Source organism: Prosopis cineraria, unplaced genomic scaffold (genome assembly GCF_029017545.1).
Source record: "Prosopis cineraria cultivar Desert tree isolate PC_DT_omini unplaced genomic scaffold, ASM2901754v1 PC13, whole genome shotgun sequence".
In the NCBI taxonomy this organism is placed as follows: Eukaryota; Viridiplantae; Streptophyta; class Magnoliopsida; order Fabales; family Fabaceae; genus Prosopis; species Prosopis cineraria.
The window spans coordinates 5,463,837-5,752,194 of record NW_026555344.1 but is presented as its reverse complement, the minus strand read 5'-3'; the positions used below and the strand labels follow the sequence as shown (position 1 = coordinate 5,752,194).

At 31.2% G+C, this 288,358-nt stretch overlaps 22 protein-coding genes and 4 long non-coding RNA genes across 35 annotated transcripts in view; 6 read left to right on the top strand and 20 right to left on the bottom strand.

The window, feature by feature from the left end:
- LOC129290545 (putative disease resistance protein At5g47280) overlaps positions 1 to 7,862 on the bottom strand; it is a 16,209-nt gene extending 8,347 nt beyond the window's left edge. The window contains exon 1 of the mRNA XM_054927338.1: positions 7,177 to 7,862. Within this exon, the coding sequence (XP_054783313.1) occupies positions 7,177 to 7,789 (613 nt within the window). The 5' untranslated portion in view covers positions 7,790 to 7,862. The remainder of the gene's footprint in view (positions 1 to 7,176) is intronic.
- Positions 4,039 to 4,914, top strand: LOC129290546 (uncharacterized). The gene is made up of 2 exons (XR_008588442.1): positions 4,039 to 4,191; positions 4,739 to 4,914. It is a non-coding gene; the product is annotated as an uncharacterized LOC129290546 (long non-coding RNA).
- A 24,726-nt stretch (positions 7,863 to 32,588) lies between the features above and the next one.
- On the bottom strand, positions 32,589 to 35,742 carry LOC129291307 (probable disease resistance protein At5g66890). Its single transcript, XM_054928595.1, has 5 exons — positions 35,060 to 35,742; positions 34,501 to 34,853; positions 34,040 to 34,398; positions 33,725 to 33,972; positions 32,589 to 33,639 (listed from the first exon to the last, which is right to left on the bottom strand). The coding sequence occupies exons 1-5, from the start codon at positions 35,379 to 35,381 to the stop codon at positions 32,783 to 32,785; spliced, it is 2,139 nt and encodes a 712-aa protein (XP_054784570.1). The 5' UTR covers positions 35,382 to 35,742; the 3' UTR covers positions 32,589 to 32,782.
- Positions 35,743 to 46,724: 10,982 nt separating this feature from the next.
- On the bottom strand, positions 46,725 to 49,971 carry LOC129290432 (putative disease resistance protein At5g47280). 2 transcript variants are annotated; one of them, XM_054927192.1, is made up of 5 exons: positions 49,156 to 49,971; positions 48,628 to 48,980; positions 48,188 to 48,543; positions 47,846 to 48,093; positions 46,725 to 47,760 (listed from the first exon to the last, which is right to left on the bottom strand). In XM_054927192.1, exons 1-5 carry the CDS (start codon positions 49,781 to 49,783, stop codon positions 46,913 to 46,915), a joined length of 2,433 nt encoding a protein of 810 aa, XP_054783167.1. In that variant the 5' UTR covers positions 49,784 to 49,971; the 3' UTR covers positions 46,725 to 46,912. The 2 variants fall into 2 exon arrangements, with proteins under 2 accessions (XP_054783167.1, XP_054783168.1); XM_054927193.1 differs by having other exon boundaries at positions 47,846 to 48,027.
- A 2,918-nt stretch (positions 49,972 to 52,889) lies between these two features.
- Positions 52,890 to 55,638, top strand: LOC129290175 (uncharacterized). Its single transcript, XR_008588271.1, has 3 exons — positions 52,890 to 53,206; positions 53,292 to 53,415; positions 55,369 to 55,638. It is a non-coding gene; the product is annotated as an uncharacterized LOC129290175 (long non-coding RNA).
- A 7,288-nt stretch (positions 55,639 to 62,926) lies between these two features.
- Positions 62,927 to 63,939, bottom strand: LOC129290973 (probable disease resistance protein At5g04720). The gene is made up of 2 exons (XM_054928039.1): positions 63,861 to 63,939; positions 62,927 to 63,792 (listed from the first exon to the last, which is right to left on the bottom strand). Exons 1-2 carry the CDS (start codon positions 63,937 to 63,939, stop codon positions 62,927 to 62,929), a joined length of 945 nt encoding a protein of 314 aa, XP_054784014.1.
- Positions 63,940 to 68,315, bottom strand: LOC129290972 (disease resistance protein ADR1-like). The gene is made up of 5 exons (XM_054928038.1): positions 67,970 to 68,315; positions 64,895 to 64,979; positions 64,462 to 64,816; positions 64,271 to 64,362; positions 63,940 to 64,123 (listed from the first exon to the last, which is right to left on the bottom strand). Exons 1-5 carry the CDS (start codon positions 68,313 to 68,315, stop codon positions 63,940 to 63,942), a joined length of 1,062 nt encoding a protein of 353 aa, XP_054784013.1.
- Positions 68,316 to 78,910: 10,595 nt separating this feature from the next.
- On the bottom strand, positions 78,911 to 81,478 carry LOC129291216 (probable disease resistance protein At5g66900). Of its 3 annotated transcripts, none has more exons than XM_054928471.1 (5): positions 81,339 to 81,478; positions 80,780 to 81,196; positions 80,319 to 80,677; positions 80,004 to 80,251; positions 78,911 to 79,918 (listed from the first exon to the last, which is right to left on the bottom strand). In XM_054928471.1, the coding sequence occupies exons 2-5, from the start codon at positions 81,074 to 81,076 to the stop codon at positions 79,071 to 79,073; spliced, it is 1,752 nt and encodes a 583-aa protein (XP_054784446.1). In that variant the 5' UTR covers positions 81,077 to 81,196; positions 81,339 to 81,478; the 3' UTR covers positions 78,911 to 79,070. The 3 variants fall into 3 exon arrangements, with proteins under 3 accessions (XP_054784446.1, XP_054784445.1, XP_054784448.1); XM_054928470.1 differs by having other exon boundaries at positions 80,780 to 81,132; positions 81,339 to 81,473; XM_054928473.1 differs by having other exon boundaries at positions 80,780 to 81,192; positions 81,339 to 81,427.
- Positions 81,479 to 86,086: 4,608 nt separating this feature from the next.
- On the bottom strand, positions 86,087 to 89,005 carry LOC129290970 (zinc finger BED domain-containing protein RICESLEEPER 1-like). Its single transcript, XM_054928037.1, has 4 exons — positions 87,287 to 89,005; positions 87,115 to 87,238; positions 86,683 to 87,036; positions 86,087 to 86,202 (listed from the first exon to the last, which is right to left on the bottom strand). Exons 1-4 carry the CDS (start codon positions 89,003 to 89,005, stop codon positions 86,087 to 86,089), a joined length of 2,313 nt encoding a protein of 770 aa, XP_054784012.1.
- Positions 89,006 to 100,135: 11,130 nt separating this feature from the next.
- On the bottom strand, positions 100,136 to 101,195 carry LOC129291220 (probable disease resistance protein At4g33300). The gene is made up of 2 exons (XM_054928479.1): positions 101,083 to 101,195; positions 100,136 to 100,997 (listed from the first exon to the last, which is right to left on the bottom strand). The coding sequence occupies exon 2, from the start codon at positions 100,882 to 100,884 to the stop codon at positions 100,336 to 100,338; it is 549 nt and encodes a 182-aa protein (XP_054784454.1). The 5' UTR covers positions 100,885 to 100,997; positions 101,083 to 101,195; the 3' UTR covers positions 100,136 to 100,335.
- LOC129290969 (probable disease resistance protein At5g66900) lies at positions 101,171 to 102,859 on the bottom strand. The gene is made up of 4 exons (XM_054928036.1): positions 102,803 to 102,859; positions 102,062 to 102,244; positions 101,398 to 101,582; positions 101,171 to 101,303 (listed from the first exon to the last, which is right to left on the bottom strand). Exons 1-4 carry the CDS (start codon positions 102,857 to 102,859, stop codon positions 101,171 to 101,173), a joined length of 558 nt encoding a protein of 185 aa, XP_054784011.1.
- Positions 102,860 to 107,702: 4,843 nt separating this feature from the next.
- Positions 107,703 to 116,564, bottom strand: LOC129291214 (probable disease resistance protein At5g66910). 2 transcript variants are annotated; one of them, XM_054928467.1, is made up of 5 exons: positions 116,426 to 116,564; positions 111,468 to 112,163; positions 109,610 to 110,330; positions 108,814 to 109,073; positions 107,703 to 108,743 (listed from the first exon to the last, which is right to left on the bottom strand). In XM_054928467.1, exons 2-5 carry the CDS (start codon positions 112,078 to 112,080, stop codon positions 107,872 to 107,874), a joined length of 2,466 nt encoding a protein of 821 aa, XP_054784442.1. In that variant the 5' UTR covers positions 112,081 to 112,163; positions 116,426 to 116,564; the 3' UTR covers positions 107,703 to 107,871. The 2 variants fall into 2 exon arrangements, with proteins under 2 accessions (XP_054784442.1, XP_054784443.1); XM_054928468.1 differs by having other exon boundaries at positions 109,610 to 110,294.
- On the bottom strand, positions 116,321 to 123,354 carry LOC129291217 (probable disease resistance protein At5g66890). Its single transcript, XM_054928474.1, has 5 exons — positions 122,632 to 123,354; positions 118,621 to 118,969; positions 118,166 to 118,530; positions 117,368 to 117,585; positions 116,321 to 117,300 (listed from the first exon to the last, which is right to left on the bottom strand). The coding sequence occupies exons 2-5, from the start codon at positions 118,822 to 118,824 to the stop codon at positions 116,429 to 116,431; spliced, it is 1,659 nt and encodes a 552-aa protein (XP_054784449.1). The 5' UTR covers positions 118,825 to 118,969; positions 122,632 to 123,354; the 3' UTR covers positions 116,321 to 116,428.
- A 14,578-nt stretch (positions 123,355 to 137,932) lies between these two features.
- Positions 137,933 to 141,351, bottom strand: LOC129291218 (putative disease resistance protein At5g47280). Of its 4 annotated transcripts, none has more exons than XM_054928476.1 (4): positions 140,242 to 141,351; positions 139,182 to 139,319; positions 138,885 to 139,093; positions 137,933 to 138,556 (listed from the first exon to the last, which is right to left on the bottom strand). In XM_054928476.1, the coding sequence occupies exons 2-4, from the start codon at positions 139,247 to 139,249 to the stop codon at positions 138,213 to 138,215; spliced, it is 621 nt and encodes a 206-aa protein (XP_054784451.1). In that variant the 5' UTR covers positions 139,250 to 139,319; positions 140,242 to 141,351; the 3' UTR covers positions 137,933 to 138,212. The 4 variants fall into 4 exon arrangements, with proteins under 4 accessions (XP_054784451.1, XP_054784453.1, XP_054784452.1 ...); XM_054928478.1 differs by having other exon boundaries at positions 138,885 to 139,090; XM_054928477.1 differs by lacking the exon at positions 140,242 to 141,351 and adding an exon at positions 139,967 to 140,106.
- LOC129291215 (disease resistance protein RPV1-like) lies at positions 139,754 to 143,888 on the bottom strand. The gene is made up of 5 exons (XM_054928469.1): positions 143,703 to 143,888; positions 142,902 to 143,417; positions 141,741 to 142,827; positions 141,360 to 141,662; positions 139,754 to 140,571 (listed from the first exon to the last, which is right to left on the bottom strand). Exons 1-5 carry the CDS (start codon positions 143,774 to 143,776, stop codon positions 140,569 to 140,571), a joined length of 1,983 nt encoding a protein of 660 aa, XP_054784444.1. The 5' UTR covers positions 143,777 to 143,888; the 3' UTR covers positions 139,754 to 140,568.
- Positions 143,889 to 155,218: 11,330 nt separating this feature from the next.
- LOC129291709 (uncharacterized) lies at positions 155,219 to 157,427 on the top strand. Its single transcript, XR_008588749.1, has 3 exons — positions 155,219 to 155,646; positions 156,455 to 156,567; positions 156,916 to 157,427. It is a non-coding gene; the product is annotated as an uncharacterized LOC129291709 (long non-coding RNA).
- Positions 157,428 to 172,797: 15,370 nt separating this feature from the next.
- Positions 172,798 to 178,602, bottom strand: LOC129290499 (probable disease resistance protein At5g66900). 2 transcript variants are annotated; one of them, XM_054927285.1, is made up of 5 exons: positions 177,815 to 178,602; positions 177,308 to 177,619; positions 176,627 to 176,981; positions 176,278 to 176,475; positions 172,798 to 176,143 (listed from the first exon to the last, which is right to left on the bottom strand). In XM_054927285.1, exons 1-3 carry the CDS (start codon positions 178,506 to 178,508, stop codon positions 176,974 to 176,976), a joined length of 1,014 nt encoding a protein of 337 aa, XP_054783260.1. In that variant the 5' UTR covers positions 178,509 to 178,602; the 3' UTR covers positions 172,798 to 176,143; positions 176,278 to 176,475; positions 176,627 to 176,973. The 2 variants fall into 2 exon arrangements, with proteins under 2 accessions (XP_054783260.1, XP_054783258.1); XM_054927283.1 differs by having other exon boundaries at positions 176,627 to 177,619.
- Positions 178,603 to 185,848: 7,246 nt separating this feature from the next.
- On the bottom strand, positions 185,849 to 189,036 carry LOC129291165 (probable disease resistance protein At5g66890). 2 transcript variants are annotated; one of them, XM_054928386.1, is made up of 6 exons: positions 188,201 to 189,036; positions 187,900 to 188,064; positions 187,709 to 187,833; positions 187,266 to 187,630; positions 186,893 to 187,149; positions 185,849 to 186,788 (listed from the first exon to the last, which is right to left on the bottom strand). In XM_054928386.1, the coding sequence occupies exons 1-6, from the start codon at positions 188,787 to 188,789 to the stop codon at positions 185,992 to 185,994; spliced, it is 2,298 nt and encodes a 765-aa protein (XP_054784361.1). In that variant the 5' UTR covers positions 188,790 to 189,036; the 3' UTR covers positions 185,849 to 185,991. The 2 variants fall into 2 exon arrangements, with proteins under 2 accessions (XP_054784361.1, XP_054784359.1); XM_054928384.1 differs by having other exon boundaries at positions 187,709 to 188,064.
- Positions 189,037 to 192,691: 3,655 nt separating this feature from the next.
- LOC129291166 (uncharacterized) lies at positions 192,692 to 198,377 on the bottom strand. The gene is made up of 3 exons (XR_008588648.1): positions 197,917 to 198,377; positions 195,137 to 195,313; positions 192,692 to 193,238 (listed from the first exon to the last, which is right to left on the bottom strand). It is a non-coding gene; the product is annotated as an uncharacterized LOC129291166 (long non-coding RNA).
- Positions 198,378 to 202,629: 4,252 nt separating this feature from the next.
- LOC129291383 (protein indeterminate-domain 7) lies at positions 202,630 to 206,021 on the bottom strand. The gene is made up of 3 exons (XM_054928688.1): positions 205,174 to 206,021; positions 204,659 to 205,055; positions 202,630 to 203,972 (listed from the first exon to the last, which is right to left on the bottom strand). The coding sequence occupies exons 1-3, from the start codon at positions 205,382 to 205,384 to the stop codon at positions 202,910 to 202,912; spliced, it is 1,671 nt and encodes a 556-aa protein (XP_054784663.1). The 5' UTR covers positions 205,385 to 206,021; the 3' UTR covers positions 202,630 to 202,909.
- Positions 206,022 to 221,901: 15,880 nt separating this feature from the next.
- LOC129290316 (putative hydrolase C777.06c) lies at positions 221,902 to 226,684 on the bottom strand. The gene is made up of 12 exons (XM_054927055.1): positions 226,412 to 226,684; positions 225,826 to 225,953; positions 225,599 to 225,711; positions 225,068 to 225,109; positions 224,645 to 224,700; positions 224,447 to 224,523; positions 223,452 to 223,571; positions 223,212 to 223,288; positions 223,066 to 223,129; positions 222,904 to 222,954; positions 222,786 to 222,834; positions 221,902 to 222,499 (listed from the first exon to the last, which is right to left on the bottom strand). Exons 1-12 carry the CDS (start codon positions 226,557 to 226,559, stop codon positions 222,381 to 222,383), a joined length of 1,044 nt encoding a protein of 347 aa, XP_054783030.1. The 5' UTR covers positions 226,560 to 226,684; the 3' UTR covers positions 221,902 to 222,380.
- Positions 226,685 to 230,791: 4,107 nt separating this feature from the next.
- LOC129291881 (putative F-box/FBD/LRR-repeat protein At1g78840) lies at positions 230,792 to 235,275 on the bottom strand. Its single transcript, XM_054929440.1, has 4 exons — positions 234,996 to 235,275; positions 233,209 to 234,419; positions 232,870 to 233,048; positions 230,792 to 231,234 (listed from the first exon to the last, which is right to left on the bottom strand). Exons 2-3 carry the CDS (start codon positions 234,337 to 234,339, stop codon positions 232,872 to 232,874), a joined length of 1,308 nt encoding a protein of 435 aa, XP_054785415.1. The 5' UTR covers positions 234,340 to 234,419; positions 234,996 to 235,275; the 3' UTR covers positions 230,792 to 231,234; positions 232,870 to 232,871.
- Positions 235,276 to 252,274: 16,999 nt separating this feature from the next.
- On the top strand, positions 252,275 to 256,669 carry LOC129291300 (beta-fructofuranosidase, cell wall isozyme-like). Its single transcript, XM_054928586.1, has 7 exons — positions 252,275 to 252,501; positions 252,652 to 252,660; positions 253,510 to 254,372; positions 254,661 to 254,819; positions 255,068 to 255,303; positions 255,404 to 255,494; positions 256,171 to 256,669. The coding sequence occupies exons 1-7, from the start codon at positions 252,318 to 252,320 to the stop codon at positions 256,348 to 256,350; spliced, it is 1,722 nt and encodes a 573-aa protein (XP_054784561.1). The 5' UTR covers positions 252,275 to 252,317; the 3' UTR covers positions 256,351 to 256,669.
- Positions 256,670 to 257,540: 871 nt separating this feature from the next.
- Positions 257,541 to 259,420, top strand: LOC129291301 (uncharacterized). The gene is made up of 2 exons (XM_054928587.1): positions 257,541 to 258,015; positions 258,696 to 259,420. The coding sequence occupies exons 1-2, from the start codon at positions 257,565 to 257,567 to the stop codon at positions 259,169 to 259,171; spliced, it is 927 nt and encodes a 308-aa protein (XP_054784562.1). The 5' UTR covers positions 257,541 to 257,564; the 3' UTR covers positions 259,172 to 259,420.
- Positions 259,421 to 262,534: 3,114 nt separating this feature from the next.
- On the top strand, positions 262,535 to 265,490 carry LOC129290955 (fructan 6-exohydrolase-like). The gene is made up of 6 exons (XM_054928015.1): positions 262,535 to 262,630; positions 263,525 to 263,561; positions 264,420 to 264,492; positions 264,915 to 264,968; positions 265,044 to 265,137; positions 265,305 to 265,490. The coding sequence occupies exons 1-6, from the start codon at positions 262,535 to 262,537 to the stop codon at positions 265,488 to 265,490; spliced, it is 540 nt and encodes a 179-aa protein (XP_054783990.1).
- A 20,250-nt stretch (positions 265,491 to 285,740) lies between these two features.
- LOC129290954 (cell wall / vacuolar inhibitor of fructosidase 1-like) lies at positions 285,741 to 286,376 on the bottom strand. Its single transcript, XM_054928014.1, has 2 exons — positions 286,199 to 286,376; positions 285,741 to 286,084 (listed from the first exon to the last, which is right to left on the bottom strand). The coding sequence occupies exons 1-2, from the start codon at positions 286,374 to 286,376 to the stop codon at positions 285,741 to 285,743; spliced, it is 522 nt and encodes a 173-aa protein (XP_054783989.1).
- Positions 286,377 to 288,358: the final 1,982 nt, after the last annotated feature.

Genomic DNA, 288,358 nt, shown 5'->3' with positions numbered 1-288,358 from the left:
CGAAGTCTCCGGTTTACCCCCAAAGCACGAGGTAGAATTCTCAATTGAATTGGTACCCGGTATAGGGCCAATTTCTAAGGCTCCTTATCGGATGTCCCCTTCAGAGTTAGCGGAACTGAAAAAGCAAATTGAAGAGCTACTTGAGAAGGGTTTCATCAGACCGAGTGTTTCACCTTGGGGATCTCCAGTCCTTTTTGTAAAGAAGAAGGACGGAAGCCTCCGATTGTGCATTGATTATAGACAATTGAACAAAGTAACCATCAAGAACAAATATCCACTTCCGAGAATCGATGATTTGCTGGATCAGCTTGTGGGATCCGCAGTTTTCTCAAAGATTGACTTAAGGTCAGGGTACCACCAATTGAGAGTAAGAGCAGAGGATATACCTAAGACAGCATTTCGGACGAATATGGGCATTATGAATTCATGGTGATGCCGTTTGGACTTACGAATGCTCCTGCGGTATTCATGGATTACATGAATAGGATCTTTCACCCTATTTAGATAAGTTTGTAGTAGTGTTTATTGATGACATTCTTATTTATTCAAAGGATGAGGAGGCTCATGGTGAACATTTAAGAATCGTCTTGCAAGTTTTGAGGGAACATAAGCTTTATGCCAAATTAAACAAGTGTGAATTTTGGCTCCAAGAAGTAAAGTTTTTGGGCCATGTTGTGTCCAGAGACGGAGTTGCGGTGGATCCTAGCAAGATTGATGCAGTGATGAAGTGGGAACAGCCAAAATCTGTTACAGAGATACGAAGCTTTTTAGGTTTAGCAGGTTATTATCGTCGCTTTATTAAGGGATTTTCGCAAATTGCGATGCCCTTAACTAAGCTGACTAAGAAGGATGCCCCATTTATTTGGACTGACAAATGTGAAGCTGCTTTCCAAGAATTGAAAAAGAGGTTAACCACTACTCCAGTATTGACTATTCCTGACCCTGTGGTGCCGTACACTCTGTACACTGATGCTTCTTTAAAGGGTTTAGGATGTGTTTTGATGCAAAATGACCGAGTGGTTGCCTATTCCTCCAGACAGTTGAGACCACACAAGGAAAATTACCCTACTCATGATTTGGAGTTAGCTGCAGTTGTGTTTGCTCTGAAGATATGGAGACACTACTTGTATGGATCTAAGTTTCAAATCTTCAGTGACCATAAGAGCCTGAAGTATTTATTTGATCAAAAAGAGCTTAATATGAGGCAGCGACGATGGATGGAATTTCTCAAGGATTATGACTTTGAATTACATTACCATCCGGTAAGGCTAACGTGGTAGCTGACGCCTTAAGTAGAAAGACTATTCATGCTGCACATTTGATGGTTCATGAATATCATTTGTGGAACAGTTTTCATGATGTTCCAATAGATGTGATTGAACATCAAATGGCCGCACTCCAGGTAGCAGACTTTGAGAGCAAATTCTGGGAAGATCTCAGAGTCTCACAGCAGAGTGATGACTACTTAAGGAATATAAGGAAGGAGATAGTGGTAGGTAAGGCCCCAAATTTTACCATCTCTGAAGACACAGTGATGAAGTATAAAGGTAGAGTTTGTGTACCTAATGATCCAAGATTGAGGAATATCCTTTTAGAAGAAGCTCATAGGAGCAAATATACAATTCATCCCGGTATAACTAAAATGTACCATGATTTGAAGCGAGGTTGGTGGTGGCCAGGAATGAAGAAAGATATAACTGAATTTGTTTCTAGATGTTTAACGTGTCAGAAGATAAAGATAGAACATCAGAAGCCAGCTGGAACACTGCAACCGTTAGATATTCCAAAGTGAAAATGGGATGATATTTCCATGGATTTCATCACTGGACTGCCAAGAACACCCTCGAGTAAGGATGCTATTTGGGTGATAGTAGACCGACTCACCAAATCAGCTCACTTTTTGGCGATCAAGTTTACCTCTACATTAGAGAAATTTGCTGAGATATACATTAAGGAGATAGTTAGACTTCATGGTATACCCTCTAGAATTGTGTCAGATCGTGACCCAAGGTTCACTTCAAACTTTTGGGGTGCGCTACAGAAGGCTATGGGTACCAGACTGAGTTTTAGCACCGCATACCACCCCCAAACAGATGGACAAACAGAGAGGACGATCCAGACTTTGGAGGACATGTTGAGAGCTTGTGCCATTGAACTACCAGGTAGTTGGGATAATCATTTGCCATTAGCTGAATTTGCCTATAATAACAGCTATCATTCTAGTATTGGGATGGCGCCTTATGAGGCCTTGTATGGAAGGAAGTGTAGATCGCCTTTGTGTTGGACAGAATTAAGTGAGAGGAGTATCATTGGTCCAGAAATTGTAGAGCAAACCACCCAGAAGATTGCAATGATTAAGCAAAAATTGCTAACCGCTCAGAGCCGACAGAAGAGCTATGCTGATAAGAGGATACGGCCGTTAGAGTTTGAAGTAGGAGATCATGTATTTTTAAAGGTTTCTCCAGTGACAGGCATTGGTAGATCCATTAAGGCAAAGAAGTTGACACCTAGATTTATGGGCCCGTATGAGATCTTGGAGCGAATTGGATCTACTGCATATAGAGTTGCATTACCTCCACAGATTGCAGGTATCCATAATGTGTTCCACGTATCACAGTTGAAGAAGTACAACCCGGATCCCTCCCATGTTATTGAACCTGAAGAAGTAGAATTGAGGGAGAATTTGACCTTTAGATCCGAACCGAAGCGAATTGAGGACTTTAAGGACAAACAACTACGCAATAAGACCATCCGACTCGTGAAGGTGATTTGGAAGGGTGGAGCCCTAGGTGATGCTACTTGGGAAACCGAGGAGAGTATGAGGCGAATTATCCACATTTATTTGCTTAGGTACATAGTTTCTATGCTTATCTATTAAATTTTGAGGACAAAATCTCTAAAAGGAGGGGAGAATTGTAACATCCTGATTTTTTATATAATAAAGAAATTGTGAAATTTAGGTTTTGAGAAAAAAAAATGATAATAATAGGAATTTATATTATTTGAGGTTATTTAGAAATAATATTATGGTTAGGTATTTAATTATGAATTTAAAAATTTAAATTTAAAACCACATAAGCAATATTTAGTTAAGATATAATACATAAATAATTTTTTTTATGTATGTGTTGAAAAAAAAAAGAGAAAAGGTAGGAGGAACAAAAAAAAAGGGGTGGAAGGTTGTTGTTTCTAAGTCCCACATTGGTTAGATGAGGGAAGAGAAGAGGTGCCTTCATGTATAAAAAGGAGGGGGTGTGTGCATTAGGAAGCATGAGAGGCTAAGATGCAATTTAGAGAAAATTGCAACTTTTGGCCCAAAGGTTTGAATAATTAAATTCAAACCTATAATTTTTTTTAATATAATTTTGGGACTCACAATTCCATTTTTATATTATTTTTCTCTCTTCCTCTCACGTTGCTCGGCGTTTTCTCACAATGGGGGATTATTTTCTTTTTCTTCAGGTATGTTCTAACTTTCCTGTTTAGATTAGCATTTAAAAATTTATTTAATTACAAAATTAATTTTATAGTTATTTTCTAAATAATATTAGCTTTCTAGTGATATGATTATTTTGTAGGATAGAGTAAATATTTTGATTAGGATTTTTCTATAGGATAGTTAATCTGATGATATGATGGATTAAAAATATAGGTTAAAATTTTAGGGATATAAAAAATATTATAGAATATTTTTTTAAGGTTGAAACTCATGTTTAAGAATTTTTGAGTTAAAATCTAGATCTATATGGTTGAATATATGTGGAATCTGAGACGTAGGGATAAACCTATGATTATTAAATATTTATTTAAGTATGAATAGGTATTTTTGAGGTTATAGAAAGGTGATTTGAGGCTTCAGAATAATTCTAAAATTTTTAATTTATTTTTGGATGAATTTTTAGAATATAGAAGGATGAAATTGTGATACTAGAAGTGAATTGAGGATAAAAAAAATAGTTCATTAGGGTACGAGAATTTTAGAAAAGAATTTAAAAAGTTAAATGAGGCATAAATCTTAAATTAGTGTTAATATGGACTATAGATCTAAGACTTTCTAACTCTTTAAATTAGAGTTATTTATTTTAATGTAAAATTAATATATAGTATTGTGAAATAATTATGTAGATTATATTGACAAAGATAGTGGTGAAAAAGGAGTTGTGAAGGGGAACTTGTTATTCAAGACACAAGGTAACCATTATTAATGTGTTGTAATGAGTGTGTTTGTGAATGGTTATGTGTTGTTTTGTTGTTTGGAAAAATTATGAATTATTGAAAATAAATACTGTATATACTTATTTGAAATTATTGCCAAGTGGGTTAAAAATTTATTTTTATTTATCATGATGAGATATTATTGTTCGGATATATTCCTGTTTGGATACTTGAATGATGCATGACTTGTCAGGGTATTTTAATGTATGGTGTTAATGGAATTTCTGTTCGGTTAATTATTACCACGTGGTAAGTCCTCATTGGACCCAATGAGTGGCGTGTCGCTTGGTCCAACTCACCTTTGGCCGGGTGATTTGGCGTCCGAGCATGGTGAAAGGAGGAGATAAGGTGCAGTCATGCAATTAAATACTTGTTCGGTTTGTTTGAAAATATTGTTTGGTTAAATGTTTTGTGTGCCCACTTAGCAATCGCATGATTAGTTACATCCGCATGCATCATTACATATTAATTTTTGGTTACTGGGACTCTTAAGTCTCATTCCCCGTGGTTAATATTTTTACAGGAGCGAATCCGGCCGAGAAAGCACCAGAGGTGTAATTATGGTGTATGAGACACCATCTTTTACGTTGCCTCTTATTTTGAATTATACAATGTATCTTGTGCCAACTTAGGACATATCTTGTCTATGGAGCATGTAAACTCTAATCCTTTTTATTAAATGCATTTATATGTCCAAAAGGATTATGTCTGTCCCTTTTGATTCATGACCTAATTTAAATAACATGCTATGAGGATCATGTCTGTCTCTCATGGTTCTAATTGCTTTTTGAGATATTTTAAGACCTGTGGTATATTGTCTTGGATGTATCATGGTAGAAATTTTTCTACCATGATAAGTGTTTAATGAAAAAAAATGATTTCTTGAATTAATAATTTGCGAAAAATCAGTTTGTAAATTTGAGGGTGTTACAAAAAGCACAAGTAGATAATGCATCTCTTGGAGGCCGCCACCTTTATCTTTCTTTTTTTTAAGAAAATGATAATAAAATTTCTCTGAAATATATATGAATAATAATTTGACCCCTCAAAATACAATAATTTTACTAAAGTTTTTAAGAATTTTTCTGTCATTAATGAATTCATATAAATGGCCAAATTTCTCTTGTTGAAAATAAAATGATTCACAAGTTTTGTTTCAATAATTACAACTTTTTTCTTATATTTACAATAATGCAACAGTATATTACAACTTTGCATATTAAATTTTTGATTTGCTGTTATATTATTACGAATATAAGAAAGCAAGTTGTGATTATTTAATCAAAACTTGTAAATTATTTTATTTTCAATAAAGATAATTTAATCATTTATATAAATTTATTAATGATAAAAAAGTTCTTAGAGACTTCAATGAAATTATTGCATTTTAAGGAATAAATTATTATTTATATATTTTAAAGAGATTTTATTATTATTTTTCTTTTTTAAAAAAATTTTCTCTCCATATAAAGATAACTAATTTCTAAAGGGCAAAAAAAAGTGCCCTATGTGGCAGACAAACCTGATTTGGATGCTCATTATTATAATGAGGTCTGAGTCATTCAAATTAAAAGTGTGAATGATTTAAATTTAAAATATTATTATATATTACATTTATTAAATAAAATTATAAAATAAATTTAATAAATTTCAGTTTTAATATGGTCTAAATTAATCTAGACTGTATAGAGTAATTTGGATAGTCAATATATATTAATTATAAAAATTTTAATATTAAATTGGATATTCTAAATTACATGTAGACCATTTAAAAATAAAAAAATTATTAAATTATTTTTTAATTTTTATAAATTTTTATTTTAATAAATATAAAAATAAACATATATAATAATACTTTAAATATAGATCATTTAAATTAAAAATTTAGATGGTTCAGATCTAATCACAGGTGCCCATACTATGATGAGCACCCAATCTAGGTATGTGGCAGACTGGGCATTTAGTTTGGTGCTCATCATGTGATGAGCAATGTACTCATCCCCTGATAAGCAATTTCTAAAAGTTCTAGATTCACCAATTTTATTTTATATTTTAGGATAAATATAACTTTTAATTCTTATACTTTACTCACGTTTTACTTTTAGTTTCTATACTTTTTATGTTTTACGTTCCTATATTTTTATTTTTTATTATTTTTAGTCCCTCTAGGAGCAAAATATAAAGACCTTGAAAGGATCTAAAACAATAAAAAATAAAAGTGTAGAGATCTAAAATATTAAAAAAAAAGTATATGGATCAAAAGCAAGATGTAAATAAAGTATAGGAACCAAAAGTTATATTTACCCTATATTTTATTATATATTTATTAAAATATAACATTTTAATAAATCTATTTTATGATCAATTTGGATAATGTAGATTTAATTTAGATAGTCTAATTTAATATTATTTTAAAAATTTTATAATTTGACTATTTAAATTTACTTTGAATCTAGTTTGTTCAGAGTATATTTGGACAGTCGATTTATGAAAATTTATAAAAAATAATATTAAATTAAATTATTCATATTAAATTTTTATTATTTAAATTGATAATAAAATAAATTTATAAAAATTTTATAATTTTTATAATAAATATAAACTAAAAATAAGAAAATTAATTTTATAAATATAGATGGTTTAAATTAAAAATTGGAACAGTTTAAGTGCTTATCACGATCACTCTCAAGTAAGAGAGGAGAACCAAGACTGAATTATTTATATTTAATTTCTTATAAAATTATTATTAAAATAATAATTTATAAAAGTATAAAATAATAAAATTTAAATAATTAACAATTTAATATGAATAATTAGAAAAATGTAGTGAAAAAATAAAATGAATATTTTGTAGGAAATAAAATTTGAAGGATTCAAGCATTGATGTAATAATTAAAAATTAGGAAGAGGATGACTGGCAAAGAAAGCAGAATGGTCAACCCGAAAAGAGAAGGGCGTTACCTCGGACATCCTTATCACAACAGAGCCGTTGAGCGAAGGTGGTCTTCCCGGAGCCGGCAAAACCAGTCAAGTTAAGGATGCTATCACGCCCTTCCATCATGAGGCAAGCCTTCAATTTTTTCATCAATGGAGCATTCAGTGGCAGTGTAGACTCTGAGATTTTGTCAAGATCGCCACTCCTTAGTATTTCTGGTTGCCCAATGTCACGATCGGTCTGATCTGCTGCCTTCGTTTGCAGCAGGCAGAGGATCAAGAGCAGATGCTTTGAATTCTCCAACGGCAACCGCTCCGATAAGAAATCTTTCATCTTCTTGTCTGCTTTCTCGAGTTCCTCCTGGTAACATGGCGCCAGGCAGCAATAACACCACCATTGAATTTGAGAGTAGTTGAGACGAGCTTCTCGCAGTTGTGTCATCGCCTTCCGTAGTTCCTCTGTTTTCTCCGACGGGATGTTCGCCTTCCTGGCCAGTTCTTCAAGTTCCTCAAACTCTGGACTCAATTCCTTCTCCTTCGCCTTCAGGTTTTGAGCTGTGCTCTCGTGCTTCACACCCTTCTCCACCTTCTTCCATAACTCCTTGAATAAAAGCTTCAAAACAAACGCCTCTGCTATCATCTGTACCTTCTGCTCCAGAAACCCAGACTCCGACACAGTGCATAGCTGATAGCCCCCTCTGGCTATATATTTGTGTGCTTGCCCATCTTAGAGTCCGCATTCGATGCATCTAGTATACGACGGGTTGACCAAGACCTCCTATTTTATTTTGAAATTATCTCTACTATTCATTTATAAAAATAAAATTTATAAAAAAATTTAATATTAAATCGAATTATCTATCTACATTATTTTTGTATTGTACATATTATAATTGAATAGTTAATTTATAAAAATTATAAAAAGTTTTAATATTAAATTAAACTGATTAAGTTAAATATATACTGATCATATTGGTGATCAATATATTTATTAAAAGTATATTTTTATAAATTTTAATTTAATAAATATTATTTTAAAAATTAATTTAAAATAAATGATAGAAATTATTTTCAGAATAAAGTGAAAGATCCAAATCAACCAATGGACTCAGTGATGAGCACAGAATTTGGACTTTCATCTTGTTCCTAATTGGTACCTGATCATTACAGGGGTGAGTGGTGAGATTTATATCATTGAATAGTTCAGATTTAAAATATTATTACATATTTTTATTTTATATTTATTAAAATAAAAATTATAAAATTACTCCAGGTATACTGTGCATGCAGAATATATATAAATAATCAATATATATCAATTATAAAAAATTTAATATTAAATTAAACTTTATAAATTGAATCTAAATCATGTTAAAAATAAAAAAATATTAAAATTATTTTATAATTTTTATATTTTATTAAATATGATATATAATAATATTTTAAATTTAAACCGTTAAGATCAAAATTTGTATATTCCAGATCTCAATGAGCACCAAGAGGGAAACCAGTTCCAACTTGTTTTCCCCCACTTTAATTTATACGCCTACCCCCCCCCCCCCTTGTTTTATTGTTAATAATGCTGATGACATATTATTTTTCGAGAAAATAATACAGGATGATCTCTATATACTCTTTTTTTTATTTTACAAAATAGACTAAAAGAATATGATTTTACACTAGGATCTAAAAATAACATGTAAATAAATTTATATGCGAAATGATAATAATATGCTTTTTTTTAAAAAAAAAAAGTCGTCAATTAATTAAAGAATTCATTTGCACAACGTAACACCAAGCTGTCTCCCCAACTTCACTCACCAGTGTAAATTAAACAATGTTTACTACATGACATATTTTGCACCGATTAATAGAGAATAGAGACGGAAATATTTTTATAAATAAGAGTTGTGGCTAATAGTGATTAGAAAGTGAATGAGTTTTATTTTATTTTTCTTCCTATGAGTTTCGAACATAGTTTTACCTGCCGCTTAAAAAAATCTTTCACTTTTTTATCTGTAATTGAAAATTTTGTCAAATTTTGTCCAATTTTATAGTTTGGTCGTAGCTTACATGTGGGGGGATGATATATGCTTAGGTCTTAAGAGATCAGTGAATAACAATATGGTAATTTTAGTTACATATAATTAAGAGTAACCTATAAGACTTAAATTATTAATTTGTAATTAATACTTTCATATTTATAAATATTTGAACGCTTATTAACGACTCATTTAAAAAAGAGAGAGACAGTGTAGCCTAACTGTTATTACATTGATTTTTTGGGATTTAAGTATTATTGTTATCTCTTTACATTTCTATTTCATACCCATATCTTTTGTATAATTTTTTCCCAGAACTCGACGTTGTTTAAGGAAATTGTTGGATTTAATATCTTAAATTGTAAAAAAAAAAAAGTTGTTTAATTGTTAATTATGTTGATAATTGTTGACGGAACTTGAGGGTATATTAAAATTAAATGACTCAAGAATGGTTCAAAGTTTGGTGTCTTTCTCATTCTTTTGATACATACTCTCTTCATTTAAAAATATAAAACATTTTTAACTAAATCTCATCCTTCAATAAAGTAATTACCTACTTTCTAACTAATCATATTTTTTTACATTTACCCATATTAAACACTCTATAATAAATATAAAACTATTATCAATAAGAGCACTTTTAAAAAAAAGTAATGATTATATTTTAAAAGATTAAAAATATCTCTATATTTTTAAACATTTAACTTTTTAAAAAATATTTTTAATTTTTAAACATAGCAAGTTTTAATGTTCCAATTTCACCTAGACCCAAGAGGCCTGAATAGTTAAAAATGAGAATATTGGTCTTCCGGGAAAGTTCGATGTTATGACAAGGGAAAAGGACATGGAATTAAATCATTAATCAATTATTTGGTGGTGTTGGAATCCGAGCTAGCAACAGAGATAGAAAATGGTGACGGAAGCCGTGCACTGTTTAGGTCTTTGTTTTTTTTTTTTTTTTGTTGGGCCAACGTTTAGGTCAATTAATAGGACAAACTTGGAACAAATTATTTGAAGGGAGAATTTCATATCACAACCATGTGACATAATTAAAAATCAGGATCTATTGAGATTGAAATGAAAGTAATTTTTTAGGGGAAAAAAACTAAAATGCTCTTAATAAAAATAAAGAAATAGAATGCGGATCACCACTAACATATAACTTTTTAAATACCTTACATTACTTATTAAATATGTAACATCAAGCCCATTAAACTCATAACTTGCTAAATTGTTGTTTTAAGTCGTGCATATTAAAAACGTTACATTGCTTATTAATGTCCTAACATTACTTGATAGTCCTTATATTGTTTGTTAACTATTTAACTAATTATATTAAATCGATTTATAATTTGTTAAATAATTATTTTAATTTATAAAATTCATTACGTCAATTGTTAAGACAATGGCCTTACTTTTTTTTTTAATCATTCTAATAGATTCCTTCTTTGTAAAATCTTATCCTCCTGTGTGGACAACAATTTAGGCTGACAAAATCTTCACATATAATTTATCTTTATTTCTATGCCTTCCACCCCTTCTTATATATTAACTAATTTATGAAGAACCACGAGTTTATTAAAATTTAGATAATATTTTCAAAAGTTCAAATTCTTTTGATTTTTTTAGGGGAAAAAAGTCTCTCCATCGTTGTTGATATTAATTCTAATTTTGTCAATATAAATAAAGATTTTGATAATTTGAGCCCACCAAAAAGATTTGAAACAAAGCCCAAGATTCCTCGTCTTTGCCAAATCGCAACTTCAAGAAAACTAGATTTATGCCCCGTGCTTGGGAATAATTTAATTTTTTTAAAAAATAAATATTAATATTAAAAAGTTATTTTTATATAGATATATATATATTTTTTATTTAAAAACATAAAGTATTTTTAATTAAATCTCATCTTCAATTAAAAAAATTTATTTTTTATATTTATTTTTATTTAATAAAATATTTTATTATAAAATAAATATAAAATAATTTATGTAATATGAATATTTAAAAAAAAAAAGAAACATTAGATTCATAAAAAGTAAAAATAAAAGAAAGTTCGGATGGTACTGTACATGTGCAGTAGCATCCGATGGTACCAATTTTAAAAAAGAAAAGTCAGATGCAATGGCAGGAGATTAAAAAAAAAAAAAGGAGAAAAATTGGGGGCATTTTCAGCAGTGCACTGTTCATTCAGACACGTATAATTTTAAAAAATAAAAGGAGAGCTTGTATTTTATAACTATTCATATTAAAAATTATTTATATAAATTTTAAAAAATAAAAAAATATTATTAATTAAAATAAAATATTTTTTTTATTTTTAAGTATCTTAAGTTTTATATGTACCATATCCATCTAGAAAAAAGAAAAAAGAAAACATTAGATTCATTTAAAAAAAAAAAGAAAAGGAAGAAAAGAAAGTTAGGATGGTACTGAAGGTATCAATTTAAAAAAAAAGAGTTGGATGCAATGGCAAAAGATTAAAAAAAGGAAAAACTGGGGGCATTTCTGAAAATGCACTTCATTCAGGCATTCCAAATTTAAACTCAATTGAAAAATATAAAATATTTTTTGAGGAGTTTGATATTTAAAAATGTAAGATATTTTTAATCTTTTAAAATATAATTATTATTTTTTTAAGTACTGTATTAATGAATGACTTTATATTTATTATAAAATATTTAATAGAAAAAAATATGAAAAGATGGAATTAATTTAAAAGTAAGTAATTATTTTATTAAAGGATGAAATTTAATTAAAAATATTTTATATTTTTAAATAGATGGAATATAAATTTAGAGACAATGAGATTAGGTATCGAACGTGATTACCTTCTAATCAGTGAAGCTTTTAGACAAGCTAGGTTGCGCCACATAATGGCTCAAAATCATTAACCCATGAATATTATTTTATGTTATCTCTTAAATATATTAGATGGAGTATCATCCAAAGCCATTGTGGTTTTGAGAATTAACAAATCCTAGGACGTACCTAATGGAAATGTGCAAGATTGAGGCTGATGAGTGACAGGTGAGAGTCACGTGAGGGACTAACATCCCACGCACAACCAAATGGTCCCTCACCAAAACATGGACAACTGTTAAGTGGTGGTAAACTTTGACTATTCTATATCAATGTTTAATTATTCATTTTACTAATAAGATTGATAGGATCAAGGATGATGAAGAGACTTTTTATTGTAAATAAATTGAAAAACTTAATTTTTTTTAATTAACAATTAATGCTTCTTTTAGTGTCACAATAATTAATTCATGTCTGTAAAGTCTGATGACAAGTTAAAATATCTCCCTCATCTAATTGCAATTGACTCCAAAAGCTAAGGTAATCAAGAAATTAATCCATAAAAAATTACCAAGTTTGCAATTTAAAATAATAAAATATCAACTTTTGTTAATTTAAAATAAGTTAAAACCATTCATCAGACCTTTAATTAAGGTAAAATAATATTATGAAAGCATGAGATATCTCAGAAAAATAAAATGAGCCAAAATAGTTTAAAAAATCTCAAAGTTTTAAAAACATGGCAATGTACTATGGCTTGTCATTCTTTGTGCCATGCTCTGTAGCACAGGCGCAATGTGACGCGGCATGTTGAACATTCATGATGGCAATTATGCAGTCATTTAATAGCAAATCTGGGCAACTTTCGATATGTCGCATTTTTTCATCAAACGTTCAAATAAGATGATCAAAATGTCTACGAAAATATCTTTTCATAAATTAGTTAATAGCATGAGTTTTACTTCTAAATTAAGTCACACAAGAAATTTAGACATTCAAACATATTTTCACAACTTTTCTCACTTTTCACAACTAAAGAAGTGTCCAAAATCCCATACATGTACTAAATGTCATTCCTAATACTCAAACCATACTCTTTAAATCTAAGACTATCTATAGAATACACCACATGTACATATGCACCATTATATTAAATTTTCACTTTTCACCCCCTTTAATACAAAAAACAGAAGGAGAATATTTTAATATTGCATTTCAGCATCGACATTCATTATAGTAATCAAATGAACATTTTTACACTTGTACTAATATTTTAGCCTTGTAATACACTTGAGCAACATACAAACATCAACTCAAGGCTCAATACATTCCAAAAATCATGAACATCCTAAGTGTAAGTATATGCAAAATATAAATCTAATTGAAAATATATCAATCATTACACAAAGATAAAGAGGATCAAGAGGTTATATAGTAGGAATTATAGATTCCTAAGCCTCTGTAGTTTTTTTCCTTCTGCACCGAGCTAGAGCTTATAAAAATATTGAAAGAGAGGTGTGAGTCTAGCCACTCAGTAATTAAGGTACTCTTATTCCATACAGTTATATATCAATTAAATAAATACACATACTTGAAGTTGATTTTCTCAAAACATAAATACAATCATATATAACATGAAATTGTCATTCCTCATTTAATTTATGTTAATAATTCTCATATCAAATCATATGGTATATTACCACAAGACACACAAACATATGACAATGACCTAATTTACCATCACAACTTGTCACAAATTTAAACAATTATAGGACACGTCATATAAATACATATGCATGATCAAACCATCCTTACATCCTCCTTATTTCCTCTGACTAAAAACATGGGCTATAACATTAAATAGGGCTCCATCCGTGTAACTGGACTACTCAAGCTCATTAATTATAAGGTGTGACCCGGCTAAAAATTACAAGACTCACTCTCAGACCATAGCTTCTCCTAGTGTTAAATTTCTAGGGTGTCGTATACCCATAGTTAACTTCCTCGATAAATTTATAGAGATAGCTGAGTTCTAGTCCCTTGATAAATCACGGAATAATTTCTCGACAAATTATGGGATAAAAATATATCCTCGTGCACTGAAAGACAACCGAAAATATTATATGAATTTTTAACTACTCCTCCCCCTAGGTGAATTGTCGCCAATTGATCATGCCATGTATGATGGTTACCCTTCTCACAATTCCACTTATTCATCATTAGCATATTAGGCTTATGATAATATGCTACTCAAGTGAAAATTCATAATATTTTCACAACGGTCCTTTACTTTACTAAATCATCAATTTCTTCATCAATAATGAGATTTAGAATTTCTTTGATTTAGATAAAAAATGATGGGAGTAATTTATAAATAAAATCAAAAAAATATTATTTTTTGCTGACATCAAATCCAAACATCCCTTCTTCAAGCTTTCAAGTGACATGCATACAGGGTTGTGCAAATTTACGATAGAAAATGATTCATTCAAACACCAAAAAATCAAAAAGGGAAATGAAACAAGAAAAATCAATAATAAACTTTTACGTGTCTATAATTCAAGTTTACGAATTTAAATGATTGGATCTTTTAGATGAAATGCCATTTTTTCATGATTATAAAATTTGTATAAAATTATTAAAAAATAAAAATAAATTGAGAGAAAAAGTCAAACTCATAAACATGAAGTAATTCCATGAAAATTTATTTTAAATATATTTTAGTGGACATCAAACACAAACATCTAAGTGACATAACAGGGTTGTGCAAGTTTACAGCAAAAAATCATCGATTCAGACGACAAAAGATGAAAAGAAACAAGCAAAATAAATGGACCAGTTTGTTTGTGATTTTAATTGAAATATAGAACCTCGGAAGGCAGAGCCCAAAAGCCAATTCAAGGTAATGTCTGTCTGGGCAGTGTTTGCCTTGACGTTAGATAGCCCTCAACTGATCACTTCCCATAAATGGGATGTATAGTCTTCGCATATCACCTTCTCTAAATGCTCTAATTTCATGGGCGAGGCTGGCAATTCATGTATTGAGCAACCTATCATATAAAGCTTTCTCAGGTTCTACAACTCCCCAGTTTTGTCTGGTATTCTCCTTAGGCTTACGCAGTGTGAGATGTCCAAAATTCTTAGACGACTCAACTATATGATTGACTCTGGCAAATTTTTCAAAGTCAGGCACATTAACTAATCTGCAGTAATTCCAGATTCTCAAGCTTCCCAATTTCTTGGGGCAGTCCAATAAATTTGTGGCAACTGATGATCCTAAGTTTCTTCAGGCTGGCAACAAAGTAGAGCCCAAAAGGCAACACAACCAAATCATTGCAATACTCGATGTTCAAGTCTTCAGTTTTGGCAATGCTGATGAGAATTCGATTGAACTATCCTCGAAAGCCTTCTTTACTTGACAAAAGTAAAATGACAACTTGGTCACGTTCTTCAAGTCGCAAAGGGACGAAACAGAAACATGCTGCAATCTGATTCTTTTGAGGCTCCTTAAAGAAGCAAGCAGCTTGAGATTTCTTAACCCAGTGAAGCAGAAAGCATAACCGGTGAGTAAAAGAACTTTCAGGTTTCCAATGCCTTGGTGAACTCCGGTAACGTGTGATCTGAAGTGTTGAAAATATTCAAAACCAGAACCACAGCTTTAGTTGGTTGAATATTGTCGTACCAATCTGGAGTGACGTTTCGATCTGCAATGCAGATAATAATATATGAAATTAACCGAATAATAAGAAATTATTAGTGGGAACTGGGAAGTCAAAAGAGAGAAAATCAAACAAACCAGTCGATATAGATAATACACAAGCAGCAATCCTTTGCCGTGTTGATCCTACGAGGAGTGATAGAAAGGAACAGAACCAGCTCTGAGTCTGTTGTGGCCACCCTTGGGGAGGATCATTCCCAATAATTAGTCTTTTCCTCCCCAATACTGCGCTCTCGCTTGAATATTTGTTGGCTAACTCTGAGAATTTTATGCTAGGTTAGGATGTGGTTACTGTGGCTATCATTTTCATCACTTCCAATTCGCCTGTTAAGTAACAATATCATGTACGAACTCAAGAAATGGGATACATACATAAGAGACAAAGTTTATTTGCTGAGCTAGCAGAAGTATATTTATCTTTGAACCACCTTATCAATCAAATTCATGTCTGGCAATTGGCGGACGTGGCTCATCACATCTATTCCATCATCATCATCCTGGTAAAGCTTCGCCTGTATGTCGCTCAACGTAATAACAAGGATAATTTGATTTTCAAGGAATGAGCCATGGTCCATGAAGAATTCTCTAACGGTTTCAAAATCCTTCAAAAACACTTAATGAGTTATGGAGATAAGTAAGTGCCCTGAAGGAGAAGAGTCTCCGCTGCGTGACAATTCTTTTGACTTCTTTCTCCAGATGTCAGGGTGCCTGCCTGAGTTCACCGCCAATTACTTTGATTGCTAATGGGAAACCTCCACAACTTCTCGCAACCAAATGGTAGAAGCAAGTTGATCCTTCTTGCTAAAATTGTGAAATGAGATGATTAATTACGAGCCAAGGTTAGAGAGAAAGGACCTGTCGGAGAATACGATCTTCAGGTAAATTGAAGGAGGTGGTGCCAGTTGGTTTTGCAAAGTGACGTAAAAGCTGGATTGCATCATTTTCACCCAGTGGTGTCATGGTCTCTCGGGTGCCCAAATATGGGATATCAACTCTTGAAATCACCAAAATTCTAGATTTAGTACTTGATGATATCCAATTCTTACACTGCTCAACAAGTCCTGCAAAGCCAGGCTGAAAATTTTCTAGCACCAGGGAGATGAAACATTCTCACTCCACTAAACATTGTTAACCAATATAACACCTAGTAATTAGAGGCTTAATTCAACAAGATGATTACCAAGGTTCAATTCAAAAGTAAAGGATCCCAAGTTTTTTAAATAAAAAATGAGTTAAAATCAATTAAAAACCTTTCATATTAGAATAAAAATAAGTTATAAAAACATGGGATACTTTAGAAGAGTGAAAGAAGTCAAAAATGGTTGAAAAACAAAACATGTGCGGTGATACAGGACAATGTGTTGCAGCTCGTGCATGTTGTGCCGCGGCGTGTTGCTCTCTATACCACGCGCTGCGGCTCAAGCACCATATGCCGCAGCGTGTTGCACGAAATTTTAATTGATTCTGCTATCATTTGACAGTAGAATTGGGGGAACTTCTAACTCACCTTGATTCTCCATCCAACGTTCGAATGACGTGATCTAGGTGTATACAGAAAGCTCTTTACATGAATTAGCTAATGGCATGAGTTTCATTTCCAAAACAAGTCATATTAGAAAGTTGGACACCTAAACACATTTCAACCATTTTTCACAACTTTAACTCCAAATGGGTATCCAAAACTCTTAACATGTGCTAAAAGCTTTTCCTAATACCTAGACCATGTCCAATGGATCTAGGACCACCAGTATAACATGTCACAAGTACTGAAACATCAGTAAATAAAAATTCACTCCTCAACCCCATTTTACCAAAAATAAAAGGGGAGATAAATTGACATTGCATTTTGCCCAAATCATTCAAAACATATTCCAATCATTATTTCTACACTTGCACGAGTATTTTAGCCTTATAAATAATATATATATATATATATATATCAATATACACAAAGACTAAGGATCCAAAATATAAATCTAACATTTTCAACAACAAAATTTGTGTGAGTGTGATGGCATGCATCCTAGAATTGGCGAACATATGCTATGACACAACTAAATCTAAACTAGAGGCATACAGTAGGAATATGCTAATTCCCCGCCTCTTTAGCCTTCTCCCTTTCAACACCAGAGCTAAAACCTGAAAAATGTTAAATGAAAAGGGTGAGTCTAGCCACTCAGTAACCAAGGTTAAACCTACCCTATGCAGTTATATATCAATTAGAAACCATATACATGCATAAGGAAATCATGTAAACATAGTAGCATATATCATATCTTATAATTTATCATTAAATAACTTCTTTAACTCTCATAACTAGGTACATTATCACTATATTCTCAGATATTTGACATGATCTATACTCACACGACTTGCCACCACTTAACATCTGTGACACGTCATATATTTACTTGGGCAATGTCAACCAACTTTATATCCTCCTTATTTCTTCAGACTGAAACTGTGGGCTATAACACTGATTAGGGCTCCGTTCGTGTGACTGTACTATCCAAGCTCACCAATCGTGAGATGTAACCCGGCCAAAGATTACAGGACTCACTCTCAAACTACGGTTTCCCCCATTCTTGAATCCCTGGGGTGTCTCATACTTTAGGCTATTCTTCTCATTGAATTAATGGAAATAGCTAGGTTTCAGTCCCTCAACAAACTATGGGACAGTCTCTCGACAAACTGTACGACAAGGCTATACCCCCGTGTACCGAAGGGCAACCTAAATACCATATGAATTTTCTCTATTCCCAATTCCTAGGCGAACTCCCGCTACTGATCATGCTATAATCAATACTCACTCGTTTTCACTTTTTCACTTTCATATACTCATTATTACAACAATTACATTGGGCTCACGACCATGCACTATCCAAGTATGTATTCTCATCATTTTCTTAAAATTTATTTCTCATTAACATATGCTTATCTCACATAATCATCACATTCATTTTTCAAAAACAGCATGTTTATAGTTTGAAAATGCTTTTGACTTCACATTTTACATTTTCAAGCCAAAAATAGCCTTTTCATACACTCATTGAAACTAATATATAGTTTTACTTTAAAAGTTAATCCAATGCATGTAACGTTCACAATTCACATTTAACAATCAATTAACATATAACTATCCAAGGTAGAGTTTCCTATGGTTACCTCAAACCTTTGAGGGGTCAAAAGTTTACCCCTCAATCAACTGGCTTCCAAGCTCGAATTTCCAATCCAATAGGTGACCAAGAGCCCAAACTACAATCAATCAAGTTGAATTTCATCAACATAACCAACTCAAGCATTTGAACCCTCAATCTTTACTTTTAAATTGCCCAATATTCACTCTACATGAGTTGGAGCCTATCCATTAGGTTTAATAATTACCTTTAGCCCCCAATAACATTAATGAACCATTAAATCCCCATTAATGGCATCACAAACTTTCAACCACCCATAATAAATGAGATTTTTATATATTAATGGTGCCCAACAATTTAAGACACCAAAACTCATTATACTTAGGTTTAGATACTTTAATTTACTCTCATTAACTCTATTTGAGTCAACAAATTCGGACCCATATCCCATATCGACTGAAATCACCATCTTCATCAAAACTCTTACTCAAATCCTTAAGAAAATGGAAGAGGAAAGGAGGAAAAGAGCTTATAAATCTTACCTTGGATGATTTAAAGCTTCAAACCTCCTCAAATTCTTATCTAATTTGTGCCCTACCAGAGCATTGGTGTGTCTCTTCGTTTTCCTCTTTTCTTTATCTCTATTTCTATCTCATTTCACGTTTAACAAACTGTAGAAAATGGCCATGCGCCACGATAGACACACAATGCGCTGCGGTGTGTGGCACAACAACATCAACTTTTCCTTTTCTTCTCCTTTTAATGCTTAGATGGCTCGCCTTAATACCGAACCCACAATTAGGACTAAAATACCATCAAATATAATTATTAGACCTCTTTAACCACACACCACTTTAATTTACTTAATTATCCTAATTAGGTTTAATTAATCAGGAAATTAAAACTCAGAATGTTGCAGAGACAGCCTCACTCTTCCCTTCTTCATGCAACTCTTAAAGCAAGCTCTGCCACAACCTCAGTGCTTTCAATCCATGAATCTGGGACGAAGATATTATCCCTAAACCAATCTGGTCATCCAGACGAGTCCTCGGCATCATACTTCAATTCATTATTCCATTTGAATGATACTGACAAGGTATATAGTAATCAAGATAAATAGGATGAAAATGCGTGCTTTGGAACAAAAACTCTTACATCATTAATCATAATTCCACTATGTATAGTGATAGAAGAGGGGGTTACCTCAGACGCGCGAATCATAACGGAGTTGTTTGGCTATGGTGGTCTTGCAACTTTTTTTTCTTGAAAAATATTTAAAAAAAAAAGATGTTAGGTTGGATATTATCTTTATTTTTAATATTATATATATTAAAATAAAAATTTATAAAAAAATTAATAATAGATTGAAATTGTCTAAAATATATTTGGATAGTTAATTTATAAAAAAATATAAAAAATTTTAATATTAAATTGGATTACCAAAATTTAATTAAATTATTTAAATTGATGATAAAGTAAATTTATTAAAATTTAATTTTAATATAAAATAAAAAAAATTTTAAATTTAAACTATTCAAATTGAAATATCAATTGTTCACGTCTTCTCAAGTTGATGAGCACCAAAACCAAGCGCATGCATGCTTCTATCTTATGTTATAATGCTTCCATCTTTGTGGGTTTGCTCGTCGAAGAGACTCTGGGCTGGACGTTTTCCCACGATGGTCGAAGCCTTCTCCGCGGACTCCAAAAGAAGAGAGAAGCACGTGTGATTGGTAAACAAACTAAACTTACTTTTTCTGCGCCACATTAATCCCATCGTAACAGCTAAGGGTGAACAAAATCGAACAGGACTACAGTATGAAATTAATCTGATAAAAATCGAATAAAATTGATTATTATTAAATTAAATTAACGATAAATAAATAAATTATTTTTAATTTTAAATTAAGTAGTACTATAAACCCTAAATATTGGCGTGTTTGGCCCAAACCTCTTGCATTTTTGTCCTGATTCTCCACAAAGCCTCCATGTCCTATTGTCCTGGGCTGACGAATCCGACGTCGTCTCGAGGAGTAGATCAATTCTTTCAAGCTTTGGGTTCCACCATGCTGTTGAAGCTCTGGGCTGTTCTCCCATGATTCATACTCTTAGCCTCCTTTCCTAAATTAAAAGCCGGGCAAATAATATCGCCATCGTCGATGGATCAGCATTATGCAGCTCTACTTAATTAATTTTCTAATTCAGAAACCCAGGCCCCTCACAACCTCTCCGCCATTAATCCTAAACTTGATTGGGCAATTTATTTGCTCGTGCTCAGCTTGATTGAGGGGGAGGGGAAGACTCTTAGAGTCAATGTAATTAAAAAGAAACTTTTATTAATTATTGGTGACTGAGGAAGACGGAGAGCAGTGGGGTCCATCTTGCGTAGTTGTCACGGTGATGACGAGAAACATCGTCCTCATTATCCTATGAGATCTGGGCTTCCAAATTAACTATCCAGATTTAACTTAACCGTACATGTTTAAAGTTTTTTTAATATATTTATTATTATTATTTTATATTTATAAAATAAAATTTATAAAAATTATAATTTTTTTAGTAAATATATTTATTATTACTATAAATAGTACTGATTTAATCTAGATAATACTATTTAATAATAAAAATTTATGGTTTTATAAATTAACTAGTTAGGTGTATTTTGGATAGTCTTTATATAATATTAAATTTAGACAATCCAAATTAAATATTAACTGTCCTGACCAAATTGTTGATAAAAGAGATTTATTAAATTTTTTGTAAAATTTTTATAATTTTTTATTTTACTAAATATGAAATAAAAATAAAATAAAAGTTTTAAATTTAAATAATTCAGATCCCATCCCCCTTGAAAACAGAGAAGATTGATCCTGGGGGAGGACCACCGGTTCGATTACATGATTAAGAAAGATGCAAATAGAATTATTTTTCCCAGCCGTAAATTTCAAAGAAATTATTGGCCGTGATGGTCGTGGGTGGATAGATAACTTTGAATATAAGAATATTGGTTGCTTTATATTTTTCTTTTTCTTATAACTATGGATTATTTTAAGAAAAAATAATAATAAAATCTTTTTGACATGTATAATTAATAATTTAATTCTTTAAAATATTGTAATTCCCTTAAAATCTTTAAAAACTTTTCTGTCATTAATAAATTTATATAAATTATTAAATTACTCTTATTAAAAATAAATAATTCAAGGGTTTTATTTAGATATTTACAGCTTTTCTTTTTAACTATTGCATTATTGTGAATATACAAAAGAGAGTTGTAAATATTTAAACAAAATTTATAAACCATTTATTTTTAACAACGGTAATTTAATAATTTATATAAATTTATTAATGATAGAAAAGTTTCAAACAAGTTTAAGAGAATTATAATATTTTGAGCTATCAAATTATTATTTATATATTTTAAAAAAATTTATTATTATTTTCCATTCTTTTAACTAGTAACTTTTTTTATAGAGTATTATAAATTATAGATGGTGAGAATATGCCAAGAAGACAAACAAAAAGTTGTGGCTATTAATTAAGGGAACTTCTAGGTTCTACCTATATGAAATTAAATTAAGTAACTAATTCAATAAACTGACTCATGAATTATCCCTCTTGTCCTATTTATTAAAGTAGTTGGATAAGGGTTTTTGTCATTCTTTTATCAAGGCATCATATTATTTTTTCGTGAATTTTCATTTTACCTTCATTCAATATACAATGTTAATGTAGAAAAAATAGTTGTTAAACTTGGAGAGTTAGTTGATTCTCTGAATTTAACATTTTTATATTTTTAATTTATAAAATTATATCAATTCACTTATAAATTTAGACTAGATATAAAATTAGTTAAACTTTTGAGTTTATCTCTGAGTTTATTGATTTTACGTTTTTAACTTACAAAATCATGTGAATAAATTCATAAACTTATACTAGATTCAAACTTGATTAAACTTGTTAAACTTGTTATTTTTTTAGTTGAACGAGTTAAATATATACTATAAAGGATTTAGTTTATAAAACTTACAGGACCTAGTTCAAAGGAAAAAAATATAAAATACAAAAATTAATATTAATAAAAAAATATCACAAATAATTTCCTCTATTTTAAATTTTTTTGTCTCATATATGATAATTTATCAATGTAAATGGGTTTAATTTCAATAATTTATATTTTTAATATATTTAAATTAAATTATAATTATATTTTAATAGCTATTTGTTAATAGAAGTAAACTCTTATGAGTTTACGATACAAATTTATATTTCTATCATGAGTTTATTTAAAATCAAGAGTTTAACAATATCGGTAAGAAAATAAAAATTTAAAAAAACATATTTAATATAAACAAAGTAAAAAAAAAAGTAAAGACAAAGTCAATGATGATCAGTTTTAGCATTTTATTTATTTATTTATTAATAAAAATATTAAAAGTGATTAATAAATAAAAATAAAAAAATAAATACCGTCTAAAATTAGCCCAAGTGGAGCTCTTCTTATTCAAACAAGTGATTGAGGGTTTAAGTGTGTGTTTCATTTTCAGTTTATCAAAAATTTATTTAATGAAAGTTCATTTAACAAAAGTCAATTTAGTGAAAGTCAGAAGTTATAACAAAATTTATATTTGAATATATTTTTTTAAAAGTTAGTTTGGTACACTAAAAGTTGTTTAAATTATGATAGTAAAATATGCTTTTAAATGTACAATTATCAAAAAAGACATTGATTTATGATAATTTATAATTTTTGTTATATAAATGTATTATATTTAAAATATTTAAAAATGTGATAAATATTTTAAATAATATAAAATTTGATCTATAATACTAAAAATTTAATCTCTAGTTATTTATACTTTTAGAAGATGTGATAAAGATTGGTAATTTTTATTATACATTAATGCTAAAAGTTAACATGATTAATTCTTCAATTTATAATGTTAAAAACATAATACCCAATTATTATTATTGAAATGATAATTATATTTTTGTGAATTAATTTTTTTTAAATAAAATAAAATAAAATATTAAACTTGAAGTAATATGGTCAAATAACATTTCACTTTTTAAATTTACTTTTTTAAAGTTTCATTATTTTAAATTAACTAAAAGCACATTCAACAACATCTAAAAATAATTTTTTAAATAAACTTTTTAAAAAAGATTGAGAATTAATAATATTTAATTTTTGAAAAGTAGAAAGCACTTTCCGAATGTTAAAAGCTGTGAAACCAAACGAATCCTAAATCTCAACCTCTTTAATAACTTTTAGGTAAAGTATATCTCTTGATTTTAATTTTTAATGTCAGAGTCATGAGAGAGATAATCCCTTGTATTGACAGGATCTTTCTCTTAGGCTATTAAAAAAATAGAAGAAATATTTAAAATCCCCTCTCTCTTTTTTAATCCAACAATATTACTATCCTTTCTACCTACCGTGGTGTCCATACATACGAGCACGGCAATGATAATTTAGTTATGGGAAGAACAAAAATTATTTATAAGAAAAATGACTGTGAATTAATACTAATTAAGTTTTTGATAAATTTTTTTATAAAATAAATTATAAATATAAATTTAAATAGTTACAAATAAAAACTTATATTACAATTTAAAAATTATATATGATATTTGAATACTTATTTATAATTGAAACTCTTAAATTTATAATAATTTGGATCGATATTTTTAACTTACTTTTTAAAAATTTTTATCAGGGACTTAACTAATATCAATTTACTGTTTTAGGACCTAACTATCATTCTTTCAATTTCATACCAAGAGCTTAAATTGGTGTTCATATATTTAATATTCATGGGATAACTAAATTTAAAATAAAGTATGTTATTTATTTTTAAAGGAATAATTAAAATTTTAATCCCTCAAGTTTGCTTAGTTACTAATTTAGTTTTTTAAGTTTAATTTTTATTAATTTAATTTCTTATATTTTCTTAAATTGTCACTTTAATATTTTAGGTTTTAAAACACAAATCGACCTTTAATTTGAAATAATTTAATGTATAAAATACATTAATGATATGACCTATTACATATGACTAAATGAAAATAAATTAACCTTCACGTCTAGTTAATTTTATCATTAATTTATGTAGCTGTCAATTCAATATTCTTTACCTATGTTAGCAAATTTTAATGATATATTACCTTTTATTCAAATAGTAAATTTAAAAGACTAAAATGATATTAATGCAAAATTGAAGGACTAAAGTTTTATTATCTATTTTTAAATATGCATTTGACAACAAATTTAAAGTAAAGTGGGTTATCGTCTATAATTCAATGATACTAATTTAACATATCCTTTTTATTTATGTACATTCAATTTAGTTTTAAATTTTAAAATTTTAATAACAAGGGGTAAGGGTTATAAATTTTGTTTATAAAACATGTCATTTATATTTTTAATATACACAAAATGACAAGTTATAAAATAGAATAAGTTGTTGACAAGATGAAAAGTTCTATAATAAAAAATTGTGTGAATGCAAAAATATTTTTAGAAGAATTGCCTCAAATTGTGCCAAATGATATTTGAATTTGACTTTGTTAGATAAACTTATAACCATATAGAAAAATTGTGTTATTTACATTCGACGAGGATAAGCAATTCTTAAATAAAATAAGTGGTTATTTATATTTATAACTAATAACTTTTAAATCAGAATATGTTGTTTTAATTTTAATTTATGTGTTGGCCAAAAAAATAATTTATGTGGGGATAACATATATAAAATTTTTTATATTTTTTATATGCACATGATATCATTTTTTAAAATAATTTGTTGTCTATATTTTTATTTCACACAAATATTCTCTAGAGTCAATCTCATTTAAAAAATAGTTAGTTATTAAATGCAGGCGCTTTTCCCAATGATGATTGATTTTTATCTTATTGTTATCTATATTCTTATTATGCATGGGTAGCCCATTCTAAAGAAAAATAAGATATTTATACAATTTAAAAAGTAAAAAAAATCTAAAACAAGAAATATGTTTTCGAATTTTAATTTACATGGGCATGACAATTCATAGATGAAAATAAATTATTATCTATATTTGATTATACATGAGATAACAAATTTTATAATAAAACAAGTTATTGTTTATTTCTATTTTCTAATCACAAATATGCTAGGGGAATAAAAGCATATAGTTATTTTTCATTGTTATAATTATTTATCTGTAACTACCTATATAATTTTATTTCACACATTCTAAAAACTATTCTAATTTTTATGAAACCATCAAATTAATATTTATTCATAATTTAATTTCTATTATTTGTTTGGATCACAAAAAATGGTTGGGAGGTGAGATTTTAAATTTTAAAAAAATGTAGAATTGTGGCTAGAAAGTTTTATAACATATTTGTCCATTTTTTTAAAAAAATTGAACTTATTTATATTTTTGTTTATTTTTTATTCTCTTTAAACGAAAAGAAAAGGTTAATATTCTCGTACATCACATAAGACATATAATCTGGTTACAGAATATTTATTGTGAGAATATGCCAACAAGATATACAAAAAGTTGTGGTTATAAATTAAGGAAACTTCTAGGTTCTAGCTATATAAAATTAAATTAAATAATTGATTCAATAAAGTGACTCGTGAATCCCTCTTGTCCCACTTATTAAAGTATTTGGACAAGGGGTTTTGTGATTCTTTTGTTAAGGCGTCATATTATGTTTTTTTTATAAATTTTAAAAAAAATATTTAATATAAACAAAAAAATTAGTAAAAGTAGAGTTAATGATGATCATTTTTAAAATTTTATTTATTTTTAATTAAAAAAATATTAAAAATAATTTATAAATAAAAAAATATTACTGACCCACAAGTGGAGCTCTTGTTATTTAAATATGTGGTTGGGAGTTTTGAATCTCAACCTTATATATATCACAATTTAGTTGAGAGACGTCTACCTTTCTCTTTGAATACTTCAAGAGAGATAATATCTATTGTTAATAAGATCTACTCTTTGTGTTATTAAAAAAAAAAGAAGAAGAAATTTTACACCTTCTTTCTTTTTTTAATCGGTCAATGTTACTATCCTCCTATTTCCGCCCGCGCTGGTTTCCATTCATACGAGCACGACAATGATATTTTAGTCAGTGGGAAGAACAAAATTTTATACTGTGAACGTAAAATATTGAAGTTATTCCTTCTCGCTCAAAATATAACTAATTTTTTTTAAAATATTATGTGTCAATAAAATTATCAGTCTCATAAAAATATATATTATTTTTTTTACTCTTAGTTATAATTATAAATGCATTTCATGATGAGTAAGAGCTGCATTTATACAAAGATCTGGATTAATAAATACAACGAGTAAAATGGAGAATTTTTTTTTTACGTGTATTAAGTTGCTTATATTTTTGAATTAAGATTAACTGAAAAAAATGCTTATATTTTAGACCAGATGGAGTACTAGACAAGTGGTATGTATGAGACTAAGCATAAATAGTATATACTCTCCCTAATTTTATTTAATGATCTTTCTAACATTTAATAGGAGTAAAAAGTAAAGATGAATATAATAATTATTGAGGTATTTCATAAATAAGATCTAGATAAATATTCTCTTTCTATCTTGCAAGTAAGATATGAGGAGTACGGTTTACATTTGGAAGAATGATGCTTAGGTCTTAAAATATTAGTAACAATTTGGTCTGGTTGACCAAAAAAACAATTTGGTCTGAAAAAATGAGTGGCAAAATTTATTTAAATAATTATAAATATTTAGGAGTATCCTCTAAGACTTCAATTCTTAATTTGCAATTGATAATTTCATATTGATAACTGTCTCAATGCATGTTAACAATTTAAATGTTATTCTCTACATTTCTATTTCATATCAATAATTCACATTTAACTCATATTTTTATCCAAAACTTTTCAGTTGACTACGGAAATTATATTGTTGGATTCACATTAATTATATGAAATGATATTACACACGAGGCTGATGCGACCTCCTATTTGTGGATAAGCGGCCTCTCTATTTTTTTAATAAAATAATATGAATGGTGAGGATTGAGAAAGTAGAAAAAAAATGAGAGAAAGAAGTGAGAGGCCCTAGTCCCCTATTTACAAGGAAATTTTAATGTTATTAGACTGCATGATCATCATTTGGAATAGAGATTTTGAATATAAGAATATTTGTTGCTTTCTATTTTCATAGAAGTTGCCTTTCTATATAGCTATATTAAATTAAAAGTAAATGAGTAAATTACTTTGAATTTAATTTAAGTAGCACCATTAACCCTACATTTATTTATTGTGCAAATTATTTTCTTAATTTTTAAAAACAATATAATTTTGTCTCTATTATAAATAAAAGTTAACTTTAACCTTGGTTATTAGAAAATGATATCAAAAATTGCAGAAAATTTTACTTTGATTCTTTTTACTTTCTTTCAATAACGGACATAAAAATTTTAAAATAATCAATATAAAAACTCCTTCCTATGATAGCGGTATATGAGGAAAAATGAGTAATAATTTATAATCATTCAACACTCTCCCACACAATATGGTTATATTATTAATGTAAAAAAGAATATGATGGTGAGGATGGTACTTAATTACCAAGGTACACTTGAGAAGATTTTTTTTTTTTGGCCAACATATACTTGAGAAGATTGGCTAAAGAAAGAATCAAATATTGTTCATATGACATGATAAGGTCCAATAATATTACATATGTTTAGCTCAACTTGGAAGGGGAATTCTCTCTGTAAATGACCAGTGATTAGAAAGTGAATGAGTTTTATTTTATTTTTCTTCTTATGAGTCTCCAACATATTTTTATCGGCTGCTTAAAAAATTCTTTCATTTTTTTATCAGTAATTGAAACATTTGTGCAATCTTATGGTTTGGCTGTAGTTTACATTTGGGAGGATAATATATTCTTAGGTCTTAAGAGATCAGTGAATGACAATATGATAATTTTAGTCACAAATAATTAGGAGTAACCTATAAGACTTAAATTCTTAATTTGTTATTAATACTTTCATATTTATAAATATTTGAACGCTTTTTCATTTAGAGAGAGAGAGAGAGAGAGAGAGAGTATCGCCTAATTGTTATTAAATTGATTTTTTGGGATTTAAGTATTATTGTTATCTCTTTACGTTTCTATTCCACGCGCATATCTTTTGTATAATTTTTTTCCCAGAATTCGACGTTGTTTTTGTTTACCGAAATTGTTGGATTTAATATCTTAAATTGAAAAAAAAAAGTTGTTTAATTGTTAATTATGTTGATAATTGCTGACGGAACTTGAGGGCATATTGAAATTAAATGACTCAAGAATGGTTCAAAGTCTGACGTCTTTTTCAATCTTTTGATACACATTAATTTCCTAATTACTACGACCCAGAGACCTTTAAAGTTGAACATGAAAATATTGGTCTTCCGGGAAAGTTCGCTGTTATGATGAGAGCAAAGGACCATAGAATTAAATCATTAAGCAATTATATGGTAGTGTTCAAATCCGAGCTAGCAATTGGGACAGAAAATGATGACTGAAGCCATGCACTGTTTAGGTCAATTAATAGGACAAACTTGGAACAAATTATTTAGAGGAAGAATTTCATATCACAACCATGTGAGATAATTAAAAATCAGGATCTATTAAAATTGAAATGAAAGTAATTTTTAAGAAAAAGAAACGACTTGTTAAATTTTTTACATTACTTATTAAATCTATTACATCAAGCCCTAAACACGTTATATTGTTTGTTAATTTCCTAATGTTACTTGATAAGTCCTTCTATTTTTTGTTAACTATTTAACTAATATATTAAATCTATTTATCACTTGTTAAATTCTTAATTTAATTTATAAAATTCATTATGTCAGTTGTTAAAACAATGGCATTACTTGTTTTCATCATTCTAATGGATTCATTCTTTTCAACATATTATCCTCCTAGTCCTATGCGGATAACTATTTAGGCTGACAAAATCTTCACACATATAATTTATCTTTATTTCTATTCCTTCCACCCCTTATTATATATCAACTATCTTACATAGAATCACGAGTTTTATAAACAAAAAAATTCAAAAATTTCAAATCCTCTTGATTTTTTTGGGAAAAGTCTCTTCATCATTATTAATATTAATTCTAATTTTGGGAAAAGTCTCTTCATCATTATTAATATTAAAATGTCAATATAAAAGATTTTGATAATTTGAGCCACCGAAAAGATTTGAAACAAAGCCCAAGATCACTCCTCTTTGCCAATCTTAACTTAACAAATTGTTTTCATCAACCAACAAGTTAGGTCTAGCCAAAGAGTTAATCTTTCACACTGTAATAAATTAATATTCAAATTATTACTAAAAGAGAAAATCATGTTTAATGTCTAATAATATCTCAAACATAATTATCTTCAATAAAAAAATATAAGTTACTTTCATCACATGAAGCCACTAACCCAAATCATAGGTGGTGGACTTTTCTCACAATGCTGGAAGCCTTCTTTCACTTAGGATGTATTTGGGTGACTCACTTTTGATTTTGAGAAGCATTTTTTTGCTTTACGGGATATTGTTTGGGGAAAAAAGTTCACAAACATTGATTTAATTAGGGAAGCTTTTCGACAAGTGAAGTGGCATCATAACTTTGCTCAAGAACATTAATCCTTGAATATTATTTTATCTCATCTCTTATACTCCTTTCATTTAAAATTATAAAATATTTTTAATTAAATCTTATCCTCAATAAAATAATTATCTACTTTCAAATAAATCCTATCTTTCTATATTTACTCTTATTAAATACCCTACAATAAATATAAAATCATTCATTAAGGGTAGTACTTTTAAAAAAAGATAATGATTACATCTTAAAAAATTAAAAATATTTTACATTTTTGAACATCTAATTTATTAAAAAATACTTCATATTTTTGAACAAAAGAATTACACACACACATTAATATTATAGCATCATTTAAGTTCAAGATCATTGTGGTTTTGAGAATTCAACAATCTAGTATGCCTTTGGTTTTCAATTTAAAAAAAATTATTTGATAAAAATTAATTATTATAATGAGATTTGTGTTTAGATATTTTTTTGAAAGTTAATTTTATAAACTAAAAATTGCTTGAATAATATATGATAGAAAGTTCTTTTAAATGTGTAATGATTAAAAAAGAAAAATGTTATAATGTGATTTTTTTATGTTAATGTTAATTTATTAAAAAATATATAATCTTTTTATTTTAATTTAAAAAAAAAACTAACAAGAGATAACATGAAAAAGAGATGGTTAAAAATTTTAACTCTCACATTTAAAATATCAAAAGCAGCTCTCCTTAATTTTTTTTTAAAAAAATTTTAATGTTAATATGAATAGACTTTTATAATATACATTTAAAAATTAAAAATATAAAATATTAGGCAAATAATTTTTACTTTTTAAAAGCTAATAAAGTCTTTTTAAAATGCAAAAGTGAAATATCCAAAGACACCTGGGAATGTACACTGTTGAAGCTGATGGATGAGAGTCACGTGATGTACAAACATCTCACGCGCAACCAAATGGTCACTCGGACAACTGTTAGGTGGTACATTTTGACTATGTCAATCAGTCATTAATTATACACTTTACTGATAAAATTGACAGGATCAAGGGCGATTAAGAGACCTTTTATTATAAATAAATTGGAATATTTCAAATTAGCGAAGTAATTAATTTTTTATTAACAATTAGTGCTCATTTGCTCGTCACAACAATTAACTTATGCCTTTATCAATATTAAAACTATCGCCTTCTTATTAATTATTGTTGAATAGTTGTCACGATTTCATCAATTTTATTGACAAGATTAGTTTTGGCTCATAATATTATTATAAAAAAAATTGATCTTTTAATCCTTCCACTTTTAACTTACTTGTAACTCAATCCCTTAATTATAAATTGCTGCGACTCAATCCCTTAATTTTTGATTTACCTATAACTCGGTTCTTATTTTTTAATTTTTTAAAAAATTTTTATCAAATAAAAAGATAAAAAAATGCTCATATATTATTTTAAAATACCCTCTTTTTGTTCATTAATGTGAGATATAAGCCAATATAAAAAGAAAAATTAATAAAAGTTAAGAGATTAATTTGTAAATGATTCCAAAATTGAGGAATTGAGTCATAAGTGAGTTATAATTGAGGGATTGAGTTACAAGTGACTTAAAAATTGGAGGACTAAAAATTAATTTTTCCTATTATTATTATTTCACTTTCTCTTGTCCTATTTATAGGATAGATAAAGAAAAATTTTTTATCTTATTTATAAATAACTCCTCTGATTCTCTTTATAAGTTATTTTTACTAACTTTATCAATATCAATACAAAAAAAGTATGAAAATAAAAGTGTGTAAAATCTTAAATATGTTTTTATATAACAAATTTAAAAAGTAATGTCATGTTTTTTTCTTTCATGAAAGGTAATTTTGAAAATACATTTTAAAAATTACCTAAAAAACTACATCGTAACTTATAAATGAATTAAATGCACCTTTTAAAGTGTGACTTATAAATAAAATAGAGGAAGTACCTTATTAAATTTTTATTTTAAATTTTCTTATTTGACTTGCATTGAATTTAAAAAAAAAAGTTGTTAAAATATATATATTTAACAGGAATAAAATTAAAAAATTATTGAATTTTTAAACAGGATTAATAAATTTTAATTTTTTTTAAATATATTAAAATCTTGTAAAATATCTTATAAATAAAAGTAGTTACATCAAACACAAACATCTGTCTCAAAGTCTTCAGGTGACCTACAGGGCAGTACAAGTTTACCGCAGTCCGCAGAAAATGATTCATTCAATCAAACTGACAAAAAACGAAAAGAGACTAGCAAAACCAACCGAGCAATTTGTTTGTCATTTTAATTAAAAATTAAAACCTGGGAAGCCAAAGCCAGAAAGCCAATTCAAGGAAATGTCCGTCTGGGCAATGCTTATCTCGAGGTTCGATTGCCAAAAACCTAAAGATTTCATAACTTCCCATGAATCGGATATATCCTCATCGCATATCACCTTCTCTAGATGCTCCAAAGCCATGGCTGAGTCTGGCAATTTACGTACTGGGCAACATGTCATATAAAGCTTTCTCAGATTCTGCAGCTCCCCAATTTTGTCTGGTATTTTCCTCAGGCTTACGCAGTATGAGATGTCTAGGATGCTCAGACGACTCATCTGCGTGATTGACTCTGGCAAATTTTCAAAATCAGCACAGTAACTAATCCGCAGTAATTCCAGATTCTCAAGCTCCCCAATTTCTTGGGGTAGTCCAGTAAAATTGTGGCAGCTGATGATGCTGAGTTTCTTCAGGCTGACAACAGAGCAGAGCCCAGAAGGCAACGCAATCAAATCACTGCAATACTCAATGTTCAAGTCTTCCAGTTTTGGCAAAGCTGTTGAGAATTCGATGGAACCATCCTCAAAAGCCTTCTTCACTTGACAACAGTAAAATGACAGCTTGGTCACGTTCTTCAAGTCACAAAGGGACGGAACAGAAACATGCTGCAATCTGATTCTCTTGAGGCTCCTTAAGGAAGCAAGCAGCTCGAGATTTCTTAACTCTGTGAAACAGTAAGCATAACCGGTGATTATAAGAACTTTCAGGTTTCCCATTGACTTCATGAATTTCGGTAACGTGTAATCTGAAGTCTTGAAAATATTCAAAACCAGAACCACAGCTTCAGTTGGTTGAATATTGTCGCACCAATCTGGAGTGACGTTTTGATCTGCAATAGAGATAATAATATATGAAATTAACCAAATAATAAAAAATTATAAGTGGGAAGTCAAAAGAGAGAAAATTAGACAAACCAGTGGATATAGATAATACACGAGCAGCTATCCTTTGCCGTGTTGATCCTATGAGGCGTGATAGAAAAGAATAGAACCAGCTTTGAGTCTGTTGTGGCCACCCTTGGGGAGGATCATTCCCAAGAATTAGTCTTGTCCTCTCCAATACATGCCCCTCGCTTGAATATTTGTTGGCCAACTCTCTGAGAATTTTATGCTGAGCTAGGATGTGGTTATTGTAGCAATTGTCTTCATCGCTTCCAATTCGCCTGGTTAAGTCAAAATATCATGTGCATATAGATTAATCTGTACGAACTTAATAAATGAGATATTTACCTTTGAACCACCTTACAAACCAAATTCATGAAAGCCAATTGGTGGATGTGGTTCATCGCATCTATTCCGTCATCGTCTTCTTCGTAAAGTTCTGCCCACATGTCGATTAAGGCAGTAACAGGGATAACTTGATTTTCAGGGAATGAGCCAAGGTCCATGAAGAATTTATCATTAGCATCTTTAAAACCATTCAAAACAATTAATGAGTTATGGAGATAAGTAAGCGCCTCTGAAGGAGGATAGTCTCCTTTCCGTGACAATTCTCTCCACTTCTTTTTCCAGATTTCGACGGGCATGCCCCTGAGTTCACTGCCAGTTATTATGATGGCTAATGGAAAACCTCCACAACTTCTTACAACCTGATGGTAAAAGCAAGTTGATCCTTTTTCACTAAAATTGTGAAATTAATAAAGAAAATGAGATGATTAATTATGAACCAAGGTTAACTAGAGAGAAAGGACCTGTCGGAGAATACTATCTTCTGGTAAATTGAAGGGGGTGGTGCCAATTGGTTTTGCAGAGTGACGTAAAAGCTCGATTGCATCATCTTCACCCAGTGGTGTCATGGTCTCCCTGGTGCCCAAATCTGGGATATCAACTCTTGAAATCACCAAAATTCTGGATTTAGGATTTGATGATGTCCAATTCATACACTGCTTAACAAGTCCTATAAAGCCAGGCTCAAAATTATCCAGCACCAGAAACACAGCCTCATTGTTCCCTTTTTCACGCAACTCTTCAAGCAATTGCTCTGCCATAACCTCATTGCTTTCAATCCAGGAATCTACGACGAAGATATTATCGCCGAACCTCTCTGTTCATCCAGATTAGTCCTTGGCATCATACTTCAATTTATTATTCCATTTGAATGATACTGTCTAGGTATATAGGAATCAAGATAAATATATTATTCATTCATTACTCTATGTAGTATGGATGTATCTTAAATAGAACTGGAACAAAAACTTTTCCGACGTTAATTATAATTCTACTGTGTACATTGATTGAAGAGGGGGTTACCTCGGACTTCCGGATCATGACGGAGCTGTTTGGCCAAGGTGGTCTTGCCGGAGCCGGCAAAGCCGGTCAAGTTAAGGACCTGATGATCGCCACCATCCATGATGACGAAAGACTTCAATTTTTCCGACAATGGAGCATGCAACTCCAGTGTAGACTCAGGCTGTGATATTTCAAGATCACCCCTTGTCAAAATTTCTGGTCTGCCAATATGATTGGTCTGATCAGGAGTCCTATTTCCCGTGAGCAATTTAAGAACATTCCTTAACGTCAGCAAAGGCAAATACTGCATGATTTCTTTCATTTCATTCACTGCGTTCTCCATTTTTTTCTGGTAAAATGGCGCAAGCCAAATACGCCACCCGACTTTGGAGTATTTAAGAAGAGCGTTTGTATTTTGTTCATACTCTCCTGGAGTTTCTCTAGTACCTGAGATTCCACATTCGCCTCCCTGGACAGTTGTTGAATCTCTGCAAACAATTGACCCAACAATTCCATGGTGGACTCGAGGCCTCGCGCTGTTTCTGAATGCTTGAGAGCCCTTTTGATTAGATCCAAAAGCTGGTTCCCTGCAAGCTCCAGAACTACTTCCATCTTCACTATCTTTACTTTTCTGCTCCCGATCCTCTCAACCTCAACTAGCTGCTCCGGAGCTGTTCCAGTCAATAGAAGATGAAGACCACAAACTGGAGGAGACCAGCCTGCGATAGCGAATGTAGTCAATGGGGTTATATGCCTCCCTGACAAAGGATCTTGAAAATTCCACGCAAGAACGTTTTCTATATTTAATTAATAAAAAGAAACGAGAAAAAACTTGTGTTTCTTTTTATTTTTAACTTTTTAATACATAACCATGAATGTCAAAGATGTGCGTCCGGTTTCAGTGATGACATCTCTACCATCTACATTTTTTAAGTTTTTACTTTATATTTATTAAAATAAAAATTATAAAAATTTTTAATAAAAATTTTATTATAAATTTAATTTAAAAAATATATTTAATTTAGATGATTCAATTTAATATTAAAAATTTTTAAAATTTTTATAAGTTAATTATCTAAATATATTTTGGACAGTTCAAATTTAAAATTTTAAACTCACAACTTTTTTTAAAAAAATATTTTTTAAAGATGCCTGATATTATTTTTATTTTTAATGTTAAATTTATTAAAATAAATTTTTATAAAAATATTTAAAATTAATAGTAAAGTTAAAATTTTTATAATATATTTTGAATAATTAATTTATAAAATTATAATTTTAATATTGCTCTAGTAGGTGTCATGAGCATCGTAGAAGTTATGAACGCAACTTCCTAGAAGTTTTGCAACTGACCATAAGTCAATATGTCCCAAAAGTCGTGGATCATTTTAAATAATGGTCCCATCTTGACCATCCACATTTAAAATTAATATTTTATATTTATTAAAAAATTTATAAATATTTTAATCAATTTATAATACATTTTTAATTTAAATAGTTCATTTTAATATTAAATTTTTTATTATTTTTATAAACTAACTATTTAATACACCTGGATAGCTTAAATTTAAAGTTTTTAACTCTCACCTTTTTAAAAAAAAATATTATTTTAAAAGTATTAGTTTGGATATTATTTATATTTTAATATTATATTTATCAAAATAAAAATTTATAAAAAATTTAATATTAAATTTAAATTGTTTAGAATGCATTTAAATAATTAATTTATAAAATTATACAAAACTTTAATATTAAATTAAATTATAAATATGAATTTATATTATTCAGATTGCTGATATCAACATGACTTCTTAGAAATTTCGCAGGTGGCTCCAAGTCAGTAGGCCCCAAAAGTCGTGCATCATTTAATGATTTAAATGGAGTCATCTCCACCGAGCAGGAATTTCCATGTGCGCAAGTCGTAACACTCATCGGCTGAATGCAACGTCAATTTGGTTTCTCATCGTTTGTATATACAGGGAATAATATATATATATATACATACTCTTTTCATTTAAAATGTAAGATATTTTTAATTAAATCTCATCCTTCAATAAAATTTTTACTTATTTTCAAACCAACTCTATTTTTTATATTTACCTCTATTAATTATCTTATACTAATTATAAAGTTATCATCAATAGCAACACTTTTGAAAAAAGATAATAATTAGACCTTGAAAGATTAAAAATGCCTTATATTTTTTAACATCAAACTCCTCAAAAAATATTTTATATTTTTAAATGAAGGAGTATATATATATATATATATATATTCAGTTGTTTTTTTTAAATAACCTTTCATTTAATAATTTTTGTTCAAGGATTATTAACATGGCCTTACATTACATCACACTCGCTTTGTATAAAACAATATATTTTGGAGATAATTCAGTATTTCAAATTACTCTTTTTGATTTTATTTATAAGGTAGAGAGATAAAATTTTTTTGTCCTATTTATAAATTATGTCATTAAATTTTTATCACAAATTTCTTCTTTTACCCTCCATTAAATTTTGAAAAAAGAAAATATGTTATTAAAGTATGTATGTTGAATAGGGACAAAGTTGAAAACTTATTAAATTTTAAGATAGAGTTAATGAGTTTTAAAATTTTTCTTGATACTGGAATATGTTTGAAGTGACTCATAAATAGGACCAGAGGAGTACAAAATAACTTGATAAAAATAAATTTTCATTTAATATAATTTTTCCACATCACCCTTTCCTCTTTATTATATTTCTCTCTTTTTAAATGGAGTGTATTTTTGGATATTTAGATTTATATTTTGAAAAAAATAAAAATGAAAAATGTATTTAATAAATTTTATTTAAATATATAATTTTGTTTAAAAACATCTTATAAAATAATCCTTTGGTCGTATTTTTAAGTTACTTCTAACATGTTTTATTAGTATCGAGAAAAAACTTAAAATTCATTAACTCTGTCTTAAAATTTAATAAGTTTTCAACTTTATTTTTATTAAATATACATATTTTAATAATATATTTTCTCTCTCTAACATTCAATAGAGGGTAAAAGAGAAAACTTGTAATAAAAATTTAATAACATGATTTATAAATAGGTAATATTTTTTATAATATTATCTTTATAATATATTCTCTCTTGCAATATTCTTTTACAAATAGAATATTAAATAAAGGATACTTATAAAAATTTATATTTTGTTTTGAAAAAAAAATGCAATGTATATTTAATGAATTTTATAAGTATGTGTAATTTTGGGCAATTTGACTCAATACTATATAAAAAAAATTATTTACCCAAATACTATACATTCAAAAACATTTCTCCAAATATTATAAACATGGAACTTGGTTTGCAACAAACTTATATTTAAATTTTTTTTCAAACCTGCCACTGGATAATTCGGCTTCTGTGAGACCAAGTTTCACTTAAATTGAAAAAAAAAAAAAAAAACAAACAAACAAACAAGGATGTGACAAACATAATGGGTGGGTTTACCGCCCATTCCCCCTATCTTTTCCCTTCTCTCTCCTCCCACCCCCCTTCACTTGCGTGTATGAGTGAAGAGTGAAATGTGAATGTATGTTCATTTAAAAAAAAAATTTGTATTTTGTATGTAGAATAAACTATATAATTATAATTATAAAAATTATAAAATAAATGTTTTATATTATAATATAAGATTTTATAAATTTAAATAAATATGAATTCATATTTACTAGTTTTATATTATTTAAATAAGTGTTATTTTATTTTAAAAATTCCCAACAATCGCATGAGACTTTAAAAGATAAGTATATTATTTATAAAAAAATATTTTAAAAAATTATAAAAAAAGAATAAAAAGACTTAATGCCAACAACAGTTTCTACTCAAAAAGTTTTAAAACAAAAATAATAATAATTATTTTACTAGTATAAATGAATAATTTGATCAAATTTTAAATATTAGTTAATTTAACTATTTTCTTGGCATGTATAAATTTTGACTTTTAGGATTTCCTCTTACATTTTCTCTCTATCAAAATTTTAGATAAAAATATATTTTAGTTCTTTAATTTTATATAAAAATTTTGCTTTAGTCCCCTGATATGATTTATATGGTATAAATCTTTATAAACAATAATTCATTTGTTCCTAATCATAAAGAATTATCAAATTTGTACATGTAAAAATATTTAATTATTTTCCTATCATTTACAAATTTGATAATTTTTTATGGTTAGGAACAAATGAATTATTGTTTATAAAGATTTGTACCTTATAAATCATTTTAAGGGATCAAAATAAAATTTTATGTAGAGTTAAAGGATTAAAAATATATTTTTATATAAAAATGTAAGGTATTTTTAGTCTTTCAGGATGTAATCATTGCCTTTTTTAAAAGTGCCCCCATTGATAAATGACTTTATATTTATTGTAGGGTATTTAACAGGGATAAATATGAAAAGATAATATTAGTTTAAAAGTCGATAACTACTTTATTGAGGGGTAAGATTCGATTAAAAATGCCTTACATTTTTTAACGGAGGGAGTATTATTTTAGTTTTTAAACATTTTGAGTAGAAATTTTTTTTTCCATTAAGTCTTTTTATTCCTTTTTTATAATCATTTAAAATAAGTTTTTATAAATAATATGCTTATCTTTTAAAGTTTCATGCTACTATTGAAAATTTTTAAAATAAAACTTATTTAAATAATATAAAACTAGTAAATATGAATTCAAATTTATTTAAATTTATAAAATCTTATATTATAATATAAAATAGTTATTTTATAATTTTTATAATTATAATTATATAGTTTATTCTACATGCAAAATTCAAGCAGATTTTTTTTTGAATGAATATATACTCACATTTCACTATTCACTCATACACACAACTCAATGATGGAGGGTGAATGGAAAGGAGAAGGGAAAACATTGGAGAAATGGATGGCAGGCCTACCTATTACGCTTGCCACATTTGTGTCTTTTTTTTTTTTTTAAAAAAAAAAAACTTAAGTGAAACTGGTCTCTTAGAAGCCAAGTTTCATACTGGCGCATTTGCAAAAAAAAAAAAAAAAAAAAATTAGACGTAGGTTTGACACAAATTGAGTTTCATATTTGTAGCAATTATAGAATTATTTTTGAATGTATAGCACTTGGGTAAATAATTTTTTTTTTTTGTATAGTAGTGGGGTTAAGTTGCCGTAATTTTGTTTAAAATATCTTGTAATTAGGACTGAGAGGGTATTTAAAAAGTTGAACTGATTTTAACCGTATTTCTTGATCTTGACTATTATTTGTCTCTTGCAAAGAGAAACAAAAGGAAAGGAAGTACAAAAATCAAACTATATATAAAGGGGGGATTAAAGTCTAATAACTGCACAACACACACTATAATTGTAAACTGATTTTATGTAATGTGAGGGGAAAAAACAACCGATGTCGGACTTTCTTCGAGTAGCCAAAGATAGTAAAGAAAAAAAGACAAACTAATACTAAATTCTACTACTACAAACCAAACGTATGCAGCTTGTTACGATGTACATGTACGCTTCATAAGATCAAAAATAACTTCAACATTATAAAAAGCTAATTATAGAAAAGTAACGACGTCTATAACTCTACACGGCATTCCCGGTTAGACTAGCAACCCAGTTGACCCAACAATGCCCAAAGCCCATAATGAATTCATGCTCAGTCCAGATGATGAGTCCCATTCATAAATCAACCTCAAAAATTAAAACAGATTATTAAAATTAAAAATTTATATGAACAGTGTTGACCCTGTATATATTTTAATATTAATTGAGTTTTTTTTTTAATCCCATGTCTGGCAGCTTGAAAAACCTAAGAGTATTACCATAACTTATTCAGACTAATTTAAAACCTCATTGTATGTAATTGCTATTATCAACTAGTATGATACCAATGCACGGTGTATTTTTGTAACTCAAAATAATTTTATTTTAAAATATTAATCGATACAAATGAAAAAAAGTTTACATAAAATAAATTACAATGTTAACTAATAAGATCAATGTAGAATCATAAAAATAAAAATTAAAGAATTCATTATGAATCCTCAAATGTCCAAAATCATGATGGCCTCCCTCTCCATACCTTTCACCTCCTTTCTTTGACTCATTTACTAATCTTTTTTGCTTTGTTTTGTTTTCATTCTAGCAAGGAAGCCACCATAATTGATCAAGTAGTTGTTGAGATATCTTCTTTATAAACCACAATATCATTTATGATTTTTATTGTGTTGATATTGCGATTTTGTATTTTTTTTCTTTATCATTTGTAGGTCTATTTAATGATTAGATAGTTTGTAATGTTTTTATCATATATAATCCATGAAAAATTAAGATTATAAGGTAAATATAAAATTGCATGGCTCCATCTTTTCTATTAAATCATGTGAGGGTAGAAATTTTTTGAAGTATTATAATTTTTATGATTTATAAATATCAACAAATAAACATATTAATATATCTTGAAAATTTAATTTTCAACTCAAACATCAATATTTTCAAATCTTGTAGCTAAGATATTATAATATAAAATATTATCAATATCAAAACACAAATTTGATGGTTATTCTCAAATCTTGTAGCCCAAATATTACAATATAAAATATCGTGAAGATCAAAACAAAAATTTGATAGTTAAGTTATTATCTTCAAATACAAATTATATATAATTTTAAATTTAAAATTTGATTAATTCATTTGACATTTATAACTCAAATAAAAATTAAAAGTAAACATAGATCATTAAAATATCATTTGAAATTAAGAATTTGGATCATTATGGGAAAAATATTATGAGTATGCTTTTCAAAAAAAAATTTACAAAGAGATGGTCAAGAGCCAAGATATATGAGAAGTGAAAGAAAAATTACTTTGTGTTGATGTGAAGAACCATGTCAATATATATCTTCCTCTTCATTCAATTTTAATATACTTGTAGAGTTGTAAAATAATTAACAAATCATTATACAAAATATTCCAAAAATTGAAAATTAAATTCTATGAAATCATAACTTTGCGTAAATAGAGCACAGTAAGTTTTTTTAGTTCTATTGCTTATGAAAGAGAGATTTAGAACAATGAAGGAAAATTCAGTAAAAAAAATTACAAAATGCATGATTATGAGCAATTAGCCGATATCTACCATGAATACGAGATATATCAAAAATTGAATTACTCTTTTGATATCTACAAGCACATAACAACCTCATCCCGCCATTGACTAGGAATGAAAAACCATCATGAAAGATGACATAAGGGGTGAGAAGGCATTGGTGATGAAAGGAGGAGCTGGGGATAATGAGAGTTTTGTGATTCTACTTGTCTTGATGAAGGAATGGAGCAATTGAATGATATTAGGATTGAAAAAAAATTTCATGTGCTTTATAACTACTCAATATGATCGTGTATTTGTGTAATTAGAATTTTAAAACTAAAAATAAGAAAAAAATTATGGAAAGTTATGATGATAGGAGAGTGGGAGAGAAATGAGGGAAAATAGGAATTAAAATAACTCATTTAATTTTAAATATAATAATTTTTTAATATTTAAACAGATTTGATAGAAAATCTAATATGCATGCTGAAATTGTATATTTTAAGTGGTGGAGAAGTTGAGAAGTTATGATAATGGATAAAATCATGGGAGATAAAATTTAGAGATAAAAGGAAGTGATTTCTACAATTTAAAGATAACATTATTATCATCTATAAAAAAAATTTTAGTGTTATGCAAAAAAAATATTTTTGAAAATTAATGTTGACATGGATAACTTATAATCACAAAATTTTAAAGAATGCATACATGTCAAATCTAGAAGGCAACCTACGATTCTAGTTTTGTATATAGATATATAGATTTACTTAATTTAAAATATTATTATATAATTTATCCTGATAAATAATATATTATTTATCATTTTTATTTTTATCTTGGCATGATCTATTAGTTTTTAAAATTAAATGTTTAGTGATAGGAATGAGATTATGGGAGTTAAAATGCAAATACAGTGAGAGAGATAATGGGAGAGGAATGAGAAAAAACTTAATTAAAATAAATCAATTTTTAAAATAAAAAATTAAAATTACAAAAATAAGCTAATAGAAGTAAATGAAGTTGGGGTGGAAGTTTGTATTTGCAGCATTTTGAAAAAAAAAAAAAGGACACATGTCGAGCTTGAAAGCCGGCTTGCGATTCTACTTTTATATATAAATAGATAGATAGATTGTGACCTTATGATACCTTGGAGATATCTTTGGCATATTAATTGAATTATAATTTAAAGAGTTAATGAGTAAATAGGATACTAAATTATTACTCAAAAATCGCCCTGAACTTTAAATTTTTAAAATATGTAAAATAAATTTTAAACTTTTAAATTCATTGTAAAAGAAACCTTGACCATTAAATTTTTAACATTGTAACTATTTATGCAGGTATTGTTCAGGGTTTATTTTTCTATGAATTTAACACTAACTGTTACAGTACCTGCATGAATAGTTACGGCATTAAAAAGTTAATTGGTAGGGTTTATTTTGCTATAAATTTAAAAATTTAGGGTTCATTTTGTATATTTTAAGAGTTCAAGATTCAGGCGATTTTCGAGCAATAGTTCAGGATCCTATTTATTCATTAACCCTAAATTAAAATAGTATGCTAATTTATAAATTTTCAAATTCTCATACAAAAATTTGAAAATCAACTAGTGTATTTAGGATTTATAATTGTAAATATATTTTCCATGCTAGTTGAGTTGTAAATTAAATTAGGACTATAATTTACAAGTCTTACTCATAAATGTACAATTGCTCCTCCAAAAATTTACAAACGAGCTATTATTGAAATAAAAATAATATTTTTAATTTAATTCCTGACATTGCGACTATTACTTAATGATTAATGATATTGATCCAATGATCAGTCGATAAATATAACCAATCAAATTAATTAAAGTGGTTGGTTAAAATAAAATTTTGGTATTTTATATGTATGAAAAATGCAGACGATCTCTTGACATTTGTTTATAATTATGGAAACTTAATCAATATTAATTTTATCATATGAGAATTTATTTATAATTTTTAGAAATCTTATTTATAATTTTCTTGTTCATTTTACTGATAAAAATAATGCAAGTTTGACAGATTGACAGCATTACTCCAGATCTATCTCTTTGATTTAAAGGGTAATATTGTATCAACTTGCACTCCAAGGTAACCAATACGTCGTAAAAAGGAAAAAAAAATTGAAAGAAAAATTTACACTTTAACCATGCATAATTTCAAAAGTAATGATTAAACTCTTTCCAAGCCCATGCTAACTTTATGACTGTATGTCGACAAGCTGCGACAAGTTTTCCTTTTTTAGTCAAATCTAGTTGAATAAAGATAAAATATAAAAATTCTTACAAAGCATTATAATCCGTAACTCATGAATATTATATCTTATTTCTCACAGTTCAATTGGATATAGTTAATATAAAATGATGATTCAAAGTAGATTGGTGCAAATTGTCCTTTGAATAATACCTTAGAAGTGTTATAACAGGAGCTTCGGATCAAACTTGAGAAGATTATGCTTCAAAAGAGTTTGCTCAGGGCTCAAAAAGGCAGAAAAGATTGGAATCTCCAGGGTGATAAAAATACTTCTTTCTGCCACAGGGCTGCAAATGGGAGACGTAAACATAATCGTGTGGAGGCCACTAAGAATGACAATGGAGAATGGGGTGTATGATCTTGATTCTATTAAATCCATGGCAACTAATTTCTTCTTTTCCTTATTTTGCGAGGACATCGTTACCGGAGACAATTTAATCTGCTCCCGAACTTATCCTAGTATTAAGGTAGGCACCCTGAGAAAGTTTGGTCAGGAGGTGATGGATTTGGAGATCAAAGAAGCTTTGTTTGATATCGGCGCCCTTAAAGCCCCTGGGCCAAACGGATTAAATGCCTTATTCTTTCAAAGCCAATGAGAACACATTGGGCAATCTGTTATTCACATGGTAAAACATCTGTTTAGGAGTCCCTATGATATCGTGTCTATTAATAGCACTCTAATCATGTTGATTCCTAAAAAGAATCATCCAGAGACCTTGAATCAGTCTTTATAATGTCATTTATAAACTCGTGATGAAGATCATTACAAAAAAATGAAGATCATTATTCCCTTGATTATTAGTCCTAATCAATATAGCTTTATTTTTGGCCTACAAAGCTCGGATAATATTTTGCACCGATTAATAGAGAATAGAGGCGGTGATATTTTCATAAACAAATTGTGGCTAATAGTGATTAGAAAGTGAATGAATTTTATTTGAGGGTATATTAAAATTAAATGACTCAATGGTTCAAAGTCTGGTGTCTTTTTCAATCTTTTGATACATATTAATATTCCAATTCCACCTACTCCGACCCAGAGACCCTAAAAGTTAGCAACAATGAAAATATTGGTCTTCCGGGAAGGTTCGCTGTTATGATAAGAGAAAAGGACATGGAATTAAATCATAAACCAATTATATGGAAGTGTTAAAATCCGAGCTGGCAATTGAGACTGAAAATGATGACTGAAGCCGTGCACTATTTAGGTCAATTAATAGGACAAACTTGGAAAAAATTATTTAACTTGAAGAAAATATTTTCATCAAACAGTGAGATTAGGTCTCGAACGTGATTACCTTTTTAATTAGTGAAGCTTTCAGACGAGTGAGGTTGTACCACAATTGCTCGAAATCATTAATCCATGAATATTATTTTATGTCATCTCTTAAATATATTATATGGAGTATCACCCAAAGTCGTTGTGGTTTTGAGAATTCACCTATCCTAGGACGTACCTACTAGAAATGTGCAAGATTGAGGCTGATGGATGAGAGTCACGTGATGGACTAACATCCCACGCACAACCAATGGTCACTCACCAACACATGGACAGCCCTTTGGTGGTACGTTTTGCTATCCTATGTCATGTTTAATTATTCGTTTTACTGATAAAATTGACAGAATCAAGGATGATTAAGAGACTTTTTATTGTAAATAAATTGGAATACTTAATTAATTAATTTTTAATTAACAATTAGCGCTTATTTTAGCATCACAATAATTAATTCATGTCTGTATCAATATTAAAATTATTACTTTCTCCTTTAATCCTATTTATAAGATTGAGAAAATATTTGTTTTAGTCCTATTTAAATGATATCTCAATAATTATTATATTCCATATTTACCTTCTTGCTCTTATTAAATATTGAAAAGGTTATTAAATGCTAAAGTATTTGATTTTTAAAGTATGTATATTTAATAGGAACAAAGTCAGAAACTTGTTGATTTTTAAACAAATAATCAAATTTAGAATTTCTTTGATTCTTACAAAATATGATGGGAGTAATTTATAAATAGACAAAATATTATTCTAGTGAACGTCAAATCCAAAATCCATCTCAAAGTTTTCAAGTGACATACACGGTTGTACAAATTTACGGTAGAAAATGATTCATTCAAACAACAAAAAAATTAAAAATGAAAAGAAACAAGAAAAATCAATAATGAACTTTTACTGTCTGTAATCCAAGTTTACGAATTTAAATGATTGAATCTTTTAGATTAAATGCCATCATTTCATGATTATAAAATTTGTATAAAATTATTAAAAAATAAAAATAAATTGAGAGAAAAAGTGAAACTCATAAACATGATGTAATTGCATGACAGTTTATTTTAAATATATTTTAGTGGACATCAAACACAAACATCTGTCTAAGTCACATAACAGGATTGTGCAAGTTTACAGCAAAAAATGATTGATTCAAACGACAAAAGATGAAACGAAACAAGCAAAACCAATGGAGCAGTTTGTTTGTGATTTTAATTAAAGGATAAAACCTTGGAAGCCAGAGCCCAAAAGCCAATTCAAGGTAATGTCTGTCTGGGCAGTGTTTACCTTGAGGTTGCGTAGCTCTGAACTGATCACTTCCCATAAATGAGATGTACAGTCATCGCATATCACCTTCTCTAAATGCTCCAATTTCATGGCCGAGTCTGGCACTTCATGTATTGAGCAGCCTGTCATATAAAGCTTTCTTAGATTCTGCAGCTCCCCAATTTTGTCTGGTATTTCCCTCAGGCTTACGCAATGTGAGATGTCCAGGATGCTTAGACGACTCATCTGCGTGATTGACTCTGGCAAATTTTCAAAATCAGCACAGTAACTAATCCGCAGTAATTCCAGATTCTCAAGCCTCCCAATTCCTTGGGGCAGTCCAGTAAATTTGTGGCAGCTAATGATGCTGAGTTTCTTCAGGCTAACAACAGAGCAGAGCCCAGAAGGCAACGCAATCAAATCACTGCAATACTCAATGATCAAGTCTTCTAGTTTTGGCAAAGCTGTTGAGAATTCGATGGAACTATCCTCAAAAGCCTTCTTCACTTGACAACAGTAAAATGACAACTTGGTCACGTTCTTCAAGTCACAAAAGGACGGAACAGAAACATGCTGCAATCTGATTCTCTTGAGGCTCCTTAAGGAAGCAAGCAGCTCGAGATTTCTTAACTCTGTGAAACAGTAAGCATAACCGGTGAGTATAAGAACTTTCAGGTTTCCCATTGCCTTCATGAATTCCGGTAACTTGTAGTCTGAAGTCTTGAAAATATTCAAAACCAGAACCACAGCTTCAGTTGGTTGAATATGGTCGCACCAATCTGGAGTGACGTTTTGATCTGCAATATAGATAATAATATATGAAATTAGCCAAATAATAAGAAATTATAAGTGGGAAGTCAAAAGAGAGAAAATTAAACAAACCAGTCGATATAGATAATACAAGAGCAGCTGTCCTTTGCCGTGTTGATCCTACGAGGAGTGATAGAAAGGAACAGAACCAGCTCTGCGTCTGTTGCGGCCACCCTTGGGGAGGATCATTCCCAAGAATTAGTCTTTTCCTCTCCAATACTTTGCCCTCGCTTGAATATTTGTTGGCCAACTCTCTGAGAATTTTATGCTGGGTTAGGATGTAGTTACTGTGGCTATAGTCTTCATCACTTACAATTCGCCTGGTTAAGTGACAATATCATGCACGAACTCAAGAAATGGGATGCATACATAAGAGACAAAGTTTATTTGATGAGCTGGCAGAAGTATATTTACCTTTGAACCACCTTATCAACTAAATTCATGGATGCCAATTGGCGGATGTGGCTCATCACATCTATTCCATCATCGTCATCCTGGTAAAGCTCTGCCCATATGTCGCTTAAGGCAGTAATAGGGATAATTTCATTTTCAGGGAACAAGCCAAGGTCCATGAAGAATTCTCTAACGGCTGGAAAATCCTTCAAAACACTTAATGAGTTATGGAGATAGGTAAGCGCCCCTGAAGGAGAATAGTCTCCGCTCCGTGACAACTCTTTCGACTTCTTTCTCCAGATATCAGGATGCCTACCCCTGAGATCACCGCCAAGTACTTTGATCGCTAACGGGAAACCTCCACAACTTCCCACAACCTGATGATAGAAGCAAGTTGATCCTTTTCGCTAAATTCTGAAAATAAGATGATTAATTATGAACCAATGTTAGAGAGAAAGGACCTGTTGGAGAATACGTTCTTCAGGTAAATTGAAGGAGGTGGGGCCAATTGGCTTTGCAATGTGACGTAAAAGCTCGATTGCAGCATCTTCATCCAGTGGTGTCATGGTCTCTCGGGTGCCCAATTCTGGGATATCAACTCTTGAAATCACCAAAATTCTAGATTTAGAACTTGATGATATCCAATTCATACACTGCTCAACAAGTCCCACAAAGCCAGGCTGAAAATTATCCAGCACCAGAAACACGGCCTCATTGTTCCCTTTTTCACGCAACTCTTGAAGCAATTGCTCTGCCACAACCTCGTTGCTTTCAATCCATGAATCTGCGACGAAGATATTATCCCTGAACCAAGCTGTTCATCCAGATGAGTCCTCGGCATCACACTTCAATTCATTATTCCATTTGAATGATACTGACTAGGTATATAGTAATCAAGATAAATAGGATGAAAATGCGTGCTCGGGGACAAAAACTCTTCCATCATTAATTATAATTCTACGGTGTATAGTGATAGAAGAGGGGGTTACCTCGGACTTGCGGATCATGACGGAGCTGTTTGGCTAAGGTGGTCTTGCCGGAGCCGGCAAAGCCAGTCAAGTTAAGGATCTGACCACCACCATCCATGATGACGAAAGACTTCAATTTTCCCAACAATGGAGCATGCAACTCCAGGGTAGACTCAGGCAGAGATATTTCAAGATCGCTCTTTATTAATATTTCTTGTCTCCTAGTAGGATTGGTCTGATCTGAAGTCCCATTTCGCGCGATGATGAGCAATTCGAGCACATTCGCTGCCGTCTGAACAGGCAAAAAATACTCTATGATTTCTTTCATTTCATTCACTGCTTTCTCCATTTCTTTCTGGTAAAATGGCGCCAGCCAGAAACACCACCCGACTTCGGAGCATTTAAGATGAGCGTCTCGTATTTTGTTCATACTCTCCTGGAGCTTCTCTATCACCCGAGGTTCCACATTCGCCTCCCTGGACTTTTGTTCAATATTTGCAAACAATGGACCCAACAATTCCATGGCGGTCTCGAGGCGTTGCGCTGTTTCTGGATGCTTTGGACCCCTTTTGATTAAATCCCAAAGCTCTTTCCCTATCTCGTTGGCCAGCTTCTTCCCGGCTGTCGCCAGAAATACTACTTCTGCCATCGGAGACCAACTAGGGTTCTGCAAGTTTCAATCTTGATTTAGCAGTGTTGGCTTTAAAAGCTAATATGTTTCAGCCCGGTTATTAGGTGTCTCGCAATTTTGAGCGATAGAAAACGAAGACCACAAAGGCATAAACTGGAGGACACCCAGCAATTTAGTCAATGGTGTTGTCTCATTGTCCGCCGGCCTGAGAAAGCAGCTTGAAAGTTCCATGAAAGTTCGCTTTTAATATTTGATAAAAACTGTAATCAAGAAAAAATTTTTGATTAAAAAAATATTTACATTAAATATTTAACCGTATTTTAAATAAAATTATTATCAATCAAAGATATATAAAAAATAAAAAATAAACTTGTGTTACTGTGTTCACTTTAAAATGGATCTGTTGTTATTATTTTTTTTATTTATAAATATGTGTAAAAGAAAGAAAAAATTATGTTGAAATACTATACGACATAATTAAATATTATAAGGTTGATTAAAAATTTAAAAAATAAAAATAATGATTAAATATATTATCATTTTTCTTTGCTAAATTATCAATGGACCTTATAATATTTAAATATATTATACAGACATATAATTTATGTTTATAACATAATTAAAAAAATATTCCACTACTTTTTCCAATTTAAAATATAATTATTTTTTAACTAATATTAATTCAAATTATAAATAACTAAGTATTTATATTTTATTTTATTTTATTCTTTGTATTTATTATTCTAAATTCTTGTGTATGTGAATTTTTTACATTCTTCTCACTCATGAAAATTGAAATTAAGAGTAAAAAAATAAAATATATTTTTTAAGAATAAATATTTTATTTATATATAAATTATTATTAAAAGATATTTATATTTTAAATTGGGGGAGTAATTGCTTAATAAATTTTACTCATTACTATATAAGGACAGTAAAGAGAATAACCTGTCTTTTTTTTTCCCCCCTATCACCAACTCGATTAACAAGTTGGCCTTTCAGGAAATTTTCGTGTTTGATCTGTATGCCACTTTTGATAAAATAATTACTTATTTTTAAGTTAATTTTATTTTTTTATATTTACTCTTATTAAACATCATATAATAAATATAAAATTATTTATTAATAGAGGCACTTTAAAAAAAGATAATAATTATATCACGAAAGACTAAAAATATCTTATATTTTTTAACATTTAACTCCTCAAAAAATACTTTATATTTTTAAACAAAGAAAGTATATAAATTTATGTTTTACCCTCAACGTTGTTGAGATTAATAGTCACTTAGCGCATGTTTGTTTTCTATTTTTAAAAACTATTTTCTTATTTTTAAAAACAGAAAAATTAGAAAACTTGTTTGGATAAGTATTTTTTATTTGATTGTTTATAAAACCATTTTCATTTTTTGTTTTTAAAAACAAAAAAAAAGAAACAACTTTAAATTGTTTTCATTTTATTTTTTTTATTTTTAAAATACATTACATTTAATTATTAAAAATTATAGTTATCTTGACTAACTTCTATTATTAATCATCACCATTAATTATCTATAACTATCATTATCAGTCATTTTTTAATTTAAAACTGTTTTTTAATTGACTTAACCAAACAGATTTTTAATTTATTTTGTTTTAAAAAATAATTTTAAAAATTATATTATAGAACAGTTTTTAAAAACAAAAAATAAGAATAAAAACCAAACAGGACTTTAAAATCTTTTGTTTTATTCTTTTTATTGTAACGGATTAACCTAACTTCTTTCATTTCAAGATATATGTATGTGTGTGCGTATAAATTAATGGAAGAATGACATTAAACTCTTAAAATAATAAATTTATAATAGTTAAGTTTTGATAAAAAAATTAAAATAAATTCTACCTATTAATTATAATTAAGATTACTGTTTAAATTAATATCCATAATTAAATTTTTTAAAAAAATTGTGACAACTTAACTCTCATAAATTTTAAGTTTTGAGATTTTATTGTTATTCTTTTCATTTAATTGTGTTGTAAATTATGGGGGATAGAAAAACTAAGAAGACTGGATCGAGGTCAACTGACGGGACAACAGAAAAACCTTCAAAGTAATTAGTGGAGTATTTTTTTTTATCTATTAAATATATCAATTATATGGAGTATTATTTCAAAGAAAGTCATCGTCGCATTGAGAATTCACCAACCCTGGTACGTACCTACTGGCTACCAGTAACGTGCAAGATTGAGGCTGGTGAATGAGAGTCATGTGATGGACAAACATCCCCCGCACAACCAAATGCTCACTCCCTCACTTTATTTGATTTACCACAAGTTGGACAACTGCTACGTCGCAGACTTTGTCTATTCTCATTCTCTATCAGTGATTGATTGCACTGATAAAATTTGGCAGGATCATTTCGTCCAATTTTATTATATCAAGATAAAAATGTAAAATTTTTAAAAATATTCTTCATTTAATAATTTTAAATAAAAAATATAATTAAAAAATAATATTAAAATAAATATTTAATAAAACTTTATTTTTATCAAATTATTTTATATTTTAAAATATTGAATCAATTCCAAAATTATTTTATAAATTGAAACAAAGAAAAAATATTAATAATTATGACTAGATAAGGATGATTAAAACTATTTTAATTATAAGGCTAAAAAGTATAAATTTATTCATAAACTATTTTTTAAAAATTCGTACCATGAGAGTATGTCGAAAAAATCTTCCACTAACCATGGAACGCGTAGGTTGACTGATATGGGGTCTTTCTAACTTAATCAATGATCTCGAGTTCAAATTTTAAGAATGCAACCAGTATAATAAATCTCTAAAGAGGGGTGTGGTAGAGGTTTCCTCCAATATGAGCCAACCCCGGTCTCTATAACAACTCAAAAATTTTTTTTTAAATTAATGATAAGATAGGTTAAATATATTTTTAGATATTTTGAGGTAAATTTATCAAGATAAATTGATGGTTTAGTAGCAAGTACCTTTGATAGTAAGTTTGAAGTTACAAATTCGATTCGATTCCTACAGAGACAAGAGTGGGGTTATTATTCAGCTCTTATAAAATTACTATAAGGTCGTTGGTCCCATCAGATTTATTTCCCCTTCTTCGTTCCAATTTTGCATTCTTTTTATAGAAGCTGAGAGAGCAGGATAGATCTGAGATTCTAGAACCCTCAACCTCAGCTTTTCTCGAATTCCACCGACGTTCTCCGCCCTTCCTTTTGAGTCTTCAACGTCGCCGGCGTGGGTCTGTTAGAGAGCACCGTTCATCGTTGCTGCCACAATTTTCTCCTCTTCCTTGTTCTGTCATCGTTCAGTTCCTCCCCTGCATGTGTGTTTGAGTTGGTTGCTATCAGTTCTTCTTCCTCCTCTGCCAGTCAGCTTGCCGTTGTCGACAGGTGCAACTACTCTGTCCACCATTGCTGTGAAATTCCATTGTGAGTTTTTCTTCCTCTGGTTGTCGTTGTTTGCTGTCTGTGTGCGTCCTTGTTCATTCTTCTTCCTCCTTGCTTTGTGCTGTAGAAAATAGTTCTCCTCTCTTGTCCGAGCTGCTATGGTTCAATGTACAAGGTTCCTTTCCTCTTCCCCTATTTAGCATGACAGATTCGTCCTTCTCCCTTTTTTGTTCTGCCATGGTTAATATGAGGTAGAGAGATTCTAATCCTTCACTTCTTCATTGTTCTTTGTGTGCTACTTGGTTTGATTGTGATTTCTTATTTATTCCATTGCCGCCGTGCAAGTTATGAGGGGACAAATGTGTTTGATCAGCAGTTTGAGTTTATGAATCTGATTTTTAATAGATAAATGCATTCATGCTAGAACTGATAGAAGGGGGAAATATATTTAATTTTTCTTTAAAGAGTAGCTGATTTTTTTTTTTTTTTTATTAAAGGATTGGAATTGGGTTGGTTGATTAATTTCAATATCAATATTGTAATTTGTGGGAGATGAGATGAAAAGGGAAGATGTTTGGTATTAGTTTGAGAATTAAGGCATGATAAATGTCGATAAAATGCTTGTTAGGAGAAGATTGCTTGAATATATATTTTCTGAGATTTTATTGACTCTTAAAAGAAGTATGTCTAGTTTGAATGTTATTGATCTATGAACTTGAACCTTACAAAGAAATTTAATTATGAAGTTAATATGTAAGTTGAATTATTGGGAATGATATAGATGTTGATAAATTACTGAATAAGAGATTTAAGATTAGAAAGTTTTAATTGAATGATTGGAAGTAATACACCTAAGGTTCTTGAGGCAAGCCTAAGAGATAATCATTTTTTAAGTAAATAGATTGGTTTGGCTTGAGCAATATTGAAAAAATTATAGGTATAAATGATGATAATTGGATAAATTTTAAGAGATGAATTTTGATAAATTTTGAATGGTTGTAGTTGATTGGGATTGTATTAGAAGTGAAAAGAAGTTTTTATAAATTATAGGAAATTAATTAAAGTTTCAATTATTCATATTCTTATAGGATGTGCGGAAAAAAAAAAGGTCTTGATAGGAGTTAAAAGGAATTTTGAAATTTGGAAACACTGCAGGTAAGTAGATAGTATCCCAACTAATTTATCAATGAAATTTTTTTTCAAGATATTTTTTACATAGATCATTCAATAACAATTATATTACACACTTAATGCTTTGTTAGTTAAATTATTTTTATTTTTATCTTGAGAAATTATAAAGAGATGTTGAAAGATATTTGAATTATGGCATATGTATGTGTTTTTTCCTTACGAAGAAAATTGTCAAAATTGATTAGATTATTTCTATCAACTATGGTTATTTTTGAGTTACTTAATAAATGCCAACCATAGGCATTTGTTATGAAATTTTATTTTGGGAAGGTTTTTAATGCTTAAAGCTATTCATGCGAGTTTAATTTTGAAGATGAGAACTGTATTTTATTATTGATGATCTTCTTGCATATTTAAAAATGGATTTGAAGAGGATTTTATACAGGACACTGGTTGCTAATGGCAGTTCCATTAGCTCTTGGCGTGTCATGGTTATAACTAGTTAGTTCGACTTTCATGAGCATCTTACTCATGTTTGTTATTCGTGGGTTTTGCACCAGCATTTGTTTCATGACTTCAAGCCGTGTTTGGTTAATATTACCCTCGTGGATTGTGTATCCACATTTGTTTCGTAGCTCATGCTGCATTTAGTTACTAACCCTCGTGGATTATGTGTCCACATTTGTTTCGTGGCATAAGCCATATTTGGTTATTTACCCTCATGGACTGTGTATCGATATTTGTGAATTGTTCTAATAAATTCCTAGAAATATGAATTTTTAGTTGGTGATTTCATATTTAATGATTTTCAATTAGTAAATATTGTTATTATTATTTATTTATTATTTAATTATTTTGATTTGTCAAGATTAAATGTTAAAGTTGTTTTATCATTATAGATTTAAATGTTTTTGTTATTGAAGTTATATAGATCTTTTATTCTAAGTAGACCAATTTGCTTACATTGAATTATTTTCTTATGTAATTTATATATTTATTGTATTTTATTTATTGTGATTCTACAAAATATTATGGTTGGGATGTTATTCACTGAAAAGTTATTTTGCCCTCAGATAGCGTAGTTGACACTGTACGTCCTGCTTTCCAATGAGGGATTTTTGCTGAGCTCGGTGGAGATTTGTTCTGTAAATATAAATTTATGAATTATATTATGAAAAATATGATTAAGTGCTCCACATAGACTATAGTTAGGGTCTTGATTCTCTTTGTTATATAGTCTATTTGTTGTTGTGGAGTAGAGCTTGATATTGCTGGGTATAAATTGTAAAATTTTTGTTATAGAGATTTTGGAGATCCTACTTATAGGGAAGGTATTGTTGAAATTTTTACATGAAGTTTGATATTTTGATTATATGAAAAATAAAATTTGATGTATATAATCAAGCTGATAGTAAGTCATATGTATTAATTTAGAATTTTTTTTAATCGAAGCCGTAAGGAGTGTGTGTTTAAGTGCACATTTCATGTCGACTACTCTCATATTTCGGAGCGTGACAGTCTCAGTTCGGATTAGTCTGGCCCTGCGTTTGTGGGCTGGGATACCGGAAGCTATCACAAAAAAAAAAAAAAAAAAAAAAACAGATCTTCAACCCTTTTGTTAACGTTAAGGAGATGGACGTTAGTTGAATTTTGATCGAAACTCTGCCCACGCTACTCTACTTCTTCCTCCTCTGCTTCTTCTTCCTCCTTCCTTCTGCTTTCTTCTTTCCTGCTTTTCCCCCTCTACCACCACTTTCCCTTTTTAAGGATTTGATGATATCCGACCCATGCACTGCTCAACAGGTCCTATGAATCCAGGCTGAAAATTATCCAGCACCGGAAATACACAGCCTCATCATTCCCTTTCTCACTCAACTCCTTAACCAATTGCTCTGCCACAACCTCATTGCTTTCAATCCATGAATCTGTGGTGAAGATATTATCGCCGAACCAATCTGTTCATCCAGACAAGTGCTTGGCATCATACTTCAATTCACTACTCCATTTGAAGGATATTGACTAGGTATATGGAAATCAAGATAAATATATTATTCATTTATTACTCTAAGTAGTATGGATATATCTTAGATAGAACTGGAACAAAAACTCTTCCGACATTAATTATAATTCTACTATGTGTAGTGATAGAAGAGGGGCTTACCTCGGACTCCCAGATCGTGCCGGAGCTGTTTCGCTAAAGTGGTCTTGCAATTGTTTTTCAATTTTAAAAGGTGTTAGTTTAAAGATTATCTTTATTTTTAATATTATTATATCAAAATAAAAATTTATAAGAAATCTAAAAAATTTTAATATTAGATCTAAATTGTCTATAGTATATCTAGATAATTAATTAATAAAAAATTATAAAAAATTTTAATATTAAACTCGACCACCAAAATTAAAACTATATTATTTAAATTGGTGATAAAGTAAATTTATTAAAATTTTTATTTTAATAAACATAAGATAAGAGTATAAAACAAAATCTTTAAATTTAAATTGTCCAAATTAAAATCTTGAAGGTGCATATATTATCAAGTTGATGAGCACCAAACCAAGCGTATGTATGCTTCTATCTTATGTTATGATCGATGATTAAAAAATCGAATCGAACCAGACAGTTGAATTGGTTAGCAGTCAATCGGTTAGGCTAATGGCTCAATTAAGCCAAAAAAATTATTTATGAAGTTGGGCTGGATTATGCCACTTTAGATTGGCAATCGGACTGAAAACCTGAATTAAGCTGAGAATCGAATCTGATTTTTAAAAACTGGACTGTTAAAAAAATGCCCTTTTTATTTTTTATCAATTTTTTTAATCATTTGATGTTTTATTGTATAATATGACTTGTTAAATCATGATAAACTTAAAATATTTAGTTTTATTGTTAAGTTAAGTTGCAATTTCACATTTATTTCTTATATTTAGATTATTATATACATATATATATATATATATATATTAATTTAATTATTACATTATCGATTCGACCATGCGAACTGTAAACCACTGAGCTTTTCAATTCAATATTCGGTTTCATTTTGAAAACATTGGTTATGATGCTTCCTTCTTTAGAAAAATACTTAAGTAGGCCAGGTCCACCACCTCATTTATATTTTATCTAATTAAAATACTCTAAGTAATCTAAATAAAATCTTGTGTGATATTTTTTAAATTAATTTTATTTTTATATCAGAACGTATATTTGATTTCTTGCCTTTTTTCTCTCTACTATTATTAATATCAAAATTAATTTATATTTAATGTCATGTAAATATTATGTTTTTGTTAAACACACTATAAATGATGTTTTATACTTAGTCTATCTAAATATTTATTCCTTCTTTGTGGGTTGATCATTGAAGAGAGTCTGGACGAGACATTTTCCCACAATGCTCGAAGCCTTCTTCATCGAGTCTGAAAGAAGAGAGAAGCATGTGTCATTGGCAAACGAACTAGACTTACTTTTTCTGCACCATATTTAATCTAGCAATTGAGGGTTGGCAAAATTGAACAAAACTGACTATATCAAACCAATTTAATGAAAATTGAATAAAATTGATTATTATTAAAACTTAGTTTGGTTTTATAAATTTTAAAATTTTGGTTTTATAAATTTAAAAACCAAATGGAATTTGGTTCAAGTTTTGATTTCTTTTTTTTCAAAATCTTAACCAAATTTGAACCATATTTTTTATAATTTTAAATGTATTTTCTATATATCATTAATATTAGATTATTAGTATTTATCTTTTTTAATTTTAACTTTAACTAAAGTTGAACCAAAACCCAAATTACTTTAATAGGATCTCTCACTCTTCCTTTCTCAATCTTGCTATTAGAGAGTCAAATGCATAAACTCATATTTCTTTAAGAATGATCTTTTAGATAATTTTAGATATAGAATTTTTTCTTTTTTGATTCAAAACAATTTTTTTTTTATTTCTCACATGTATCCTCCTATTAGAGATAATATTGTTCTGGGCACAATTGGGTACTAAACGTGGACACCTCCCATGTTAATAATGCAATTTAACTTGTGTTACTATTGATGTTTATTGATAATAAAATTTAAATGTTTTTATTATGGATATGATGTTCATTTTCATTCATAAATGATAAAGTCCATAATATGACTTGAAATTGGAAAATGAAAGGGGGGAAAAAGTAAAAAAAAAAATCATGCTTTAGTCTTAGTATACGATTTTATATGTTAGAAAAAATTGAAATTTAATCCAAGCATGTATAAATTAAAACAAATCAAACTAACTAAAAACCAAATCAAACTAATCTTAATAAAAAGTCCATCAAATGTTACTTTTTTGTACAGATAGATTGTTGGTTTAGTTCATGTGTTTTGATCACAATCGAACCAAATTACACTTTTAACTACCCTTGGTAGCGGCCTTGGTTTCAAGCTGTGGAGGGTAAGCACAATGTCAATGTCAATTTAATTTCTAAATTCTTCATGTAGCACATCTAATTGCTCACAGTCAATGTCCTTCTTAGAGTGTGTATGTTTGGTTTTCAATTTGTTAAAAATTTATTTGACAAAAGTCAGTTGTTGTAATGAAATTTGTGTTTGAATATATTTTTCAAAAGTCAATTTGATAAATTAAAATTTATTTGAATTATATATAGTGAAATGTGCTTTTAAATAGACAATTACCGAAAAAAACATTGATTTATAATGATTTATAATTTTTGTTATATAAATTTAATATATTAAAAATATTTAAAAAATGTGATAAAAAATTTCAAAAGGGTGCTCTATTAGAAATGTTTGGATGATGTAAAATGAAAAATAATTTTAAATGCATAGTTACTAAAAAAGAGATATAGAATTTATTATATGTAATTTTTGTCATGTATAATTTGATTTATTAAAAATATATAAACAATGGTATAAAATTTAAAATGGTTAATAATATATAATAAAATAATAATCCCTCCATTTAAAAATGTAAGGCATTTTTAACCAAATCTCACCCCCCAATATAGTAGTTACCTACTTTCTAATTAACCATATCTTTTCATATTTATCCCTATTAAATACTCTATAATAAATATAAAGTCATTATTAATAGGGACACTTTTGAAAAAAAAAGGTAATGATTGCATCTCTAAAGACTAAAAATATATTACATTTTTTAATATCCAACTCCTCAAAAAATACCTTACATTTTTGAACGAAGGGAGTATAAAATTTTATATGTTGAAGAATATATATATATATATATATAAAGATTTATAAATAATTTTTAAATATCAAAAGATATAAAAAATTATTTTTTAACAAGAAAATAATTTATTCTTTTTGTTAGAACATTGGCAAAATAACAAAGAAAATAACGCAAAAGGTTAGAGTAGTATGTGAATTTTTGTGGTCCGTAATAACAGATGAAGAACAAGGGTAATATAAAAAGTTTAAAAATTTTACTTATCTTATCACATGCTCAACTAGCTTTTTCAAATGCGAAAATAACTCTAATGTACTTTTACAAAATAGACTTTTAATAACATTTCAAATGCACTTTAAGAAAGCAATTTCATTCTCAAATTTTTATTCAAATAACATTTGATTTTTAGAGAGTACAAAAGCACAATTCAAAATTTAAATGTGAGATATCCAAATAGGTCCTTAGTTGACTTCCACAAATTATCTTCTGAGTTCTATATATAATGTCCCCATCTAATCTGACTTTTGTGATTTGACATTTTTCACAATTTTTACTGTCAATAATTATTAATTTTTCATTATATTTAATTAATTAGTTCAACTTGACAAATGTTCAGAAAGTTTAATTTATAGTTGATTACCGATTTTAATTTTATAATTTCTGAGAAGTCTAACTACTTTTTAGATAAATATATTACTTTTTCATGCTAAAAAAGGTCCTTTTAGTTAAATTTCCTTTTAATTAAATTTTATTTTGTATTTTAAGGAAAAATTTGGAAATATATAATAACTATATATTAGAAAAGCATAACATGCTTGGATTTTGTTCATTAAGAATCTGTTTGGTTTTTGCTTTTAAAAACTATTTTCTGTTTTTAAAAATAAAAAAAATAATAACTCATTTGAATAAGAGTTTTAAATTTATTTATTTTCAAAACTATTATCATTTTTTATTTTTAAAAATAAAAAATAAAAAAATTAAAGTTATTTTTATTTTTCTTGCTTTCAAAACAAAATATATTTTATTATTAGAATATAGTTTTTATCACAAACCATCCCAATTACTTCCCTGCAACCATTAACATCGGCCTATTTTTTAATTTTATAACTGTTTTTGAATTAATATAACTAAACAGATTTTCATTTTGTTTTGTTCTGAAAAATAATTTTAAAAAATGTGTAAAAAATTTTTTTTTTAAAAAAATATAATATTTAATTTTTATAGTTTCATTGAGTTTGACTTTTAGTTTCTGTAATTTTTTTTTAATGTTTTTAGTTCTTATGGGGACTAACAACAATAAAAAAATTGAAACTATAGGGACTTAAGAAATAAAGGTCACCAATCTTTATGAAATTATAAGGATTGAAAATACTGAAAAAAAAAGTACAAGCATTAAAACATATTAATAAAACTTATAGGGATTAATGATTGTGTTTTAAAAAAAATAAAAAATGGGAATTAAAACCAAAGAGGCAATAAATTTCTTTCATAGTTGTGAAGAAAGTATAAGGCTTCACTTTCTAGAAATAATTTTTAGTGAACCAGACATGGAAAAGTCCACTGCTTCATGCAAAGTTTAGCTTTCCCTTCCTAGCTATTTACCTCTCGATTCCTTGACCAATTGATACCTTTGATGGAATATTTTCCAAATTATTCCCTTTCTATTTTACTGCAATACCGCAACGCAGATCGGATCTTAATTCAAACCAGTTCATTTATCCATTTAATAACCAATTCATTGCCAAAAAAACCATGCATTTTCCACAATTTTTTTTCACAATTTTTATAAATCGTGGCTTTTCCCACGCTTTTTGACAAAAAATGTGGAAAGTCTCGCGAATTTGTTAGAAATCATGGGAAAATATTTTGATAAATATTTTCCCACAGTTTTGACAAACCTTGGGAGCATCCAAATATTTCTTTTAAATTTGTACTTGCTCTTTTGTTTTTTATTTGCTTTAGATCTTCTCTCTCATTTTTCCATTCGCACTAATTGTGCACCAGGTTCTTGCTGCTCGCGAAAGCACACTTAGCCTCTATTTTCATCTTCTAAAGTAAAGTTCTACCTCTTCATCTTTTAAAACTTCATCTGCATTTTATTTTCTTTGTCATTGGGTATATTTTTTCTTTATTTTATCTTTTATGCTCCTTCACTAGTAATAGTAAAACTTCTTCATCCGCCTTTCTTTTTTCTCATCCTCTAGTATTTTTCTTTTATGCTTTTATCTTTTTGATATATTTCTTTAATATTCTTATCTTTTCTGTTCTTTCATCTTTTTTTTTTTTGTTGGAGTTGAAGGTGTACTGTACAGAGTTAAAAAAGATTGCCTCTTTCTTTAAGAATTTTTCCACCTTTGTATGGTGCACACAGTTTTTGTATTAGATATGTAATTTTTCCTCTTTCTTTAGCAACTTGTTACTCTACGAAGATGCAAGCTCTGGTGGTGTGTTTCAAATCCTTGTTCTTTCATCTTCTTTAATGTAATATATGATCTTCAGTTTGCGCAATATATATATATATATATATATATATGACTAGGTAAATTATGAATCATATTTTAATAAATTTACTCATTTTTAATATTAACCAATGCTTCTTATATTAATTTCTCATCAGATTAAATTAATATGTTTGGAGTGAATTAATTAAACCACTAGCTACAGAATCATAAAACCAGCACTTAATCAGTGATGTGGGATTAGATTTTAATTTTCTAGACTAATTAAAATATTAATTGAATCGTGGATTTTTTTAATTACATTTAGACAATTTTTTTATAATATATAATAATATCAAAATATTTTTTTAATTTTACATAATCATTTCCCACAGTTTTTTTAAAACTGTGAGAAAAGCCAAAATTTGGATACTGCCACAATTATGACACAATTGTGACTCTTTCCATGGTCCTGTCAGAACTGTGGGTATTGCCACAGTTCATTAAAAAATCACTTAGGATAAATATTTTTACAGTTTTCAAGAGCTGTGGGAAATTATCATTTCTACGGTTTAAACCGTAGCTAATGAAGGAAAAAAATCGTGGCAATTACCATATTTTTTTTTTGTAGCGATCTGATTTTTCAAACAAATTAATTTCTTCTTTCTCTGTTTTTTTTTTTGGTTGTGGCTATATTTTTTGGTGCAAAAGAAAAGGTCAATTAATGAATTTGGAAAGATCCTGAAAAGTTACATCCCGTTGATCCCATATTAGAAACGGAGGCTGGCTTCTGAGTATTGGTTGTCTAGTAATAGTCAACCAACATTCTTGTACAAATTCACAGCAGGAGATTCATTCAGACAACGAACCAGAAAAAGAAAAGTGAAAAAAACAAAAACAAACACAAGTTAATAAACATAAAGGCATGTCAATTCACAACTGTTTGGTAGCTAGTGCATTGAAAGCAAAACTTTTTTATTTTCTTCTTCAGAGCTGAAAAATGCATTCACCAGTTATGAATAATCATCTCTATCCATTTTCATGGTTATGCCACCCTCGTCATCTCCTTCAAAGTCACCCCGAAGCCAATTTAAGTTAACGCTCTTGTCCGTCTCAACCTTGAGTTCAAAGTCTATGAAACCCTGGATAACTTCCCAAAGATGATATGTATATCCATCGCATGTCACCCTCTTTAAATGCGTCAATCTCGTCACCGAGTCAGGCAGACTACTTATAGAGCAATCCGACATGTTCAAATTCGTTAGACTCCTCAACTCACCGATGTTGTCCGGTAACTTCTTGATGTTCAGGCAGCATATGTCTAGAAAGCTTAGGCTCTCGAGCTCTGTGATTGACTCTGGTAGTTCCTTGATCTCCACGCAGTAACTAATCCGTAGTAATATCAAGTTCTTCAGCTTTCCAATTTCTTGCGGAAGTTCCATAAACTTAGAGCAATTACTGATGCTGAGCTTCTCTAGGGTTTCAATGTCGCAAAGCCCATCAGGCAGCTTCACCAAATCTTTGCAATGCTCAATGTTCAGCTCTACCAAATTTGGGAACTTCATGGAACTGTTCTCAAAAGCTGCGGACACTTCACACATGTAAAGCGTTAACTTGTGCAGGTTCTTGGATTCCCAGAGGCATGGAACTGAAACCTGCTGCAATCTGATTCTCCTGAGAGTCTGTAGAAAACTAATCAGCTCGAAGTTTTTGAATTTAGTGAACCAGCGATCCACATAATTGATCAGGATGAGAACTTTCAGGTTTCTCATTTCCCTAATGAATCTCGGCAATGTAAATTCGGTAGTCTTAAGGTTTAAAATCAGAACCTCAGCTTGGGCCGCTTGAATTACCCACGAATCTGGAGTGACCTCTTGATCTGCAATACATCACCAATCAAGTGGAAGAGAAAGAAGCAGAAAAAGAAACTATGGGAGAAGCACAAACCTGTTGAAATGGATAATATACGAGCATCTACCCTTTGCTGCGTTGGTCCTTTCAACAATGGCAAGTAGGCATAGATCATTCACTGCGGCTGTTTCTGTTGCCACCGTTCTGGAGGTTCATTCCCACTTATTTCAACAATTAGTCTTTTCCTCTCGAATGCTTCCCCCTGCTCGATTGAATATTTATTAGCCAGCTCTTTCAGAATACTATGCTGGGTTAAGAAGTGATTCTTGTAGTAATTGTCTTCATCACTTCCAATTCGCCTGGTTGATTCACAAGACCACGAGAGTACGCATATAAATTAATTTGTTCCAAGTCATCGGTGTGTGGGTGCGTGAAATAAATCGCCTAATAAATAGATTACCAATTTTTTGTTTTTCAATGTAGTGGTAGCTTAATATACTAATTACCTTCGAACCACTTCAGCCAAATTCATGTTGGTCAAATAGTGGATGTGGATCATGGCATCTATGTCATCCTCGACTTCTTGGTAAAGTTCTATCTACATGTCAAACAAGGCAGTAACGGGGATCATTTTATTTCTGGGGAATAAGCCGAGGTCCATGAAGAATTCCCTGATGTTTTGAAATTCTTTGGAAACACTCAAGGAACGACGGAGATGAGCAAGCAACTCTGTATCAGTATGACCTTTCTTCGACCATTGTTTCAACTTCTTCTGCCAGAACTCAATGGGCTGGCCCTGGAGATCCCGGCCAATTATTTTGATGGCCATCGGATAACATCCACAGACTTGTACGACCCGTAGGAGAGTGTCATTGTCAGGGAGGAAAGTGTAGGAGGTCGTGCCACTTGGTTGAACAAAATGACGTAAAAGAGCGATGGCATCTTCTTCACGCAATGGCGTCATCTGCACTGGGATGCCCAAACCTTGGAGAGTATCTTTTGAAATTACCAAAATCTTGGATTTAGTATTTGATGACATCTCATTACTCCACCTGGTAACAAGTTGTTCTGAGCCAGGCTCCACGTCATCCAGCAACAGCAACACCGTCTCGCTCCCATTTTAACCGAACTCGCGTTCCATTTGCTTAGCCAGGTCTCCATCGCTTTCAATCTTTGAACATTCGGGCACAAAATGGATATTGTCGCTAAACCAACCTGTTCATCCAGATCAGCCCCAACAGAATTTTGAATGTCAGTCCTTATATAACGTCATATATAGTATGCTAGGACGAGGACTTGCTTTTTAAGTAATTATAGGTTATAGAATTTGGGAATGTTTCGAAATTTTGTTTTCAGGGTATTGAGCTCAATTTGCGTTGTTGTTAACAATTTAATTTTAACCAACTTCCTACAAAACTAAAAATTAAACTAAAATCGCAATGAATATGTTTTATGATGTTTAATTGAAAAATATTTTTATTTTTAATGGAAATATATATAATTTCATATGAGATTAATAAAAAATAATAAAGTATACTAACTTTTGCATTGATTTTCGGGAAAGAGGTCAAAGCGTTGCGATTTTTAGGATGTACACCAAACGTGTCAAAAAAGTAAGCCTTCAAAAATATGAATCGAATTAAATAATCAAGCAAATTTCCAATATCTTTTACTATAATTTCCTTAAAAAGTCAAGTGCGTGTGAGAATAATAAAGAATGCATCGTGCTTAGCATAAAGCTCGATGTTATTACAAGTGAAGTGAGTACAATGGGGTGTTTCGTGAAGACAGAGGGGAAAATACATATGCAAAACTAGCCTAGGAAGCCAAACCTGCACAAAAAAAAGTAGTTTGTCTTGGGCAAGATTGGTTGACCAAGGTCAGGATTGGGGTTTTGCGCTAAACAAGTTTTGTGTAAGTTTGATAGTGTTAAGAATCTTTTAGTTTTGTAGTTATTGCCGATTTATAAAAAAATGGCAACGCATTTAAGTTTGGCGCAATAAAAAACAGGTACCTATCCACGCCATTTTGTGGTCGAGGGTATGTCCTCTCGTGCATCACTTCCTGCCTAAATGCAACGTTCACTCAACTCTATGGAGTTGGTTCATTGCTGCGCTCCTTTTTTCAGTGGATTAGGTTGGGCCTTGGTTACTCAAATTTTCGTCCAAACGCCAACCCTTGCTTTGTTTTATTTTAATTACACAAACTCCTCTTTTATTTGTAAAACCTATCCGAATTCCTCCCCTAGTCAATGTTTGTTTGATGATTGTTAAGCTATAGATGTGGGATCAAAATGTCTCTCTCTATTAAACATAGATGTTATTTGAACATCATTTAAATTACGTAAAAAAATTAACGCATACTTCATGCAGTTTTATTTATAAATTATTTTTAGCATTTTTTCTAAAAATCAATGAAAACTTTAAACCTCTTTAACTTTATTTAAAAGTTTAATAAATTTTCAACTTTATCCCTATTAAATATATATACTTAAAAAAATTAAATACTCTAACATTTAATAACATTCTCAATATTTAATAAGGACAAGAGAGTAAAGAAAGACACAATACTTATTGAAGTGTTTTATAAATAAGACTAAAGCAATTACTTTCTCTCGGCCTTATAAATAGAACTATAAAAGTATACTTTGTTCACAGTTTTATTCTTGAAATAATGAAATTTTAAATCTCCAAATTTGTTTCAATTATCAATTTAGTTCTTCAAGTGTAATAGTTGTTTATTTAATCTCATAATTTACCTCAATTATTGATTTTGTTCTTATTATTTAAAGAAAAAGTAACACTGATAAAATCTACTGATATGAAAAATAACATGATGGAAACCAAATAAATTAATGAAAAAGTGTAATTATATAAGTAAAAAGCAAAATAAAAAATTTGAAAAAACAAAAGAATTAACATACTTTTTTCCTATTAGATTAATTTGAACATCAATTACGTTATAAAATTTAGAAAACTAACATGATAATTTAAGAAAATTTAAATGACTAAAGGCTTATTTGAATAATCCTCAAAAGCACATCCCAATTCCCAACCACATTTGGGATGTCTTTTTTTCAAATTTAATAAATAGTTGAATCTTCTAAATATACTTTTGTCAGATATAAACTAAAATCCAGACAAGCGCTAAATAGATAAAAATCAAACTTGAGAGACCAGAGACCAAATTAATAACTGAAAAAAAATTGAGAGATTAAAAGTTTTGTTATCCCTTTATTCTTATTATAAATTTTTAAATAAATTTAAAGACATAAATTGGATAAAATAATATTTTAAACACATGTTAAAATTTTAATGAAATGTAAATTTAATATAATAAAACATAAATTCATCAATGTAATTTAGATTTATTTTAAAAAAATTATTAATGTTAACAAAATATTTTTAAATTATTTAAATTTATTTAAAATAAAAGGGAGAGAATAGGCAAATAAATTATAAAAAAATTAATAATTTTTAATTTTTTAACATCATTACACATAAAAAATTGGTATTAAAAATCAAACTAAAATGTATATTTTGAATATAAATAAAAAGTATTAGTAATTTTAATATAACACAAAGGAAGTCGCTTATTTTACAAAAAAAAATAAAAAAACCAAAGTCGCCTGAGATCTGAGTTCATCTTTCATGCTCATGGTGCTGATCATCCCTATTAACATGTGGACTGTTTCAATTTAAAACTTTTAATTTATATTTTTATTTTATATTGATCAAAATAAAAAATTATAATGCTTTTAATAATTCTTTATGTCACCCATGCGAACAATCCAGATTTGATTTAGAAGATTCAAATTTAATATTAATATTTTTTATAAATTTTTGTTTTGATAATTACAATATTAAAAATGAAGATAAACTGCACTAAAAATATTTTTTAAAAACATTATAAGTTAAAAATTTTAAATTTAAACCGTTCAGAAAAAATCTACTGATTTTTTTTTACAAAAGAAAATTTTATCAACAAAAGATAATTATGAGAAAACAATATAAAAAAGATCAAAGAAATTAAGTTCTATGGGCATGACTAGAAACAACAGAAATAAGTGAAAAATATAAAAACAAAATAAACAGATACAAGAAGATGAACGGACATGTGTAGAAGAACTTCAAGGTGAATCTATCCTCCGGATATGTATATATATGCGTTTGTATGTGGATGCAGGATTATAGAGACAGGGTTACCTCGGACATCGATATCATGACAGAGCTGCCGGGCCAAGGTGGTCTTCCCCGAATCGGTGAAACCAGTCAAGTTAAGGATCCGGTCTCCGCCATCTCTCATGAGGCTGGACTTCAAATTTGTCATCAACGGACTGTTCCATCCCACGGTAAACTTCGACGACATCGTTTCGTGATCATTCTTAAACATTGCTCGTCGAATATTATCATTGCTGGGAACAGTATCCCTAAGTCGGTCGGCTCGGTCTTGGAGCACAGTCACCGTCGTCACTGCCGCACCCCAAACCGTTAATAAACGTGCAATTTCGTTGTGTGCATTCTCAAGCTCTTCCTGGTAACTTGGCGCCATGCATCAGTTCCAGAATCCGATTTTGGAGTATCTGTCCCGAACCTCTTGCATTTTTGTCCTGATCCTTCGCAAAGCCTCTATGTCCTGGGCTGACTAGTCCGACGTCGTCTCGAGAAGTTGTTCAATTCTCACAAGCTTTGGGCTCACTAGATCAACCGTGCTGTTGAAGCTCTGAGCTGTTCTTCCATGCTTCAGACCCTTTTCAATTATACTCTTAGCCTCCTTTCCTAAAGTAAGTATAAAAGCCGGCGAAATAATATCCGCCATCGTCGATGGATAAGTGCTATGCAGCTCAACTTAATTTTCTGATTCAGAAACCCAGGCCACTCACAATCTCTCCGCCATTAATCCTAATCTTGCTTGGGCAATGTATCTTCTCGTGCTTAGCTTGATTGCAAGGGAGGGGAAGACTCTTGGAGTCAAGTCAATGTAATTGACACACACACACACACACACACACATATATATATGTATATATATATATATATTAATTATTGGTGATTGAGGAAACTCTGCTTATGTTTATAGCCAATCCTAAGCTCGGGTAAGGGAGGAGGGTTGTGTTAGGCCATCAACAGTCAACGTAAAACTTTGTTGAATCTATCATGAGCATGAACAATAGACATTACAATGTTAATGCTAGGTCGTTGCCCGTAAGTAACACGCTGCATGGCTCTAGTATAGTGATAAGTGAGTTAGAGCCGCTCCATCGACGCCCAAATGTAGTGTTAAATGAGCAAGGACTACCATGTCATTCTGGACATGCGTGGCTAAAGAGGTTAGTCCATAAGAGCAAGATTAGATTTGGTATTTGGAATGTTGGAATATTGAATTGTAAATCTATAAAGGTTATAGGGGTTATGATTCAAATAAAAATTAATATCCTATGCCTGCAAGAAAAAAAAATGGCGTGGAGAAGAAACTAAGGATATTCAAGGTTTCAAACTTTGGTATATAGGAAAAGTAAGCGCACGTAATGGAGTAGGCATCATTATTGATAAGGAGTGGAAGAATAACATTGTAGAAGTTAGCAGAATTGGAGACAAAATTATTTCCTTACAAATAATAGTTGGACGTGAGACTATTAATATTGTTAGCACTTATGCACCTCAAGTTGAGACAGAAGCTAATCTTAAGGAATTATTTTGAGAGGATCTGGAGGGGTTGATTCAACACATACCGCAGAGTAAAAAGATTTTTATTGGAGGAGACTTTAATGGGCATGTCGAGAGGGAGATTGGTCAATATGCGAGGGTGTATGGTGGTTTTGGTTTTGAAGAGCTAAACAATGAAGGATAAACTTTTCTTGATTTCTCGTTGGCATGTGATTTTAAAATTGCCAACATTTGTTTCAAGAGGAGAGATGAACATCTCATCACTTACAAAAGTGGAGCCTCAAAGTCACAGATTGATTTTCTTTTGGTTAGGAACACAAATAGAAGACTCTGTAAAAATTGCAAAGTGATTCCCAGGGATGCTGTAATGACATAACATAGGGTCCTTGTCCTCGATGTGTGTATTATGAGTAAAATTCAAAAACGTTGACAAGTAGTAGCATTAAGGATTAGGTGGTGGCAATTAAAAGGTGAGAAGCAAGATATTTTCAAGTGGAATCTTTTGGACAAAGAAATTTGGAAATCTCAGGAAAGTGCTAACATCATGTGGGACGATATAAGGGAGGTTGCAAAAGTAGTTTTGGGGGAATCAAAAGATTCTGGTTCGAGAGATAAGGAGTCTTGATGGTGAAATAATAGTGTATAGGACAAAATCAAATATAAAAAAAGCTATTTTAAAGCCACACATTTGTGTAACAATGAGGAAAATTAGGAGAGGAACCGTATGGCTAAGAAAAAACTAAGAGAGCTGTGAGTGAAACTCGTTCTAAAGCTTTTGAAGAATTTTATAAGAACCTTGAAATAAAAGAAGGAGAACGAAACATTTATAAGATTGTTAAGAGTAGGAAAAAAAAATCAAGAGATCTAGAACACGTAAGATGTATAGATGATGAAGAGGGAAGAATTTTAGTTACAGATGATGAAATTAAAAATAGATGAGAGACTTACTTTTCCAAACTTTTCAATGATGGAGAGGATTCATCTAGTAACTTGGAGGATTTAGTAACCCATGAAGGAGAACAAAATTTATCATTCTATCGAATGATACGTGATAAGGAGGTAAATGAAGCTTTTAAGAAAATGGCAAATGGTAGAGCCAACGGACCTGATTGTATGTCTATTGAAGTATGAAAATGTTTAGGTGAAGAAAGGGTGAAATAGTTAACTAAGTTATTTAATATGATTTTATGGTTCAAGAAAATGCCTGACGAGTGGAGGAGAAGTACATCAATTCTTATTTATAAAAATAAAGAGGATATTCAGAATTGTACTAACCATAGAGAGATTAAACTCATGAGTCACACAATGAAATTATGGGAGAAAGTAATTGAGCACAGGTTGAGATTGGAGACAAGTATTTTTGAGAATCAGTTTGGTTTTATGTTAAGTAGGTTGACTACAGAGGTGATTTATCTACTAAGACGATTAATGAAAAAGTATCGTTGTAAAGATAAAGATTTACACGTAGTTTTTATTAATTTGAAAAAAGCTTATGACCGTATACCAAAAGAAGTACTTTGAAAAGCCTTAGAAAAGAAGGGAGTACGGATTGCTTATATTAAAGTCATATAAGATATATATAAGGGGATAAAAACTAATATAAGAACGTCTAGTGGTCAAACAAAGGACTTTTTTATAGAGATTGAACTACATTAGGGATCATTTTTGAGTCCTTATTTGTTTAATTTGATCCTAAATATTTTGACAGAACATATTCAAGGAAAAATTTTCAATTGTATGCTCTTCACGGATGATATAGTTCTTATAACAGAGACAAGAGAAGAGGTTAATTGTAAACTTAAGTTATGGAGAAGGATATTGGAGTCGAAAGGTTTTCATCTGAGTAGGAGTAAGACGGAATATTTATATTGTAAATTTGATAAGAGACTAGTCGATAGTAATTTGAAAGTGAAATTGGGAGATCAAATTATACCTCAAGTGAAAAAATTTAGATATTTGGGAGCCATTATTTAAAATGATGGCGAAATCAGTGGGAATATTTTATATAGGATTCAAGTTGGGTGGTTTAATTGGAGAAAAGTTAAAGGAGTTATTTGCAATTGTAAGATGCCTAATAAACTTAAAGGAAAGTTTTATCATATTGCTATCAGACCGGCTATATTATATAATAGTGAATGCTAAGCTCTAATGGGACAGCAAAAGCATAAAGTTAGAGTAATAGAGATGAGAATGTTACGATGAATGTGTGAACATACGCGTAAACATAAAATTGAAAATGAGCACGTACGCAAAAAAGTGATGGTAGCACCTATTGAGAAAAAAATAGTAAAAAATCGTTTGAGATGGTTTGGGCATATATAAAGAAGACTGTGGGAGGTACCAGTGAGAAGAGTAAAATATATAACTTTGAGCCTTGTTAAGCGAGGTAGAAGAAGGCCTAAGAGAACACTCTTAAAAATTGTTGAACACGATCTCTTAATTAATAATATTTTTAAAAATTTGATAAATAATAGAGCACATTAACATCTTATAATTCATATAGCCGACCTCATTTAGTGAGGTAAAAGCTTGTTGTTGTTGTTGTTGTTCTTGTTCTTGTTGTATTGATGATTGAGGAAGACCGAGCGGAAAGGGTCCGTCTTGCGTAGTCGTCATGATGATGAGTAACATGGTCGGCATTATCCTATGAGATCTAGGCGTCCAAATTAACTATCCAGATTTAATTTAACGGTACAGGTTTAAAGTTTTTAATGTATTTATCATCATCATCATCATCACCAACAAAATAAAATTTATAAAATTATAATTTTTAAATAAATATATTTATTATTACTATAAACAGTACTGATTTAACCTAGACAGTACGATTTGATAATAAAAAATTTATACTTTTATAAATTAATTAGTTAGTCCAGACTAAATTTTTGATAAAAAGATTTATTAAAATTTTACAAGTTTTTATTTTATTTTTTAAATTTAGACGATCCACATCTCTTCTTCTTAACGAGCACCAAAGATAGTTTCTAGGATAAGACCACCGGTTCGATTACACATTAAGAAAGATGTGAATGGAATTATTTTTCACAGCCCTAAATTTCAAAGAAATGGCTGGCCGTGATGGTCGAGGGTGGGGACTATAGATACTTTTGAATATAAGAATATTGGTTGCTTTATATTTTCTTATAATTATGGATTCTTTTAACTTTTAACTTTTTTTTTATATAGTGTTACAAATTTTTGATTGCAAGAATATGCCAAGAAGATATACAAAAAGTTGCAGTTATAAATAAGGAAAGCAACTTCTAAGTTTTAGCTATACAAAATTAAATTAAATAATTAATTCAATACAGTAAGTCGTTTGGAAAAGGGGTTTTGTGATTCTTTTATTAAGGTATCATATTAACTTTCTTATAAATTTTTGTTTTTACCTTTATTCTAGGAAAGTAGAAATTTTTAAGAATCATATTTAGTATAGATAAAGTAAAAAAAAAATAGCATAGATAGAGTTAATGATGAGTTTTAATATTTTTATTTATTTTTAATAAAAAAGACTGAATATAGCTTATAATAGATAAAAATACAAGAAATATTACCAACTAAAATTGGTGCAAATGGCACCTTTGCCGTTATTTATTAAGAAAAGTTTACCTTTCTCTTTTAATATTTCATGAGAGATAATCTCTATTATTGTTTGGATGTATCTCTTATGCTATTAAGAAAATAGAAGAAATATTCTAAATCTCCTCTCTCTTTTTTAATCCGTCAATGTTACTATCCTTTCTACCTACCGTGGTGTCCATGCATGACAATTCTCCTTCAATTCTATATATTAATCATCTTTTAAAGGTATAATTTTGTCTATTTTTTAAGTTACTAGTTAATGGGATTGTTTTGTTTCAATTTGAAATTCTCAAACTACCATTAAAAAGTAAGAGAGAAAAAAATAGAAAACATTATATTATATTATTTATTTACTTTTTGCTTTTTACTTGAGAGTTATATTTAAAATTTTACTTACTTTTATTCCTTATATTTTTGTTATATTGGTATTGATGAGATTGATAGAAATGACTTATAAATAGGACTGAACGGAATAATATTTTAGTTAGGGGAAATACCAAGAGCTTAAAATATTGAAGTTAATAGGCAAGTGGTATGGATGGGCAGAGTGTAAATAGTACTCCCTCCATTGAAAAATATAAGGTATTTTTTGAGAAATTAAATGTTAACAAATGTGAGACATTTTTAATCTTTCAAGGCATAATTATTATTTTTTTCAAAAGTATCCTTATTTTTTTTGGCTTGAAAGTGCTCCGCTTGAATAAATCACTTTATATTTATTTTAGGGTGAAATATTCTATTAAATAGGGATAAATATAAAAAGATAGAGTTCGTTTGAAAATAAGTAATTATTTTATTGGTAGTAAAATTGAGTTAGAAATATCTAATATTTTTAAACGAATGAAGTATATATTCGTTCTATTTATAAGTAATTTTTAATATTTTTACTAAAATAAAAAAACTAAATCTCATTAATTCAACTAAAATTTTTCAAGCTTTCAACTTTCCACTATTACAAAATAATCTTTTTAGATAAATTAAAAATGATTTTTTACTTTGATTCTATAATCTGTACGTTGGTGTAAAAAGTGCTTATAAGTCTAGTGTGAAAGGTGTTTCCAATAAAAAAAAAAATTATAGGCACTTTCTACATCAGTTACTTAACATAATGGGTGAAAAAAGTTATATATTTTTATTTCACGCCGTATTGTGCGCACCACCTCACAACACATCACCACCCCTTGATGCTACCTCACATGTTTGTTACTTATAAAATTTGAACTTATAATTTCCTACCTTTCAAGTCTTATGTCTTTCTTTTTTTTTAGTTGAATTAAAATACATCTTTAATTGAAAACTTAATATGTGTTATATTCTTAAAAATAATACATGACTATTCATATCAAATAATATACTCATTTTGTTAAAAATATAAGGTATTTTTAATCAAATTTTATCCTTTATAAAGTTACTTATCTTCAAACTAACATAATATTTTAATATACATATCCTTACTTAATTAGGTGTTTTACTTTAAAATAAATATAAAGTGATTTGTTTATTATGAATACTTTTAAAAAAATTATATTGATTATACTTTGAAACACTAAAAATGTCATACATTTTTAACAGAGAGAGTATTAGTTCATATTATATTTTAGTATTGGTAAAATGATCATTTAATTTTTAATTTTTAAAAATATTATTTTTAAAAAATTATTTTGAACTTCCTATACTAGTTGTTTGAAATACAAGGTGTAAAAAATCACTATTTTTTTAAATTTTTATTTTTTAAGAAATTGAAAAAAATTCCACACTTATTATTAAATAACTTGTATAGAAAGTTCATCAATTTATTTATTTTATTTTTAAAAATAATATTAGACTTTCTACGTTGGTTTATATGACAATGGGTGTAGAAAGTAGTTTTTGCACCAGAAATATATAGAATCAATGCAGAAATTAAATAATTTTTTAAAATTTATTTTAAGAAAGTGCTTTTTTATAAAAAAAATTAAGACACTTTCTACATCAAGCAAACCCCCACCTAATCTAGAAACTATTTTTTTTAAAAAAATTGTTAGATAATTTCTACATTAGGTAGGCCTTCACTTAGTGTAGAAATTAATTTTTTTTAAAAAAAATTAAGATACTTTTTACACGGATTATATGTATACCGGGTGTGGATAATATTTTTTAATTTTTTTAATTTTTTTTAAAAAAATTATAACTTTCTACACCGGGTAGCAAACCACCCGGGGTAGAAACATTTTAATTTTTACCGTGTTGATCCTACGAGGGGTGATAGAAAGGAACAGAACCAGCTGTGAGTCTATTGTGGCCACCCTTAGGGAGGATCATTCCCAAGAATTAGTTTTTTCCTCCCCAATACTGTGCTCTCGCTTGAATAATTGTTGGCCAACTCTGAGAATTTTATGCTAGGTTAGGATGTGGTTACTGTGGCTATCGTCTTCATCACTTCCAATTCGCCTGGTTAAGTGACAATATCATGTACGAACTCAAGAAATGGGATACATACATAAGAGACAAAGTTTATTTGCTGAGCTGGCATAAGTATATTTACCTTTGAACCACCTTATCAACCAAATTCATGTCTGCCAATTGGCAGGCGTGGTTCATCACATCTATTCCATCATCGTCATCCTGGTAAAGCTCTGCCCACATGTCGCTTAAGGTAGTAACAGGGATAATTTGATTCTCAAGGAATGAGCCATGGTCCATGAAGAATTCTCTAACGGTTTCAAAATCCTTCAAAACACTGAATGAGTTATGGAGATAAGTAAGCGCCCCTGAAGGAGAATAGTCTCCACTCCTGACAATTCTTTTGACTTCTATCTCCAGATATCAGGGTGCTTGCCCCTGAGTTCACCGCCAATTACTTTGATTGCTAATGGGAAACCTCCACAACTTCTCACAACCTGATGATAGAAGCAAGTTGATCCTTTTTGCTAAAATTGTGAAATGAGATGATTAATCATGAGCCAAGGTTAGAGAGAAAGGACCTGTCGGAGAACACGGATCTTCGGGTAAATTGAAAGAGGTGGTGCCAACTGGTTTTGCAAAGTGACGTAAAAGCTGGATTGCATCATTTTCACCCACTGGTGTCATGGTCTCTCGGGTGCCCAAATCTCTTGAAATCACCAAAATTCTAGATTTAGGATTTGATGATATCCAATTCATACACTGCTCAACAAGTCCTACAAAGCCAGGCTGAAAATTATCCAACACCAGAAACACAGCCTCATTATTCCCCTTTTCACGTAACTCTTGAAGCAATTGCACTGCCACAACCTCATTGCTTTCAATCGATGAATCTGCGACGAAGATATTTTCCCTGAACCAATCTGGTCATCCAGTTGAGTCCTCGGCATCATACTTCAATTCATTATTCCATTTGAATGACAGTGACTAGGTCTATAGTTATCAAGATAAATAGGATGAAAATGCGTGCTTTGGAACAAAATCTCTTCCATCAGTAATTATAATTCTACGGTGTATAATGATAGAAGAGGGGGTTACCTCGGACTGGCCGATCATGACGGAGCTGTTTGGCTAAGTTGGTCTTGCAACTTTTTTTTTTTTTTCAAGAAAAATATTTTTTAAGAAAAGATGTTAGTTTGGATATTATTTTTTTTTAACATTATATATATTAAATAAAAATTTTCAATATCAAATCTAAATTATCCAATATACATCTGGATAATTAATATATAAAAAGAATTATAAAAAATTTTAATATTAAATTGGACTATCAAAATTAAATCTCAATTATTTAAATTGATGATAAAGTAAATTTATTAAAATTTTTATTTTAAAAAATATAAAACAAAATTTTTAAATTTAAACTATCCAAATTAAAATCTTAACTATCCATATCTTATCAAGTTGATGAGCATCAAAACCAACCGCATGCATGCTTCCATCTTATGTTATGATGCTTCCTTCTTTGTGGGTTGCTCGTTGAAGAGACTCTGGACTGGACGTTTTCCCACAATGCTAGAAGCCTTCTCCGCCGAGTTCAAAAGAAGAGAGAAGCACGTCCTATTGGTAAACAAACTAAACTTACCTTTTTGGCTCCACATTTAATCCCATTGTAGCAGTTAAGGGTCAGCAAAATTAAACAAAACTGACAATATCAAAATAATCCAATAAAAATCAAATAAAATTGATTATTATTAGAACCTGGTTTGTTTTCATAAATTTAAAAACCAAATGGAATTTGGTTTAAATTTTGGTTTTTTTTCCTTTGAAATCCTAACCAAACCTAAACCAAATGGAAGCCTTCATTGTTGCTGATGCCGTGAAAAAGAAGACTTGCTATCAGCAAGAGAGATTGCATAACTGTTGGAGGTCATCGAAGATCCTAGTTCATCCTCGCTGTTCATAGACTCTAGGTCATCCTTGCCATTCGCAGCAAAAGTTGCTGTCAGTTCGGGGGATGAAAGGAAGGGCAAAAAAAGAAATTGAGAAGATCGATTTTGAAAATTGAATTTTTGAGATGGAACTCAGTTCCATCAATTTTGATGAAAATGGTTTTCATGTGGAAGTCTAATTCCATGTGATTTTAGTAAACCAAACACAAAAATTTTAATTTCATTTTCATATTTATTTCAATCATTTTGACTTCATCATACTAAATGGACCCCTAAAAGTTAGCAACAATGAAAATATTGGTCTTTTGGGGAAAGTCCGCTGTTATGATAAGAGAAAAGGACATGGAATTAAATCATAAACCAATTATATGGTAGTGTTGAAATTCGATCTGGCAATTGAGACAGAAAATGATGACTGAAGCCGTGCACTGTTTAGGTCAATTAATAGGACAAACTTGGAACAAATTATTTAACTTCAAGAAAATATTTTCATCAAACTTTGAGATTAGGTCTCGAACGTGATTACCTTTTTAATTAGTGAAGCTTTCAGACAAGTGAGGTTGTACCACAATTGCTCGAAATCATTAATCCAGGAATATTATTTTATGTCATATCTTAATTATATTATATGGAGTATCATCCAAAGTCGTTGTGGTTTTGAGAATTCACCTATCCGAGGACGTACCTACTAGAAGTGTGCAAGATTGAGGCTGATGGATGAGAGTCACGTGATGGACTAACATCCCACGCACAACCAATGGTCACTCACCAACACATGGACAGCCCTTTGGTGGTACGTTTTGCTATCCTATGTCAATGTTTAATTATTCATTTTACTGATAAAATTGACAGAATCATGGATGATTAAGAGACTTTTTATTGTAAATAAATTGGAATACTTAATTAATTAATTTTTAATTAACAATTAGTGCTTATTTTAGCTTCACAATAATTAATTCATGTCTGTATCAATACTAAAATTATTACTTTCTCTTCTAGTCCTATTTATAAGATTGAGAGAGTATTTGTTTTGGTCCTATTTATATGATATCTCAATAATTATTATATCCATACTTATCTTTTTGCTCTTATTAAATATTGAAAAGGTTATTAAATGCCAAAGTATTTGATTTTTAAGGTATGTATATTTAATAGAAATAAAGTCAGAAACTTGTTGATTTTTTAAACATAAATAATGAGATTTAGAATTTCTTTGATTCTTGCAAAATATGATAGAAATAACTTATAAATAAGAAAAAATATTATTCTAGTGAACATCAAATCCAAACATCCGTCTCAAAGTTTTCAAGTGACATACACGGTTGTACAAATTTACGGTAGAAAATAATTCGTTCAGACAACAAAAAATTAAAAATGAAAAGAAACAAGAAAAATCAATAATGAACTTTTACGTGTCTGTAATCCAAGTTTACGAATTTAAATGATTGAATCTTTTAGATTAAATGCCATCATTTCATGATTATAAAATTTGTATAAAATTATTAAAAAATAAAAATAAATTGAGACAAAGAGTGAAACTCATAAACATGATGTAACTGCATGACAATTTATTTTAAGTATATTTTAGTGGACATCAAACACAAACATCTGTCTAAGTGACATAACAGGATTGTGCAAGTTTACAGCAAAAAATGATTGATTCAAACGACAAAAGATGAAAAGAAACAAGCAAAACCAATGGAGCAGTTTGTTTGTGATTTTAATTAAAGGATAAAACCTTGGAAGCCAGAGCCCAAAAGCCAATTCAAGGTAATGTCTGTCTGGGCAGTGTTTACGTTGAGGTTAGGTAGCCCTGAACTGATCACTTCCCATAAATGAGATGTACAGTCATCGCATATCACCACCTCTAAATGCTCCAATTTCATGGCCGAGTCTGGCATTTCATGTATTGAGCAGCCTGTCATATAAAGCTTTCTTAGATTCTGCAGCTCCCCAATTTTGTCTGGTATTTCCCTCAGGCTTACGCAATGTGAGATATCCAGGATGCTTAGATGACTCATCTGCGTGATTGACCCTGGCAAATTTTCAAAATCAGCACAGTAACTAATCCGCAGTAATTCCAGATTCTCAAGCCTCCCAATTTCTTGGGGTAGTCCAGTAAATTTGTGGCAGCTAATGATGCTGAGTTTCTTCAAGCTGACAACAGAGCAGAGCCCAGAAGGCAACGCAATCAAATCAATGCAATACTCAATGTTCAAGTCTTCCAGTTTTGGCAAAGCTGATGAGAATTCGATGGAACTATCCTCAAAAGCCTTCTTCACTTGACAACAGTAAAATGACAACTTGGTCACGTTCTTCAAGTCACAAAGGGACGGAACAGAAACATGCCGCAATCTGATTCTCTTGAGGCTTCTTAAGGAAGCAAGCAGCTCGAGATTTCTTAACTCTGTGAAACAGTAAGCATAACCGGTGAGTATAAGAACTTTCAGGTTTCCCATTGACTTCATGAATTTCGGTAACGTGTAATCTGAAGTCTTGAAAATATTCAAAACTAGAACCACAGCTTCAGTTGGTTGAATATTGTCGCACCAATCTGGAGTGACGTTTTGATCTGCAGTAGAGATAATAATATATGAAATTAACCAAATAACAAAAAATTATAAGTGGGAAGTCAAAAGAGAGGAAATTAAACAAACCAGTGGATATAGATAATACACGAGCAGCTATCCTTTGCCCTGTTGATCCTATGAGGTGTGATAGAAAATAATAGAACCAGCTCTGAGTCCGTTGTGGCCACCCTTGGGGAGGATCATTCCCAAGAATTAGTCTTTTCCTCTCCAATACATGCCCCTCGCTCGAATATTTGTTGGCCAACTCTCTGAGAATTTTATGCTGAGCTAGGATGTGGTTATTGTAGCAATTGTCTTCATCGCTTCCAATTCGCCTGGTTAAGTCAAAATATCATGTGCATATAGATTAATCTGTACGAACTTAATAAATGAGATATTTACCTTTGAACCACCTTACAAACCAAATTCATGAAAGCCAATTGGTGGATGTGGTTCATCGCATCTATTCCGTCATCGTCTTCTTCGTAAAGTTCTGCCCACATGTCGATTAAGGCAGTAACAGGGATAACTTGATTTTCAGGGAATGAGCCAAGGTCCATGAAGAATTTATCATTAGCATCTTTAAAACCATTCAAAACAATTAATGAGTTATGGAGATAAGTAAGCGCCTCTGAAGGAGGATAGTCTCCTTTCCGTGACAATTCTCTCCACTTCTTTTTCCAGATTTCGACGGGCATGCCCCTGAGTTCACTGCCAGTTATTATGATGGCTAATGGAAAACCTCCACAACTTCTTACAACCTGATGGTAAAAGCAAGTTGATCCTTTTTCACTAAAATTGTGAAATTAATAAAGAAAATGAGATGATTAATTATGAACCAAGGTTAACTAGAGAGAAAGGACCTGTCGGAGAATACTATCTTCTGGTAAATTGAAGGGGGTGGTGCCAATTGGTTTTGCAGAGTGACGTAAAAGCTCGATTGCATCATCTTCACCCAGTGGTGTCATGGTCTCCCTGGTGCCCAAATCTGGGATATCAACTCTTGAAATCACCAAAATTCTGGATTTAGGATTTGATGATGTCCAATTCATGCACTGCTTAACAAGTCCTATAAAGCCAGGCTCAAAATTATCCAGCACCAGAAACACAGCCTCATTGTTCCCTTTTTCACGCAACTCTTCAAGCAATTGCTCTGCCATAACCTCATTGCTTTCAATCCATGAATCTACGACGAAGATATTATCGCCGAACCTCTCTGTTCATCCAGATTAGTCCTTGGCATCATACTTCAATTTATTATTCCATTTGAATGATACTGTCTAGGCATATAGGAATCAAGATAAATATATTATTCATTCATTACTCTATGTAGTATGGATGTATCTTAAACAGAACTGAAACAAAAACTTTTCCGACGTTAATTATAATTCTACTGTGTACATTGATTGAAGAGGGGGTTACCTCGGACTTCCGGATCATGACGGAGCTGTTTGGCCAAGGTGGTCTTGCCGGAGCCGGCAAAGCCGGTCAAGTTAAGGACCTGATGATCGCCACCATCCATGATGACGAAAGACTTCAATTTTTCCAACAATGGAGCATGCAACTCCAGTGTAGACTCAGGCTGTGATATTTCAAGATCACCCCTTGCCAAAATTTCTGGTCTGCCAATATGATTGGTCTAATCAGGAGTCCTATTTCCCGTGAGCAATTTAAGAACATTCCTTAACGTCAGCAAAGGCAAATGCAACTGCATGATTTCTTTCATTTCATTCACTGCGTTCTCCATTTTTTTCTGGTAAAATGGCGCGAGCCAAATACGCCACCCGACTTTGGAGTATTTAAGAAGAGCGTTTTGTATTTTGTTCATACTCTCCTGGAGTTTCTCGAGTACCTGAGATTCCACATTCGCCTCCCTGGACAGTTGTTGAATCTCTGCAAACAATTGACCCAACAATTCCATGGTGGACTCGAGGCCTCGCGCTGTGTCTGCATGCTTGAGAGCCCTTTTGATTAGATCCAAAAGCTGGTTCCCTACAAGCTCCAGAACTACTTCCATCTTCACTATCTTTACTTTTCTGCTCCCGATCCTCTCAACCTCAACTAGCTGCTCCGGAGCTGTTCCAGTCAATAGAAGATGAAGGCCATAAACTGGAGGAGACCAGCCTGCGATAGCGAATGTAGTCAATGGGGTTATATGCCTCCCTGACAAAGGATCTTGAAAATTCCACGCAAGAACGTTTTCTATATTTTATTAATAAAAAGAAACAAGAAAAAACTCGTGTTTCTTTTTATTTTTAACTTTTTAATACATAAACATGAATGTGAAAGATGTGCGTCCGGTTTCAGTGATGACATCCCTACCATCTACAATTTTTAAGTTTTTACTTTATATTTATTAAAATAAAAATTATAAAATTTTTAATAAATAATTTTATTATAAATTTAATTTAAAAATGTATTTAATTTAATATAAATTTTTTTATAAATTAATTAGTGAAATATATTTTGAACAGTTCAAATTTAGAATTTTAAACTCACAACTTTTTTCTTAAAAATATTTTTTAAAGATGCCAGTTTGGATATTATTTTTATTTTTAATATTAAATTTATTAAAATAAAATTTTATAAAAATATTTAAAAATTAATAGTAAAGTTTAAATTTTTATAATATATTTTGAATAATTAATTTATAAAATTATAATTTTAATATTTCTCAAGTAGGTGTCATGAACATCCTAGAAGTTATGAACGCAACTTCGTAGAAGTTTTGCAACTGGCCACAAGTCAATAGGTCCCAAAAGTCGTGGATCATTTTAAATAATGGTCCCATCTTGACCATCTACATTTTTAGTTAATATTTTATATTTATTAAAAAATTTATAAAAATTTTAATAAATTTATAATACATTTTTTATTTAAATAGTTTATTTTAATATTAAAAAAATTTATTATTTTTATAAACTAACTATTTAGATACACTTGGATAGCTTAAATTTAAATTTTTTAATTCTCACCTTTTTTAAAAAAATATTTTTAAAAGTATTAGTTTGAATATTATTTATATTTTTATTTTTAATATTATATTTACCAAAATAAAAATTTATAAAAAATTAAAAAAATTAATATTAAATTTAAATTGTTCAAAATGTATTTAAATAATTAATTTATAAAATTATATAAAATTTAATATTAAATTAAATTATAAATATGAATTTATATTATTCAGATTGCTGATGGCAACATAACTTATTGGAAGTTTCGCAGGTGGCTCCAAGTCAATAGGCCTCAAAAGTCGTGCATCATTTGAATGGAGTCATCTCCACGGAGCAGTAATTTCCGTGTGCGCATGTCGTAACACTCATCGGCTAAATGCAACGTCAATTTGGTTTCTCATCGTTTGTACGTGGAGGGAATAATATATATATATATATATATATATTTAGTTGTTTTTTTTAAAATAACCTTTCATTTAATAATTTTTCTTCAAGTATTATTAACATGGCCTTACATTACATCACACTCGCTTTGTATAAAACAATATATTTTTGAGATAATTCGGTATTTCAAAGTACTTTTTTTAATCTTATTTATAAGATAAAGAGAGAAAATTTTTTATCATATTTATAAATCACGTCATTAAATTTTTATTATAAATTTTCTCTTTTACCCTCTATTGAATGTTAGAAAGAGAAAATATGTTATTAAAATATATATATTTAATAGGGACAAAGTTAAGAATTTATTAAATTTTAAAATAGAGTTAATGAGTTTTAAGATTTTTCTTAATACTGGTGAAATGTATTAGAAGTGATTTATAAATAGGACTAAAGGGATACAAAATAACTTGATAAAAATAGATTTTCATTTAATATAATTTTTCAACATCACCCTTTCCTCTTTAGTATATTTCTCTCTTTTTAAATGGAGTGTATTTTTGGATATTTATATTTATATTTTGAAAAAATAAAAATAAAAAATGTATTTAATAAATTTTATTTAAATATATAATTTTGTTTAAAAACATCATATAAAATACTTCTCTAGCCCTATTTATAAGTCACTTCTAACATGTTTCACCGGTACTGAGGAAAACCTTAAAATTCATTAACTCCGTCTTAAAATTTAATAAGTTTCTAATTTTATTCCTATTAAATATACATATTTCAATAATACATTTTCTCTCTCTAATATTCAATGAAGAGTAAAAGAGAAAACTTGTAATAAAAATTTAATGACATGATTTATAAATAGGTAATATTTTTTATAATATTACCTTTCTAATATATTCTCTCTTGTAATATTCTTTTACAAATAGAATATTAAATAAAAGGTACTTATAAAAATTTATATTTTGTTTTGAAAAAAAAAAATAAAGGTGCAATGTATATTTAATGAATTTTATTAGTATGTATAATTTTGGGCAATTTGACCCCAATACTATATAAAAAAAATTTATTTACCCAAATACTTTACATTCAAAAACATTTCTCCAAATATTATAAACATGGAACTTGGTTTGCATCAAACTTATATTTAAATTTTTTTCAAACCTGCCATTGTATAACTTGGCTTTTGTGGGATCAAGTTCCACTTAAATTTAAAAAAAAAAAAAACCAAACAAACAAAGGATGTGACAAGCATAATGGGTAGGCTTACCATCCATTCCCCTTATCTTTTCCCTTCTCCTCTCCTTCCACCCTTTTCCTTGACTTACATGTATGAGTGAAGAGTGAAATGTGAATGTATGTTCATTTTTTTAAAAAAATTGTATTCCAATTCTAAATGCTCTCCACTAGCTCTCTACTCCTCCATGAATAATCACACTACTTTGGATCCCAACTTCGGCTTTGCTACTCCGGCAAGTCCAAACAAAACCGTGGATCCTCTAGTTTTAAAAGAAGAAGCTGATTTACTAAACAGGAATGTCACAAAACTAGATGAAGAAATTGTGGATAAAGGACAAGAACATGCTAAGAATACTCTAATTCCAGATCAGATTGTGGATAGTCATGCAACAGGTAAAGAAACAACATCTCCCAGTGTTCAACCAATGGAAATACAAGTTGGAAAAGATCAAGAGCAAGAAGCTTATGCAAATAAGATTCACACGATTTAAGGAATTAAAGCCTTCAAAGCTCCTATCTCTTACAAAGACTCACTCATTAGCTACAATAGATGTTATGGGATCAATGAGGCCAAAGATACAAACTACATAAATGAAGCTCTTGCTAAGGAGTTGGATAAAGAATGGAACCTATCTGAAACTGCCAAAAAGATAATGGAGAGATTTCCTATGGTGCCAATCTTAGATCTTACGTGGAAGAATATCTGTCTACCTTGGATGGATGCCTTAGTTATCAACACACTTGGTATACAACTACATCCAAGATCACTTAAACCCGGACTAGCAAAGATGTGGAATTTAAAAGACTTTGAACTGATTGATTTAGTAAACAATTATTACATTGTTCGCACCAACAACATTGAGGCTTATGTGAGAATCCTCAATGGTGGATCATGGACTATTTTTGATCACTGCATTCTAGTCTAACAATGGATTCCTCATTTCAATCCAAGCACCAACTCCCTGGGTAAAGTGGCTCTATGGGTTCGATTATCAAATATCCCAATCCAGTATTATGATAAGGAAATTCTATGGAAAATTGAAAATTGTATTAGCAAAACTATAAAAGTCGATGCTAATACCCTTGCAGAAGCTGAGACTAAAGATTCAACAGGAAAAATGGAAAGGGGCAAATTTGCTAGAACCAATATGGAAATTGATTTACAGAAAAAACTTGTCCTAAGATTACTCATCAAAGATAATTTTTATAATGTTGAATATGAAATTATAAACCTTATTTGCTTCGGTTGTGGCTGTTATCGGCATAATAAGAACAACTGCCCTTTAACCTTAAGAACGTGCAAACAAGCATAGGAGGAAAACCAGACTTGAATCAATTAATGAAGCAGATGGGGGAGCAATGGACCTCGAATATTCAAATGAATACGATTAGATAGGAATCATCAGAAAATTCTGAATAAATCTTACTGGTAGATGATTGCGATGAATGGATAAAGGTTCGACAACCAACTCAAGCTCGATTTACGAAGTATGCAACGGATAGTAGAATTGGCCAGAATTCTCGCACCCTTCACCTAAACCGCGGTACAAATATTTCCACCAAATCCAGATTTGATATTCTAGCCTAGGGCTGCACAAAGAATTGGACAGGACTGGACTTCAGCCTAACCCGAAGTCTGGTCCTTTTTATGAAAAGGACTAGGTTAGGCAACCCGTAGTCCAGTCTGGTCCTGTGAAAACCTGAAGATTAACAGGACCGAACTTAGTCCATAGGACTGGGAGACTGGTACTGTTAGTCCAATACTCACTTGACTTTTTTTTTCTTTTTTTTTCTCTATGATAAGCAATAATCCATTTCAACCTAATAAATTCAATTAAGATAATAAAAACACTTATAATCATAATAAATTCATAATTCATAATGATTTCTAACATCAAGAAAATAATATTTCAGTTACAGTCCAAACTCCAAATGATTTAGATATATAACTTCAACAAAAACACTCAATAAAGTTTAACACTACATTACATTTGTCATGTAATTATCTCCTTAGCTTCAACAAAAACAAACTTAACAAATCTTCAAATAATTATCTCCTTAGTGTCAATAACACTTGAAACATCTGTAAAAAAAATCATATACACATATATAAAGTGATTAGTAAGTGTAAAAATGCAATATATACATTAAATTAAGAGATATAAAATTGAATATATTACCTGCAACATTAACCATATCGTCAGTCTCTTGAAAATTATCAACCTCATGAAACATAGAGACAAACTCTGAGAGAGATTGCCCTGCAACTAGCCAATTCTGGGCACAAATGAGTGCTTCAGTCATCTTAGGAGATAAAGAACTCCTATAATCATCAACAACACGTCTTCCAGTGCTAAAAGTTGATTCAGAAGCAACTGTAGATACTGGTATAGCCAATACATCTCGTGCTATCAAGGAAAGCACTCTATACTTAGTAGAATTAACCTTCCACCATGTCAAGATATCAAAATCATCATCATCATTATCAATAGGGGTGTCCTCAGATGTACTAGCAGAAAGGTATCTATCCAACTCTGATTAGGTATCAACTGATGAGCTTTTTTGCTTTTGGGATGCTAACCATCTACGACCAGGGTCTTTTTTACCTTAACTTGCATTTGAAGTGTTGGTGTCAAGAGCACTTAGAGAGTTGATACTACCAGAACTGCTTGTATCAGGACCAATTGTTGCAGAGTATTCCTCAAATAGGCGATACAAAGTGTCTCTTGCCTTGTTCTTCATGGACATGCAAAGGTCAGGGGCAGGAAAAAGCTAATCAAATACATGATTGATATAGGCAAGCTTGTATTGAGGATCGAGAATCACAACAATAATCAACAAAGGGTTCAAATTATCTGCTGCCCCCCAATACTTATCATACTTTCTCTTTATGCTCAAAGACATTTCCCTAAGAAGAGGGTCATCACTTTCAACATTCTCATCTAACAACTCTTGAATTAAAGCAATTTGATGGAAGCATGTATGTGCAGTAACTTTTAGTGTGCTAGAAAATTGTAAAGTGACATCATAAAACACCTTCAAGAACTTAAGAAAGAACCGTGCTTTATTCCAAGCTTGTTTGTTTGGAGGGCCATTACGCTTAGGAGGAGCTTGCCTAGAGTAAGCAAAAGTATCCATGTTGTCATCTGGTCTAGCATCTTGCCTATAAACATAGGCATCTATGCTACCCTCTAAACAAGAAAAGTCACTTTGAGCATGACGCTTTGAACCTTTGTTGAAGTAACTAACAAAATCTTCATCTTCATCCTCTAATCTTTCAAATGCTTTTTGAAACTTCAAAGCCACATCCAACATTAAATATGTAGAATTCCATCTAGTACTGACATCAAGGCAAATAATACTTTTTGAGTCCAACATTTCCAATTCACAAACATCTTTAAATCTTTGCAAGCAAGCAGGAGAGGAACGAACATATCTAATAGCATTTCGAATGGACTCAAAAGTATCTTTCAACTCCTTCAACCCATCATTAACAACTAGATTAAGAATATGTGCAGAACACCGTAGTTGAAGATAATCACCACCACAAACAAGACCCCTCCAATTCTTTAAATGCCTTTTTAAGTAAGACAAGGCTGTGTCATTGGAAGTTGCATTATCCATAGTTATGGTGAACACATTTTGTATGCCCCAATCTAATAAGCACCTTTCAATTGTCTTGCCTATCGTATCACCTTTGTGATTCTCAACCATGTAAAAACTAAGAATCCTCTTATGCAAGTTCCAATCATTATCAATGAAATGGGCTGTCAAACATAAGTAATTGAAGTTTTGAACTGATGTCCAACAATCTGTAGTGAGGCAAAGACGATTAGTACACTTCTTCAACAAATTTTTCAAGATTCTAATTTCACCAAGATACAATTGCCAGGCATCTCTAGCCACTGTTGTTCTTAAAGGGATTTGAAATCGTGGTTCTAACTCCTTCACAAACTTTTTAAAGCCTTCCTTCTCAACAAGCCTAAATGGTATCTCATCACATATGATGAACTTAACTAGAGTCCTGCGACATCGTTTCTGATTGAACATGTGAGGTACTAAGCTTCCCTCTTGCCCACTTGGTATCACATAATTCAACATCGATTGCTTTGTCATTTGTGTAGCTTTATGTGGATTCTTGGAATACTTTGGTACATGCCTCTTCAAGGATGTTAAACCATGCTTGCCTGGGTCAAAAGCATAATCTAAATTACAGTACTTGCATGTAGCTCTAACTTCTCCATTTGTCTCCTCCAATGGTAACTTAGTAAAGTGTTCCCACACTTTTGACACCTTTCTTGCAGAATTTTTTCTCTTTCTACTACCTTCTGTAGCTTCACTTTCAATTACAGTTGTAAGAGGAGGAGGACATTCCATAGTAGTTGGAGGTTGAGGTGGAGGAGTAGGTGTTAAAAATGGTCCAGAAGGAGTTGAACTCACATTTTCACCAGTGAAAGGAGACAATTGAGGTTGGTCAATACTAGATGTTTGCTCAATATCCATCACTTCACAATGATAAAATATAATTCACAAGTTATAACAGCAAAATGGTAAAAAGAAAGCAAAATAGACAAGTTATAATAACACAAAATCATGGCAAGGAACACAAAAGCCATAAAATGAAAGCACATAATTGATAAGGTGATTACTAATAAAAATCATCCCACAGGAATGTCTTTCTAATAGAGCAACACAGACATGGAGAAAAAACTTTAAACAACTTCTAAGGCAAGTCAATCCAAACCTATGTAACAAGTTTTAATCCATATTAAATAACTTTTAAGGCAAGTCAATCCAAATTTTAATCCATATTAAACACATAAATGAATTTGATAAGCACGTTGCAAAGGCACAACAAGACTGTCTAAACATGATAACAATCGATTTTTATTTCTAGGTAACTGAGCATAAACATCACTAATACAAATAAGAAGTATCTCAATGCCTATCCAAACTGCAGTAAATATTCAAGTTATAAATATGAAGAAATTTCTAATACATTCGAATAGCCTGCCTTGGATTTCAATTATACTCATTATACAAGGCTTAGTAGTCATTAGTTGATTTCTATCAAATACAATGATTTTAAACAAAAAAAAAACAAAATACATGCTTATCCCGCTGCTCCATGCATGCTTGCTACCCATGCTATTTCTCATCAGAATTAAGCACCATAGAGCTCAGTTAAAACAACTTTCTCCCGAAAGTATCAGATTGGATAACAAAACAGAGAGAAATATAAGGGAAGTACAGCAATATATTAGTGGCGCAATGATCCAGTGTATATAAGGGAAGTATCAAATTGAAAGTATGTAAGGAAAGTAGAGAAATATACTAGTGGCGCAATAATCCGCTCACAGTAACCTCTTCGCTTGTCGTCCGGGAATTGGCGAAAAACTTAACGGAGCAGCTGAAGTTGAAGCAGGTAAGTACGATTTAATTTGAGGGAAAGAAATCCGTGCCTTTGAATCAGAGGTTAGAGGTAATGGAGAGCAGGGGTAGGGCGGTGGTGTGGCGTGCTCAATGGTGGATCAGATGCGAGAGGCGATGCCGATAATAGACGGATCGACATGATTGAAGCAGAGCAGCGGTGGGTAGGATTGCAAGAGAATGGCTCGAGCGAGAATGAAGAGGGAAAAGCAATGAATCAAAGATCAAGGCTCGAGCGAGAATGAAGAGGGAAGAGTAAGGGCTACCGACATGATTGATGGTGGTCGGAGGTAGCGTACAGGAGGAGGCAGGGGCTAGGGTTCGACGCACTGGAGAGTGGAGAAACTGAGAATGAGTTTTGTGGATTGAGACTCGAGTAGCTGCGCGTGTTGAAGCCTGAAGATAATAATGCAAAACTTATTAATTAATAATTTATAAATTATTTTTAATTATATTAAAATAATTATATAGGACCAGACCGGACCACTTAGTCCCGATGCTTGGTCTCTAGTCTAGTCTTACTCGAAAAATAAGTCCTGTTTTTTTAGTCTTTTTAGACCTATAGGACCAACATTTTATAGGACTGGACTGGACCGGGTTTTCACGGGTCAGACCAGGTTGGACCAGACTACAAGACTTTTGCACAGCCCTATTCTGGCCAATCTTGATCAGACCATGGATGACGGTGGCAAAAATGGGAAAGCCAACTCTCACAATGTTGCACCTATTAGTCCTTCTATAGCGAAGGTTGTCAGACAGGTATGGAGGAGAAAAGATCTATCCAGCTCCAAGAGATCTTAACTAACTGAAGCTGAAGAACCCTTAGGTAATGTATTATGCGAAGAGGAGAACCTTTATCTTGAAAAGGAAAAAAAAAAGATCTAAATGAATGGGCCTATGTTTAGCTAGGATGGGCCTCACAAGATGAATGAAGATATGATCAATAAAGAACTGAAGCCCAACAACAATGCCACTAGACCTAATAAAAGAATACACTTGATTGTTAAAGGCAACAAAAGGGACTTGGGCTCAAATAAGCAGATCTTAACTGAAAATAATAAAACACAACCCATCTATGGTAAGGATAATGCAGATTGTTACGTGCCAAATCCTAACATTTAGAACAAATTCAATGCCTCACAAAAAAATTATGGACTCCATACTAAATTCAAGTTATACCCCTGCTCAAATATTGACTAGAATAAACCCCCAGACCTAGGAAATTCATTAAGCCACGTCTCAGAAACATAATTTCACAATGATGATGGTATGGAAATAAATAATCAAATTACTTCCTTGAGGAACTATGAAGACATAAGAGAGATGAATTTCATTGAGGATGATACTGAAGATGACCTTCTTTCAGAAGACTATGAGCATTCTCCAATTGAACTAAACACTTTCTTTTCTCTCTACTTGCAAGATTGCATAATTCAGCATGCAAAAAAAGATGCAGGTAATGCTAAAGCGAGGAATGTTTCTTGGCAAAGACTATTCATCCATATGTGTTGGAACATCTAGAAAGAAAAATGCAAATACATCTACTCTGAGAAAAACACGCTTGACAGAGACATTGCATTCACTAGTATTCAAGACATCCACAATGATCAATACCTTCAATCTAGAATTAACTTCTTAACCCAACAAAGTGATAGATTTGAAGCGAAATGATGCTCTCCAAAAACAGGTTGGGTTAGACTCGATATGGATGGCTCTGTTAACTATCAAGGTACGGCATCTTGCGGAGGTCTCATTCGAAATGATCAAGGCAACTAGATTAAAGGCTTTACATCAGTTACTAACCAAGTACAGCAGCTGAACTTATGGGCATCTTAGAAGGCCTCAACATTTGTTGGACAATGAAGTTGAATAAAGTTAATGTTTACTCTGATTCTATAGAGGTGCTTACACTAATACTTAAAGAGTTATCCACTAATTATCCTCTTGCTACAACTATCAATAATATCAGAGAACTTGCTATGAGAGATTGGATGGTCACTTTTGACCATGTCTTCAGAAAAGCTAATAATTGTGCTGATTGGATGGCTAATTTAGCATCTATCGATACTTTAAATGTTCGGATCTTTGATAATCCGCCCTCTAGTTGTATGAATATTCTTTATAAAAAATTATTTTAAAAAATTATAAACAAGGAATAAAAAGACTTAATGCCAACAATAGTTTCTACTCAAAAAGTTTAAAAACAAAAATAATAATTATTAATTTACTAGTATAAATGAATAATTTGATCAAATTTTAAATATTAGTTGATTTAACTATTTTCTTGGCATGTACAAATTTTGATTTTTAGGATTTCCTCTTACATTTTCTCTCTATTAAAATTTTAGATAAAAATATATTTTTGTTCTTTAATTTTACATAAAATTTTACTTTAGTCCCCTAAAATGATTTATATGGTATAAATCTATGTAAACAATAATTCATTTGTTCCCAATCATAAAAAATTATCAAATTTGTACATGTAAAAGTATTTAACTATTTTCCTATCATTTACAAATTTGATAATTTTTTATGGTTAGGAACAAATGAATTATTGTTTATAAAGACTTGTACCATATAAATCATTTTAAGAGATCAAAATAAAATTTTATGTAGAGTTAAAGGATTAAAAATATATTTTCATATAAATTTTTAATAGAGAAAAAAATGTAAGAGGAAATCTTAAAAATCAAAATTTGTATGAAGTTAAATTAACTAATATTTAAAATTTGATTAGATTATTCATTTATGCCCATAAATTAATAATTATTATTTTAGTTTTTAAAATTTTTGAGTAGAAACAATTGTTGGCATTAAGTCTTTTTATTCCTTGTTTATAATTATTTAAAACAAGTTTTTATAAATAATATGCTTATCTTTTAAAGTATCATGCTGTTATTGAAAATTTCTAAAATAAAAGCATGAAACTTTAAAAGATAAGCATATTATTTATAAAAACTTATTTAAATAATATAAAACTAGTAAATATGAATTCGTATTTATTTAAATTTATAAGTCTGATATTATAATATAAAACAGTTATTTATACTTCCTCTATTTAAAAATATAACGTATTTTTAACTAAATTATATCCCTTAATAAAGTTATTAACTACTTTCAAACTAACCCTATCTTTTCATATTTATCCTTATTAAACATTCTATAATAAATATAAAGTCGTTATCAATAGGGAAACTTAAAAAAAAAGACAATAATTACACTTTAAAAGACTAAAAATGCCTTATATTTTTGAACATCCAACTCCTCAAAAAATACCTTATATTTTTAAACGGAGCAAGTAATTTTTATAAGTATAATTATATAGTTTATTCTACATGCAAAATGCAAACAGATTTTTTTTAAATGAATGTATACTCACATTTCACTCTTCACTCGTACACACAACTCAATAATGGAGGGTGAAAGGAGAGGAGAAGGGAAAAGATTGGAGAAATGGATGGCATGCCTACCTATTACGCTTGTCACATTTGTGTCTTTTTTTTAAAAAAAAAATTAAGTGAAACATGGTCTCTTAGAAGCCAAGTTTCATACTGGCGCGTTTGCAAAAAAATTTATATGTAGGTTTGACACAAGTTGAGTTTCATATTTGTAGTATTTATATAATTATTTTTGAATGTATAGCACTTGGGTAAATAATTTTTTTTTTTGTATAGCATTGGGGTTAAGTTTTCGTAATTTTGTTTAAAATATCTTATAAATTAGGACTGGTATTTAAAAAGTTGAACTGATTTTAACCGTATTTCTTGATCTTGACTATTATTTGTCTCTTGCAAAAAGAAACAAAAGGAAAGGAAGTACAAAAATCAAACTATGTATAAAGAGGGGATTAAAGTCTAATAACTGCACTACAAACACTATGATTTTATGTGATGTGAGGGGGAAAAACAACCGACGTCGGACTTTCTTCAAGTGGCCAAACATAGTAAAGAAAAAAAGACAAACTAATACTACATTCTACTACTACAAGCCAAACGTATCCAGCTTGTTACGATGTACATGTACGCTTCGTAAGATCAAAAATAACTTCAAGATTATAAAAAGCTAATCATAGAAAAGTAACGACGTCAACAACTCCACACGGGATTCCCAGTTAGACTAGCAACCCAGTTGACCCAACAATGCCCAAAGCCCATAATGAATTCATGCTCAGTCCAGATGATGAGTCCCATTCATAATTCAAGCTCAAAAATTGAAACAGATTATTAAAATTAGAAATTTATATGAACAGTGTTGACCCTGTGTACAATAAATCGTTGGTTAAAATCCAACATTGGATCCTCAAATGTCAAGAAAAGTGTGAGTCGTTGGATATCCTCGTTTATAGTTGGATGACCTTTTGGCTATCCTCGTTTTTGGCTAATAGTTGGACATCCCAAGTTTATAAGCAAATGTATTTTAATATTAATTAAGTTTTTTTAATCCCATGCCTGGCAGCTTGAAAAACCTAAAAGTATTACTATCACTTATCTATACTAATTTAAAACCTCATTGTGTGGTATTATTATTATCAACTAGTATGATACCCGCGCAACGCACGTTATATTTTTGTAACTCAAAATAATTTTATTTTAAAATATTAATCAATACAAATAAAAAAGGTTATATAAAATAAATTATAATATTAACTAATAAGATAAGTGTAGAATTATAAAAACAAAAACTAAAGAATTCATCATGAATGCTCAAATGTTCAAAACCATTGTAGCCTTCCTCTTCATACCTTTCACCTCCTTTCTTTGACTCATTTACCAAAAGAACATTGTAGCCTTCCTCTTCATACCTTTCACCTCCTTTCTTTGACTCATTTACCAATCTTCTTTGCTTTGTTTTATTTTCACTCTAGTAGGCAAGCTACCATAGTTAATCAAGTCTAACACCCCACAATTGTTGAGATATCTTTTTTTGTAAACCACAATATAATTTATTATTTTTATTGTGCTAATATTTTGATTTTGTATTTTTTTTCTTTATCATTTGTAGGTCTATCTAATGATTAGATAGTTTGTAATATTTTTCTCACATATAATCCATGAAAAATTAAAATTATAAGGTAAATATAAAAATTACATGGCTCCATTTTTCTATTAAATCGTGTGAGGGAAGAAAATTTTTTGAAGTATTATAATTTTTATGATTTATAAATATCACTAAATAAACATATTAATATATATTAAAAATTTAATTTTCAACTCAAACATCAAGATTTTCAAATCTTGCAACTGAGATATTACAATATAAAATATCATCAAGATCAAAATATAAATTTGATGGTTAAGTCATTATTTTCAAATACAAATTATATATAATTTTAAAATTTAAAATTTGATTAATTCATTTGACATTTATAATTCAAATAAAAATTAAAATTAAATATAGATCATTAAAATATCATTTGAAATTAAGAAATTTGGATCACTGTGAGTAAAATATTATGAGTATGCTTTTCAAAAAAAAAATTTATAAAGAGATGCCCAATAGCCAAGATATATGAAGAGTGGAAGAAAAATTATTTTGTGTTGATGTGAAGAACCATGTCAATGTATATATTCATCTTCATTCAATTTTAATATACCTGTAGAGTTGTAAAATAATTAACAATTATATGATTTACAATAAATATTTTAAAAATTAAAATTTAAATTCTATGAAACCATAACTTCACAAAAATAGAGTACAATTAGTTTTTTCAATTCTATTGGTTATGAAAGAGAGATTTAGAATGATGGAGGAAAATTCAATTGAAAAAAATTACAAAATGCATGATTATGTGCAATTAGCTAGTATCTACCATGAATATGAGATCTATCAAAAATTAAATTGCTCTTTTGATGTCTACAAGAACATAACAACCTCATTGTGATATTGACTAGGAATGAAAAATCATCATGAAAGATAACACAAGGGGTGAGAGGGCATTGGTGATGAAAGGAGGAGCTGGAGAGAATGAGAGTTTTGTGATTTTACTTGCCTTGATGAGGAAATGGAGCAATTGAATGATACAAGGATTGAAAGAAAATCTCGTATGCTTTATAATAGCTCAATGTGATTGTGTATGTGTGTAATTAGAATTTTAAAACTAAAAATAAGAAAAAAATTATGGGAAGTTATGATGATAGGAGAGTGGGAGAGAAATGAGAGAAAATAGGAATTAAAATAACTTATTTGATTTTAAATATAATATTTTTTTAATATTTAAGAAGATTTGATAGAAAATCTAACGTGCATGCTGAAATTGTGTATTTTAGATGGTGGAGAAGTTGCAAAGTTATGATAATGGATAAAATCATGGGAGAAAAAATTTAGGAATAAAAGGAAGTGGTTTCTATAATTTAAAGATAATATTGTTATCATTCATAAAAATTTTTTGGTATTATGTACAAAAAATTATTTTTAAAAGTTAATGTTGACATGGATAACTTATAATCACAAAATTTTAAAGAATGCATACATGTCGAATCTAGAAGGCAACCTACGATTTTAGTTTTGCATATAGATATGTAGATTTACTTAATTTAAAATATTATTATATAATTTATCATAATAAATAATATATTATTTATCATTCTTATTTTTATCCTGCCATGATCTATTAGTTTTTAAAATTAAATGTTTAATAATAAGAATAAGATTATGGGGAGTTAAAATGCAAAGAGAGTGAGAGAGATAATGAGAGAGGAATGAGAAAAAAATTAATTAAAATAAATTAGTTTTTAAAATAGAAAATTAAAATTACAAAAATAAGTTAATAGAATTAAATGAAGTTGGGGTGGCAGTTTGTATTTGCAGCATTTAAAAAAAAAAAAAAAGGACGCATGTTGAGCTTGAAAGACGACTTGTGGTTTTACTTTTATACATAGATAGATAGATTGCGACCTTATAGTACCTTGGAGATACTTTTGGGATATTAATTTGAATTATAAATTAAAATAGTATGCTAATTTACAAATTTTCTATCAAAATTTATAAATTCTCATTCAAAAATTTGCAAATCAACTAGTGTATTTAGGATTTATAATAGTAAATATATTTTTATGCTAGTTGAGTTGTAAATTAAATTAGGACTATAATTTACAAGTCTTGCTCATAAATGTACAATTGCTCCTCCAAAAATTTACAAACAAACTATTATTGACATAAAAATAATATTTTTTTAAATTAATTCCTGACCTTGCTATTACTTAATGATTAATGATAGTGATCCAATGATCAGTCGATAAATATAACCAATCAAATTAATTAAAATGTTTGGTTAAAATAAAATTTTGGCCTTTTATATGTATGAAAAATGCAGACGATCTCTTAACATTTATTTATAATTCTGAAAACTTAATCAATATTAATTTTATCACATGAGAATTTATTTATAATTTTTAGAAATCTTATTTATAATTTTCTTGTTCATCATAATGATCAAAATCATGCAAGTTTGACAGATGGACAACATTACTCCAGATCTATCTCTTAGATTTAAAGGGTGATATTGTATCACCTTGCTCTCCAAGGTAACCAATACGTCGTTAAAAAAGAAATTGAAAGGTAAATTTACACTTTAACCATGCATAATTTCAAAAGTAATGATTAAACTCTTTCCAAGCCCATGCTAACTTTATGACTGTATGTCAACAAGCTGCGATAAGTTTTCCTTTTTTTTGTCAAATCTAGTTGAATAAAGATAAAATATAAACATTCTTACAAGCATTATAATCCGTAACTCATGAATATTATATCTTATTTCTCACGGTTCAATTGGATATAGTTAATATAAAATGATGATTCAAAGTAGATAGGTGCAAATTGTCCTTTGAATAATACGTTAGAAGTGTCATAACAGGAGCTTTCTTTGGATCAAACTTGAGAAGATTGTGCTTCAAGAGTGTTTGTTCTGGGCTCAAAAAGCCAAAAAAGATTGGAATCTCCAGGGTGATAAAAATACTTCTTTCTACCACAGGGTTGCAAATGGGAGATGTAAACGTAACCGTGTGGAGGCCACTAAGAATGATAATGGAGAATGGGGTGTATGATCTTGATTCTATTAAATCCATGGCAACTAATTTCTTCTCTTCCTTATTTCACGAGGACATCGTTACCTGAGACGATTTAATCTGCTCCCGAACTTATCCTAGTAGTGAGGTAGGCACCCTGAGAAAGTTTGGTCAGGTGGTGATGGATTTGGAGATCAAAGAAGCTTTGTTTGATATCGGCGCTCTTAAAGCCCTTGGGCCAAACGGATTGAATGCCTTATTCTTTCGAAGCCAATGGGAACACATTGGGCAATCAGTTATTCGCATGGTAAAACATCTGTTCAGGAGTCCCTATGATATCGTGTTTATTAATAGCACTCTAATCATGGTGATTTCTAAAAAGGATCACTTTGAGATCTTGAAAGATTTGAGACCAACCACTCTTTATAATGTCATTTATAAGTTCGTGATGAAGATCATTACAAAGAGAATAAATATTTTTATTTCCTTGATTATTAGTCCTAATCAATATAGCATTATTTTTGGCCTACAAAGCTCGGATAATATTTTGCATCGATTAATAGAGAATAGAGACGGTAATATTTTCATAAACAAGAATTGTGGCTAATAGTGATCAGAAAGTGAATGAGTTTTATTTGAGGGTATATTAAAATTAAATGACTCAAGAATGGTTCAAAGTCTGGTGTCTTTTTCAATCTTTTGATAGATTTTAATATTCCAATTCCACCTACTCCGACCCAGAGACCCTAAAAGTTAGCAGCAATGAAAATATTGGTCTTCCGGGAAAGTTCGCTGTTATGATAACAGAAAAGAACATGGAATTAAATCATAAACCAATTATATGGTAGTGATGAAATCCGAGCTGGCAATTGAGACAGAAAATGATGACTGAAGCCGTGCACTGTTTAGGTCAATTAATAGGACAAACTTGGAACAAATTATTTGACTTCAAAAAAATATTTTCATCAAACAGCGAGATTAGGTCTCGAACGTGATTTCCTTTTTAATTAGGGAAGCTTTCAGACAAGTGAGGTTGTACCACAATTACTCAAAATCATTAATCCATGAATACTATTTTATGTCATCTCTTAAATATATTATATGGAGTATCATCCAAAGTGGTTGTGGCTTTGAGAATTCACCAATCCAAGGACGCACCTACTAGAAATGTGCGAGATTGAGGCTGATCGACGAGAGCCACGTGATGGACTAACATCCCACGCACAACCAAATGGTCGCAACAAATGTACCACAGCTGTTTGGTGGCACATTTTGCTATTCTATGTCAATGTTTAATTATTCATTTGACTGATAAAATTGACAGGATCAAGGATGATAAATAAATTGGAATACTTAATTAATTAATTTTTTTAATTAACAATTAGTGCTTATTTTAGCGTCACAATAATTAATTCATGTCTGTATCAATACTAAAATTATTACTTTCTCCTTTAGTCCTATTTATAAGATTGAGAGAGTATTTGTTTTGGTCCTATTTATATAATATTTCTTTAGTTCTATTTATAAGATTGAGAGAGCATTTGTTTTGGTCCTATTTATATAATATCTCAATAATTATTATATCTATATTTACTTTTTTGCTCTTATTAAATATTGGAAAGGTTATTAAATGCCAAAGTATTTGATTTTTAAGGTATGTATATTTAATAGGGACAAAGTCAAAAACTTATTAATTTTTTAAACATAAATAATGAGATTTAGAATTTCTTGATTCTTACAAAAAATAATGGGAGTGATTTATAAATAAGGCAAAATATTATTCTAGTGGACATCAATTCCAAACATCCGTCTCAAAGTTTTCAAGTGACATACACGGTTGTACAAAATTTATGGTAGAAAATGATTCATTCAAACAACAAAAAATTAAAACTGAAAAGAAACAAGCAAAATCAATAGCGAACTTTTACGTGTCTGTAATCCAAGGTTACGACTTTAAATGATTGAATCTTTTAGATTAAATGCCATCATTTCATGATTATAAAATTGGTATAAAATTATTAAAAAATAAAAATAAATTGAGAGAAAAAGTGAAACTCGTAAACATGATGCAATTGCATGATAATTTATTTTAAACATATTTTAGTGGACATCAAACACAAACATCTGTCTAAGTGACATAACAGGATTGTGCAAGTTTACAGCAAAAAAAGATTGATTCAAACGACAAAAGATGAAAAGAAACAAGCAAAACCAATAGAGCAATTTGTCTGTGATTTTAATTAAAGGACAGCCCGAAAGCCAATTCAAGGTAATGTTTGTCTGGGCAATGTTTGCCTTGAGGTTAGGTAGCCCCGAACTGATCACTTCCCATAATGAGATATACAGTCATCGCATATCACCTTCTCTAAATGCTCCAATTTCATGGCCGAGTCTGGCAATTCATGTATTGAGCAACCTGTCATGTAAAGCTTTCTCAGATTCTGCAGCTCCCCAATTTTGTCTGGTATTCTCCTCAAGCTTAATTACGCAGTGTGAGATGCCTAGAATTCTTAGATGACTCAGCTGCGTGATTGACTCTGGCAAATTTTCAAAGTCAGCACAGTAACTAATCTGCAGTAATTCCAGATTCTCAACTTGGGGTAGTCCAATAAATTTGTGGCAACTAATGATGCCAAGTTTCTTCAGGTTGACAACAAAGCAGAGCCCAGAAGGCAACCCAACCAAATCATTGCAATACTCGATGTTCACGTCTTCCAGTTTTGGCAATGCTGATGGGAATTCGATGGAACTATCCTCAAAAGCCTTCTTTACTTGACAAATGTAAAATGACAACTTGGTCACATTCTTCAAGTCGCAAAGGGACGGAATAGAAACATGCTGCAATTGGATTCTTTTGAGGCTCCTTAAATAAGCAAGTAACTTGAGATTTCTTAACTTGGTGAAACAGAAAGCATAACCAGTGAGTATACGAACTTTCAGGTTTCCCATTGCCTTTGTGAATTTCGGTAACGTGTAATCTGAAGTCTTGAAAATATTCAAAACTAAAACCACAGGTTCAGTTGGTTGAATATTGTCGCACCAATTTGGAGTGGCGTTTTGATCTGCAATGCAGATAATAATACATGAAATTAACTGAATAATGAGAAATTATAAGTGGGAAGTCAAAAGAGAGAAAATTAAACAGACCAGTCGATATAGATAATACACGAGCAGCTGTCCTTTGCCGTGTTGATCCTACGAGGAGTGATAGAAAAGGAACAGAACTAGCTCTGAGTCACTCCCAAGAATTAGCCTTTTCCTCTCTAATACTGCGCCCTCCCTTGAATATTTGTTGGCCAACTCTGAGAAGTTTATGCTGGGTTAGGATGTGGTTATTGTGGCTATTGTCTTCATCACTTCCAATTCGCCTGGTTAAGTGGCAATATCATGTACGAACTCAAGAAATGGGATACATACATAAGAGACAAAGTTCATTTGCTGAGCTGGCAGAAGTATGTTTACCTTTGAACCACCTTATCAACCAAATTCATGTGTGCCAATTGGCGGATGTGGCTCATCACTTCTATTCCATCATCATCATCCTGGTAAAGCTCTGCCCACATGTCGCTTAAGGCAGTAACAGGGATAACTTGATTTTTAGGGAATGAGCCAAGGTCCATGAAGAATTCTCTAACGGCTTCAAAATCCTTCAAAACACTTAATGTAATGAGTTATGTGTTGGAATATTTATTTATTTATTTATTTATGGATTAACATTAATTAATAAGCCCAAATAGATTGATCTTTATGATCTTGTGTGGACCGTGATAGGAGGACCACACAAGTGAGTCCAATGGGCAGAGGCCCAACTTACAACCCAATAACCGTTAGTTATTCCCTATTTTTTAACTGACTAAGTTAAAGATAATGAAATATATAATTATTTATTATTTAATAAGGTGGTTACCGATCTAATTTATATAAGACGATTAGTCGATAACCGCAAGATACACGACTCATTTTCTTCTGCTCTATTATCTCTGAACTCTCTGAAGGCTCTGGGGACCTGTGGGTTGTGTACCTGTCTACATTCGAGGTAATCGAGATTTCTCAAGTACTCATAGATTCTTCAGGTATGCATACATCACTTTACTTGTTTACATGAATTGAGATATAAAGATCTAACATTATGGAGATAAGTAAGCGCCCCTGAAGGAGAATAGTCTGCGCTCTGTGACGATTCTTTTGACTTCTTTCTCCATATATCAGGGTGCCTGCCCTTGAGTTCACCGCCAATTACTTTGGTCGCTAATGGGAAACCTCCACAACTTCTCACAACCTGATGACCGAAGCAAGTTGATCCTTTGTGCTAAAATTGTGAAATGAGATGATTGATTATGGGCCAAGGTTAGAGAGAAAGAACCTGTCGGAGAATATGGATCTTCGAGTAAATTAAAGAAGGTGGTACCAACTGGTTTTGCAAAGTGAGGTGCGAGCATGTTTGGATTAGATGCTAACCTCAGTTAGAATGGGTCAAACTGAGGTTAGGATAACAAATGTTAAAAAATCTTGTTTGGATTAACATAATTTTTCAACCTTAGTTAGCATAAAAACGTGCGTTAATGTTGAAGCTCACTTATCTGGCTTTTGTCTCCTGAGCGTTAGCGTTAATGCCCGTTGGAAACATTAAATACATTTTAAATTTTGATACTTTCTCTCTCTTTCTTTTTATCTACCATAGTTGTCTTTCCTTTGTGCATGCTGCTTTTTATCTGTGACCTCCGAAGCAGCTTCAAAACTCACAGATCTGCTTCTTCCTTCAAAACGCTCGCTATACACCTCATAGATCTGCTTCTTGCTTTCATTAGTCAGGCGACGCCGTCCATTAGCTCATCTTCAAAACTCAAATTTTAAATTTTGAACTCACAAGCTCGTGCAGTGGAAAAGTGCAGGGGAATGTCATGGGAGGGGGCGGAGCCGCCATGGTGGTGGGAGAGGAGATTGGCGATGGCTGTTCTAGCGAGTTTTTTGGGACGTTTGAGCATGAGGTTGAGGTCTATCATGAGTTTCCCGTTTGTGAAGCCTTTATGGAGCATGAAGAAGAAGACACGTACAATGCTCCACGCTCTCTTGGATATTACTGTCAAATTGCTTTCCATGTTTGTATATTATTGAATTGCTCTTTGATTTGTTTGCAACTTTATTTTAATTTAGAGAGAGAGATTGAGAGACACGAAGAGATGAATTGATGTATTTATAATAAACTCCTAACAATTATGACACGCATAATATATGAATCATATAAATTGAATATTAATTTATTTAAAGTTTTTATGATTGAATATTTAAGATATTTTATTTATTAGTTGTGATTTTAAGTTTAATATTTTTTACTTATTAGTTAATCAAAAAATATAAACATGTTTATTTAAGATAAAAAAATTTATGTTTATTTTTACCATCAAACATCTTAACTGGCTTTTGAATTAAACCATCCAAATGAATTTCAGTTTATCTAACTGACTTTTAAAAAAAATAATATTCAAATATAAATCATGTTACATCAACTGACTTTTTTTCTAACCTCAATTTACTAACTTCAATTGTAAATTTTTTAATCCAAACATATACGTGAAAGCTCGATTGCATCATCTTCACCTAGTGGTGTCATGGTCTCTCGGGTACCCAAATCTGGGATATCAACTATTGAGATCACCAAAATTCTAGATTTAGGATTTGATGATATCCAATTCATACACTGCTCCACAATTCCTACAAAGCCAGGCTGAAAATTATCCAGCACCAGAAACACAGCCTCAGTATCCCTTTTTTCACGTAACTCTTGAAACAATTGCTCTGCCACAACCTCATTGCTTTCAATCCATGAACCTGCGACGAAGATATTATCCCTGAACCAATCTGTTCATCCAGATGAGTCCTCGGCATCATACTTCAATTCATTATTCCATTTGAATGATACTGACTGGGTATATAGTTATCAAGATAAATAGGATGAAAATGCATGCTTTGGAACAAAAACTCTTTCATCAGTAATTATAATTCTACGGTGCATATTGATAGAAGAGAGGGTTACCTTGGACTCGCGGATCATGACAGAGCTGTTTGGCTAAGGTGGTCTTGCAACTCTTTTTTTTTTTTTCAAGAAAAATATTTTTGTAAAAAAGATGTTAGTTTGGATATTATTTTCATTTTTAATGTTATATATATTAAATTAAAAATTTTGAAAATTTTAATATCAAATCTAAATTATCCAATATACATTTGGATAATCAATTTCTAAAAAGAATTATAAAATGTTTTAATATTAGATTGGACCTCCAAAATTAAATCTCAATTATTTAAATTGGTGATGGAGTACATTTATTAAAATTTTTATTTTAAAAAATATAAAACAAAATCTTTAAATTTAAGCTATCCAAATTAAAATCTTAACTGTTCATATCTTATCAAGTTGATGAGCACCAAAACCAACCGTATGCATGCTTCTATCTTATGTTACAGTGCTTCCTTCTTTGTGGGTTGCTCGTTGAAGAGACTCTGGACCGGACGTTTTACCACAATGCTCGAAGCCTTCTCCGCGGAGTCCAAAAGAAGAGAGAAGCACGTCCCATTGGAAAACAAACTAAACTTACTTTTTTCTGCTCCATATTTAATTAATCCCATTGTAGCAGTTAAGGGGCAGCAAAATCGAACAAAACTGACAATATCAAACTAATCCAATAAAAATAAAATAAAATTTATTATTATTAGAACCTGGTTTGTTTTCATAAATTTAAAAACTAAATGGAATTTGGTTTAAATTTTGATTTTTCTTTTCCTTTGAAATCCTAACGAAACCTGAACCAATTTTTTTATAATTTTAAATGTATTTTCTAGATATAATTAATATTAGATTATTATTGTTTATCTTTTTTAATTTTAACTTTAGCTAAAGTTGAACGAAAACCCAAACTTCTTTAAAAGTATCTCTCGCCCTTCCTTTTTCAATTTTGCTATTAGAGAGTCAAATAAATATACTCGTGTTTCTTCAAGAATGATCTTCCAAATAATTTTAGATATAAAATTTTCTCCTTTTTTGATTCAAAACAAGCTCTTTTTTATTTTTCATAGATATCCTTCTATTGAAAGTAATCTTATTTGAGGTACAATCGAGTATTAAATTTGAACACAACTCGTATTACTTAGACAATTTAACTTGTGTTACTAATGATGTTTATTAATAATAAAATTTGAATATTTTATTCTAGATATGACGTTCATTTCCATTCATATATAATAAAGTCAAGAATATGATTTGAAATTGAAAAATGAAGGAAAAAAAATAAAAATATCATGCTTTAGTCTTAATATATGATTTTATTTGTTAAAAAAATATTAAAACTTAATTCATGTATAAATTAAACCCAATCAAACTACCTCAAAATCAAACCAAACTAATCTAATAAAAAATCAATCAATTGTTTTTTTTTTGTACAAGCCGATCATTGGTTTAGTTCATGTGTTTTGATTAAACCAAAACCAAATTACACTTTTAATTACCCTCAATAGTAGCCTTGGTTTTAAGTTGTGGAGGATATTGTTATCAAACTCTTAAGTTGACTCTATAAGTTTATTATTTTTATATTTCTAGCTTATAACATTGTATTAATTTATTCATAAACTCGAACTAGATAAAACTTGGTTAAACTCGCGAATTGATTCTCTGAATTTATTGTTTTCATATTTTTAACTTATAAAACTGTGCATATCTACTCAGAAGCTCGTTGAGCAAGATATGTATATATTGTGTTGAACTTAATTTAAAGAAAAGGTAGGATTCGGTTCAATGAAAAAATAAAGCTAAAAAATAATATTAATAAAAAAATAAAAAATATAAAAAATAAGTTGCCTTATTTTAAAATTTTTTATGTTGATATATGGATAAACTTAATTTCAATTATTTATATTTGAAATATATTTAAATTAAATTATGATCATATTTTATATTTTAATTATTTAATCATATATTTTTAAAGACTATTTATTAATAAAAATAAAATTTTATTAATTTAAATTTTAAATTTATATTTTTATTGTAAGTTTATCGTGAGTTTAACAGCCTTGGTGGAGGGTAAGCACAATGACAATGTCAAATTTAATTTCTAAATTCTACATGTAGCACGTCTAACTGCTCATAGGCAATGTCTTTCTCAATTGGCGTTCACAAGTCATTTTGTGGGTTCCATATATAATATCCCCATCTAATCTGACTTTTGTGATCAAGGTGATATTTTTCAGAATTTTCATTGTCACCAATTCATTTTTCATTATATTTAATTAATTATTTCAACTTGACAAATGTTCAGAAAGTTTATAGTTGATTATCTGTTTGAATTTTATAATTCCTGAGAAGTCTAACTACTTTTTAAATAAATATATTACTTTTTCATGATAAAAAAACATCCTTTTAATTAAATTTTATTTTATATTCTAAGGACAAATTTGAAAATATATAATAACTATATATTAGGAAAGTGGAACATGCTTGGATTTTGTCCATTAAGAGCATGTTTGGTTTTTAAAGACTGTTTTATGTTTTTAAAAATAAAAAAATAAAGATTTTGTTTGAATAACTAAAATAATTTGTTTTCAAAAATATTATCATTTTTTATTTTTAAAAATAAAAAATAAAAAATAAAAACATTTTAAATTTATTTTCATTTCGTTTTTTTTTTCAAATCACATTGTATTTGATTATTGAAATATTTAGTTAGCTTGACTGGTTTGTACCACAAACCACCCCAATTAATTGCCTGTAACTATCATTATCATCTTATTTTTTAATTCTATAATTATTTTTGAATTAACATGACCAAACATATTTTCATTTCATTTTATTTTAAAAAACAAGTCTAAAAATTATATTATAAAAGAATTTTTTAAAATAAAAAATGGGACAGAAAGCAATAATTTTCTTTCATAATTGTGAAGAAAGTGTAAGGCTTCACTTTTTAGAAAGAATTTTTAGTGAACCAGACATGGAAAAGTCCATTGCTTCTTGAAAAGTTTAGCTCCTTCCTTTCTAGTACTTGGCCGGCCTATTTGGATATCTTTCTAAAATCAATTCTAAATTTAAAATTATGGTTTTAAAAAATTTTATCCAAACACCTCAATATTTTTAAACTCCATTAGAGATGAGCTAGAACTTGTTCCATTTTAAAAAATTAATTCTGAACATTAGTAGCTTGTCACTTTAAATAGTAGAATTATTTACTTAAAATTAATTTTAAAAAAAATTATTCAAACATCATCAATTTTTTCATAATTAATTTTTGAAAATTTATCCAAACATAAAAACGTTCTAATAATCAATTTTTTTCATAATCAAATTTTTCAATTGAAATCCAAACACAGCTGACTCCTTGACCAATTGATATCTTTGATTGAATATTTGCTAAATTATTCACTTTCCATCTTACTGCACTACCGCAACGCAAACTGGATCTTTAAACCAGTGCATTTATCCATTTAATAATTTTCCAAATAAATGAATTTCTTCTCTTTCTCTGTGTTTTTTTTTTTTTCCGATTGTGATTTCTGCTTCTTCTTCTTTCCCTTTATTTTGTTATGATTATATTTTTTGGTGCCAAAGGAAAAGGTCAAATAAGGAATATGGAAAGATCCGGAAAAGTTTCATCCCGTTGATCCCATGGAAACAGAGGCTGGATTCTGAGTATTGGTTGTCTAGTAGTAGTAAACCAACATTCTTGTACAAATTCACAGAAGGAGATTCATTAGGACGACGAACCGGGAAAACAAAAATGAAATAACGGAAGAAAAAAAACATGTTAAATATATAGAGCATTTTACATGCATGTCAATTTTTGGTAGCTAGTGCATAGAAAGCAAATAAACTTTTTTATTTTTATCACCCAAAATATATTAGCAAATGAAAACTGTGGTTTTATTTTCAGAACTGAAAAATGCATTCACCAGCTATGAATAATCATCCCTATCCATTTTCATGGTGATGCCATCCTCGTCATCTCCTTCGAAGTCACCCCGGAGCCAATTTAAGGTAACGCTCTTGTCCGTCTCTACCTTCAGCTCGAAGTCTATGAAACCCTTGATAACTTCCCAAAGATGATATGTATATTCATCGCATGTCACTCTCTTTAAATGCGTCAATCTCATCACCGAGTCTGCAGGCAGATCACTTATTGAGCAATCCGACATATTGAAATTCGTTAGACTCCTCAACTCACCAATGTTGTCCGGTAACTTCTTGATGTTCAGGCAGAATGATATGTCAAGAAAGCTTAGGCTCTTGAGCTCCGTGATTGACTCTGGTATTTCCTCCATCTCCACGCAGTAACTAATCCGTAGTAATCTCAAGTTCTTAAGCCTTCCAATTTCTTGCGGAATTTGAGTAAACTTGGAGCAATTACTGATGCTGAGCTTCTCGAGGGTTTCAATGTCGCAAAATCCATCAGGCAGCTTCACCAAATCTTTGCAATACTCAATGTTCAGCTCTACCAAATTTGAGAACTTCATGGAACTGTTCTCAAAAGCCGCGGATACTTCACACATGTAAAGCGTTAACTTGTGCAGGTTCTTGGATTCCCAAAGGCAAGGAACTGAAACCTGCTGCAATCTGATTCTCCTGAGCGTCTGTAGAAATCTAATCAGCTCAAAGTTTTTGAATTTAGTGAACCAGCGGTACACACAATTGATCATGATGAGAACTTTCAGGCTTCTCATTTCCCTAATGAATCCCGGCAACGTATATTCTGAAGTCTTAAGGTTTAAAATCAGAACCTCAGCTCGGGCCGCTTGAATTACGCACCAATAGGGAGTGACTTCTTGATCTGCAATAGAGCATCAATCAAGAGCGGAAGAGAAAGAAGCAGAAAAAGAAACTAAGAGAGAAAAACAAACCTGTTAAAATGGATAATATACGAGCATCTACCCTTTGCTGCGTTGGTCCTTTCAGCAATGGCAAGCAGGCAGAGATCCCTCGCTGCGGCGGTTTTTGTTGCCACCATTCGGGAGGATCATTCAGATTTATTTCAATAAATAGTCTTTTCCTCTGGAATGCTTCCCCCTGCTCGCTTGAATTTTTAGCCAGCTCTCTTGGAATATTATGCTGGGTTATGAAGTGATTCTCGTAGTAATTGTCTTCATCGCTTCCAATTCGCCTGGTTCAGTCACAAGATTACGAAAGCACATTTTAATAAATTAATTTGTTCCAACCAGTGTGTGTTATGAGGATCGCTAATACAGAGCACTAGTGTCAGTGCACCATATCTTAACTTGAAACAAAATTCGAAGTTTATATATTTGGTGGCGTCCTCAATGCATGGGGAGCTTATGATGAGCTGTTATTTGAGGGAGAGATTGTTAAAATATACAGGTGTGAGTGAATATAAGTTGACGTGAGAAGTTCTACATGGTCGACTTAAGAACTAATATATAATAAAGTGAAAGAAATTATAAACTTAATGGTTTGAATTAAAATAGATATTCTTCTACTACTTCTTGCTTATTTGTTCTCTCCATTTGACTGCGTATTCCTAACTATATCTGTATATGAGAAATAAATCGCCACCATGGATTCACTCCTCAGTGTATTTACCTTTCAACCACTTCTATATATCAATCAAATTCTTGGCATTAAATAATTGTACATCAGCCAATTTTTTGTTTTTTTGTTTTAATGTAGTTGTATACTTACCTTCGAACCACCTGATCAGCCAGATTCATGTTTGTCAAATAGTGGATGTGGATCATGGCATCTATGTCATCCTTGACTTGTTCGTAAAGTTCCATCCACATGTCAAACAAGGCAGTAACGGGGATCATTTTATTTCTGGGGAATAAGCCAAGGTCCATGAAGAATTCTCTGTTGCTTTGATATTCTTTGGAGACACTCAAGGAATCATGGAGACGAGTAAGCAGCTCTGTATCAGTTTGAAGGACAGAGCGACCTTGGTGTGACCATTGTTTCAGCTTCTTTTGCCAGAACTCAATGGGCTTCCCTTGGAGATCCCCGCCAATTATTTTAATGGCCATCGGATAACCTCCACAGACTTGTACGACCTGTAGGAGAATGGGACGGTCAGGGAAAGTGTAGGTGGATGTGCCACTTGGTCGAACAAAATGCCGTAAAAGATCGATGGCATCTTCGTCACGCAATGGCGTCATCTGCACTGGGATGCCCAAACCTTGGAGGGCAGCTCTCGAAGTGACCAAAATCTTGGATTTAGTATTTGATGACATTTGATTGCTCCACCGCGTAACAGGTTGTTCTGAGCCAGCCTCAACATCATCCAGCACCAGCAACACTGTCTTCCTCCCATTTTCACGCAACTCGTGTTCCACCTGCTTAGCCAGATCTCCATCGCTTTCAATCTTTGAACCTACGGGCACAAACAGGATATTGTCGCTGAAGCAGCCTGTTCATCCATATCAGCCCCAAGTTGATAATCAGTCATTACCGTCATATATTCATATTTGGACAAACTCATTGTTGAGATAATTGTTGAGACGCCACCTCTGCAGCTAGTATGCTTGGTAAGTTAGTTGATTGTAATGAGACTGATAATGGAGTGTTACATGATGTTTCACACGTTTGAGAGATCCCAGTTGGGATGTGAGGGTGTCACATGCATGCAAGGAGGGTAATTGTTGTGCTGACCATTTAGTAGGTCTGAGCTTGAGGAAAGAGCAGGGTTGTTCTTTCTGTTGGAACCCGATAGAGTTGCAAGAATTGTTGTACAGGAATCAGGTGGGCGTTTCTAAGCCCAGGTTGATACGTATGAAATAAATTTCGGGCCTTGGCCCTGTATTTTACAAAAAAAAAAAAACCTTGCGTTATTAACTTTTTTTTATATTAAATATCGTATTTTTTTATATATAATTAATTTTATAACAAATTTTTTTTATTTTAATTTAATTAAATAAAATCATATTAAATATATAATGTTATGTAGTTAAATCTTGTCATGAATAAAGCAAATTTAGAGGGCTTGTCTATAATTAATTATCTTATTTTGGACTTATTTATGATTTTCTCTTTCTTTGCTGGGGCCTTCGAACCGGCACGACATCTTATAATTTATGCTTATTACCTTTAAACTTCATTAATGTTAATACAATATTTTTAAATTATTTATTTAAATATTAATCACCTTAATTATTTAAAGTTTTGTAAATTGGGGGAGAGTTGATAATTTAATTATAATAGAAAATTAATAATCTTAAAATTTTCAATATGACTATAAATAAATAATTAGGTATTTTAAAATTTTTAACCTAATATTTCTAACGGTGTACCAAATTAGAGTAAACGGAAGAGGCTTGAAAAAACTAGCCACCTGGTTTGATTCGTATGACAAGAATAGGTGTGGATGAAATTATAAGATGAATCTATCCTCTCCTGATCATGTAAATATATTATATTTATGTGCCTTACCAAGCCTCCTGGTTCGAGTCACATTACAAGAATAAGTGTAGATGGACTTCGAGGCCAGGTGAATCTATCCTGCTAATATATATGTGCAAGATTATGGAAGATTAGATTTCAGTGTTACCTCGCACATCAATATCACGACAGAGCTGCTGGGCCAAGGTGGTCTTCCCCGAGCCGGTGAAACCAGTCAAGTTAAGGATCCGGTCTCCGCCATCTCTCATGAGGCTAGACTTCAAATTTGTCATCAACGGACTGTTCCATCCCACTGTAAACTCCGACGACATCGTTTCGTGATCAATCTTAAACCTTGGTTGACGAATATTATCATTGCCGGGTACAGTACTATTCCCGGGTCGGTGGGCTCGGCCTTCGATCACAGCCTCCGCCGTCACCAACATACTCCAAGTATTTATTAAACCTTGGATTTCATGGTGTGCACTCTGAAGCTTTTGCTGGTAACTTGGCGCCATCCAGCAGTTCCAGAATCCGATTATGGAGTATTTGTTCCGAGCCTTTTGGATTTTCCTCCTGATCACCTGCAAAGCCTTTATGTCCTGGGCTGACGATTCCGACGTCGTCGTGCTGAGGAGTTGTTCAATTCTTTCAAGCTTTGGGCCTACTAGATCCACTGTGTTGTTGAAACTCTCGGCTGTGCTTCCATGATTCAGACCCCTGTTAATTATATCCGCAGCCTCCCTTCCTAACTCCAAAACCAGCGACACGGGATCCCCCATCCTCTCGATCGATCAGGCACCTCACAGCCTGGCTTTCCACCTTTCCTAAACTTCCTCAGCAATTTGTTTTTGAGGGTGGAAGACTACTCTTGGAGTCCATGTAATGAAAATTAAAGAAACTTATATTAATTATTGGTGATACAAGAACAATGTTATGAAAACCGGACCGGTCATTGAACCGGTCAAGGTATCGGTTCACGGTTCAATGGTTGGACTGCGGTCTAAATCGAGATCAAACTGATCATAAATAAATTGATATATTTTAAATATTATATATTTAAAGTAAAAAGAAATCATATATAGTAAGAAAAATGAATATGTAAATTTCAAACAAGATAATTTATAATTTATATTATGACATCATTTTCATCCAAAATATATATAATTATTTCATAATTTATAATTTATAACATTAAAATATATACACACACACATAATTTATACATATTTCTTGCATTTTTTCATTTCACCATGCTTATTGGGTATAAATGTGTATAAATTATATTTTAAAAATATGAGTTAAAAATAAAAAATAAAAAAGTAAAATGGCTGGTTCAACTAATTTTTCACATCCGACTCAACCGGTTCATGAGCGGTTCACAAGGAAAGCAATTTTTAGGTGTAATTGGACCTATGACCGATTCCTGATTCAACTAGTCGGATCGGCTAGTCAGTCCGATTCTGATAATAGTGTAGAAGAAGACACAGAGGAGCTAGGGGACCACCCCTTCGTAAAATAAAATTTTATATATATTATTATTATTATTATTATTATATATTTATTAAAATAAAAATTATAATTTTTTGGTAAATATATTTATTATTACTATAAATATTACTGATTTAATCTAGACAGTCCAATTTAATAATAAAAAATTTATACTTTTATAAATTAATTAGTTAGATGTATTTTGGATGGGCTTTATATAATATTAAATTTGGATAATTCAAATTAAATGTTAACTGTTCTGACCAAATTGTTGATAAAAGAGATTTATTAAATTTTTTGTAAAATTTTTATAAGTTCTTATTTTAATAAATATGAAATAAAAATAAATTAAAAGTTTTAAATTTAGATCATCCACATCTCATCTTCCTTAACAGGCACAAAAAATTGATCCTGGGAGAGGACCACCGGTTGTCCGGTTCGATTACATGATTAAAAAAGATGCGAATGGAATTATTTTTCATAGCCGTAAATTTCAAAGAAATGGCTGGCCATGGTGGTGTTGGGTGGGGACTATAGATAACTTTGAATATAAGAATATTGGTTGCTTTATATTTTCTTATGTTTATGGATTCTTTTGACTATTAACTTTTTTTATAGAGCATTACAAGTCATTGATGGTGAGAATATGCCAAGAAGAAAAACAAAAAGTTGTGGCTATAAATTAAGGGAACTTCTAGGTTTTAGCTATATAAAATTAAATTAAGTAATTAATTCAATAAACCGACTCATGAATTATCCCTCTTGTCCTATTTATTAAAGTAGTTGGATAAGGGTTTTTGTGATTCTTTTATTAAGGCATCATATTATTTTTTTTATGAATTTTTATTTTACCTTTATTCAATATATAATATTAATGTAAGAAAATAGAATTTTTTTAAAAAAAACATATTTAATATAAGAAAAGTAAAAAAAAATTAGTAAAGACAGAGTTAATGATTATCAATTTTAAAATTTTATTTATTTTTTAATAAAAATACTAAAAATAATTTATAAATAAAAATAAAAAAATATTATCAGCTAAAATTAATGCGAGTGAAACTTTTGTTGTTCAAATAAATAATTGAAGGTTTCAATCTCAATCTTTATATATACAGTAACTTTTTGGTGAAATCTATCTCTCTCTTTTAATATCACTGGAGAGATCTCTTCTACTGACAGAATCTTCTTCTTGGGTTATTAAAAAAAATAGAAGAAATATTTTAAATCCCATCTCTCTTTTTTAATTCGTCAATGTTACCATCCTTTCTGCCTATCGTGGTGTCGATACATACAAGCATGACAATGATAATTTAGTTATGGGAAGAAATTGCCACTTCAATCTTTTAGATTTTGAAACACAAATCAACCTTTAATTTAAAATAATCTAACATATAAAATTAGTTGATGACTTGACATATTGCATATGGCTAAATGAAAACAAATTGGCCTTCAAGTCAGATTGATTTTATCATTAATTTAGGTAGATGTCAAACTCAATATTCTTCACTTATGTTAGCAAATTTTAGTGGTATGTTACCTTTTATTCAAACAGTAAATTTAAAAGACTAAATATTAATGTAAAATTGAAGGGCTAAAGTTTTATCATCTATTTTTAAATATGCATTTGATAACAAATTTAAAGTAGAGTGAGTTATAATCTATAATTAAATGATAGTATTTTAACATTTTTTTTATTTATGTACGTGCTAATTTAGTTTTAAATTTTAAAATTTCAATAACAAAGGGTAAGGTTTATAAATTTTGCTTATAAAATATGTTGTTTATATTTTTAATATACACAAAATGACAAGTTATAAAATGAAATAAGTTGTTGACAAAAAGAAAATTTCTATAATAAAAAATTGTGTGAATGCAAAGAAGAATTACCTCAAATTGTGCCAAATAATATTTGAATATAAACATATAACCGTATAAAAAAATTATGTTATTTACATTTTTTTATACAGACGAGGATGAAAAATTCTTAAATAAAATAAATGGTTATTTATATTTACAACTAATAACTTATAAACCATAATATATTGTTTAAATTTTAATTTATATGTTGGCCAAAAAAATTAATTTATGTGGGGATCACATATATAAATTGTTTATATTTTTTATATGCACATGATATCATACTTTAAAATAATTTGTGTAAGATAAAACAAATTATTATCTATTTTTTATTCTACACAGGTAACATCCTATTGAAGGCAATCCTATTCGAAACATAGCCAGTCATTATATATGGGTGCCTTTTCTAGTGAGGATTAATTTTAGGGCTTTAGAAAATTTAGCCAACATTATATGATTAAAGAAAACTAATAACCCACCTTTTCCTAAATTAAGATAATGGTCATTTTCTAATTTATCTTTGATACAAAAGACAAAACTACCATTTAGCATCACAATACCCTGATTCCTCTTTTTCACACTGGTTTCGCTTTCACCCACCCGAAGATGTGGAGACGACACTGCACTCTTGGTCATAACAACGAAGAAATTGATAGTTGATAATGGAACAACTCACACCAATGGATAAACAGAGTTAGAGATTCAACTAGGAGACTACAAGAACACAAGGTAAGGCAGATTGGAAGCTACAGATTTAGGTTGAAAAATCACGAATGCAAGGTGAGGAAGTCTGAACTACAACTTCTACACAAAGCTACACTAAAGCTGTAAATCTAGGGTGAGGAAGTTCAGTTAGACTCTGTTACAAAGTCAGAGTTCAAGCAAGGGTTTCCTAAGATTTTGTTTGATCTGTTTTGAAAAAATGATTATGTATCTGTATATCAATTATAAATAAGTTTATGTCTAATTATCTGGTTATGTTAATTTATGATAGTATATCAATGATATAAAATTATATATCACTAATACATAAGTCATGTCAGTGATTTTAACTTACCAATTTGTTTATTATTGATATACAACCGTATATCAATAATATAGTATCGTAGATTAGTAATGGAGTTTTCTTTTTAATGTTTAATGTCCTCTTTGTAATATCTGGGAAAAATAAAGAGGGAGAGAGAGGAAAAGCTTTGTGATGAAGATAGTGATCCAGAAAAATTAGATAAAAAATTTTAATGAAGAAAAACACTGTATAAGAGATGAATATGATGATAAAAAAAAATCAGATCCAAAAATATGATGAAGAAAATATTCAGAGATGATAAATCAAAGAGAGAGCACACACAATATGATTTTTTATGATAAAAATGAAAGATTTAATCAGCTAAAGATTAATTAAATCAAATATATTTTGTTTTAATAATAAATTTATTCTGAGGATAAAAAAGAAAAATATATCTAATTAATTTTATGAATGGATCATATTTTAAAATATTTAAAAACCTTATCCATAAAGTAATAATTATATAAATAGTTAATTATAAAGAGAACAAAATATTCAAAATGATAGAAATTTCAAATGATAAAGTATAAAGAAAATTTAAAATTATAAAAAAAATATGGGAAGAAATGGATTTCAAATCCAAATCTATAAATTTTTATATATTTAAATAAAAGATTCAATCTAAATTCTCATTAATCCAAATAAACTGTTAGCAAATGGAAACTGTAGTTTTGTTATTATCACTTCTATTCCGAAATGAAAAGTACATTTACCTGTCATGAATAATCATCTCTGTCCATTTTCATGGTTATGCCATCCTCGTCATCGCCTTCAAAGTCACTCCGCAGCCAATTTAAGGTAATTCCTTTGGCCGTCTCTACCTTGAGTTCGAAGTCTATGAGACCCTTGATAACTTCCCAAATATGATATGTATATTCATCGCATGTCACTTTCTTTAAATGCTTCAATCTCATGACAGAGGCTGCAGGCAGATCACTAATTGAGCAATCTGACATATTAAAATTTGTTAGACTCCTTAACTCGCCAATATTGTCCGGTAACTTCTTAATGTTCAGGCAGAATGATATGTCAAGAAAGCTTAGGCTCTCGAGCTCTGTGATCGACTCTGGTATTTTCTCAAACTCCGCGCAGTAACTAATCCTTAGTAATTTCAACTTCTTAAGCCTTCCAATTTCCTGCGGAAGTTCCGTAAACTTGGAGCAATTACTGATGCTGAGCTTCTTTAAGGTTTCAATATGGCAAATCCCATCAGGCAACTTCAGCAAATCTTTGCAATACTCAATGTTCAGCTCCACCAGGTTTGGGAACTTGATGGAACTGTTTTCAAAAGCCGTGTACACTTCACACATGTAAAGCGTTAGCTTGTGCAGGTTCTTGGATTCCCAAAGGCAAGGAACTGAAACCTGCTGCAATCTGATTCTCCTGAGCGTTTGCAGAAAAATAATCAACTCGAAGTTTTTGAATTTAGTGAACCAGCGGTGCACATGATTGATCACGATGAGAACTTTCAGTTTTTTCGTTTCCCTAATGAATCCTGGAAACGTATATTCGGTAGTCTTAAGGTTTAAAATCAGAACCTCGGCTTGGGCCGCTTGAATTACGTACCAATCTGGAGTGACCTCTTGATCTGCAAGATGGCACCAATCAAGTGTGGAAAAGAAACAGAAAGAGAAACTAAGAGAGGAGAAACAAACCTGTAAAAATGGATAATACACGAGCATCTACCCTTTGCTGCGGCTGATTTTGCTGCCACCATTCAGGAGGATCGTTCCCATTTATTTCAATAATTAGTCTTTCCCTCTCGAATGCATCCCCCTGCTCGCTGGAATATTTGTTAGCCAGCTCTCTAGGAATATTGTGCTGAGTTATGAAGTGATTCTCGTAGTAATTGTCTTCGTCGCTTCCAATTCGCCTGGTTAAGATTACGAAAGTACATGTATAAATTAATTTGTTCAAAGTCATCAGTGTGTGGGAAATAAATCGCCACGTTGATATCACTCTCACTGATCCTATATACTTTATAAAATTAAGGAACTTAAATGAAAAGGATGAAATATATACTTTAATTTTTTTTAATACTCATCTTTAATTTCATACTTTTATTACTAAATTTTCAGTACTCATTTTAACTATTTTTAGCACATTTCTTTTTGTTTTCAATTATTAACTTAGATGTTCTCAATACTTATTATCTGCAACCATAGAAGATGTCAAGATGAGTACTATTGAAAAAATTTAAAGTGACTATTGAAAAAAAAAAAAAAAACCTCAAGGCTAAAAACATTGAAGATGAGCATTAAAAATATAAAAAATGAGTATTAAAAATACAGAAGATTAGTATTAAAAAAATTCAATCAAAAAAAATTAATTCTAACAATAGGGATCGTTGTTTTTTTAATGAAATTTCATAGTTTTAAGGTCTTTAATTATAATTAATGTGTTTAGAAAATCCTTAAATGCCATTTTTTATTGAATTTAGTAGTGGCATTTACCTTCGAACCACCTTATCAGCCAAATTCATGCTCGTCAAATCGTGGATGTGGGTCATGGCATATATGTCATTCTTAACTTGTGGGTAACGTTCTATCCACATGTCAAACAAGGCAGGAACGGGGATCATTTTATTCCCGGGGAATAAGCCAAGGTCCATGAAGAATTCTTTGATCCTTTGAAATTCTTCGGAAACACTCAAGGAATCATGGAGACGAGTAAGCAGCTCTGTATCAGTTTGAAGAATAGAGAGACCTTCCTCTGACCATTGTTTCAGCTTCTTCTGCCAGAATTCAATGGGCTTCCCCCGGAGATCCCGGCCAATTATTTTGATGGCCATCGGATGACGTCCACAGCCTTGTACCACCTGTTGATAAATCAAAGCCTCTCACAAATTAAATCATATATAGATAAAATATCTAACAACGCAAATGGATGACGCAAAGTTTTTCAGGACCTGTAGGAGAGTATCCCTGTCAGGGAGGAAAGCGTGGGAAGGGGCGCCACTTGGTCGAACAAAATGAAGTAAAAGAGTGATGGCATCATCTTTACGCAATGGCCTCATCTGCAATGGGATGCCCAAACCTCGGAGGGAAAATCTTGAAGTGACCAAAATCTTGGATTTGGTATTATTTGATGATATCTTATCACTCCACTGCATTACAACTTCCGAGCCAGGCTCAACATCATCCAGCACCAGCAACACAGCATTGCTCCCATTTTCACGCAATTCGTATTCCACTTGATTAGCCAGATCTTCATCGCTTTCAATCTTCGAGCCTACGGGCACAAACAGGATATTGTCGCTGAACCAACCCGCTCGCCCGGATCAGCCCCAGCAGCATTGAGTTAGTACTCCTCATATTTTCATTCACATTCACCTAACTTTAATTGATGGTTAAATCACATATATTATACCGAAATAGTCTTCTTTGAATATAGGTGTTGTTTTAAAAATTATTCAAGTTGCTTAAAAAATTAATGCATATATTTTTATACCTTTTTATTCATATTTAATTTTTTTTTCATCATGTAAACTTATTTATTTAATAATTTTTTTAAAAAAACTAAAATATATAAGTCAACTAAAATAATATTTCAAACTCATGCAAAAAATTAATGAAATAGAGATTTAATGTGATAAAATATGAATTAGTCAATATAATTTATGCTTATATTTTTAAAAAAATTTAAATCTAAAACAATATTTAGAACTGTTAGATTAAGGTGTAGAAGAAATATCTGGATCTACATTTTCGAATATTTCTCTATACGCAACATTAGTGGTGCTCGTCTTTGGTTGACGACTTGAAATTTGAATCATGGATTATTAGTGGAGTCCATTCATTGATGAAGAAAGATTGATGATGGAATATATATAGGCTGAGGCTGAGAGAGTTCAGATTTCACGAGGGATATAACACCTTGATTTTTAATTAAGGAATAAGTTGGGAACTTCAAGATTTGAAATTTACTTTGAGGTGAAATTTAGGAATAAAAATTCATTTGAGGTTGTTTGAGGATAATGTCATGCTTAGGCAATTAATTATGAGTTTTATTTGGCCAAAGACCTTGTAGAAGTGTTAAATAGGGTCCAGAGTATGAAATTGGGACGGACTAGGCCTACAAATGGTAGAATTAGGCCTTTGAAGGTTGACCATGTGTGGGTGAGCTTAACACAAGGCTCGGCCACAAGCGGATGGAGGGCAAAATGCAGGAGTTTCACTTAAATGCTTGTCTGCGCATGTACAAGCTTTTGCTGATTCCAACTGCATGTGGATGAGAGGCATTTTAAGAATCCCTGTTCTACGAAATCAGATAGAACGTGTGAGAGGGGCCGAGAATCAAAGGGAGCTTTGAGTTTTCTCTGTTAGGGTACCGAACTTGGAGTGGTTTTCAAGCCGTGCAACCACTTGAGGTCAGTTTCTAACTTCCTCTTCTACATTGCTACATAATTTTCTTTGAGTTTGAGGAAAATTTTTAAGTTAAGGTTTTCCTATAAGATGTTTAATTTGAACCTATGATGATTTATTATGTTGTTGAGATTGCTGGGAGTTTGATAAATTCTACACAACATTTATTTAAGGTTGGAATTTGAATTTGAGGATTTTGAATTAAATCCTAAACTTAGATGGTGAAGTTTGGTTGAATCTGAACTTGTGGGGTTAATTTCAAATGTTTTGATGTTTATTTAAACATAGATAAGTGTTTCTATGGTATTAGAATGTTGATTTGATGCTTGAGGATGATTTTTTTTATTTTTGGGGTATTTTTGGATGAATTTTGAAGTTATGTAATGATGAAATATTAATGTTGGGATTGATTTGAGGTTTAATTAGAGGTTGAGTGTAAGAGGATGATAGAAAAATTTTTTGAAAGAGTTAAAATGGATTCTAACCCTGAATTGGTACTAAATGTGGGTTAGGCATAGACTTCCTAATTTTAAATTGAGAGTTATATATTTGTTACAATATGAAATTAATATGTAGTATGATGTAATGATTGTGTAGATTGTGTTGATTAAAAGATTGGAGGAAGTGGTGTTGTGAAGGAAAATTTATTATTTAAGATACAAGGCAACCATTTAAAATATAGATAACTTGTCAGGATATTTTGAAATATTATTGTTGTTGGAAAATTTTTGCTTAGATAATTACTATCATGTGGTAAATCCTCATCAGACCCAATAAGTGGCATGTAGCTTGATCTAAGTTACATTTAGCCAGGTGATTTGGCTTCTAGGCATAGCATAAAGAGGGATATAAAGTATAGTCATGTAATTAAATATTTGTTCAATTTGTTTGGAAATATTTATTCAAATAAATGTTTTATATACCGATTTAACAATCACATGATTAGTAGCATCTATATATATTGTTACATATTAATTTGAGTTAATAGGACTTTTAAGTCGCATTTCTTGTGATTAACAATTTTTGTAGGAACAAGTTCGGCTGAGAAAGCACCAAAGACAAAGTTTTTGTATATGGAACACCACCTTCTATATTGCATCTTTATCCAGTTTATACAATGCATATAGTGTCAACTTAAAACATATATTATTTTGTAGAGTATGTAGACTCTAATTTTGATTAGCTATATCTTTATGGTCAAGAGCACAATGTCTGTCTCTCTTAGCCCTTAATTTGATTTGAATATTTTGTCTATTCCTCATAGCTTTATATTTGACTTGTATGCTTGACCATGATGATTTTGTTTGTTCCTCATGATTCTAATTGCTTTTTGAGATATTGGTGATATAATAAATTTGTTTGGAATTATTGAGTAATTAGCTAGGTTATATGATGTGATTATGTTGTCAATAAGTGTACATCTCAAAACTATTCTTGGTTGAGGCTAAGTATTAATATTAAATGGTTGTGAATATTGTTCAGACTCATTTTAGATATTTTTAAATAACTAATTGTTCAAAAAATGTTATGATTTAAATAGGATTTATTTTATATCGATTGGGATGTACACTTAGAGCACATTGTTATGTCCAAAAAAAAAAAATTTGTGCTTAGAAATTATTTGGAATTTTGCTACCCCAGGAGTCATACTTCTATGCTAAATTTTGATTTCAAAACTAAAACTTGATTTTGAATATTGTCTGCTTCTATGAGATCTGTTGATGTAAATGATTCTACATTGTTGTTCAAGAAGTATAATTTATTATAACTGTTAGTTTAATTATCATGATAGAATTTATTATTATGTTAAACTTTTTTTTTTTACCATAATAGATCTTTTTTACTTTGGCAGATTATTTACCAAAAAAAAAAATAAGTTCAAAAACTTAGAGTGTTGCAAGGGAGACTGAAAACACAGATTAAATGAGATCTAATTCAAATTTCAAATAGACACGCCACAACAAATGAGCAAATATGACATGAATATTTGAATCTAGGAGAGAGATGGAAAATAGAGAGCAGATGGAATCATTTGAACTTGAATTTCAGGAGGGAGACAAAAATTTGGTTTAATAGCACGGAGCCCAAAGCAAGTCCAAACTATTCATTTGAACCGGGACTATTAGCCGTAACAGTGAAATCACACACAAAGTGTCCACTGTTCATCGGCTGAGAGCCACGCCTTTTTCTAGATTTAGGATTGATATTGGTAGACTTAATTATTGAAAGTTCTTTAAATCAGAGAAGAATAAACAGTGAACTTATAAGGATGAATTAATAATTTAAATTTTTTAATATAATTACAAAAAATAAATATTTTAAAATTTTTAACAAAATATTTTTTAGAGAGTTAAAATTTAAGTTTAATATATGTTTTGAAAATAGAAAAAAAGTCCATAATTTTAGACAATTCAACGGAAGCAAGGAAAGGAAAAAAAAAAAAAAAGAGTAACCCACTTTGACTCAGATAACAAGAATAGAATAGGTGCAGATGATCTTGATATCTAAGTATATTCCTGTATGAATGTGGATGCAAGATTAGATTTTTGTGTTACCTCGAATATCAATATCATGACAGAGCTGCTGGGCCAAGGTGGTCTTCCCCGAACCGGTTAAACCAGTCAAGTTAAAGATCTGATGTCCACCCTCTTTCATGAGGCTAAACTTCAAATCGTTCATCAACGGACTGCTCTGTCCCACTGTAAACTCCGATGACATTTTTTCGTGATCAATCCTAAACGTTGGTCGCTGAATATCATTGCTGGGGACAGTACTATTCCCAGGTCGGTGGGATCGGCCTTCAATTACAGCCTCCACCTTCAGCAACTCACCCCAAGTATTTATTAAACCTTGGATTTCATTGTGTGCATTCTGAAGCTCTTCCTGGTAAGTTGGCGCCATGCAGCAGTTCCAGAATCCAATTTTGGAGTATCTGTCCCGAGCTTCTTGGATTTCCACCCTGATCCCCTGCAAAACCTCGATGTCCTTGGCTGAGGATGAATCCGACGCCGTCTTGCGGAGGTGTTCTTCGATACTGTCAAGCTTTGAGATCACTAGATCCATCTTTGCGTTGAAGTTCCTGACTGTTCTTCCATGATTCATACCCCTCTCAATTATATTCGCAGCATCCTTTGCTAAGTTATAAGCCAGCGACAAAGGATTCGCCATCCTAGCAGCCCAACTTTCCTGCTTCGATCAGAAACCAGGCACCTCACAACCTCGATCTCCGCCGTTCTCCTAAACTTCCTAGGGCAGTTTATTTCGAGTCAACAGAAGAAGACAGATCAGGAGGGGACCACCCCTTTGATTGCTACATGATTAAGAATATGATTTTATTGTTTTATTTTCAGGGAAAATAGCACAGTAGGATCTCTACCGAACCTTAAAAAAAAAAAGATTAAAAGAATATGATTTTACACTACAGGGTCAAAAAACTAAAATGTAAATAAATTTATATATGAAATGACAATAATACACGTATGTTTTTGAAAAAAAGAAAAAGTCCACCCTCACAATAGTAAATTAACTAAAAAATTTATTTATTAAACTAACTTTTAAAAAAATATTTTTAAATATAAATGTCATTACAACAATTAACTTTTATTGAATTGACTTTTGTCAATTAAATTTTCAGCAAATATATTTTTGATAAATTAAAAATCAAACACACACTCAGTTATTTCCCCAGCTTCACTGCTAGTGTAAATTAAATAACGTACTTACTGCATGACATATTTTACCACGATTAACAGAGAATGGAGACGGTAATATTTTTATAAATAAAGAGTTGTGGCTAATAGAGTACCTAAAGATACGTGCATGTATTCACTATAACATGGCAATATAGCCAGATTATTAATAAAGAATTTTCCTCACGACTCGAAGCTGTTTCCCAATGTAAACAGGATGTGATGATGATGCTTACCAAAGATATAGTACGTGAGAAGATTGGCTCAATGAAGAATCAAATATAGTATATTCCAGGTTGTTGCTTGTTGAAAATAAAACATGGAGTAGGGAGCCAAAATTTATTTTAAAAACTTTTAGAAATTTGGTGTTAATAATTGTTTATTACATTTATTTATGGAAATTAAAAAATATTTTTCTCGCGATGATTGGCTAAGATATCAATTGATGAGATATTGGTCTTGACTATCTATAAGAAGACGAAGACAACCAATTTGATGAACAAAAAATAAAAAACAAATGGAAGAAATTAAATAAGATGATAAGGTCCAATAACATATCTTTAGCCCAACTTGCACGCGGAATACTGTTTGTAAATGAAATGACTAGCGGTTAGAAAGTGAATGAGTTTTATTTTATTTTTCATGTTCTGAGTTTCGAACATATTTTTATCTGCTGCTTAAAAAAAATCTTTCACTTTTTTATCTGTAATTGAAAAATTTGTCCAATCTCACACTTTAGTCGTAGTTTGCATTTGGGAGGATGAAGCTTGGGTCTTAAGAGATCAGTTAATAACAATATCGTAATTTTTCTTACAAATAATTAATTAGGAGTAACCTACAAGACTTAAATTCTTAATTTGTAATTAATACTTTCATATTTATAAATATTTGAATGCTTATTAACGATTCATTTAAAAAATAGAGTATGGTCTAATTGTCATTAAATTGATTTTTTGCGATTTAATTTAAGTACTATTATTTCTCTTTACATTTCTATTTCATATCCATATCTCTTGTAATATTTTTCCCAGAATTTTAGGTTGCTTATGGAAATTTTTGAATTTAATATCTTAAATTGAAAAAAAAAATTGGTTGTTAAATTGTTAATGATGTTGATAATTTTTGACGGAGCTTGAGGGTATATTAAAATTAAATGACTCGAGAACGGTTCAAAGTCTGGTGTATTTTTCAACCTTTGGATACATATTAATATTTCAATTCCAAGAGCTTAAGGTTGCATTTGAATGGATAGATTTAAATTAAAAATTTAAATTTAAAATATTATATTTAAAATTTATATATTCTAATATTTTTTATTTCGATGATATAAAAACTTTTAAATTATAATATTAAAATCTTTTGTTTAGATTTCAAATAAAATTCCAAACTTTAAATTATATGTTTGAATTTAAAAGCAACTCGGACGACATCAGTGGTTAAATCCTGATCAAAGTCAGCGGTTTAATCTAAATCAGGTGTGGCAGCTCAGTCTCAATTGACTCCGATTGTCCAAACCTAGATGATGTTAGTGGTCCAAACTCAATTGGTAGCGATAGCCCAATCTCAGTTGATATCAATGGCCCAATCCTAAACAATCCTTATGAATTAGCATGGGACAATTACAACAGTTTGAGAGTTGCAAATTGAACTTAAATGATGACACCAGACCATTTCATGTTAATAACAGCATTTGGCATCGGAAGATGAAGGTAGACATATTAAAGATGGTGATCATAGACTAGTCCTAGACTATGACAACAGTCAAGTCTCAATCGGCACCGACAGTTCAGTCCTGATTGATTCCAATCGTGTGGTCTCAATCACCATTGAAAATTTGATCCTTGTCACCAATGGTGATTCAGTTCTTGTCAAATTTAACAACCAATTTAACAACCAATTTTGCGATTTAATTTAAGTACTATTATTTCTCTTTACATTTCTATTTCATATCCATATCTCTTGTAATATTTTTCCCAGAATTTTAGGTTGCTTATGGAAATTGTTGAATTTAATATCTTAAATTGAAAAAAAAATTGGTTGTTAAATTTGAATTCAGTTCTTGTCAAGATAGAATCGATCTTAAATTGAATTTAATATCTTAAATTGAATTTAATAACTTAAATTAAAAGTGTGTAAATTTAAATTTGACTCAAATTTAAATTCACATGCATTCAAACATAGCAAATATATAAAATTAAATTAAATACTTTTTTTATGGAGTATTACATATTATTGATTGCGAGAATATGCCAAGACATAGAAAAAGTTACAGTTATAAATAAGGAAAGCAACTTCTAAGTTTTAGCTGTATAAAATTAAATTAAATAATTAATTCAATACAGTGACTCCTTTGGAAAAGGGGTTTCGTGATTCTTTTATTAAGGTATCATATTAATTTTCTTATAAATTTTTATTTTTACCTTTATGCAATATATAATGTTAATGTAGGAAAATAGAAATTTTTCAAAAACATATTTGGTATCGATAAAGTAAAAAAATTAGTATAGATAGAGTTAATGATGAGTTTTAATATTTTTATTTATTTTTAATAAAAAATACCGGAAATAGCTTATAATAGATAAAAATATACTCCCTTCATTAAAAAATATAAAATATTTTTTGAGAAGTTTGATATTAAAAAATTTAAGAAATTTTTAGTTTTTCAATAAGTAATAATTACCTTTGTTTCAAAAGTAATCCTATTAAATAAATCACTTTATATTTTTTTATAGTAAAACACCTTATTGAATAAGAGTAAATATAAAAAAATAAAGTTAATTTAAAAACAAGTAATTACTTTATTGGGAGAAAAATTTGGTCAAAAATGTCTTATATTTTTTAATAAAAGAGTAAAAAATATTACCAACTAAAATTAGTGTAAATGGTGCTTTTGTCATTTAAACAAGTGATTTAAGGTTTAAATCCCAACCTCTTTGTTTGTGGTAATTTAGCTGGGAGAAATTTACCTTTCTCTTTCAATATCTTCAAAGAGATAATCTATATTATTGTTGGGATTTACTTGCTCCATTCAAAAGTATAAAATATTTTTAAGGAGTTAGATATTCAAAAATATAAGATATTTTTAGTATTTTGAGTTGTAACCATTGCCTTTTTTTTAAAGTGTCTCTATTAATAATAACTTTATATTTATTATAAAATATTTAATAAAAATAAATATAAAAAGATAAAATTAATTTAAGAATAAATAACTATTTTATTAAAATAAAATTTAGTTAAAAATATTTACACTTTTAAACAAAAAAGAAATATCTCTTACGCTATTATAAAAAATGGATGAAATATTTTAAATCTTCTCTCTCTCTTTCAATCCATCAATGTCACTATCCCTTCCGCCCACTGTGGTGTCCCATACAAGCACGGCAATGGTATTTTATACTAAGAGCTTAAAACATTGAAGTTAGTGGCAAAGTGGTGTGAATGGGCAGCGCGTAAATAGCACTCCCTCTATTAAAAGATTTAAAATATTTTTTAATGAGTTGGATATTTATTTTTAAATGGTTTTAAGTATAATTATTATCTTTTTTTAAGTTTTCATATTAAATAAGAATAAATATAAAAAAATAATTTAAAAATAATTAATTACTTTATTAAGGATAAAATTTAATTAAATATACTTTATATTTTTTAATAGAGAGAGTATATACTCTTTTTATTTATAAGTAATTTTTAGTCTTTTCACTAACATCAAGAAAAATTTAAAATCTTATCAATTTAACTAAAAATTTAATAAGTTTTTAATCTTTCACTACTTCAAAATAATCTTTTTAGACCAATTAAAATAATCTCTTACACTAGTTCTATAACTAAAGTGGAAGTCACTTTTTACATTAGGGTAAAAAGTGCTCATAAGCCTAGTGTAAAAGTTTTAAAAAAAAAAAGGGTAAAAAATGATGGGCACTTTTTACATTGATTCTTTTACATAATCCGTGTAAACAGTTATACATTCTTATTTCACGCAATATTGTGTGCATCACCTCGCGACACATCACTGCCCCCTCATGCCATGATATATATTTGTTACTTATAAAATTTGAACTTATAACTTCTTATCTTTTATGTCTTATGTCTTCTTTTTTTTTTTAATTGAATTGAAATATATTCGCAATTATTATATGAAAATTTAACTACTCCTTCTGTAAAAAAAAATATAAAATATTTTTAATTAAATTTTATTTCTATAAAGTAATTATCTACTTTTAAATTAGTTCTATCTTTTTATATTTACCCTATAAATGCTCTACAATAAATATAAATTCATTCATTAATAGGGATATTTTTTAAAAAAAGGCAATGATTATGTCTCAAAAAATTAAAAATATATCATATTTTTTAATATTCAACTTTTCAAAAAATGTTTTATATTTTTAAACGGAGAGGGTATATGTTATATTATTAAAAATAATATATGACTATTCATATCAAATAATATACTCCATTTGTTTAAAAATATAACTATTTTTAACTAAATTTCACCCCTAATAAAGTTATTTATTTTCAAACTAACATTATTTTTCAATATATATCATTATTTAATAAGATGTTTCACTTTAAAATAATTATAAAGTAATTTATTTATTATGAGCACTTTTAAAAAAATATACTAATCACATCTTGAAACACTAAAAATACCATACATTTTTTAAAAGAGAGAGTATTATTTCATATTATATTTTATTATTAGTAAAATGACAATTTAACCCTTAATATTTTTTAAATATTATTTTAAAAAATAATTTTGAACTTTCTACTCTGATTGTTTGAAGTACTGGGTGTAAAAAATCACTGATTTTTTTCAATTTTTTTAAGAAATTGAAAAACATCCTCACTTGTTATTAAATCTCATTAACTCAATTTTAAAATTTAACAAGTTTTTACATCAATTTATGATAAAAGTTAAAAAAATTATTTTTAATATTTTTTTTCTGGTATTTAATAAGGACAACAAATAAATATAAAAATAACAAATAATGAAGTGTTTTATAAAAAGGGAAAAATTAATATTCTCTTTTTGTCTTATAAATAAAATTAAAGAAGTAACAACTAAGTTTTTTATATAATTATTTGACCAATTCATATTCAAGTATTGTCGGGCGGGTTATAAACTCTTTCAAATGCACTTTTTATATTCACAAAAAACATGAACTTCGACATGTAATTTTGTGCTTAAGCAGTCATGGTTCTTTTATTAGAATCAAGCCCATTTCCAATGACATTAATATGTTCTAAATTAGTCTAGAATATTTATTTAACACCTAAAATGTAATTCTGGCCACTCCATCCTGTTTTATTTAAGGTTTAGACCTTTAGAAAAATGATAAGTAAGGATTTTATAAGAATATTAATATTAAATTTAAAATTTTAATACTAAAACATGGGAGAAGGAATACTAAAATATAGGAACGTTAGTTTTTAAAAAAAATCATAATTTGATATTAATATTTTTATAAGATCTTTATTTGTCATTCTTTCTTATAAAAAAAGTATCAAATACAGAGAAATTTACCAATAAAATTGAGACATTAAATTAAAAACAAATTTATTAACGAATTTTATTAAAATATACGATAAAATTAAAGTATCAAACATGTATTTTATTTGCACGGCTTTATGCACTGAAGCGAGTGCGCACAAGTGGGAATTAGTTGACACCCGACCAGGGGCGAAGTACTTTACAAGGAAAGACAGGGTGTGTTTGTCTGTTTCTGTTTTTAACTCTATGATTCATTATCAAAAGGAAATTTTTACTCATTTAAAAAATAATTTAAAAAAAAATGATTTCATATAAGGTGCCCAATATTCCTCAAATAAAAGTTCAGGAAAAAATGTATTTTAATCCTAATAATAATAACAATGATATTTTTAAATAAATTATGGAAAATGATTTTATAATAAAATTAATAATGATTAAGTTCTGTAAATATTTTAGGTGATTCTTGGTAATTTTATTGGTCATCTAATGATTTTTCTTAAAAATATTATACTATTTAAATTTAATATTTTAATATTTTATAACTTTATATTAAAAGGAGGGAATGAACTTTCAAATAAACAAATAAAATTAATATTATCTTATTAAATTTGCAACTCGTTTCCCTTAAAAAATCAGGCTGTGGATATGTTTGCTAAGAGTGAGCTTTTTCTTTCATTGTTGAAATTACCCAACGTGAATGGCCAAGCACAAGAGCAAGGACGGACCTACATTAAGCACTTTAACCATGAATTCCTCTTAATTATGATAAGGAAAAATTTTCCCTTGCCCCTCCTAAAAAGTTGTTTCATTTGCCCCCCCTTAAAAAATTACTCTTGCTTCACTTTAGTTTTTCAAAATTTCAATCTTCACTGCTTCAACATTTTTTGAATCATTCAACAGAGAAAGTTAATGCTATTTATATTGTTAACTTTGTAGGGAGGTAGAAATATTAGTGTTTGAGTAATTAATAAAAATATTGACTTGTAGTATAAAATAAAGTATAAGAGTATAATAAATATTATAAAATATTTTTTCAAATTCTCAAATTAAATATTTAGTGATACTTAATATCTAAAAGATAATAACATTAGATTTTTTTTTAATTTCTACTCTTTCATATATAAAAGTAACACTATCTAATAAAATAAAAAATAATTTTCTGTATTAATTTATATTGAAAATATTTATCAATATTTTTAATCTTAACAAAAATCGTATGATATTAATATCTAATATCTATACTATAATTTTCAATATAATTTTTCGCTTGTATGAAGATAATCTTATATTTTAAGTTAGCATTATTTAATAGCAGCTTATTTTTTCTTATGTGTTTAATTTAGATTATTTTTTAAAATATTAAATTTCATTTGGTATAAAATTTTAGGTCCGCCACTGCCCAAGGGCCAAGAGCACGAGCGTTGCCAGATCTCAAGCCCCAGGCCAATGAAAGAGAGAAGGGTGAGGGGGTGGAATAAGATAAGCAATGAATATTGAATAGAGAGAGTCACCACCGAGAAGTTCGAACGAGAAAAGGGAGCATTAGACGCAAGTGCGTGTTGTTTGCATGCGTAGATATATATTCGAGGTTGGGAGATTCCTTGTTCAATTTATCGCCTCTGTGAGCACTGAGCAGAGAAGGAAGACGTAGCAGATGCGTTTGTTTTGAATATGAAGAGAGGAGAGAGGGACGGCGATAGGGAGGGAGAAGAGAGTTAGAGACACGCAGAGACAAAGAATGTGGGCCCACCATGTTCAAAGTGACAGTAGTTAAGTGCAACTTAGACATTGGTGCATATTTAATTGTTTAGGATTTAAATTCTGCTAAACATATAATACTTTAGGTTTAAAATTATCATTTAATCCTTTATATAGACACACAAACACGAGAGATGGGATAAGCCCGGAAAGAAAACTAGATAATTGCAAGCTGGGGATAGGATTCCATAGACTTATTCTGCTCGAGGACTCTCAATCTCAAAGATGGTGGAGCCATGTCATATAGAGAAGAGTTGTTCAGACCTTCTTCCTTCGCCATAACTTTCAGACGAGTGATGATGGATGCCACGACTTCTGCTCTAGATCATCAGTCCATGTACAAATATTATTTTTAGGAAAAATTAACAACATGATAAATCTACAATTATAATTCAAATTTTCAAATTTTGACTCCGTGTAATATATCTTTATAGTTTTAACTCAATTATAAATTAATTTTTAAATTTTAATTCGATATAATTTAATTCTTATGATTTTAATTATTTAAAATATTGATCTTTATATTTTATAAAATAAAATTATACTCCATTATTTTAATATTATAATGCATTTTTTATTTTTTTTTGGGTTGATAACGCATTTTTAATTGAGTTACACTTTTCAATAAGCTAGTTAATTATTTTTAAAATTATATATACTTTTTATATTTATTCTTATTTAATAAGCTGTTTTGATTAAAATTTTTTATTAATTATATCCCCTAATTAATAGTATTTTTGAAAAAAATTTTATTAATTTCACCTTGAAAGACCTAAAATACATTATATTTTTAGATATCTTGTCTTAAAAAAATGTCTTATATTTTTTAAAGGAGGGAATAAATGTTAAAATTATTTTAAAATGTAGGGATTAATATTTTACATCCTAAAACTTTTAAACTTTGTAAATGTTATAAAGATTAAAATTTTAAAATAATTTATTTTTTAAAATATAGAGACCAATATTTTAAATAATTTAAACTATATGAATTAAATTATAATGAATCAAAATTTAAAGATTGAGTTATAATTAAATTAAAATTAAATTACATATGCCGGTTGTTTTGGTGACTGAAAGAGGAAGTTTCATTTTACTTACAGCTTTGTTCGATCAGTTTTGCTTGAAGTTTTATTTTCTGAAACTTCGTTTAATGGAAGCATGACAGATTGGGGCGCGGCGCGCGCGCGTAATGTGCAGGATTGAAACTGATTGATGAGAGTCACGTGATTTCGTAACACCTCACGCGCATTGGTAGGCTTTGACTATATATTTTCAATCAATGATACTCCCTCCATTTTTTTTTATTATTGAAAAAACTATCACTTTTTAATTTAAACAAAATCACTCATTTTAATAAATATTTATTATATATTTTTTAAATCATCCTCCCGTGATTGACATTAATAAAAAATAATTAATATATGTTTATATTGATTAACATAGAATATTTTAATATATATTTTTTTATTTTTAAATATAATTGTTTTAGTTAACCAATTTTCTTAAATTGTGTGATATAGTTTTTTTCCTTTTATATATAGAAATAGAAGAAGTAAATTATACTCTTAATTATTAATTGCACTAATAAAATAGTTAAATAAACAGGAGATTTCGGCACAACCTCACACCATTCCTTTTATATTTCTCATAATAATATATTAATAATTATGGGTAAATATTTACATTGATTTCAGATCAAATGAAGGCTCAAGGATGATTAAGAGACTCTTTTTTAATATCAATAAATTGGAATAGTTCAAACTAATCAAGAAATTAAATTTTTATAAACAATAGTAATTAATTTAAATTTTCTCCTTACAATAACAAGTGACTCATGTCTGTATCAGTACTAAGAGCATGTTTGGATTAAATTTTAACCTCAGTTAGAATGGGTCAAATTGAGGTTAGGATATAAATGTTAAAAAAATCTTGTTTGAATTAACATAATTTTTCAACCTTAGTTAGCATGTAAACGCGCATTAATGTTGATGCTTTCTCTCTCTTGCTTTTTATCTACTTGAGTTGTGCCTTACCTTTGTGCATGCTACTTTTTATCCGTGACCTCCCAAGCTACCTCAAAACTCACAGATATGCTTCTTCCTTTAGAACACTCGTTATACACCTCACAGATCTGCTTCTTCCTTCCATTAGTCAAGCGACGCTGTCCAACAGCTCATCTTCAAAACTCACATTTTAAATTTCGATACCTTTAGAACGCTCGCTATACACCTCATAAATCTACTTCTTCCTTCTGTTAGTCAGGTGACGTCGTCTAGTAGCTCATCTCCACTGTGTTGAAGCACCAAGTAACCTCCGACTGATCTCCAGCTCTCTACCATCCTTTCTAGCTTTCACGGTGTCAGATCTACACTTCCCATAGCTGGATCTACTCCCCATCGCCTGTTCTTGCCAAGTAAGATTATTCTTTTCGTCTTCTTCCTTGCCTTCCTTCCTGCCATGTTCTGTTATTCCTTCTTTACCTCATTTTTTCTTGCTTAACCTGAATGCTTGGTGATGATCCTCGATGGATGTTTTTGGAACTTGAGATTGTCATTTTGTTTTTTAATCCCCTGCGATGAGAATTGATATATGCTTTTTCAGCTAAATTGATATGTGCAATGAGAAATGATGATTTTCTGCTTCTAAAAATGATCGTCGGTGGCTGTTTCTGGACTTTTTGCACTAAAGTTGTAGTTGTTTTGAAGCAACTTTGAAATTGATCATTCTTGGGGTCTAGGCTTTATTTATGACTTGCTGAAAATTTGGGTTCCTTGAAAAAGCAATTTGAAACTTGAGAAATTTTTCTTAGTACGTTAAAGTATTTTTTTTCTTAAAGAGCACATGGTTTCATTGAATGTGGGTAATTCTGTCTGTGGCCTGCATAATTAAAAGTAAAGAAAATGGATGGAAAACGATGGGTAGATATAATATTTAATTGTATTGTATCCTAGAACACTGCTATATCTTCTATTGAGAGATAAAAAAACAGCTATAGGAGAGTAGGAGAATTTTTTCTTTTTGTGGCAGGAGAGAAGAATATGGGAAATCCATGACCTGTATAGTAAAGAATGGGATGGGGTGGTAATTCAACCCTGACACGTTATATCTCACCTCAACCTTTAATTGATGTTTATTTGGGGCGAGTTATCAGTTTAATGTCATTGACTTGATTGATATATTTGAAAATATGGCATATAGCTCTCTTCTAAGGAATTTATTGATAAAACGACTCCATGAATTTGAAAAATGCCAAACTAAAAATACGAATCTTTAGGTAAATTGATACACATATGCAGAGATATTTATTGATTTCCATGTTTGTGATGGCTGGCTAGTTTATAAAACAATAAATAGAGACAAAGGAAAAGCAGTGTGGAATCCAACTTTGATAGAAATTTTCATTAAAGAATGCTTGGGAGAAGTGTACAAGAAATAAAGGAAAGGAACTGCTTTCAACAAAAATGAGTGGCAAGCAATAATTGAGGAATTTGAGGCAAAAATAGGAAAAAGGTATGAGCAAAAGCACTTGAAAAATAAGCTAGACAACATGAAGAAAGAATGAAACATATGACATAAGTTATTTTCAAGTAAAATCGACTTAGGATAGGACAGTGACAAGAATATTGTCAATACTCCAGATGAGTGGTGGGAGCAAAAAATCTTGGTGTGGATTAGTTGTTAAGTGCTTTTTAGATTAGAATTTAATTTGAGAATTTTAATTGTTAGTTACTTGAATGGTTGTAGAAAAATCCCTTATATAGAAAATTTAGATATAAAGGCTTGAGATTTGTAAGGGAATTAACCTTGATATTTAAGGATGTCCTGGCAACTGGGGAGACACTTTTTGTACCATCTTCTACCCAGACTCAAATAGAGGACGATGATGATGAGGATGTGTACTGCCCCACTATTGACCTTCAAGAAGGCTCCGGTGATAGTGAAGAGGAGCTAAATTTATCTAACACCGCAGCACCTATGGGGGTCACTGATGAGCTGTTGGGCTTGAATGTCACCGCAAATAATGATGGAACTAGTGGCAATGGAAGTCAAAGCAAGAGAAAGAGGGTTGTAGGAGTTGGTGGGAGAAAAAAGCAAAAAGTCTCTGCCTCAATGAAAATAGCAGATGCGATGAGTGAAATTGCTAAGGATAATAAAGCTAAAACATAGACAATGAACAAAATTTTAAAAAATGACATATGAGTTTTTGAGGTTGTGGCTCACCTAAATGGACTTCTAGAAGTTTTTGGTAATAAAGATTTGCATTGGAGATGTGTCAATCTCGTTCTGTACAAGCCTATACGAGATGCTTATTGGCAACTTAAAGATCATCCTAATCACTTGGTTAATTGGTTGAAGTATCAAGTCTACCATCTACCAGATTTTATTTCAAAGAATACACTAGGATGAATTTTTGTCTAGGCTTATGATAACTTGACTTGTGTTTGACTTGTAGTTGCATTATTTTGACTTGTACCTTGCTATGCTTATGGTGACTTAGTTTGTAGTGAATAGTTAACTCTTATCTAATGCTTTTCTTATGTTTTATTTTTATGTTGTTGAATGATATTTATATACTATGTATTTTATATTATATACAAATGATATTTACATACTATTTTACCTTAGGTTGAAAAATCATGGAAGATTCGAATGAATATATGTTATGTTGGAATGAATGTTGGGATGTAGATGTGGCTCATCAACTACTTCCCTTGTTACAACAAGATATAACTAAGCAAGAAGAAATATGTCAATTAGTTAATGAATATGTGATGCCATATGTGTGTAAAAAGCCACGAAGAACTAACAGGAAAATAGGGCAAATGTGGGTCAATGAGATTTTACAAGGTTATCCTGATTGTTGTTATGAAATGTTTTGAATGGAAAAATATTTGTTTAGGCAACTATGTGCAACATTAGTTGATCTTGGTCTAAAGAAGTCTAAAAAAATGAGAATTGAAGAAATAGTTGGAATGTTTTTAAATACAGTTGGACATGGAGTTGGTAATAGGAAGATACAAGAACGATTTCAACATTTAGGGGAAACTGTCTATAGAAATTTTCATAAAGTATTAGCTGCTTGCCTTAACCTTTCCAAGGCAAACATAAAGTCACTTGATCCTTTATTTCAATGATGTCATTCAAAAATTCAAAATGATCCACAGTATTGGCCATTTTTTAAGGATACTATGGGAGCAATTAATGGCACTCATGTGCTATGCATGTTTAGTATTGTTGATCAAATCAAATTTATTGGAAGAAAGGGATATGCACCACAGGATGTTATGGCTGTATGTGATTAAGACATGTGTTTTACTTTTGTTATTGTGGGATGGAAAGGTACAGCTCATGATGCCTGAGTATTTGATAATGCTATATCAACTCCTTCAATGCATTTTTCGCATCCACGTCCAGGTATATTTTATTAAAGTCATTATAATTATTATTGCATTGATTTAATGTTGGTCAAATTTACCAACACTTCCTTTCATTTAATAGGTAAATATTATTTGGTTGATTTTGGTTATCCAACACTAAATGGGCATCTTGGTCCATATCATTGCGAACGTTATCACCTTCTAGACTTCAGACAAGTTGCAGGATTTGCAAACAATAATAAGATCTTTAATTATTATTATTCAAGTTTGAGATGCACTATAGAAAGAACTTTTGAAGTGTGAAAGAATAGGTTTGCAATTATATGAAAAATGCCCAAATTTAAAGATAAAACACAAGTTCAAATTGTTTGTGCAACAATGGCAATACAAAACTTTATTAGGAGAAATTCAATTACTGAGAAGCAGTTCATACAAACTAAAGATGAAAGTATAGATGTCCATGAAGAAGATACCGATATTGGTAAGGCATCCTCATCAAATCTACCCGAATCATCAAGACAAATGCAGCGTATTCGTGATATAATTAGAGATCAACTCGTAAATCATATCAATTGAATATTAATTTATTTTAGGTTTTCATGATTGAATATTTAAGATATTTTACTTATTAGTTGTGATTTTAAATTTAATATTTTTTACTTATTAGTTAGTCAAAAAAATATAAACATGCTTATTTAAGATTTAATATTTAAGATAAAAAATTCATGTCTGTTTTTGCCATTAAATATCTCAACTGGCTTTTGAATCAAATTCTTTAAATGAATTTTAGTTTATCTAACTAACTTTTGAAAAAAACAAAATATTCAAACATAAATTACGTTACATCAACTAACTTTTTTTCTAACCTCAATTTACTAACATGAGTTGAATCCTAACCTTAGTTGTAAATTTTTTAATCCAAACAGACACTAAAATGATAGCCTTATTAATTTTTGTCATATAGTCCTGATGATTTTAAATTTCTAAATTTTATTTCCTCTATCTGTTTCAAATTATATAAATCTTTTAAGGTTTCAACAACCTGATTTGTAATCAACACCGCAAAATATTAACCACATTACCAAATCTATTTCTAAAACCTAATAAATGATCTTTGTAACTGCTAGAATAAATAAGATTAATATGAAAGAAAATATTAATAAATAGTACTATTTTAAATTTATAAAATGACATGTATAATGGACAAAAAGTTCTCCTAATTAAAAAGACATGTTTTGAGACAGAGGGACAGAGTTTACAGTAAATACAAATATCTGAAATACCATAATCAATATTATTTCAATGCATTAATTAAGCACCATAAATGGCAGGATGGTATGCATGGTCATCGCATGTCAGACCCTCTGAACGAGCAGTCTCTTGTACAAGTTTATCTGCAATGATGATGATTTGTTCAAACTAGGACAACCAAGAAAACAAGCAAACAGACAAGCCAATCGACCGAAAGCAGGGAAAGCAATGTCTCAACATGACTCAAGACTCAAGAAAAAACAGCTTTGGGAACTCACAAAGTCAAAGGTTGAAGCTTGAGGAAGGATCATCAGGAAAGAAAATTTAAGTCTTCATCGCCCACGGCCTTCTTTATGTTTAGTCCTCTATTGACATTAGATTCGATAACGTCCCAATAAACATAACTATCTTTGTCGCATATCACACTCTTTAAATGTTTCATATGGACGACCGACTCTGGCAATTCATTTACCGGACAATCCGTCATATACAGCTGTTTTAGGCTCATTAGCTTTAAGCAATATGCAGTATGAGATGTCCAGAAAGGTTAGACGCGTCAACTTGGTGATTCACTCTGGCATCTCCTTAAACTCAGCGAAGTGACTAATTCTTAGCAATTCCAACTTCTCAAGCTTCCCAATTTCTTGGGGAAGTTCAAAAAACTTGGGGCAACTACAGATGCTAAGCTTCTTCAGGGTGGCTATATTGCAAAACCCAACAGGCAATCCCACTAAATCTTTGCAATAATCAATGTTCAGCTCCACCAGAGTCGGCATTGCTTTTGAGAATTCCATAGAGTTGTTTTCAAAAGCCTCCCTCACTTTACACATGTAAAGACATAACTTGTGCACGTTCTTCAGTTTGCACGGGTAAGAAAGTGAAACCTGCTGCAATTTGATCCTCCTCAGTTTCCCTAGAGAAGTAAACAGCCCTGGGTTTGTGAATTCAGTTTGATATTCCACGCCATAATCGGTGAGAATAAGAACCCTCAGGTTTCTCATTTTTTTAATGGATTCAGGCAACTTGAATTCTCTAGTCTTAAGATTCAAAATCACAACCACAGCACCAGCTGCTTGATTTTTGAACCATTCTGGAGCAGTGTTTTGATATGTATAAAAAATGTGGAAGAAGGTGAATGGCATAGCACTAAAAGCTATCTTATATTGATTTCGATTGTAACCTGCGTGAGATTGTGCATAAGTAAGACAATAATAGAGATGGAAAGAGGTAATTAAACAAACCAGTTGACATTGACAGTATAGGAGCATCTACTCTGTGCTTGGGCCACCACTCAGGATGCTGATGATTTCCAAACATGTCAAGGATCAGTCTTCTCTTACTCTCAGCTGGTTCCCTGTTGCTTGTACGGATGGCTAGCTCTCTCAAAAGACCATGCTGCATGAGCAAGTGGTTATTGTAGTAATTGTCCAGATCGCTACCACCAGTCCTGCTTAAACAAGCAAAACTCAAATGTGAGAAGATCAAAAGCCTGAGCGTGAATTTGAAGGTAATAATATTGCAGATACACATTTAATTACCTTCGCAAGTTGATCCTGGCAGCAAAACTCAGGTCCATTAATTTGTGGATGGCGATCATAGCAGACATACCAAGTTCATCTAGTTTGTACAATTCAACCACATCCTTCTTTCGAAGCCATTCTGTGATTCTGATCTCACTACATCATGGAAGAATAATTGTTGAGATTACGACTCAAATCTTTATAATTCTTTATAATTATTTTTATATATTATCTATCATATTTTTATATGATATTTCAAGAGATATTTATTAATTATTATCCAAGATAATAATTTTAGTTGATGAAAAATTATATATATATATATATATATTGTCTCTCCATCATTCATAACAAAAATAATTATTATAATTCTCCTTTTTTATAATGAAATTACTCGCTTGTTATCATTGAATTTTTTGTCTCACATTAAGGTTTTTCCAGTTAAATTTACAGTTTCATCTTTTATCCTTTTTTTCTAATATCTTTATAATTTTTAATTATTTTATCTTGTTTATCGTTGTTATTGCACACTTCCTAACAATAATTATTAGACTAATTATCACCGAATGGATGAGAGAGAGAGAGGAAAGTTGAAAAGGTATTTTTGTATTAATTGCCAACTGTACATGAGGTCTGCATGATTATACAAGTCAAACTCTGAAAAAATGTAGTTATATGCCAATTTAATGATAACAATAAATTAACTTTGCTATCCGAACCCTAACCAACTACGTTACTTCCGCTGCTAGGGTCATACTAATACACAGACAGTGATATCCAAGGAGATGTTCAAAACATGATACCTGAAACCCGAGAAAACAAGTTCAAAACTCAGATAAGCAGTAAACTCAAAAGGAGGAACAGGCTCAGCTGGACAGAGATCTTATCAAACTTCCTTTGACTTGACAAAATTTCTAAGGAGAAGGAATCCACCGAGAAGAAAAATCCGACAGAAAACAGGGACCATCCTATCCTATCGTGTTAAAATTTAACATGATAGTGATATCAAAAGAGATTATCAAAATATATACACCTGTAACTCCAGAAAAAAGAGAGCAAAATTCAGATAAGCAATAACCTGGATCAGAAGAACGCGCTTGGCTGCGGTGGGCAGAGATCTTCCTGTAACTCTTCTTGAAGGGTACGTTGACTTGAGAAATCTTCTGAAGATGATGAAGGCATGTACGAATTGCCAAGAAAAAAAGTCTAACAACGGCGACCATCATCCATCGGACATGGCGGTATAATCGTTGTAAATAATAATAATAAAAATGTTGAAAATGTTCGTCAGCGTAACTTCCCGGAAGTTTCACGGGAATCATGGTACCAAAGTGCTATGTATTTTCATCCCACTATATCTATGGATTTCTTGAATGGAGGCTTGTTCTCTGAGGCAAATCCAATTTCACTGCATAATTATTTCAACGACCATTTATTTGTAGCCTACTTGATTACTCCTGGGCCCAAGTAGTATTTGGATTGGGATTTTTGTTTTTTGATAGAAAAGAGGGCAAAGCCCGTACCATTTAACTAACTAAGTAGAAAGGGGAGTAAAATCTCACACAATCATTAAGCACAAGATCCTTCAGAAACAAAGGAACAATATCTAAAAAGGAAGAGACTTTTAGAGCCTCTTTAGCTAATCTGGCAGCAACTTGGTTCTGGAGTCTTGAACTATGAATCAACTTGGATTGGGATTTAGTAGGAACCGTCGGTTCATATGTTATTAAAAGAAACAAAGAAGAAGAAGGATCACATACAAGTCATATACAACACAATTAATTAGTTGAAGATACTTTAACAATTGAAGTAAAGGGAATAACATCAACCTAATTGTTAAAAGACCTTAGAGTAATTAAATATATTGAGTGGGACCTTATAGTAATTCTTAAAAAAAAAAAATCAAAAGAAAAATGCATATTCAACTACCTTCCTTCTTCTTCTCTTTAAGGTCAATAATACTTCAGTGTGCACAAATGTGTTGTCTATTGTGTTATTCGAGGATTAAAAAACATTCTTGCCCTTTGAAAGGAAATTGAAAGCAGCATATTCAAGTAACATTTGAATTTTCTTTGGCCAAAATAACATATGTATGATTATTTTTTTTTAGTTGCAAGAGAGATTATCATCTTGCCAATTGAAAAAAATGAAATTAACCAAAAAAAAAAAAAACATACAAATATCTATGTAGTATACCTTAGTTCCATGCCAAAGGTGTCTCAGTTGGCTATTTTCCAGTTGAAGTGAGACTAGGTTTTCTGCAGAAAATGTTGACGGCAATGATTTTAAAGGATATCCTTCCCAATGTAAATACCTTAGTTGATTAGGCAGCGACTGCAGGCCTCCAGGAAAATGCAAGACCTTTCGCTGTTCATGATCACTGGAGTAGATCTCAAGAAATTTAAGCTTGCGCATCCTTCCAAAGACTTGAGGACTCAAGTGCAGATCTCCAATAATTTGTGAACGATTCAAAGTAAGGCCTCTAACGGCTTCAGTTCCCTGCAAACATAGTGTATAATATGAAAACTACATAAAAAAGTCTCAATAATTTTAAATTTATGCAAAATTCACTCTTACCAAGTTATCTCTCAACACTTGATAAATATCATTATAATCCCACAATCGGCTACATTTTTCAGGGTCTTCATTAGGTTCTTCACGAACAATTTCCCTACCCATGTCTTGTATCAAGCTGTGCATCTCGACATATCCATTAGAAATAGTCAAAAGCGCTTTGTCTTGAAGCCTTTCTAACCCAATAATAGTTGAATAACCAGCAGCATCTAAGACAGATTTTATATCCTTAACTCTTCTTCCTATGAAAAAACAAGCAATATCCAAAAGGAGATTTTGCTCTACACGATCTAGCCCAGAAAAACTTACTCTCAACGCTTGTTGAATTTCTTTGTCAGGTATTTTTTGAAGTTTCTCCAGCTGGCTTTCCCATTCTCTTTTACCTTTGCCACAAAGATGGGAAGCCAGAACTTTTATTGCCAAGGGATTGCCTTTAGTATAATCAACTACCCTCTCAGACAAGTCTTCAAACACTGGATCGATGCTATTATTTTTAAAAGCATTCAAATAGAACAGTTGAATAGCTTCATTAAAGCGCAATGCCTGAACCTCATATATATAATCTGCATCCTTAATCACTTGCTTATCTCTTGTTGTTATTATAATTCTACTCCCCCGTCCAAACCAAGAATGTGATCCAGCCAACTTTTCTATTTGCCATGCATTGTCCACATCATCAAGAACTATAAGAACCTTTTTTCGACTAAGTCTCCTCATGGCAAACGAAGTTTCTACATGGGGCATGCAACCATGGGGGTCACCATCATCTAATAAGGCGGAAAGAAGTTTATGCCTCATGTGAGTTATCCCGTATCTATGTGATTCTTCCCTTACATTTGCCAAAAAACAACTTCCTTCATATTCAAAACGCCATTTGTGAAATACTTCACCTGCAAGGGTTGTCTTGCCAATCCCGCCCATGCCCCAAATTCCAATGATTCGAACATCTTCTGAAGCATGGAACAATAAAGATTCTAGACCTGCAATTCGCTGTTGAACACTAACAAGCCCACTTGACTCACTAGTGTACTTAGAGTCCAGCTTCATCGAAACACATTTGACAATCCCTCTAACAAGCTCTGCTTCATTCCTGTTCCAGTGAAATTATATTTAAGAACACTCATAATGTAAGGCTTTGAGAAGAGCGTAGTAGAGAATAGTTACCTCTCGGCTCCACAAGGCCAGCCAGATAAATTGGCCGCTCGTGTGAGAGCAGCCCTCCACTTGGGCACGTGCTGCTTCTGGTTGCTGTTCTCATGCTTTTTAAAGGCTAACTGATAAGTTCCAGTCTGCTTACGGACATGTGATGGGTCAGTCTTATAAAATATTGGAAGCACAAGATGGTCCTGATGTTGAGTACACTCCAGTATTTTGGTGAGCTCGTTCAAGCACCACGTGGAAAATGCGTAGTTTTCTGAGAAGACAATCAAGAATAGAATGGACTCTTCAATGGCTTCGACAAGTGCTGCCCACACGTCATCTCCTTTGTCAATTCCATCGTCGATGTATGTGTCGATTTTGTTTCTTTTGAGAGCTTCATGAAGATGGCTAACGAAATTGTTGCGGGTGTCTTCACCTCTGAAACTGATAAAAACATCATATTTCTTTCGAGGAATTGGAGCAGAGGAAGAGGATGAAGCAGAAGCAGCAACGACCACGTCCATTTCTTGGCTAGCCATTCTGATCTCAGTACAGCATGGAAGAATAATTATTAAACTAAAAATGTATGTTCCTGAAACCCCAGAAAACAAGTTCAAAATTCAGATATAAGCAGCAAACTATAAATGATGAGCACTTTTGGGTGGGCAGATATCTTATGAAATTCTTCTGGAAGGAGGCGTTTACTTGAGAAAATTTCAAAGAATGGGAAGGTATAGACTGAGAGGAAATCTCTAACAGCAAACAGTGTTAAAATTTAACAAGAAAAGACGATGATATCAAAGGAGAAGGTGAAAATATAAATACCTGCAACTCCAGAAAGCAAGAAAGAGTAGAGAAAAGAAGTAAACCCGAACAGAAGAAGACGCTTGAATGGGCATAGATCTTCTGAAACTCTTGTTGAAGAGCGCGGTTAGTTGAGAAATCTTTTGAAAAAGTTGAAGGCATACACCACCAAGAAGAACAGTTTAACCACAAACAGAGGAAAGAGTGGAATCGTGAGATGCCCGGTAATCATGGCAAGAAAATAAATAAATAATCATGTTGAACTTGAAGGTGTTCTTCTTCTACGTAACTTCCTAGAAGTTTCGTGGAAATCATGGTGCCAAAGTGCGCTGTAATTTTTAAGAGCAGGCAGCCTCGCCAAGGAAATCACTTGTCATTGTCATTGACTAAGAAGCAAAGCTTTCATTTTCTGTCGATTTTTCCAGGAAATTAATCGTGAAGGAATCCTTTTCTTTTCTTTTTTATTTAGCCAAAAAATTACAATTTCAAGCTCAAATAATAATTATAGATATACTTAACAATCTTGTTCAATATAATTTTAAAATGTTTTAATTTGTAATAAATAAAATATTGATATCAACTCTCTCTAGTTCTATCTATAAGATAGAAAAATAAGAATTTTGTTTATCATATTTACTTTCTCTATTAAAATATGTAAAGTATTTTTTTAAGAGTTATATATGTTAAAAATATAAGACATTTTTAATAATTTAAGTTATAATTAATGTTTTTTTAACCCATTAAATAAGTATAAATATGAAAAGAATGTGTTAGTTTGAAAAGAATTAACTACTTTATTAGATAAAATTTTGTTAAAAATACCTTATATTTTTTAACGGAAAGAGTATAAGTTATGTCATTAAGTTTTCATCATAATTTTTTTCTTTTACCTTTCATTAAATGTTGATAGAAAAGAGTATATTTTTAATGTATGTGTATTTAACAGGAATGAAGTTGGGAATCATTAAATTTTAGGCAAGTTATATTGAAAGTAGGAAAAATAATAGTAAAATTCTAATTAAATATGTAAATGACATTCAAGTTTCCTAAAATGTCATAATTTTTTTGAAGTTTTTGGATATGTTTCTAACATTAGTGATTTTAAGTTAAATAACTAAATTATTCCTTGTTTAAAATAAAAATAATAAGTCTGATTTTATTTTCTCAATCACAACTTTTATTTAAGCAATTACAACTTTTATTATGTGAATTATAAAAATTAAATAAGAAATCACAATTTTTCATATGACATTACTTTTATGATTGATATACAAACTTCTTAAAAATGACCAATCATAATTTTGATTTTGTAAATCACAAAAATTTAACAAAAAATCACAACTTTTCACATAAGATTTATTCTATCATTGAAATCCAAGTGCTAAAAATAATTAATCACAACTTTTATTTAAGTAATCACAACTTTTATTATATGAATCGCAAGAATTAAATAAGAAATTACAACTGAAATATCTTTTATCATCAAAGTTCAAATTCTTAAAATAACTAGTTACTACTTTTATTTAAGTAATTATAATTTTTATTCTATAAATCATAAAAGTTAAATAAAAAATTATAACTTTCCACATAAACTTGTTGTTTTTATTTTAAAACAAAGGATAATTTAATCATTATAATTCAATTCAATATTGAATTATGTTGAAGAAATGAAGGTTTCAACCCAATCCTTGTACATATAAACACAGTAAAAAAAGAAAAAATAATGACTTAGACATTTACTACATAGTAATAATTAAGGTTATCATCAATCCCTGAAAAAATAAATTGATTGCATGCCTGGGGAAGTATCGCTTAGTTAAAAAAACCTTGAATGGATAAATCTTGGACGTCTCATGTAAGACAATAGTCTATATGGGTTAATATTAAGCTAGAACTTTTAAAATATATAAAAGTTCCTTTTAATTTTTCAATTTTAAGTATTTAAAATCCCGTCGTTAAGTTGAAAAAACACAGCCGTCACTTTTATAGTTGGAGAAAACTTGCAATATTAGCATGCGACTTAGCTCACAACTACAAAAGTAATATTCATTTTCTTTAACTTAATAACAGAGTTTTAGGTACTTAAAATTTAAAAATTAAGAAATTTTTTGCATATTTTAAGAGTTCAGGGTTCATGATATTATTCGGGCAATAATTTAAAATCTAGATATTTATTAATCCTAATTTATAATAACATATTTGGAGTTGGTAAAAAAATAATATTGGAAAAAATAATCCCTCCATTCTTATAACTTCATTCCTTTTTTTAACCAGGTCCTTATAGTTTTTAATTTTTTTTTTGTCCTTGTAGTTTCTTTTGTTATAAATGCTAATCCTTATAATTAAAACCTATTAACTTCAAAGTAAGTGCACAAGTGACTGTTGAGTTCGCTAACAAAGAATAATTAGACTTCGTGATACCTAGACTAAAATTGCCACATTGACTTGAGAAAAAACAAAAACAAAAAGAAAAGTAGTGAAACCACCACCTTATTTAAGAAGATTAAACTCGGGAGAGTGATGGCTAAGAAGATGTAACCCACCTGCTCGAAAGCTTTTGCTTCTCCCCAACAATTTCGCTCTTCTCCCTTTCACGGTTAGAACCCTAGCCCATGATTTTTCTTGTTATCTGCGGAGCCTGTGAAAAGCTATTGTTTTTTCTTTCTTCTTTTTTTAAATTTCTTTTTTCTTTTTTAAAAAATGAAGTCACCAATTTTAATCTATGTGTGCGCTAAGTTGAAGACTATTCATCCTCCATTCGCTGCCTTAGCAGTTGGTAATCTCGGTTCACACCCTGAAATTAATAGATTTTGACCATAGGGGTTAACGTTTATAACGGTGGAAACCATAAGGACCCAAATAAAAGTAAAAAAATTGTAAGGATCTAAATTAAAAGTTTGGTGAAATTATAACTGGGAGATTAATTCTCCCCAGAATATTTGAAAACTCATTTTCATTGAAGTTTTTTTTTTTTCCGTTTTTTGGGACATCAGAAATATTTTCCCACCCCAATAAAGAGTAATTTTTCTCTAAGAATGTTTTGACTTTTTTTTTAATATAAAAATGAGGGCGAAGCTCAAATTACAAAAAAATTAAGGATATGTTTGGATTATCTTTCAATTGAGATTGAGGTGATCTAAATTTAAGTTAAGATGTTAAAAGCTCATGAAATCTTGTTTGGATTAACCAAAAAATTGAACGAGCGTTTATGGACAACGAGTGTTTATAACAAAGCTAGATGAGGTAGCTTTTTTATCGAGCGTTCACAGAAAATGAGCGTCTTTCACTTTTAATCATCTCGTCTTCTCTCTCTTCGTTGCTTTTCATCCCCTTTTCTGACTATCATTTTTCAACTTTTATCCAATATTCAGCACATGTCTCCTGTTTCTCACTATAGTAATTTTGTCCTTCAAACCCTTTTGACATGCCACATGTATTTTCTCATTTTTTACAATTAATTCTTTTTTTTTGACCAAATACAATTAATTCATTGAATAAAACAATTTTCAAATGATAAAAAATGCACGTTGAAACATAATAATAGAATAAATACGCTAACAAAGCCCAATACAAATCACATTTACCATATATGAATAATAAATTAAAATAAAATGGCATGACTCATAATTTAGTTTAATATATTTTTTTAAAGAAAACATAACTTTAGATCCCCGTACTTTTCTTAAATTTTAAGTCCTTACACTTTTTTTGAATGTTCTAAATCCCAACACTTTTTTTTAGTATTCTAGATCCCTATAACACCGCTCATTGAGGTACCTGAAATATCAAAAATAAAAAGTGTAGGGATTTAAAATATAAAAAAATATAGGGACCTACAACAAAATTTGAGTAAATTGCAAGGATCCAAATTTATATTTTTCCATATTTTTTGCCCAACAAGGTTGGAACAAAATGTTATACTTTTTAACAAAATGTTATACTTATGCAAATATATTAATATTCATAAAATTACCATAACTAAATATTTTATACTTGTAATCTACTTTTTTGAAAACTTGTAATTTTAAGTTTAATTTTTTTCTAAAAATATCATATTAGACATAAAAATATATAGAACAAAATTCATGTTCATTTTTGTAATTATACATCTCAACTGACTTTTAAATCAAATCATCCAAACAAATTTTAGTTTGACCAACTGACTTTTAAAAAAAAAGATATTTAAACATAAATTATGTTATAATTACAGACATTTCTCTTAACCTCAATTTGTTAACTTCAGTTAATTTTTAACTTTAATTATAGATTTTTTTAATCTAAATACACACTAAATATCAACAATACATAGGGACTGGAGTCCTATATAATCTTTAAACACTAGGTCCTTCAAGAAGAAGGGAGTCGAATCAAATAGAGAAGAAACCAAAATTCCTTCCTTAGCTAGGGGATCTACAACCAAGAATGTTTTGACTTTTGATTATGGAATAACACGATGCATTTGTTTGCACTAAAATAGTATTGACCTTGAAAAAAAGAAGAAAGCGATTCCAACATGCATTTCTTGTTTAGGCCAAAGAGTAATTAGGCAGGCTTTAAAAAATGGCCTATTTCAGTATGTGTGTACTGAGATTGGATTTTCTTTAAGGAACAACTCCATTATGGTTCACCACTTAACAGGCACATTATGGATTACTTGTTGAAAATATACTTAAACTTTTCCTTTTATGTTTTTGAGATTAAGGGGTTGAGTAGTGAAAATTTAATATATGAGTATTTCATGTAATATGGTACATTGCACGATTTAGTCTTTAATGATTTGCATGTGATCAAATAGGTGTCAATGACTTTTGGCTTTTGATAAATGGATTGGACACATAGTTTTGTGAAAAGTGTTGAAAAAGTATAAGTTTTGAAAAGATTGTCTAGATTTTGATTGAGTAGTTATTTGATTTTGAAACCAAAGCTATTAGTTATAGCTCAGAAAGATCTTTCTATAGACACCTAATTCATGTCAACCGAACATCGGATGAAGAATTGAGGAGCGTCAAAAGTTTCCTAAAAAGCTGTCAAATTGACAGCAGAATTCACTGTCAATCATGCAATTGCGCCGCGGCGTATGGTGCCACGAACTGTAGCGCATGACACAGAGGCAAACATGCCGCGGCGCACGCCCTAAAAATTTTTAGAATTTTATTGTTTTCAAATTATAATCAAATGCACTCATGTTTTGAATGATCCCATGCTTTTGCATATTTGTGAACTCTGATTTGTCTAATTGTATGACCTTGAAAATGGTTTTGGTTTTGTACACTTGGGATCCCCATTTTTCAAACCATTGAAAAACTTGGTATTATGTTAATTACTTTAGTCCCATTTCTTTTTATTTGAGAATTAGTTTTAAATATGGGATTAAAAGGAGGAAGATATTACAAACTTAGTATCAGTTTCTCTAGTTATGAGAACTGGTTTATAGATTGTGTTGAGTCATCATTGTTGCTTATGCATTTGCATATAGAGTTGGCAATTGTCATTATATACATATTGTTTTCCTCTCTTGAGCTAGTAATAATCCTTTCCTTTTATGGGATTACTTTCATCCTTAGGAAGGGAGAATGAGCAAATAAGAAATGTACCTAGTAATATTCTGGTAAACTTATCGAGACAAGAGCAAGAAGTCTTAGTAGAAGTGGAGAATGAGGTAGTCCTAATTAAAGAAGAACAAATAGAAATAGGACAAGACCAAGAACAAACCGTACGTTCCATGGGCAAGGATAATGTGTTGCTTGAGTTAAGGGCAATGATAGAGAGAATTGAGAAGAGATTAGATGAGCACGATAGAATTCTTCAGAAGAAGCCTGAGGAAGGGTGTAGTAGTATGGTTGAGAAAGCCGGAGGTAACCACAAGAAGAAGAAAAGAGTTGAGATACTTGAAGAACTGCAAGGGTATAAAGATGAGGAGTACTATGAGAAGAGTGCACCAACAAGGCCAATGCGTTCTATGAGGCTGACTGAGAAGGAGCATAAGGGCTCCATTAACTATGCACTTAAAATATTCATAAGATTGAATCCTCCTCACTTTAACAGTTCCATAAAAGATAGAGCTAGTAAGAAGTGGATAGACTGGTTAGAGACAATATTCTCCTTGATGACTTGCACAACAGAGCAGTAGGTACTCTTAGCTACTTTTATGCTAGAGGATGCTTCCAAATAATAGTGGGAGAGCGTAAGGCTAGATGATGGCTCTTTACTTACATGGAAGGAATTCAAGAGGAGATTCTTTGCTCACTATTTCTCATCTACCTTTCAAGTTGAGAAGGAATATGAGTTTCACCTCCTGCAGCAAGGCAATATAAATGAGGAGGAGGTCATTGCCAAGTTCAATAGTTGTCAAAATATTTAACTTATCTAAGATACCATGATGATGAGGAGTAAAAGGCTGAGCAGTTTTTAGACAAGGTGCGGCCTGAGCACGATAGGCAATTGGCAACCTTTGAGATCACTTCCTTTGAGGTGATATGCAACAAGTTTTGGGCCATTTCTAGAAGAAGCAAATTAGCAGATGATAAGCAGCGAAACGATCAAGAAGATCAATTTTATTTCTGGATTGTCCTAAGGGTTTAATGTCGGGGGTGCCAGGAATTATTTCCAGAAGGGGTCTCAATCTAAGGGATTCCAGTCCAAGAGTAATGCACCCAAAAGTATGGGAGGTCAGAACCAGACTTCAAGGCAAGATTATGTCCCTACTATTGCTAGACCTCTGAGAGCTCCACATTGCAACAAGTGTGGGAAGTATCACAATGGGGAGTACTGGACACGCTTTAAATGCCACAAGACTAGCCACATAGCACAATGCTGCCTAAAGAATGCTAGCACAAGTGACCAAAGGTCTGTCATTCCTAGTCATGTCGTTACCATGTCCAAAGAGGAAGCTTATCAGAGGTACTATTTCTCTCTATAGTACTGAGATTTCTGCTTTGTTTGATTCGAGTACTACTCACTCTTTTATTTCTAATAAGTGTGTAAAAAAGTTAAAATGACTTGTGATTGAATTGCTTGTGATGATGAATGTATCTACACCGGCTAATACTTCTATGAAAACAGTTGTGCGTGTTTGAAAGTTGAAATGAGATTTGGTGATAGGGTTACACTAATTGATCTAGTTTGTTTGCCCATGTTGGGAATTGATATGATTGTTGGGATAGACTAGTTATCGACTAATAGAGCGACACTAGACTGTGAAAAGAAGATAGTTGTCCCACCAGTAGATGCTGCGACTCTTTCAGTATTTGAGGACACTGTTTTAGCAATAAACCTTGAGATAACAAAGTTTTTGTCTGTCATGCAAGTTAAGAGATCAAACCATGAAGGGTGTCAAATGTTTTTAGTGTTCTTTTTAGTGCATGGAGTATATAATGGTGTTCTTGACAATATTAGAGTTGTAAATGAATTTTTAGATGTGTTTGTTGATGAGATGTTTGGCTTACCACTAGAAAGAGAGATTGAGTTTTCTATTAACCTGGTACCTGGTATTAAGCCCATCTCTAAGGCTCCATATCGTATGGCTCTATATGAACTGGAAGAGTTGAAGAAGCAATTGGAGGAACTACTGGAGAAAGGGTTCATTAGGCCAAGCGTATCCCTGTGGGGTTCACCTGTGCTATTCGTGAAGAAGAAAGACAGGAGTTTAAGGTTATGCATTGATTACAGATAGTTAAATAAGGTAATAATCAAGAACAAATACCCATTGCCACGGATAGATGATTTGCTTGACAAGCTTGCCAGAGTAGCAGTGTTTTCCAAGATCGACTTGAGATTTGGTTTTCATCAGTTGAGGGTCAAGTCTAAGGACATACCCAAAACCCATTTAGGATGAGATACGAGAATTATGAATTCTTAATGATGCCTTTTGGATTGACCAATGCACCAATAATCTATATGGCTTATATGAACAAGATTTTCAAATCCTGCTTGGATAAGTTCGTAGTGTTCATTAACGATATCCTGGTCTATTTCAAGGATAAAGAAGAACATACCAAGCATTTGAGAATAGTGCTGCAAGTGTTAAAAGAGCACAACTTGTATTCAAAATTGAGTAAGTGTGAATTCTGGCTTTCAAAGATGAAATTCCTTGGTCATGTAGTATCCACCAACAATATATCTATAGATCCTCATAAGGTTGATATGGTATTGCAATGGGAGAGACCAACCTCAGTAACAAAGATAAGGAGTTTCTTAGGGTTAGCTGGTTATTATCATAAGTTCATTTAGGATTTTTCTCAAATAGCCTCTGCTTTGACCAAGTTGATAAAGAAGGATCAGCTGTTAGTATAGACTGAAAAGTGTGAAGAAGCATTTCAAACGCCGAAGGAGAAATTGACTATAGTGCCAATATTGACAATCTCGTATCCTAAGTGGCCGTATATGGTATACACCAATATTTCACTTAAGGTTTAGGATGTGTATTGATGCAAGACGATAAGGTTATAACCTGTGTGTCTAGATAATTGAGATCGCACGAGGAAAATTACCCTACTCATGACCTTGAGTTAGCAGCTGTTGTATTTGCTTTGAAAATATGGAGGCATTATCTTTATGGCTCACAGTTTAAAGTGTTCAGTGACTATAAGAGTCTCAAGTACCTGATTGACTAGAAAGAGTTAAACATGAGACAGTAAAGATGGATGGAATTCTTGAAAGATTATAATTTTGAGCTGAAATCCATCCAGGGAAGGCCAACATAGTGGCTGACGTGTTGAGTAGGAAGATGGTACATGTAGCTTGCATGATGATACATGAATAGAAGTTATTAGAGGATTTCTCTAGTATACATTAGAATGTGCTTGATTTTATCGTGTTTAACTTGAATACTACATTGATCACTAATGAGTTTTGGAAGGAGTTATGAGAAGCGCAATTGAAAGATCCATGTTTGTTAGAAGTCCCAAAGAACATTAAAGAAAAATGGGCTTCGGAGTTCAGTTTCAATGATGATGGCTTTGTGGTGTACCATGATCGAGTTTGTGTTCTTAATGTTAAGGAGATCAAAGACACCATACTATCAAAAGCTCATCGGAGCAAGTTTACCATTCACCTTGGTGCTACTAAAATGTACCAAGACATGAAGAAGTATTGGTAGTGGTATGGTATGAAGTGTGATGTGACTGAATATGTGCCCAAGTGCCTAACTTGTTAGAAAGTTAAAATTAAACATCAAAAGCCACCTAGTATATTGCAATCATTAGAAATTCCAAAGTAGAAATGGGATAGCATTTCGATAGACTTTATTATGGGTTTGCCCCGTACTCAAGCAGGTTATGATGCTATCTGGGTCATTATTGATAGACTAAACAAGTAAGCTCACTTTCTGGCTATTAGAGCAGATTATCCTATGGAAAAGTTTGCCAAAGTGTACATGCAAGAGATAGTGAGATTGCATGGAGTTTTGAATGATATAGTGTTAGATCATGATCCAAGGTTCACATCAAACTTTTAGAAGGCTTTGAATCAAGCTTTGGGGATAAAGTTAAAATTTAATACTGCCTATAATCCCCAGATGGATAGTCAAACTAAGAAAATGAATCAAACAGTGGAAGATATGCTTAGAGCATGTGCTATCGAGTGGATAGGTAGTTGGGATAAGCACCTACTATTAGCAGAATTCGCTTATAATAATAGTTTTCACTCGAGCATTCAGATGGCTCCTTATAAAGCCTTATATGGGAGAAAGTATCGATCACCACTTTGTTGGACCGTGTTAAGTGAGAGAAGCATTTTGGGTCCTAACTTAGTGGATTAGACTACTTAGAAGATAGAGTTGATTCGCCAGATGTAACATTCGAAAAAATTTATCCTTGATTTATTAACCTAATGAGGGTAGTTAGTGAGTTAATGAGATGTGTGGCCAGAGGGGCTTAACTTGACATAATTGTTATGATTTCAGCCTAGAAGTGTGTCCGGATTGATAGTGAGCCACCTGGGCAAGGAAAGAGGATGAAAAAGTAAATAGTTGTGTTCTGTGCCATACGCCGTGACGCATCGCAGCTCGTGGTTGGTCCGCCATAGTATACAGAGATAATTTAAATGTAACGAGCTCCTCTATGCCATGCGCCGCGACAGAAGGCATTGTGCACTGCGACGCATGCCAAAAATCAAATATATCTGATCCATTTTTGCATGAAAACAGAAGAGAGAAAGAGGAGGAAAATGAAGAGCTTGGTTTTGGCTCTGTTAAGGCATGACATTTGGCCCCATTATTGATAGATTGAAGCTCCCAAATATCCAAGGTAATATTATGGTGCTTTCTTCTTCCTTTCTCTCCCTCATTTATTATTGTTTATGATAAGGTTTGAGTTAGGAGATGGATTTTCGGTCTATAGGAGTATAGGTCCGATTTCATTGGTTAAAATGAGATTAATGGGAGTGATTTAATATATGGGAATACTACATTGATGATTTTGCAAATGGTTGGTCTATGGGAGCATTGAATGTTCGAAAATTAGTATTTATAAGGTAGCTGGGAGAGGTTAATGTGCATTAATAATGGTTTGAGGTGTTATTAATGATAATGTGCATTAATGGATCTAATAAGCACATTGGGTATGAATAGGTATTGATTATGAGTTGATAAGAATAGTGTATAAGGAGTTTTATATTGAAAAAGCTTAAAGAGCTAGATGATGATGATATACTTGTGATATGGTTGTAGAGAGGCTCGTCTTAGCACCATTCGAGCTTGTTGAAGCTTTAGGAAGTTGATATAGGGAGGGGTAAACCTTTGACCTCTCAAAGATTTGAGGTAATCGTGGAAAACTTAATTTTTATAATTGAATGTTAATTGTGTTGTAAAATGTGACTTGTGAGTTAAATTGATTATGCATATTGGCAAATACTTGATTGTGAAATGGTTTTAGGAAAGAGAAAACCTTAATTCTACCACCCTTAATGTTTTATGAGATTATTTGTGATTTATTATTATGAGGGTGAATTATGATGAATTATGTGTTAAATTGTGAAGTATTTGTGTTATGTGAGCTCATGTGTTGAGAAATGATTGTTAAAATGCATATTATGTGTGAAATGTGCATAGCATGATCATTAGTGGGAGTTTGCTTAAGGAAAGGAGTAGATTGGTTGAAATTCACGTGGTATTGGCAATGACTGTTGGAATCAAGAATTAGCCTTAGCACCGACCGTTGGAACCGGGAGGTAGCCTGTAATGACTAGAAAAATAAATAAATAAATAAATACTAATAATAAAATAAAATTTATTAATTAAATTATTAGAAGGTGTTTAAAGTTTATTTTTATTATTATTTTTAGAGCAAATATATTAACAGGAAATTGTGGTTTAGTGGACTTTATACAAACTACATTATTGATAGCTCTTAAATTTGAATTTTCATGAGGCCAAGAGTGGGATTTTACCCTTTAGCTTTAGCTTAAGGCAAAATTACTAAAATGCCCTTCTGTTGATTAAATAAATAAAAGGAGAAAGAGCAGAGCACGTTCAGAGAAAGAGATAAAGAGCAGAGCACGTTCTCCTCATTTCAATTAGATTTAAAAACCATTGAGACAGAGAGAGAGTCAGAGAGTAGCTGAACCAGGGTTGCCTCTGCCGCCTCTATTTTCTTCTTCCTTCTTCATCATCTTCCACGTCACCGGTGGTGTGTGCGCTGCGACCGTTCACTGCTATCATCCACCTAGCCTGCAGAAGCTTCTTTCTCCTCTGTTTCTCATCATCAAGATCTTGTCTTTCCTTCTCTATTCTGTCTGATCATGTTAGTCATCGGTCAATTTTTGCGGTGGGTTCACCACTGTTGAGGTTTAATTTGTGATTCCGTGCTTCCCTGCACTTCCACCCATCCTTTCTTAGTTTTATTTCTCATCGCCGACGTTCACCTCTTCTGTCGCTGTGCTTTCTGTGGTGCGGGCGTCAGACTTTTCCTTCTTCCTCCTCTATTTTTGCTTAGGCACCTCTTCTTGTTTCTGACATTGATAACTTGAGGTGAGGATTTTTAGATTCTCTTTCATGCTGATTCTGTGGGTCTATTTAGAAAGCTATAACAGGGGTATCTCTGCCTAACGATGCTGCCATCTGTGCCTTTGTTTAAAGTAGGATTTGAGTAAATTAAAATTTAAAGGTTAAGTGAATATTTCCATTAAGTAATTTGTATATGGTTGTTTTGGGTTATTGTCAATGGAGATAAATGTGAATTTAGTTCTTCATTTGAAGTCAAAACTAATTTTGCTCTAGATTAAATCTAAATATTGGTATTGAGAAATTTTAGAAAGGATGTTAAGGAAAAAGGATGCTTTATATTTGTTTGAATTTGGATGCATATTAGATATTTGATAAAAATATTTGAAAGGAAGTTGGAATTAGAAATAGAGATTTTGAAGAGAATATTTTTATTAGTAATTCAAGTACTAAATTGCTATTTATGTATTGGTTTTTGAAATATGTATTGAATGTTATGGAATTGTAGGAAGCCAAATAAAATTTTAGTATATATTAAGAAGATTGAAAGTGAAGTGAACTTGTTATTATGATGTAAGCAATAGAGCTTCCAAGATGTTTGACAGAATGTTTGTTAGAATAAGTTTTGTCTAGTTATGAACTTTTAAAAAATTTCATTAATTTTTATGAGGACATATTTGATTTAAATGTTGATTATTCATAGGTTTAACTTGAGCTTTGTGAAGAATTTTGATTGTGAAGCTATTGTGAGACAAATTGGATTTTAAAAATTACATGGTTGATGAGTATAAATGATAATATTTTTTTTTTGGACTTCATTTGGGAATGCACCTAGGGTGCTCGATGAGATGAGTGATAGAAGAACTTTGAAATTTTAGCATGATTAAGGGTGTCTACAAGAAGGAAGATTTGACTCTAAAGAGTGAATATGCACTTGAAATACTACAGGTAAGTGGACAGCGTCCCAACTGATATTTCAATAAAATTTTCTTTATTATAATATTACATTTTATGCAAATTCTTTTTACGACAACAATGTGATTATGAGATATTTTGTTGATTAAATTACTTTATTTCGTGAAATTATTTTACTAGAATTGATCATTTTAGTTAATCAGTAAATACAAGTTTGAATTCTAATTATGAAATTTCATTCTGAAAATTATTGAATTGCTATGAAAAAAAATGATTCATGTGAGTTCGACATTAAAAAGGAAAATTTGATTGGATAATGATCAATTTCTCACATGTTTGAAATTGAATTTGAATTTGAAAGGGATTTTATATAAAACACAGGTTGCTAACGACAGTTCTGTTAGCCCTTGGCACGCCATGGTACACCTAGCTAGCAGGGTGTGTATCGGAGGTGCTAGCCCCATGTGATGGCCAACGCACGTGGAACGAAGGGATGGTTATTCGTGAGCATTGTACTCACGTTTGTTTCGTGGCTTTAAGCCGCGTTTGGTTAGCATTACCCTCGTGGACTATGTGTCCACGTTTATTTCGTGGCTTCGATCGCATTTGATTACTTACTCTTGTGGACTATGTGTCCACGTTTGTTTTCATGGCATAAGTCGCGTTTGGTTATTTACTTTCGTGGACTGTGTGTCCATGTTTGTTAATTATTCTTATAAGTCCCTGTAATTATAAATCCAATCATTTGATGATTTCATATTCTATTGGTTTTTATTTAGTAATTTATTTATAAATATTTATTTCATTTATGAGCTTTTTTGAAATCAAGTGATATTGTCATTTGCCATGATAGTTCAATGATTTGAGATTTTATTTGAAATTTATAGAGCCACTTTATTATGAAGTTTATTAAATTTTTATGAAAATTTTATCTATTTAACTTATATTACTATTTCAAACTTTTCATTTTATTTATAGTTTATCGTTTATTGTTAGGACATTATTTATTGAAAAATTATTTTGGTCTCAGATAACATATTTGATGTTGTACATCTTGCTTAACAAGGATAGATGTTTACGAAACAGAATAGAGGCTTGTTCTGTAAATATATCTTATTGATGTAAATATGAAATTATGTGTTATGTCATAAGATATATGATTAGGTGCTCCACATAACTTATAATTAGAGTCCTTAGTTTATTATACATTTTGTCTGTTAGTTGGAAGGAGCTGAGCTCCTGATTGATATAATGTTTAAGGAACATTTTTGTGATACAGAATTTTAGGATATCCTATTTACAGAGGAGGTTCTGTTAAAATTTTTACAAAATGTGAAATAATTATTGTAATGATTAGTATCAATAGTATTAATAGGTCAGTGAATAACTGAGTACATTTTAATTAAATTAAATAAACCTTGAATTTATGGCTTACGGGATGTATGATGTGGTTTACATCCTGTGCCGGTCACCTCTTATTTTTTGGGCGTGACATAGCCCTCGTCCCATGGTTGATTCGGGACTATCCCACTTATTCTGCGAGGAACTCGAATCTAACTAGTTACCACCGGTTCATGAGGAGGCTAGATTAGAGGTACGACACGCCATAGTTGTTAATATTAGAGGAAATCGGATTACATGAGTGAGTGAGTTCACCTTGGCCTAATAGCTCCTTACAAGTGGAAGGCTAGGTTAGTTCGTGAAGGATGTAGCCGCGTGATAGCCACCGATTTCGTGTCAAAGGTAACAGGAGGATATAAGGTTGGTATATGATCATACACATAAGTCCTGTAACATCCTAAGTTTCCTCATTAGTAATTATCAATATTTTCAAGAGTAATTTGGTTAGTTTAGATAAATTATTATTTATTGAGATTTATGGAGACTAATATGGTTTTTAGATCCTTGGACAGTCTTAGAAGAAGATTAGGTCAAGGTTCAAGCGGGCCATGACACGAAAGGGAGTTTAAAATTTTGTAGAGTTTTCTGTGCCATGTGCCTCGACGAGCGAGTTAGTGCGCCACAATGCACATGCAAAATCTGTACTTATCATATGTAAAAAAACAGATTGAAAACATAAGAGAAAAAGAGAGATAACTAGAGAGTGACGAAGAAGAGCTTATGATCTGCTAAGTATTGATCCCTAGGCTACTTTAAGGGCATTTAGAGCTTGAATCACCATTAGGTAAGTTGTACATTCCCTCTTCTCCCTCTTTTATGCCAAAATCTGAATATTTAGGGTAATGGGGGCTTTGATTTTGGTTTTCTTGAGTTTAGACCGAACCCATTGGTTTATTTAAGATTTTGAAAAGTTAAATCAAGCTTCTAACCTTAAGTTTATGAGTTTTGTGGTGATTGAGAATTTTTGATAAGGGTTTGGATGAACCTTAAGTATAATTTGATGATTTTAAGACAATATGAGACATTTATTAGCGATTTTAGTGTGTTGGAATGTGTAATAGGATGGTTAGAGTGCGTGGGAATGGATGATGTTGTTGGAAAAGGAATTTGAGTATTTTAGACACTTAGAACATAGAGAATTCAGAGTTATTCAGAGTGATAATTGACGATTGTCACTTATTATGTAGATTGAGTATTACTTGTGCTATATTGTGCATATAAAACGTGTGGAGCTAACGTTGAGCCACGAAAACCCTTTTTGTGTGACAAAGGGTTAAGGTAACTATATAGTTTATTGTGTTTATTAACTATTTTCACTATGTAGAAGTAATTATAAATGATAAAGTTGTGTTTTGAAGAGTTTTGTGCATAATGTGACATTGTAAATTATTTTAGCATGAAAAATTGATTTGGAAAAGGTTATCGATTTTTAATTGATATATATATATATATATACACACACACACACATTATATATAAGATTGTGAGATGGGGATGTGATGAAAAGTTATGAAATTGTAAAAGAGCATGATCATAGGGGATGAGAGTTTACCCAAGATATGTAGAAATATGTGTGTGTAGAGATATGTGAGTGAAAAATCCATATGATTGGGTTGACACCATGGGACATCTGGTGCCGCATTATATGGGACTGTTACTATGGGACATTCGAGCAGTCTGGCAACTCCCTAGTACCCGTTAGGGTGCGGTTAGGAATCAATGACGCCTCTATCACAAGTGTTGCATTCATGTTTTTAAACTAATTATTGTCAAACCTTTTAGTTTTGGTAGCTTTGGTAAGGAGTTTTATTAAATCCTAGTTATCACAATGATATGTGAGTGTTGTCCTGATAATGTCAAGGCGGACATTACAATTTGGTATCAGTTTCAAGCATTCTGAGACCGGTACGTGTGGTTGTTGTGTTGGATGATTTTTCTTATTGCATTCATGTCTAGAAGTTGGAATATATTCATTATACTTACCTTCCCTTTGCATACTGAGGCTTAGGATTGGTGGAGTAAATCCTCTATAAACCTCTCTTTTGCTCTTTACATGTGTATTTGTTAATGTCTTTGCTAACTAGGAGCAATTGTCATGATTAGTACACTACTTACATAATTTTATATTTAATTAGTGTATTTTGTGCCCTGGGTTAGTGATTTTTTTTTTTTGTGAACTGTGGATAGGGCCAAAATACTTGTGCAAGTAGGAACATATGCATTTTTGAGAAATATGAAATGAAATGGTTGACTTGGGGTATTATTCCTCCCCCTTGATGTTTTATGAAAATTAGAGTTGAGTGGTGATTTTTTGAAATAAGTATATTTGATTGTGTGTGGTGTGTTGCACGAGTCTGTAAGAGTCCATTAAGTGTGGTTGGATAGTTTGTATAAACTATTGGCATGTGTGGTAGAGTTAGGACACCGCATTTATGAGATTTTGTGAAAAAGTGATAGAAATGAGTTTTGGTGTCTAACTTTTTATAGAAAATGAGTTTGAATATGAAACATGTGCCATTAGCTAGAGCTAGGAGAAAGCTCTGTGTAGACACCGAAACCACCTCAATCGGACGTTGGACCGAGTTTTGGAATGCATCAAGAATCTGCTCCCTGTGCTGTTAAATGACAGTACTGATCTGTCAAATTTCATGCAATGCGCTACGGTGTATGGCACCTCATGCCGCGGTGCATGGCACAGAGGAGACATGCCACAGCGCACGAGTCTTAAGTTGCAGCGCACGTGTCATTTCTGCACAGAATTTGTTTTTGAGTTTTAAAACTCATTATTTGGGTCCCAATTGATTTTCAAGATTTTGCTTTGTCATCAAAACTCTGATTTAAAGTCTCTAAATTATGTCTGAGATTTGAACTGTTGAGATTGGGATTCCCTTGAAAAGATTTTGAGAAATCCTTCTTTTAAAACCTCGAATTACTATGATTTAGAGTTAATTGTGGTTTAACCTTAGGGAGGTTACACCAGAAGCTTTTGACTACTCAGAATCAACAGAAGAGCTATGCTGATAAATGGAGGAAATCATTGGAATTTGAGGTGGGCAATCATGTTTTCTTGAAAGTCATGCTGATGACAGGCATTAGGAGATCAATTTGAGCTAAGAAGTTGACTCCACGTTTCATTGGTCCCTTTGAAATCCTAGAGCAGATTGGGACACTCGCCTACCAAGTTGTGATGCCACCTCATCTTGCGGGAGTACATGACGTGTTTCACGTCTCTCAATGGAAGAAGTATCAACCTGACCCATCTCACGTTATTGAACCTGAAGAGGTTAAGTTATGGGAGGATCTAACATATTGAGCTGAGCCTGAGAGAATAGCTGATGTGAACAAGAAGTAGATAAGGAATAAGACCATTCACCTAGTTAAGATGATATGGAAGGGAATAACTCCCAAAAATGTTATATGGGAGATTGAAGAGAAAATGAGGCAATTATACCCCCAACTGTTTCCATGAGGTATGTTTTAAGTAATTATGTGGATTTTGGGGAAAAAATTCATAAAAGGAGGAAGAATTGTAACATCCTCAATTTTAAATCAAATTAATTAAGTTCAAATCAATTAATTAAGTGTATTAGTGAGGTGTGTGGCCAGAGAGGCCTAACGAGTTTGTTTGGTCTCAATTTCAGCTCTAAACACAGGTTAGAAAGAGAATCAAGTCACCCAAGAATGAAAGAAGAAGAAATTCTAAAGAGGAAGTTTCTGTGCCATGGGGCTCAGCTTGTGGATAAGCCGCCGCAACACATGTGTGGTAACATGCCTAGGAGAGGCTCTTTGTACCATGAGTTACGGCGTATTGTGCGTCCGCCGCAGTGCATGGTCACATTTCTATTATCATAAGTTGCGAAATAGAGGAAAAACAAAGAAAACTGAGAGAGAGGTGAAGGAACAGTGCTAGGGCTTGAGGAAACCAACTTGTAGGAGTAATTTAGAGCTCATAAACATCAAGAGTAAGATTTTTACACTTAAATCTTTCTCTCTTCTTCCATTTTCTTGACTGTAAATGTGAACACTGTATTTTATCCGGGCATTTTTTTTAATTTAATAAAAATAATAATAAATAACCAAAAAATATATAAAAAATACAAAAAAAATTTAATCCTTTTTAGGATTATATTTTCAAAATAATAATAATAATAATAATAATAATAATAATAATAGTAATAATAATAATAATCATCATCATCATCATCATCTAACAAAAAATCCTCTCTCCTTTTACTCCCTTCTCTTAAAAAAAATTAATTAAAAAAATACTTTAAATATGATATCTTAATAATAGATTAAATAATAAAATAAAATAAAATAAAGAGGTAGCATCACGTGCATGCCAATTTGAACTGCCCAGCTTTAGCAATAAAAACACAACAAACATGAAACGGACAAAAAGAAGGAAAACGAGAGAGAGAATAGTCAGCCACGCATGCACGAAGATAACGCCAAGAAAATGCACGAGCAGATGCAGAAAAAAGGAACTTTCAGCCATGCAGAGAAACCAAAACACGTAAACGCATAGCCACAGCTACACAGAAAAAAATGCAGAAAAGAAACAGAGCAAAGACACGCCAGCTGATACACACAGAAAAGAGACACACGCATAGCACGTAAGCTCTCCTCACACGCAAGTAAGCTCTTCCCTGTTTCTGCTTTAAAAGAGACGAGAAAACTGGAAGAAAAGGAGGACTGAGGGAGAAAATGCAGAAAAACAGAGACTGAGAGAAAGAAGCAGAATAGGAAGAGAAGAGAGGAGACGGACAGAGAGGAGAGGAAGAGAGAGACTGAGAGGGAGAAGGAGGAAAGAAAAAAAATGAGAAGAGAGAGAGAGAGACAAAGAGTGGGAGACGAGAAGGAGTCTGAGAGAGATCGAAAAACTGAGATAAAAACAGAGCAAAAAGAGAAGAGAAGGACATGAAACGAGAAGCAGAGATGGTGAAGACAAAAACAGAGAAACTCAGCTAGACGGATGAAAAAATAGAACACAGAAACAGAGTAGAAAAAAAACTGGAGGAGGAGGGCAGAAACGGAGAGAAGAGAAACTAAAAGAAAAAGAGAGAAAGACGAGAGTGAAATGGAGAAGAGTTGGAGAAAGAAGAGAGACCGAAAGGAGATAGAGTAGCGGCAGAGAGACACGTTATAGAAAAGAAAAAAAAAACAGAGCACCAAGGAGCGTACAGCATAGATGAAGAACAGAGAAAGCAAAAGAAAAAAAAGGGGCCAAACATGCACGAAACAAGAAGAGGAGACGGACGAGAGGAGACGGACGATGAGAAGTAAAGGACGAGAAGTTTGGCTTGGTAGAAAAAGAACGAAGGCAACGTATTACATATCGAGTTGCTGTTTTTTTTTTCTTTCTCCCTTCTTTACTCAGCTACTGGTACGTTATAATGGCTCTTGTTTTATCTCGTCCCTATTCTAAAGTCTTGCAACTGATATGTGTGTGGATTTTTGTCATAAAAGAGATCCTTGATGATAACTCCTCACATTTGAAATAATGAAATTTAGAAGTTTTAAACATTTAAGTATGGATAGAGAATATTTATAAAAATATTTGAAGGGAAAGTAACTTTGTAACATTGTGTTTTCTTTCTCTAAATAATGTTGCTTACCTTAAATATGTTCTAACATATGTTTATTTGCTTTTACAAATGAGGTTGATTTTTCACATGATGCTTTTAATTCTAATATTTTGAACAAAAATTTTTATTGCTGAGCTAAGTGATAAGAAGATGCAAGTTTTGTCTTCTAGTATGAAAAAGTATTAATCAACCTAAATTTAATTTTTATTTCTTTATTTCTCAAAGTCATATTTGTGTTTAATCTCCATTTAATAATAATTGATTAATTCTTGAAGATAATTTTGATTTTACATGACATCATTTTCATATGGAGATTTTAAATATGTGGTTAAATGAAGGAGTTTGTTCTTATTATTTTTCCAAATATAATTATAATTAATTAAAATATTTGAATGGTATCATGAGAGATTTAAAAATCTCCATAAATATTTAGCTTAATCGCCTCATTGTAAAGGATAATAGGTTCTCGCAAATGTCGTGGTCATTAACTTAAAATAAATAAATAAATAAATTTCATAAATAAAATTATAAATGTTTTTTAATAAAATTAATTAATTAAATTAATACATTAAATCTTTTGATCATGTGAGATTTTTGAATATTCATAGATTTCTAGAATAATCATTTTACCATGAAAGTCAATAAGGCTTCGTAGGTATAACGATTGAGATTTTTATATTTAAAAACGTAAATTATATAATTACGTATTAAAATATTTTTAAAATATATAATCTTTAATCCTTTATGGTGTGAGGATTTTGAATCTCTGCAGATATATAGGATAATCATATTACCATAAAAGTCAATAAGACTTTGCAGGTATGATGATTAAGAGTCTCTTAAAAAAAAGAGAAGTATATATGAATGCACTAAAAATAATAATAATAAAAAAAACTTAAGTAAATAAACTAAGTTGTTAAACTCTTTTATCATGTGAGAATTTAGATTCTCTGCAAATATAAAGAATAATTGTATTACCGTATGAGCTAATAAGGCTCTACAGGTATAACATTTAATTTCTCGATCATAAAATATAAAAAATAAAAAATAATTTTTAAACCCTTTACCTTTTTCTTATTCCAAAAATTCAAAAATTGAGAAAATGATTGAAATTAAATCACTTTTTGCAATTTAAAATACACATATCAAAATTTTAGAAATTATTTTATTTGTAAAATGGTGAATTATTTCTAATTAATTTCTCTTCAAAAAAAATATTTTCACTAACAAACTTTTAAACCTGAACTACGTGGACTTTGATTCCTATCACAGGGTATGTAGGCCTCAAAGTCAGATTCTGAGTCAAGTCCTCCCTCGTAAATAAATAAATATTTTTCACTTAATTATTATTATTTTTATATCAAATACATGAATAAGAAAGGGATAATTAAAATAACTTTAAAACTATATTAATTTAGCACAACAAACTTCAGGTAACCGTTCTTACGAACGGGTGTTGTGGGGTGTCTAACACCTTCCCCACACTCAATCGACTCTCGAACCTATTTTCTGTTTGCGCAAACCATCCTTATTCACCTTTAAACGGTTTTCTGAGATTTTTCTCAAAATCTTGGTGGTGACTCCTATTTCTCCAGTCTTCCTTTCAGAGGCTAGAACCTCCGCTCTCCCACCGTCCGCGTTGCATTTTCGGGTATGACAGTAGAAGTTATGGTTTGATTGATAATGGTGTTTTTCAATCCATAAAGACTTTGTGTTTACACCCATTGACTTAAATAGAGTTAATAGAAGTAAATTGAGCTAAGTAAACTTGGTATTTATGATTATATGAGGACTGGTAGTTGGAGGACATTAATTGTCTGAAAATTCCCATAAATATGGTGGTTGGAAACAATGTGGTTTCATTAATGACCATTAAAGGGCTCAATAATATTAATGAAGGTTAAAGGAAGCTAAGAAATCTTATAAGTACTTTTACATGAGTCAAGAATAAATTTTGAGTATTAAGAAATGTTGAAGTGTTTTGTGAAAACAAGCTTAAATATGGATATTGATGATTTGCAACGTAAATGCTTGTAGTGTGATTACCATTGGTACCATTCAAGCTTCTTGAAAGCTTTGGGAATAAGTAATTGAGGGGTAAAACCTTTGACCTCTTAAAGGTTTGAGGTAACTAGGAAAATTCTATTTTATGCTTTTGTATGTTTATTAGTTTATTGACTTATGATTGATCATTAAAATGTGTAAATTTAAAATGAAATGCAAGTGTGGCATGATTTATTATAAAATCTACTAGATTAATTTTGTGAGTTTTATGCCTTGTGATGTGAAATTCTTTGAGAAAAATATCAATGAATTTTCATATTATGTTTATTGAGAGTTCAGTAACTTTGTGATTTGAGAAGTAACATAAATATTTATTTATGAGAAGTTCAATGATATTTAAAATAGTGGAGTTCAATGATTTTAAAAGTGTGAGGTACAATGATTTTGAAATTTGGAGCTCAATGATTCATTTGATTTGGAGTTCAACAAAAATATGTTTAAGAAGTTCAAGATTTGTAAAAATGGAAGAGTTCAATGAAATTGGCTATGTAGAGTGCTATGAATTAAGTTAAATGTAAGTTTTGCATGAATATACATTGCATGATCTTGAGAGGCATGAGTTCACTTAGGAAGAAGAGTAGAGAATTAAATCCACGTGGTAAGGCTCCCATCTGTGTGATGGTTTGCTTGAATTGATTATATTCATATTATCCCATTAGTTCAATAAGGAACTATCCCACCAGTTTAACGAGGAACTTGAACTTAGCTAGCTTTCTACTGGTTTAACGAGAAAGCTAGTTAAGGTGTATGACACCTCATAGTGTGAGAAATAGGAAAAACCATGATCCATAAATGAGTTAGGTGCGCCTTAGTCTGATAATCCCCTCACAAGTGTTGAGGCTAGGGAAGTCATGAATTATAAACTATCCCATTATGTTATAGCCCATGATTTCATGTCAGAGGAATAAGGAGGATATAAGGAAGGTGTGATCATGCATATAGTGAATAAGGGCACGTGGTTATTTGTATTATGATCCTGATGATAATATTATAAGTTGAGTCTTAATTACTTTCGAGTACTTGTCAATGAATTGTGTGACCAACTCTCTTGATATGAAAATTGCTAAAAGCATTATTTCCCAATTTGCTATTATGCTTGAAATGTAAATGTATAATCTCAAATGTTCTTACATGGTTTGAAGAATTATTTATATGCTACTTGCAATTTAAACTAATTGACATGGATTAGTATGGGTTAGTCGGACATTGGTTACTGAGTAGTCATACTCACCCCATTATCTTTAATATTTTAAGAAATAGCTCAAGAGATTCGAACAGAGAAAAACACTCAGAGACTTAGGACTACAATCCTTTTGTAGTAGGCCTCTTTATTTTGAGTATTTATGTGTGTATGACAATTTCAATTGCCAACTAGGGATTTCTCATTTTGATCCTTTTATTATGTCAATTGTGAATTGTAAATGTATTTTGGGCCCTAGGGAGTGAGTTGATAATATATGTTATTTGTAATAGGGCCAAAATACTGATGCAAGTAAAAGTAGAGCATATTATGTGATGATTATGGATTACTTATTGAAAATGTGCTTAAACTCCCCCTTGTATGTTTTTGAGATTAAGGGGTTGAGTAGTAAAAATTTAATCTATGAGTATTTCATGCAATATGATGCATTGCACGAGTTAGTCTTAATGATTTGCATGTGGTCAAATGGGTGTCAATGGCTTTTGGCTTTTGATAAATGAATTAGACACATGGTTTTGTAAAAAGTGTTGAAAAAGTGCAAGTTTTGAAAAGAGTGTTCAGATTTTGATTGAGTAGTCATTTGATTTTGAAACCAAAGCCATTAGTTAGAGCTCGAAAAGAGCTTTCTGTAGACACCTAGTTTACATCAATCGGATATTATACGAAGAATTGGGGCTTGTTAGAAGTTGCCTCAAAAACTGTCAAATTAATAGCAGAATTCACCATCAAAATTTGAGCAATTGCTCCGCTGTGCATGACACAAAGGTGAATATGCTGCAACGCATGTTCAATGAGCTACGGCGCGCGCCCTAAAAATTTTCAAAATTTTATTGTTTTCAAATTATAATCAAAGGCACTCATGTTTTGAATGATCCTATACTTCCACATATTTGTGAACTCTGATTTATCTAATTGTATGACCTTGAAAATGGTTTTGATTTTGTAAACTTGGGATCCCTATTTTTCTAACTATTAAAAAACTTAGCATTATGTTAATTACTTTAATCCCATTTCTTTTTACTTGAGAATTAGTTTTAAATATGGGATTAGAAGGAGAAGGATATTACAAATATAATTAATGTAAGTATAAATTATATTAATATAATTAACATATTTAATGTATATTTTTACAATAAAAAATAATATATATGTAATATTCGGGATGGGACGAGACGTCCTAATGGTAATCCGATGTCCCGTCCTATCCTGAATCTCTTTTCTATTCCGTTTTAAAAAGTCTTGTCCTGATTATTGTTGAACCAAAATGAGACTTATCTCGATATAATCAATATGATATCAAACCAATTAAGATGGGTACAAATTAAATACCACTATTAATACGTACCTACTGGCTACAAGAACTAGTAACGTGCAAGCTTGAGGCTGATGGATGAGTCACGAGATGCACAGCCATCCCCCGCACAACCAAATTGTTCACTCCCTCACTCTCTCACTTTGATTAACCACAAGTTGGACAACTGCTTGGTGGTAGACTTTGACTGTTCTCAATCTCTATCAATGATTGATTACACTGATAAAAACTGACCCGATCATTTCGTCCAATTTTATTTTATCAAGAAAAAATATAAATTTTCAAAAATTTTTTATCTATTAATAATTTTAAATAGGGAGATAATATACTAAAAAAGGTAATATTAAAAAAATATTTAATGAAACTTTATTTTTATTAAATTATCTTATATTTTAAAATATTGAATCACTTCCAAAATTGTTTTATAAGTTAGGACAGAAAAAGTAAATATTAATAATTACAATAGATAAGGATAATTAAGAGACTCTTTTAATTATAAATAAATTGGAATAGTTTAAATTAATTATAGTAATCAGCTATTAAAAAAAAAGACAATAGTACTCATTTTCTATTAGTAATAAAGAGTAACTCATTACTCATGTCTCTCAAAAGGTTTCTGGTGTTATGCATTTGGGTGGGGGATGTTTCTGGTGTTGACCCAAAAAGAAAATCTCCTGGGAGCATGAGCTTTAGATCAAACAGAATCAAAATGTCCAGTGTTGTCGTACTGCCAATACTAGAAAACATTGCAATTTGTGAGAGAAGCGCGCGCGTGGCGAAAATATAAATCTATTGTAAATATTTACTCTGTCTGTTTCAAAATATATATAAATCTTTTAAGGTTTCATCACATTCACTTAGAAAAATGACTTGACACATCCCGTTCATGTAAGAATATTTTTACTGGTTTGCAATCAACACAATAAAATATTAACCACATTGCCAAATCTATTACTGGAAAGCTAAAACTTTAATAAATGATCTCTGTAACTGTTAAAATAAATAAGATTATATTATAGAAAAATATTAATAAAAACTTCTTTCGTCTTAATTTATAATATAATTTTAGATAAAATTATACATATATAACAATAAAAACTTATTAAATACACTTTATAATTTTATTTTTTAAAAAAATATAAATTTTTAAAAATATACTTCATTTAATATAACTTTATTTGTAAAATATTAAATAGAGAGAGAATATAATAAAGAGAAAAATGTAATATTAAAACAAGTATAATTAATAAAATTTTATATTTATTAAGGTGTTTTATATTTTGAACACCAAATTACATTCAAAGATGTCTTATAAATTGAGATAAAGAAAGTATTATTTTAAATTTATATAAAAAAATAGATAAAATGAACAAAAAAATCACCTCAAAATACCTATTTGGGACGGGAGGAGAGTATTAGTTTGCAGCAAATACAGATATCTGAAATGCCATAATCAGGATTACTTTTTTTTGAGTAAAAGGGAATTCATTAAGAAAACTGTATAGAAACAAAAGGCAAAAGCCAATTACATCAAAAGCTTAAAAGTGGGAAAAACTCTAAGGGTGTGATCTACCAAAGTCTTAACGTGTACAATAAATGAGTCAACATAGTAACAATCAGCAGTAAAGATTTTATGGTTTCGAACCTCCCATAATTTCCAACACATGATTGAAATTCCCACTTTCCAAGAGATGTCCATCTTTTTACTTTGAAGTGAACGAACAAGCCAGGATTCAAAGTTAACTTTGCAAAACTCAGCATACATATCCATCGGTAAAACCTTTTTCCACACAGCAGCCGCAAAGGAACAACTTTGAAAAACATGGTCTATGTCTTCAACTGGGTCATTACAGAGAGAGCACTGGGGGTTATCAGTCATCCTCCTTCGAAGATGTTCAGAATTTGTTAACAAATGACCTTTGAGTAGTAGCTAAATGAAAGTTTTCACTCGCTGGGCTACTGGAAGCTTCCAAACATGCTTCCATTTTGTGTCTACATTGTTCCAAGTTTGAGAGATAAAGGCTTGGTATGCTGATTTAACAGTAAATGCACCATTAGGAGTGAGATTCCAAGAGCAGATAGGCATAGAGCCAATAGGAGCAATACTAACAGTGTTAATTTGTTGTAAGATGGAATTAGGCAAGAAGTGCTCGAAAAGGCTCCAGTTCCATTGACCATTGTCTTTCACAAAATCAGCAATCAATTTTTCTTTTTCAATCTCAGTAAGATCAGCATAGGCAAGGTTTCTTAAAGGTCCCAGATCCCCAACCTAAGAGTCAGTCCAAAATTTTAGATGCCTACCATCACCTGGTTTCCATTTCATATGTATCATTGATTCTTCCCAGATGTTTGTAATGCTTCTCCATAAATAAGAGGGTTTTGAACATTTAGGAATTGATGGATATAGTCCTTTGAGATTATATTTCCCTTGTAAGACACGCACCCATAGCATAGTTGGATTTGCTACAATTTTATAAACTAATTTTGCAAGAAAGGCCTTATGTTGGCCTGCCAAGTTCAATAATCCACAACCTCCATGAGACAAAGGCTGACAGAGGACATCTCATTTGACCAACTTCACACCTCGATGATCATCTGTATGACCCCAAATGAAGTTTCTTACAATTTTTTCAATTGCGTGACAACTAGAGACAGAAAGTAAGGTACTCTGTATTGAGTAGACGAGGATGGATGTAAGCATAGACTTAGCTAAAGTAATACGACTAGCCAGGGAGAGGGTTCTACTTTTCCAACCAGTTAGCTTTTGCTGAATTCTCTCAAGAATATAACTGTAAGTGGTAGAAGTTACTCTCCCAGTGATTAGGGGGACACCAAGGTATTTCCCAAGGGAACTTGTGTATTGGAACCCCAGTTTTTGACAAATATTATTACAAGAAGCGTTAGAAACATTCTTGGAGAAACAGATTTGGGTTTTAGAGTGGCTGATGACCTATCCCGATGAGATGTAGAATTGATGTAATACTCTTTGAATGGTTTCAATTTGCAAATCAGATGTGTCACTAAAGAGAATTAAGTCATCTGCAAAAAATAGATATGAGAGAGGTTCGCCCCTTCGACCCAGCTTAATGGTATGCCAAGTTCCTTTAGCAACTTCAGCCATGATTGCTTGTGATAAGTGTTCCATGCAAAGAACAAAGATATATGGGGAGAGTGGATCCCCTTGTCATACACCTCTCATAAGGGAGAAGCTGTCAATGGGGCAACCATTCTAGATAACTTGCATGGTAGGAGAAGTAATACAAGCCATGATTAGATTAATAAGGAAAGGAGGTAAACCAACATTTGTTAAGGTATCAAGGATAAATTTCCATCGTAGCTTATCAAAAGCTTTCTCAAGGTCTACCTTTACGACCATCCATCCATTTTTCCTTCTGTTTTTTTTGCATTGAGTGTATCACCTCTTGCACTATAATTATGTTATCCACAATGCTACGATTTTGGATAAAGTTGGCCTGCTAAGGTAAAACAATATGAGGTAAAATTACACTTAAGTAGTTGGCTATCACTTTTGTGATAACTTTGTAAATGACAGGACAAAGACTGATAGGGATAAATTCTCGCATGTATTGTGGCTGACTGACTTTGGGGACAAGAGCAATAAGAGTGCAATTTAGTGAAGGATCCAAGGGCTGGGCTGGCCAAGCCAAAAATCCCTGATATATTGAAAGAGATTTTGACCCACAACATCCTATTAAGTTTGGAAAAACATAGCATGAATACCATCCTCTTCAGGTGCCTTGAGCGGTTTCATTTCAAAAAGAGCACCCCTAACTTTATCAATGGAGACCAATCTCTCTAAGCAGGTATAAGATGAAGCAGAGAATTTGGGGAAAGCACCTGTAACCACATAAGGCGTGAAACTCGTATCCTCGAGGTGGTACAAGTTCTTGTAAAAATCACGAGCCATCACTGTAAGTTGCTGCATATCCTCAATCCACTCTCCTTGGGTAGACCATAGTCTAGTGATGTGGTTTTTCTACCTACAAATTAGAGCCTTAGTATAGAAGAAGGATGTGTTCCAATCATTGAGGCAGATCCAATTTGTAAAGGATTTTTGGAACCATAGCAGTTCTTCTTGTAAACAAATTTCCTCAAACTCTTTTCGTAAATTTAGATCAAGAGTCAAGAGAAAATCAGAGGAGGGAAAGTTTTAAGCTTACGTTAAACTCTTAAGATTCTAGCAAGTAATCTCTTCTTCCATTGTCTGATGTCTCCAAAAACGTGAGTGTTCCAATGTGTAGCCTTGTTAGAGAAAGTTTTTATGTTTTCAATTACACTTCGATCAGGGGACCAGCATCTCTTAACAAGATTGTTGAAGTTTGGATGAGAGGCCCAAGACGCAAGGAATTTGAAACCTTGAATAGGCATTTAGGTTTGCTTATGGAGGCCCAAATGAATCAGGATGGGTCTATGGTCAGATAGAACTTTGGGTAGGTGATCAACCCAGTTAGCTTGATAGGTATTAAACTAACACTGGTTACATAAGGTCCTATCCAGTCGAACCATGAGGGTGCCTCATCTCTATGTGAATTTTGGGCCTTTATAGCCCAAATCAATAAGCCCATGTTGATTAATAAAGTCTTTAAAAAGTTTGCAGCCTATTTGAATACGTCCTGAACCCCCTACTCTTTCATCATTGTGAATAGTGGCATTAAAGTCTCCGGCTAGAATTAATGGATGGTGTGAGTTAGGAGGCAATTTGGATAAATCCTGCCAGAGGAATTTCTGATAGCGACTTTGTGGGCTGCCATATACAACTAAAAAGAAGAAATTCCTACCATTAATAAGAAAGCGTACTTCCATGTGAATAAACTGGATATGATTAGTGATAACATTGATGGTCACTTTATCAGTCCAGAGAATCCATATTCCACCAGAGAAATCTGAAGCTTTCATTCTATGAGAGAAATGAAATCCAAGTTTCTTGATAACTTTATCAGCTTTAGCTCCTGAAATTTTAGATTCTATAAAGACAAAAATTTTAGGTTTGTAAGTAGACATAAAAGATTTAGTAATAGAGGGGAACCTTTTGTTAGAGGCCCCTTAACAATTCCAAACAAAAATGGACATAATCATAAAAGATTTATTGCTCGGGAATTGAGTTAAAATCTACTCCTTCCACTAGCATGGCAACAACTTCATCATTGGCGTCCTAAGCATTTTCTGCATGAAGACCTTTAGCAATCTCCTTCATTGCATATATAGATGGCCCTGTTCGAGAGTCATTGTGCTCATCCTCTAAGTTTTTAATTCTAACTTTAGGTGTTAGATTAAAACCCCTTGGTTCAGTGATTGGATCAAGTAGCTTAATAAGTAAAGCAATCTGATCACTGTTGCGAAACTGGGCTGGATTTTTAGGTGTGGAGGATGAGAGCAGCAAAATGTTTGGGCTATTTTGGCTTTTTTGTGGGATCCTATCATCTTGGACAATGACTGCTTGGTGTTAGGCTTTGTCGAGGCTTGTGGTAGCTTGCATAGCCTTATAGCTAAGTTCATTAAATATGCAGTCCTTGCTAGGCACAGTCTCTTTACCAATAATTGGTCTCAGGTTAGGATTAATTTTGGGGCAACTTTTGTCTCTTTTGGTCTATATCGTGAGGTAGTGGCTTCTCCAGTGGGGCACATTCTAATAGCTTCATACCCTTGGTGGCTGTGATGCTCAATTTCTATAGCAACATTCAAGACGTCAAACCTTGAGGACGTAGCAATTCCTTTGCTTGTGATATATGCTTCTCTACGTCCACTTCTGTCGTACATTTTCCTTGGCTTGGAGGCGTGCATCCACTCTCCATATTTCGTACCTACACACATATCAGGGACCACTTGCAGTTCACTCGCCACTGGCGATGGAATGCCTTCTGTTGACACCTCCATTTTTTCCGGGCAACTATCTTGTAAATGACCATATCGTCCACAGTGATAACAAATTAATGGAAGGCTTTCATATTCCACATAAATGGTCTGACCGTCAACTCTGATCTTTGAAGTAAGTAGCTTGGTAAGGTCAATAATTGCTGCTAGTCTCACAAACTTGCCACGATCACCAAAATTAGTGTTATAATCAATTCTAATAACTTTGCTGAAAATACTGCCAATGGACCGAATAATACTCTTATGATAATAGCGAGTTGGTAGACCAGGCAGCCTTATTCAGCCAATGACTTGATTAATGACATGGTCTTGAGGTTTGAATGAGGGTGTCCATGGTTAGACAGTTAAATAGTGACCATATACCAACCAGGGGCCATTGGGCAAAGCTTTCTGGTAATCAATTTCCTCCTTGAACTTTACTGTAAAGCATCCTTCATCAAGGTTCGTGAGTTGGAATTGACCTGAGGGGTGCCAGACATTTTACAGTTGCAAGCATAGCTGACGATATCTAATTGAATGACCTAGGTTTTATTACTACTGCAAAACTCATTTTCTTGTTTAAAACTTCTCGGACTCTAGCAGAGAAGGTTATTGTGGGGATTCCTTCATTCAATCCAAGAGACACATCCTCTTTGTCGAGCTTGATGTCATCTTCATCTTCAGCTTTCTTACCATCGTTCATAAGCTTGTCCTTAAATGAGGGAGCTGTGGCATTTGGTTGTGCTTTAGAGGCAATTGTTTGGACTATGGTGTTCCTCGATTCTGTTTCATCAACAAGCATTATAGTTTCCGTGATGTTTTGCGTTTCTGGGACATCTCCGGAGACACAGTCTTGGAAATATGTGGTTCTTCATCAGAGGAAATGCAATCGTCCTCCATAGCATCATCTTTACTATCGCTTGCATTCCTAATCTTAACTTTTTTGGTCGAGTGATCATTATCAGGGTGGGGTGGAGTTTCATTCTTTGGGCAACTTTCAAAAGAAGCAAGGCGTTTCTCCATTCCAACAACTAGTTCACCAAAGAACTAAGCATTACCCTTCTCTACTGTTAGTGCCATAATCAAGATTACTTGAATGTATTAATTAAGCACCATTAATTGAAGGATGTGGATGGTGATCGCATATCAGACTCTCTCGACGAGCAACCTGTTGTACAAGTTTACTGCACCAATAATGATTTGTTCAAACTACAACAATCAAGAAAACAATAGCAAAACCAACAAGCCAATCGATCGAAAGCAGGGAAAGCAATGTTTCCACATGACTCCAATAACAAATCAGCTCTGGGGAACTCAAAGTCAATGGTTGAAGCCTGAGGAGGGATCATCAGGAAAGAAAATTTAAGTCTTCATCGCCCGCGGCCTTCTTTATGTACAGTCCTCTGTTGACATTAGATTTGATAACTTTCCAAAGAACATAACTATGTTCGTCGCATATCACACTCTCTAAATGTTCCATATCTACGACCGACCCTGGCAATTCATTTACCGGACAATCCGTCATATATAGCTGTTTTAGTCTTGCCAGCTCTCCAATGTTGTCTAGTAATTTCTCAAGCAATATGCAGTATGAGATGTCCAGAAAGGTTAGACTCGTCAACTTGGTGATTGACTCCGGCATCTCCTTAAACTCAGCGCAGTGACTAATTCTTAGCAATTCCAACTTCTCAAGCCTCCCAATTTCTTGGGGAAGTTCAACAAACTTGGGGCAACTACAGATGCTGAGCTTCTTCAGGGTGATCATATTGCAAAACCCAACAGGCAACCTCACTAAATCCTTGCAATAATCAATGTTCAGCTCCACCAGATTCGGCATTGCTTTTGAGAATTCCGTAGTGTTGTTTTCAAAAGCGTCCCTCACTTCACACATGTAAAGAGATAACTTGTGCACGTACTTCAGTTTGCACGGGTAAGGAAGTGAAACCTGCTGCAGTATGATTCTCCTCTGTTTCCCTAGAGAAGCAAGCAGCCCTGGGCTTGTCAATTCCGTGTGATATTCCACACCATAATTGGTGAGAATAAGAACCCTCAAGTTTCTCATCTTTTAAATGGATTCAGGCAACTTGAATTCTCTAGTCTTAAGATTCAAAATCAGAACCACAGCACCAGCTGCTTGATTATTTTTGAACCAGTCCGGAGTAGTGTTTTGATCTGTATTAAAATGTGGAAGAAGGTGAACGGCATACAGCACTAAAAGCTTTCTTATATTGATTTCGGTTGTAAACTGGGTGAGACTGTACATAAGCAAGACAATAATAGAGATGGAAAGAGGTAATTAAACAAACCAGTTGACATTGACAGTATAGGAGCATCTACTCTGTGCTTAGACCACCACTCAGGACGTTGATGATCTGTCTAGGATCAGTCTTCTCTTGTTCTCCACTGGCTCCTTGTTGCTTGTACGGACGGCAAGCTCTCTGAGAAGACCATGCTGCATGAGGAAGTGGTTATTGTAGTAATTGTCCAGATCGCTACCAACAGTCCTGCTTAAACAAGCAAAACCCAAATGTGAGAAGATCAAAAGCCTGAGCCTGAATTTGAATGCAACCAACGACCAATGTGGACTAGCAATATAATTCAAATCAAATTAATTAGCACCATAAACGGTAAGAATATTGCAGTGCACATAATTACCTTCGCACTTTGATCCTCGCAGCCAAACCCAGGGCTATTAATTTGTGGATGGCGATCATAGCAGATATACCACGTTCATCTAGTTCATACAGTTCAATCCACTGTCTATTAATGCAGTGATGGGGATATCTTGATCTTCAGGGAATAACCCAAGGTCCATAAAAAACTCCGTGTTGGATTTATCTACGGAATCTTGGAGACGAGCTTGCAATTCTTTATTTGAATCAAGAATAGAGCCACCTTGCGACAAATTTAACTGCGCCGTTTGAAACCCTTCAATACAATTACTTTCCCTTTGGAGGTCTAGAGCCATCAATTCAATAGCCAAAGCTAAGCCCTTGCGGCCGTCAATGATCTGCATTTAAGTGAACCAGATACAACCAGTTACGCTAGTTAAGCTTATGACTTTTCCTTCCTTTTGTGCATCAAATTATTTCCTGCTCATAGTACCTATCATTTTTTCTGTCTAACCATACATCTCTAAATCATTAAAGCAAATAATAAAGAACTCTGTAAAGATGAAATGAAATTATTGTGTTCTGACTTTTGACACATCCTATTTATGCAACATCTCATGGGTCATCCGGACAAATCAAAGAATCCTGATGTGTGTGTGTGTGTGTGTGTGTGTGTGTTTTTTTTTTTTTAACTGTCGAAGCATGTCACGTTTTCGATGGTCACCAAAGTCGATGTCTCTTTGTCGAACAAAGTGAAAAAAAAGGGTTTCCGCATCTTCGGGAGAAAGTGATTCCATGCGGTATGTGGTGCCAAGCGTTGTAATTTGACCTCTTGAAGTCACCAAGATTTTAGAATTTGGTGGTATTGAACCCGTTAACCTCTCAATGATATTTCCAGAGTCAGTCCAAACATCATCCAGTACCAATAGTACCGGATATGCCCGATTGGACAATTTTTCTTTCAATTTCTTGTACGCTTCATTGCTTTTACTCTGCGATCCCAACTTCTCAAAGATGATGCTGTCATTGAATCTACCTATTGAAACAAAAAGGAATGAATTTCCATTAACTTCAAGATATAAATGTTTCCTATATAGGAGCTGTACTGGGAGCATGTTTTATGTTTCTTTATATACGTTTCATATAAAAATGTCCTTGCTCTGTTCCAATTAGAGATAAACATTTTAAAAGCTCAATCATCAGAAACAGGAAGATTATGCCAAGCAATTACCTTTGACGGCAACGTCATGACAGAGTTTTCCAGCCAAAGTGGTCTTTCCGGATCCTGTCAAACCAATCAAGTTCAGGACCTGCTGATCGTCATGAAGCAGCCCATACTTCAAGCAGTCCATAGTTTGACATTGACCCACCAAGTTCACCGTGACCCTATTTTGGGGGAGCACGGATTCGCTGCTACTATTATCAGTCTCTTGGTCGGCGACTTCGTTGGTTTGTCCAAGCTTAAAATTAATACGCATCAAACAGGTTAGCATCATCACTTGCATTTCAATGGCGCAGAAATTCTTGGCGGACTGGTACGCTTCATCATATTTGCTTAGAAAACACGGGACACAGCAGAAATTCGACCAAGTGAGTTTGTTTTTGTCCACAACCCCTTGGCTTGCTTCGTTCATGTCCTTCAGCTTCTGCATGAGTTCAGTTACAATAGCTGGGAAATCCATCGTCTTCATGCCTGGTTCCAAGTCTTCAAGCAACCGACGCAGATTCTTGGTGGTGGAGGGGAGGTTTTTGAAAATGTTTTTGGCCTCTAGACATTTTTGCACAATGTTCACAGCAGTCGATATCGCCCCCAAAATAGTACATGAAGTTGAAAAAGCTTCCATTGAAGTACTGTATTGCCCCGAAAACAAAAAAAGCAGCACAGAAGAATAGTGTCTCTCTCCCCCAACTGTGAGCGATATCATCGACAAGAAGGGCCATATATAGACGGGAGTTGAACTCGAAGTCAATTTCAACAAAAAGAAGAGGAAGAAGAAAAGAAAAGAAATGGCACCACGACGCGGCAGCGATGATAACTCTTTTTTACAAAAAAAGACAAAAACATTTACATCATTTTAATAAAAAAATTTATTTACAGTTAAGAGCTCCTAGAGAAGAGAGAAAATTAAAAAAATAATAATAAATAATAAAATTTTTATTATTTTTATAAGAAGAGATATTTTATCTTTATCCAAACAAAAAATCAGGACCTTTTTTTAGATTTTTTTTTAAAGAACTTAACTGAAATTCTCCCTCACTAGAATGTCTCCAAAATTTGACTTGTTGCTAATAAATTCTTCACTACAGGACTTGTGCCAACGTAGTACGAAATAAGTTGTATAAAACTTTTAAACTCTACTTGTAAAGAAGACGTGGGGGCTTTTAAATAAAATAGATAAGGGTTGAGGTATTAATTTATTCTTCTAGTATTTTCAAATTTCTTGGCATAATTTCGCCCTAATATTTTTCAATTTGCTACAATCTTGTGCTACTATTAAAGTTTGATTACGTTGACCATTAAGTTAACTGCCTGATAACTTGCCATGTTAGACTCCACATGTACACATCTTCTCTCACCCCTCCCACTTCTCTCCTCCAAACTTAGATCTCATTCCCCATCTAAACCCAGATTCGTTCTCAAACCCTCACCTCCTTCTCCTCCTTCCTCATGTTGCCACCAGTATAAGCTACCATTACCAAGAAGTCTACCTATTCTTCCTACCCCATAACTGGACTTCCCTTTCACTTCTCCCCTCCAACCTGCCAAAATCCAATTCGTAAAGATAGAGGGAAAGGAATCAAGGACCAGGTGAAGGTGGAGCCAAATGAAGGCAAGAAAGTTTTATGTACAGCAGATTTAAAATGTCTTTGGCTAAATAAAATTGAAATAGGTTACCTTTGAATAAGAAAATATTAAATCATTAAGAAAAATAAATTTGAAATGAGATTAATTAATAAGATAAAAAACATTAATTTTGTGTGAAACAAATTGATATATCTCATTTTTGACATTGATATTGCACAGCTAATACATTATTGAAGTACATAACATATAAACTACTTGTATATAAAAATACCAAATAACTGAATCTAACTAATTTCATATAACAATATAATTCATCATCATGAATATAATGAACATAGCATCCTAAAAACATCATATCCTATGTATTGCACAAGGAAAAAATCTAGTTAGATTGAGATGAATCTTGCTGGGTCAATCATCTGGACTATTGGAAACAAGTTTGATATCAAATATTTATACGTAAATGTATTTTTAATTAATTTACATTAGGGTAAAAGTGTATTTTTATTTTGAAGCATTCTCCACGGAGCACTCAACGCCTTAACTATTGATCAGAGTAATTTTACTTTAAAAATAATTAAAATGGAACATTTGTGTCCTTCCCATCAAATTTTTTAACAGTCAATGTTGGAGCCCTAAATAACATTTTCCAATTATCAACGTGGGAATTTGACGATAAAGGTAAAAATACTTCATTTTAATTACTTTAAAGGTAAAATTATCTTGACTAATAGTTTAGGGTGCTACGTGCTCTTTGAAAAATATTTCAAGGATAAAAATATATATTAACCCTTTATATTAATTAAATTATAAATTAAAATAGTGTCTAATTTATTACCCTTTGGCAAAATTTATAAATCTTCATTTAAAAATATATAATTTAACTAGTGCATTCAAAATTTATTAGTAAATATATTTTTTATATTAGTTGAGCTGTAAATTAAACTAGTACAGTAATTTACAAGTCTGATTCATGAATTAACAAATCTTACTGCAAATTACAACTCAATTATTATTGAAACAAAAATGATATTTGTAATTAATTATGGACATTGCCACTAGTGACAGTGATATGATGATCAATGGGCCGGTCAATTTAGTCAAAGTGATTAGTCGACATTGTATTTTAATCTTTTTACATGGTAATAACGTGCGAACACTTGTTTTTTAGATTGGGGGAAAAAAAACACTAGTTGCCTAGCATTTATTTATAAATGAATTAAAAAGAGATTTTGTTCTTAAACTATAGGTCCATATAAATGAATAGGACTTTAATTTTTAGGTATAATATTTTCCTTTAACAATTAAAAATAATACAATGTTGCTTTTACTATTAATAAAAACTAGCTGACCAAAAAAATTACAAGAAAGACCTTAAAAAATTAAAATGACGTAGAAAATTGCAAATAAGTGTCTTATAAAAAATTAATATCAAATAAATTGTTTAAGTTAGAAATAAATTGGGTCGGTCAAGTTAGTCAAAGTGATTAGTCCAAATTGTATTTTAATCTTTTTACATGGTAATAATGTGCGAACACTTGTTTTTTTGGATTGGAAAAACAAAACACTAGTTGCCTAGCATTTATTTATAAATGAATTAAAAAATAATATTGTCCTTAAATTGTAGGTCTATATAAATGTACAGGACTTTAAATTTTTTATGCGGACCCTGTGTTAAGCGGCCATCCATTTGGGTGATGATGAGGTTCAGCTATAATCATGAGCGAAAAAATATGTGGAAGGCATGCTTGAACGTAACTTCGTGGAAGTTTCGCAGGTGGCTCAAGTGAATGGGTCCCAAAAGTCGTGGATCATTTAAATGGAGGCAGCCCCACTAAGCAGGAATTTGCATGTTCACTGTCAACCCTCGCAAACATAAGCGGCGCTATGTCGACTTCAGGAGAGGCAAATGAACCCCTGAATTTAAAAAAAATTACAAAAAAAAAAATTACATGTTTTAATATTTTGTATTCCTTGGTTCAAATTTTTGTCACACCTTAATCCAATTTTAAAGATGTTTGGATTGCAATAAATTTTATATTTTCTTAAAATTAAAAATGATATTAGCAGTTATCACAACAGTGATAAGAAGAGTCTTTTTTATTATAAAATTTGTAAAAAATTAACTGTAAAATGTATGAAAGATCCATTGAAAAATAATTATCTAATGATTTATATTTAAAAAGATATTTTTATTGACATCAACAATAAAATGATTGCTTAATAACTTCATAACATAAAGTCATGCGGAGTATAATATTTTTTTAATTATTAAATTATTTTTAGACTGTTGATTTTGAAAATGTCGCACCCCATGTCCTGGTCCAGGCACCGTCACTGCTCGCAAATCATCATGAACAGTCATCGTTTAAGTGCAACGTCAATTTGGTTTCTCACTGTTTGTATATACATGCCCATAATATATATATATATATATATATATATTTGTTTTCTTAAAATATCCTTTCATTTCATCATTTTTGTTGTAGTATTATTAACGTAGCCTTACATCAGACATCATGCTTTGTTCCAGTTTATAAGATAATATATTTTGGAAGTGATTCATTGCTCCAAAATATAAGATAACTTTTTTTTTGGCCAAACATAGTAAAGAAAAAAGACAAACTAATACTAAATTCTACCACTACAAACCAAACGTACCCAGCTTGTTACGATATGTACGTCATAGGTCAAAAGAACTAACATTATAAAAAGCTAATTATAGAAAAGTAACAACGTTGATAACTCTACACGGTTTTCCTAGTTAGACTAGCAACCCAATTGGCCCAACAATGCCCGAAGCCCAGAACTCATTCATGCTCAGTCCAGATGACGAATCCCATTCATAAATCAACCTCAAAAATTTTAATGGATTATTAAAGGTTTATGTGAACAGTATGTCCCCTGTATACAAAGTCGCCAAAATCAGATCCTCAAATGTCATAAAAAGTGTCAACAAATAATTTCAAAATATAAATGAAATTTTCATGTTCATTGAGTTATAAATTAAAATGGTATAATAATTTATATATAGCTCAATGAGAACAAATTAAATCTCAAATTTATTTAATTTTTATTAATTTAATCTCTTACAGTATATTTTGTTATTTAATTTTTAAAAATTTTAGAGTTTATTTTTTTATGTAAATAATTATACTTTTTTATTAATCTATGTGATTGTTATCAAGATTTTGTAACCCACGGCAACAAATTTTAACAGTATTACTTTTTATTGAAATAATAAAGACTAAATTGATAATACATGCAAAAATAAGAGATCAAATTGATAAAAAATAAACTTGAGAGATTGAATTAATAAGTGAAATAAATTTGAGAGATTAAAAGTTTCATTAGCCTTTTTTGTTTTCTAATGTTAGTTGAGTTGTAACTGGGGCAATAGTTTACAAGTCTTACTCATAAATTTCCAGGTGCTCCTCCAAAAATTTACGAACCTATTATTATTGAAATAAAAATAATATTTTTTTAATTTATTACTGGCATTACAATTAGTGATTGTGATCTGACGATGAATCGGCATATATAAACAATCAAGTTAATCAAAATGGTTGGTTAAGATTTATTTATAATTTTGGATTAAGAAATGCAGGCACTAGTTCCTTAATATTTATTTATAATTTTGGAGAGTTAATCGATATTAATTAGTGGAATATATTTATAATTTTTAGAAACCTTATGTACACTTGAACCGTGTATAATTTTAAATGCAATGATTAAAATCTTTCCAAGCCCATGCTAATTAATTAATGTATGTTAACATGCCGTGACAAGTTTTTCTTATATTCTCATCGGGACGAGGTTGATCAACCGTGCGCAAAGGAGATTCAGTACGTTGATGAGTGAACAAGAATTATGCCTCCGAGATGCACGGCCTCATGAGTCAGCTAAAGACCATCGAGGGCTTTATCCTATCATATGTTTTTTTTTTTTATTGTTTTTGGTTTATTCAATTCACCATTAAACTTGGCCCCTATCATATGTTATGTACCCCGTCCGTCGCACAGGGACTTTCTGTTGGGGTTTATCTCTCCTCCTTACCACCTTACATGGTTCTTGGAGGATATTAGGATTTTACTTTCTACATTTCTGACTGCTAATATTGTATATATAATTACTTTTTTATATCCAGAAAAAAAAACCATGAATATTATATCTTATTTCTCACTCTGACCTGCATATAGTTAATACAAGATGATGATTCGTAGTGGCAGATAGGTGCTAATCAAAGGTGGTTGGGGCTGCGCTATTTGTTAAAGAGCACTCCACTTTCTGCCTTTTAGAGTGATTAATTTTATTTTTATAATTTTATCCTTATTTATATATTATGATTTAAATTTTTAGATAACAATTTATTATAATTATTAATTAATGGCAAAGAATAGTAAAATTGGAAAGTTAGATTTTTTTTACAATTTTAATGATATAACTAATTTACAATTTTAATGATATAACTAACATTTCTTAATAAACATAAATTAGATTAATTTTGTCTTATATTAAACACCCAAAGAGTAAACTCTCTTTGGTATTATTATATGACGCCTTTTAAAAAAAATTTTAATCTTTAATATAATATATATTGAGGGTTTTTATTTTTATATTTTAATTTCACCAATGTTATGAATTTATTTATGAGTCAAGGGATTCAAATTTTTTTTTTAAAAATACTGAATATTCTTTTTTTTAAAAAAAAAAAGAGCAATGTTATTTTAAAATTTTAAAAAATGACGCAATATCACCCACTGGTGAATCTGAAAAACATTGACCGTTGAAAATAAATTTGACAGAAAAGGTTTCGTGTGTTCTTCTCTCTTTCGTCTCTTGACCACCTTGCTTGTACCGTCTCTCTTCTCCATCTTCTTCATTCTCTTTGAATGCAGAGTCCTTTTCTCATTCATTCCTTCTCCATCTTCTTCCCTCTAATCAAATCACCATATTTTAATTATTTCGGCAGCGGCGGTGGCACCACTCAGCCATGCCCTTATTCAAAACTCCGTTCAATGTTTACTCCTTCAAGTTCACTCCCTTCTTAGAACTGCATCACCGTTGCCATCACGCACCCAGAACTTCGACATCCTCCAAAAGGGCTTGCTGAATCCCGTCATTTGAGGTATTGTCTAGTTTGTTTTGCGAAAACCATTCATGTTTCCTTCAAACAGTGATGGGAATTTATTTAGCTTTTGGTGATATATTATCGTGATTACTGAGACTGGGTAAATTTTTTGGAGTGCTGAAAAGGGGAATTTTCAATTATTTTTAGAAAAACTCAGTTTTACAGCTCCTTGGCAAATATAATCTTCGTTTGATTTATTTTCCCCTTTGGTTTTGCTTTCACAGTGTTCAGTAGTGAGGAATCAGCGCCCTTTTTTTTTCTGGTTTTTATGGTTCTGAAACTATAACTCATGGTCTTGACTTAAAAAATTGAGGGTGAAAGAAGAGGAAGGGAGGTTCATTTATTCATCTTCAAGAACGCTGGATTCTGGATGGTGGTGATCTCCCATGAATTGTTTAAAATGACTTGTTCATTTACTCATCTTGAAGGGAGGTTCATTTATTCATGTGGTTTTAGAAAGTTAAGACAAAAATTCATTAGAGGAGATCAAATTAAATTTGTGTATATATGGTCTCGAAGAAGCTGCTTAAGTAATCACGATTTATGACAATGAATGATCCTCCTCTTACATAGGAATTTCATTGTGGAATTTAAATTTCCAGGTGGGGAAGGAAAAAGATAGAGAGGAAGGGTAAAATTTCTAGTGAAAGTAAAACTTAGCCGTCAAAAGTTTAGACTGACATTACTCCACTATTAAAAGTTTCAAGATGATATCGCTCTTTTTAAAATAAAAGTATAATGATATAAAACAGGAAAGAGGGGAGAAAAATAGAAAGAAAAGGAGGAGGGAAGGAGGACAGGGAGAAAGCAGAAACTCTAAAAAACTCTTATTAAATAAATAATATTTAAAAAGTTAAATACAAATAAAAAATTTTAATCTATTTATAGAACTCTAAAAATAATAAAATAATAATAATTTAAATTTAAATTTTAAATCTTAAATTTAAATCTAATCTTAAAAATACTAATATCTAAAATAACAATAAAATAAATAATAAATTTTAATTTTAATGAATAAAATCTTTCTTTAAATATCTTTGATGGATAATCCTAATATCTTAAATAAATTATAATTATCTTAGTTAACTATTATTCTATATTCTATCAGATACCTAGTGCTCTTTTCAAAAAATTTTCAAAGCATTTTTCCCTTTAACCCTTTATTTATTTGGCTCATAATAGTATTGTGTATATCTCTCTCTCTTCTATCTTTAATTGACGCATAATTGAAAAAAATATATTTTAAAGCATGTTTAATAAGTTAACTATAAGTCATTGCTGCTGCAGTTGAAGGCATGTTATAGTAGTGTTAGTGAAAGAACTCAATATAGTAGGAAAATTTAAATAATTATTAAAACATATTCAATGGTGACATTGTATTATTGCGTAGAATAATCTATGACATCAACAGTTAAAGAAACCCGAAGGATTCAAAGAAAAAGTAGACGAGAGACGAGATGCACGGGGTTAATTAGGGAAATGTGGCGACCTTGCGTATCTCGAGTTTGGGACAAACATGTTTGATAGCTTCCCAGAAATCGAACACGAATTCATCGCACAGGACAACATTTAAATGCTTCATGTTCATGATTGAATCCGGAAGCTCTCGTATGGAGGTCCCCATCATGTACAACTTGTTTAGGTTGCTCAACTTGGCAAACTCCTTCGGAACTTGTCTCAGACTCGCGCAATACGACACGTCCAGAAATCTTAGATTCTGAAGCATCGTCATGGACTCTGGCATTTCTTCAAACAGACCACACTTACTAACCCTTAGCAATTCCAAGTTCTGAAGCTTTTCAATCTCTTTGGGTAATGCACTGAACGTCGAGCAATTACTGATACTGAGCTTCTTCAGTGTGCCGATATTACTCAACGCTGGAGGTAGCTCCATCATGTCCTTGCAATGCTCAATGTCCAGGTACACCAAATTTGGCAATTTTTTTGAAATGTTAATCCAAGAGTTTTTGAAAGCCTGCATCACCCCACACTTGTAAAACGACAACTTTCGCAGGTTCCTCAGTCGGTAGAGGGAAACAAGCGAAAACTTCTCAAGTCTTATTCTTTTTAAGCTCGACAAAGAACTGAGAAGTTTCAAATTTTTCAACTCAGAGGTGTAGAGACCGTAATGTGTGAGCACAAGAACTTTCAAGTTTTTCATTTTCTTCATGAATTTCGGTAGTTTGTACTCTTGAGTTTGCAGATTCAGAACCAGAACCTCAGCTTCAGCTGCTTGAATGTTACACCAATCTGGAGTGACCTTTTGATCTACGATGTAAATATAGGCTATGGCATCAATTAACTGAATCAAGTTTGGATGAGAGGTCTAGAAAGAAAACCCAACTGGAGGAAATTAATAGGGGGAAACAAACCAGTTGATATGGATAACAGACGAGCAGCTACCCTTTGCCGCCTTGATGCCTTCAACAATGATAAGCATGCATGGACACCTTGCGGCGATTGCGGCCAGCCTTCGGGACGATTAGGTCCGTTTATTTCAATGATTAGTCTTTTCCTCTTGAAAGTTTCCGCCTGGTCGCTTGAATATTTGACGGCCAGCTCTCTAAGAATATTATGCTGTGTTAGGAAATGGTTGTTGTAGTAATTGTCTGCATCACTTCCAGCTCTCCTGATCATTAATCAAGTGACAAGATCATCGCGTCGTATTACTTTTGTATATAATAACTCGAGTTGTTATATATGCAAGACAATCTTTTTGAAGCAATGGTAGATCTAGATGTTTACCTCTCAACTACCATATCAGCCAAGTTCATTGCTGTCAAATGGTGGACGAGGATCATGGCATCTATGCCGTCCTCGTCTTGTTTGTAGAGTTCTACCCATATGTCAACCAAGGCAGTAACGGGGATCATGTGATTCTTAGGAAACAGGCCAAGGTCCATGAAGAATTCACTGATGGGTTTATATTCTTCTGAGACTTGCAATGAATGTTGCAGACGAGCAAGCAAATCTGAATGAGTTTGAAGAATAGACTGACCTTGCCGTGACCATTCTCTCAATAACTTCTGCCAGAACTCAATAGGCTTCCCACGCAGATCATTCCCAATTAGCTTGATCGCTATCGGAAAACCTCCGCAACCTTTCACTACCTGCGTTTCGTTTCACCCCATCAAGCAAAGTAAACAAATCTCAAGTATAATACCAAAAGTAAGAGAAGGGAAGAGGACCTGAAGGAAGGTTTCATGGTCAGGGATGTTGTATGACGTGGTGCCACTTGGTTGAACAATTTCACGAAAAAGAGTCCTTGCATCATCTTCTTCGAGCGGCGTCATGAGCTCTCGAGTGCCCAAACCTGTGAGTGCAACTCTTGAAATAACTAAAATTTTGGATTTAGGATTTGATGATATTTGAGTCCTACACTGCTCAACAAGCTCTGACGAGACACGCTCAACGTTGTCGAGCACCACCAGCACCGCCTTGCTCCCATTTTCGCTCAACTTATCTTGCAGTTCCATAGCTACATCTCCTCTGCTTTCAATCTCTGAACCTACAGACACGAACAGGATATTGTCGTCGAACCACCCTGCATACATCGTGATCAGACCCACCAACATTTTTTGATTCAGACAGGACAGAGGATCAGCTCGAGATTAAAGAAGAGGAGGTTATAGATATATACATATATATATATATATATATAGAGAGAGAGAGAGAGATACCTCGGACTTGCATATCACAACAGAGCAGTTTGGCCATGGTGGTTTTCCCGGTGCCGGCAAAACCAGTCAAGTTAAAGACCTGATCACGACCGTCCCTGATGAGGTCAGACCTCAATTTGTTCATCAGGGGACCATCCAATCCTACTGTGAAGTCTGGCAATGATTCAAGATCAGCCTTTAAAGGTTTTGGACGCCTAACGTGTTCCGTAGTCATGAGTTGGTGGTGTCGGATTTCCATCACAGTTCTCGCCGTCTGCACCGCCAGTTTGCCCTGTATGAAATCTTTAATGGACTGGTCTGCTCTGTCAAGTTCTTCTTTGTAACAAGGCGCGAGGCAGCAATTCCGGCATTCGATTTTGGAGTATTTAAGACGAGCCTCTCGCATCAGTATCATGATCCTCTCAAGACTCTGAATTTCTTCAGGTCGGAGATCCATCTTCCTGGCCAGTTCTTGAATATCTGCGAGCATTGGAAGCAGTTCGTCCTGCATGGTCCCGAAGCTTCGAGCTGTGGTTTCATGCTCGAGACCCTTCTCAACTATCTTCCAAGCCTGCCTTGCTAACTCAATAACCAGCGAAGGATCTGCCATTTTCAGTCGTGACTCTGCTCCTGAATCCTAGACAACCCACAAGCCCCACCTTGCAATCCTAAACTTGTTCGATGCCTAGTTATAGGCGCGCGCATATGAACGTGCAAAGTTTTCATTCTTACTTTTTATAATTTAGCCAATTTTGTGCTTTTTAATGTTTTAGCTATGAAAATTCATTAATCTTACACTTCGTTATTACGAACTGAAAAAATTTGTCCAATCTCATAATTATAGCAGTTTTATTCAAAAACTGTAAGTCCGTTTGATATATGACAAAAGGTTTGAAAAATGAATACATTATTAACATTAACAATTTATCTTTTTTTTTTTTTGAGCCATAACATTAACAATTTATCAACAGATCGTAATTATTGAATTTTTTTATAATTTATAGTAATGATTATATTGATTATAATTTTATGTTGTTGCAATATTGTTTGGCCATCTAGGAAACTCCTTATACTCATATATTTGATATAGAAAGATAAAGATTGGGGGAGGGGGGAAAAAACTCTGAAAAGTCAATGTCAATTGTCCAAGATCTCGTGATTTATTTCTCGGCAGTCGGAATCTGAACTATCCGATTAAAAAAACAGAAGAAGAAGACCAAATTTTGTGGGGATATTGAGGTTAATTATTAATTGAATTTAAAGTAGGGAAAAATGAAAAACCTGAAAATGACGGAATGCGGAGTGCATCAATAAGAAAGACGTGAATATTATTGTTAATTAAATTAAATTGTCTAATATCTCGTGCTTTTGTACTGTTTTATTTCTATTGAATATTAATTCTCCTCTTTTCATCCAAAAAAAAAAAAAGGCCTCCTTATTTGGCTTGTGACAATAGATCATCTATTTTAAAATTAAATTAATTAGTTAATTTTCTTTTTAGCCAAAAAGAGTCAGTTTTATTAATTATCAAAAGAAGTACACAATCACCAATAATCAAAGCCAAAAATAAAAAATGAAAAAAAAAAAAAAACTTAAGATACAACTTAACACACACTTAAACCAGAAAATAACACAAACAAACAAAAACAAATAAAGGCCATAAACCAGTCAACCAATAACAGTTCTCTTCTGATCAACAAAAGAATCAACAAAACTGGTCATTAAATTAGTTGAATTAAATTAAGTGAATTAAGAGTAGTCTACTCTGGTTTTTTGTTTTTTTTCCCCTACCTAACGTTGTGTTCACATGTTAGGGCTATCAGATCTACCAATCTATGTTGACAGCCTGGCTTTCATTCTTACCATATTAAAAATTTCAACTTCATGGGATTAAGAGCAGAGCCGATAATTCGGCCAGCTCAATAGCCAGCGAAGGATCTGCCGTTTTCAGCCGCTTGACTTTTCTCACCTCCTGAACAGACAACCCACAAGTCCCACTCTCACAATGCTAAACTTTTCGATGCCTGTGTATATACATATATGACCGTTTGAGGTTTTAATTCCTTTTTCTTTTTAATCTCATCCTTTCTTTTCATTTAAAAAAAAAATTGATGCATATATTTTAAGTAGTCATAGGCCCATTAAAAATTAGTCCAACTAATAGAGATAAAACTGATCATACGTCGTACAAAAGAATGAGTTCATATTTGCTATCGTACCGTTCCAATTAATAAGTTAATTGCAAATCATGTTTTGAAGTTAAAAAATTTGGATTCTATAATTAATGAAACAAATTTGTCTAATAAAAGTAAACATTGACTTTATGATAGACAATTCGAGCAAAATATGATAAATATTTTTTGAAATTTATAATTATGCTTATAAACAAATAAAGAGACACCTGATTTCTCTTATATTTAAAAATTGGGGCAGTATTGCACAAGGTTTGAGAAATGAATACATTATTAACAATTTATCAACAGAGTAAATTATTAATTTTTTTAAATAATCTATACTAATGATTTTATTGATTATGATTTTATGTTGTTGCAGAAATTGTTTGGCCTCCTAGGAAACTCCTCATAAGATAAAGAAAATTGGGGAGAAGAAACTTTGAAAAGTCCATGTAATTGTCTAATATCTTGTGATTTATTTCTTGGAAGTTGGAATCTGAGTTAACCAATTATTAATGATTTAAAAAAAAAGACTAAAGATTGTGGGGGATGTTGAGGTGAATTGTTAATTAAATTTAAGATAGGAGGAAAAGAAAAAAAAAAATCCTGGAAGTGATGAGGGCATGCGTAGAGTGCATGAATACGAAAGATGTTAATACTCATTATTTGGCTTGTGACAATGGAACATCTATTTTAAAATTAAATTAGTCGAATTATATTAAGTGACTTAAGATTAGTCAAAGTCATTTCTCTGGTTTTTTAATTATTTCAACCAAACGTTGTGTTCACATATTAGGGCTATCATCTACGTTGACAGTTTTGTTTTCATACTTGCCATCTTTGCTCTGGGCAAGGAGCGCCGGAGTCATAATACAAGATGCTGTACATGAGAAGAGGTGGAGACCGATTAGACTGGTGAAGGATGGTCTTGACATCACACATGCATCTTTTCTTTGATGACAGGTTCTTAATAACTGTATTGAGTTATTTTGCCACTTTTCTTGCTAAGAATTGAACAGATCCAAAACAAAAATGTATTGCCTAAAGAATGTCCATTTTAATAGAGCTTTTGACCTGAATAGGAGATTTCAGGTGGGTCTTGCAGGCGACTTGGGAAAATATTGAGGTATTCCTTGATTCATAAGAGAACTTCTTTTAACCTATTTTCCCCATCCTTGAAAAAGCAAGGAAACAAATGTCTAGCTGGAAGAGGGATTTCTTGAATGTTGCGAGAAGAGCCACTCTTATAAAATCTGTTATTTCTACCTTGCCTAGCTATTATATGCAAACCCATGTTACTTCTGAAGAAGAAGTTGGTAGAAATTGAGAAACTATGTCCGGGGTTCATTTGGGGCAATGAAGTTGACAAACAGAAACTCCATTTGGCACCTTGGGTTGATTTGATTAAAGAAAAAAAAGGATGAGGGCTTGGGAGTGAAGGATCTTTTGAAGCAAAATAAAGCCTTTGTCTTCAAACTCAGTTGAAAATTGTTGAATAATAACAATGCTTTATAGGTAAGAGTTTTGAAAATGAAGTACGGAAATTAAAGGGTGCTCAAAGTTGTGTGTAAAGGCAACGCCTATTTAACCTGACATGGTATTGTTAGTTGCTGGGATGACTTTGTGAAAGGCGTCGGGAAAGTTGAGAATGGTGTTAGCATTTATTTTTGGATCAATAATTGGTCTACTTGTGACCAACCCTTATTTCACTTGGCTACTGACACTTCCTTTGATTCTAATGAGAAGGTGGTTGATCTGGCTGACTAAGAGGGGAGATTGGATGTAAGAAAAATGGGGTCATGGTTACCAAGTCATGTAATTCACAATATTAATCACACTCCTGCCCCGAGAGTTGAAAGAGGAGAGGATAAATTTATTTGGAAACAATCTAATGATGGAAACTTTAATGTTCATTTTGCTTATGCTTTCCTTATAGGTACTAGCTGAGCAATTGATCCAATTTAGAGTAAAATATGAAGATGCATAGGTCTTGAGAAGATTAAAGTCCTGTTATGGCTACTTTTGAGAAAATAGTATTCATATTACAGAGCTTTGTGGGAGAAGAGGATTGGTTATGTCAGATCTCTACCCTCTAGGATGTGGAAGGAAGGAAGATGCACTCCACTTGCTTCAAGATTGCCCCTTGTCCATGTTGAGACAAATAAGGCCTTATGTGTTAAGTCCAATTGCAGCGTATATACTTAGGTCCAGTTGCTTCATACATTAGTTTATTTGTTCTGGACCTATTTTAGTTATGGGCCTATGTTAGGTTTGTAAATACTTGTACATGGCATTTATCTGATTCTTTTACTCTAGGGTTCAGTGCCCTAACTATGAATAATAATAAATTAAGAGAGACAGTTGCGCCACCATTTGACACAATCTGTTTCTCATATTTACATTTTTAGTATCAGAGCTTTACAAGGTTAATTACCATAGAAACTTTAAATGCTTCTCACAGCAACAGTAGCTCTCTTGGGTCTGCTTCAAACTCTCTACTCTTAGCAAATAACCTCCCAAAAAATATTGAAGGTTCAAATGGCATGAATCAGCCATGTGCCATCAAGCTGGATGGCACAAATTTCCTAATCTGGCATATTCATATTCTGCCTATTATTAAGGGTCACAAACTTGAGGGCTTTCTCTATGGCATAAACAAGTGTCCCCCTCAATTTATCACAGAAAACAATGTGACAACATTAAACCCAGAATTTGAAGATTGGGTAGCTGCAGATCAACTCTTGTTTAAGTGGTTGTTGAATACAATGCACCTTGATATCTCTTCCCAGATGACCATCGTCTCAACATCTATTAGTTTATGGGAGGTAGCACTCCAACATGTTGGAGCACAAACTAAGCTTCGAGTCTTGATGCTCAAAGTAGATCTACAACACATAAGGAAAGGGACAATGAAAATGGTAGATTACTTAGCCAAAATGAAAAATCTATCAGAATAGTTATCTATAGTTGGTAACTCTGTATCACTTTTTGATCTTATTATACAAGTTCTTGCTGGACTTGATGCTGATTATAATCTTGTAGTAATTCAATTAGCTTATGAAGATTGAATTTCAGGCTGAATTATTAACTTATGAGAGTCGCTTAGATCAACTTCATCAGATTTCTAACCTCTCTTTGTCTAATACTTTAGTCAACTTGGCTAGAACTGAATCATCTACACCACGTGCTTGGCATAGTGGCCGTAGTTTTAGAAATTTTCATGGTAGGGGTAGAACAAATCATGGCTCTAATAGTTATAAAAATTATAATTGTCAACTTTGTGAAAAATTTAGTCACCAAGTGGATACATGCTTCTGTCGTTATGACAGAAGCTTTATTTAGTCTCGACACAAAAATACTCAAAATGTGGTTGGCTCTAATAGCTTAAATTATGGTTCTAATCATGATGTGAATGCAGCTTATTGGGCTATGCCTGAAACCGTTAATGATGATGTATGATATCTTGATAGTAGAGCAACAAGTCATGTCACTAATGATGTAACCCAACTTGAAAATGCTATTAATCCTACTGGTAAGATGAATATTATTATTGGTAATAGTGATAAATTAAGTATTGAAAAGATAGGATCTATTAAAATTCTAGCTATGCCTCATAAACCAATCAAGTTACTGGATGTACTCTACTCTCCCATGATTAAAAAGAACCTATTAAGTGTCTATAAAGTGGCAAATGACAATAATGCTAATGTTGTGTTTAATAAACATGGTATTTCTGTGAAGGATTATTAGACAAGGGAGACAATTCTCAAAGGGAAACCAAGTGAAGGTGGCATGTTTCGCATTAGTAAGAACAGTCATGATGGTGAAGTAAAGCTGATTTTTGCTACGGTTAAAGAAGCTAACTATTCAGCATTTAGCAAGTTTAATTCTAGTAGAATTTTATGGAATTATAGACTTAGACATCCTAATACTAGGGTACTGAACAGAGTTATTACTGATTGTAACTTAAAGGTTTCTAAGAATGAAGATGTTTTTGGTGAACCATACAAATATGGAAAATCACACTCACTTCCCTTTAAAATTTCTATCTCACATGCCACTAAGCCACTTACACTAATACACACTGACCTATGAGGGCCATCTCCTATAACTTCTATGAATAGGTTTAGATACTATATCCTGTTTGTTGATGACTATAGTAGATATTCTTGGATTTATCCATTAAAATCCAAAGATCAAGCCTTTAATATGTTTTTACAGTTCAAGAAATCGGTTGAAAATCAGTTTGATTGCAAGATTAAAATGATTCAAAGTGACTGGGGAGGCAAATCCAAAAGCTTCACTAAGGAACTACAAGATACAGGAATTCAATTTAGATACTTTTGCCCATATACTTCAACTCAAAATGGTAGAGCTGAAAGAAAATATAGACACATCATAGAAATGGGTCAAACACTATTAGCTCAATCAAAAATGCCTTTATTCTACTAATGGGAAGCATTTACAACTGCTACTAATCTTATCAACCTATTGCCAACCCCTATTTTAAGTGATGTTTCATCTCATTTTCATTTACTTGGCAAATATCTAGATTATGACAGACTCAAATTTTTTAGCTTTGCTTGCTACCCTTGTTTTAGACCTTATAATCAACACAAACTTGAGTTTAGATCTACCAAGTATGTATTTCTAGGATACAATAATGCTTATAAAGGCTATAAGTGTCTAAGTCCTACTAGCAAAGTGTATATTTCAAGACATGTTGTGTTTAATGAAGGAGGATTTCCTTTTGCTACAAGTTTCATAAATAAAAAGGTCATACCTGAAGAGCAATTTCATCCAAAAGCCTTCTTCAAACCAACACTTGCCTTGGTAGATAGAAAATGCATTCATGAAGTTTTTGCAGCTCCACATGACAGTAATGTGTCATCCTTGTCACCAACTTCACTAGAGATTTTGAGTTCTACTACTCTACATGACATTTCCACTGCTGCAACACCTGATACAAACATTAAAAATCAATTTATAAGTCATAAGTCACATGTAGAGAATCAAATAACTCAACAAATATCAAAGTCTTCATTAGAACAAATTCGACAAGCTATTCTAGCAAACCAACATCATATGATTACTTGAAGTAAGGCTGGAATCTCTAAACTTAAGGTACCCTATGTTGGTATGACTCTAACTATATAAGATGATAAATCTGAGCCTAGAAGTGTCACAGAAGCTCTAAAATCAAAAGAGTGGAGGAAAGTAATGCAGAATGAATATAATGCCCTGATTCTTAATAAAACCTGGGTACTAGTTCCTTTCACTAGTTAATGAAACTTGGTTGACTGCGAATGGGTATTCAAAAGGAAATATAATGTAGATGGGTCATTTCAGAAGCACAAAGCCAAATTGGTGGCAAAGGGCTTTCAACAAAGCCCAGGCATTGATTTTGAGGAAACCTTTAGTCCAGTTCTTAAAGCTTCTACACTCAAATTTATTCTCGCCATAGCTAATACATTTAATTGGTAAATACGTCAGTTGGATATCAATAATGCCTTTCTAAATGGTGATTTACAAGAACAAGTACTCATAAGACAACCAGATGGTTTCATTACTCTTAATTTCCAAATCATGTTTGTCTTTTAAGGAAAGCACTCTATGGTTTAAAACAAGCTCCTTGAGCTTAGTTTGACAAGCTACAAACAACCTTATTGAGCTAGGAATTTTTACATTCTAAAAATGACACTTCCTTCTTTTTCTACAGATAGAACAAACTTGTTATGTTTGTGTTAATATACATGGATGACATCATAGTCACAGGCAACTCCTTTGCAGCTCTGAATCTGTTTATCAAATAGCTTAACAAGATCTTTGCACTCAAAGAGCTCGGTCAACTACATCATTTTTTAGGAATTGAAGCTTTCAGAGATGATACTAGCCTCTATCTTAAGTAAGAAAGATATATCCAAAACATTCTTGAACGTTCTGGTATGTCTAAATCTACCCTTGTTCCAACACTTTTAGTAGTCAACGGGTACTATCCAAAATATGATGGTACACTACTTAAAGATCCTACCACTTACAGACAGATTATTGGCTCACTACAATACTTGATCCAGACACAGCCAGATATCATGTTTGCAATAAACAAACTCAGTTAATTTCTAAGCTTTCCAATATCAATTCATTGGCAAGCCTTAAAGCAAATTCTAAGATACCTTAAAGGAACGTCAGATTTGGGTTTACATATTAAACCAAGTAATCATCTTACTTTACAGGGCTTCATTGATGCCAATTGGCCATCTATGTAGATGATCGAAGATTTGTTGGTGGATACTGTATCTTTCTTGGTGACTCCTTGATTTCATAGTTAGCCAAAAATAGAAGGTTGTTACTCACTCTAGCGCCGAATCCGAGTATCGTGCTCTTGCTGATTTAGCATCTGAGCTTGCTTGGATTCAGTCCTTCACAGTCAAACTTAGCCTCCATCTTAGAGAACCATCGATTGTTTGGTACGATGATCTTTTTGCTTCTGCCCTAACCTTGAACACAGTCTTCCATGCCAAGACAAAGCACATTGAACTTGATGTTCACTTTGTCCGTGACCATGTACTTGCAAGCTAGCTGTCTGTCAGATATGTTCCCTCTTATGAACAACTGGGTAACATCTTCACTAAAGCTCTCTCACACATGAAGCTATTGGACTTTTGAAGCAAACTCGAGATTCAAAGATTGCCCATCCCTCATTTGCGGGGGCTTGTTAAGACAAATAAGGCCTTATGTGTTAAGCCCAACTACAACCTATATACTTAGGTCTAGTCTTCATACATTAGTTCATTTGTTCTGGACCTATTTCAGTTGTGGGCCTGTGTTATTTTTGTAAACACCTGTACTTGGCATTATCTAATTCTTTTACTCTAGGGTTTAATGCCCTAACTATAAATAATAATAAATGAAGAGAGGCAATTACGCCACCATTTTACACAATCAGTTTCTCATATATACGTTCTGTCTGCAAGAGAGGTGACTTGCTTGGTTAATCCAAACTATTAGGATATATTATCAAAAGCCTCAACAGAGAGGATTGGCTTCATTGGAACTTCAGTAACGAGGCATGCAATAATGTCACTAGAAAAGTTTCTTGGGCTGTACTATTTGGATACATTTGTTGGGAAATCTGGTGTTGAAGACGTAAGCACATTTTTTCAGATGAAGCAGAAGCAACATCAACCACATACTTTTCTCGGTTAGCCATTATGATCTCAATACAGCATGGAAGAATAATTATTAAACTAATAATTAGCGAGAAGATAGACATGGAAAACAAAAGAGATGTTCAAAAACAAAAATGTATATACCTGAAACCCCAGAAAACAAACAAGTTCAAAATTCAGATATAAACAGTGAACTATAAATGAGGAGCACGCTTGGCTGGACAGAGATCTTATGAAACTCTTCTCAAAGGAGGCGTTTACTTGAGAAAATTTCAAAGAATGTGAAGGTATAGAGTCTGAAGAAATCTCTAACAGCAAACAGAGTTAAAATTTAACAAGCTAAGAAATGACAATTATATGAAAGGGGAAGGTCAAAATATATATATATATATACCTGCAGCTGCAGAAAGCAAGAACAAAATTGAGATAAGAAGTAAACCCGGCCGAACAGAAGAAGACGCTTGAATGGGAGGAGATCTTCTGTGACTCTTGCTGAAGAGAGCGGTTAGTTGAGAAATCTTCTGAAAAAGTTGAGGCACGCACCACCAAGAAGAAAAGTAACCACATACAGTGACCAAACAGAGGAAAGAGTGGAATTGTGAGATGCCAGCATAATCATGGCAAGAAAATAATCATGTTGAACTTGAAGGTGTTCTTCTTCTACGTAACTTCCTATAAGTTTAGAGGAAATTATGGTACCAAAGTGCTCTGTAATTTTTAGGAGGAGGCAGGCCCATTAAGGTGAAATTTTCACACGCACTTGGAAGACTTGTCAATGTCTTTGACTAAAAAACAAAACTTTCATTTTCTGTCGGTTTTTCCAGGAAATTCATTCTCTGTTGAGTATCCTAAGTCCCAGCAACCCCTTCCCCGGCATATAAACGCAAACACACCCACACTACACGCACATTTAATAATATTCCCCCTAAATCACATAGTAATAGAATCCACAATTTTTTTCCCCGAAGAAATGTAATATGCCATTGAATCAAGGGGTTCTTGATAAGAAATTCATTACTTGTGAGTAAGGAATGAATCCTTTTCTTTTTTATTAAGCCGAAAATTTATATTCGGACATGCTTTTGGACTCAAATAATGTTTATAAAGATACTTGATGAACTTGTTATGTAAAATTTAAAAATGTATTAACTTGTAATAAGTAAAATATTGATTTCTATTCTTTTCAATCTTATTTATAAGGTAAAGAGAAAATTTTTTTTATTATATCTATAAGTCAAATCATATTTTTTTATCACAATTTTTTCCTTTTACCTTTTATTAAATATTGATGAAAAAAGAGTACGCATATTTAATAGGAATAAAATTAAAAATTGATTAAAGTTTAGATAGAATATATTAGAAGTGACTTATAAACACAATGATTAAAAAGAAAAAATAATGACTTAAATATTTATTACATAGTAATGATTAACTTTATCATCAATAGCTGAGAAATAAATTGATTGCTTCACGGGGAAGTATCGCTTAATTAAACAAAACTTGAATGGATAATCATCTTGGACGTTTCATGTAAGACAATAATGTATTCTTTCTTTTGAAAACTCTTTTTCATTGAAGTTTTTTCCCACTTTTTCAGACATCAGAAATATCTTGCCACCCCAACAGATGGTAATTTCTCTCAAAGTTAAGAATGTTTTGATTGAGGAATAACACAATGCTTTTGTTCACACTAAAACACTATTGACCTTGAAGAGAAGAAGAAAGGTATTCTAACTTGTTTTTCTTTTTCTTTTTTTTTTGAAAAAACATATATTTTGGTCTTTGCACTTTGCTCGTGTTTTGTTATAGATCCATGCAACTTTTTTCAATGTTCTAGGTCATTATACTTTCATTTTCTGGTGTTTTAAGTCTTTACACTTTATTCATTTGGAAACCTAAAACATTAAAAAATGAAAGTGCAGAGACTCAAAATATCAAAAAATATACAGGGACTTGTAGTAAAATAAAAGCAAAGTGTATGAATTAAAAGGTATGTTTTTTCTTTTTTTTTATTTTTAAGAAAAAACATATGAACACTCGTTCTTACATAATACCAATCCAGGTAGCAAGAGTAATTAGGTGAGTTTCAAATGAACGGCCCATTTCAATAAGTATGTATTGAGATTGGATTTGCCTCCATGAACAACTCCACTCCTGTAGTTCGCCGCTTCACAGGCAGGGAGTTCATGAGTAACAAGGAGCCCGTAATTTAGGTCAGCTAGATTAATCCTTTCCATATTTAAAATATTTGGACATATAAAAAAATTTGGGATTATCCGGCGACCCAGGGTAAAAAAGAAAAAAATCTTAAACTCTTAATTCCAATCCTAAAATTGTTTTTTGAATTTATACAAGTTAGTCCATCAACTTGGTCTGAATTATTGGTTTTATATATAATGCTCTTCATCATCAATAATTAATAATAATGTAAAAATAAAATTATAAAAAGACTTATCATAAGGGTTATTTCTACACAAATACTAAATTTTTAAATATGAATAAAGTAATAATATAAAATAATTTTATTTAAGACGTGTGAGAGAGAGAGTCGTTGACTCACCGTCCACATATTTTCTTCTTTTTTTATTTTAAGTTTAAGTAAGTTTGGTTTTAACCAAAAATAGAGCATGCCGTTACACTCAAAGAGCATTTATATGTATACTTACAAATAACTAACTAGCAAAGTTCTCATATTAACAGTGAAATTTTATTTTATAACTCTATAATTTATGAGTCAAATCATTATTAAGTGTACTGACATTTGTTAGTATCTATTTGACCATTTGCTTTCTTTGACTAAATTAATTTTGGAGCATAGCCATACATGCATGAAGGAGGAGAAAGAAAGAGTGAATAGGACTGCAGGACTGGTATTAACGTTATCCACACTCTAATTTTCAACATAAAACCTAACGGCAGTAAACTTGTTTTAAAAAATAAGATCTTCTTTAATCTTTCAGTCCCCGTCATACTATATTATATGCATAAAAACCAGTCAATATATGCATTTCATTAATTAATTACATATCCCTCTGAGAATTTTTTTTTTTTTAATTGCAGTTTGCAGATTCCCATGTATCATGGAACTCTGCCACACATTTTTGATTATCAATCAATGTTGTGGTAACTTCATAGCTATAGTTACAGGCATGGAATTGAAAATAATTTATTGGTTGAGGCTGCTATACGTTTTTGACTGACAATAGTATTAGTTTGAATAATATAGGTACATAGAATCATTCTTTAAAAAATAACAAAAAAAACAAAGGTTGCCTCCATGTGTATTGTGTGGTTAGGTTGCGATGTTTGCATGTGTCTATATGGAGGGAGACCAAGTGGGGTTCAACGTGTTGACGAAGACCAAAGTATCTTTTACCCATATTGTCACTACCTAACGTATTTATTATTTAATGAACTAAGCTCTAACTATATATATATATATATATATATAAACATACATTTTGAGTTCGCCAAAATTGCAATGACTAATAATCAGTGATGGCAAGAAGAGAAAGAAAGCTTAGGTTTTGCGTTAATTTACACGTGTCAACTACTCAAACGGATAGATACAGCTTGTGTTTAAGTTTAATCTTACTAAATAAAGTTAAAATAAGGCTTAGTGTATGTCATTAGAAGGTTAGGTTAACTATATGGTAAATTACGTTTACTCTGTGGTCATACGCTATTAACACAAGTCTTACACACACACACACACACACACACACACACACACCGTTCATCAACAAACTTCGTTCAAATACTGTCTTGAATATTATTTTGAACTTTGATAACAAATGCCCAGCGTTGAGAAATAAGGGGGAGGGAGCGGAAATATTATTATCTGTACAAGTTGAGTCATTTAACGAAAAATTCTTATGAATATATATGATGCTTTTGAGCCACTTCTTTTTTATTGTTATTTGCCTGAAAGCCACTTGATTATCAGGTTCACCTAATTTATCATACTATAATGGCTTTATCAATGCTCACCTCTTCCGTTGGTCCTTAGTATAGAGTAAGACAAACTTTAAAAGTTTTTCCCCCTTAATATAAGAAAAGTCAGAATGATTATTTTTTTAATTTTACTTTTTATTTATTTATCATGGTTTAATCTATTATAATTATTAATTTTAAATAAAGGTAAAATTAAAAACTTACACATATTGTTTAACAATTTTAAATATATAACTAATATTTTTTAATAAGTGCAGAATTAGTTTTATTTTATATTAAAGGCTAGGGGGAGTACCTTAAATTAACGACACAAACATTATTGAAAAAGAAGTGTTTTATTTAACTTTTAAAATTCATTTACATTTAATTTGAACGATTCAAAAATTAAAATTAAATACAAACTTATTTTTTGTAGAAAAAAGCAAGATGTAATAAAAATGTTTTAACATGAAAATTTGATTAAGGGCCTACTCCTTAGGGAGCTTCCACTTTCCACGCATAATCCTAAATTAGAATTTAGAGAACTAACTTGAACGCCCAAATGCATGCACGGCGAAACTATTACCTTCTCACCACAGTGAAGACTGTATTTTATTTTTATATTATGGCCTAAAAAGCGAATTGAAATTTTCATTAGTCTTTAATTTAATTGTAATTAAACAATCTAACTATTTATTTGTTCAAATTCTTTTAGGTCAGTTTCGTTCCATTAATCTCAGCTTGATTAATTAATTTATGTATTTTATTTACGGCTATAACTCAATGGCGTCATTGTCAATCTGCTCTCCTCAGCGTAAATTTTGAGAGAAGACCAGTGACAAGGACTGCTTATGTTACTCCGATCGCACTTCCCAACGAAGTGCTTGTATTATTTGATATTTTATATATTATATCAAATCCAACAGGACGACAAAACATATATAATAAATATCTTTTATTCACCGTATGCACAAATCCACAAATAATAAATATTTTTAATCATTTAATCTTCTAGTGCGTGTTGTATCGTAGTATATACTATATAGTAAAAGGAGTATCATCTTTACAAATGAGACTTATTTTTACTATTTAAATCGACTATATATTATGGGTTTTGTGTCTATTGGTAACAAACAACTCATGCAAATGTTTTTTTTTTTTAACCTACTGCAAATGTTTGAGGAAGAGAGCATCATAATTTAGGCTTTTTATGTTAATCTATAAACAGAATGTGAAATTACGTGCAAACACTGAAATGAAGAAAATTACTTTAAAAATAACTTCGCTTAAAGGAATGAAAATCTTGAGATAGTGAAGGGTTTCTACTCCTGCTTCCCTTTGGGAAGATTGACAGATAAAATAAAATATTGAAGAAAAATTCAAATTATATATTAATGAGAAAAAGAAGAAAATATCCATACATATATATATATATATAAATATATATGTAGGAGCTAACCTTGCCATGAGTTTTGGGATTGATTCTGTTGATCATGGGAGGTGGTGGGGTTCATGCAGTTCCCAATTCCAGCAATGCTGAGAATCTCGTTGTGAGAGAGAGGTCTAAGGCCCAAGAAATCTCTCGTCAAACCTTCTTTCCCACCACCGTCATCGGCGGCGCCACTGAGATGGCCGACGGGGGTGGTCGTCTTTTTAAGGGTATCAAGAAAGCTTTCATCTTTATTCTTCGAGTTCAAAATCCCACCAAACGCATCCTCAAAAGACGTTCCTTCAAACCCGCCAGAAGTAGCAGAGAAAGAACTCATAACATCGTGAAGAAGAAAGGGAGGAGGAGGAGGAACACCTGAGGAAGAAGCAGCAGCAGCAGCAGTAGTAGCAGAAGGAGCAGAAGGAGGGAGTAGCACTGCAGATTCACGTGATGACAAATTCAAACCAAAATGACCACTACTTGAGATTGAATTGGTGGCAGCAGAGTCAGAAGCAGGATGAGGCACGTGAGTCTGGTGGTGGGTCCTAATCATGGCTGGTGTTGTATTGGAAGAGCCAGTTTTGGTCATGGGTGCAGTTTTGGTCATGGTTGCACCCATTTGGGCTGCTTTCTGCAGCAAGGCTGTTGCTGACATGTGCGGGGAAGGCGCTGGTTGGTAAGCAGAAGGGAGGGTGGGGCCAAGGTTAGTAGGGTTAGGGTTTTCATGGAGGCTCAGATCTTGCCCGTGAGGTGCTCGTGAAAAGTCCCGATCGAATCTTGTGGTGAACATTGAAGATGATGATGGGGATGAGAGATCAGTGGTGGATGGACCAGGAGCTAGAGGGGGAGGAGGACAGGCTAGCCAAGGAGGTATTTCTGGCCTGAGGTTGAAGCTTTGTTGATGCTCTTGCTTCAGTTGTAGAGAATGGAGATGATGGGGATTATTGTTGAGCTGGGTTTGGATATTCAGTATGTGAGATGCTGATGATGAAGAACTGGGTGTTTGAGAGGGAACAAGTGGGTTTGCTCTTGCACTCTCCTCTGCCAATGCATCACAGAAGGCCCTGTGTGTTATGAAACTGTCTCTCCTAAAAAGGCCATTAAACAACACACAAAATTACAAAATGAGAAATTATATTCACCACACTGGCAAGTGCTTTATATGACAGTCCCACAAAGCATTGACTCTCTCTCTCTCTCTCTCTCTCTCTCTACATTTCCACCTTTTTTCACACTTCAAGGACTTTTTCATCGATCCAAAAATTCCCAGTTTCTGGATCTCTTGCCTAGTGTACCATGATCATCTATCATCTTGTCCAATGTAAGGGATAAAGAATGAATATATGACACACACACACACACACACACTCTCTCTCTCTCTCTCTCTCTCTCTCTCTCTCTCTCTCTCTGCGCGCTTCGACGCCCTTTTTTATTCCTCTCTGAGAGTGCTTTAAAGGCAGATTGTTCACATTAGGTATTGCATTAAAAACTTTTCATTACATCTTCTAAAAATTTCCAGTATCTGCACCCATAGTTCTAGTGTGCATCATAATTATATCATCATTTTGTCCAAAGTTAAGGGATAAAGAATGTGAATTTATTATTCAAATACCGAAAAGAAGATATACGTGGATTAATTCACTTCGATCGGTCAACCTCGGATTGAAGACTTCAAATCCCATGAAAATCATAAATGAAGATAGATAGATGTCTGTCTGTAGCTGACTATTGTTATTCCTATAGAAGAGTGATCTTGGATAGGTTAGTTAGTTACCTTGAGAAGAGGGTTCCACAGTCACATCTGTACTCTCTTGTGCCACATGTCTTGGAGTGAGCTTTCCAATCTGATTGAACTGCATATCTCTTGGAGCACTTATCACATTTCCACTTCTTCTCTCCATGCTTTCTGCAGAAGTGCTTCTTTATCCCAGTAAGGTCCCCAAGTGCCCTTGCTGGGTCATGGTGCACGCACGTGGCTTCTGGGCACACATACACCTTCTTCCTCACCTCTTTGTTTGTTCTCTGCTTCAGCTTCCATGGCAAATTGTGCCCCCTCCGGTGAAGTTGAAGATTCTGGTCCCTTTGAAACCCTTTGTTGCAGATCTCACAGATGAACCTGTTTGTTGCCAGCAGACTCTTGGGAGACAAGGCTATCACTTCAGCATCCGGGTCTGAACAATTGAAAACCCAACATCAAAAAACAAGATAAAAGACACTTGATTGAAACAACGAACTCAAAAAGAAATGAGATTTCCTTGTTTGGAGTTTTGAACAAGGTATGTATTAAACCTGGATTGCCGGGAAGGTTTCTCTTTTTCTTCACTTGTGGCTGAGCTTGAGATGGTGTTGAAGCAAAGTATTGTTGAGGAGGATAATTGGTACCAATTTCGTTTCTATTGCCTGAGGAAACACTGGCCTCACCGGACGCAGAAGTCAAATTAGACATGTTTTCTTCCACTACTTGTTGCTGTTGCTGGTGAAACATCAAACCCTTCATCATATTTTCTTATGCCAGGAATTTTTTGGATCCGAAGCTTGTGTTATTGGCCATATAGATCTTGGTTTCTCCTATGTTATATGACTTTTTAGGATCTAAGGACATACAACCCTCACTCAAAACCGAAAAAAGGAAAAGATACACTGCTATAAGATTCTGCATATACTTTGATGAGAGAGGTTGTTGGGGGGGGGGGGGAGAACAAAAGGGGAAATTTTTCTACACAGAAAGTCTTTGAAATCCCAGAAGGAAAAGAAGTGGATTAAAAAATAGTAACTCTTTGGAGCGAGCGAGCGAGCGCGCGAGCAAATAATTATCCTCCAACGATAAAACCTTGATGGTGTTTGTTTCCTGTTTGTTTGGCACCAAGCCAGGAGACAAGGTTTAGTTTTTGAGAGAGCAGAAGAAACAAGAGTGAGAGATGATAAAGAAAAAACTGGAAGCTGAAGAAGCAGAAGGTCTATATGTAGCCTGTAGCTTAGCCGCTTTTCTCCTTCATGGTTAGAAAACCATGCTTGATAATACCAAGAAAATCCAAGGATAGCCACACAAATATGAACAAAAATACAGACCCAGTGGTTTGAAGCTGAACTCTCAGAGATAGAGATAGAGAGAGAGAGATGTGGATTAGAAGGAGGATTCCCTCAGTCCAAAACAATGCCTAAAACCACAGCCCAAGGGTAACCCTACGGCTAACTCTGACGTTGCACCTTCTGTCTTTTTCTCCGTTCTCTTTCTCAGCCCCAGAAAAAAAGAAAGGGAAAAATAAAATCTTTTCCTTTCTTCCTTTATTGCTATAATTCTTGCTTTTACCAAAGTTTTATTTCCTTGAGAAAACCTTTTTTCTTAATTATACCATCCTCACCTTTCTCATCTCTCGTAAAGTAAGCAGAAAAAAGGGGCAAAATAAAAAAGCAACCATGTAAAAAGAGAGTCTCATTTGTATATTACAGACAGATAGATGGAGAGATAGAGGAAGACAAAGACAGGAAGGAGAAAGAGAAAAAGAAGAGAGATGGACGGACAGAGAGAGTGGGAGAGAGAAGTCCACTTGTTATTTTCTTGAGAAAATATAACACCTGTTTGTCTTTAAAAAATATTACTTCAAATTTAAAAATATACAATTGAATAAAAAAAAAGTTAATCTCTCCTGTATGATTAGTTTAGCATGATGAGTAATAGAAACTTTCTCTTGTCTTGTCTGGTTTCTACAGTAACAGCAACATGATTGATGCATTGATTAAGCTCTCAAAGCAGGCATGTTTAAAAGCTTTTCTCTAATCTTTAATTATTATTTGTTTTCTATTAAGCTGTGCGTTACTATTATAAATATAGTAATATAGTTTCTTTTGCATCGTTCATTTCATTATCATTGAACTATTAGGCTATTGAAAAAGCTGATATTTTCTGACAGTGTTGCACGGTTCTTTGAAATTAAAGTGTAAACAAATAAGATCATGTAAGGTTCTGCATCCACAAAAGGCAATATGGTCTAATCTCTCTCTATCTCTCTCTCTCTCTCTCTCTCTGAGATTAACCATCGTATCTTTAATGAGAACAAAATTTGCCTCCCCTGTCATTTTCAGTTCATAATCGCCATTATCACTTTCAAAATATATTGATGATACTGTCACAAATTAAACTTAAAAGTTCTTAAAAATTTTCATTAAAAAAAATCATGAACGAAAATGCTGATAATGTCATCAAAGACATCCACCGTGATCGCTCACTTTAAATCTATTTGTAATCCTTTCCATATCAATTTTATCCATTTATTATATCAATATCACTCCACAGTATAGAGTTAAAAAAAGTTCAATATTAATGAGATTTTTGGTGTTAATATTCCATGCAAGGCCAAAGAAATCTATTACACAACTTGAATACTTCAATGAAAACAAAATTGAATGAAATATCTAAGTGCATGGCTTCCAAATTCTAGATAGTATAGATCAGAGGCCTTGGTCAAACAAACACAAGAACATAAAATAATTTAAATTAAAAAATTAAGCACTAGCTCTGATCAGTGATCACATCTTAAGAACATAAACAAATTATGAATTACATTTATATGTTGCTGCATTGGATGCCGCCAGCATTGCTATCTCCATTCTCCAATGACTTAAAAAATGAGGAAAATTAGAGGCATAAAGGTTAATTAAGACCTGGGTTATTGTAGTGGGCCACAACCAACAAACATACATACATACATATAATGTTTTAATAATATTGTTCAAATTTCGATGAGGTTGTGCATTGCCTGGACCATGAACGATTTTTTCTTTAAAAAAAAATGGGCAATAAAAAATGGTAATGTTTTGTCATTTTCTTGTTTTATTCTCAATGATTAAGCTTTTGAAAATGGGGATCTTGCACGACCCCATAGTCTCTATGTTCTCATCGCAACAGCTCATTTGTGTCATTATAATAGCGATAACTGAAAGCAAAATTATAAACTATAGTGTAATGCAACAGTACCTTTTTATAAGGTCCAAGTGAAAGTTTATCTGCGAAAAAAATTCTTGTCTTTCCCCCATCATAGCACCTTTTGTCATTAAATAAATATATACTGAGTTCTTTGCATCCCTAGATTCGAATAAATACGCTAAAAAATCACCACTAGTTTTGGATTTAATAAAATTGATTAGTCTTTTATAATGTGACAAATCAAAATTTAAATTCTTGATCAAATAGATATTTATATTTAGTATCTGATTTTACTTTAAACATGATTAATTATCTTCAATAGAAAGATATACGTGTCTAGAAAAAATAAAAAAAAAGCTAAAAATCATTATTTGCGTTTTTGTAATATTGGCATATTACTATTATCTTATTTATGATTTATAATTATATTTGCGTCACTTTTTTTATCACACAAACATCTTTCTATTAGAGACAATCTCATTTAAAATATGATCATCAGATACCAAGAATGGACACTTCTCCTAACTGAAATTTAAATTTTGATTGTTATGAGAGATTAATCTTTTTTGCAATTTTACTATGCCCAATCCCATTGATAGTTGCATGTCACTTTCGGTGTAATTGTTTGCACTTGTTTGGGATAATATGAGTATGAAAATTTTAGTTAAAGTACTGAAATTGATCGTTAATTTACAAAGTTTAGGTCCAGTAGTGCTTCATCCATTCAGTAAATAATGTCGATATATGATTTTTTTTATATAAAAAAAACTGGTTTCGTGCAAGAAAAAATAAAATAAGATTTGAAATTTTATAAATTATTTTCATTCTTCAGCACGCAGTTAGATCCAATGAATTTGCTAGCAATTAAAGTGTTGAAATAGTCACTCTATAAGGACTCTGCGCAATTAATCAAAGATTAGTGCAGTACGTTCTGATTTAGAATTAAGAACGCGATGGTGACTCCAAAAAATAATTTTCTTAGTGTTTAGTAAGCAAATATGCTTATTGGAGCACGCTTAATTTCTTTAATTGTCTCAATTAAAAACTAATTTTGTCAGATGAAGTGGGGATGGAGGCGAAAACACGCTTATATCTGCAAGATTAATCACCGGTCTTGAGTTGAATCATGCACATCATTTTAATTAATTTAACTAAAAGATAATATAACTTTTAGTCCTTAATTTTTTTTTCTATTATTAATTCAATCCTTGAACAAGCTTTGACTCAGTTAAACTGAGTTTTTATAGTTTTAATTATATCGATAGTGAAATTTAATTCTATAATTTTATAAATTATAAATTAAATTTTTACTTAATAGACCAACTTTTATTTCTTGACCACTAAGTCTTTAATTTCAACTAAAAATGTCAAAAAATAACCGCAATCAAAGTAATAGTATTATGAGAACTGTCATGGGAGACTGTTGTAATAAAAATGCAGGACAAAATATTGTATTGTGTAGCTTGAGGCTCATTATAGTTTTTGTAAACTTAATCATTAATTTGTACTATAATCAATGACTTCAACACCTTCAATGATACCAAATCTTTCTTTAATTTAAAGCTCGGTTTTCAATTAAGATTTCCCTTCCTATTTTGTTTCATTCACATTGTGGGGTCTAATTGTTTTGATCTTCCACTTCTTTCGCTTCTAATTTCAAATTAATTAGATGCTTTGTATTATTACTTTCATCTTAAATTATAAAATATTTTTAAATAAAATTTAATATATTAATAAATTTTATTAAATACATTAATAATTTTATCTTTTTAAAATAAAAATATAAACTTTTAAAAACACTCTTCATATAATATATTGAAAAGAGCATAGATAAAAATTAATTATAGAAAAAGGAAGGGTGATATTAAAATTGATACATTTAATAAAATTTTAATCTCCTTAAAATATTTTATATTTTAGGATAAAAAACTTTTTTAAAAATATTCTATAATTTAAGACGGATATAGTAATAATTAAGTTAGGGTCATTCTCAGGAAAACAATCCTGAGCCCGGGGGTTGTGTCAAATGTCAATGCTCAATAATGTTTAAATAGAATTCACATTAACTAATATTTATATTATGTTTCTGGTTTTGTTGGCAATAAAAATATTATGTATTTTACGTGGGAGAAAAAGACTCAAATTTTTTGTGTTGGTTAACAAAATTGTTCAATCAAACTATATTAAAGAAACGTTTTTCTTTGATATTGGAAATTGTAAAATAAAACTCCCTCCATCCTAAATTATAAAACACTTATGGACAAAACCTTATACACCAATAAATCTCATTAAATACACTTAACAATCATATTTTTAAAAAAAATATAAACTTCAAAAATACTTTTCATTTAATATATCGAAAACAGAGAAGGACGGAAATTAAATAAAAAATGATAATATTAAAATGAGTTTATCTAATAAAAACCTTAATTTTTTCAAAATATCTTATATTTGAAAATGTTAAATTTTTTCAAAAATATTTTATAATTTAGGATGGAAGGGGTATCTAATATTGTCATATGAGTCTCCTCCCTCCCTGTGTGTGTTACAAACCTCATGACCCATTTTGTATGTTGAAATTGAGGTGAGAGAAATGAAATTGGAATTAAAATTTAAAAAAAAAAGATGGTTTGGTACATTGGAACCCAATTTCTCATAGAACCCACTTCCGCCAAATTTGATGGAATTGGATTCCATAGGTAAGCCCATGGAATTGAGAAGACTTCTCTAGAATTGGAATTTTTTAGACAACAATATCCCAAGTTATGAAACTTCTTGACAACATTGTCCTTTGCCATAATCAAAAGAACCTAAACCTGCACATCAAAAAATCAGACATCCTCACCACTTTGAACACTCTGGTTAAAGAGCAAGTGCACACAAATCACAGTAAGCATGGTGGCCATTGTGGTGGAGGAAAGCAGCCATCGCGGCAAAGCATAGAGTTTGACGACAATGAACATAATTTTTCCTTTGTAAATTTCCTTGAATATAGCACAGCATCCTCCCTCTCTAACCACTACTCACAGCTCTCGATCTCATATTCTAAACCCCAACCATACCTATGAATTAACCCAAATTTTTTTTGAGACGACTTCACGAGACCAGTACGGTTGAGCCCTGTGAAAGCAAGTTAGACTATAATTGAGATGAGTTCACAACCATAGCTACGTCCTTTGCCACATCTGAAATTATATTCTAGATTAATTAGTTCTCTACAAGTCAATATGTTGATATCAATTCATATATTCAAGGATAGCATAGATATAGAGGTTAAGCACGTGCCTTGTTTTTGAATTCAAGAAAATCATAATAATGCATTCAAGATAAATAAGAATAGCATAAACCACCTTACGGGACTTGTTCTTAATTTATATATATTCAAGGAAAAAATATATCCAAGGATCCCATAGCTTCGTAATATATAAATATATATATATACAGAATAGCATAGCTACATGGGTTAAGCATGAGTTTTGTTCTTAAAATTCAAGGAAAGCATAATGCATGTATTTAATACACTATAGTTCTCTCTATTGTCTATGCAATCCCAATTTCATACATCAATAATCTTATTTATATTTCTAAGAGCTTGATTGTTTGTCCTTACACAGTTTATGGATCCTTAAATAAGCGAGCTGATTGTACATATGTTGGTTTGGTGGTTAAATGTTGTATCGACTTTATATCAATGTTTTATGAGCGTTTGTATAACTATTTCCATGCATAGACAATGAATTTTTCGTTAGCCATACACTATGGACTTTTATACCAGGAGAGTTCACCTTCAAAATCTAGTGTACAATAGTGATTCAACTTGCTTTAATGAAATTAGAATGAATAGGGCTACTTTTGACAAGTTATGTCTTATGCTTGATATAAGAGGTAGCTTAAAACCAACTAGAAATTTGTTGGTTGACGAACAAGTAGCATTATTTCGCCACATTCGCTCATCATGTGAAGAATAGAGTTGTACAGTTTTATTTTGGAAGGTTTGGTGAAACTATAAGTTGGTATTTTAACATGGTCTTGATTACTATGATACATTTAAGTGAGGAGTTGTTTAAGAAATCTGAATCAATTCTAGTGAATTCAATTGACGAGGAGTGAAAGTGGTTTAAGGTATACTATTGTTTATTATATGTGAATTTATTTTATTATCAATTTGATTGCACTTAGATGCTTGGTTGTATGTTTATGTAGAATTGTTTAGGTGCCCTTGATAATACCCATATTAGAGTAAAAGTTTCTATTGCTGATAAAACAAGATATAGAAATAGAAAGGGAGAAATAACCACTAATGTGCTTGGTGTTTGCTCCCTTAATGTGCAATTTATATATGTCCTCTCTGGTTGGGAAGAGTTAATTGTTGATGGGAGAGTTTTGAGAGATGCACTTCATAGAAGAAATGAAAAATTAAAAGTGCCTCAAGGTTTTCTTTATCACTATCTATTACCTTAATTGTTTTGTTATCGATGTTTATTTTCATATGGTAACTAATATATCATATTACGTAGGACAATACTATTTGGTAGATGCTGGGTACACAAATTATGAAGGACTTCTTGCACCTTAGCAAGGCCAACGATATCATTTGAGTGAATGGAGAGATGGAAGACACCTATGAATGCTTCAATATGAGGCATGCTTCAGCATGTAATGTCATCAAGCATTGCTTTGGAATGTTAAAATTACATTGGACTATTTTTAAAAGTCCTTCATTCTATCCTATTCAAACTCATAGTCAAATAGTCACAGCTTGTTGCCTTTTACATAATCTAATACGTTGACAAGGGTCAGATCCTCTTGAGGATAGTTTTGAAGAAATGGATATGGATACATCTAACATAGATATTTCATCTATTTTGACAATTAAGCCATCTAATGCATGGAGCAACTTTCGTGAGAGATTAGCTAATTTAATATTTGTTGACTTTAAGAGACATAGGAATACTAGATAAGCATTGATAAATGTATTATGTGATTATTGTAATGATTTTATATATGTGGACTAGTAGTTGTATCATGTGATTGTTGTAATGATTTTATATATGTGGACTAGTAGTTGTAGACGATTTGTTGTATTATGTAATGACTTCATATAATTAGATGGGTAGTAATTTATTATGTAATGACTTTATTTTGTAATGAGTATTGCTTCAAACTGAGTTGTTTTACTGTTTTGTTATTTTTTTATGTAGATTATGGCAGTGGAAGGATCATCAAAAGGAAAGCAGTGTCTTTGGACAACAGAAGAGGATGCTATGCTTATCAATTCCTTATTATAGCTTCATGAAGAAAGCTGCCTAGTTGCTAATAATGGATTTAAGATAGGAGTACTAATTCAAGTACAAAAAATGCTACATGAAAAGTCTCCTAGATATGGGATTAAGGCTGATCCTCACATTAAATCTAAATTAAAGACCATAAAAGTAAATTGGCAAGCTATATATGACATGGTTACTGGCACTAATACTTCAAGATTTAGATGGGATCCAAATAAACATTGTGTCACTGCTAAAAAGGCTATATGGGATGAGTATATAAAGGTCATTGTTATTTCTATTATTATTGTTATTGTTGTAGTAGTAGTAGTTGTTGTTGTTGTTAATATAATGATGATGATCATCCATATATTAAGTATTGTTCTTTTTATTTATAGAGTAACAAAAAGGCTTCACATCTTCGTGGGAAATCTTTCCACATTTTGATGCTCTTTGTACTATCTTTGCAAAAGATAGAGCTAATGGTCAAGGGCCATTGTCTAGACATGAAGGATTGATGATAATGAAATTATCCCAGAATCTCGTGATGATGACAATGATGAAGATGCTGATTGGCCATAAGAAATTGACCATCTGTTACTCTCAGAATTGGAGAAGGTATTGTTGTCATAGCTGGAAGTAGGAAGAGGAGAAGAACTAGTCGTGATCGTGATGAAATTTTGATGGAGGGTCTTGACAAAATGATGAATACTACATGTCAAGGAATCCAAGAAGCAATTATATTTTTGGGATCTCGTGTTGAGAAGCTTGCAAGGATTTCTATGTTAGATGCAAAGCAAAAAACCATTTATGATGAGCTGTCTAAGGTGGAAGAGTTAACAAAAGATGAGCAAGATGATGTATTATTAAAAATTATTAAAGATGAAAAGGTCCTTGCTGTCTTCCCAGGCCTTCCATATAAGGCAAAATTGGCTATGGTTTGTAGGTTACCTGCATAGTTGGAATTGATGTGGGCCATATATTTTTGTATATTTTGTATGTAAGCCCCATGGTGTCGTTACATATTCTACAAGTTGGCAAGTTCTTTTTGGAAGATCTTTTATGTAGAATATTTTGAATATGAGGCAAAATTGATGTAAGCCATGTGTTTTTGTATATTTTGTATGTAATCTCTATGGCCACTTTACATAATCTATGAATTAGTAGGTTCTTTTTAGAAGATCTTTTATCTAGAATATTTAGAATATTAGGCAAAATTGATACAGGCTATGTGTTTCTGTATATTTTGTATGAAAGCCTTATAGCCACTTTAACTATGGAAGTTGTTTACATATGATATTTGCAAGAAGTTGTTTTATACTATATATTGCAGATTAGCAGAATTTTATTTTAGTTTATGCACACTATCATGGATGTTATTTGCAAATTATTTTTAGTTTATGTACATAGTTTTATTTTTAGTTTATGCACACCTCATGTTTAAACCCTACTAAAGAAGGCACTACAATAAAGATTTGATGCCAAAAAAAAAAAATACCCAATAACAAACCAACTCTAGAAAAACCATTTTCAAGAGATAATTTTTCTATAATAGGGTGCAAGCTAAATTATTAATCTGCATAATCTACTTATACAAAAATGAATAGACTAAATACAAGGTAGAAACCATATCCCATTTGTAGTTGCTATCAATACGTATGTATGGTTTCTTTGCCTTTGATGCAAATTGTATTTGTTTCTTTGACACAAGTTTAGGCAATATGGGCTATGGGAAAGTTATACTAATCTATATCCACATAATGATCTAGTTTACATTGTTGGTGTTGATAAGTATAATCAAAATTGTATTTGCATTGGCATGGATACACACACACACACACACACACACACACATAAACTAATACAAGACTCAAATAATAGGGTCCAAGGTGCAAAATGCAAGTAATGAATTTATAAAAAAATTCAAAACTACATAGCATATATATATAAACTTTATCATCCAAATCAATTATATCCATAGTTTGAAAATGAAAAAACAACTACAAACCATGTAATATAAAGTTTACACCCCATAAAACTTTATCCAAGGAGGTTTAACACCATCTCTTTCTTTGCATCTATTGAAAGATTAAAAAAAAAAGGCTACACATGATTCATCATCTCTAATCATCTTCAAATAAGTTTGTTGATGCTCTATATCGACTAATCCATCTATTTTCAAGAGCTGATCATGAAGCATCTCAAACTCTTCAACAACTCCATTATAAACATTTAGATCTTTCTTTATTACTATGCCCTTGTTGAACACCATGTTAAGAGCATCAAAATAAGGAAATGATTTTGCATGAAATTTTGCAGCTTTCTTGTGAACCTATAAATGACAAAAATAAATAATTATAAATAAATTATATAAGATTACTAATAATTTCATTCAAATGACTCACCCTAATATAATCATCCCACATATTTTCTTCTGCAATAATGCATTTTTGCTGAACATCCCATTTAAATCCCTAATCAATAGGACTATATACCATCTCATATATCATCATCCAATCACTTTTCATGTTCCTTAGTCGAGAAATAATGTTAGGAATAGCTCTTAGCATACATCCATCAAAATTTTCAACCATCATTCTCTCTATTTTGTGTAACACATATGGTTTAAACCCATTTTCAACCATTGAACTTCCTTTTTCCTCAAGTTGTAACAAGCATCCAACTAGGAACTCATCCTCCTCAGAAGTCTATATGTGGAGCTTTGCTTGTCCCATTCTTGCCATGGTCTTAATAACAAAAACATTAAAAAAATTCCAAGGCACACGCATACATAGGGTGTTGCTTCGAGAGTAACATTAGGTCAAATTCTTAAAAAATCAAATTCTAATAACAACATTGGAAGTGTGGATGGGTTCAAGATTTATTTAAGTCACAAGTGAATCTGAATGCAAGTGGGTCACTGTCGCATCAAATCACTTTTTATCATCTATAAAATAATAAATGAAAATAATTAAAGAACAGGAGATTGTAGCAAGAAGGCAATGGAAAAATGAAATCTATTGTAAGAAGCCCCTTAAATAAGAGTCAAAATCTTAATATAAAGTCACTTGCAGAAATCACTGAGAAGAGCAACAACTTGTAGAGAAAATACTGATAGAGAGTGAAGATGGAGATCGATAATAGAGAGCAACGACTATCGAAGATCAGAACACTGCAATCGCCGACCACTATTGAAGCTTGAGAGAAGGGTTCGAAGGAGTCGCACAGAAGGGTTCGATAGAGTCTTGCAGGAGGGTTCAAAGGAGTTGCTCACAGCTTGTTTTTTATCTATTGCTTTTTTGTTTTTCATTGAAGGGTAAAAAAGTCTTTTTATATTAATTTAATTCTTTTAAGTTTTTTATTTTAAAAAAATTTTTTCAATTCCTTCTCTATTTCTAATGTAGCAAACATACTTTTTCAGCTTATTTCCAGCCCAATTCCACTTCCACTTCCTTAAAAAAAGTTCCTCTGTACCAAACGAGACATTAGTATATTTAAAGATAATATAACTTTTAATCTCTAAACTTTGATTCGTTACAATTTAATTCTCGTCGTTTATTGACTTGAAAAGTTATAAGAGATTGCATTGTATCAAGTCAAGAAATTATAAAGACTAAGTTACTTCAAATTAAGAAATTTTAGAGATTGAGATTTTATAAGTTAATGCTTAAGACCGGGTTTATAATTTAAAAAAATTCAGAATCAAAAGTTATACTTTTCCTAGGTTGGTCCCCAAGGGAAATTTTTTTTTTTGGGTTAACAAATATGGGTGAATGAAACAGTACATAGTATTTAAAATTAAAAAACTTTCTCTCTTGTTTATCTAGAGATGGACACCCCTAAAAATGAATAGAGAGTGCTCTTTGTAGAGAAATCGGAATTATTCTCTTTGGATATTAAATATTCTTCTTGATGCTTAGAAAGATTCTTGTAACATAATATATTCACATATAAGGCACATAGTAATATATTCTGGCCAAAAAATCAGGCACATAGTAATATAATCTTTTAAATATGATAACAAAATTAAACAAGTGGAATTTCATTTTTTGTTTTTGAAAAAAAAGGGATCAATTAAAGGTTTGAATCCTGGACCTCAAGCTGGCAGGGAGGCGGTATTGCCGTTCAGATAACTTGCCGTTGGCGGAAGCTCAGCATATATATATATATATATGGAGTTATTATTGTGAGTTTGAACTTTTTACGTATGAGATATTATACGACAGGTAAAAGTCAACAAAAGAAGAGTAATTGATTGGATGGCATGAATGATGAATTCTAGAAGAACCAGGACATCAGATTCACCTTATAAGGAACCCCATTATTGTCATCCTCCAAAAGACACTGCACTTCCATCCTTTCTGTATATTTTCTTTTTTTAAAATATCTATATCTATAATATCTCTTTCATGTTATTATTATGTAACATATCTATCCAATTCACTGAAATTAAAAAAAAATGATTAAGTTATTAATATTTTTAAGAAAATAATAAACTTTTAATTTTACTTACATTTAAATAAATAAATTTTAAATTTGTATAACATTATCTCTTATAGTTGATGGACTTATTTAAATGAAAAACCTTTAAATTTATATTGTATTTTTTTGACATTTATTGTGTTTAAATAGTAGTTATATTGAAAAAAATATAATTAATACCCTCACCAAATACCTTATATTGCAAACCATCAATATCTTCTAAAATGAGCACTGAAAGGAGTATGATATAATATATATTAATTCTTAGTTGGCCCAATTAAGAATAGTTTTTTTCCAAAAACGTTTTTTTTTTTTACATTTACACATACTTAAATTAACATTATCTCTTGTTCTGAAAGAAGTCAAAACCCCCAACTAGATCCAATATCTTGGTTATATCAACTCTTATTATTTATAGATATATCATCACACTTATTTTTAACATATAACAAGGTCACAAGCCTTACTAATGAATTAAATTATAAGTTTCACTTATTTACCACTTTTTGAACCGTATAGATTGAAAATGGCCAATTAAGAAAAATAATTTAAAAAAATAAATCGTTTCACTTTTTTACATGTTACTAGTGTGAATCACATGCATTATTTTTTTGATAGGGAGAAAATTTATATTATATATAGATTCTTAATAAATAAAGATATAGATATATGATATACGACCTAAAAATAAAATAAAAAATTAAAATATATAATGCAGTAAAGTAAAAATGAAAATATATACATTCAATACTTGATGTCTTTTTTATATTTATTTTTTAAAAAAATTATTTTAAAATTTCACTCAACACAATTAATTGTTTTCAGGCCCAGTGACAATTAAACTTAAAATAATAAAAACACTTTGAGGTTCTACTCAATATAATTAATTATTTTCGGATTTATTAATAAATAAATTTAAAAAATAACAATATATTTAATTAATTGTATTGAGTATAATTTATTTGTAATTATTTTTTATTTTTACTCAGACAAAAAGAGGCTTGACAAAAGTAACGCCAGAAGAGAAGGGAGAGTGCAAATGCCGAGTGATGTCCTTGAGTTCACGGGCGTGGCAGATCGACTAGTACCGGGACCACACATTATCATTTTCGAAATTCAAGTGGGCCCAGTCTTTTATTCTTGTTTTATTCTTTTGTAATAAAACACATTAAAATATCAATATAAATGTTAATATCAATATCAATCTACCTGTTACAAATATATTACTCTCTCCATTTAAAAATATAAAATATTTTTAATTAAATTTTATCTCTCAATAAAATTATTATTTATTTTTAAATTAATTTTTTTTATATTCATCTCTATTAAATACTTTATAATAAATATAAAGTTATTATTAATATGGATACTTTTAAAAAAATAATGATTACATATTGAAAGATTAAAAATATCTTATATTTTTAAATATCTAACTTCTCAAAAAATACTTTATATTTTTTAACGGAAGGAGTAGCAATTAACATATCATCAATATATCAAGTATAATTATTAAATTTATGACATTTGATAGTATGATACAAAAATATGTTCATGTATGTACTCCTATATAAATTATAAAATTAAACTTTCCTGATGTTAAAAAAAAAAATTATACTACTATTTTACAGGCGTTTACTCGAAGGCAAGTACTCGAGTCTTGAGCATCAGGAAAATAAGAGTACTTTTTAGTGAAGACAAGAGGCCCACGTGTACGGCGATGATATGATTGCTCGTTGAAAACGTTGGGCCGATTGTCCCAAGTCACAATCCCGTCCCCACTGCTGAGATGGATTTTGGATTTCACCCAAACAAAAATTTGATATCTTACAGAATAATTTGAAAACCATATTTAACAAATGGATAGCGTGGAATGATAATTTCTATATTGAATGTTAGAATTTAGAGGATTAATTAATAATGGTACGGTGGCGATAGCTGTTGACGTGTCAAGGGGTGATTGGCTTATGAGAGCCACAGTGCTGCAGAGGGCAAGTGATTGAGAATCTGATGGGCGCGACTGACGTGGACTTCCTTGTCAAGTGAAGGGAGGGCGGCAAAACTCTTTTTCAGTCATCCTTGTCATTTAATTATTTTTATTTTTTTGAAATATTTTTAAAAAAGTAATAAAAAAATTTCTTTAAATTATATAAATGATAAATTAATATTTAAAAATATCATAATTTTATTGAAATTTTTAAAAAAATTTCTATCATTAATAAATTTATATAAAAAAATTAAACTTAATTTTTTTAATTTTTAATTTATTTATAACTCAATCTGTCAAGTAAAATTTATTATCCTTCAACTATAACTTACTGTAACTCAATTCTTTAACTTTTAATTCACTTATAACTTGGTCTTTATTTTTTAAAATTTTTTAAAATTATCTTTATCAAATAAAAGGAATAAAAAATACTCATATTTTGCTCAAAAACACCCTCCTCTTACACCCTTGATGTGGGATTTTAGTTAGCATGAAAAAACAAAACCAACAAAAGTTGAGAAATTAAGTCATAAATGAGTCAAAAGTTAAAGAACTGAATTATAAACTACTCAAAAGTTGAGAGACTGAGTCGTAATAAATCATATTTGATGTTGAAGGATTGAATTACAAGTGAGTTGAGAGTTAAAAGATTAAAAAATTAATTTTTTATTTTATAAATAATTAAATTATCCTTGTTGAAAATAAAATAATCACAAATTTTGTTTAAATAATATTAATTTTTTTATATTAGTAACAATGTGATAACAAATCATAACATCGCATGTTAGATTTTTAATATTAATACAAATATTGAAAATAACAAATATCTACAAATTTTATTTAAATAATCATAAATTTTTTTCTTATATTTATAATAATACATTAATAAATTATTTTACATGTTAAATTCTTGATATTATTGTAAAAGTAATTTAATATTTTAAAAAATTAAATTATTATTTATACAATTCATGATTTTTTTTTAAATTGTTATTATAATTCTTTTTCAATTGTTCTGAATCCTGATCATCTTGAGGTGGAGACCCCACCTGACAAGGCATATTGTCAGTGTCACAACATGACTCTCAACTCTTCACTGTTCCAGGTCCAGAAGGGTAGAAAACAACCTTCCACGTTGTTTCTTTTTGAAATAACCAAGCAAAAAATTATAATACACTTCAAAAAATTATAATTATTCTAAAAATTAAATATTTTAATAAATTGTTACAGATTCACTATAATTTTTTCAAAAAAAAATGATCAAAATGTTATTTAACAATGAACCATTTTGAAAATTTGATGATATTTTGTAAATATGTATAAATTTAGAGAAGCCACGCTATTTGTAAGCGTGAATAATTGATTCATTATAGAGCCCGTGCAAAATAATTATCCATAAAACTAGTTTTATAACAAAATTTTGATACACAATAATTTTTACTCCCTTCTTCCTAAAATACAAGGAATTTTTTTGAGGTTGAATGTTAAAAAATATAAAATATTTTTAATTTTTTAAATGTAATTAATGAGTATTTTTTCTAAAAACTCTTAATAAATAAGTCAATCTTACATTTTACTCTTAAGTAAAACATTTTATTAAATAAAAATAAACATAAAAATATGATATTAGTTTAAGAATAGTAGACTAACTTATTGAGAAGTATAATTCAGTAAAAAAAAAATTTATATTTTTTGAATAGAGAGAGTAACTTTTAAAAGTAATAAAAAATTAAAATTGTGTTGATATAACTTTGTTAAAATTATATCTTTAGATAAAATTTCCTTTCAATCAAGCATAGGACAACCCTAAAATTGAGATGAGAAGTCTTTATAGCTTCATTCAGCCACCCAAAAAGTTTAACAAAAAATTGACTTCATCTTCAATTTGTGATCATGACCAGCATCTTTACTCTTATGAAGCAATGTTTCTTTCATGTGCATGGTAGATAAACTTTGCAATATATAAACTCAGATTATCAGCAGAGATAAGACAACTTTCAAACGTTTAGTTTTTTAAATTACATTAAAAAAACACTGAATTTATATTCAAATAATGCAACAGATCAATTGATTAAGCTTCCGATATTTATAAATTAGACCATGGCATTAACTTTCCCATGTTTACAAATTACAACATGGGCTTTGGGCGGCCCATGGAATTTAAAACAGATTGCATCGTTCATCAACTTGCAAAAGATTTTTATTATAAATGCGCCAACTCTCGGTGATTTTGTTTTTTTAAACCTTCTGTTGTGTAGTCAAGAGCGAAGAGTTACTGATTAGTAACAGTGCCTCGGCAGGTGGAAAATTACTTCCTGAGTTCGAAATTATCAAGTAAAAAAAAAAAACATGGTGGGCCACAGTCAGTAACATGAATTTCTATTTCAAGTAGATAGGATAAGATTCGTTCCTAAACTATAAGCTCCGAATTCCAATTACATTGACAGAGAGGGACACCTGGAAAATGTAATTTATCATGTCTGATTGTCACTACAAGTCAATAAGGGGTTTCACCTTTTTCAGCGGCCCAAAATGATAAAATTCAATCCTCCAACACGCCAAGAGTAATAAGAAAACCACCAACCACAATCAAGTAAGAAGGATGACAAGATATTTAGTGAACTTTTCCTCATAATCATGGGGATTTACCTGAAGGGATGTTCATCTTTTTCCTATTTTTCTCTTTCTTCTAGAGTCCAGGCATTGTCCTAGATGGGAGCCTTATTCTAACAATTACTAAAAAATTTGTATTTTTTTTATTGGATAAGCCTAAAATAAAAAACAATGCTTTAGCCAAAAGCTAGTATATCTCTTCTAAGCAAGAACCTGATGCGTGTATCCGCTATAGTTTTACTGCAATGCGAAGCCCATCATAGCTGAGTTGCATGTCAAGACCCTCAGACTCCAAGAATTTTGCGAGATAGTTGTTCACTTCTTCATGATCCATCAGATGCATCATACCTATCAATTGCCAGTGGGGAGAAATAGCGAGTTATCTTCTGAACTACTTTTCATAGGTGAATATTATAAAAACCAGCTGTCATTATAAGATACTAATTTAAATCTTCAACTCATAGACTCTATCCTTGTTCCTTAATGCTTGAGCTTTGAAGTATACTGTCACATTAGGAAAATCAAGGCATAGAAACTGGAGGGAGATTTTTAAATAAAATATGTAGTTTCTTATATGTTTGCTGTATGCCTGAGTCATATCTTATGCAAAATAGGGAGCTTGACCCAAACTTACCAGTAAACAGTGTCCTCTTGGGTTGTATTTTTCGCACTTCCTCTATTGCCTGAAATGAGGAGAGTAGAAATAAACTACGTTTCTTTAAGACAAATGTAATAGATGTGAAAGAAATTACCCTTGGAAGTCCAAAATGTGTGGAACTAGAGCGATCAGGCCTCAGAGCATCCTGTACAATCACAACTTCTATAAGCCCAAGACGAAAATTGATTACTTTTTCTCTTTCAGGTAAAATGGAAGCTTATGAATGTTTCTGTATGAAACGTGAGAGGGTAGGCACCAGAATTAGAATTTCACAATCCTTCAAAAGTGGATAGGTTTCCTCTGGAATTTCACTAACATCACTGCAATGGTAGGCATGCGATTAGCTCACTTCTATTGCAGAAAAGCTGTACTTTCAGCTACTTCTCAACTTAGAAGCATTACCTAATGTAACATACATCCCCAAAACGGAAACCAAGGGAACGATAACCTTGGCCATGCCACACCGGCAAGGGAGTAATCTGGAACACATTAATAAAAGAAAACGACAATATAAGAGCCTAGTCACATGCACTGTTCAGGAACAAGATCAGGAAGTAATTGGGTGAGCAATAAAGTGAGCAAAATAGACTATAGAACGGAAAAATACTAACTTCAGACTATTAGACTGTTATTTGTTCTGACCTTCAATCCATGCACAAAAAATGGCTCTTCAGATATGATATTGAATTGCAACTTTGATACTGCAGCACCAGGGATGACAACACTTGTATCTACTAAATAATAATGTGTCTTCTTCAACACCTGCACATATTTTGTAATGAAGACGTGGTTACATTCACAAGAGAGCACATTTCAACAGTTCTCATTCAACTAACAAAGAGTGAATAAGTGTAATGACCATTAGAAGATGAAAATCAAAAGCTTCCAACCCTTATTCCACCAGAATTTGCATGAAAACAATAATCAGGACAACACTGAGAGAGATATTAAGAGAGTAATATAATAGATTTCAAATCCCAAAGAATGAGGGGCGTTGAAAATCAAAATGGGGGGGGGCATAGTAAACCTGAGGAAGTCACCAATAGCCACAAAACTGAAAGTAAGCTTTTAGAAACTAGCTTATATGAAGCTTCCTCCTTTGACAAGATTTGTGAACACAAAACGTTCCATCATGAAAGGGAGAGGAGATCCAACCTTGGAAACATTTGACATGATTCTCAATTTACACACATTAGATTATACCAGAAGTATAAATTGGGCTATAAAAGAGGAATATGTAACTAAGTCCATTTCCTTTTTCTCCTAGTTTTCTCAATTTAGTATCAAAATTACAGGTAAAAAACAGGAATATCCACAAATCATTATATGGATCTCCTGCACTTCCAATGAGTAGACAACTTTCAAAATGTAAATGGGAATGCAGATGTAGGAACTTCTTCATGCAAGTCGCATAAGGATATGTTGGTCAAAATATGCCCATCTGCAACAATCCCCAAGATAGAATGATCATCTATTAGCTCTAAGAACTGATTATGGAAATTCCTTAATTTCTTTAAACAAGGTGCATGGAGGATTCTAATTCTAATACCTCCTGTGGCCTCCCAACCAATTATTTACACCAAGGCATATACATACGGATGATAAGCACCAAGTAAAGGGACAATTTTGATAAGGACCTCAAAGTCACGCTCAGCTACATATATTGGAATAGATGGTTGAACATTGTTTGTCCAATCTCGAAGATCATCAAGACCTGAGGAAAAGAGATAAGTTTTCATCAACATAATAAATCAAGATACTAATTAATTCAAATGAGATTTAACATTGTCAGAAAGATTATTCAAAAAGCATCAGATAGTGTTCATGTCAGAGACCTCCAATTGCATCAGCATGTGAATGAGTAATAATAACTGCATCAAGTGTTCTTAGCCTGACAGAAATTCGATTAGTTTGGGACGGAGGAAGCAAAAACATAAATTTACAATACAAGAACTCGAAAGAGAACCATATGCTCTACAAATCAATCAGTTGTCCTGAAAATAAACAAAAAGATGGAAAAAGAAATGCTGGCACTACTGCAGGCAGAAAACATGTAACATATTTCTTGGATTTTTGTCTCTTAAACTGTGTAATATGAACTCCCCTCAAAATTAAACTGTCATTTAAAAAAAAAAGAAAAAAAAAAGAGGAATGCAACTGTTAGTTAACTTGGCAAGCAAAATAGCCAGACAGTGATGATTCTAACCTACTGCAAATGATGAAAGAGAAATGATGAAGGATTTAACAGCAGAACTAACCCCAATGTAGGAAACCATCGAAGAGCACTCTGATAGAAAAATCTGCAAAACAACAAGTAAATATTTTATTATCAAATATATACATCTAATATCTGAATCCATCAGTCAGGGTTATGCAGTTAAATTTCTTCATTCATAGCAGCAACAATTTTGAGCTCAAACAGTTAAGGGTTAGCTAAATAAGTCAATCAGAATCTTTCACTTGAATAGGCATGGCCAGTGCGCACTTTCACTTGAATAGGCATGGCCAGCGCGCACGTGTTACGGCTATATCCTATTTTTATTGAAATGGTCATATGAACTTAAACCCTATCTTAGAGCAACTTCATCATATCCATAGTGCAGGCATCACAAAATATACTAGTTCCTATCATGTATCATGAATAGGAAACTCAGGATCAACTTCAACAAGATTTCATCAGTCTATCACAAACGCAATAACTGAAACTCAATGATGGCAACTATTCCAAGTGATCCAGATGTATTCTACAGATTTATAATTATGACATGTAAGGGAATTTTATTACTTACTTCCCAACATCTATTAGAACATTGCGGCTTCCTGAGGAGCTCGGTTGACGAATAAGAATGCTTGTGTTAAATCTCCTATTCTTATTACCCGGTCCAGTAGCCTTGGAACAGACCTGCAGGGGCCAACTCTTTAAACATTTTATATAGTAAATTGCAGGCGTTTAATTCTAGACTCATTACATATAATAAGAAGCTTTGCTTTACTGCAAAGGTTCTGAAATTGGTACCGGGCATTTCTTAAGAGGATTAGTCAAGCAGCTAACTCGCGGAATCCCTTCACTAGTTCCCGTTCCCATGAATATCATTTCTGATTGATCCGCAGGTGATCCCACCACAGAGTCTTCATCAGCAGAACCTGTGTTGAATTAAAAGAGTCAACGAAAATTCTATCTATGCCACCTTAAAACTGCAGAAGGAAAGAAAAATAAAATCTTCAATGAATTCTTCCAAGAAAAATTGTGTCTTCAGTAGCGACGACATAACAACCTTCACCTATTTCCTCACCTCCAACACTGCCCCAAAACGTGCGTTACATACAAATATCGAAGTCTACGCACTTCAAGACGCCTATTGGTCCTCCGAAATCAACAAACAACAGTCTCGAGGGAATTTTAAATTGAACATAAGAATAGAACTCAGACTCAATTTAACACCGATGCTATGTCAAGTAACTCGGTTAACCGAATTAAACAGGCAATAGTATCATAATTAGCCTTAAATCCATCGTACCAGTAGCGCAGGGCAATGCGACAATGGAAGTATGCTGTGCAGAGAAAAACAAGCAGCAAGTGAAGGAGAAAAGGTGGAACTTACTGGAGCGAAGGCGAGCCTGGAAAATAGGTCTGAGGAGAGGAAGGGCAAAGGAGGGAAGTGAAGAAGCAGATCTGCCCCATGAAAATCGAGGAGCGATGGGAGAAAGAGAGGCAAGGGAAGAAGGAAGGCGAATAGAGGCAACGACCATTGGTGCGTCACCCAATCAGCCACCAAATCAACGACCACTCTTTAGTCTCCACACTCTCTTCCACTGTGTATTACTCTTTTCGCCCTGACTCTGCCTCTCTGTTTCACTTTCGCCTGACTCAGCCACCTTTCCGCCATCTGCTTCAAATAACGGCCTCTCTTGGTAGATATTTTTTTTAAAGATTATTCCTATTATTAGTTTCTAATATTTATACATTATTAAATTTTATGAAAAAAAAAAAAAAAGAATCACAACTTAAAAAATTGCGTGGAGTGAAATGAAATTTGTGATGAAATGTTAACTATTAAATCTGAAATGCACATGACCTTTTTCGTGAGAGAGAGAGAGAGTTACAGTCAGGTCATAAATAAAAAAAGAAAATTATTTCTTCAGTTCATTTATAATTTAAGCTTTTATATTTATATATTAAAACTTAATATTTATAAATAGGTAGAACTTATAAATAATTATCTCTTTCGTTTAAAAATGTAAAGTATTTTTTGAACAGTTAAATATTTAAAAATGTAAGACATTTTTAATTTTTTAAAATGTAATCATTATCTTTTTTTAAAAAAAACACTCTATTGATAATAACTTTATATTTATTATAGGATGTTTAAGAGAAATGAATATAAAAAAATAGGATTAACTTAAAATAAATAATAACTTTATTGATAAATAAAATTTGATTAAAAATATTTTTATATTTTTGAAAAGGGGAGTAATTTTTTTTATATGAGACTTGTACATAATTGTTTTATGAATGTTAAATATAACGAACTTAAGCAACCCAACCCTGACACGTGAGATTACAATTCCTTGGAGAATCTCCTTCGCATCGTTAATCTTTTTTAATGCCATCAATATTGCCTGCCAATACAAGCAAAGACGAGAACAGCGTTCGCTACTGCAGGCGTCATCGTTCTCAATGTCGACTTCGAAACATCTTCATCTTCATCTACTTCTCCTAAATTTCTCCTTCCCATTTCTACTATCGGCTCATATAACTCACCCTCATTCTTTACCTGCCTTGAACTCTAAATTTTCGAGGAGGTTGAAGAAACAGAGGAGCCAAAATTTGTTACCACATGTTACTGAAAATCCATGTGGGCCAAATTGAGAGTTAACCCAGGTAGTAGTGTTGCAAAGCTTGAAGTGAATGAAAGAGCATTGGTAAGAGTGAATGTGTCGGTCGCATAACAAGCAGAGCTTTGCAAAGTCAGCTCCATAGAACAGAACCACCATTTTTTAACTGCAAGGAAATTTTATCTGTGTACTCTCACTTGACAATTTATTTAAATGGAAACTTGAAGATGGATGAGACGCAATTGGAAGTGATAAGCAGGGGTTGAGAATAAGAGGGGGGAAGTGGTGGCCTCTTTAGGAATGTAAAATTGGGTGCAAAGTGCGATCATAACCTCTTTTGCAGTGGAGATGACTAGGAGGGACAAGGTGGAGAGTGATAGACTTTGATCATACGTGGATGCTTGGTAGCCAACTCATTGCACTTCACAGTAGTTTAGGATATATTTGGTTAGAGAAAAGGAAAGAGATTTTAATGGAAGGAAAGGGAGGAGTTTGATATTATCTTATTTGTTTCAGAAGGAGAGTGGAGGAAAAATCAATATATATAAATAATTTTACCTTCATTTTATTAGTATTGAAATACTAAAGAAGATCATCTATATTTTTTAAATTTATTATAGAAAATATATTGATCAAGGTGTGACAAATTTTATCCCTCCCTTTCCAATTCCTCAATTTGGAGGAAAGGAGAGCGGACCGCCCCTCTAATTTTTTAAGTTAAATTGCTTCATTCTCTCCAACCAAACACCCCCTTAACATTTTAGGAAAAGAAGGACCAATACTTTTAGTGTGTGTTTGTTTCAAGGAGGAGAAAGGAGATAGTTAATATTACCTTATTTAATTTTAACATTATTTGGTTTTCTTAAAGTGAAGATAAGGGGAGTGGAAGCGATAACTAATTTATTATTTTATTTATACATTAATTTTTAATTGTTTACTCACGTCATATAAATTAATTTACACCTTAATTTAAACTAATATTTATATTTTTCAACTATTTACTTTCATGTGATAGCCACCCCTTTGATCCAAAAAAAGAACACTCACTGGGTGAAACGAGAATAAAGAAGCAGAAATTAAAAGGAAGAATATGCCATCACTAGGAGTTCATGTTCATCACTTCATCTTTAATCCTAGTTTCCCTTGCACTACTTTTGAAATTACATATTTCTATACTAAGAAAAAGTCAAGGTATGGGGTGAAGCATGACTTGGCTATGGACATACATGAAATATATATAAAAAAAAAAAGATAAATTAATCAAGAAATTTAGCCCCCTTTAAAAAAAACCTTAATTTAAAGGAAAACAATATGAGGGGAGGGAAGGACCCCTCTAAAAATTTTTAACCCAATGAAAGAAAGGGAGTATCTTTCCTCCCTTTCTCTCCAAAGCCTTCCAATCAAACACACCTTTAGTAGAAAATTACTTTAAGGATTTAATTAAAAGAAAAAAGTTCTAAAGACTTGATAAAAATTAGGTGAAACTATAAGGATCAAGAGATCAATTTTCTCTTAAGTTATATATAAAAACTATATCTTGAACTAATACATCATTTACGCCGTTGATATTTGATAATACTATAGCATATGTATGTGGAATTTGGGAAAAGGAAGAAGAAAGAAAAGACCAAAAGAAAGAAAGAAAGAATCAGTATTTATTTCCAAGAATGAACACAATATAAAAGGCCATGTGTATGTGTATGGACGATGTCTGTCATAAATTCTGAAGTCAACTAATTCAAGTTTAAATAATAATTAGTTAAGGATATACGAAGGACTAATTCGATCTGGAGTAAATTAATGTTAAGGAGGGTTGGATAATTCAAATATTTATGACTGAATTAATTAAATCTTGATTACTTTCAAATAATCACATATCTGAAGTCAACACGTTTGGAAAATAGCTGCTTCACCATAAATTTCTTAGGGTCAACATGCTTGAAACCACAATCCTAATTTTAGGTTTAGACAGATAACGTCAACGCATAACTTACTGTGAAACACTTCGAATTCTCTGTAATAACATCATAATACCGTGAGGGTGCAACATGAAAATACATTCTTTTTTTTCATTTTTAAATTTTTTGCACGCATTTTTTTAATATCTATTTTTGCGACTGTACTTGTAGTGAAGCTGTTGAAACTTGAAATGCAAGCTTGTGAAAGTTGGGAACTTGGGATTGCAAGGAGCAAGAAAAGTGATGTTTCAAAGAAAGAGCCTGATGGAATATAAGAGTAATTATATCTATTTTATTTTTTTTAAAGATTTACTACGATTTCTCGTGCATTTATAATTATCTCTTAGATTTGATTGGGTTTAGAATTCAGATTCATTTGGATTATATTATTTATCTAAGATTTCGATTACAATTTTTTTTTGGGTTATAAAATTTATTTCATTTTAATTCGAATAAAATAATATTCTATCTTTCATGATAATATAATCAATGAGGGGCGGGATCTGAGAGTTGGTCCACACCGTATAAAGCTTTTATACGAGTGGAAGATAGGTCAGTAACTGCCTCGGGTGGATAATATTCTTGATTTAACGAGTTTTAATATATTACGTTGCTTTTTTTTATTTTATTAATACATAGTACTAAGCAAAAAATCTAGCTTAGTGCAACTTAGAGCATGTTAATTAATTAATTAAAACTACAATAACTAAATTAGCTTTGATATTTCTCGTTGTTGGAATATGATGATTCTGTTTCCCCTTGTGGCCTCATTTCAATTGTTTAGTTAAAATTAGGTTATATTCCCTTCATTTTAAATTATAAGATAATTTGATATCAAATATGCATACAATAAAATACAATAATTACACATTATAAATTTACTTTTTCAATACAGAACTATAAACTTTTAAAAATATATTTAATCATTACTCTACAATATCATTTTAATTCTCTCTTTACTTGAAGGGTAGTAATGAAAAAATTATCACTAATAAAATTTTATTTTTTTAAATTATCTTATATTTTGAACAATAAAATTTTTCCAAAATTATCATATAATTTGGAACAGAAAGTATCGTATACGTATGTTTTGAAAGTTGATAAATACCCCCCAAAGTTCTTTTATAATTAAAAAGAAAAAGGAAAAGGAAACTCAATTCATATTTCTAGAACATATTAGAGCAAAAGTTAATAATAAAATAAGACTATATTATGAATATAACCTGAGTATTGACTACAATTCGAGGATTACAAAGGAGAAAAAAGTATTTCAAATTTTCCTTTCCCTGTGAGAAGTAAAGACTAACCCTATGAGACCACCTGTGCTGTGCCAGAATATCCCAATCCTGTGACTAAAAATCTACCATGTACCCACTAATCTTTGTTTACCTTCATTCTTCTGACCTCTCCGAATAACCCATACATACCTCTCGTGCCATCTAAAACCAGAGAAAGAAGTGCGTTTAATACTCCACATAAGAAAAATCATCATCCAGGCTCAACAATCATGACATCATCATTAAGCTTTGTCCCACATTCAACAAGCCAGAACCATTTTGCAAGTATGATTCTACTTCCTCAGCTTTCACATGCCACATAGAATGGTGGAAAAAGTTTTCAGGGTTTGTTTTCTGCATCAAGAACAATAATTCAGAAGCAGATAAAAATGAGGCAGAATGATGTGTTCTTTGGCAAGAGTGTATCGCAAACTGGTCACAGGTTAAGTCAACAAGGATTTGGATCCAGTTAATGGTATAAATCCATTCACTCAATAGTGGTATGATAGTAACCGTCGATTTAATCAAACTGTTATAAGAAATTTTGTCATATAATACTGAGAATACACCAAATTTCACCTGTCTAAGATCAAACCTGATCAGTTGAATTTTTGGCAAATTTGCATGTGAGGAGTGTTTTGGTCATGAGGATTGTTTTGAATTTTTAAAGAAAAATCTATCTTGATAATTTTCAAACGTTGATGAAATCCAACAGTTATAATTGAATACTTATTGAGTGAGTAAATTTGGACCATTCACCAAATCCAAATCCAGTAATTAGTACTCCAATTCTAATGCAGCACAATACACGTATATTGACCGAACTTAATCCCTGGGTTGCATGAAATTCAAGGTTTTATATATGAATATGAAATTCTCTGGATATGAAGTCCAGCGAAATCCAATAAATATTCACTACATATCCAACCACCACCACACCATGTTCATGATAAGCATTAATTTAATATATCGCCTCCCAAAAATAAACACATCCTCATTTCATGATTAATCTAGGCACTAAATAAGCATGGTGACTATATTAATGTGAAGCTGATTTAAACAACTCTGCAGCCTGTGTCATGCTAATTCACATCTCAAAGCATCAAGTTACTCTAAATTACTTTCCAGCCTCAATATTCACAAATCAATCCAGATTATTGACGGTGCTAATTCAGCAAATTATATGCTTGATTAAGTAATAAGAAACACCAAATCCCTTCCTGTGATTATGACTAGATTGCATGATTAATACAAGTGCTTCATTAACTAAATATGCACGGTAACTGGGTAACATGAAGGACTCAAAAAGCTTCTAGTTTAAAAAAAAAAAAAGAGTGTTTCCTATAACTATCCACATAATCTAAAGAATAAATATGCGTCCAAGTATTCCCTCATAGTTGATAGTTGATACTAGTGTCGTTAGAATTGACTTAACGTTACTCCTTCATATCCGTTAAAGTTCCTTGTCCATCTCTACTTTTAACCATACTACAAATTCTTACCAGTCAATGCGTGTGTGGTTATAATATTCATCAAAATCAATGCCATCATCAGATTTTTTTCCAGACAATATGTATGGTTACAACATAATTTTAACTAATTCTTCCATATATCTTCACCAAGCTTGCAAGTCAAATAAATTATCATAAATGCACACTTTTGGTTGTCAATATTACACAAAAGATGCAAGTAGGTAATTTCTATATTAGGAAAAACTCTTAAATTTATTGTGAGCAATTAAGATTATGCTAATAAAGAGCATATTGACTAAACTCTGAGAAGGCAAATCAGTGTTTCCAAGCATGAACACAAAGTAAAAGCTTTGAACATAGAGATTTGTCTTGAACTCTAAAGTCAATCAGCAAGAAGATTAAGGGGTTAGGGATGTAATGAGCACAAGACTAAGTTTCAAAACTCAGTTATCATTATTATTAATGTCATAAATTTTGGATGACTTAAATATTACTAAAAGATGTAAATCTTGATCACCTTTAAAAGGTTGAAATTTCAAAGTCTGCATGCTGAGAGCAACTGCGAAAGTAGGCAGTTACACGGTCAAGGTCGCTAATGAAGATTTTATATGTTGATCCGACTCCTAAATTCAATGACTTCGATTTAATAAAAGATGAATCCTCACACTTTAGCAAGGCAGCAGCCCCACAGGTAGCCTGAAAACGCATAAAAATAAAACCTTTAACAACACAACTATAGTTTACCAGACAATTAAAAACAGAAATGTTTCTCTCTAACATTCTGTCTGTCTCTCTCTCACAAACACACACACACACAAGGACGTGCTCTATATGTAACAAAGAATTTTCTCTATACCATGACAGTATGCAAGGATAGCTTAACAGCTTCAATATTATGGTGTCGCCGTAACACATTGATGAATCCATGTAAAGTCTCTTCTCTCTGCCTCCGTTGATAAATTTCCAATTGATCATGCATCTCATGAATATCAATTGTCAAGTCATCCAAAGAAGGAAGGCCAAAGTCAAAAAAGGCAGATGAAGAAGAATAAATGTAGCTGAAATTGGTAAGCTGTGGGGCAGCAACAACAAGTTTACATTTAAGACGGTTGCATACTAGTGAAAGGTTATTAAGTTGGGGTGCAGATATCACAAAATCCCTCGGGGTCAAATCTGACTTAAAGCAAATTTCACTTAAGTGCAAATTCTTCAAATTTACACAATCAGCAAATGGATCCAGACGGGCAAGTCCTGTACAACTTAAAGTAAAGCTGTTGAGATGCAAAGTTGTTAACTTTGTAAAACCAAAAAGCTTCTGTATACTAGAAAATGGATTTGAAGAATTAGCTTGATCAGGATGCAATGGAAAATGTTCAAGATGCAACATTTCCAATGATTTGCAGCCAACAGATGTTGGGACATTTGTAGGGTGGCAGTCTTTTAACTCAATCCTTTTCAAGGATCGGCAGGCAAATAAGGAGGAAGGGATTTCAATGGGTGGACTGCCAGAGCTTTTCCCACGAAGGTTGATTCGGATTTCTTCAACACCATGTGAAGTAGCAAATTCGATAACCTTATTCAATAGTGACTGATCAGTAGCATAATCCACCCCAAAGCGACAGTATGTAAGAGCTTTGATATGAGAAGAATCACGTTGGGATAGGACCCGCTTTACAAATCTTTTGAAATCAGACAACCGAGAAAATGATTTGCTGTTGAAGTTTAGGCAGGGAACTGAAGCCCACATAAATTTCCATCTTCTTGACAGAACACTGGTTCGAATTGCATCCTTGGTTTCCATAAATGATAATATATGATGGATAAGGTTGTCCGGTAAATCACTCAATCTGCCTTGGCTTTCTGCTGCATCATCATCTACCTTATGAGAGGCCAACATTGTTCTTCTTAACTTCTTTGATGTACGACCGGATCCCCGAAACTCAGCTCTCTTCATTCTGACTTCAGAGCAGTCTATTGAATTGGCCATTCCAGTGCTTTTAATCAGATTAATTGACTAAACCATTGATGGGCCTATTCAGTCAACAGCAGAAATACTATGCATGGAATCTGAAAAGCCACGATAACTATAGTTAACTGAAGAGAGAAATCAGCACATGAAAGTAAAATATTGCTATACATCAAAGAAACAACTAAAAGCTCCCCTTTTAACAATAAACGAGAGGAAATAGAAACAGAGATAAGCTGTCCAGCCCCTTCAAACAGCCCAAAAAATTAACACAAAATAATTATAACTTCAGGCTCCAGCATCCAATGATGATCTGCCGACTCATCGAACACTATCTTGAATATGTTATACCATTTTCTTCAACAAACAAACCCAATTCCCCACCACCATCAATTAGACTTTACCATTTATACCCAATCAAATCCTCAGACAATTGAAACAAGCTAAATTTTCATAGACGACTCACGAATTCGCGTAAAAACCCGATTCCGTACAAGATAAAGCCACGCGACAATCCAATTTCAGATGGTCAATAACAATCAAGTAGGCAACTTTACCATTGCAGGGATCAATAAGCAGGCAAAACACACTTTAAACAATACCGGGATAAGAAATAGATTATTGGGGAATTCGGGAAATGGATTTTACAACTGGGGAGGATCCGAGCTGGAATATACCTGAGAAGACGATCAAGGGTACGAGCGTTGACACCCCTTTGTACCGCGTCAAAAATCATCAGAAGTTGATAGTAGAAGTAGCAGAGTCTCTTACAGTCTAATGGCAGTATCCATGGCTGATTTTGCGTGTCTGCCTACAAGATATTGGCGGCGCGCAAAGTGGGTCTTGCAGTGTCTTAATATCGATTTTCTTGGCTCTTTTTAATCTTCTTCATTCTCCAACAAAAGCAAGCCCGCAGAAAAAGGGGAAAGGCTGAAAATCACGCGGATGGGAAGAATATCTTTCTTTAACGCAATTGAGATTTGAGGATTCATTGTTAGGTTTATTTCAATAATGATAACATTGTTATCTCTGTCCTTATTTCTTTTTTTCCCTAACAGGCAAAAAAAATTATGGTTTTCTTACCATATCTCAGTTGAATTTCTAAAATAAAAAAAATATTACATCTTAATTCAATGCTGTATTTTAACTCAGAACAGTATTTAAAAGGGAGAATTATATTTAATACTTGATAAAAAAAACTTATTTATAAATAAGGATTGATGACAAATTTTATTTAAAAAAATACGTTCATATTTTATTTCAACAACAATTTATTTTATATTAATTCTTATGTGCAAATACGTTTTTTACCATGCCTTTGGATGAGATTCTCCTTATTAGAAAAATGGTAATCCTTGATTTATTCTTATCTATTAGAATATATAAAAGTGGTGCCCTGATGAAAGTAATGCAGCTTATTTATTGGCCCAATATAATTTCGATATAATGTGACCAATAGGGAGTTAGGGACTACTGACTGGATTTAAAAAAATGAAAATAGAAGTTTAATATTATCATATCAATTTATAGTCACTAACTCACAATCATATCAATTATATTCATTGTTTTGTTTGTAATAATTTTCAAAATTAAAAAATAAAGTAATTAATTTAGGTAGTTTACAAAATTTTTAGAATAATTTAGCACAATTATTGTGGCTTATTTATGCAATTTAGTTTTTTTATTACCAACCAAAACTAATAAAAATTTTGTTTGGTTCAAGGTTTTGGACAGGTCACTCCCTCACTTTTTCCCCTTTCTCAGTTGATCGTAGACCGGTGACCAAGTGAGAGTTCATCAAATTCTAGTTTAACCAAAAAAAAAAAAATCAAGTTTACCTTAATTTAATATAAAAGTTTTCTGACATTGAGATGAGAGAAAAAAATTATTAGGTAAAAAAGTAAATTGACATAATCTAGAAACATTTGAGATCCTAAATTTATTTTTGATGCAACGCTTTCCTTCAACTTTTAAAAATAATTAAATTATATTATTTTTAAAAGTTAAAGTGAAATATTGTAGTAAAAATAAAAATATGATCTCAAATATTTTTGAACTTATGGTTTAGATATCAATTTGTTCTTGTATCCAAAAATATTTTAACTAGATTATCCCCGTTCTATGTTAAATTTTTTAAACTGCTTATCAAAAAATGTTAAACTATTCTTGACGTTAAAAAAAATTCATCTATCCTCTTGTGTAATAAAATAAATTTTATCACCTTATAAAGTCCATTACATAGTTCATGCATGCATGAAGTTTCAATATTTTTTTCCCTGGGTACGCATTGATACATTGTAAAATTGTTATATTGGGATTCAACAAAAAATAAATTGATACATTGGTTGTTCAAAAAATTATTAACGTAAAGTGAAAATATTGACATTTTCAAACTAAAAAACTAATAAATTATAATATAATTACTATTTTAAATTTAATAATGAATCAAGACAAAAAATCTAGAAAACAACTTAAATTTGACGGGGTAAAATCAATTTCTTATTGTCTTAGATAAATCATTTTTTTATTATTAGCCTTCTCTTAGATAAATCATTTTTTTATTATTAGACTTTTCTCTTAATTAAACAAGTTATCATTAAAATCGATTCTCACAATACAGAAAAAGAAAAAATCTTTTCTTTTATTTTATCCAGTCAAAGATCATTAATTTCGCTCCCATTCATTGAAATCCTTTTCTTCCTCATTTCTTTTCGACTGAATCAAACACACCCCAAAAAATAAATATCGCAATTTCATGGTGCATGTCAATTTATAATCATATCATCTTATCAATTATATTCGTTTTATATATGTCTGTGTGTGTGTATTAAGTATTAAAACTATAAAATAATTAATTATAGATAGTTGACAAAATTTTCACATTAAATTGACATTAAATATTACATAAGTGCATTTTCAGGCCCTATATATTTAGTGCAATTAATGCAGCTTTTCACAATTCTATACTCCCTAGTCCCTCCCATCTTTTATTATTATTATTATTCATTACATTTTTTTCTACACTATACCGTGCTTATTCAATATTGGTTTTTGTTTTCTAAATTTGGGTCTTTAGCTTCTCAAATGATGAGGTTAGTTATTGCAAAGTTTAAAACTCTTAATTTTCAAACAGAGTTAAAGCGCTTTAAGCCTCTCATTAGTTGTGGTGAAGGTCTGAAAACCACTTATAAAGAGGATCGAAAACGGTATTTATCTTAAAAATTAAAAAATAATTTAATTATATTTGACTAAATTTCTTTACATTAAGTAGGCACAATTGATGGGGCTTATTAATTATATCTGCATTATTGCATATCATGAGGGACAAATGGAGAAAACATTACACGCTACAAAAGTCAAAATCATATACTTTTTTCATTAAAAAATATAAAATATTTTTAACCAAGCCTCACTTTTTAATAAATAGTTACCTACTTTCAAACTAATTTTATCTTTTTATATTTACTCTTATTAAACATCCTACTATAAATATAAAATTATTCATCAATAAAGACATTTAAAAAAAAAAAGAGATTATGATTACATCTCAAAAAACTAAAAATGTCTTATATTTTTAATGGAGGAAGTATACATTACCAACCCTTCTTGCATGTACATGCTTGTAGGAAAGGGTATTGTCACTTTTGTCTTCATTAACAAAGAAGAAATTGAGAATTAATGGTAGAGATTAAGAATTATTAATTTTATAAGACATATTATATCACTCAATTTTATTTTCTTTTTTGCGTAAATGCCCCTCATTAATTGCTGGCAGAGTAACAAAAATTAAATTTATGCTGGAAATTAAATCATTTAATAGGAGCAATCTTGAAAAATAATTACAACTTAGGACAAATCTAACAAGTTAAATTATCTTTTAACCATTTTAATTTGCTCATATTTAATGGCGGAATGTAGTATATTGCAAGCATGATATGATAGAACTTTTAGGTTTCTCTTTCTCTTTCATTTTTTCCATTTCAATTTTGTGATAGGCTTCATGGACAGCTACAAAAAGTATGTACGGATATATGTTGGTTGTGAAGACATTTTTGCATCAACATTCATGATTTATTTAATAAAAACATGCAATGTGAAATTGTTGTAAAAAAAATTTGATTTTGTCAATAATAAAGATAGAGAGAGAATAGACAATACATGAGTAGTTAGGAAGGCACTCTATTTTAAAAATAAAATCATTAAAAATAATGATATATAAAATTTTATTTGATTAAATTAATGTAATTTTATTAAAGAAAGTGTATACATTATGGTGTATTAGATGTATGTAATAGAGGTGTTCAATCTGGACCGTTCCGATTGGTCCAGTATCGTCCCGATCATATCGAGACGAGTCTTGTCCCGACCCGAAAATAATCAGAACGAGACTTTACGGGACGGGATAGGAAAGGAGTTCGGGACGGGACGGGACACGAGATTACTATCAGGACGTCCCGTCCCATCCCGAATATTATATATATTATTTTTTATTTTAAATATATTAATTACATTAATATAATTTATACTTATATTAATTATATCAATTATAATTTTAATACTTGTAATTCTTATTTAAAATTAAAGTTTTTTTATATTGATAATTTTAATAGCATGGAGTAAACATGATGATATATTTCTTTATAATATATTAATTATATTAATATAATTTATTCTTATATCTATCTATTTAATAAATTTTATTTATAACATATTTCTTTCTTATTTTTAGAAGAGTAATTAGCTTAGTACATCTTCACTAAAGTAGAAGAACAATAATTTGATGTTGTGTTTGACTTGCCTATTGTTGCTAATCTTATAGCATAAAGATCACTTGTATTTATTATTATAATATGTAGTTGTGATTAATATAATTCAATAATTAATTTTAAATTATTGTTATTTATGTGCTTGTGTTGTTTTGATTTTCAATTTAATAAATTATATGATTTAAAATTTTAATGAATGTTATTTTTCAAATCTTTTTTCGATATTATTTCATTTATCGAGATAGTGGGATATCCCGATCTTATCTCGATCCCGTCCCGACTCTTAACAGGACAACGGGACAGGACAATTTTCAAGACGAGACAGGACACAAGACCAAAATTCATTTTTGATCTTTTTTTCAGGACGAGATATGAGACGAAGGTGTCCCAGTCCCGTCCCATCCCACCTGTAATATGTAAAAGTTTATCATTGATTTGGTCCTGCGTTTTTTACGAGACTGTAATGAAAATAGTTTGAATAGTATCTGTTGGACCTTAAATTTTTTCTATATGGATTTATTATCCTATGTTCCTAGTTCCTATGTGTCCATAATTTTTTTCCAACATAGGATCTGTTGGACACATAAATCACAATGAATAAGCGCCATCCACGGAACCTCTCCCCTATTTTATGAATTACACAGGGGAGTGATGAACAGTTTTAATCAAGAAAAAGTTAAGAGTTTTTTTTTCCTTTTTACTTTTTGCCACAAAGTAAGGAATTGTTTGAAAACAAATGAATTGCGAAGATATACTCCCTCCCAACAAATTCATTGTTAGGTAAAATTACGTATATTAATAAAATTTATTAAATATACTTTATAATTTTATTTTTTAAATAAATTATAAACTTTTAAAATACCATTCAGTTGATATTTTATTTATAAAATAATATTAAAAAAGATAATATAATGAAAAAGATAATTTTAAAAAAAGTATCATTGATGAACTTTTATTTTTGTTAAATATCTTTTATTTTGAAGTGCTAAATTTTTTCAAAAGTATTTTATAAATTGAGACAAAATGAATAATACAAAATTTGGTGTGGCTTTGGGACCAAAAATGTAGTCCCCCCTTTCAAAAATTGCTTTTTTTAGGGAGGGGTTTGTTAGGGAAGCTTATAGATTGTGGGAGTATTCAAATCAAATGGTGAGAAATAAGAAAATTAAGAAATATTTTATCTTTTAAAAAATATAAAGTATTTTTAATCAAATTTTATCTCCTAATAAATTAGTTTGTTGTTTACAAACTAACACAATCTTTCTATATTTATTTTTATTTAACAAAGTGTTACACTTAAAAATAAATATAAAATAATTTATTTATTAAAGAAATTTAAAAAAAAACAAACACACATTAGTTATACTTCAAAACATTAAAAATACCTTGTATTTTTTTTTTAATGTCCAACTCTTCTGAAAAGTTTTATATTTTTGCACGAAAAGAGTAACAAATGAACTATAACCTCTGATGGTAAAATTCTCCTTAAATACAATATATTAATATATGAATTAATGCAAAAGATGTTATAAGCTTTAATTATTAAACTACTAGCTAGTATTTATGATGTGCGAATGCCCATGACAAAAGGAACCAGAATGTCCAAAAATAAAAAATGTGAAACCAAAGCGAATATTTATTTTGTTTTGCCTAATACGCCAAGTTTTTATTGATCTCCAAATTTATCAAATATTGAACTGTGATGGGCCTGATTGGTTACATAGAGGAGGAACACCGTTGCATAATTGTACTAATTATACATGCAAAAAAAAAAGTGTGCTAAATATAAATAGTAAATACTAATTGTATCCACTGAACTGGTTTCCTTTATTAGTGTTACCAGATTACAAATAAGTTGAAGTTTGAAGGTGGAAGGCTGACCATTATCAATCATCTCCAAAAAGGTGAAAATTCCAATTCTTGATCTTTGTTTGCGAATCTTTCCAATTCGATAATTTCGTTTTATTCCATTTTGGGTCACACAAAAGCGATGTATTTCACGAACGGCCCACGGATGGGCGGAAGCCCCGTGTAGAAGCTCCCTCTTCCTGGGCTCCGCTATCGCGTGCAACAACAATGTCCTACAAATCCACGTGTTAGGTTTTGCCCCCTAATTTATATTATAATAAATAAATATTTAAATTTTTGTCTGAAGACAAGTCGATATTTAATGAAAGACGAAGTCATAAATAGAATTGTCTCCCTAAGAGGACATTTGCATATAATAAATAAAAAAGTAAGATTCATATATTTAATATTTTTTATTGATTTGTGAATTTTAATATATAAATAATATTAATAATAAAAATTTATTATAGAATAATTTATAAAATGTAAACGTCTTAATTTAATTAGAAATAAGTTTGTATATCTTGGATAAAAAATTGGATATTTTTCTTTTTCTATTAGTGGTGGTGCTCGTTCATGTTCATCTGCGAAGAGTTCTCAACATGATTTGTTGAAGATTTTAATTTTTTAGCAAAGACTCTGGCTTGACTTCTCCGAAACTCCTGCTTCCTCAGGATATTGTATTGATATAAATGAAGTGATTGAGTTTGAAATCTATTTTTCTTTAACAAGTTGATAACATCACATCGCATCGCAATATTTTGGTTCCCAGAAAGTTATAAAAATGATTTGACATAGATGGCTCCATCAATAATTAAGGTGCAACTTTCTGTGACAACCTAATTCGAGATGAAAAAGGCAATTAGATTAAAAGCTTCTCCAAATACCTTGGTTATCACATAAGCACGGCAGCAGAGCTTATGGGCATCTTAGAAGGATTTAACATTTGCTAAGCAGAAAAATTTGATAAAATTAATGTTTACTCTGACTCTACAGAAGCTTTCGCATTAATACGCAATGAATTATCTACAAATTATCCCTTTACTGCAACCATCAACAAAACGAGAGATCTTATTATGAGAGATTTGATGGTCACTTTTGATCATGGTTTTAGAGAAGCAAATAAATGCACGGATTGGTTGGCTCACCAAGCTCCTATCAGAAGCCGTAGAGTTCATATTTTTGATACTTCACCTCTTGGTTGCATAAATTTCTTGTATGCTAATATGACACATCATATCACATAGCAAGATTTTTCTAGTGGCCTTTTATTAAAAAAAAGTTATAAAAATAAATATTTAATTTTTAAAGTTGCCTGCCAACAACCTTTGATTTGTTTGGAACCCTAGCGTATGCTCATGGAGTTTAAGATGACATTTTACAACTCTAAAAAAAAGTATTAAAGTTTAATTTTATTCTTGTACTTTTTTCAAGAGCGTTGGACACCTTATACTTTTAAGTGAAACAAATTTTTTCTTGAACTACTTTTTAAGGGAGCAAAAAACCCCCTTCTATCAAATCGTCATTTATTCTTCAACAAATTAACCATTTTCCTCAAGTTTTAACAAGAACAAATGTAACCTTGAGATAGCAATCATATGATTCGACTACTGATCGATTATCAAGCCTATTTCAAGTAACACTCTATATAGTAACAACTAAAGATCATAACAAAATAACATTTACCCAAGAATAAACCATGTACCTCCTAGAGATGACTCTATGCCTGTTCATGATTGTCTTCAACCTCATTCGAGCATTGTGAATGGAGTAAACTTTAGCAAGAAGGAGGGGGAGGCAGAGAATAGTAAAAAATTGCCCTTTTTTCCATTTTACAAACCAAGTCCGCCCCATTATTTGTTATTGAAGAAGTCTCCGGTGAAATCTTTGGTGAATAGGAGCTCAAACTTCAATCCAAGAAGGTTCTTTGAGGGCTCGTTCTCGCTGCTGTTGCCGCCACCATCGAAGCACATAAAAGTTGTAATGGCCAAGCGGCATGGTTGGTAAAGTCAAATGAGGTGACAATACCAAAAGGGAGCAAAGCAGAGGTGGCTCCTAGGCTTGACAAGATTTATGCCAATTTGTGAGATTTAGTTTTAAATTTAGGAGACAGGTGTGATCATGTGAGATTCATTAAGGGCTTCGATGTACAAAGACTCATTTGGCATTCCTCACAACAAACACACATGTCACCATTGCAATTGGAGGTGAGAAGAAGGATGAAGAAGATAATGAGATATTCCTTTTGATTTACACACCTTCGAAGTTAAAACAAGGAGAACCACGTAGCTAGTTAAAAGGAGGGTCAAACTAAGCCAAATGAGATTTTCTTGTGCCCCACACAGTGACTAGTCATGAGATAATGGAAGAATAAACGGCAATTTGATAAAAAGGGGTTTTTGATCCCTTAAAAATTAGTTCAAGGAGAAATTTGTTTCACTTAAAAGTATATGATGCCCGATACTCTTAAAAAATAAGTATAAGGGTAAAATTAGACCTTAATCCAAAAAAGTATTAAAGTCTTCTAAACATTTTAATTATGCAAAAGGATTTAGAGTTATAAATATATAGTAAAATATTTGTTCAAGACCTTTTTCTCACTACATTCTAGAAGGATTAGTCACTTGCTCTTGTATTTTTTAACCTTTGATGTATCATTCCAAAATTACCCTTTAACAAATTTTTAAAAAATACAATATTTCAATTTTGAAGAAAACTCTTTCCACATAATACTCTTTTTAAAATTTAGGGGGCAAATTAGAAAGTGATTTATTATTAAAATGATTTTATTAATTTAACTAACTCATACTCCTCTTGTTATATTTATAAAGTAGAGAGAAAATATTTACTTTGATCCTATTTATAGGACACTTCAATGATTATTATATCTATCTTTACTCTTTTGTCTCTATTTAATGTTATAAATATTATTAAATGCTAAATTATTTTATTTTTAAAATATATATATTCAATAAGGATAAAATTAAAAATTTATTAAATTTTTAGATAAAATTAATAAATTTTTTAATTTTTTAATTTTAATAAAAATATTAAAATAACTCATAAATAAAATAAGAGAAAGCATTAATTTTGTTGAGTGAGTTAAAAATTACTCAAAAGAAGGTTTGAACGGAGTACTAGTGATTATGATAGCAAGATGTCATGTTGATTACCTTGTACCCATATAGCAATCATCATGGCAATCATGACATAGCTTATGAGTGAATATAGTAATCGCATTAATGAAAGCTGTGATCATATGATTATACTTTTATAGTAACTAGGTTTGATGATGACATGATAACACTCCTTTGGACAAAAACATTAAAATAATATCAAGACTACTGCCTCTCAATCATAATATATAACATTAATAATTATTTATAATTTAAAAAAAAAGTTTATTAAAATCTTCATCACTTAAAAAAATTTATACATCTTTAATTATATCATCATTAAATATTTTATACTCTTTTCATTAAAAAATATATGATATTTTTTGAAAAGTTTGATGTTAAAAAATATAAGACATTTTTAATTTTTTGATATATAAACATTACCTTTTTTAAAAGTATTCTTATTGATTAATTACTTTATATTTATTGTAAGTTGTTTGATAGGAGTAAATATGAAAAGATAGGGTTAGTTTAAAAATAGATAACTACTTCATTAAGGATGAGATTTAGTTAAAAACGTTTTCAATTTTTGAATGAAGGGAGTATAATAAGTATCTTAATAATTATAATTTGAAATTATAATGTATTATTTTTTAAAAAAGAGTGATAAATGAATCAAGGTTATAGTTAGGAAAAATGATAAAATTTACCCATATTTTTTATTAAACAAGACTTTTAAAAAATATTTTCAATTATTAAATATTCTTCTAATTAATTATGAGATTCTATGATGGTATAATGATGGCATGATGCCTAAGTAGTAGACGTAATCAAGAGATTCCATTACCTATTATTGGTTGACATTTATTTAAGACCAATATTACATCTCATTCACCGACCTGGAAGTGACACAATTTGTGTTAAAATAAATGGGGCATTCCACCATTATACCTATGTTCGGTCGTTTTTTACTTGTGTTTATCTTTTCTCTCTTTTTTTTTAAAGGCTTCTTTCTTAATTCCCCCCAACGTGCGTATGCTATCGATTGTTATCGCCAATAACGGCATCTAGCAACATGTTCTTTTTAAAAAAAAAAATTAGACATTCTTCTTCCCATGGCACATAAAATTGGTACACTTTATTTTTACGCTGGTCCAATAAATACTTGTACTATATAATATAGATTTTTTTCATTTTAAAAAACTAAAGTCAGTTGAGTTTAATAATGTTTGAATATGGTCCAGTAATATTAGATATCATATTGGCCAAAAAAAAATATTGGATATCATATAGTTATATTAAAAAAAAAAGAAGAAGAAATCAAGTAATCAACACACACACACACACACAAAAGCTACTTTAGCATATTGCCATATTCTTCTTATCTACTTGTCTGGCTAGTTGAAAAATAGAAGTTGAAGCACTACGTGAAAATCCAATAAAATGAATTGTTTACTATTTATTGATCTAGAAATAAACATTTGTACGAGTAGAGCCGCCCTTGTCATTGTTTATGGATTCTTAGCAGCTTACCTAAATTCTGCCGGTAGCAAAAATTATTTTTCTTGAGATATGAAAAGCAAATGGTTGATATCTCTCAACTAATTATCTTAGTTAATAACACTGCTTGTTCAATTTTTATAAGTAAATGAACATTTATAAAATTTTGAGTAAAACTATTTTATTCTAATTCTACAGTGTGATTTTTCCGTTGAAAAAACTCCAAACAATGAAATACTCAGCCAGATTAAACTGAAAGTTAATGTATTTTCTATACATATATATATGGTTTTTAAAGAACTGAGTTTTGGGCCCAAAAAAAAACATAGCAAATGGTAACATCTCAAACGCGTGTTGGATTGGGCTGGGCCCAATGGACATCCTCATTGATCTAGTTTAATAAACCAGATTCAATGTCCAAAATCCTATTAATTAAGGCACAAACATAATCCAGTAATGATCAGATCTAGCCCATTATTGTCATCTTCCAAAAAATAAAAAGAATAGAACTTGGGAAATTAGGGTCAAAATAAATGATATAAAAAATAAAAAGTTTAAGAAACGCATTTTTAAATAAGCTATATTTTAATAGAAAAAGATTTATGTTAATGTTAAGTGTATTTGTATAGCTTTTGATTTTAAAAATAAAATTAATAAATTCCCTTTATTTTGATGTATTAAGGGGTATTATAATCTTTAAATATATTGAAATGCACCTTAAGAACAAGTTAAGTTGTATCAATAAAGTGTTCTTATTGCATAATATTATTATGTTCCATTTTGTGAAGATATCTCCAAAATTCTGATACATAACAATTCTAACTACCGTATTATTATAATTTCAAACGTGAAAATACTCATCATGATAAATTGATAATGGCATAGGCATGTGAAAGTTTTGTATAGTTATTTAATTATTATTTTTGGAGTCATGGCTGACTAACACACATATTCCCTTTGAATATTTCCTGATAAAGAGAATGAGAATGCATTCATCCGTCGTCTTCCTCTCTATATAGTTCTATCTATCATCTTTTCCATCTCCACCTGAAAGGCTATGTTATTATATATATTTCGTCGCTAATTAAAGTATTTAACAATAATCTCTTTTGAAGAAAAAGCAAGCCACCTAATTAATAATGTGTAATATTTGGAAAAAAAAAATTTTACGTACATTTAATTATATGTGATTCTTCAACGTGTCACAAGAGGTTAGCCGAAAAACCATGAGAGGTCGCTGTCTTGATGGATTTGAAGGATTTGCATGGAATTGGAACATGTGGATAGCAAGTGTGCACAACTAAATAATGTATGTAGGAGATAACTGTTTGTAATATGATAAGAGAATTAACTAGTCGTTCAACAGTCGTTAAGGTAAAATCAAACTATACATAACACACATACATACACGGGGTTTTGAAAAGCCGAGTGGGACTAACCAATTAAACCGGCCTGGAATTAATTATATATCCATCAAACCGGTTATAAAATCAATGGTTTGATTCTCATCTTCTAAGGTGTTGTGTTTTTCAGCATTACTATTTTATTTGAGGTTTGAATTCAAACATGTAACATTTTAAATGAGCGAGTTTGATCATTTGCCCTCGATACCTTGAAAGAGATTAGTCTTTCTTGTTGGCGAAGAATTCTCCTTGAGTCTGAAAAAAGAAGTAATTAATAGTCTTATATATTGATTATTGTTTTTATAATAAATTTTTTAGTTCGTGTAAAATAAAATAATTAGGTAAACTATGTGTTAATGAAATATAACTGAGAAAGCCACATGAAATTCTTGGAAATTTTTTAACCAACCCCCCCCCCCCCCCAAACGTTGTAGAGAAAGATTACAAGCAGAAATTGGATTTAATGAAGGTCTAAGATCATGATTTTTTTCCTTTTTTTTTCCTTTTTTTTTTTTTTTTGGTTTTAGTCTTCCCCTACGTGTGAAAAGAAAAGGGGTGAAACCTGAATTGATTATTATTTGTTGGTAAACAGGATTGATTATTTTGTCAAGAATAGGACCAACATAATCAAATTGGGACTGCCACGGCGCACTTTCTGTCCTTGAGACTTCTAATTCATTTAAATGATTTGATCTCTTAAGTATTTCACAGGTGACAGAAACTTATAACAGGTGAATGTGAAATATTGGGTATGAAATTTATTCGGATTGGGTATGATATTAGTATCTTCTTCCTTGATTATTACATATTAAATCAATATATTTTCTGGTATATATTGTTCATTATTGAACAAAATCAATGAGCAGGACCCAGAAAAGCTGGAGAATCCAGTTTTAGTTGAATGCCTATTTTTGGAATTCAAATGACGGACGGAATTTTAGACTCTCTTATTGCTAACAAATTGTTATTTTATTGCATCTAATTGGTTCAAATTAGACTTTTCTTTCCACATACATATATATCCACAACTAAAAAGTCAGCCAGGGGCCCAATTTTGTAAAGTTAAGAAAGGTCACGATATCAAGTTTCAACCTTGAAAGAAATGAAGAGATGTGACACTTTCAACTTGTAATTTTTAAAAAATTTCATGCAAATATATGGAATTCATGTCTAGTTCAGATCACGCTATGGCCAAATTTATAGTATAGATTTCACATGTTTAAGAATAAAATAATATTTACATTGAAAGTTTAAACTACATAAAAATAATGTTAATAAAATAAAAATATCTTAAATATTTTTCAACTTAATATTTTAAACTTTTTTATAGGATAATATTATTTCAAAATTTTTTACAAAGAGCGCAATATAATCTCATCATTAGAGTTGAAAAACGTTGGTTGAACGTCAAAAAAAAAAAAAAAGTAACCAACAACTTTACACATGTCATTCACTCATTCGGTCACTTCTTCTTCTTCCTCATTCACCTCGATAATAGAGACACATCAAACAATTCTTGATGTGAACGATGAAGAAGAAGTGCATCGAATGAGTAAATGATACGTGTAAAATTTGAGTCAAATTTTGTTTTTAATGATCAACATTTTTCAGATTCAATAATGAGTGACATTACATTATTTTTAAAATTTTTAAAATTATATTGTTTTAAAAAAAATTTAAGATATTAGGCTTTTTTTTATGATCCTTCCACTCTATAAAAATATATGGTTTAAAGTTTGAAAGCCTTCTATATCAATAATTTAATTTAAAATCTTTCAATGCACATTTTTTTGTTTTGGCCGGAACACATTTTTTAATTGTTTGATATAACAACTAGACCCGCTTCGGTGGAAGATTGGGAATTCGTGTTTTCTAGCCCTTATTGTCTATTTATAATTTTTTTAAGGTACTTCATATGTCCATAATACATTAATACTATATTAAGAATATTTTTTTTGCCAGACTATATTAAGAAGATTAAAACGTGAAAGTTGGAGCCGTACTAATAAGTGTACTGTTTACAGATAAAATTTAAAGCTCATTTATTTTATGATCAAAGTTTGCTGACCTATTGACATAAATACATAATTCATAATATTTTCTTTCAGAGCATGCTCGCTATTCTCTGACTTTTAGCAAAAATTAAAATTAAAATTGATAATATTTTTTTATTGTATATAGTTACTTAGATATAATTCTATTCAAGTCACAATTGATTATTATATATTCACACCTCTTTTGATAAAGGTTCAACTGACAATATTACTTATAAAAGCAGCCACATAAAGTAGCGAGATAATTCATTTTAATTCTCCTAATACAACAAAAAGTTTTTTTTTTTTCAAAAAATAAAAGAGGTCTCAAGCCTAGCCTTCAAGGCAAGGAAATAATGGATTAGAATTAGAAAAATAAGTTGAGTTTGTCAGGCCGACCCATTTAAATAGAGGGTCAAACTTGTATTTTGGACTGAAAAAATGGGTTAATTCTTCAATATTGAGGACTAGCTCATTGAAACTCATGTGTATATATATAATTAAAAAATTTACTAATATCTAATAATTAAGAAGGGAGAGATTTCAAATATGAAAGAAAGACTAAAAATATTAAAAAAGAAAAAATACAATTTTGAGTTTCTACATTTTGCTCAAGTTTTATTATAAGTCTCTATACTTTTTTTTTCAGTGTTTTTTTGTAACATTGAAAAACAAAAGTGTCGAAATCTAAAATACTAAAAAAAGTGTAAGAACCTATAATAAAACTCATGATAAATTGTAACATGTTAGAAGATGCATAATGCAATTTTATATATATATATATATATATTAACTATAATATAAAAATGTTTGCACAGCATTGACTAACATTACTCAACAATATTAATATAATCTAACTATAAACCCAGTGGAATACTCAATTGTTAGGTTATAAAAAAAGAATACTCAATTATCATTAATATAAAATCATGGAGTGCAAAAAAAAAAAGAAAGAGTTACTTAACACAAAAATAAAAAAAAAGAGAAAATTATAAAGACATTGTTTCACTAAAATAGAACAAAGAGCCACGAAAATGTTTCATAAGCTAGATAGATCAACAAACAAAAGTATATATGCATTTTTTTTCTTGAGTTAAATAGCAATTTGATCTTTAAGAGCACTTGCCACTCTACACTTGTCATTTGTGCGATATTTACTTATTAACTTTTGAAAATAATGTAATATAACATTCATTATTAATAAAAGTTAACTTTAACTATTAGTTGACCATAAAATGATATGAAAAAATAAAAAAAATGACTAGATTTTGTTTTTTAAATTTTTGAGTCTTTGTTTGTAATTTTTTGGGGCCATTTTTTAGTTTCTCAATCATTTTTTATAATTTGTGAGGTCATTTTCTATCATTGTTTAATTAATTGATGATTAAAATTATCTTTTATTAATGGGTAAGAGTTACATTGTATTGTTTTTAAAAATTAAAAAAAATATTACATAAAAATTAAGTTTAGAGTTTCATAGACTTTTTGACCTAGTTTAAGGAGCTCTCACCTTTTTTCAGCCCCTTTAAAGCTAGCTCAACGAAGAAAGGTTCAACTTGGCCCACCTAGATTAGCAATTTTTTTTTTGGTTGGAAAAATAAAATTTTAATAAGTTAGATCTCAAGACTTATTAGAGTTAGGGGATGCTTTTAGATTGAAGGAGCGCTCATAGATTGTCCAACAATAAGGTCCTCAGTGAAATTTGATCTCATAAGAGTTATGATCTTATAACTTATAGGTTAAATCCTTATCAACCGAATCAATAATATTGATTGATTAGTTATTATATTTTATCGTTTCTCAGGATGACCGCCCCACATGTATATGCGTAGATTTTTTTTCTTTTAAATCTGGGTGACGATGTATTGCATTTTTTCCCATGTTTTCATACAGATAATTCAAGGTTTTTGAATAAATTGTCACCCCCATGTCACCCAAATGGCTGGTCAAAGAATATCGTCCTTTTACGTTACTTCTTCTAGTCCACTTTTATACATTATTTCATTCCCAGAAATTTCAACATCTTGCACTTTTTTGAAATTACTACTCCCTTCAGTTTTATTCAACATTTCGTTGGAGGATAAATATTGTTTAACTCGTGACACAATATAATTATGAGCCCATAAAAAATTATTCTAATCTTATGATAAAATTAATTATTACAGTATTAACGTTTTTTGTCAACCACAATGGCCTGAAATTTCATAAATAACAATCCTTCTTAAGAGATGAATTAATTCAATATTCATGCGATTAATAAGTATAGTACTTATTTAACTAGTGATTGAACATTGAACACGACTTTAGTTTGTCATAAGGCTTGAAGATAAGCACGAGATATGTTGTGAGCTGGACACCATATATAATGCACTCCAATTATAATCAACCATGAACAATTCTTCATGACAATTCTACAAAGTTTAGCAGCACCACCAACAGACGACGAACTCGATTATTACGGACTTTACCAATTCCTGTTCCCTCCTATAACCTTTTACTCAAATTAATTGTATCCACACTGTCATAGATCTGTGATTGATTGTGAACATAATATATGTTTTCAGACCCATCTATATAATAATCCACGTTTTCAGGATAAGTCCAATTCATTGCTTTTGTGCTTTCTTGGTCAGCAACTGTACACGATATCATTATAGCTTTTGCATGCCAAACATTACTACCTTTTCCGCTTTTTTCTGTTCGTTTCGTATCAGCCGATTTCATGGCGTCTCCAAATCGAGGGGTTAAGTCATTAATTATCATTTTTTATTTTATACTTCTGAGATTTCATTTTTGTTATTTCTGGTCTGAGGAAGTATTCATAAGCTAAAAGTAATTACATGAGAAAAATTGGCCTTTTCTCCTCCATCGATAAATTCGAGGAAGGCTTGCAATACAAATTATATAGTGAAAAAGGTTTTGATAAGAGATGAAATTAGTCTAATAATAAACGTACATAAACAATCAGCAAAACGCTCCTTGAAAAAGTCCCGACTTGAGAAAAATAATATATTTGTATTTTTTTTTGACTGTGTGTGTATCTTAAAATAAAGCTCTTACTCTTCTATGTAGTTGACTTCTCTGTTATCCAATGATATATTATCATGTGTTAATTTTTCCTGGATGCTTCTTCCGCATTATCTTTGATTTTTCTTATATTTCTTGTTTCGAGCAAACAAGTTGGCAATCAAATCTAGTTAACTAGATAACTTATTATTTCTTAATGCCGTACTCATTGTTTATGAATTATTACCGACTCTTTCTATAAATATATATAGCATCGAGGTCAAGGTTCTATATCGTCATTCTCACGAATTACAAAACCCTACAACAATGGCTGTCTCTTCAATCCATGTATTGGCTATCTTCTCTTTCGTTCTCGGCCATTGTTTATTCCTTAACATTGAAGCCACCCACCATGCTTACAGAAACCTTCAGAGTACTGTATCTTCTTCTTCCTCAAATCAACCTTACAGAACTGGTTTCCACTTCCAACCTTCCAAGAATTGGATCAACGGTACTCAACTTCCTTCATCTTCTTCATATCCTTAAGCTTCTTTCAAGGTTATTCTTATCATGTCTCTGACATTTTGTTCTCCTCCTTTCTTTCTGCTGTCATTTGACATGATATGCTGAAATGGGCTTCTGCTTTTGTTTCGATCTGCAGATCCTAACGGTTAGTTTCTATCCTCTTTAATTCCTTCTTGTATTCTTCTGTATCCATATAGCTGTTTTCTTGATTAGGCCAGTTCAGAAAATATATGAATATGACTGCAGATTTTGAACGGTGCTTAGTCAAAATGTTTGATGAAACTTTGAAATTTGCGATATCCAACAAGATGAATATTAGAAAACTAGCTATGATCGTGGTCGCATCAAAATGCAAGAATTCTTGATGCTGAGCTCATTCAACAGGAGTTCTAACGCAGGAAGTTTCATAAAAATAAGATTAGGAATCAAAATACAGACATATTCTCTGTGTTAGAGACAAAATGAATGAAAAGGATTGATGACCTTGTGATATTATTGAAAATCGTCATCCTAGCTTGGACATGGTCGTTAAACCCTTCAAGTTATTTTAAATAAGGATGTAGACATGAATTAATTTTGTGTGTATGTACGTAATTCGAACCACAGCTCAATTAAAAAAAAAAAGCATATGATATATGTTTGTATGTTTTTTCTGTCATAGTAAATTACCAAATGGTCCTCTACATATATTTTATTTTGATTCTTTTAAAATCACCTTTTAAAAAATAGAACGAAAGAAAGAAAGAAAGAAGAACGGAATATACCATGCATATAGTTTATTTGTTTCATTTCCAAACTGATTTCTTTTTCCCCATAAAATATTGACTTCTATTTTAGACTTTGCGTTGTTCTAAAAAAAAAAAAATTAAAAATTCTCATTTCTTGTGCAACCACGTAGTTTTCAAGTTATTCAGTCAAATTAAATCTTTTATTTGTCCTAAGATATGTGTAAGAGGGGGAAAGTTGACTTTATAAATGGCTTTTTGTTGTGCAGGACCAATGAGATATAAGGGACTATACCATTTGTTCTATCAATACAATCCCAAAGGAGCTATTTGGGGGAACATTGTGTGGGCTCATTCTGTATCAAAGGATCTTGTAAACTGGACCCCACTTGACAAAGCCATCTACCCCTCTCAGCCGTCCGATATCAACGGCTGTTGGTCAGGATCAGCCACGATCTTTCCAGATGGCAAGCCTGCCATTCTATACACAGGAATTGACCAAAATAACAACCAAGTCCAAAACTTGGCCTATCCCAAAAATGCCTCAGACCCCTACCTCAGGGAATGGATTAAGATCCCACAAAACCCCTTGATGGCTCCCGCTAGTTCTAATGGAATCAATTCTAGCTCATTCAGAGACCCTACGACTGCTTGGCTAGGCAAAGATGGGCACTATAGAGTCCTAGTTGGGAACAAAAGAGACACTACAGGGAAGGCACTACTATATAGAACTAAAGATTTTGTTCATTGGGTTAAAGCCAAACATCCTCTTTATTCTGCTAAAGGCACTGGAATGTGGGAGTGTCCTGATTTCTTCCCTGTCTTGTCTAAGTCCATGTTTGGGGTTGATACTTCTTTTGATGGACCTTATGTTAGGCATGTGCTTAAGGTTAGTTTGGATGATAAAAAGCATGATTACTATCTCATTGGGACTTATGATGCAAAGAAGGATAAGTTTATCCCGGATAGCGGATTCCAGAATCTTGACTCTTTCTTGAGGTATGATTATGGAAAATATTATGCCTCCAAAACGTTTTTTGATGATGCAAAGAAGAGAAGAATTTTGTTAGGATGGGCTAACGAATCCTCAAGCGTTGCTGATGATCTCAATAAAGGGTGGTCAGGGATTCATGTAAGTTAACGTTGATAGTAACATATTTCATACTTTATATATGTATTGCTTTGTAGGTAACAGATTCATTAATGCATTAAAAAAATGTCAAGTTGAATATGCAAGATAGATTAAAATAATGGGTTTTTATATATGATTTGAAATATGAGATAGCCAGCTCACGATAATGTGTTGAAATTCAACTAGAATGCTTATGCAAAGTCAAAGATGAACTATAATAATAGTTTAGTCAAGAGAAAATACATGTTTTGAATAATATATTAATATTAATGCTCATGTGATATGTAGGCAATTCCAAGGGCCATTTGGCTTCACAAGTCAGGGAAACAACTGGTGCAATGGCCGGTGCCTGAAATTGAGAAGCTACGTGCAAAACCAATCAGCTGGCCAATCAAAGTGCTCAAGGCTGGTCAGCTCCTCCAAGTCACTGGTATCACAGCTGCACAAGTAAGTCTCCTTTAGAAATCTATACCTTAAGTAATACAGTAATATATAATATAATATAATTATCAGGTTTAAGATCACATGAACTCTCATAAATTATCTGTTTAATTCTTATGCAAAGGCTAACAGACAAGATCCTTCTATGGCGCTTCCGTTGAAACAGTGAATATGATAATATTTAAAAGAACCTCACCTGCATAAATTAATTAACTTATAATAAGGGGGGTTCTAATATGTGCGTGTCTGAACAGGCTGACGTAGAAGTTTCATTTGAAGCAAAAGGGTTTGAGAAGGCAGAAGTATTGGACTATTGGATGGACCCACAAGTTCTGTGTAGCAAAAAGGGTGCAGCAGTAAAAGGTGAATTAGGACCTTTTGGTTTGCTTGCTCTTGCTTCAAAGGACTTGAAAGAAAACACTGCTGTCTTCTTTAGAATCTTCAGATACCAACACAAACCCTTGATCCTTTTCTGTAGCGACCAAAGCAGGTTTGTTCTCTTCCTCTTTTCTCTTTCAAATGTACAATTTGTCAATTTATTTCCCAATCGTTATCTCACTTTTGTAAATCCAATTATAATACTTTGACAGGTCTTCATTGAATAAAAATAATGATCTCACCACTTATGGAACCTTTCTTGATGTTGACCCTTCTCATGAGAATCTCTCTCTTAGAAGCTTGGTAAGTTGTTGACATCCATAAACATTAAATGGTATATCTATGTTGCATGTGACTTGCATGTGAGGGTGCGCAGATCTTGCCCCGGCCTCCTCACTTGGGGGAAAATATAATACCTGAAATATGATAGGTTTTAACATTCCATATATCTTATTAATTTTATTCTTTTACTTTGTGTCGCTTTTCTTGAAAAGATCGATTTTCTATGAAAACTCTGGACAGGTTAGTGTGCAAATTCTGTATGCTAGTCGTGCAATTTCTATTCGATTTTTGTGTATTTTTTGTAAAAACTTTCTGCTATTTTTATGCAACTTCTGTGTATTTGTGCAATCTACACGCAACTGTTGTGCAATCACTTTGAAATTGACATATGCTAGTTTGAATATATGTTTTAAATTTTGAATGGAGAGGACAATCAGGAAAATATGTTATTAGTGAGTTGATTTCTTTTAAAAGTTATAAGCACATTTTATTTAAATAATAATCATAAATTTTTTTATTAAAAAACATAAAAAAATTCTCCCCGCTGATAAATTAAAGGTCCTGGGCCTGCCGATATCCACAAAAGTTCATTCATTATTATAATAATAATGTAATGTCTCAAAAGTGAAAGGTGAACGCACAATAATAAACACACTTCAACATGTTTATGTGATGTGTGTGCTTGTCCATTTCGCAGATTGATCGCTCAGTAGTGGAGAGTTTTGGAGGAGAAGGCAAGGCAGTGATCACAGCCAGAGTTTACCCCACTTTGGCAATCAATGATGAGGCACAGCTCTATGTCTTCAATTATGGATCTGCTAATGTCAAGATCACCAGATTGAATGCTTGGAGCATGAAGAAAGCACAAATCAACTGAGCCAAAAAAAAAAAAAACAAATAATAATAATAAAGGGATCCAATTTATTAGAATGAACTTTGAGGAATAAGTATCTTTCAAGGACTGAGGCATATATACGAGGCTTTTGAGTCCTTCTGTGTGATGCAACTTTTGCTTTGATGAAGTTTACTCATGGGTTCTCTCCTCAGCACAATTTTTACATTCATCTGTAGCACTTGTAATTAGAAATTGATCAGGAATATGTTTGTAAACAAGTTAATTTACGCTTGATATTATTGTCAATTTGTAGTACCGTTTATTCTCACAAATTTAATTGAAGTTTCGGTTTGATCCACTATTCTTATCTTTGGAATAAGTGATTAATTTATTGTATTGCCATTACTTTTCTCTTATCCTTTTCACTTTTGACATTTCTGAATCTATAATCAACTTTTTCATTATTAATATAGCTAATCCATTCCAAAATGTGAAGTAAGGTGCTAACTTAAAATTTGCAAACGCAATGTAATTTTCGAGCAACGCTTATTATTATAGTATTAGCATGCCCATTCAATTCTGCTTTTGAAATGGGGCTGTTTGAGATCCTTTACATATTTGAATCAAATGAACAATAACTGCTCCCAAATTTCTGAAACTAATATAGTCATAACAAAATTTGTTCATGTAATCAATTTTTTTTTAAATATTTAAGCACTCTCCAACACAAACGACCATGATATGTTGACTTGGGGGGGGGGTAAAATGTTATGTTGACTTTGTTAAAACACTTGGGCGTATCTTTCTATTTGAAAATTCATAATCACTGGATAAGGGATTTAATTTACAAAACTATCGTTCGATTTATAGAAACTACTCCCACAAAAAGATCCCATTTGAATTCTCTATGTATTTATTATTTTTGATGAAAATTGATGGACGTACACCTATATTAATTAATTACCAAAAACTAAAATAATTGAATTTTTTAAGAAAAAAAATTCTATAATTAGCGGCAGGGGAAGTATTGACTTACGAAAAAAAGTATTGACTTATGGTATTGAAAAATTATATTTGTTGAGAAAAAGAAAAATTATATATGATCATATTTTTAATTAAAATATTTTTAATTTTTTTATGAAAATTAACTTGTAACTATATTGCAAAAGGTTAATTAACCATTATAATTCTAACCGCCATCGTAAATTACTTACTGTAGCCGAAATCAAAATGCAGTGGCTTCCAAGCGGAAATCCATGGAGGTTGAGGTCGAAGGTGAAGACGGTACCAAATTTGTGTTGGGAACGCGTGGTGAGGTACCGTTTGGACGAGGCTCAGGGTTTAACACCAACAACCGCACCGTTTCTCGTCGTCACGTTTTGTTCCGCCTGAGAACTTCGCTTGAGAAGATCGACGCCGGAGGAAAGCCTAGGGTTTCGTTCGAGGTTATCGGAAGGAACCCCATTTGGCTGTTTAGCAAGAACGATGGTCAAATTCGGATTTTCAGGAAGTTCGAGAAGGGTGAGTTGGAAGTTGGCGACCGTTTCTGTTTGTCTGGGAAGGCGCCGGTTTGGTTCGATTTGAAATACAGTAGAGTTCGTGACGGAAATAAGACGGTTTCGGATATTGAGAAGGAGGTTTCTGAGAGTTCAAGTAACGGGCTTGACATTGAGGACATTGATGTTTCAGGAATTGACACCGTTAAAGGTAATGAGCTGATAGCTAAATCTGTAATTTCTCTAAACTCTCTATACTGGATGAGATATGTCATTGAATGAATGAAGTTTTGGTTTCGTAACTTTTAAATTTATGGTTTTTAAAGATTATTCATTGTTCTGATTCGGCACTTTGTGTTAAATTGATAATCTAACTTCAAAATCGGACCATGTTTATCCTGCGGCCATTTGCTTTTTCTATCAAGTGACCAAATTGGAAGAATCCTGTATTAACTCTGTCATATATATGTGTGAATGAACTAACTGTAGGGTATACGGTCTATGAATTTGTTGATAAAGGACTAATCCTGCAGAAAACAAACCAAGTTAAGAAACCCAAGAAAAGAATAATAAATAAAATTACAAGATCAAAATACTAACTTAATCTTCATTTTAAAAAAAACTTGGCTTGCCTATGCTTTACTGTATTCTTTGTCCACTTTTCCTCCTATAATACTTGCCTTTTTTCCCCCTGGATGGTGGAATGATGATCAACAATTTTTTGCTTTTCTTCGGACAACAAGACTTTTTGGAAATAGCACCAGAAATGCAAGTTTTTCCATTGTAAAAAGAATTATTTTGGGATGGTCATTGCTGAACAATATAGTAGAATTCAGTTATTTTCTGTGTCCAATTACTCTAGATTCTCATGGGCCAGGTTTGGAATTGCAGAGTTTGGTTTTTTGGTGATGGGACATGAGTTTGATCATTATCCCAAGGACATGATTCGCAATGTGAAGAGTTGGAACTGGTTCCTGGAGGAACCTGGCAAAGATAGCGAAGATGAAGATGATTTTGAAGAGCAGAGGACAGCCATAAGAAGAAAGCGAAAGAAAGCTAAAGGCAACGGAGATGAAGATGATGACTGGGTGGAAAGTGAAGAAGATGTGGACCTTATTGCAAACACAAGAAAAGTTAGATCTGGGTACTCTACTCGATCAAAAGACCAAAATAAACAAACCAAGGACAACAAAGGAAGTAAAAGTTCTGGACGAAAGAAAGCGCCTAGGGTGTATGAAATTGTTGAAGATGAAGGTGATGAGACATTGGGAGGCTTCATTGTTGATGATGAAGAAGAGGGTCAGGAAGAGGAAAGCGGTGAAGAGGAGGAGGAGGAGGAGTTTGAAGAAGATGAAGTGGAGGATTAATCTTGAAAGAGTGAACAGACCCCTGGATGGTGAATGCATATTGTAGCTTTGTAATGTCAATACTACTACTGATACGTAGTTTTCTGTATCATAACATAATTTTGAGTTTCTTGTTTTGGTTTGAAAAGAATAGTAGCGATATGGTCAATATGGCAATATATTTGTTTAGTGTAATGGTGGTTAACACCTTTTGACATGAAATTCTATGTCAGAGTTGTCTAGTCTAATTGATTTGGTATTCTGCTGACATTCTGGTTGAAGCTTTAGTTTATGATGATTCTAGTGTTTTATGGTAATGGCATTCTGTCTGTTTATGTGGATGGTAAAGCAACCGTAAGAGCTGGCTGTTACAATCACACCAGCTGCTATGACGGCACCGGCACCAGCAAAATGGCGAAGAATGATGGTCATGCAACCGAAAGATACCATCCTTAGTGGGAGTGAATGATTTTCCAAAGCCCTCAAGCCTCACCCTCCCTGCCTCTCACAAAAATGGTATGGCTTTTTGGCTGCATTGGAATCTGGTACCACCCCTCAGGTTTGCATGTGGTATCTATCAGACGTGAAACGGAAAAGTGTTTGTGTGTGTGTGTGTGTTGTGGGTTTTGCTTTACATTTGATCTCTTGAATTGCCTACCATAGACACGTGCATAGCAGAGTTAAGTTCTATTGACTAGGCCAAGTCAATTAGCTTGTATGGAAATGTGTTGAAGAGGAACTAATTCGTGTGTCCGTAAATAATTATATCCTTGTATGTGTGCAACTCCTGTGTCAGCCGATGGTATCATTCTTGCTGGGGCTTTCAGATCGCTGATAAAAACCAAGTCTACCCCACCATGTCTCCATCTTCATTCTCTCAATTCTCAAACTGGAACCGTACTAATTAAATCCCTGATAAATTAATCATTCTTAAAATATTATTATAAGAGGAAATGACAAATAGAGACATCATAAGATGATTAATGCCAAATTACGATTTGTCGTAAAAATCTCATTTCTGTAGTTCCCGGGTCATTCTATCCTATGTCTTAATTTTTTTATATAAAAAAATCCAAGTGTCTCGAGAAGGCACTAAAGCAGAACAGCACTTTCCCTCCCAAAGATTAAAGTGGACCTAGGCCCATTTTGTTGGTCGTAATTGAATGTTTCAAAACAGGATCAACATATTTCAATCCATTGAAACTCTTTTTGGGTCCAGAATTACAGTAGTTCGAACCACCATTCCCATTGGACTTAATTCCATTGCCGTACATTACATTTGGGCCACAGACTTTTCGAGGTCATCTATTTACACTTGATCTTGGCCGAAAGGCCGAGAAAGGTAGAGGCAGTGCCATTTTTTGGGTGGAAGACAATATAAATGCCGGCAAATTAGAACACAGCGTTAATAAATGCGCAACTCCAAGTGAAAACATTAAATTATACTCTTGGATGGCAAAGCTCTTTTGAAATTTTTTTATATAAACCCAACGCATCACCACGTCATAATCTATACTCTTTCTAACAAAAACATATTATACATGATGACTGTAAATATAAATTAATTTTATCATTGTTGATGATAAAGTTATTAAAAATCATGACACATTAAATCTTATTGGATTGCACTATTGTAATAAAACATGTTTTTATTAAATAAAGTATGGATCGTGTGGTGCATCGGTACATGTAAAAAATTTTCTGCTCTCTTTACAGCATATTGGCATCTAATCGTTTTTCTATAATTTTTTTTTTACGTGGACGTTTTTCGATATTAGGAATCTATGAAGTTGTCATATAAATTTTACAATTAATGAAAGCTTACCCCAATATGTAATGCCATATATAAGTTAATAAGTACTCTATCTGTTTTTATTTATAGGAAAAATTATCACTTTTAGTTTGCTTTTTTTATATAAACAAAATCGCATTTTTTTATAAGCATTTATTGCAAAATTTCTAAACTATTCTTGATAATTTTATCATTCATAATCAAAAGAAATAATTAATGAAAACTTATTAACACAATTAATGAAAGGTATTATAATTTAATTATTTTATTTTTAAATATAGTTAATATAATTAATTAATTTTTATAAATTATGTGATATATTTTTTTTCTACAAAAATAAATGGAAGGAGTATTATATTTCATTGAAGCTAGTGGGAATGAAGGACAGAGTGAAAGGGAAAGAAAGAAAAAAAGTATCCCTAATTAATGATATATAGGTTTTGCTATCTGTAAAAGTGGTATCTTTAATCGGTACGCATGCACAGAAGGTTAGGCTAAGAACCGTCCTTTTTTATTTTCTAACGTTAATTAATATAATGCTTTTGTTATAGGTTCTTGTATTTTTTTTGATGTTCTTAATCTTTATATTTTTATTTTTTGATATTCTATGTCTTTAAATGAATAAAGTGTAAGATTTTAAGAGAGACTTATAACATCAAAAAATAAAAATATAGAGATTTAAAATATAAAAAAAGTACAGAAATTTATAATACATTAATAACAAAATGCAAGAATTTAAAATTATATTTTTTTTAAGAAAAAATAATAAGATAATGTCTATTCAATGGTCCGGTCCGGTTTCACAAATTCCGTGGAAAAAGTTGCCTTTGGTGGAATATATCAGATAATTGCTATAAGTATGCAGGGAAAATCACAGCCAACTTCCTTTCAACAAAATTAATCACAAATAAAGATTAATATAAAATAAATTATTATTAAAATAAAAACATAATTTTTTTTAAATAAAACTTATTATTGATCCTTTGATAAATTTTTTTAGGAACAGGCGATGGTCACGTCAAACCAGAAATTATTTTGGGTTTTGGGCTTTTGGCTCATCTCTTCATAACTTATTGTCGGCTTAATTAAATGAGCAAATCGCAACGTAGTTGGGATTCGTCAGTTCCGATCCATTTGCATTCTCCCACGGCACCAACATTACATATATAACTCTGTCGTCTCCCTGCATCCTCCACATCCAACCCACTTTCTCTCTCACAGTCTCGATCTCCTCTGCCAATTAAATCAGTTGCATTTTCTCTTTCACCTGCCTTCTCCTTAGTCGTCCTTTCTCAAGTGATTTTTTATGGGTTTTCTTGTTATATCTTTTGATATCCGAGATTTTTGCAATTTTTATTCCTATTGAAACGAAGACAACGTGATGGCATTCTTGATTCTTTTGATTTTCTTCTCCACCATCTTCTTTTTCTTTCTTTCTTCTTTAGCCGAGGGCTACTATTACTTCTTTTTTGATTTTGTGATTTTTATTATAGTTTTGCTTGGTTTTTCCTCCAACCCTAGCTAGACCGGTCGGTTCTAAAGATTTTTTGAATCGGGTTGAAGCCAAAAGCACCCTCTATATATATTCGGCCATGGGCACTGGAATGTGGGAATGTCCTGGTTGTTATCCAGTTTTGACAAAGTCCCGATTTGGAGACTGGTCCCTCTGCAGACAAACCTTATGTCAGGCATGTCCGTATGGTTACTCTAGATTATCTTAAAGCTTGATTATACTATCTCACTGTGAGGTATGATGGAAAAAAGGATAGGCTTATCTCGGATGCCTCTGGATTTCTAAAATATTGACTCTGTCATGAGGAATGATTATGGAAAATATTATGCCTCCAAGACGCTTTTTTGATGATGCAAAGGAGGCATAATATTTTCCATAATCATACCTCATGACAGATTCAATATTTTGGAATCCAGAGGCATCCAAGATGAGCTTATCCTTCTTTGCATTGTACCTCCCAGTGAGATAATAATCAAGTTTTAGTTCATCCAGACTAACCTTACGGACATGCTTAACATAAGATTTGTCTGGAGAGGCACCAACTCCATATAGAGACTTTGGCAAATTAAAATTGGATAAAAATCAAGACACTCCCACATTCCAGCGCCTATGAGAATCCCAGCGTCTGTGTAGCAGAAGGGTGCCGCAGTAGAAGGTAGCTAACTGGGACCGTTTGGTTTGCTTGTGTTTACTTCAAAAGACTTGAAAGAATACAGTACTGGTGTCTTCTTCAGAATCATCAGATACCAAAGCAAACCTTTCGTCCTCTTCTATATATAGCGACCAAAGCTGGTTTGTCCTCATCGTCTTTTACAAGTTTGTATCAATCTGTTAACTTCCAATAATTATCTCACATTCAGATGCAAAACTTTGACGGGCCTTCGTTGAATCATAAATATTATGATCTCACTAATTATGGCACCTTTCTTGATGTCGACCTTTATGAGAATCTCTCACGCTTAAAAGCTTGGTAAGTTACACTAACAACTTCATTCATTGTTATATTATTGTTTTCAAAAGTTTAAGGTCATCGGCTTATATATACACGCTCGCTTATGCTTTTTTGCAGATTGATCACTCAGTAATGGAGAGTTTTGGAGGAGAAGGTAGGGTGATCATCGCGGCCGGCCAGAGTTTACCCCACATTTGGCAATCAAGGATAAGCTAGGCACAACTCTATGTATTTTTTATTTTTTTTAATACAACACTCTAATTGAATGCTTGGAGCGTGAAGAAGGCAGAGACCTAATGGAAACTGTAATGAGCATAAAAAAGTGAGATCCAATTCTAAAATTCAAGCTAAACATTTTTCAAGTTTTTTTCGACGTTATTTCCCCACCAAGTATTAAGACATTTTGAACTCATCAATTCCAATGTTCTCTGTAGTAGTGGCACGAAAGGTATTTTAGTTAGAAGAATATTTTTTAATTGCATACATAAAAAGACCATAATCTTTAAATTGAATTTCACTATTATTTCATGATCTTGAATTATGCCACGTCCTTATTTATAAATTTCCCTCAATTATTCCATAGTTTCATCTTAGGGGAATGAGTTCCTTCCTTCTTTCTTAATTACCAAGGAGAATAACACTTTTTTTTGACAATTAAAGGAAAAAAGTTTATTATTCTTAATTTATTCCTGTGCAAGCGAAGTAATTTCAAATTAAGCACATACAATCCTTTTAAAAGTTTCCTTCAATAAGACCAAGTGTGAAAGGAATATGGACCCTCTCTCCTTCGTCCCAAAATGAAATAGGATCAGCTTAAAGGACGTTTGACAAGGAATGATGAAACAAGCAATAGAGCCTTTCATTCTTAAAATAGGAACGCTGAGCCTAAGTGCACTATTAAATGAAAGTCCGATCCAAAGCAGGTCGATTTATTATAATTTACAACTCAAGATTTATTATAACTTAAAATAGAAATAATTTTCGTCTTGCTTTTTGTGATTGTGACCGACAGTGATCACATGGGTGATGGGATTAGCTCAAAATTTACAAGTAGAAGGTGGAGTGGGCCCCTTTGGTTTGCTCATGTTTGCTTCCAAAGACCTGAAAGAATACGGGCTAGGAGCCTCTAATGTGCCTTTTTTTAATATTTCTTGTAATGTCCCAATTTCTCAATTTTATTTTTTATTTTTCTTTGAATCATTGGTTTTTACATAAAATAAGAGACATTTGAATATTTTGATGTCTCAAAATGGTGAAGATTTGTATTTTTTTATTTTTTAAAGAAAAATATCACAAATACACCCTTTTATTTTAGAAAAATCATAAAAAATACAAATCTTTACCATTTTGAGATATCAAGATATCCAAATGTCTCTTATTTTATGTAGAAGCAATGATCCAAAGAAAAATAAAAAATGAAATTGAAAAGTTGAGATATTACAAGGGGTATTAGAGAAGGGCACATTAGAGACCCCTAGCCTAAAGAATACACTGCTGTCTTCTTCAGAATCTTCACATACCAACGCAAACCTTTGGTCCTCTTCTGTAGCGACCAAAGCAGGTTTGTCCTCGTCCTCATTACAAGCCTTGTATCAATTTGTTAATAACTTCGTCAGAAGATGCAAAACTTTGGCAGGTCTTCGTTGAATCAAAAAGATTATGATCTCACCACTTATGGCACCTTTCTTGACGTCGGCCCTTCTTATGAGAATCTATCGCTTAGAAGCTTGGTAAGTTGCATGCGCTATTAAATTCATTCATTGTTATAGAAAATAATAATGAGTGTTTTCGAAAGTTTAAGGTCTCATCAACTTACAATAATCATGTTTTCGAAATCTTTGAGTATTTGTACCCGTAATTATCTCGGCTTGTCCTTATCAAGTGTGCTTTTTGGCAGATTGATCACTCCGTAGTGGAGAGTTTTGGTGGAGAAGGCAGGGCGGTCATCGCGGCCAGAGTTTACCCCACTTTGGCAATCAACGATGAGGCACAGCTCTATGTTTTCAATTATGGTGCTGCTGATGTCAAGATCACAAGATTGAGTGCTTGGAGTATGAAGAAGGCACACATTAATGGAGACTGAGCACAGAAAAGTGGGATCCAATTCTAAATTTTTTGGAATGAATATTCGATGTGACGAAGTTTCACTTAAGTTTGTATTGTCTAAAAGGTTTTAATGTTATATTTTTTCTATCAAAAGGCAAAGAATTGATCATTAATGTTTGTATCCATCATTTCAAGTTATCCTGTCAAATTTAATGGCCTTTCCAACAAACATCGGTAATGTAGGCATTCGATTAATCTTTCTGTACATGTGCCATGCAATGGCAATGGCAGCATTGACAGCATAAAATATAAAAACTGGGACATATAATGTGGTACAGATAGAGGAATGTGTTTCGTTCCAATTAATAATGGAGTTGTTCTTTAATTTCTCGAAAATTTTTCATTCTTTATTGTCATTGCTACCTTACCTAAATCATTGATTGTCATTTTCTCTTTCTACTTCAAAATATGCACTTTCTAGTTATACATACATACATATATATACATATATATATATATATATATACATACATATATAAGTAATATTTTTCATTTTAAAAAGTAATTAAGATTCAATGACAAGATTTTAAAAAGTAATATTTTTCATAGAGTTAATCTTATATATATATATATATATATAAGATTCAATAACAAACTATCCTAATGACAACGTCACCTTCTATCCTCCCTCCTTTAAAAAATGTCTTGGACATGCATGTTTGTGTGTGTACTTGGGTATGTGTCTTATTTTTCCAATGAGAAAGGGCTAGTTAGGGGTAAAAATTTTTTTAAAAAATAATATTTAGATATCAATGATTTTTTGTTTTTGTGGCAATTATATTTGATTACACTTCCTCTAGTCTTTCATATAGGATGAGCATCCTTTTAAACCAATTCACAAATATTTAGAATATCATCTAATTGAACTTTAGGTTCAGTAATCATAAACTCATTAATTTATTATGCAAATTTTTCCTTCAATTTTTGAAAACGGTACAATCTTTCCCTTTCCATTAACAAAAGTTAACTTTAACTATTAGTTGATCATAAAATTATAATAAAGGATTCAAAAATTACAGATAAGGACCCAAAAACTCACAGAAAAGGACCAAAGATTTTTAAGTTCTTGTCTATCATTTTTTGATCAATTAACGGTCAAAGTTAATTTTTGTAATGAAATGAATATATAGAGATAAATCCATATATATGAGTTTGTTACCCGTGACATCTGTGTTGGAGCTGGAGGAATCGGATTTCAGGGATTGAACGCAGAGATCATAATGAGGGGTTTATTTACAGGTTTTCTCTATTAGGTTCTTACAGTGGCTTGGTGATATTATATAAGGAGATTATGGCGATGATAACAATGATTATTTGTGTTTGATATTTCAGGTTCTTCATGTTTGTTTCAGACTAACAGAGAAGATGAAGAATAATAAGGGAAGTGATCGGCATGGCAATTGTACGTGTTGCACTAGGGTAGAGAGAATATTTATTTTAATGATTATTGTCTCCATATTACATTTATCCTTTTACCTCTATTAAATGTTGGGAAGCTTGTTAAATGTCAAATTAGTTTTTTTAAGTATGAATATTTATAAAAGATAAAATTAAAAATTTGTTAAATTTTTAGACAAAGTGAATGAAACTTTATGTTTTCCTTGATTCCAATAAAAATGCTATAAGTGACTTATAATATACTTCCTCCAATCCAAAATATAAGACATTTTTAACTATAATTCAAATATTAATAAACTTCAATTACATCCCTGGTTTCAATTAAAAATATTATAAGTTTTTCTTTTTACCCTTTTCTCCAACTGTCAATAATAAATTAAATGAAAGAGATAATATTTTTTTAAATTAAGTATTATAACATGAGAAAGTGTGATCCTCCTTGTAGACTAATAAAGTTTTATCTATCATGAAGAGTAAGAAAAATGTCATAAATACTATTCCTCCCGTTTAAAAATGTAAGGTATTTTTAACCGAATCTCACCCCTCAATAAAGTATATCTTTTCATATTCACCCCTATTAAACACCCTACAATAAATATAAAATCATTATCAATGAGAATACTTTTAAAAAAAGGCAATAATTACATCTCGAAAGATTAAAAATGTCTTACACTTTTTAACATCCAATTCTTTAAAAAATGTCTTATATTTTTTAACAGAGGGAGTATACGACAAACCAAATTAATAACTACAAGAGTAAAATCTGAAAAAAAAATTTTAAAACCTATCAAATGTCTTATTTTTTGAACCAAGAAGAGCAAAAAAAAAAATTTATAATTTAGCCCGGAAGGAGTATGACCGAACGGAGTATTTCTCATAATGGAATGGTGGTAGGCCTTTTCTTGTTTGAACCATAGAGGAAGCGGACAAATACAATACTGAAATTGGATCTTCTTATTAATAATAATGGAAATTATTATTGCTTAAATTAAATGTCATCATTACCTCTCCCAAACATTAAATACCATTTTCTTTTTCTTAAAAACTTCCCCTTCCAACTCAATTTATAACGCATTTTTGACATAATTGCACATATTAATAAAGTTCATTAATTATAATTTACAATCATAATTTTTTTTAAATTTCCATTAATAAGAGAGAGGGGAAAATTATATAAAAAATTAAATAATAAGGGGTAATATTGAAATAATTATCATTAATGAAAATTATTTTTTTAAACGTTTTATATTTTGAGATATCAAATCATCTTAAAAAATTATTGTAAACTGAAACTGAAGGAGTATTTCCAATACCATTTGTTCTTGTTTATAGGAACTATTTTAGAAGAATTAAATGATTTCACATTTTTTATTATAGCAATAAAAATAAGTTTTGATGACATTAATAGAGATTATTTCCCATGAGAGTATGGCTCTTCTAACAAAATTACTACTTACATAAAGGCTTAGATTTAGTGTCCGTTTGAATTTCAATTTACATTTGGTAAAAGTATATTTGAGAGATCCAACTATTTGTTAGATTTGCTGAAAGCACATCTCAGACATGGTTTGGATGTAATTTTAAGAGTTATCCAATAGGCCCTTAAATCCCCCCCTTAAACCTTTATGATTATCAAAATCGTCACTCAACTTGTGTAGAAAGGGGTCCGGTTTCCCTACTCATCATAAGGATAAGCACCATGATGCTCATCTTGTGATGAGATCTAAATCATCCAAATTAAAATTTGCATGATCCCGATTTAAAATATTATTATATATTTTTATTTTATATATATTAAAATTATAAAAATTATAAAATAATTTTAATAAATTTTTTTATTTTTAATCCGATTTAAATTTAATTTGAAGGGTTCAATTTAATATCAAAATTTTTTATAAGTTTTATATATTGACTATCTAAATATATTCTACACAGTCCATATTTAATATGATATTAATCTTTATTGTACATAATACATTTGAATAATCAATATATATCAATTATAAAAATTTTAATATTAAATTAAACCCTCTAAATTAAATATAGACCATATTAAAAATAAAAAATTTATAAAAATTATTTCATAATTTTTATAAATTTTTATTTTAAAAATATAATATATATTAATACTTTAAATTTCGACCACAGGTGATGAACAGGGAAACCAATTCTTGCAGAAACACCTCCCTTCCCAACTCACTCAAACTCATCTGTAATTGGATTAGTCACGTTTCAATCTCATAAACTTGATCTACCGTTCAAAACGAGTCATAATATAAAGATAAGTCTAGCGTGAGTTTTTAGCACAGAACTTGGCAACTTGACTCCACCTTTCTCAAAATGAACTAAGAAATTGATTTGTTTAATTCCATCTAAAATTCTTAATTGTTTACAAAAATAAAAACAAAAAACAAAAAGGAAAATATAGTACTTTCATACATAAATTAAAATAGGTGGTAAAAAAAATATAAAAATATGAAAATTATTACAAAATAATAAAAATCGTTAAGTAAACCACTATATTAGTAGTTTATTTTCAAAATATAATCTTACAAAATTTTTAAGATTATGTAAATCTTATTTTCTAACTTTTCTTCCCCTTTCAAATATGTGACAAAAATTATCATTAAATAGTTAAAAAATTATCTTTAAAAGATTTTTTTACTATAAGATCTGGAAAAAAAATTAAAATAATTTAAATCCAACTCATCATCTTAAAAAATCCTGGCCACTTTTTCATTTTTATGTCATGATAGGGTTCGAATGATTGAGAGTAAAAAAAAAAAATGGTTGCAGGGAATAACAAACACGAAGCAAGTCTAAGTAGAATTAGAGTTGGGAATAAAGGTTAGGCCTGAAAGTCCTGTTTAGATAAGGGTTGAAGCTTGAAAAATTAGTGATTTTTTTTGGAAAATCAAGCTTTCTAGGCCCAGCCTTGATAGGCCCTGAAAAAAAGAATTCGGGCTCGGGCGGTTCTCCAAGCCCTATTCCCACTACTACAAAATAAGATTACAAAAGTTCTTTTTTTAGCTTTAGGGAGTGCTTCAAAAGCACTCATGTATCTAGCACTCCGAAATATACGGTAGCACTTTACAAAATGCTCCTGTATGTTTAGATGTAGGAGCACTTTTTCCCAAGCACTCCCGTATATGTAAGAATAAAATTTGGCCTCGGGAGCACATACAGGAGCGCTCTTGAAATGAGCGCTCCTGTATATTCACATATAAGAGCACTCATTTTAAGAGCGCTCCTGTATGTCAATGTACAAGAGCGCTCATACTCTTGAAATGAGCGCTCTTGTAGAGCTGACATACGAAAGCAATCATTTCAAGAGCGCTCTCGTATGTCAATATACGGGAGGGCTCATATAATGAGCGCTCTTGTAAGCCATTTTTATTTTTTTTAATCTAAATCTTCTAAATTTCTCTCTTTACATTTCTTTAAAAATGACTAATCCTAATATAAAAAACTGATCCAGAAACAATATCAATATAAAAATTTATATACAAAGAAAGAACTTGAAATTAAAACAACAATTTCAATTTCCTAACTAGCTAGTTTAATTTCTAACAAGCCTAATAAATAAAACTATTAGTATTTTTCTAATATTGAAATCTAACTTCCTATCACAAATAGCCAATAATGCATTCTGACTACTCTTTAATTAAATCTTCAATTTGCTCCATATAATCCAATTCTCAAATGTGCTCTATAATCCCGAAATATGACATCATCATATAAATTAGGTTCTTGTCTTTAAAATTAGAGACATGCATTGATTGAGCTACAAGCATTACACTACTATTTTTCATAGTGCTTTGTGCATCTTGGCTTTTCATATAAAATATAAAATCATTAATTACATAACCTGTATAAGAAAATACTTCAAATCCGGGACCCTTAGCCAAAAACCTCAACCTTTCTGATTGGTGGGACTCCTCAAAGATGTGAGCTCTAAACCAATATGTAAAATGCTGGTTGTGATATGTTGCTAGCCAAGTTTCATTCTTACCCTTGTTTTGAATCTTTGCCTTGTGTTCTTTGACATATGGCTAAACTTTCTCAATGTTGTGTAAAACATACAAGTGAACTTGCTGCCATTGTGTCTTGTCTATGCTAATGAGTTTCTTCCTAATGATTCCACCATGTTCACCTATGATGTCCTTTGTGTACTTTGGCAACCCAATGGCATCCATATTATAGAGATATCTAGTGCATAATTCAACTGCTTCTTCCACAATATACCTCTCAACAATACACCCTTCAAGCCAACTTTGATTTTTTACATATCCTTTTAATACCTTTAAGTAATGCTCTACTGGGTACATCCATTTCAAATAAGCAGAGCCACATAACTTTGTCTCTCTAATCAAATGAAATGATAAATGAATCATGATGTCAAAGAACGAAGGCAAAAAATACATTTCAAGCTCGTTTAGAATCTTAGCTATTTCATGTTATAGCTTTGGCAATTTCTCCAGGTCAAGCACCTTGCTACAAATTTCCTTAAAGAAGAAACAAAATCTAGTAATCGTGGCTTGCACCTTCTTCAACAAAATGGATCATATACCCACTAGTAACAAATTTTTCATGATGATATGATAATCATGAGTCTTGAGACCTACTAGTTTGAGGTCTTTCATGGATACGAGGCTACTTACATTTGAAGAATATCCTTTTGATACTTTAACTTCATGCAAGAATTCACAGAAAGCCAATTTTTCCTTTCTAGACAAGGTGTGAGCTGCTGGAGGTAAAAAAGTGTATTTTCCCTTCCTCTTTAGTGCCAATTCTTCTCTTAACCCCATACTAATCAAATCCATCCTTGCATTAATACCGTCCTTACTCTTTCCTGAAATGTAGAGTAACGTGCCAACAAGACCGTCACAAACATTCTTTTCAATATGCATCGTGTCTAGGAAATGCTTACATCTAGGGTCTTTTAGTATGACAGTTTAAAGAATATTGACTTCTTTTTCCAACCATTCTTAATAATCTTACTTGCAAATGATTTTCTAAATTCAATATTCAAATCTTTAACCTTTTCAAAGAGTTGCTCACCGATTAATGGTAAAGGAACTCTACCCTTCTCTGGGTGGCCATTGAAGGCTTTCTTCAATCGTTGGTAATGATGTGTTTGTGGCAAAAATTGTCAATGTCTAATAAAGATGTTCTTCTTACAATGTTCTAATTGTACAAGTATGCTCCTCACAAATTGGACATGTATCTCACCCTTTAATACTATATCTTGACAAACTGCCATAAGTAGGAAATTCATTTATGGTGCCAAATAACATTGCTCGTAGGATGAAATATTCTTCTCTATACCTATCATAAACCTCCACACCTGTCTCCCATAATATCTTTAGATCGTCAATCAACAAAGCTAAGTACACATCTATATCATTTCCTGGTTGTTGAGGCCCAAAAATCAACAATGACAGTATCATATACTTATGCTTCATGCACAATGCTGGAGCGAGATTATAGATCATCAAAATGATCGACCATATACCATGAGTACTACTTTGCATGCCATGAGGGTTCATTTCGTTAGTGGCTAATGTAAGACACAGGTTTCTATCTTCTATCCCAAACTCAGGGTACATAAGATCAAACTTTTTTCATTGAGGAGAATCTACAGGGTGCCGTAACTTGCCATCTTTAATTCTCTCATCAGCATACCATGTTAAGTGTTTAGCATCTTCTGCAATGCTGTATAGGTATATAAATCTTGGTATGATTGAAAAATACCATAACACCTTTGTCAGACTACATCCATTTTTCTTGTATCATGATGCATCGCATTTTAAACACATCTAAGGTTGAATACTCTCTCTGAAAGAGGACACAATCATTTAGACATGCATGTATCTTCTTATAGCTCATCCTAATAAAACAGAGCACTTTTTTAGCCTTATAAGTATTAGGTGAAAGCTCATTGTATTCTGGCAACATCTCATATAAGAGTTTAAGCAAATCCGTGAAACTCTTGTCGCTTCATCCATTTGCTGCTTTTAGGTTGTACAATTTCAAAATAACTAATAGTTTTGTAAATTTCTTACAACTGGGGTGCAATGATTTATTAGAATCACTCTTTAACCTCTCAAACATTTCAGGATAGTCCCTAAGATCCTCTTCAATCATATCAATCATTTCTTCAAGATGATCAACATTATATGTCCCACTATCACGATCAAATGCTGAGTAGCTCACACTATCCCTCCAATCATTTAGATTATTTCTTGTCTCCCCATGCATGGTCCAACAAGTATAGGTTGGATCAATCTCATTACATATCAAATGATCTTTCAATTCTATTGGCCTTACTCTTTTTACAGTAACATTTTAAACAAGGACATATGACTCCACGAGAGTCTTGATCATGATAAAATGCAAACTTAATAAACTCATCCACACCATCCCAATATTCTCTAGACAGTCAATTAGCCAACATCCACTTACGATCCATATCACTATTGTAGTCATAAAAATTGAAGAAAAAAAGACTTAGAATTTTAAAAAAAATTGACAGAGTCCTCCCTAAAAGTAGAACATCCCAAATAATCAAATTCAATAATATAGCATATCAATTCATCTAGATAAAAATTGTGAAGTATAATGTAACTAAAATCCATCAAACAATATCGCAATTTATCTTTAATTTATCTATCAGCTTAAAACAATTATTGTATTAAACAAAGAATACTAATTTAAGTATATTAGAACATTTAACAAATACAATAAAAAAAATTAAAGCAGGAGTATCCTCTCTCAGATTTCAACCTCCTAATCTTCAATAATAACTACATTCAAATAAACTAAAATTGAAATGAGAATAATATAATGTCATAGCAAATTAATCATGATGACAAATTACTATTATCACACCTAGCCTCTACTGTCATTATCACACGTGTCTAATTAGTGTGTGTTATTTCAAGATAAAGATTAACTAATATGAATCTAAAGCAACATAAAAAATTAACTATCAATAAAGTTTATCTATATATTATTAATCCTAAATTATTCACATAATATATATATATATAAGTATTTATTTATTTAAAAAAACCTTAGTATTGGTAGCGTGCAGCTTGAAGTGAGAGGTGAGAGGCGATTGATGGCAACATGAGCGGCGAAGGGAAGTGTTTTAGCAAGGGGGACCAATAATGTATCGGCATTTAGATCTAGGAGATGAAGCAATGAGCTACAAGAGACAAAGATTGGTAGTTTTCGGCTAGTTACCGACGCCCTTAGTCAGATCGAAAGTTTTCGGCCAATTCATTGATGACTTGAAGGATTTCAACTGAGTTTTCGGTAGGCTGTGCGAGAGATCAGCATGACTGTGTGTGAGGGAGAACGATAAAAATTTTGAAGAAATATGTTGTGCGTGAGAGAATGCTAGCTTCAATAGGTTTAAAAAAGTTTTTTTAAAACCTTTTGGAGTGCTCATTAACTGAGCGCTTTAAAAGGTTTAAATTTTAATTTTTTTATTTTTATGTTTTAGAGTGCTCAATACATAAGCGCTTCGAAACTATGAACCTTTAAGAGTGTTCTTTCTATGAGTGCTCCTAAAAGGTCATGAATTTTTTTTTTTTTAAAAATTTTTTCTAAAACATTTCAGAATGCTTCGAAATCTTTAAGCTTTAGTTATATAAGTGCTCCTAAAGAGTGTTGTAATTTTTTTTATATTTAATATAGGAGTGCTTAGATTAACGCTCCTAAAAGTTTTTTAAATTTTTTTCTTACATATTTCAGAGCGCACTAGTTAAGAGTGCTTCGAAACATATAAGCTTTAGAAGTGCTCATATAAAGAGCGTTCCTAAATATTATTTTATTTTTTTATTTTTTTATATTTAATATAAGAGTGCTCTTTTTAAGAGCGCTCCTAAATATGAAAACTTTTTTAGAAACTTTTTTAAAATTTTAAAATTTTATTTTTTAAGAGCGCTCTTTAAAATGAGCGCTCCTATAAATTACCATACCATAGCGCTTAAGATTAAAAAACGCTCTGGTAGATTTCGTTTCAATTTTGTAGCTCTTTTTCTATAAGCACTTCAAAAAACACACTCTCAAAGATATTTTTTGCAATAGTGTCCCCAAAAGATTGATGATTTTTTAAGTATTGTGTTATCAAAATAATTGATGTTGGTTCTTTTGCTATTTATTTTAACACAATATTGATAGATTTTTAATTAATTTCTTAAACACGATTACTTTGTAAGGTCTATTTTTAGTTTTGATTAATGTTGTACTCTATGACACATAAATTTTTGTATTTATCAGATTTGATAAGGTTGATTTTGATTGAAAATTTTGATCTTCATTTAAAAACTTAATTAAGATTCTAAATCTTTATTTGTATTTGTTTATTTTATTAAATTTTTTAAAAATAAAACGGGCTTATTGGCTCGACCCTAAGCCCTTCAAATAAGAGCTAGGCTTTAAAATTGATCATTTTTTAAAAAACGGGCTCAACGGCCTGAGCCCTTAAGGGCTGGGCTCATAAGGCCCAAGCTTTTGAGGGCCAAGCTTGCTTATTTTCACACTTCTAGACAGAATAATGGAGACTTGTCTCTATCTATTTTTTCAAATTCAAAATCAAACCTTACTCTCTGTCTTTTCACTTCCTTCTTTGTTGCCCTTTTCTTTTTGCTGCCTCAAGGCATGAAGAAGCCAAGCCAAAGATATTGAAGAAATAATCCTTCTATTATCAATCCATCCCCCCATTCTTGATGCAGTTCTTGGGCTAAATCGATCTCTCTCTTCTCGATAAAGTCCAATTCTTTGGTGATCGGTCTCAATCACGGCATGACTGTCTTTCTCAAGGTATTTGTTCACACAATTTCATATCCTTCTTCCTTTCCATTGTCTGTTATGTTTTCTGAACCTCTTTCCCCCAGCCGCATCTCATAGACTCTTCTTTTCCCAAGAAAATGATAATTAAAAACCTTATAAAATTATTAATTATAATTAAAGATATCGAATTATTAAAATTTTAATAATAAACCATAATTTTTATTTAGAATTAAAATCATATGCGTGTTTACAATTGAAATTGTTAGCAACAAAGAAGCTAAATGACAATAAAGCCGTCGGCGAATCCACAACAGTAATCATCGTCAAGCTCTTCGAACAGCGAATCCATGACAGCAATCATCGTCAAGCTCTTGTCCTGGGTGGTTCAACAACAAAGTCGACGGCGAATCCACCACGGTGACGGATCTTGTTTGAGGTGTAGAATGTAGATCTGGTTTTCGCTAACGAAAGGCTTCATTAATCTCGACCCATTCCACTTCCGGCGACGGCAATGACCAAGAAAAGGCACCTGCAATGGCCACTTGCTCGTCATTTTCAAATCGTGATTTATGTTCATCCATCCACAGGGATTTCGAATTATAGTTCTCCTAGCTTTGGCGACGTTCTCCCTCCTAAACCCTTTGCTATTCTAGCTCGCCATCACCGTCAATTTTATTTTGGCTTTTGTGGCTTGTACTTCTCATGGGTATGTGATTTCTTTTACTTCATAGTTTTGATTTATGATTCTTTAATTTCGATTTGTATTGTTCTGTGGATTTGATTTCTAATGCCTTATTCCATGGTTTCAATTTCTCAATGCCAAATGCTATGGGTGTGAGTCTTCGATACGGGTGTGGGTGCCTAGAAATGTGGAATGTATAGGTTGGTTTTATAGGGGTAAGGCCTCTAACTGACCTTCTGTTTTAAAAAGTAATAAAAAGTACAAGACTTCACCATTCTAAAACCTTAAGATATTAAAAAGTCTTTTATTATATAGAAGGTAAAAAAAAAAAAGATTACAACTAAGTCTCATATAAAAAAAATAATTATTGCAAAGTTTATTGACAATTGATTTTGTTTTCAATGCAATTAGTTTAGTTTTTAATGGATCTTGTAGTAATTAATTTTTTTGTGTGGGATTTCACTGTAATTCTCCTTAAAAAAATTGAAAAAGTGTGATATTAGAGAAAAACACATTAAAGGCTGCTAACCCTACTTTTATTGCTCTAAGAAGAAGATGAATGTGAAGAGTTTTTTTTTTTGAAAAAAAATTTCTTGCAGATATTTTGATAAATTGATAATAAAAATACATATATCAAATAATAAATAGCTCATAATTCTAAATGCATATGAAACATATTTTTAAACTGTATTTCTACCTACTTTCTATTTCCTATTCTGATTTCATTGAAAAGGCTTCCAATAGACTGGCCTTAAAAATATACTGAAATCTAGGCCATATATAAAGAGTATTTTTTTTTCTTCCCATTTCTTTTTTCAATTAAATTCCACAATATTTTTAAACTTCACCAAATGCCTTCAATAATTTTGCTACATTATATGAGGCATTTGTAGAAATTAAATATACTATTACAGCTAATAATATAAATTAAGACTGTTGTAAAATATAGTTAATATGAAGAGTAGAGAAAGACAAGATAATACAAGAAATGGAGAGAAAACAATGGAGGAGAATTCTTATTAATTAGTATACATATGTTTTGGACATATCCTCTTTTTATAGGCCTCTAACCATTCAAGTCCTACTCTAATGTTACAAAGATATAATGAGGCATATAATGGTGCATTATGTAACCTTTGAAGGTTATAAGTTATTAAAATTAAGAAAATCTTTCCATGCCATTTATGAGGACATTAAGGATGAAGAAATCCGAAGGGCTATGAGTTATGGACATCTATAACATTATGTAACCTTTGAAGGTTATAAGCTATTAAAATTAAGAAAATCTTTCCATGCCATTTATGAGGACATTAAGGATGAAGAAATCCGAAGGGTTATGAGTTATGGACATCCATAACATAATATTTATAATACTTCCCCTTAGATGTCCATAATAAATATTGTGCCTCATTAAAACCTTACTAGGAAAAACCCAATGGGATAAAAACCTAGTGAAGGAAAAGAGTACACAATATTTTAAATATTCACTAATGTTACCTTATTAAAAACCTTTCTAAGGAAACCCAGGAGGATAAAATCTTCGAAAGGGAAAAAGAGTACAAAATAATATTTACTCCCTGTATTTTCCCCTAGTAATAATATCACTTCATTTCCCCTGATGATATCATCACTTTATGTCTCTGAGTCTGCGCATTCCAATTTCATACACTAACTTCTTAAATGTTGAAGTTGGTAGTGTCTTAGTAAATAAATCTGCAAGATTATCACATGTGCGAATTTACTGAACATCTATATCACCGCTCTTTCAAAGGTCATGAGTGAAATTTTTTTTGGAGAAATATGTTTTGTTCTATCTCCTTTGATATATCCTCCTTTCAACTGAGCTTTGCACGTCATGTTATCCTCAAATAATATTGTTGGAATCTTTTTTTCCTAACAATAAACCACACATCTTTTGGATATGATGGATTATTAACCTTAGCCAAACATATTCTCTACTTGTTTCGTGAATTGCAATTATTTCTGCATGATTTGACGAGGCAGTAGCTAAAGTTTATTTTGTTGAATGCCAAGATATTGTTTTATCTCCACAAGTAAACAAATATCTAGTTTGTGATCTACCTTTATGTGGATTTGATTGAAATCGTGCATCTGTATAACTAATAAGTTGTGATCCAAATTCATTAGAATAAAATAATCCCATATCAATTGTCCCTTAGAGATATCAAAATAGGCATTTAACTCCATTTCAATTCCTTTTTATTAGGGAAGAACTAAATCTTGCTAATAAATTTACAGCAAATGCAATATCAAGTCTTGTTGAATTAGCAAGACACATCAGTGCATCTATAGCATTAAGATATGGTACTTTAGGACCAAGAAGTTTTTCATCTTTCTCTTGAGGGCAAAAAGGATCTTTTTTCTCATCAAGAGATCTTACAACTATCGAAATAGTTAATGGATGCGCTTTGTCTATATAAAATTGCTTCAATCTTTTTTCAATGTAAGTTGATTGATGAAGAAAAATTCCATTTGCTAAGTTCTCAATTTGTAAACTGAGGCAAAATTTTGTTTTTCCTAGATTTTTTATTTCAAATTCTTTCTTTAAACAATCAACTACTTTCTAGAGCTCTTCAGGAGTTTCAATTATATTTAAATCATCCACGTAGATAGTAATTATAACAAACTCTGTCCTATTTCTCTTTATAAAAACATATGGAGAGATTGGATCATTTTTATAACCTTAATTCAACAAATATTCACTGAGATGATTATACCACATCCTTCCAGATTGTTTCAATCTATACAAAGATTTGTCCAAATGAATTGCATATTTTTCTCGAGAATCTTTACATGCTTCTGGCAATTTGAATCTTTTAGGGATTTTCATGTAAATTTCTGTATCTAAAGAGCTATATTGATAGGCTGTAACAACATCCATTAGGTGCATATCAAGTTTTCTATGTACTACTAGACTAATTAGATATCTTAATGTGATTGCATCCACACAGGAGAATATGTCTCTTCATAATCAATACTAGGTTGTTGTGAAAGTCCTTGTGCTACTAGTCGTGCTTTATATCTAACGACTTCATTTTTCTCATTTCGTTTTCGCACAAATACCTATCTATATCCAACTGGCTTTACACCATTAGGTACGAACTACAGGTCCAAAAACTTCACATTTTGATAGTGAATTTAATTCTACTTGAATTGCATCTTTCTATTTTGGCCAATCATTTCTATGTCTACATTTTTCAACCGATTTTGGTTCTAGATTTTCATTTTGATTCATTATTTCCATAGCAACATTATATGAAAATATGTCATCAATGACTATATTTTTTTGGTTCCATCTTTTTCCTATGGTGACATAACTTATTGAGATCTCTTCATTATCTTCAGGTACTTGGACCTCTTCTGGGGTATTTTGATTAGTTATGTCTCTGTACTCTTCTAAGTACCAGCTTCCTCTACAATGCCATCTTTATTTCGTGTTCCTTTCTTCTTTCTAAGAATTTTATCTTTGGAACCAATTGGTGTACCACATTTCAGGAATAGCTTAGATTCATTTGCACTTTCTAATTGTCCTATTAGGACATCAATTCTATAGGAACATTTTCAGCTAGAATATGAGATTTAGTAATTCTTTTAAGGTCAGTAAATGCATTTGGCAATTGATTTGTAATATTTTGTAGATGAAATATTTTTTTAACTTCAAGTTCACATTACTTTGTACAAGGATCTAGATGAGATAGTGATAATTCATTCCATGTAATTTCTTTCTCCAACTGCTTATTTTCTCCCTCTAATGTTGGGAAAATTGTTTCATCAAAATGGCAATCGTCAAAACATGCCATGAATAAATCTCTGATTAATGGTTCTAGATACTTGATTATAGAAGGAGGTTCAAAACCAACATATATTCCCAACCTTCTTTGAGATCTCATCTTTGTGTGTTGTGGTGGAGCAATAGGAACAAACATCACTGATCTAAAAATTCTAAGATATAAAATATTGGCTCCTGACCAAAAGCCAATTGTAACGGGAAAAATTTATGATAACTTGCTGGCCTAAGACGCACAAGTACTGCTGCATGTAAAATCGTATGTCTCTATGCAAAAATAAGAAGTTTTATCCTTAAGAGCATTGGTCTAGCTAATAATTGGAGGCGTTTAATGAATGATTTTGCTAAACCATTTTGAGTGTGGACATGAGCAACAGTTTTTCAAATGTTATTCTAGTTGATATGCAATATTCATCAAAATTTTACGATGAAAATTCACTCGCATTATCAAGATGAATTGTTTTAATTGTATAATCCAAAAACTATGCTCTTAATCAAATTATTAGGCAAGTAATCTAGCAAATGCTAAATTACGTGTTGATAACAAACACACATTTGACCATTTTATGGATGCATCTATTAAAATTATAAAATATCTGAATGGTCTACATGGTGAATGGATAGGTCCACATATATCTCCTTGGATACGTTCAAAAAAAGCAGGAGATTCAATTCTCACTTTCGCAATTGAAGGTCTTTTAATTAATTTTTCTTGAGAATAAGCAGCATATGAAAAATTCTTAAATTGAAGAATCATCTGTTTCTTCAATGGATGTTCATGTGAATTTTTAATAATTCTTGCATCATAGTAGAACCGAAATGGCCTAACCGGTCATGCCAAACGATAAATGTATCTTGCTTGGTAAACTTCTTGTTGACTATTGCATTTATTTCAACTGTACTAATAGTTGTGTAGTACAAACTAAAAGATAACGTGGATAATTTTTCTAGGACACATTTCTTTCTAGATCTAAAATATATAATATGTAGATATTCAATATCTTTCTCATTTGTAGTCTCAATATGATATCCATTTTAGCAGATATCTTTAAAGCTTAATAAATTTCTTTAAGTCTTGGATGAATATAATGCATCATCTATAATAATTTTTGTTCTTTGGGTAATATTATAATTACTCTTTCAGAGCCATCAATTAATTTAGTATTACCCGCTATTGTATTAATGCTTCCATCTCTTATTGTTAAACAAGTAAAATATTTTTTATCTTTAAGTATGGTGTGCATTATAGCACTATCCACGAGACATATATCTTCATTCTTATGTCTAGTAAAAGAAAAGGAAATATCCTTATTCTTCAACAAAAGAAAGAGAATTTATTAAAATAAATACTTAATAAAATGAAATTTATTCATAGCAATAATGCTTTTATTACAAGAAAACAAGAAAGCTAAATGAAACATAACCTAAATTACAAGAAAACAAGAAACATAAATAAAACATAATTTAAATTATTCTAATTATTTTTCAACCAAACTTGTCTAATCTTGATTTTCAAAGAAATTAGCCACCTCCAAGTATGCCATAGCATCAAGGCCATTAATATCATCTAACTCATTGATATCATCATTTTTGTATGCAAAATGTGCCTCAACATCATCATTTTGAAAAGTGAAATTTGATTCTATATTATTTGAATTTCTTTTGATGGAGGCTTGATAAAGCTTTGCTAGATGCTCAGGTGTACGACAGGTACGTGACCAATGCCCCTTCATACCACACAGATAACACTAATTTTCAACAGCTTTTGAAGGGCTGCTCTTATCTTTTTTGCCCTTCATCATTTTTCTTCTTTTAGTAGGTATTAGGATTATAACTAGTACCACCACCACTATTATAATGGTAATTAGCACGTCCCCTGCCACGACCACGTCCACAACCATGACTACAACCACGGTAATTACTACGTATAGTCACATTCGCTTTAGGGAATGGAGCTGATCCAGTGGGACGGATTTCATAATTTTTCATCAGCAGCTCATTATTTATTCAGCCACAAGAAGACAAGAAATTAATTCAGAATACTTTTTAAAACCTTTTTCACAATATTGCTGCTACAGGAGTATATTTGAAGCGTGAAAAGTTAAAAATGTCTTCTCTAATAAGTCCTCGTCATTAATTTTCTCATCGCATAATTTCAATTGAGAACTTATTTTAAAAACTACTAAATTATATTCACTTATAGTTTTAAAATCTAGGAACCTCAAATGTATCCATTCATATCAGACTTTAGGTAAAATTATTGTTTTCTGGTGGTCATATCTTTCTTTTAGGTTAATCCACAATTCTAGTGGATCTTTTACTGTAAGGTACTCAGCTTTTAACCTTTCATGAAAAAGATGATGAAGGAATATCATTGCCTTGGTCTTATCTTGACTACTTGCTTGATTTTCAGGTAACATTGCATTTCCTAGACCTTTGGCATCTAGGTGAATTTCAACATCTAGCACCCATGATAGATAATTCTTTCCTGTAATATCAAGAGCCATAAATTCGAGTTTGGTAAGATTTTCCATGATTCAAACTAAAATAATAATAACAATTAGAATTATACAAAATTAATAAATAAAGCATAATAAATAAATATTATAGTAAAAAAATATATTTCACTCACACATGCTAAAATATAATTTATAATAAAACACAATAGAAAGAGGCACAATATAAAGAAACACAAATGTAAATAACCAAACTTACATAATAAATAAAGCATAATAAATATAAAGAAATGCAGTAAAACAAATAAATTAATGGATAAAATGAATAATTTATATGATAAAATAAATTATATTAACAACATAAGTTGATCAATACACACACATAAACAAATACAAAATGTATAATAATATGTATATATAGTATTAATTTAATGAAAGACCAAAATAATAATAATAATAATAATAATAATAATAATAATAAATAAAGAAATGAATAACAACAACAACAACAACAACAACAATAATAATCATGATGATGACATCAAATACATAAATAAAGAAAGAAAAATAAGTATATCAATCTCCATAAAAAATATATAACAACAAATAATAAAGCAATGGGTGTCAAATGAGACTTGATTAAATTAAATCACTAATCACATGATTATTTTCAAATGAATAAAATGGATAAATTTAAAATTACTTCATAACTAAGAAAATGAAATGATAAGAAAATAAAACAATAAAATATAAGAACAATATAACCATGAGTGTTAATAAAACAATAATATAAAATATAGTCATATATATAATATAAGAACACATTAATCTAACTAAAAGCTCATACCTTTTTTAGAGCCAATTTGTGTTGATAACGTGTTGTAAAATATAGTTAATATGAAGAGTAGAGAAGGATAAGACAATACAAGAAATGGAGAGAAAACAATAGAGGAGAATTCTTATTTATTGGTGTACATATGCTTTGGATATGACCTCTGTTTATAGGCCTCTAATCATTCAAGTCCTACCCTAATGTTACAAATATATAATGAGGTACATAATGGTGCATTATATAACCTTTGAAGGTTATAAGCTATTAAGACTAAGAAACTTTTTCATGCCATTCATGAGGACATTAAAGATAAAAGAATCCTAAGGGTTATGAGTTTTGAAAATTCGTAACATAATATTTATAATAAAGACCTAAATTTACGGACAAAATAATATAAAAACTGGGACACATAATGTGGGACAAATAAAGGAATGGATTTGGACTGCCTTCCAATTAATAATGGAGTTGTTCTTTCTTGAAATTTTTTTCTTTCTCTAATGTCATTACTACTTTACCTAAATCATTGATTGCCCTTTTCTCTTTCTAAAAAATTATTTCAAAATATGCACTTTACAGTTTCTATTTGTATAAGTAATAATTTCTTGTTAAAAGAAATTTACATATATATAAGAGTTAATGACAAGCTGTCCTAGTGGCAACGTCATTTTTCCGTCCTCGTTTAATTAAAAGAGGTCCTAGATTTGAATATAGAGTTGACATGCATAGTATGTTTCCCTTTTCTATAAAAGAGAATTGATTAGGGGAATTTTTTTAATAAAAATAAGATTTAGATATCAATTATTTTTTCCAGAAAATTATATTTGATTATACTTCATCTTTATATATAGGATGAGCATCCTTTTCAACCGATTGCTAAATATTAAGAAAATCATCTTATTTAGTTATTTATAATAAAAATATCAATAATATATGTTATTTTTTCCCAATTACCCTGTAACAATTAATGAGACCTAGTATCTTAACATTGAAATATAATATAATAATTCTAACAAGTCACACTATATATGAAATATGTATAAGGTGATTTATTTTGTATGCTTCATCCAGCACATATGAGATTCCCATTGCTAGTTTTCCTTTTATTAAAAGAAGGCAATTTACACAAAGGATAAAATATTAGATTCTTCAAGTAAATAAACTATAGATTCTTCAAATTACAATATTAATTATATTTTCATTCTGAAACATATGTAATAACATATTTTCTTATTATTAGTATATATAAATTAAATGCATTACTCATATAAGTCATGAACAATGCATCTCGTTTTTTAAATTTTAAATTTGATTGTTAGAATATGTATAACGAATGTTGGCAAAAAAGAATGTTGAATACCAAATATTTATATATCAAATTTTAAATGATAATTTGAATGTTAGAATATGTATAAATTAAATAAGATGAAGTCTCTTTCTGCCTTTAGACTGAAGCCCCTCCCTTGAGACAAGTCATGAACCTTTTGGTCATGATAAGGTCATTTGTGAAATTGATTAGTAAACTCTTGTCCACTTGCATTTCTCTTAATCAGCCACATTTATACAATTCAAAGTGCAGAATTATTAACTATGATTGTGTAACAGCTCTTTTCTCAAAGGTTTGGGTTCTCTCTTTGCCCTACTCCTCCATGAGGTAACCTTACAGCTGATTATCTTGCAGCTGTTGCCTTTAAGGAAGTGAGCTAGCCCGATATGGTGGGTGTTTAAAGCAACACTTTCTTTGGCTACTATTCTGACCTCTAATGCGGAAGAAGATATATTGCATGTCTCATCAAACAGTACAATTTCCAACGTTGTAATTGGTGTTGGTTAACTTTATAGGCTTTCTGTCATCTTCTTTATGTTTGGTAGTTTCATCTGTTTTGCAATGTTTATGGAGGTTATTCCTTAATGAGAAGGAGTTCCTTTTGATTAAAAAAAAATTATGTCCGTTAATGTTCAACTCTACGAATGTTTAATGAAGAGATAACATTACTCCATTTTAAAAAAAGCCACACCTACATTTTTAATGTGACCGGCGCAGCTGAAAAAAATAGTAAATTAAATTTTCACCTAATTCTTGTATGAAACCAATCCAAATATAAGTAAAATTAGGGGCCAGAAATCAATTGGGTGAAGAAACATGATTTTATTTTATTTTTCCAAACTAAGCAAAGCAATTAAGGTAAAAGCACTTTCATAGAGAGAAAGACCCGGAAAGAACAACACCCCTAAGAATTTAAATTAAATTCTTAAAGTAAAAGCTTGATAATAGCAACAGCAACGACCGCAAGATCCCGGAAAGCTTGGTTTTCTCTTGTAAGCAATGATGTGGTGCCAGAAAACTCGCTCTCACAAGCAAAGGCTTCATTTGCTGCACCTTGCATGGCTTCTTCTGCAAATTTGGGGTTTCCATTCAGAGCTCCAATAGCTTGTGGAACATCCCATTTAATCACTGCCTCGTACCTCTCAGAACAGGATTTAAGTGCCTTCTCTTGCTTTGGTTCTAAATCTCCTCCACCAAGCAGCTGCTTGATTTTATCACTCGTACCGTTTGCTTTCGCCTCTGTCACTTTCACCATAATCACAGCTAGCCCTGTAAATAATCACCATTTCAATTACATACACATCGCTGACTACTGATTCAGTGATTAATGTAAAGAGATGAATCCATATATAGGATGATTGATGGTGTTTGTGAGTTTGTTACCCGTGACGTCTGCGTCGGAGCTGGAGGGATCGGATTTCAGGGATTGAACGCAGAGATCGTAATGTGGGGTTTGCTTGCAGGTTTTCTCTATCACGTTCTTACAGTGGCTTGGTGATATTAGGGAGATTATGGCGATGATAAAGATGATTGTTAGTATTTGAGATTTGAGGTTCTTCATGTTTGTTTCAGACAAAAAGAAGATGAAGAATGACGAGGGAAGTGATCGGTATGGCAATTGTGTTGAATTTCTCAAAATTGAATGGTGATTGGCCTTTTCTAGTTTGAACCATAGAGGAGGAAGCAGACAAATACAATAATGAATTTGGATATTCTAATTAACAATAATTGATATTTATTGCTTGAAATTTTAATGTTCTTAAATGTCATTATTGCCTCTCCCAATCATTAAATATCATTTTCTCTTTCTTCAAAACTTATACCTCTATCACAATTTATAAGGTACTTCTTTTTATAAAACCAGTTGTTCAGACTAGTTTGAATAAAGCTAAAAAAATTTGTTATCAAGCTTCAAGAAATAACATTATTTTATGTTTGAACTTATTCAAGCCAACCCAAATACTCAAATAACAATTGAAGTTGAAGTTATTAATACATAGAAAAAATTAATCATTTAATCTTTATAGTTTTGACCCAATTGTAACTCAATATTTAAACTTTAACTCATTATAATTTAATCCTTATAGTTTTAACCTAGTTATAACTTAATTCTTGAAGTTTAACTCTTACAACTCAGTTCCTATAATTTTAAACTATTTAAATATTTGTCCTTATATTTTAAAAAAATAAAATTATAAAGATTAAAAATATTTTAATATTTATAATATTTATAAAGATTACAAGGGTTTATTAATTAAAAATATTAGTAATAAATTTTAACCTAATTTTAATCATTATTATTTTAATTTTTAAGATATAAGGACCAATATTTAAATGATTAAAAATATAAGAATTAAGTTGCAAAAATTAAAGATTAGGAACTAAGTTATAATTAAGTCAAAACTTAAGAGATTGAGTTATAACAAGTTAAAATTTAAGAATTGAGTTACAATTGAGTCAAAATTATAAGGATTAAATGATTAATTTTTTCTAACACACACACATGTCTTATTAAATATTGATTGATCCTTTAACTATTAATTCATTTTATAGTAAGAGACCATATATTTGAATACGTTTTTATAGTTATTTTCTTAAAAAAAATATTGGTACTATTATATTTTTATTATTTTTAATCTATAAAATATGTTAAAATAATTTTTAAAATGTGTTTTAATCTTGATTTTGAAACTTTAACACTCAAATTTTTTTTTAAATTTGAGTCATCTATTCCAAAAAATATATTTTATATTTTATACAATAACAACAACAACAAGCCTTTATCCCACTAGGTGGGGTCGGCTACATGGATTGCAAGACGCCATTGTGCTCTATCATTTATCAAGCTTTTAGGAATATTATTAATTAAGATATCGCGTTCAATAACTTTCAAGAGTGTTCTCTTAGGCCTTCCTCTACCTCTCTTAATCGGACTCAAAGTTATATGTTCCACTCTTCTCACTGGTGCCTCCCTTGATCTTCTTTGTACATGCCCAAACCATCTTAACCGATTTTCTACCATTTTTTTTCTCAATAGGTGCCACCCTCACTTTTTCGCGTACGTGCTCATTTTGAATTTTATCTTTACGTGTATGTCCGCACATCCATCGTAACATTCTCATCTCTGCTACTCCAATTTTATGCTCTTGCTGTCCCGTTAGAGCCCAGCATTCATTACTATATAACATTGCCGGTCTGATAGCAGTGCGATAAAACTTTCCTTTAAGTTATAGCATTCACTACTATATTTTATATTTTATATAATAATAAAAATAATTAATTTTAAACCAAAATTGAGTTTTTTTAAAAATAATATTTTTTTCATGATTTGAGCCGGCCTAAACAAGTCCGCTAACGTGTGGGCCGCTAGACTTAGTTACAAGTTTAGATATTTTATAAGTTATATGGGCCTAAATAATCCTATCCTGCTTCGATTAATATCTCCTTCTTTAATGAGAGGGAGAAAAAATTATTTAAAGAAATTAAATGATGAGGGGTAATGTTAAAATAATTTTCATTAATAAAATTTTATTTTTACTAGAA

Bases quoted from the DNA above. Each gene is read 5' to 3' on its own strand.
- LOC129291307 (XM_054928595.1), bottom strand. From the start codon at position 35,381: ATGGAGAACGCAGTGAATGAAATGAAAGAAATCATGCAGTATTTGCCT. The intron at 34,854-35,059 runs GTAACCCCCTCT...CTGGATGAACAG, and splicing joins TCATGATCCGGAAGTCCGAG to AGAGGTTCGGCGATAATATC. The intron at 33,640-33,724 runs GTTTGTCTAATT...TCTCTATTGCAG, and splicing joins TGTATTATCTATATCCACTG to ATCAAAACGTCACTCCAGAT.
- LOC129290432 (XM_054927192.1), bottom strand. From the start codon at position 49,783: ATGGCAGAAGTAGTATTTCTGGCGACAGCCGGGAAGAAGCTGGCCAAC. The intron at 48,094-48,187 runs GTAAATATACTT...TCACTTAACCAG, and splicing joins GTTGATAAGGTGGTTCAAAG to GCGAATTGTAAGTGATGAAG. The intron at 47,761-47,845 runs GTTTGTTTAATT...TCTATATTGCAG, and splicing joins TGTATTATCTATATCGACTG to ATCAAAACGTCACTCCAGAT.
- LOC129290973 (XM_054928039.1), bottom strand. From the start codon at position 63,939: ATGATCTATGCCTACTTGCCATTGTTGAAAGGACCAACGCAGCAAAGG. The intron at 63,793-63,860 runs GTTTGTGCTTCT...GATGTATTGCAG, and splicing joins TATATTATCCATTTCAACAG to ATCAAGAGGTCACTCCAGAT.
- LOC129290972 (XM_054928038.1), bottom strand. From the start codon at position 68,315: ATGGCGCCAAGTTACCAGGAAGAGCTTGAGAATGCACACAACGAAATT. The intron at 64,817-64,894 runs GTTCGGTTAAAA...ACTTGTTACCAG, and splicing joins GCTAAGCAAATGGAACGCGA to GTGGAGTAATGAGATGTCAT. The intron at 64,363-64,461 runs GTTTCCAAAGAA...TTTGACATGTAG, and splicing joins ATCTCCGTCGTTCCTTGAGT to ATAGAACTTTACCAAGAAGT.
- LOC129291216 (XM_054928470.1), bottom strand. From the start codon at position 81,438: ATGGATGGTGGCGATCATCAGGTCCTTAACTTGACCGGCTTTGCCGGC. The intron at 80,678-80,779 runs GTCCTTTCTCTC...TTTTACCATCAG, and splicing joins AAGATAGTATTCTCCGACAG to GTTGTAAGAAGTTGTGGAGG. The intron at 79,919-80,003 runs GTTTGTTTAATT...TCTCTACTGCAG, and splicing joins TGTATTATCTATATCCACTG to ATCAAAACGTCACTCCAGAT.
- LOC129290970 (XM_054928037.1), bottom strand. From the start codon at position 89,005: ATGGATATTGAGCAAACATCTAGTATTGACCAACCTCAATTGTCTCCT. The intron at 87,239-87,286 runs GTATTTGATTAG...ATGTCCATGAAG, and splicing joins AGCTTGCCTATATCAATCAT to AACAAGGCAAGAGACACTTT. The intron at 87,037-87,114 runs GTTAAGGTAAAA...ATACCTAATCAG, and splicing joins CACCAACACTTCAAATGCAA to AGTTGGATAGATACCTTTCT.
- LOC129291220 (XM_054928479.1), bottom strand. From the start codon at position 100,884: ATGGGAAACCTGAAAGTTCGTATACTCACTGGTTATGCTTTCTGTTTC.
- LOC129290969 (XM_054928036.1), bottom strand. From the start codon at position 102,859: ATGGCGGCTCCGCCCCCTCCCATGACATTCCCCTGCACTTTTCCACTG. The intron at 102,245-102,802 runs GTGAGTTCAAAA...TCACAATTTTAG, and splicing joins CTTTTCCACTGCACGAGCTT to CACAAAGGATCAACTTGCTT. The intron at 101,583-102,061 runs GTTAGATCTTTA...AGTGTTTTGAAG, and splicing joins CGCTTACTTATCTCCATAAT to GATTTTGAAGCCGTTAGAGA.
- LOC129291214 (XM_054928467.1), bottom strand. From the start codon at position 112,080: ATGGGGGATCCCGTGTCGCTGGTTTTGGAGTTAGGAAGGGAGGCTGCG. The intron at 110,331-111,467 runs GTAACACTGAAA...ATGGATGAACAG, and splicing joins TCGTGATATTGATGTGCGAG to GCTGCTTCAGCGACAATATC. The intron at 108,744-108,813 runs GTTTGTTTTTCT...GCTCTATTGCAG, and splicing joins TATATTATCCATTTTAACAG to ATCAAGAAGTCACTCCCTAT.
- LOC129291217 (XM_054928474.1), bottom strand. From the start codon at position 118,824: ATGCAGTGGAGTGATAAGATATCATCAAATAATACCAAATCCAAGATT. The intron at 118,531-118,620 runs GTCCTGAAAAAC...ATTTATCAACAG, and splicing joins ACAGGGATACTCTCCTACAG to GTGGTACAAGGCTGTGGACG. The intron at 117,301-117,367 runs GTTTGTTTCTCC...GCCATCTTGCAG, and splicing joins TGTATTATCCATTTTTACAG to ATCAAGAGGTCACTCCAGAT.
- LOC129291218 (XM_054928475.1), bottom strand. From the start codon at position 138,911: ATGCTCCTATACTGTCAATGTCAACTGGTTTGTTTAATTACCTCTTTC.
- LOC129291215 (XM_054928469.1), bottom strand. From the start codon at position 143,776: ATGCCCATTCAAGCGTCTTCTTCTGTTCGGGTTTACTTCTTTTCTCTA. The intron at 142,828-142,901 runs GTAACTATTCTC...TCACTGGAACAG, and splicing joins TGGCCTTGTGGAGCCGAGAG to GAATGAAGCAGAGCTTGTTA. The intron at 141,663-141,740 runs GTAAGAGTGAAT...CTATGTTTGCAG, and splicing joins AAGTGTTGAGAGATAACTTG to GGAACTGAAGCCGTTAGAGG.
- LOC129290499 (XM_054927283.1), bottom strand. From the start codon at position 178,508: ATGATATCGCTCACAGTTGGGGGAGAGAGACACTATTCTTCTGTGCTG. The intron at 177,620-177,814 runs GTAATTGCTTGG...TTGTTTCAATAG, and splicing joins TCATGACGTTGCCGTCAAAG to GTAGATTCAATGACAGCATC.
- LOC129291165 (XM_054928384.1), bottom strand. From the start codon at position 188,789: ATGGCAGATCCTTCGCTGGTTATTGAGTTAGCAAGGCAGGCTTGGAAG. The intron at 187,631-187,708 runs GTCCTCTTCCCT...AACGAAACGCAG, and splicing joins ACCATGAAACCTTCCTTCAG to GTAGTGAAAGGTTGCGGAGG. The intron at 187,150-187,265 runs GTAAACATCTAG...ATTAATGATCAG, and splicing joins GCTGATATGGTAGTTGAGAG to GAGAGCTGGAAGTGATGCAG.
- LOC129291383 (XM_054928688.1), bottom strand. From the start codon at position 205,384: ATGATGAAGGGTTTGATGTTTCACCAGCAACAGCAACAAGTAGTGGAA. The intron at 205,056-205,173 runs GTTTAATACATA...TCAATTGTTCAG, and splicing joins AAACCTTCCCGGCAATCCAG to ACCCGGATGCTGAAGTGATA. The intron at 203,973-204,658 runs GTAACTAACTAA...TGGCCTTTTTAG, and splicing joins TGTGGAACCCTCTTCTCAAG to GAGAGACAGTTTCATAACAC.
- LOC129290316 (XM_054927055.1), bottom strand. From the start codon at position 226,559: ATGGTCGTTGCCTCTATTCGCCTTCCTTCTTCCCTTGCCTCTCTTTCT. The intron at 223,572-224,446 runs GTCCTTATCAAA...AAATATGTGCAG, and splicing joins TAGCTGAGCGTGACTTTGAG to GTGTTGAAGAAGACACATTA. The intron at 222,500-222,785 runs GTAAGTTTGGGT...GGCAATTGATAG, and splicing joins CAAGAGGACACTGTTTACTG to GTATGATGCATCTGATGGAT.
- LOC129291881 (XM_054929440.1), bottom strand. From the start codon at position 234,339: ATGGCCAATTCAATAGACTGCTCTGAAGTCAGAATGAAGAGAGCTGAG. The intron at 233,049-233,208 runs GTATAGAGAAAA...ATGCGTTTTCAG, and splicing joins TATCCTTGCATACTGTCATG to GCTACCTGTGGGGCTGCTGC.
- LOC129291300 (XM_054928586.1), top strand. From the start codon at position 252,318: ATGGCTGTCTCTTCAATCCATGTATTGGCTATCTTCTCTTTCGTTCTC. The intron at 254,373-254,660 runs GTAAGTTAACGT...TGTGATATGTAG, and splicing joins AAGGGTGGTCAGGGATTCAT to GCAATTCCAAGGGCCATTTG. The intron at 255,304-255,403 runs GTTTGTTCTCTT...ATACTTTGACAG, and splicing joins TTCTGTAGCGACCAAAGCAG to GTCTTCATTGAATAAAAATA.
- LOC129291301 (XM_054928587.1), top strand. From the start codon at position 257,565: ATGGAGGTTGAGGTCGAAGGTGAAGACGGTACCAAATTTGTGTTGGGA. The intron at 258,016-258,695 runs GTAATGAGCTGA...TTGGAATTGCAG, and splicing joins AGGAATTGACACCGTTAAAG to AGTTTGGTTTTTTGGTGATG.
- LOC129290955 (XM_054928015.1), top strand. From the start codon at position 262,535: ATGGGCACTGGAATGTGGGAATGTCCTGGTTGTTATCCAGTTTTGACA. The intron at 263,562-264,419 runs GTAGGGTGATCA...TGTGACCGACAG, and splicing joins GGAGAGTTTTGGAGGAGAAG to TGATCACATGGGTGATGGGA. The intron at 265,138-265,304 runs GTAAGTTGCATG...GCTTTTTGGCAG, and splicing joins ATCTATCGCTTAGAAGCTTG to ATTGATCACTCCGTAGTGGA.
- LOC129290954 (XM_054928014.1), bottom strand. From the start codon at position 286,376: ATGAAGAACCTCAAATCTCAAATACTAACAATCATCTTTATCATCGCC. The intron at 286,085-286,198 runs GTAACAAACTCA...GATTATTTACAG, and splicing joins CTCCGACGCAGACGTCACGG to GGCTAGCTGTGATTATGGTG.